Genomic DNA, 214,618 nt, shown 5'->3' with positions numbered 1-214,618 from the left:
GTCTTGGCAGTTTATAGGTTTCCAGGAAGGCATCCATTTCTTCCAGGTTGCTTAGTTTATTGGCATATAGTTGATAATAATTTCTAATAATTGTTTTTATTTCCTTGGTGTTAGTCGTGATCTCTCCCCTTTCATTCATAATTTTATTAATTTGGGGCCTTTCTCTTTTCTTTTGGATAAGTCTGGCCAGTGGTTTATCAATCTTATTAATTCTTTCAAAGAACCAGCTTCTAGTTTTGTTGATCTGATCTACTGTGTTTCTGGTTTCTAATTCATTGATCTCTGCTCTAATCTTAATTATTTCTCTTCTAATGCGTGGCTTAGGCATCGTTTGTTGCTTTTTCTCTAGTTCTTTAAGGTGTAGAGTTAGTTGGTGAATTCGGGATTTTTCTATTTTTTTGAGTGAGGTTTGGATGGCTATGTATTTTCCCCTTAGGACCACTTTTGCGGTATCCCATAGGTTTTGGGCCAATGTGTTTTCGTTCTCATTGATTTCCATGATTCCATGAATTGTTTAAGTTCTTTGATTTCCCGGTTGACCTAAACATTCTTGAGCAGAGTGGTCTTTAGCTTCCAAGTGTTTGGATTTCTGCCAAATTTTTTCTTGTGATTGAGTTCCAATTTTAAAGCATTGTGGTCTGAGAATATGCAAGGAATAATCTCAATCTTTTGCTATTGGTTGAGACCTGATTTGTGACCCAGTATGTGGTCTATTCTGGAGAAAGTTCCATGTGCACTCGAGAAGAATGAGTATTCTGTTGTTTTAGGGTGGAATGTTCTGTAAATATCTATGAGGTCCATCTGGTCCAATGTATCATTCAAAGCTCTTGTTTCCTTGTTGATTTTCTGCTTAGATGATCTGTCCATTGCTGAGAGTGGAGTATTGAGGTCTCCTACAATTAACGTATTGTTATCAATATGACTCTTTATTTTGGTTAACAGTTGGTTTATGTAGATGGCTGCTCCCATGTTGGGGGCATAGATACTTACAATTGTTAGATCTTCTTGTTGGATAGACCCTTTAAGAATGATATAGTGTCCTTCTGTGTCTCTAATTACAGACTTTAGTTTAAAATCTAATTTGTCTGATATAAGAATTGCTACCCCAGCTTTCTTTTGAGGTCCGCTGGCATGGAAGATGGATCTCCATCCCTTCACTTTCAGTCTGGATGTATCTTTAGGTTCAAAATGAGTCTCTTGTAGGCAGCATATGGATGGGTCCTGTCTTTTTATCCAATCTGCAACCCTGTGCCGTTTTATGGGAGCATTTAGGCCATTCACGTTGAGAGTGATTATTGAAAGATATGAATTAATTGTCATGTTGCCTGTGAAGACATTGTTTCAATCTGGAGGGACTTGAGGTTCAAAATGAGTCTCTTGTAGACAGCATATGGATGAGTCCTGTCTTTTTATCCAATCTGCAACCCTGTGCCATTTCATGGGAGCATTTATTGTCATCATGTTGCCTGTGAAGTCCTTGTTTCCATAGATTGTCTGTGTAAATTTCTGTTCTATATCACTCTTGGGGTCTTTCTCCTTTTATAGAACCCCCCCTTAATATTTCTTGCAGGGCCGGCTTAGTGGTCACATATTCTTTCAGTTTCTGCCGGTCTTGGAAGCTCTGCATCTCTCCATCCATTCTAAATGGAAGCCTTGCTGGGTAAAGTATTCTTGGCTGCATGTTCTTCTCATTTAGTACCCTGAATATGTCTTGCCGGCCCTTTTTGGCTTGCCAGGTCTCTGTGGATAGGTCTGACGTTATTCTGATGTTCCTCTCTCTGTACGTAAGGAATCTCTTTCCCCTAACTGCCCTTAAGATGGTTTCCTTGGTTTTAAGAATTGCGAGTTTTACTATTACATGCTGGGGCGTTGGACTGTTTTCCTTGATCTTGGGAGGTGTCCTCTCTGCCTCTAGGACAGGAATGTTTTTTCATTCCCCAGATTACGGAAGTTCTCAGCTACGATTTGCTCAAATATATCTTCTAGTCTTCTCTCTCTTTCCACCCCCTCAGGGATCCCAATAATTCTGACATTGGAACGTTTCATGGTGTCACTTATTTCTCTGATTCTGTTTTCATGGATTTTGAGTTGTTTCTCCCTGGCCTCTTCTATTTCCTTCTTCTCTATCAATTGGTCTTTTAGATCACTAATTCGTTCTTCTGCCTTGCTTACCCTAGCTGTTAGATTATCTAGATAAGATTGGATCTCACTGATAGCATTTTTAAGTTCTGCCAGTTCAGCTTTCATTTCTGCCCTTAGAGACTCTATGTTGCCATTAATCAATTTCTCCCTAGCTATCGTCTTCATAACTGTTACCCTGAAGTCTATTTCTGACATCTTAGTTGTATCTGTATCCATTTGTAAATCTGTGGCAGAAGTTACAGTCTCTGAGTCTTTCCTATTTTGGGGGTTCCTCCTCCTAGTCATTCTGTTGAGGGGTGGTTGATTCTTTTCCTGATCTTTGAGGGAATGTACAAAGTCCAAATTATTGACCACAGCTCAAGCAAGATGCACTTGTTTTATAGGGACCTTAGGGTTGTCGGCCTCTTGTTCTCCTAGCCTGTCTTCTGGGGGAGGGGCCTGCCGTGCTGTTACTCAGGCAACCCTGTTTGGGCAGAGTTGCCATGACCCCTGTGGGGGGGAATGGGCTCAGTGAAAACCGGTTTTGGGGGGCTCTTGTTCTCTGGCGACTTTCCCTGGTGGCTTTCCATGTCTCTTCTGAGAATCGGAGCAGAAGAGATCATTTCCAACCCTCTGCCTCAGAGCAGAGAGATCGCAGTCTGTTCTTCAGTTAGCTGTCCAGGCCACGCTATCTCTCTTTCTGTCTGTGCTGCTATAAACTGTGGTGTCCTGGGTTGTGTGCCCCTCAGCAGCACTCCCAGTCCTCGCCTCCAGGTTGGGGCACGTCTCTGCCTTTTGTGCTTCTAAAACCACCAGCCGCCACCAGTTCACACATGCGGCCCAGGTTTCCATCCAGGGGGCTGCCCTAAAGTCCTTTCCCCACCGCTACTCGTCTGCAAGTCTGTGCCCTGTCCCCAGCATGGGAGGCTATCGCTCACTGTCAGTGGAGGATCCCCATGGCTCCCTTCCCCTTCCGTTTAACTTCTGATATCTGCCTACAGAATCATGGCTTCCCACTTCATACCTCAAAACCAACCGCCTGTGATATTCAGTTTGTAGAGATCCAGATCTATCTTCTTACATCTCAGGCTGATTTCTTGGGTGTTCAGAGTGGTCTGGTAGATATCCAGCTCAATCCAGGGAACTGGGTGGAATAGGGTCCCCTACTCCTCCGCCATCTTTTCCTCCTCCTTTTTCGACATTTGTGATATTGGTCACACTCTTGTTATTGGTCACTGAGGTCGTTTTCCATATTTTTAAAAACTCAATTAGCCAACATATAGTACATCCTTAGTTTCAGATGTAGAGTTCAGTGATTCATCAGTTGCATATAATACTCAGTGCTCATCACATCACATGCCCTCCTTAATGCCCAACCCCATCCCCCCACCCACCTCCCTTCCGACAACTCTCTGTTTCCTATTGTTGAGTCTCTCATGGTTTTCTTCCCCATGATCCTCTGCTGTTTCTTATATTCCACATATGAGTGAAACCATATGATAATTGTCTTTTTCTGATTGACTTATTTCGCTCAGCATAAGACTGTGTTTTTTCCTGCCTTTTAGCATGCTTTGTAATTCTTTGTTGAAAGCCAGACATGATATATTTGGGCAGTAAAAACTGAGGTAGATAGGCCTTTAGTGTTTATCTGACCAGTAGTTCGGCTGTGTTTACTCTTTCCTGTAGCTGCAGGTGTCAGAGGTTTCAATTTCCTCTAGTGTCCTTCTTTTTGTCTCCCATAATGTCTTAGGATTTTCTGAGAAACTCTTTCTTAAATAGTCTGTGTTTTGTACTTCTTTCAGGTGTAATCCACTTATACAGAAGCCCTTTTGATGTGGTGAAAGGAGTGGGAGGATGGGAAACATTCTCTGGTCTGAGATTAGGTCTCAGTCTGTGTCCCTGGGCTCTGAACTTCACAGTGGCATTTAAGCTCCCCTATATTCCCACCCCCAAACTTAGGTGACATAGGAAGGCTAGAGGGGGCTGGAGTTGGGTAATTTCACTTCCCTCAAGTTGAATAAGGCTTTGGTGAAGTCTTTCCCCTTGCTGGTTAGACCTTTGTTTTTTTTTTTTTAAGATTTTATGTATTTATTTGACAGAGAGAGACACAGCGAGAGCAGGAACACAAGCAGGGGGAGTGGGAGAGGGAGAAACAGGCTTCCCGCGGAGCAGGGAGCCCGATGCGGGACTTGATCCCAGGACCCTGGGATCATGACCTGAGCCAAAGGCAGACGCTTAACGACTGAGCCACCCAGGCGCCCCTAGACCTTTGTTTTGAGGACACTCTGGGTGTGTTTCAAGATGGTTACTCTTACCTTCACCATATTTCCAAAAGTCACTTTTCTCCTCTTCTTGGTCAAGCATTTGGTGATTTTTTTCCTGATCTTTACTATGAGTACCTAGTAGGTTTTTTGGAGATCAGATTTATGACAGTATAGAGACTGCCTTTGGAGTAAGCCCCTAAGAGTTTTTAATAACGATGTTAGTCGACACTCCAGGAATTCACCGAAGTCACCATTAAAGTCTCATTGGCTCCAGCCACTTCTGCTTCAGAGAAGCTCATCCATATCCTCTCTATTAGCCTGCCACTCTAGTCTGTCCTGCGGTCTCATTTGTCAGATGTACCTAAGAAAGGTCATTGATTTTTTCAGTTTGTTTAGCCTTTTGTTTTTGTGCAGGTGGGAGTGATGATTTGCAAGCTCTTTACATGCCAGAGCAGAAAGCAGAAGTGCATATGTTGTACAATTTGTATTCCTTTAGGTTTGCTTTATGGCTGTGAATATCATCAGTTTTGGTAAATGCCCTACATGCATTTGAAAATGCATGTGTATCTTGCAATTTTTCGAGTATAGTGTTCTGTATGTATCGATTACGTTAGTTTGATTAATGTCATTTTAATTCTATGTCTTATTTTCTACTTGCTTGTTCTGAGTAAACATCTCCCAATATGATACTGGATTTTTTATTTCTTCTCTTTGCTCTCTCAACTCTTGCTTCATCTATTTTGAAGCTCTGCTATTAGGTGCATACAAGATAGTATGGAATGGTCCTTCTTAAATATATTCTTCTTTACCTGATTAATTCCTATTTATCTTTGTCCATACTACCCTTGTCATCTTTTTTTTTAATTAAAAAAAAAAACCAACTTTAATTCCAGGGGCAACTGGGTGGCTCAGTTTAACTGTCTGACTCTTGATTTTGGCTTAGGTTGTAATCTAAGGCTCGTGAGATCAAGCCCCAAGTCAGGCTCTGCACTGGGCATGTAGCCTGTTTAAGATTCCCCCTCTCCCTCTCCCTCTGCCTCTCCCCTGCTCTCTCTCTCTCAAAAAAAATTTTTTTTTTTAATTCCAGTATAATTAATGTACAGCATTGTATTAGGTTGAAGTGTACAATATAGTGATCCAACAATTCTATTCACCTTATCTTCTGTTTTCATCAGATTTATTTTTGTTAACATATGCACTGTTTACTTTTTTTTTTTAAAGATTTTATTTATTTATTTGACAGAGAGATAGAGAGAACAAGTAGGCAGAGAGGCAGGCAGAGGGAGAGGGAGAAGCAGGCTCCCCGCCGAGCAGGGAGCCCGATGTGGGGCTCGATCCCAGGACCCTGGGATCATGACCTGAGCTGAAGGCAGCCGCTTAACCAACTGAGCCACCCAGGCGCCCCTGCACTGTTCACTTTTTCATATCTTAGTGTTCATATGATTTATCTTTTGCTTTCAACCCTCCATAACTAGCTACATAATAGATTTGGCTGTGTTGGGTTGTTTAGTAAAGAAATCACAACTGAAATAGCAGGTATAAGTATAATCACCCCTGCCTAGTTTAGGAAAATTAGTAGTAACTCTTCAAGATCAACCCACTTGCACATGCAAAACAGGTGAGTTAAATATGGGTGTGATTGGTTATCATTATCCCTGTATCTTTGAAGCCTTTGATCATGGCACAAATGTCTGTAATTCCCACACATTCAGTCATTGCTCTTAGGTTACTACTTTTGAAGCAATTGTTGAAGCTTAATTAGTAAGGCTTGATTAGGATATATCTCTAATTTATCACTATCCAGTCATTTGTATTACCTCAAAAACATTTTGAGAACCCACTATACCAGAGATTTGGTGAAAAGGTATATTGTTTTTAATTTATATTTTTATATAGATTCAATGTCCATATAGATTCAGTAGTTCCATAATGTAGAACTATTTTGTTTTTCTTTTTTTTAATTTTATTTATTTATTTTTATTTTATTATGTTATGTTAGTCACCATACAATACATCATTAGTTTTTGATGTGGTGATCCACGATCCATTGTTTTCGTATAACAGCCAGTGCTCCATGCAGTATGTGCCCTCCTTAATACCCATCACCAGGCTAACCCATCCCCCAGCCCTTCCCTTCTAAAACCCTGTTTGTTTCTCAGAGTCCATAGTCTCTCATGGTTCATCTCTCCCTCCAATTCCCCCCCCTTCATGTTTTTCTATTACTTTTGTCAGTTTTGTTAGTTTGGTTTTCCAAGGAATTTTCCCATGTTGCTTAAATTTTCAAATTTACTGGCGAATTTATTCCCATGTTTAAATTATCATTATTATCTTATAACAGAAACTATTATAGGGGCACCTGGGTGGCTCAGCCAGTTAAACGACTGCCTTTGGCTCAGGTCATGATCCCAGGGTCCTGGGATCGAGCCCCATGTCTGGCTCCCTGCTCTACAGGAGCCTGCTTCTCCCTCTCCTCCCTGCTTGTGCTCTCTCTTGCTATCTGTCACAATCTGTCTCTCCCTCAAATAATAAATCTTAAAAAAAAAAATATTGCTAGGTGTTTGTCAATTCCTTATAAGGAACTGGTGCTTGACTTTATTTTCTTTTTAGTATTTGTTTTTTATGTTTTATTGTTTTGTACTCCCATCTTTATTTTTAAATTATCTACTATTAAAGTTTAATTAGCTGTTATCTTTCTAGCTATATAAAATATTTTCAGTTTCTCTCCTTTTCTAATATATACCTTGAAATCCAGAAATTTCCATGTAAGCATTGCTTTAACTGCATTCTACAAGTTTAATATGTTGTATCTTCATTGAGACCAAAATATTTTTAATTACACATTTTGTTCATATTTGGACCATGGCTTATTTAGAAGGTTTTTCTTTAATTTTGAAGCAAATACTATTTTCTAGCTCTTTTTCCTATACAATTTTTAAAAGTTCTGTAGTTAAGGAATATGTTATGCAATTTTTATTTTTCCATTTGTTGAAACTTTATGACCGTGGATATTATCTGTTTTGCTAAATATCTCACATGCAATTGAACTTAATAGGTGTTCTTCAATTGTTGACTGTACTGTTTCATATGTGTCAGGTTAATTTGATTAACCTTGCTTAAATCTTCTATTCCTTATTAATTTTTTGTCTGATTTTTCTCAGTCGCTGAGAGAAGTATGTTAATATCTGCAAGTAGATTTTGGATTTTTCTATTTCTCCTTTTTGATTTCTCAATGTTTTCTTTATATATTTTGAAGCTATTTAATAAATAGATACAAATCCCTGTTGAATTTTTTTTTTAAGATTTTATTTATCTATTTGAGAGAGAGACAGAACATGAGCAGGGGTGGGGGGGCAGAGGGGAAGGGCAGAGAGGGGCAGAGGGAGAGGAAGAGGGAGAAACAGACTTCCTGCTGAGCAGGGAGCCCAACTTGGGGCTCGATCCCAGGACCCTGGGATCATGACCTGAGCCAAAGGCAGATGCTTAACTGACTGAGCCACCCAGGTGCCCCATCTCTGTTGAATTTTGTCATACTAAATATATCTTTATCTCTGTAACTACTTTATCTTTTATGCTATTAATATCATTTGTTTCCCCCCTTTTTTTGCCAATATAAGTTAGTAAAATATCATTATTTTGCAGTAGAAGTTCCTTCTTCTCGGTTTGGATACTGAATTTGTTTCTCTGCAACATGTTGAATTAGATTCTGATTTACATCTAGAGCCAATAAAGGATGGTAGGAGTATGTCTTGAGGAGACTAGATATCTCCTTGTAGGGTAACTTTCCCAGAAGAGATAATTACAGGGTCTCAAGCTTGAGGTGGGTGGGCTTTTCAGACAGGAGAAGTCTGGCTTCTCTCCCTGGTAAAGGAGACTCAGGGATACGTGGGAGGATTGAGATACTCAGAATCAGTCAAGTCTACCTGGAATTTTTCTTTTTAAGTGTCAAGGTTTTTTCCCTTCTCAATCAATGTCCTAACTTTCCCACTAGAATCTTGGCAAATCTATGTATTCAACTTACATTGTGATTCTGTAACTCCACAATTAAAGTTTAATTTTTTTGGTAAGACTGACTCTGTGGCTAAAACAAATGAGGGATTCTTTTAGGTCTACCATTATCAGCTCTCTGAGCTGAGAGTTTAGAGCCTTGAGCTTCACTGTGCAAATTCTCTGGTAGAATACTCCTTGAGGTACTTAACGGTCATCATCACCCTTGGTCTCCCACACATTTGCTTCAATAGTGCACTTCATCATAATAAACATTGGCTGTTAATTTAATTCATTGTGATGCCACTGCATGCCCATTCCCCATTGGACAGGAGTTCAGTAGTGTGTAAAGCCATGGACCTGCCCATACTAATCCTGGAGTCCCATTTTGTCTGTCTCTCTCGGCAGCACTCTTGGTACTAAGTCCTGTATCTGTCAAGATCTAGTCCAGAAAAGAAAAACCCACCAGGAGTAATTAATATAAAGAAATTCTTGAAAAGGTTTTAGAGGACCGAAAAGATGAAAAGAGAACATTGAGGTACATAGAGGTATGGAGTTGCAAGAAAAAGCCCTACCCCTAAGATTAGGGAAAAAAGAGAAGAGGTTGGGGTTACCATAATTAGATACTTTCATAATGGGCCTCGTAGATCTGGACTGTAGAAGACAGGGCATGCTCAGGTCATGTTGGTAACAGGAAATCAGAAAAGGGGTTCTGTAGAGCTAATAGCTGTACTTCATGTAAGGAGCTGGTACTGGTTCCTTAGGAACTTGGAAGAAGGTCCTCCAAAATTGTGACTCAGATCTCAGAGAGACAAGTGCTACACACATGGGGCTTGTATCGGGGTTCTTTGTGGTGTGCCTGGAACATCTGAAAAAGGGACACTGGGTAGCTGGTGTGGGTTGCCCAAGGTACAAGAGAATGGCTCTGAACATCAGACTTCTGAGGAGGGCTCACTGTTCATCGGGTACTCATACCTTTATTAGGGCTTGATGTAGCTGGTTCTGGGAATGTGGTAACCAGCTCTCACCACCAGAGCAAGGCACCAGAGCTGGGGATTCATAGAAAGTAACAGTGGGCAAATAGGTAATTACAAGTCCCTTGTCCTCTTTTGCCTTTTATTCTCTCTTTTGTGTCTTTATTGATAAAACTTAAGGAAGCCAAATAACAGTGGAAATATAATGTACAGATTCCCATCTCCAGCTTCATAGACAAAGTATAAATTTTAGTTTTGGAGTTCAGGAAATAGTTGATAATCAGCATAAGAAGTGTCAGTGGAATGCTGCTAGAATTTCTATGGTGATAGGTGACACTGATCTGTGTGAAGCTCTCTGATATATAGTACCATTGCACCCTGACATTTAGTATTGTTTCAGTTAGTTGGGGCTCACTAAATCGATTTTGTGACCCTGTTTGGTTTGTGACCTAAGTTTGAGAAACAGTGAAATTGAGGCTGTGATTGAGCATGAGAGGAGACTTGGCAAGATAGGGGTTTTGAGAAATTTGAAATAGCTGCTGGAATTAGAAGAGCTAAGGATTCACACAGAGGAAAATCTCACACTGCTTGAAGTGCTGGTAATGGTAGAAAAGAAGGGCTTTGGAGTGATATAAGTTTACATAATTCATGGTCATGCACTGTTCCTTCAGGGCTCTTCTTTGGAGCCATGAAATGGTGACAGACTGGCGTATCCCAAAGATTCTCAGCAATGAACTTTTCTATTATTACCACATCATATTTCTGACAAAGCTTAATATAGGTTATTTTCCTCTTTATAATGCTTTATCTTTAATAGTCCTCTTTCAAATCACACACTCTCACTTTAATATTCCCAGATCTGTAGCATATACCAAGGGTATCATGAAGAGAGAAATGGAGAGGAAATCCAGTAATTAGGATTTCACCTCCACCAGAGATACTTCCCCTAAGAGGATTCATCTAGTATTCTTGGCTTCCAGTAGCCATCCATTAGTTCTAAAAAAGTATCCAGCATGGAGCACTGGGTGTTATACGCAAACAATGAATCATGGAACACTACATCAAAAACTAATGATGTAATGTATGGTGATTAACATAACAATAATAATTAAAAAAAAGTACCCAGATGTATACAGGTGTTCTCAACATTATAATGCTGAAGATATTTCTCATACTCTATACTACTGTGATCCCATTTGTGTACTTATGTAGAATACTCATGTCACCGGTATGTGTTCAAATGTGTCTCCAAATTTGTTTTAATTTTTGCTTTCAAATATTAAACAAATCATTGATGCTTTTAACTGAAAGTCAGTGAATAAGCAAAATTAACTTTTACCTGAGCTAAAATTTATGTCTTCAACAGGAATGGCGTAAGTCCACTTGAATTGTGGCCTTTTGAACATTTTAATGAACTGACTCTAGGTATAAGCTCCTCAATCCCAGCCTTCTCTAGAGAATTCAGCTAACTCATCAGCCATGCAAAAATATAGACTAGAATCTATATTTACACATCTAAGATGAGTCTCTTATGATTGAAGACCTGGTGCAGTTGGGCTGGGCGGAGAGAAGGCTGCTGCCTGCATGCTGTGTTTGGGGGCAATTGAGTTGTTTGCCTTGCCCCGAAATAGTGGCCCGTTCTCTGTTTTCCCATCTTTGGGTGTCCAGAGTTTTTCTGCAGATAAGAATGCATTATAAAATAAAAATTTGGCTTGTTTTGAAGGGACCTCCCCAAATTAATAAGTCCCTTAAGTAAGGCTTACTTTGCTAACCTCAGACAGAATGGGGGCTAGAAAGGATGTCTGCACAGGAAAGGAGAGGTGGAATAAACAGTCTGAATAAAGCGACAAAAAAAAATGGTGGGTTTTGGATGGGTTGTCCACACGCTTAGTGAAGATATCAGGGTACCAGTAGATTTTTGGGAAGAGGAACAATTTGGGAGTCAGATGTCAGTCTTTTTAATATGGAAAATTTCATGTCAATTTACATGTTTGGAAAACAATATGTAATAAATTTTTTGTATCCACCATCTAGTTTCAATCATTATCCATCTATGACTAACCTCCTTCATCTCTTCCTCTGGAAACCTGTCCTTCCCCCACCCTCTGCCTATATACATATGTATATGTATGTATAGTGTATATATATATGTATATATATGCATATATATGTATATGTATATATGTATATGACAATCTCGGGCATTTTATTAATTCTAGCCACATTCCAATTGAAGAATCACTTTTACCTCACCTTCTTCTCTCTCTCCCACTCTCCCTACTCCACCAACCCCATCCTAGCTCTTTTCTTTATTTTCACTTTCAGCACTGCAACTCTGATGGTCCACCTCTTCCAGAACACAGATCCATAAAGGTCAGCTCTGCACCCTAAGCAGCTCAGAGGGAGGAGCCAGACCAGCAGTGCCTCACACCCTGCCCTCTTCTGCCCTGGACAGATGGCTCCATAATGACAGCTCCATAATGGCAGTGGGTGAGGCCCTGGTGCACACCAGGGTCACTCTTCTGCTACTCGGGGTAGGAATGTCTCTGTTCATTTCTGGCCAGTCTCAGGCAAGGCCCTCCCAGCACTTCTCCCCAGAATTGGTGATCCCCTTGAAGGTGACTGGCAGGGGCAGAGGTATAAAAGGTCCAGGCTGGCTCTCCTACAGCCTGCAGTTTGGGGGCCAGAGACACATTGTCCACATTAGGGTCAAGAAGCTCTTGATCTCCAAACCCTTCCCGGTATTCACCTATACGGACCAGCATGCCCTCCACCAGGATCAGCCTTTTGTTCCTGATGACTGCTACTATCATGGTTATGTGGAAGGAATCCCTGAGTCCCTGGTTGCCCTCAGTACTTGTTCTGGAGGTTTTCGAGGAATGCTACAGATTAATGACCTTGCTTATGAAATTGAGCCAATGAGGTTTTCTGCCACATTTGAACACCTGGTGTATAAGATAGACAGTGACGATACACAATTCCCACCTATGAGATGTGGGTTAACAGAAGAGGAAATAGCACGCCATTTGCAGTTGAGGGCATCATATAATTCTACTCTGATGCAAAGCTCTTACATGGGCTGGTGGACCCACTTGCGCTTTCTTGAGCTGGTAGTAGTTGTGGACCATCTTCGATTCCTTTACTACGAAAGTAATGTGACAGTAGTACAGCGTGAAGTATTTGATGTTGTCAGTATAATAGATATCTTATATTACCCTTTGGAGGTTGATGTAATTTTGACCGGGATTGAAATCTGGAGTGAAAGAAACCTAGTTGCCTCCGATAACATAGAACAACTTATGGAGGATTTTGCTATTTGGAAGTTTCTCAGTCTTGATGCACGACTGCATCATGATACTGCCCATCTTTTCATAAAAAAATATTTTGGCGTAAAACTTGGAGTTGCCTATGTCGGAGGAATATGCCAGCGTCCTTTTAACAGTGGAATTGATGTGTTTGAAGGAGACAGTCTGTATAATTTTGCACTTACTGTGTCCCATGAACTTGGTCATAATTTGGGTATGTCTCATGATACTGAACAATGTGTGTGTGGGCTTCAGTGGTGCATAATGTATCCTTCCCACAGGGTGACAACTCGGTTCAGCAATTGCAGTTATGCCCAGTATTGGGACAACACTCTCACGAGTGGATTATGTATTCACTCACCTCCATATCCAGGGAATATCTTGAGGGTACAGTACTGTGGGAACCTAGTGGTTGAAGAAGGAGAGGAGTGTGATTGTGGGACCATACACCAGTGTGTAAATGATCCCTGTTGTCTGTTGAACTGCACTCTGAAGCCTGGAGCTACTTGTACTTTTGGAATTTGTTGCAAAGACTGCAAGTTCATGCCATCAGGGACTTTGTGCAGACATCACATCAATGAATGTGACCTTCCAGAGTGGTGCAATGGGACATTTCATCAGTGTCCAGAAGATGTATATGTACAGGATGGGATTCCCTGTGGTGACGATGCCTACTGCTATAAAGGGAGTTGTAATAACCATGACAAACAGTGCAGGGAGATTTTTGGCAAAGATGCAAGGGGTGCATCTCAGAGTTGCTACAAAGAAATCAACACCCAAGGAAATCGATTTGGTCACTGTGGTATCACAGACCTAATATATGTAAAATGTGAGGCCCCTGATATTCTATGTGGAAGAGTGCAGTGTGAAAATGTGCAAGTGATTCCCAGTCTGATCCAGCATTCTACAGTGCATCAGCTTCACTTCAATGACACCACTTGCTGGGGCACTGATTATCATTTAGGGATGGCCATACCTGATATTGGTCAAGTGAAAGAGGGCACAGTGTGTGGTCCAGAAAAGATATGCATCCACAAGAAGTGTGTCAATATGACCCATCCACCACGAGACTGTCAGACTAACGAGACCTGCCACCTGCACGGAGTCTGCAATAATAAACAGCATTGCCACTGCCGCCGTGGATGGGCGCCTCCTTACTGCAAGCACGCGGGCCATGGAGGCAGTATTGACAGCGGGCCACCTCCTGGGAAGCCCGTAGTAGAAGCAAAGCCAATGTTGGGTTACCTGTCATTATTGTGGCTTATTCCTTCTACTGCTTTCGTTTTATTTTGCCCTCTTGTACTTTGTAAGCGAAAAAAAAAAAAAAGAGAGAGGGAAGAAGAGGAAAGCTAAGTCTCCTGCCTCATTAGACAAATCCCCAGTTCTTCTTTTAATAGTAGAAAAACATTAGGGCATGCCTGACTGTTTAAAGAAAAAGGATCCTTTAAGGATCCTTCATATCAGGATCATAAGCATTAATACCACACCAAAGGATTTCTAGCATGTACTTTCTTACTCTTCAGTGTTATAAGCCATATTAAAACTTCATTTTTTTTCCCCTGGAGGTTGTCTCTTTATTTTCTGGGCATAGGCACAGCAGAGAGACGTTTTTAAGCTGATGTCTATCTGTTCTAAACCTCCTCCCACCTTTGTATTTGAGGATGTGCCACTGCAGACCCCATTTCTGTTTTTCCTGTTCTCTTCAGGGTAACTGTGCCTAAAAGGGGGCAGTAGAAGTAACCTAGCATGATGGATGAGGGGAGAAGGGAGTTTACTTTCCTGTGTCTAAAAGTTACTCTCACTGTCATTTTGGCTGGGGCTGTGCACTCTGGTAGCCATATTTGGTTTTGGACTCTAGTTTTCTTGGCTCTTTAGAAGCCCCTTCATTCTTATTGAGAAGTACCAGCACCAATTGGTCACTGACACCCTCAGAGGTCTGACTTGTAGCTCTGAGGTTAGCAGGTCCTCCTCTGAGTTCTGCCCATCAGCTGGTCACTTGTGCTCCTTATAGGTCTTATAGGTTCCTGCTCTGCAGAGGGTCTCCTTGAATCACCAGCACTCTGATAAACCCACCTTCTTTCCAGTGTTCCCCTTGCCCTAGGGCTATCAAGTGCTTTCAGGAGTTATTTCATTGTGATAGTCTGAGTTCTCCAGACACTGAGTTAGAGTTTAGAGTGCAAGATTTTGATAGGGACCAACCACTGTGAAAAGGTGAGGAAGTCAGTTGTGTAAATGAGAAATGGTACTGCATTGCAGCCTTGGCCAACCTAGCAGCGAGCTCTGGAATAAATATTGCCTGAAAGATTTGTCTTGAATTGGGCCAAAATGGCCTGGTCTTCATACTTTTCCTTTCTCATTCACTGTATCTGGAGTGCCTTGGGAATGGCAAGAGGTTGGCCACAATTCCCTGTAACTGAGGCTGTCCCAAAGAGCTGACATCAGGAGGCTCTCTGCTAATTGTAATCCCTGTAGCTGCTCAGCAAACTTTCCTTGAAGAAGAATCAAAGTGGCCTATTTGGATATTCCACAGTCTAGTCTTTGCACTGCTCTGATCTGCTTTTCCATATATGTTCTAGGAACAGATCATCCAGAATTCTAATAGGCATCTCTGCCTGTGGGGTACCTTGTAAGAGGGAGGTTAGTGAGATGAAGCACAGTTCCTACTACTACTATTGTGTTTGGCATTGGGGCCGAAATTGATACTGATTGTCTCTCTCCTCCACTATCCATTCTAGTTTCCTTCATCTTTAGATAGCATTCTGCTGGCTTTGGATGATAACCCTGTGTCATTACTCAGGTCCTTGTCTCCAAAGCACTTGAGTGTTTAGTCACCATTCCCAGGCTGGGATTGCTGAATCTATTTATTTACAGTCACAGTGGGGCTAGAGAACACCAAGAAACACTGAAGGAGATCACCTGGGTTCCACACATACTCCCTGCATCTCCATGATATAAAAGCAGCCCTATCTCTTCTCAATGATTAGACTCAGTTACACCTGCCAAGACTGTGACACCTCTTCTTGCTATTGATGAAGGGACACAGGAGCCCAAAATGCCCAGGTGGCAGCTTTAGCATATAATTCCATTGGGATTCTAGCTCTGTCTCCTGGTGAAACTATGACCCCTTTGGGGACCAGAACCTGCAGAGTTGAAGGGGACAGGAAGCACAGACCACCCCAGTAGGTCATAGGGAATAGTGGTATGTGGTGCCACTCTGCCTTCCAGTCCTTGGTTCTCAGACCCAAGAAAAGATCCCTGCTTCAGTGCATACAATCCATCCTGGAATGGTATCTGTATTAGGGTTCCCCAGAGAAACAGAACCAATAGGATATGGCATTTACATATTTACCCCTTCCCCAGAAGAAGACATAAATCCCTTGAGAGATTTTTATTCTTCTTGATACCCTGTAACTTTAAATACTATGATGTGAAATTAACAATACCCAAATACTATGATATAAATTCAATTATCCCATGACACATGATTAGGGAATAAGGAAAATGGAAAGAAGACAATAGGAAATATGAATACAAATGTATTCATAACAAAGAGGAAATAGTCATGATACTTGTAGCCCTTACTTCTATAACTTGTCACCTGGTTGCAGCTGGTATTTGTAACCATCTTCTATCCACTCTATTCCCTTTGCCTTCAGCAAGTACTTCATCTCATCATAGTCCTTTATCTGGTAGTGTGACCCAAACCTTCTTTCCTAAAGGATCTGGGCCATTAGTAGTCCTGCCTGGATTGGATTGTTATAGTTTTCCACTGACCTTAGTCACAGGGCATGGTAGTACAGAGACACACACTAAGGGATCTCCTATATTCCAGACACTCTTCCTTACCTTTTTACTCTGCCTTCCTTGCTGTGAAGTAGTAGTCCAGTTTCCCTTTAGTTATCAGGATCAATCACCCCAGTCATCACCATAACTCCTTTCATTGCCTGTTGATTAGAGGCATGAGGAGCCCAAAGTGGCCAGGTGGCAATCTTAGCTTCCAGTTAATGGAATCATTGTTTGTCTCCTAGCAGAAGTATTCCTCCCTCTGGGACTAAGACCTCTGAGGCAGCAAAGCATGAAGTCATAGAAACAGGAAGCAAAAATTTTGCTAGTGGGTCATTAGGGTTAATAGTGAGTGGTGCCACTCCCATTTCCACTTCTTGATTCCTAAGCCCATGAATCTTGTCTATGAGAGAAACAGCATCATATATTAGACACTAATTCAGGGCATATACAGCCTTCTGGAGAGCCTTGCCCCACCCCTGCAGGGTATTGCTACCTAGCTGGCACTGTAACTTAGTCTTGAAAAGGCTGTTCCCCCATTCTATTAAGACAGCTCCTTCAAGATGGTGGGGAGCATGGTAAAACTAGTGAATTCCATGATAATGGAATTCTTTTGCTGTGAAGTGAGTTCCTTGATCAGAAGCAATGCTGTGTAGACTAAAATTATGGTGAATAAGGCATTCTGTAAGTCCATGGATGGTAGTTTCGGCAGAAGTTATTGTGTGCAGGAAATGAAAATCTGTATCCAAAGTGTCTACTCCAGTAAGGATAAAATGATGCCCCTTCCATGATGGAAACATCCAATGTAATGATTCACCTTCTGACAATGCAGGTAGCTGGCTGATTACCCCAGAGAATGGTGCCATACTGGTGACTCAGTGTTGGTCTCTGCCACTGCAGATTGGGCAATTAGTGGTAGCTCTAGCCTGGTCATCCTTGGTGAGTGGAAGTCTGTGTTGCTGAGCCCAAGTGTAACTGCCACCCTGTAACCATAGCTACTTTGTTCACGAACCCATTGGGTCATGATGGCTGGTTGGGGAAAGAGGCTGACTGGTATCTACAGAATGGATCATTCTATCTGCTTATTTTTTAATTTAAATTCAGTTTATTTAACAAATACTGTATTATTAGTTTCAGAGGTAGTTGCATACAACACCCAGTGTTCATTACATCAAGTGCCCTCCTTAATGTCCATCGCCAAATTATCCCATCCCCCACCCAACTCCCCTCCAGCAACCCTCAGTTTGTTTCCTATAGTTAAGAGTCTCTTGTGGTTGCCTCCCTCTCTGTTTTTGTCTTATTTTATTTTTCCTTCCCTTCCCCTATGTTTATCTGTTTTGTTTCCTAAATTCCACATATGAGTGAAATCATTTGGTATTTGTCTTTCTCTAATTGACTTACTTCGCTTAGCATAACACCCTCTAGTTCCATCCACATCATTGCAAATGGCAAGATTTCATTCTTTCTGATGGCTGAGTAATATTCCATTGTACATATTCTATCTGCTTAGTAAAATCCTCTTCTGAGGTAACCCTTTCGTGAGCATTCACATGGGACACAAATATGTTCGTGCGTCATTCAGGGAGGTCTATCCACATACCTCTTTCCCAAATTTCTTTGTCACTAATTTTTGAATCATGTCCCTTCTAAGTCCCTGACCACACAGCCACAGCCCATGAACTGTTATGTAATTCTACATCTGGCCATTTCTCCTTACAAGCAAAGTGAAAAACCAGGTGCACTGCCCAAAGTTCTGCCCACTGGTAGGATTTCCCTTCACCACTGCCTTCAGGGCTGTCCCAGAGAGGGGCTGCAGTGCTGCTGCTGACCACATCCAGCTGTGCCTGCATATCATGCAGAACCATCTTGTAAACTAGGCCTGAGTCTTCTCTTCCTCTGTCAACTGATCACAGGGAATTATCCATGAGGCTATATGTGCAGGGTAGGAGAGAGAAGGCAGTGGAGCAGGAGTGGGGACTTTGGACATTTGGGCCACTTCTTCATGTAACTTACTTCAGGACCTGCTCAGGTCTGATCTTGTATATATCAGCCCACTTTGTGGGTTAGCTCGGGTCACATGGTAACTTGGTGGCCCATGAGCAAGCATTCAGTCTCTACTCAGGCCCAATAATAGGCCAAGAGCTGAGCTGTTTCTCAAAGGGAAAGTAGTTATCTGAAGGTGATGGCAGGGCCTTGCCCCCAAATCTTAAAAGCCTGCATTGCAATTCATTTCTAGGGACCTGTCAAAGGCTCCAAACATATCTTTATCTGACACTGACACTTCAAGCACCATTGGATCTGCTGGATCATAAGGCCCAAGTTGCAGAGCAACTTGCATAGCAGCCTGGACCTATAGCAGAGCCTTTTCTTCTGGGCCCCACTTAAAACTAGCAGCTTTCTCAGGTCACTTGGTAACTGGACTAGAGTAACACTCGAATGAGGAATATGTTGCCTCTAAAATCCAAAGAGGTATTGTGCCTCTTTCTTGGTTGTAGGAAGCCAGATACAACTTATTCTTCACCTTAGAAGGGATATTTCAACATGCCCTACATAACAGGACCCCTAAACATTCTGAGGTAGAAGTGACTTTTAGATTTATTTCCTACCCTGATGTGCAAGTGTCTTACCAATAAGCCTAGTGTAGTTGCTACTTCTCACTCACTAGGTCTAATCAGCATAATGTCATCAATGTAATGGACCAGTGTGGTATCTTGTGGAAGGGAAAGACAATCAAGATACCTGCAAACTAAATTATGACCTAGGGATGGAGGGTTGCTATAACCCTAAAGAGGTATATGTATATGCATTACTGGCCTTACCAGCTGAAAGCAAACTGCTTCTGGTGGGCCTTATGGACAGGTATGGAAGAAAAATGCATTTGCTAGATCAATAGCTACATACCAGGTCCCAGGGGATGTGTTAATTTGCTCAAGCAATGAAACCCCTTCAGGTACAGCAGCTGCAATTGGAGTCACTGCCTGATTAAGCTTACAATAAAATAATCCACTGTCATTCGCTAAGATTCATCTGTTTTCTGCACAGCCCAAATAGAAGAATTGAATGGGAATGTGTTGGGAATCACTACCCCTCCATCTTTCAAATGGTGGCACTAATCTCTGCAATCCTTCTAGGGATGTGGTACTAAATGGCTTCCACTTGGCCTTTTTTTACCATAATAGCCCATACTCTACAGGTCAAGGAACCACTGTAAGGGTTTTTGCCAGCTGCTAAGTATGTCTATTCCAATTATACATTCTACAACTGGGCAAATAACCACAGGATGGGTTCAGGGAGCCACTGAACCTACTGTGAGACAGACTTGAGCTAAAAACCCATTGATCACCTAACCTCCACAAACTCTCCTACTCTAACTGGAGGGCCACAGTGCCGTTATGAGACTTCTGGAATCAGTGTCAGTTCTGAGCCAGAGTCCAGTAGTCTCCAAAAGGTATGATTATTTCCTTTTCCCCAAAGTACAACCCTGATAAAAGGCCATAGGTCCCTCTGGTGAAGGCTGGGAGAAAGATTAATCATATAAATGTTCATTGCTGTATCAGCGGCCTTCCTAAAGGGTACCTGACCTCCCATTCATTCAAGAGGTTCTTGGTCTCTAAACTGATTCAACTTGGGAATTGATTGAAGGACTGTGATTCATTGCTTTTATGATTTGAGTTAGACTTTCTGTTGACTTGCCGTAGAAATTTTTGCTTAGATAGATCAAATAAGAATTTCTGTTTCACTTCTAGGAACATCTTGATTAACTAGCCAACACCATAGGTGTGTATGAGTCAGGCTATTGTGATTGCTGCTTTGACTCTTTTGTTCATTCTGGTAATTATGCCTACCTTGTCTTTAGTGGTTAGTGCTGCCACTTGGCCCCTGTTGCCCTGGGATCCATATATTCTCAATACTTTAAGGTTTTCCAATTGAGTGGCTGTGGCTCCCACTCTAAAGTCTAGCCTACAGAGAAGAGCCATCACAGAGCTCTTCGAGGATGCTGGGCTCCCCTCACAAATTTATTTCTCAAAGTATAAGTGAAAGATACTCTTCTGGACCCTCAGTGTGGGTGAGTAGGTCTTAAATGACAAGCACACTCTAACATTCCAGTGTCCCTAAGCCTCTGAATCCCTTCCTCTATGTTAAAACAAGGCAGGTCAGCCATTTACAATTGGCTCATGTGATTGGCCTTCTTTTGGTCCATGTTTCGGCCAATTAACCAACAAACTGTAGAGCCCTGTCTAACTCCCCTGCAGCATTAAATGCAAAATCTCTTCTTAGCCCATATCAATAAATTCAGCCTGACTCAACTTTATGCTTCTTTCATGTTATCCCACAACCTCAGTATCCATCCATGTTCCCTGGATGTCTGTTCGTATAAATTAGAAAACTTAAATAATTCTTTGGAGTGTATTGTACCTCCTCATGGGTCACATTTTGTATCTCACCATTAGGGGTCCTCTGGGATTTGACTCTAATTATAGGTCCAGAAGCAAAGCAGGGTGGTGAGGATGGGTCCTGAGGAGAATCACCACTGTCTTGTATGGTGGTTATCTCAGGGGAGATCATTACTGTTTCCTCAGGTAATGCCAGGTTAACCCCTCAGATGTAGATGAAGAAGCTGCTACCACTGTAGGTGGGGAGACTAATTCCACTGGGGGTGGAAAAAGCTCTTCCCCTGGCAAAGGAGTCATCAGAGTACAGGGGCTCAACATCCCCAGCTTCATCAGGGTCTTCCCATATGTCCCCAGTCCAACTTACAGGATCTCATTCTTCCCTCTAGTCAATGCCTTCACCATAACAGTAGACATCTTGTGAGTCTGGGAGTTGAGCTTACATTGTAATTCAGCTAATCACAAGATGAGGTTCTGTGTTTGATTTTCACCAATTTCAGCCCTGTGGCTGCAGGAAATAAGGTTCTCCTTCAGGACATACATAAGAGCTCTTAGGTCATTTATGGGATGCTTGAGCTGAGAATTGGAATCCCTGAGTTCATCCTTTTCTTTCACTATTTGTCCGGCAATGTTAGAGGTAACCAACCAATGGCATTATCCCTTAGTTTTCCAAAAATGTTCAAAAGTATCATATACAGCATCACTTATCTCTTTGCTTCATATAGTAGTTGATCAGGAGTATCCAGTGCAGATATTTTATGTATCTGTATAGACAGTTCACCATGAACTACTAGTGTTCTCTTTACTACTGGAAATAGAGTCTTTAAATCTAATCAGATTAGAGAACCAATTTCAGAAACCCCAGAACCAATTCAGAAAACTCATCCTTAAAATTCTGTTCCTCTAGAACCACTCCTGGTATCAAATCTGTATTAGAGTTCTTCAGAGAAATAGAACCAAGAGGATATGTGCCTACATGATTATGAAGGCCAAGAAGTCCCATGATCTGCCATCTGCAAGCTGGAGAACAAGGAAAGCTGGTGTTATAATTCATTCTAAGTCTAAAGGCCTAAGAATCAGTGTGGCTGATGGTTTAAGACTCCGTCCAAATCTGAAGGACCAGGAGAAAGGGCAGGAGAAAATGGATGTCTCAGCTCAAGCAGAGAGAGCAAATTCACCCTTCCTCTGCCTTTTTGTTCTATCTAGGTCCTCTGTGATTGGATAATGCCCACTTGCATTAGTGAGGGGTGACCTTCTTTACCCAGTCTACTGATTGAAATGCTGTTCTCTTCTAGAATCAAATGTTAATCTCACCATCACAGCCACACCCAGAACTAATGTTTTACCAGCTGTCTGGGCATCTCTTAACCCAGTCAAGATGACACATAAAATTAACCATCATAGGGATGTTATAGACTCCACATCTCAAGGGGAGGAATGTCAAAGAATTTGCAGCCTTCTTTAATCTGCCAAATGTAGCATACTTTGTTGGTGAGATTATGGAGAACATAGATTCCCATATAGTGCAGGGGGTAATGGCAACTGGTGGAACCTCTATGGAGTTGAATTGGTTAATATCCAGTGAAAAAAACATGTGCACTTAGCCTTGGACCCAGCAATTCTTCTTCTGGAACTCTATCACAAAGATATATTTCAAAACTTTGAAATTACTTTGGTATGAGGTTATTTATGCCATATAATAGCAAAAGATTCAGAGCCATACCAATGCCTACCTATAGAGGAGGGATTGAATAAAATATGGTATTGCCACACAGTGGATACATACAACTTTAAAAACAGGTAAGATTTCCTTACAGTTTTCCCAGCACCATTTCTTGAAGAGACTGTCTTTTTTCCATTGCGTATTTTTTCCTGCTTTGTTGAAGATGATTTGACCACAGAGTTGAGGGTCCATATCTGGGCTCTCTATTCTGTTCCATTGGTCTATATGTCTGTTTTTGTGCCAGTACCATGCTGTCTTGGTGATCACTGCTTTGTAATATAGTTTGAAATCAGGCAACATGATGCCTCCAGCTTTGTTTTTCTTTTTCAACATGTCCTTGGCGATTCAGGGTCTTTTCTGATTCCATACATATTTTAGGATTGTTTGTTCCAGCACTTTGAAAAATGTCACTGGAACTTTGATCTGGATGGCGTTGAAGGTATAGATTGCTCTGGGTAGCATAGACATATTAACAATGTTTATTCTTCTGGTCCATGAGCATGGAATGTTTTTCCATCTTTTTGTGTCTTCTTCAATTTCTTTCATGAGTGTTCTGTAGTTCCTAGAGTATACATCCTTTACCTCTCTGGTTAGGTTTATTCCTTTGGTTAGGTTTATACCTGGTGATGGGTATTAAGAAGGGTACGTACTGCATAGCATCTTATGGTTTTTGGTGCTATTGTAAATGGAATCATTTCTCAGCTATATACAGAAGAATGAAACTCGACCATTCTCTTATACCATACACAAAGATAAACTCAAAATGGATGAAAGACCTCACTGTGAGACAGGAATCCATCAAAATCCTAGAGGAGAACATAGGCAGTAACCTCTTTGACATCGGCCACAGCAACTTCTTTCAAGATACATCTCCAAAGGCAAGTGAAACAAAGCAAATATGAACTCTTGGGACTTCATCAAGATAAAAAGCTTCTGCACAGCAAAGGAAACAATCAACAAAACAAAGAGGCAACCCACAGAATGAGAGAAGATATTTGCAAGTGACACTACAGACAAAGCACTGATATCCAAGATCTATAAAGAACTTCTCAAACTCAACACCCAAAAAACAAATAATCCAGTCAAGAAATGGGCAGAAGACATGAACAGACACTTCTCCAAAGAAGACATACAAATGGCTAACAAACACATGAAGAAAATGTCCATTATCATTAGCCACCAGGGAAATTCAAATCAAAACCACATTGAGATACCACCTTATACCAGTTAGAATGGCAAAAATTGACAAGGCAAGAAACAACGAATGTTGGAGAGGTTGTGGAGAAAGGGGAACCCTCTTACACTGTTGGTGGGAATGCAAGTTGGTACAGCCACTTTGGAAAACAGTGTGGAGGTTCCTCAAAAAATTAAAAATAGAGCTACCCTATGACCCAGCAATTGCACTCCTCGGTATTTACCCCACACACACAGATGTAGTGAAAAGAAGGGCCATATGCACCCCAATGTTCATAGCAGCAATGTCCGCAATAGCCAAACTGTGGAAAGAGCTGAGATGCCCTTCAGCAGACGAATGGATAAAGAAGATGTGGTCCATATATACAATGGAATATTACTCAGCCATCAGAAAGGATGAATACCCAACTTTTACATCAACATGGATGGGACTGGAGGAGATTATGCTAAGTGAAATAAGTCAAGTAGAGAAAGTCAATTATATGATTTCAGTTATTTGTGGAACATAAGGAATAGCATGGAGGACATTAGGAGAAGGAAGGGGAAAATGAAGTGGGGGGGGAATTGGAGGGGGAGACGAACCATGAGGGACTATGGACTCTGAAACAAACTGAGGGTTTTAGAAGGGAGGGTGGTGGGGGGAAGGGTTAGCCTGGTGATGGGTATTAAGAAGGGCACGTACTGCATGGAGCACTGGGTGTTATACGAAAATAATGAATCGTGGATCACTACATCAAAAACTAATGATGTACTGTATGGTGACTAACATAACATAATAAAATTAAATTAAATTAAAAAAAAAGATTTCCTTACAGTGATATGACATGATCTCCAAGACTTGTTCTTAGAGATAAAAAACCAGATTCATGATATATATAATATGAAAGAGGATTGATTCGAATATGGCACACTTATTTGTTTATATTTGCAAAAACAGGTTGGAAAAATAAATCAAAAGCTAGTAACATGATTACTTAGAGGGGAGTAGAGAGAATAAGATAAGGGAGAGTCTAGGATAGAAATAAGACTTATTTGAACAGCATTGGTTATATGCTTTCAATTTAGGATTATGTAAGTCACATATAAACAAAAATTGATTCCCAAAATACCAATTACTGAAAATGGAAAACAAACTGAAATAAACGAACTTAAATGCATATCATGTTGATGACATAACCATACATATAAAAGAATTGTTTCAAGTGACTTTCAAACACTGTCTTATTGTTAGTAGTAATATTGGTATAATTATTTTGAATGTATTTTATATATAGCATAGGATAAAGCAAAAATAACAAAGTTAATATAAGAGAAAAAAGTTACAAGTAAACAATCAAGCCAAATAAAATTTTATAATCTTTCATTTTGAAAGAAAATGTTAATATGAACTCATGATTTTTAATCAACTTTATTCATGTATAATTTACATACAGTATCATGAATGCACCCATTCTAAGTGTAACAGTATGATGAGTTTTGACATATGTATACACATGTATCAAGATATAGAACAATACCATACCCCCCAAATTTCCTCTTGCCCCTTACCAGTCAGTCCTCTTACCCTTTGCTTTATGCAGCCACTGATATGATTTCTGTCACTATACAACATTGCCTATTCTATAATTTAATATAAATTCAGTCAAATAGTATTATTCTTTTGAGTCTTGCTTTGTTCACTCAGCATTTTTTTCCTAAGATTCATACATGTTGTTGTTTGTAACAGTAGTTTGTTCCTTTTTTATGCCGAGCAGTATTCCATTATATGATTCTAGCAAAACTTGTTTTTTTTCAGCCATCTGTTAATGAATCTTTGGATTTTTTCCAGTATTTTGGCTGTTTTATGAATAAAGTTGCAATGGACATCGTATACAAGTCTTTTGTAAAACATGTGTTTAACTTCTAGGTAAACATCTAAGAGGATTATTGGACATAAAATAAGTGTATATTTAATTTTATAAGAAACTGCCAAAAATGTGTTGCAAAGTGGTTGTAACAGTTTACACTCCCACTAGCAATGGATGAGAGCTCCAATTGCTCTATCCCCCAGACTCCTGATACCTTCAGGCTTTTAATCTTTACCATTTTAGTGAGTTTGTAGTGGTAGGTGATTGTGATTTAACTTGAATTTCTCTGATGACTAATGATATTGAACATTTTTTAATGTGTTTGTTAACCATTTTTATGTCTTCTTTTGAAAGTATTTTTACAGATATGTAGTTGAATATTTTCTCCCAACCATTTTACCTGTGTCCTTGGAAGAGCAGAGAATTTTAATTTTGATTAAATCCATTTACCAATTATTTTAAGGTTAGTGTATTAAAAGTCATTGTTGGATGCCTGGGTGGTTCAGTCAGTTAAGCATCTGCCTTCAGCTCAGGTCATGATCTCAGGGGTCCTGGGGTCAAGCCCCACATTGGGCTCCCTGCTCAACAGGAAGTCTGCTTCTCCCTCTCCCTCAGCCTGTCTCCCCCGACTTGTGTACTCTCTCTCTCTGAAATAAATAAATAAAATCTTTAAAAAAAATAAAATAAAAGTCATTTTTGCTTATCCTAATGTTATGTTGATTTTTTTAAGAAGTCCTATTTTTTTAGAAGTCCTATTGTTTTAACTTTTATAGTTGCATCTGTGATGCATCTTGAGTTTATTTCTCTTCTCTATGGAAAATGATGACAATTTTTTTCAATAAGAATATATATTTGTGCCAGAGTCACTATTTTTTTTTTTTTTTTTTTTTTTTTTTTTTTTTTTAAGATTTTATTTATTTGACAGAGAGAGAGACAGCGAGAGCAGGAACACAAGCAGGGGGAGTAGGAGAGGGAGAAGCAGGCTCCCCGCCGAGCAGGGAGCCCGATGCGGGGCTCGATCCCAGGACCCTGAGATCATGACCTGAGCCGAAGGCAGACGCGAAACGACTGAGCCACCCAGGCACCCCGTGCCAGAGTCACTATTAAAGTGATTTTCATTTCCTCATTGAATTGCCTTGGCAAATTTGCCATAAAATAAATGGAGTATTTATGTATGGATCCCTTTCTCGACTCCCTCTTCTTTTTTTTTTTTTCCCCTCTTCTGTCTCATTGATCTATGTGTCTTTGTTTATGCAGATTCTACATAGTCTTGCTGAATAAGTAGCATGGATGAGTCTCAAAATAATATGCTGAGTGTTGATAATGCTGCTATAAATATCGGGGTGCATGAATCCCTTCAAATTAGTATTTTTGTATCCTTTGGGTAAATACCTAGTAATTGCAGTTGCTGGATAGTTCTATTTGTAACTTTTTGAGGAATCTCCATACTGTTTTCCAGAGTGGCTGCACCAGTTTGCATTCCCACCAACAGTTTTAAGAGGATTCCCCTTTCTCTGCATCCTCATCAACACCTGTTGTGTCCTGTATTGTTAATTTTTGCCATTCTGACAGGTGTGAGGTGATATCTCAGCCATAAAAAAGAACGAAATCTTGTCATTTGCCACAACATGGATGGAGCTAGAGATATTATGCTAAGCGAAATAAGTCAGTCAGAGAAAGACAAATACCATATGATTTCAATCATATGTGGAATTTAAGAAACAAAACAAACAAACATGGGGGTAGAAAGAGAGGAAAACCATGAAACAGACTGAACTATAGAGAACAAACTGATGATTACCAGAGGGGAGGTGGTTGGGGGGAACGGGTGAAAACAATCAAGTAAGCAATCAAAGAAGCCAAATAAAATTTTATAATCTTTCATTTTGAAAGAAAATGTTAATATGAACTCATGATTTTTTAAAATTTAAATTCAATTAATTAACATATAATGTATTATTAGTTTAAGAGGTAGAGTTCAGTGATTCATCAGTGTTATATAACACCCAGGGCTCATTACATCATGTGCCCATCATCCATCACCCAATTACCCCGTCCCTCCACCCTCCTCCCCTCCAGCAACCCTCAGTTTGTTCCCTAAGGTTAAGAGTCTCTTATGGTTTGTCTCCCTCTCCGATTATGTTGTTTTATTTTTCCCTCCCTTCCCCTATGATCCTCTGTTTTGTCTTTTAAATTCCATGTATGGAACTCATGATTTTTAATCAACTTGATTCATGTATAATTTACGTACAGTATCATGAATGCATGTATGTGTTGTATGGAAGTGTTGAATCACTAAATTTTTTTTTTTTACTTTTTTATTTTATTTTATTATATTATGTTAGTCACCATACAATACATCATTAGTTGTTTTTTTTTTTTAAGATTTTATTTATTTGACAGAGAGAGACACAGTGAGAAGAGGGAACACAAGCAGGGGCAGTGGGAGAGGGAGAAGCAGGCTTCCCGCTGAGCAGGGAGCCTGATGCGGGGTTCGATCCCAGGACTGTGGGATCATGACCTGAGCCGAAGGCAGACGCTTAACGACTGAGCCACCCAGGTGCCCCACATCATTAGTTTTTGATGTAGTGATCCACAGTTCATTGTTTTCATATAACACCCAGTGCTCCATGCAGTACGTGCCCTCCTTAATACCCATCACCGGGCTAACCCAAATTCTACACCTGAAACTAATATTACACTGTTTTAACTAACTGGAATTTAAATAAAAACTTAAAAAAATATGCTGAGTGAAAAAAAGTGACTAAAAAGAATACATATAATTTGAATTTATATGAAATCCTAAAATGGGTAATATTGTATAGTGACAGAAATCGTATCAGTAGCTGCATAAGGTAAGAAGTTAGGAGTTAGGTGCTGAAGGGCATAAGAAAATTTGAAGGTAATTGTTTAGTTCCTTTCAACATTGTTTTGGCTAACATAGGTCATTTATATTTCCATAAGTTTTTAAATCAGCTTGTCTGTTTCTACATAAAGTCTTCTGGGATTTTTATTGGCATGACATTGAATCCATAGATCCATTTGGGAAGAATTCAATACATATTAACAATATCTAGTTTTCTAATCCATAAACAGATTTATTGTGGTCTTTTAAAATTTCTCCCAGTATTTTTTGTATTTTTAATTGTACAGGGTTTTGTTACATATTTTGTTAAATTTAACCCTATGTTTTTAAAATTTTTATTCCACTTTAACTGATATTGTTTTAATATTATTTTCCAAATAGTTGCTCTACATAAAATGTAATTTGTTTCCATAGTGACCTTATATCATGTGACCTTGTTAAATTTACCCATTGGTTCTACATGGTTTTGAGGTATTTTTTTCTTTTTTGTAAATTCAGTATATACAATTGTATCTTCATTAATAAAAGCGAGTTTCAGGGCGCCTGGGTGGCTCAGTCGTTAAGTGGCTGCCTTCAGCTGAGGTCATGATCCCAGGGTCCTGGGATCAAGCCTTGCTTGGACTCTCTGCTCAGTGGGAAGCCTGCTTCTCCCTCTCCCACTCCCCCTGCTTGGGTTCCCTCTCTCGCTGTCTCCCTCTGTGTCAAATAAATGAATAAATAAATAAATACATACATAAATTAAATAAATAAATAAATAAATAAATATCCTAGCAACAGCAATCAGACAACAAAAAGAAATAAAAGCTATTCAAATTGGCAAAGAAGAAGTCAAACTCTCTCTCTTTGCAGATGACATGATACTTTATGTGGAAAACCCAAAAGACTCCACCCCTAAATTACTAGAACTCATACAGCCATTCAGTAATGTGGCAGGATACAAAATCAATGCACAGAAATCAGTTGCTTTCCTATACACTAACAATGTAACTGTAGAAAGAGAAATTAGGGAATTGATTCCATTTACAATAGAACCAAAAATCATAAGATAACCTTGGAATAAACCTAACCAAAGAGGTGAAGGATCTATACTCTAGAAACTACAGAACACTAAAAAGAGGAGAGAGAAGAACCATATGGTTCTTTCAATTGATGCCGAAAAAGCATTTGGCAAAATACAGCATCCTTTCCTGATTAAAACTCTTCAGAGTGTAGGGATAGAAGGAACATTCCTCAATTCATAAAATCCATCTATGAAAAACCCACAGCGAATATCGTCCTCCATGGGGAAAAGCTGAGAGCCTTTCCCTTAAGATCAGGAACACGTCAAGGATGCCCACTCTCACCACTGTTGTTCAACATAGTACTAGAAGTCCTAGCAACAGCAATCAGAGAACAAAAAGAAATAAAAGCTATTCAAATTGGCAAAGAAGTCAAACTATCTTCACAGATGACATGATACTTTATGTGGAAAACCCAGAAGACTCCATTCCCAAATTACTAGAACTCATACAGCAATTCAGTAATGTGGCAGGATACAAAATCAATGCACAGAAATCAGTTGCTTTCTTATACACTAACAATGCAACTGTAGAAAGAGAAATTAGAGAATTGATTCCATTAACAATAGCACCAAAAACCATAATATCAAATAAACCTAACCAAAGAGGTAAAGGATGTATACTCTAGGAACTACAGAACACTCATGAAAGAAATTGAAGAAGACACAAAAAGATGGAAAAACTTTCCATGCTCATGGATCAGAAGAATAAACATTGTTAATATGTCTATGCTACCCAGAGCAATCTATACCTTCAACGCCATCCAGATCAAAATTCCAATGACATTTTTCAAAGTGCTGGAACAAACAATCCTGGAGTCAGAAAAGACCCCGAATCACCAAGGGCATGTTGAAAAAGAAAAACAAAGCTGGGGGCATCATGTTGCCTGATTTCAAACTATATTACAAAGCAGTGATCACCAAGACAGCATGGTACTGGCACAAAAACAGACATATAGACCAATGGAACAGAATAGAGAGCCCAGATATGGACCCTCAACTCTATGGTCAACTAATCTTGGACAAAGCAGGAAAAAATACCCATGGAAAAGATAGTCTCTTCAATAAATGGTGCTGGGAAAATTGGACAGCTATATACAGAAGAATGAAACTCGACCATTCTCTTATACCATACACAAAGATAAATTCAAAATGGATGAAAGACCTCAATGTGAGACAGGAATCCATCAAAATCCTAGAGGAGAACATAGGCAGTAACCTCTTTGACATCGGCCACAGCAACTTCTTTCAAGACACATCTCCAAAGGCAAGTGAAACAAAAGCAAATATGAACTCTTGGGACTTCATCAAGATAAAAAGCTTCTGCACAGCAAAGGAAACAATCAACAAAACAAAGAGGCAACCCACAGAATGGGAGAAGATATTTGCAAGTGACACTACAGACAAAGCGCTGATATCCAAGATCTATAAAGAACTTCTCAAACTCAACACCCAAAAAACAAATAATCCAGTCAAGAAATGGGCAGAAGACATGAACAGACACTTCTCCAAAGAAGACATACAAATGGCTAACAAACACATGAAGAAAATGTCCATTATCATTAGCCACCAGGGAAATTCAAATCAAAACCACATTGAGATACCACCTTATACCAGTTAGAATGGCAAAAATTGACAAGGCAAGAAACAACGAATGTTGGAGAGGTTGTGGAGAAAGGGGAACCCTCTTACACTGTTGGTGGGAATGCAAGTTGGTACAGCCACTTTGGAAAACAGTGTGGAGGTTCCTCAAAAAATTAAAAATAGAGCTACCCTATGACCCAGCAATTGCACTCCTCGGTATTTACCCCACACACACAGATGTAGTGAAAAGAAGGGCCATATGCACCCCAATGTTCATAGCAGCAATGTCCGCAATAGCCAAACTGTGGAAAGAGCCGAGATGCCCTTCAGCAGACGAATGGATAAGAAGATGTGGTCCATATATATAATGGAATATTACTCAGCCATCAGAAGGGATGAATACCCAACTTTTACATCAACATGGATGGGACTGGAGGAGATTATGCTAAGTGAAATAAGTCAAGCAGAGAAAGTCAATTATCATATGGTTTCACTTATTTGTGGAACATAAGGAATAGCATGGAGGACATTAGGAGAAGGAAGGGAAAAATGAAGGGGAGGGGGAAATTGGAGGGAGAGATGAACCATGAGAGACTATGGACTCTGAAGCAAACTGAGGGTTTTAAAGGGGAGGGTGGTGGGGGGATGGGTTAGCCCAGTGATGGGTATTAAGGAGGGCACATACTGCATGGGACACTGGGTGTTATATGAAAACAATGAATCGTGGATCACTACATCAAAAACTAATGATGTACTGTATGGTGACTAACATAACATAATAAAATAAAATAAAATTAAAAAAAAATTCATTTTCATTCAGTTCAAATATTTTTCCAATTTCCCTCATGATTTCTCCTGTCACCCACAAGTAAAAGGTGTGTTGATTAATGTCCATATATTTGGGTGAGTTTCTCCCAGTACGTTTTTGTTATTGTTTTCTAATTTGCTTATATTTTGTTCAGAGAACTGTCCTTGTATAATTTTAAACCTCTTAAATTTCTAGAGACTTGCTTCATAGACCAGCATAGTGAATTTTCCATGTGCACTTGAAAAGAATGTGTATTCTGGGGCACCTAGGTGGTTCAGTTGGTTAAGCGACCGGTTAAGTGACTGACTCTTGATTTTAGCTCAGGTCATGATCTCAGGGTCGTGAGATTGAGCCCTGCCTCAGGCTCTACGCCAGATGTGGAGCCTGCTTAAGATTCTCTCTCTCGGGGTGCCTGGGTGGCTCAGTCATTAAGTGTCTGCCTTCAGCTCAGGTCATGATCCCGGAGTCCTGGGATCCAGCCCCGCATCGGGCTCCCTGCTCGGCGGGAAGCCTGCTTCTCCGTCTCTCACTCCCCCTGCTTGTGTTCCTTCTCTCACTGTGTCTCTCTCTATCAAATAAATAAAATCTTTAAAAAAAATAAAAAATAAAAATAAAAATAAAAATAAAAAGATTCTCTCTCTCCCTCTCCTCGTCCCCCACCCCCTCTTGTGTGCACATGCTCTCTATCTCTAAAAAAAAAATGTGTTCTGCTACTGTTGGGTGTAATGTTTTATAAATGTCACGTAAGTCAAGTTGGTTGATACTGCAACTCAAGGCTTCTATATCTTTACTGATTTTTTATCTACTTGTTCCATCAATTAGTGAGAGAGGAGTATTGAAATAATCCACAAATAATGGATTTACATATTTCTCCTTTTATCTGCCAGTTTTTTACTTTATGTTTATTTTATTTTTATATCATGTGCTTATGCAATTAGGATTGTTATGTTTTCTTGATAAAGTGACCCTTTTTTATCATTATGAAATGTCTCTCTTAATCTCAGTATTTTTTTTTTGTCTTCAGGTCAACTTCCTCCAATGTCAATTTAGCAATTCTACTTTCTTACAATTAGTGTTTATGTAGCTAACATTTACCATCCTAGTATCTTAATCTATATGACTTGCTTAAAGAATGTTTCTTATAGACACCATATGATTACACCTTACTTTTTAAACCGGTTTAATAATCTCTACCTTTAATTGGTGGATTCAGGCTATATAAATTTTTTATAATTATTTTTATAACTGGATCTAATGTGACCATCTTGCTGTTGGTTTTCTGTTTGTGTCATCTGCTCTTCATAACATTTTTTTTTCTATTTCTGTGCCTTCTTTGGTTGAATATTTTTTTGAATTTATTTTATCTTCTCTACTGGCTTACTACTAATACCTCTTTTTAAAAATTGTTTAGTTGTTGCTCTGGGGATTATAATATACATCATTAACTTGTTACATTCTGTTTTCAAATAATATAGTATTTAATTTATTACCACTTCACATAAAATATAAGAACCTATTCTAGATATGCATACTGAAGTGAATTGGACTATAAGAGCATAAAATCTAGGATTTGTTCTATAGATATTTCAACAGCAAAATTGGAATAAACAAAGCAGGAGTGGCATAATCTTGATGCGGGCTGAATGTAGCTGGTGGGAGTTCATAATTACACTCTTTCAACTTTTGTATATATTTGAAATCTTTAGGAACATTTCAATGAATTTTTTACAGGCCTAGAAATTTTTATAGGTGATTTCACAAATTTATTTTCAAATGAATACTGAAAATCAAAGAGAAAAAAGGAAAAGAAGGTGAGGGGAAAAAGAGAAAAAAGCAGAAGAGGAGAAAAGGCAGGGCCAGAGTGACTTACCTATCAGGTACTATGCTTCTTTGTCAGTGGTAGGAGATTTGAGTTTTATTAATTTGTGCTTTAGCTTGAAGGGAATGTCTTAGTGTGCTGCCAGACTGTTGTACCCCTAAAAATATCCCCAGTGTGGCAGGCCTCTAAATATTTATGGAGCTTTTCTCCCATATTCTGACATGGATTCACAATATTTGCCATTTCCTGTTCTCTAGATTTGGTTAGCATGCTTCCGTCAAGATGGTGGACCAGTGTGATGTTCTGAGGAGTGTCAAGATGATGAAATTATTTTCATACTATATTGTAAAGAGAAGAGTTAACATAGCTTTGAAGCAAGATTTTGGATGGATACAGGTATACTTCATTTTCTTTGTTTGCTTTTCTTTATTGCACTTTGCAGATAACTGCTTTTTTTTTTTTAAACAAATTGATTTTTGGCAACCCTATACTGAGCAATTCTGTCAGCACCATTTTTCTAACAGCATTTGGTCACTTCATGTCTCTGTGTCACATTTTGGTAATTCTTATAGTATTCTAAACTTTTTCATTATTATATTTATTATGATGATCTGGGGTCAATGATCTTTGATGTTACTGTTGTAATTGTTTTGGGGTGTCATGAATGGTGTCCATTTAAGATGGTGAACTTAATTGATAATGTTTTGTGTTTTCTGACTGCTCCACTGACCAGCCACTCCCCTACCTTTCTCCTCTTCTTGGGTCTTCCTATTCCCTAAGACACAACAATATTGAAATTAGGCTAATTAATAATCCTACAGTGGCCTCTAAGTGTTCAAGTGAAAGGAAGAGTTGCACGTCTCTCATTTTAAATCAAAAGCTGGAAATGGTTAGGCTTAGTGAGGAAAGCATGTTGAAAGCTGAGACATACCAAAAGCTAGACCTATTGTGCTGAACAATCAAGTTGTGAATGCAAAGGAAAAGTTCTTAAAGAAAATTAAAAGTGCTACTCCAGTGAACACACAAATGAAATAAAGGAAAACTTAAGCTTTATCTCACTTCTCTTCCTGAATGCTTTCTCCTGCACCATGGAGGAATATTTCAAAGCATGTTTCACATGACTTCTTAGAGAATTCACAGGGGATGACCTCACAGTGGAAACTTGCTCATTAATATACTCCTTGTTGTGCTTCCCAAATAAACTAACTCCACCTAAATCCTGGTCTCAGTATCTGCTTTTTGGAGGACCCAAATTAAGACAATAGGTTAAGACACTGTATGTTTGATATAAGGAGGCTAAGTTCTACCCACTAATCTTGATATAATTGACTGACCAGCCCTAGTGAACTCAACTAACATAAAATAACAATGCAGCTTTTCCTTAAATTAGAAGTATTGCAAAAGGTGTGACATCTTGTAAAAATTTACAAGTAAAATAATGTGACTCTAACAAATTAATTTTAAAATATAACACAATCTTGGGGCGCCTGGGTGGCTCAGTCGGTTAAGCGGCTGCCTTCGGCTCAGGTCATGATCCCAGGGTCCTGGGATCGAGCCCCGCATCAGGCTCCCTGCTCGGCGGGAAGCCTGCTTCTCCCTCTCCCACTCCCCCTACTTGTGTTCCCTCTCTCCTGTCTCTCTCTCTGTCAGATAAATAAATAAAATCTTAAAAAAAAAAAAAAATATATATATATAACACAATCTTAATTTACCGGTAAAAACAGTGAACAATGGCTTATTCAAAAAAATAAATTGGGACAACTGGCTAGCCAATTGAAAAAACCTACGGGGGCGCCTGGGTGGCTCAGTCGTTAAGTGTCTGCCTTTGGCCCAGGTCATGGTCCCAGGGTCCTGGGATTGAGCCCCACATCAGGCTCCCTGCTTGGCCTGCTTCTCCCTCTCCCACTTCCCCTGCTTGTGTTCCCTCTCTCGCTGTGTCTCTCTCTGTCAAATAAATAAATAAAATCTTTAAAAAAAAAAAGAAAAAACATATGGTTGGATTCCTATTTCATTCCTTATAACAAAATAAATTCCAGATTTAAACATTAAAACTGAAGCCAACATAATCACAGAAAATAAAAAGGATTCTCTCAAAGTAGTCTCAAGCAAAAATATAAAGCCCAGTAAATAGAATATTAGATTGATGAATTTGACTATAATCAAATTTAACCTTGTTTTTATAAAAACAATTTCAAAAGAGAATCAATAAATTGGAGCAGTTGCCCTTTGTCTCTATATGGACATATATGCTTAAAACATGTGAATCTTTCTCTGACTTAAACCAGGTTTAATCAGATTGTCTTCTTGGTTCACCATTCCCTGTTTCTATGGTTCCACTAGACAGCCTTTGTTAGACTCTCTTCTCATCTATTCCTGGAGTGCATTAAAGAGATGACCACAAAGTGACAGGAGCTCACAAGTAGAACACCTAATGTTTCACAAGGAAATGCTTTTCCGAAGATAAGATGTTTGACCTCTATTAAGAGAAAAATAGTAGTTTCCCAGGGCAAGGGAGTAGGGGAAGGTGGTAAACAGCATTTTGGGAATGGGAATTGCATGTATAGATGGACAGTCATGACATAGCCAAGTATATTCAAAATAGAAAATAGCCAGAGGATGCAATATGTGCAAAGCATAATGGAAAATGATATCAGAAAGGTTGTTTGACTTAATTTACAAAGAGTGGCATTCAGAAGTTATCTGGACCATATACAGAAGGTATTTGATTAGACATGTGTTTCCAAGAGGTTTCCAAAAACCCTGAGAATAGACTGAGGAGAAGACAAATTGGGGACAAAAACTGGGCAGTACCAAAGAGAACATTATTAAATGCACATATTTTAAAGATTCAGAGTTGAATTTTGAGCAAGAACTGCCCTGAATATTTAAAATATGTGCATTTATAAGCTCCCTTTGGTACTGCCCAGTTTTTGTCCCCAATTTGTCTGAATGGGAAGAAATCAGGGAGGAAGACAAACCATATGAGACTCTTGACTCCGGGAAACAAACTGAGGGTTGGGGAAAGGGAGGTGGGTAGGGGGATGGGGTAACTGGGTGATGGAAATTAAAGAGGGCACATGATATGATGAGCACTGGGTGTTATATTCAACTAATGAATCATTGAACATTATATCAAAAACTAATGATGTACTATACCTTGGCTAATTGAATTAAAATTAAAAAAGAGGACTGAAGTATTATTTTTACTTTTCCTAATTAATTTAATGCAATTAATCCATTCAAATTAATTACTTCATTCAAATATTTATTCTGTATTAGACATTGTTCTAGGTATTGGGACACAACAGCAAAACAGATAAAAACCACCTTGACCTCATAGAGATTATATTCTGATATTCAAAGCAAATACTTTACAAGCATACCCAAACTGCCAAATTAAAGCAAAGAGAGCAGACAAGACTGACTAGGAAGCACAGAAGGAACGGGGTCAGGAGTTTTTTTTATTTTTTATTTTTTTATGTTATGTTAGTCACCATACAGTACATCATTAGTTTTTGATGTACTGTTCCATGATTCATTGTTTTCATATAACACCCAGTGCTCCATGTAATACGTGCCCTCCTTAATACCCATCACTGGGGCTACCCATCCCCCCACCCCCCTCCCCTCTAAAACCCTCAATTTGTTGTTGTTGCTGTTGTTTTAATTTTATTTTATTATGTTATGTTAGTCACCATACAGTACATCATTAGTTTCTGATGTAGTGATCCACGCTTCATTCTTTTCATATAACACCCAGTGCTCCATGCAGTATGTGCCCTTCTTAATACCCATCACCGGGCTAACCCATCCCCCTACCCCCCTCCCCTCTAACGCCCTCAGTTTGTCTCTCAGAGTCTATAGTCTCTCATGGTTCATCTCTCCCTCCAATTTCCCCCCCTTCATTTTTCCCTTCCTTCTCCTAATGTCCTCCATGCTATTCCTTATGTTCCACAAATAAGTGAAACCATATGATAATTGACTTTCTCTGCTTGACTTATTTCACTTAGCATATTCTCCTCCAGTCCCATCCATGTTGATGTAAAAGTTGGGTATTCACCCTTTCTGATGGCTGAGTAATATTCCATTGTATATATGGACCACATCTTCTTTATCCATTTGTCTGCTGAAGGGCATCTCGGCTCTTTCCACAGTTTGGCTATTGCGGACATTGCTGCTATGAACATTGGGGTGCATATGGCCCTTCTTTTCACTACATCTGTGTGTTTGGGGTAAATACCGAGGAGTGCAATTGCTGGGTCATAGGGTAGCTCTATTTTTAATTTTTTGAGGAACCTCCACACTGTTTTCCAAAGTGGCTGTACCAACTTGCATTCCCACCAACAGTGTAAGAGGGTTCCCCTTTCTCCACAACCTCTCCAACATTCGTTGTTTCTTGCCTTGTCAATTTTTGCCATTCTAACTGGTATAAGGTGGTATCTCAATGTGGTTTTGATTTGAATTTCCCTGGTGGCTAATGAAGATGAACATTTTTTCATGTGTCTGTTAGCCATTTGTATGTCTTCTTTGGAGAAGTGTCTGTTCATGTCTTCTGCCCATTTTTTGACTTGATTATTTGGTTTTTGGGAGTTTTTATTAAACAAACAATTTGTTTACACTTTAACAAAAGTTCATTTCTTTCTCTCTTTTGGTTATCAAACAAACCCAAGAGGTTGGGTGGGATAAACATTATTATCGTTTTCAGATTTCGGAGCAGAATGTTAGAAACATTTGAGTAATTTCTTCTCCTTTTTACATCTCTTTTAATAGCAGTGGGCACTGTCACCACAGGCAATCCCATCCTGCACATAGCCATCTTTTGGGCACTGATGGGATGTCCCATTGCACAACTCTGGAAGGTCACATTTATTGACCTGATGTCTACAGAGTTCCCCTGATGACATGAACTTGGCATGTCAGTTTGTTCTGTGCTTATTGGGAAAACATTTCCATGATTCCAAATCCCAATCCCAGTCAAAATCACATAAATACCAACTGCTAATAAATGGAACAGCAAGTTCTTAACTGACTGAGCCACCCAGGCACCCCTGGAACAGCAAGTTCTTGTCAACAACAAGAAATACATTCTCTGCACCTTTGAGAGGTTATTTGGAAGTAAATGAAGTCTGGATCCTCAGATGCCTGTCTCCTGCCTTTCCAATGAGTCATATTTGTATTCAAAAACAAAAAAAACAAAAACCCACAAAGAGGACTAATTTGGAGGAAATGGAGCTTTATTTGCTGCTTAAAACAATGAACAGTAGATAGGAAGATGTTAGGGATTACTTTGCTTAATGACAATGTTTCTGATGTTTCTGATACTGACAAAAGGGAAGGTCCCTGCATTTTTCTCTATACTGTCAGAAATGTGCTCAGTTTCAGGCATATAGTAACATTTCCACTGCCAAGAGACTAAAACTTATGCATAGGATATTAAATTAGAGGCATTTTCCTAACCTGAAGACTGAGCCTTAGTCTCCTTGGGACCAAAATGTTTTCTAAGGTAAATAAATACAGCAGTTGACAGTAAAAACAAAACAGACAAAATAAGACTCACCACTAGTAGCAAGAAAACTTTTTTGGCAGATGCTGAGCCACTGTCAACACTGCCTCCATAGCCTCTGTGCAGGCAAGAAGGTGGGGACCACCCATAGTCACAGTGGCAGTGATGTTTATTATTGCAGACACCCCTCATGTTGCAGGTCTCAGCCAGACAGACCTGTGACAAGAGAGACAAACTGACACACTTCTTGTGTATGCAGATCTTTCCTGGACCACACATGGTGCCATCTTTTACTTCACCAACATCAGGTGTGTCCATTCCTAAATGATAGTCAATACTCCAGCAGGTGACACTGTTGATGTGAGTTTGCTGCAAAGTAGAGTGATCTCTCAGATGGGGAATATCTCTCACATTCTCACACTGAACTCTCCCACAAAGGATATCTGAGGAATTACATTTTAGGTATGTTGTGCCATTTATACCACAGTGGCCAAAACGGTTTCCCAGGGAGTTGATTTCTTTATAGCAGCTCTGAGAGGCACTCTTTGCTCCTTCACCAAAAATCTCCCTGCACTGTTCATCATGGTTATTACATCTCTTTTGATAGCAGTAGGCATTGTCACCACAGGGAATCCCGTCCTGCACATATCCATCTTCTGGGCACTGATGGGATGTCCCATTGCACCACTCTGGAAGGTCACATTTATTGACCTGATGTCTACAGAGTTCCCCTGATGGCACGAATTTACAGTCTTTGCAACAAAGCCCAAAAGCACAAGCAGCCCCAGGCCTCAGAGTGCAGTTCAACAGACAACAGGAATCTTGTTCACACTGCTTTATAGATCCACAGTCACATTTCTCTTCTCCTTCAACTATACCGTTCCCACAGTGCTTCAACATAAATACTTCTCCTGGACGTGGAATGTTGTGCAGACATGATCCCTGGTTTAAAGTGGTTTTTGTAAAATCTATATAACTACAATTGGTGAATTTCTCTCCTGGTACTCTGATGGCATTCATGATGCAACCACTTTGCTCACACACACAGAATTCTTCATCATGCCGCATACCCAAAGTATGTCCTAACTCATGGGCCACAGTGAGGGCAAAAAGAGACCAGGGGTCTCCTTGGAAATTATTAACCCCACAGTCAATAGGAGGACGACATATTCCTGCAACATAGGCTATACCAAGTACACTTATAAGTGAATTTTTTATGAAAAAATGTGCAACATCATACTGTAGCTGGGAAAGACTGAGTTGTTTCCATTGAGCGAAATCCTCCAGAACCTGTTCTATGCTTATCATTGGGAAAACATTTCCTTGATTCCAAATCTCAATCCCAATCAAAATCACATAAGTACCCAACTGCTGATAAATGGAATCCACTATGTTGACAACAAGAAATACATCTTCCTGCACCATTGAGAAGTTGCTTTGAGAATAAATTAAGAAATTGTGATCTACCACCACAACCAGCTCCAGAAACCATGAGTGGGTCCACCATTTATCATTAGAATTTTGTTTCAAAGTTGACTTCTTAACCTCTTCAAATTTCAACTGTTGGAGTGCTATCTCCTTCTTTGTTAAGCCACATCTCACAGGTGGGAATTGTGTCTCATTAGTGTTTATCTCATAAACCAAGTGTTCAAATTTGGTAGAGTGCCTGATGGGCTCAATTTCATAAGCAAGGTCATTAATCTGTAGCATTCCTCGAAAACCTCCAGAACAGGTACTGAGGGCAACCACGGACTCAGGGATTCCTTCCACATAACCGTGATAGTAGCAGTCATCAGGAACAAAAGGCTGATCCTGGAGGAGGGCATGCTGGTCTGTGTGTGTGAACACCGGGAGGTGTCTGGAAACCAAGAGCTTCTTGACCCTCATATGGACAACATGTCTCCAGCCCCCAAACTGCAGGCTGTAGGAGAGCCAGCCTGGAGTTTTTGCACTTTTGCCTCTACCAGTCACCTTCATGGGGGTCACCACTTCTGGGGATCTGAGGTATTGGGAGGGCCCAGCCTGAGAGAAGGCAGAAGGGGATAGAGACATTCCAACCCAGAACAGCAGGAGAACAACTCTCATGAACACCTCAGCCTCACCAGCCACCATTATGGAGCTGCCATTACAGAGCCATCTGTCCAGAGAAAAAGCATGAGGCACTGCTGGTCTGGTTGCTCCAAATTGGTCATTGTGTAGAGCTGACCTTTAAGGATCTGTGTCCCGGCAGAGTTGGGCATCAGAACTGCAGTGCTGAAAGTGAAAATAAAAGGGTGGGGAGGTGGTGGGATTGGGTAAGGAAAGTGGGAAAGAATCAAATGGCAAAGAAGCGATTAATGAATTAAGAAAATGCTTTGGATTTTCTTTCAATAAATGGAGGTGGGAATTTAGAGGGGTGTAGATAAGAAAATATTGGCCATATGTTGATAATTGTGAAAGTCAGATGATAGGTACTTGGGTTTTCATTATACAATTATCTCAATCCACGTAGGTGGTATGAAAATCTCCACAATAAAAAGTTAAAGCAAAACTAAATAGACTTCAGAGTAGGGGGCCTCTATATCTCAATTTGTCCAAGACCATGTTGGTTTATGCCTGTTGCCCCTGCATAACTATTGATACTTGTCCTTTTTGACTATCAAAACTGGAGAGATCAAAAACAATCACAGTTATTATGTCAGTTTGCATTGGTCTTATTATTTGCTTTAATCTTTCTTTACCGCAAGTTATTTACTTGTCTCCTGGCTGTATTCGCCTTCATAACTCTACTGGACTGCAAGGTCACTGAGTGCAGGGTTTATGGTTTTAATTCATTTTAGTAGCCCCTATAACACCTAGTATAGTTCTTTATTCAATGAAAAATGAAAAAAAGGTGGGGAGAGTGCTGGAGTACTTGGAATATAGATGAATGCTACTTAAAATGTATTTGTATTTGATTACTATTTTTAGAAGAGGAAAAAGATTCATAAAAAGCTAACATCTTTTAAAAGAATGGGGAGAACAACACAGTTATCTGTAAAAGAATATCGGACAAAAGAAAATGCCTTTTGAAGAGAAACTGAGAATCCATAAAGTTTAAAGGCTTGGGAAGAGGAACTCTGTCTTCTTGGAGCAGAGTCACAGAGTGGCTGGAATTTTAGGATTGCCAGGGAAAATTCCTAATGTTTGCTCAAATATGTTTACCAACAGCTTTTGACAGTGGGTAATTTCTGTACCTGGCATGCACTGTGGCTAGCAACACTCACACATTTCTATATGCATTAAACAAGTATTTGTGTGTTTGGAGCATATGAAGTACAGGACATTGTGCTAGATACTAGGGATCTAAAATAAAAATAGAGAGCATTAAATAAATTATCAATTTAGTTTTGATAATTTTTGTTTGAAAAAATTCAGAAATTTGTGGTAGGAGCAAGAATGAGCTTTAAGGGGCCTGTAAGATTTTACTTAATATTTTTAAATGTTTTGTGCCCTTTTGCTGAGGAGAGTATCTGTAGACTTCATGTAGTCTCAACCGAGTGACAAAAATGAGGCTAAGAAGCACTGAGTTTGTGGAAAAACAGACAAGCAATCAGACCATTATAATGTTATCTGAACCGATTAATCTAAGGCTAATAAAGATTATGATTTAGGGACTCTTAGTATCTAGACCTCCAAAAACCCCTGGGAGGTTTTTAGCAATGCAATTTATGAAAGTCATCAATATAAGAATGTTCAAATTAGCCACTACACAGGAAAATTTGAAATGCCCTGAAATATTATAACTCCTATATAAAAGACTTGATAAAGATTTTCTGAAATTCAATTATTTATGTAATTTGTTACCAATAACAAGTTGTGAGACTGAATTTTTTCAAGCAAACAGAACAAAACCTGGATTAATTCTGTTGCATACTTTTTCCACTTCTGTATCAAAACTACCATACACTACTGCAGGGGAAAAAAATATCAAAACAATGTGTGTGAAAATCTTAAAAATGCACAATCAGAACTGGAATGGTTTGTCTTGGCTCCCCACCCTAAGAAATGTAGACCAGAAGTCGGCTGATATTTCAGACCCTCCTATGCTTTATTGCTCTTTTCTTCATTCTCTCGGACATTGCATTTACACATTCCTAATATTCTGAGTTTCCTCATTTATGTATACTGTCAGCTGAAAATACATTCTGATTGCCTTTCAATCACAGAGTTAAATAGTTAACTAAGTAGGCTTCATCTTTTCCTTTTTAATATACATTATTTAAGTTTATTACTTACTCTAGATTTGCTATGCTGGTAGATAGGGAGGACGTGTTGACCTGAACAATATCCTCAGCGTTAACCTGCCTAGAGAGCTTGGATCCATCTAATGGATAGGCACTTTATTCCAAGGTGCAAGTAGTTCACAAGGGAACAGCAAAGTTCATAGACAAATTCAACTATGTGAAAACTTCCACGGACAAAGATTTCTGAGTTGGGTGAGATCCTAACTTCCAAATTTTCTCTCTATAGCTTTCTTTGTATGTTTGTTATTTATTATGGAGTGGAAATTGTGGATGGGAGGATGGAAAGTGAGAAGAGCCAATAGAAATAGAGTGTTGTTGAGAAGGCTACTAAGCTCTATAAACCATGTCCTTTTTTGAAAAGATTTTATTTATTTATTTGAGAGAGAGAGTGTAAGAGAGAGCATGAGGGGGAAGAGTGTCAGAGGGAGAAGCAGACCCTTCCCCGCCCCCCCGCCCCCCCCCAACTGAGCAGGGAGTCCGATGTGGGACTCGATCCTGAGACTCCAGGATCATGACCTGAGCCGAAGGCAGGGACTCAACCAACTGAGTTACCCAGGCGCCCTATAAACCATGTCCTATCATTAATTTTTTCTTAGAGCTCATCTTGAGAACCTACAACAGTAGGAAAATTCTTCAAAGAATCTTTGAGCCATATTCATTGTCCTCATTATATTATGCCTAGGACCTCAGAGACCCAAACTCCTAACGGAACATCACCCTCCATTAATACTGTGAAGTGGTGTCATTAAAAATCCATATTCTTTAACACTGTTGGAATCCCAAAATAGACAACAGCCCTCCTCTATATGTTTTATCAACTCTTCCTTTCCCTACAGCTATTTCAGATTCCTAAAGACCTCTACCTGTTCATTTCCCCTCTTACCCCATCATGCTATATGCACTGTTTTCCCATCTGTCTGTCACCAATGTCTGACTTGTTAGAGAGTCATGAAATCAATTTAATGGGTCTGACCTGCAGTTTTTTCTTTAAAGAAATTGAATAAAAAACATCAGAGGACATTCCTAGAAATTCCTTAGCAACTCATACATATGGTGCCAAAATTTGGAGATATTTGTGTATGTGTGGCCACTGGATCACAATATAAAATGGATTTCTTACTCTTCAACACAATAAAAAAATATATATCTATAGTGATGCCAAATCTAAAGACAAAATGCTTTCTAGGATTTTCACCATTACAAACCTATCTGAACCCAGAGCCATTTCTACCTCTCTTCTATCCCACTCCATATCCCAGTCCCAGTAGAAAAGTGATCCTTCTCCAGATTCAGTTCCATATCACATTTCTTACCTACATGTGGACTGATTCTATTAATGTTCCCTACTTTCAACTCTATTTCATCTGTTCCTTATTGGCAGTTAGAGTAACCAACTTGTTCTAGTTTACCCGGGACTGTCCTGGTCTTAAAACTGAAAGCCCCACATCCCAGCAATTCCCTCACTCCAAGGCAAACTGGAACAGTTGGTCACTTTATCTGCAGCACGTTACCCCCAGCCCATGCTCAAAAAGGAAGACAAAACAAAAATTAAGAAACTTCACATTATCTAAGGTACTACTCTGGGTACCAACTCATGCAGAGAGCCAAACTTTACAGATGACTTACCAAGAGAAGAAACCATTGTTTCCATGGCTTTTTCTTTCTCTTTGGTTTGTACCACACTTACAAATGAACAAAGATTGGTAGTTGACCTCACACAACAAAGGGAGCAGAAGCCCTCCTCCTTTTATCTCTGAGGTGACAAAGTTCTAGATCTAGTTGCTTAGAAACAAGGATCTTTCACTTCAGAAACAATTGGCTGTCAAGGATATCTTGCTCTGGCTCCACTATTTCTATACAACTTCAATATAATTGGAATTGGATAGCCTCCTCAGCTCCATTCTATGTCCTTCTACAGTGTAGCTTCATTTCTGCTTCATAATTTTGCTCATGCTACTGTGTTGACCTAGACTGTGTAATCACTTTTCACAATGGAACTAAATTATATAGTAACTTTTTAGGTCAAGATCAAATTCAACATTCAGTATCAAATATTTTCTAAATAATCTAGACAACACTAATATACTACAATTCTCTTTATAATTACCATATTCAATAATTTTATTATAGTTTATAATCTTGCTATCTTATATTGTTTTATATGTAAGTTTTAAAAGTTGTATCTCCTATTAAATTATGTTTTTGAGAAAAATATGCTCAAAATCGTTTACTAGAGAATTTATGATACAGTATTTGGCAAAATATATAATCTATAAGATGACTTTAATTATATAAATATTACATAGAATAAAAATTCAATAAAATATTACTGCTAACTCTGAGTAGATTCTATTTTTTTTAATTTTATTATGTTATGTTAGTCACCATACAATACAACATCATTAGTTTTTGATGTAGTGATCCATGATCCATTGTTTTCGTATAACACCCAGTGCTCCATGCAGTACGTGCCCTCCTTAATACCCATCACCGGGCTAACCCTTCCCCCCACCACATCTTCTTTATCCACTCATCTGTTGAAGGGCATCTCGGCTCTTTCCACAGTTTGGCTATTGCGGACATTGCTGCTATGAACATTGGGGTGCATATGGCCCTTCTTTTCACCACATCTGTGTGTTTGGGGTAAATACCCAGGAGTGCAATTGCTGGGTCATAGGGTAGCTCTATTTTTAATTTTTTGAGGAACCTCCACACTGTTTTCCAAAGTGGCTGTACCAACTTGCATTCCCACCAACAGTGTAAGAGGGTTCCCCTTTCTCCACAACCTCTCCAACATTTGTTGTTTCTTTCCCTGTCAATTTTTGCCATTCTAACTGGTGTAAGGTGGTATCTCAATGTGGTTTTGATTTGGATTTCCCTGATGGCTAATGATGATGAACATTTTTTCATGTGTCTGTTAGCCATTTATATGTCTTCTTCAGAGAAGTGTCTTTTCGTATCTTCTGCCCATTTCTTGACTTGATTATTTGTTTTTTGGGTGTTGAGTTTGAGAAGTTCTTTATAGATCTTGGATACTAGCCCTTTATCTGTAGTGTCATTTGCAAATATCTTCTCCCATTCTGTGGGTTGCCTCCTTATTTGTATGGAATCAGAAAAGACCCCGAATTGCCAAGGAAATGTTGAAAAAGAAAATCAAAGCTGGAGGCATCATGTTGCCTGATTTCAAACTATATTACAAAGCAGTGATCACCAAGACAGCATGGTACTGGCACAAAAACAGACATATAGACCAATGGAACAGAATAGAGAACCCAGATATGGACCCTCAACTCTATGGTCAAATAATCTTTGACAAAGCAGGAAAAAACATGCAATGGAAAAAAGACAGTCTCTTCAATAAATGGTGCTGGGAAAATTGGACAGCCACATGCAGAAGAATGAAACTCAACCATTCTCTAACACCATACACAAAGATAAACTCAAAATGGATGAAAGACCTCAATGTGAGACAGGAATCCATCAAAATCCTAGAGGAGAACATAGGCAGTAACCTCTTTGACATCGGCCACAGCAACTTCTTTCAAGATACATCTCCAAAAGCTAGTGAAACAAAAGCAAAAATGAACTTTTGGGACTTCATCAAGATAAAAAGCTTCTGCTCAGCAAAGGAAACAGTCAACAAAACAATAAGTAGATTCTATTTTAAAAGGATTCTTGGCCAGCGGCATCTGGGTGGCTCAGTCGTTAAGCATCTGCCTTCAGCTCAGGTCATGATCCCAGGGTCCTGGGATAGAGCCCTGCCTCGGGCTCCCTGCTCAGCGGGAAGCCTGCTTCTCCCTCTCCCACTCCCCCTGCTTGTGTTCCCTCTCTCACTGTGTCTCTCTTTGTCAAATAAATAAATAAAATCTTAAAAAAAAAATGATTCTTGGCCAACGAATCTTGCTAGCTACTAATTTAACTAGTAGCAGAGCTCTATAACTATCAAGTAGAAGCATTTTTAATGACAGTCTTTTTCTATTTCCTCTCAGAAAAAGTTTCTTCTATTCATGCTGGATTTCTCAGAAATCTGCTGTAGGAGGGCTGACAATACTGACTCCATCTTTGGCCCTTATCTTGTTCATGTCCCTGCAATAACCTCCCTCTCAGATCTTAGTTCCAGGTCTTGTGTAGGTTAATGTATGCCCTGACCAGAATATGGGAAACATTCTGATCTTTCCCCTAGTGCACAGATGGCACCATTTTAGATAACTGCCCTTTGCTCTATAAAATCTGTGGATTAAGGTCCTGACTTTGCAGAGAACAGCTGCACAATGCCAGGATTGTTCTTTTTTTTTTTTAATTCTTTATTTAAATTCAATTTGGTTAACATATAGTGTATTATTTGTTGCAGGGGTAGAATTTAGTGATTCACCATTTGCGTATAACACCCAGTGCTCATTACATCAAGTGCCTTTCTTAATGCCCATCACCCAATTACCTCATCCCCCTACTCATCTCCCCTCCAGCAACCCTCAGTTTGTTTCCTAGAGGATTCTTTACTGTCCCTCCTCCACTTTTCTAACATCTGCTTAGGAGGTTCCTTTTCATAAACTGTTTCATTCATCCAGGCAAAACTAGAGACACCGCTGTCCTTTTTTTTTTTTAGATTTTATATAAATTCAAGTTAGTTAACATATAGTGTATTATTAGTTTCAGGGGTAGAATTTAGTGATTCATCAGTTGCATACAACACCCAGTGCTCATTACATCAAGTGCCCTCCTTAATGCTCATCATCCAATTACCCCATCCCTCCACCAACCTCCCCTCCAGCAACCCGCAGTTTGTTCCCTATAGTTAAGAATTTCTTATCGTTTGCCTCCCTCTCTGTGTTCATGTTGTTTTATTTTTTCCTTCCCTTCCCCTATGTTCATGTTTTGTTTCTTAAATTCCACATATAAGTGAAATCATATGGTATTTGTCTTTTTCTAACTGACTTATTTTGCTTAGCATAATACTTTCTAGTTCCATCCACGCCATTGCAAATGGCAAGATTTCATTCTTTTTGATGGTTGAGTAATAATCCACTGTGTGTGTATGTGTGTATAGATGATAGATAGATAGATGATAGATAGATAGATATACATCCTCTTTTACCATTCATCAATTGATGGACATCTGGGCTCTTTCCATATTTTGGCTATTGTGGACATTGCTGCTATAAACATTGGGGTGCATGTGCGCCTTCGAATCACTATTTTTGTGTCCTTTGGATAAATACCTAGTAGTGCAATTGCTGGGTCATAGGGTAGTTCTATTTTTAACTTTTTTTTTTTTAAGTACAGTCATATCTCTTTTATTTTTCTAATTAATTTTTTTGAATACCCACCCAACTAATTAGGATAAATCCAGAATCCCTCACCTTTGAGGTCGTCTTCACTTCTAAAATTGTCCAAGAACTCTAGGGGCTCAATGTAGTCCTCCGGACTTCAAGAGCAGCTTCCCCACCCAAGCTTTAACGTTAAGCCTCAGGAAGGTCTATGGAACACTGTTGCGTTTGCTTCTCACTGCCACATGATGTCAATGTTGGAATGGGTTCCGCACAGTAAAACAGTCGATGCTGGTCTCCCGCAGTGATGATGCCAAGATTCCTGCAAAGGTTTGCTTGATTCTTTAGCAGGTAGTCCTATTTCCTCCAGGACAAGGAAGCCTGCCAAGTTTCAGTTCCTAGTGCTCAATCCAACTGTCAATGGAGTTGTGAGAGTTTCCTATAAATTCTAGATATCAGAGGTTGGCTGGTTGGTTGGTTTTTTAATACTTTTTTTTTTTTTAATTTTATTATGTTATGTTAGTCACCATACAGTACATCATTCGTTTCTGATGTGGTGATCCACGATCCATTGTTTTCCTATAACACCCAGTGCTCCATGCAGTACGTGCCCTCCTTAATACCCATCACCGGGCTAACCCATCCCCCTCCCCCCTCCCCTCTAAAACCCTGTTTGTTTCTCAGAGTCCATAGTCTCTCATGGTTCATCTCTCCCTCCAATTCCCACCCCCCATTTTTCCCTTCCGTCTCCTAATGTCTTCCATGCTATTCCTTATGTTCCACAAATAAGTGAAACCATATGATAATTGACTTTCTCTGCTTGACTTATTTCACTTAGCATAATCTCCTACAGTCCCATCCATGTTGATGTAAAAGTTGGGTATTCATCCTTTCTGATGGCTGAGTAATATTCCATTGTATATATGAACCACATCTTCTTTATCCATTCATCTGCTGAAGGGCATCTCAGCTCTTTCCACAGTTTGGCTATTGCGGACATTGCTGCTATGAACATTGGGGTGCATATGGCCCTTCTTTTGAAGAGACTGTCTTTTTTCCATTGCATGTTTTTTCCTGCTTTGTCAGAGATTATTGGACCATAGAGTTGAGGCTCCATATCTGGGTTCTCTATCTATTTTTAACTTCTTAAAAAAATTTTTAAATTCAGTTAGCCAACATATAGTACATCATTAGTTTTTGGTGTAGTGTTCAATGATTCATTAGTTGTATATAACACCAAGTGCTCATCACATCACATGCCCTCCTTAATGTCCATCACCCAGTTAACCCATCCCCCCTCCTTTCCACAACCCTCAGTTTGTTTCCCGGAGTCAAGAGTCTCTCATGGTTTGTCTCCCTTTCTGATTTCTTCCCATTCAGTTTTCCCTCCCTTCCCCTATGATCCTCTGCACTATTACTTATATTTCACATATGAGTGAAACCATATAATTGTCTTTCTCCACTTGACTTATTTCACTTAGCATAATCCTCTCCAGTTCCATCCACATCAATGTAAATGGTAGGTATTCATCCTTTCTGATGGCTGAGCAATATTCCATTGTATATATGAACCACATCTTCTTTATCCATTCATCTGTTGAAGGACATCTCAGCTCATTCCACAGTTTGGCTATTGTGGACATTGCTGCTATGAACATTGGGGTGCAGGTGCCCCTTCTCTTCACTACATCTGTGTCTTTGCGGTAAATACCCAGTAGTGCAATTGCTGGGTCATAGGGTAGCTCTATTTTTAATTTTTTGAGGAACCTCCACACTGTTTTCCAAAGTGGCTGTACCAACTTGCATTCCCACCAACAGCGTAAGAGGGTTCCCCTTTCTCCATATCCTTGCCAACATTTGTTGTTCCTTATCTTGTTAATTTTAGCCATTTGAACTGGTGTAAGGTGGTATCTCATTGTGGTTTTGATTTGGTTTTCCCTGATGACAAGTTATGTGGAGCATTTTTTCGTGTCTGCTAGCCATTTGTATGTCTTCTTTGGAGAAGTGTCTGTTCATGTCTTCTGCCCATTTCTTGACTGGATTATTTGTTTTGGGGTGTTGAGTTTGATGAGTTCTTTATAGATCTTGGATACCAGCCCTTTATCTGTTATGTCACTTGCAAATATCATCTGTCATTGCCTTTTAGTTTTGTTGACTGTTTCTCGTGCTGTGCAGAAGCTTTTTAAATTGATGAAATCCCAATAGTTCATTTTTGCTTTTGTTTCCCTTGCCTTTAGAGACGTGTCTTGCAAGAAGTTGCTGTGGCTGAGGTCAAAGAGGTTACTGCCTGTGTTCCCTTCTAGGATTTTGTGGATTCCTGTCTCCCATTGAGGTCTTTCATCCATTTTGAGTTTATCTTTGTGTATGGTGTAAGAGAATGGTCCAGGTTCATTCTTCTGCATGTGGCTGTCCAATTTTCCCAGCACCATTTATTGAAGAGACTGTCTTTTTTCCATTGGATATTCTTTCCTGCTTTGTCGAAGATTAGTTGTCCATAGAGTTTAACTTTTTTAAAGATTTATTTATTTTATTTTAGAAAGAATGTGAGTGGGAGGAGGGGCAGAGAGGAATCTTCAAGCAGACTCCCCACTGAGCATGGAGCCTGATGCAGAGCTCAATCGTAGGACCCTGAGATCATGACCTGAGCTGAAACCAAGAGTCAGCCACTCACCTGACTGAGCCACCCAGGTGGCCCTATTTTTAACTTTTTGAGGAACATCCATACTGTTTTCCAGAGTACTTGCACCAGTTCATTCCCACCAACAGTCTAAGAGGGTTCCCCTTTCTCCACATACTCACCAATATCTGTTGTTTCCTGATTTGTTAATTTTAGCCATTCTGACTGGGAGACACCCCTGTCTTAAGAAAGATATATTTTAAAAGTTTTGTCTGCCACTGAACTTGGTGGATAAAATTTGCTCCTGTTCCAGGGATGATTAACAATGAAAAAAAACTGTTCCAAGAATGAGAGAGAAGGAAACTACAGAAGCTCAATCCTGAAAAAGTTTTAGTAGCAAGACTAGAGCACCTGCTTCTGATAGAACAATATCCTGGGAGAAACAGAGGTGGGGAAGGATTGAAAGCTTCTAAAGGTAGTTTTGGCTTGATCTCTCTTGCTTAAAGAAGGAATAATATTCATTTCTTTTAAAAATAGCTTTAAGGACTTCTGGTACTAGAAAAGATAAACACTCTTATCTCTATTGCTCTTGCTCAGTTCAAGTTAAAACACCAAATTTATATTTAAAACAAACATAAGAAAGTTCAGAAAGGTGGAGCAAAGAATACAAACCAGCTAAGGACATTGGGACCTAAGGAACAGCATGGCAGTGATGTCTCTGCATTTTCTTTTACTGCCATTGCAGTCTGGAGAGGCCCACAAGCTTGAAATGAAATAGACAAGGACAAAAAAAGACCAAAAAAAAAAAAAAAAAAAGCCACAAATCAAGTTTGCTGTCTCTAGCCAGAGGACCAAGAAATGAGCAGCCTAGACAAAAATCTTTTAGAAAATAACTCCTACTCCAGCCAAATTTCATGGAAAATTGTAGCCCCACATGTATCCTTATTACCATAAGCCACATGAGAGGCTTAAACATCCAGTCACCCCCACTTCTAATGAGGTGCCTCAGCCCCTGCATTGGGGTGGTGTCAGAGAAGGTCAAATAGATTTCTGAGACTTTCATTCTCACCATGTAATAATGAGGACCCCATTCAACAATTAGTGGAAGCCACTTGGGAAGCAATAATGAGGCATCCTTTAACCTCCTAGCAAGGGTGATATCGGAAGAGGCCAAGAGGGGCAAGAGTGAATTTCCACAGCTTAACAGTATGAGCTTCTTCCTTTGGCATGCCAGCTGAAACCTGGACATCTACCACCATCTAGCAGTAACAATGCAATGCTTCCTCTGATAGTGCAGTATCAGAGGGCAACTGCTATTTAAATAAGATCTAGAGCCCCAAAATATAGCACCCAAAATGTTCAGAATAAAATGAAAATTTACCTATCATACAAAGAACTAAGAAAGTTTCAACTTAAATGAGAAAAGACAATCTGTAGATACCAACTCTGAGATGATGCAGATGTTGGAATTATCTGATAAGGGTTTTGAAGCAGCAGTCCTAAAAATGCTTCAATGGGCAATAACAAATATGATTGAAACAGTTGAAAAAATAAAAATTTGCAGAAAAATAAAGTTTCACCAAAGAAGAATGAGACAAAATAAAATAATGAAAACTTTATAACTGAAAAATACAAAACCTGAAGCCAAAAAGTCACTGGATGGTCTCAACAACAAAACAGAGATTTCTAGTAATATGGGGGTGGAGTCTTTTGGGTTTTCCACATAAAGTATCATGTCATCTGTGAAGAGAGTTTGACTTCTTCTTTGCTGATTCAAATGCCTTTTATTTCTTTTTGTTGTCTGATTGCTGAGGCCAGGACTTCTAGTACTATGTTGAACAATAGTGGTTAGAGTGGGCATCCCTGCCGTGTTCCTGACGTTAAGGGAAAAGCTCTCAGTTTTCCCCATTGAGAATGATATTCACTGTGGGCTTTTCATAGGTGGCTTTTATGATATTGAGGTATGTTCCCTCTATCCCTATAGTTTGAAGAGTTTTAATCAAGAAAGGATGCTATATTTTGTAAAATGCTTTTTCTGCATCAATTGAGATGATCATGTGGTTCTTGTCCCTTCTTTTATTAATGTGATCTATCACATTGATTGATTTGCGAATGTTGGACCATCTTGCATCCCAGGAATAAATCCCCCTTGGTCGTGGTGAATAATCCTTTTAATGTACTGTTGGATCCTATTGGAATATCTTGGTGAGTATTTTGGCATCCATATTCATCAGGGATATTGGTCTGTAATTCCCCCTTTTGATAGGGTCTTTGTCTAGTTTCAGGATCAAGGTAATGCTGGCCTCATACAGAACGAGTTTGGTAGTTTTCCTTCCGTTTTTATTTTTTGAAATAGCTTCAGTAGTGTAAGTATTTCTTTAAATGTTTGGTAGAATTCCCCTGGGAAGCCATCTGGCCCTGGACTCTTTTTTGGGGGGGAGGTTTTTGATTACTGCTTCAATTTCATTATTGGTGATTGGTCTATTCAAATTGTCAGTTTCTTCCTGTTTCAGTCTTGGTAGTTTATAAGTTTCCAGGAAGGCATCCATTTCTTCCAGATTGTCTCATTTGTTGGCATATAGTTGTTGTTCATAGTATGTTCTTAAAATTGTCCGAATTTCCTCGGTGTTAGTCGTGATCTCTCCCCTTTCATTATTTTATTAATTTGGGTCCTTCCTCTTTTCTTTTGGATAAGGCTGGCCAAAGGTTTATCAATCTCATTAATTCTTTCAGAGACCCAGCTTCTAGTTTCATTGATCTGTTCTACTGTTCTTCTGCTTTCTACTTTGTTGATTTCTGCTCTAATCTTTATTATTTCTCTTCTTCTGCTTGTTTTAGGCTTATTTGCTGTTCTTTCTCCATCTCCTTTAGGTGTAAGGTTAGCTTGTGCATTTGGGATTTTTCTAATTTTTTGGGAGAGGCTTGGATGGCTATGTACTTCCCTCATAGGACTGCTTTTTCAGTATCCCATAGGTTTTGAACCGATTTGTTTTCATTTTCATTGGTTTCAATGAATTTTTAAGTTCTTCTTTAATTTCCTGATTGGCCCAATCATTCTTTAGCAGGATGCTCTTTAACCTCCAAGTGTTTGAGTTCCTTCCAAATTTCTTTTGGTGATTGAGTTCCAGTTTCAAAGCATTGTGGTCTGAAAATATGCAGGGAAGAATTTCAGTCTTTTGATATCTGTTGAGACCAGAGTTGTGACCCAGTATGTGATCTATTCTGAAGAAAATTCCATGTGCACTTGAGAAGAATGAGTATTCTGTTGTTTGAGGGTGGAATGTTCTGAATGTATCTACGAAGTCCATCTCATCCAGTGTGTCATTCAGAGCTCTTGTTTCTTTGTTGATCTTCTGCTTAGATGATCTGTCCATTGCTGTGAGTGGAGTGTTAAGGTCTCCTACTATTAATGTATTACTATCAATACGTTTCTTTATTTTGGTTATTAATTGGTTTATATAATTGGCTGCTACCATGTTGGGGGCATAGATATTTACAATTGTTAGATCTTCTTGTTGAATAGACCCTTTAAGTATAATATAGTGTCCCTCTACAGCTCTTACTACAGTCTTTGGTTTAAAATCTAATTTGTCTGATATGAGGATTGCTACCCCACCTTTCTTTTGAGGTCCATTTGTGTGGTAAATTGTTCTCCATCCCCTCACTTTCAATCTGGAGGTGTCTTTAGGTTCAAAATGAGTCTCTTGTAGACAGCATATGGATGAGTCCTGCTTTTTTATCCAATCTGAAACCCTGTGTCTTTTGATTGGAACATTCAGCACATTTACAATCAGAGTAACTATTGAAAGATATGTATTGCCTGTAAAGTCCCTGTTTCTATAGATTGTCGCTGTTACTTTCTGGTCTATGTGACTCTTGGGGTCTCTATTCACTTACAGAGTCCCCCCTTAATATTTCTTGTAGGGCTGGCTTGGTGGTCACATATTCCTTCAGTTTCTGCCATCCTGGAAGCTCTTTATCTCTCTATCCATTCTGAATGACAGCCTTGCTGGATAAAGGATTCTTGGTTGCATGTTTTTCTCATTTAGTACCCTGAATATGTCTTGCCAGCCCTTTCTGGCTTGCCAGGTTTCTGTGGATAAGTCTGATGTTATTCGGATGTTCCTCCCTCCATATGTAAGGAATCTCCTCTCCCTAGCTACTCTCAGGATAGTTTCTTTCGCTGTAAGATTTGCAAGATTCACTATTATATGTCGAGATGTTGATCTATTTTTATTGATTTTGGGAGGGGTCCTCTCTGCCTCTCGGACTCAAATGCTTGTTTCCTTCCCAGACTAGGAAAGTTCTCAGCTATGATTTGCTCAAATATATTTTCTAGCCCCCCCCACCCCCTCAGGGATCCCAGTAATTCTGACATTGGAATGTTTCATGGCATCATTAATCTCTACAAGCCTTTTTTAATGGGCTACTAGCTGCCTATCTTTGTTTTCAACTTCCCTCCTTTCCATCAGCTTATCTTCTAGATCACTTATTCTCTCTTCTGCCCCATTGACCCTAGCTGTTAGAGTATCCAGTTTAGACTGCATTCACAGCATTTCTAAGTTTGGCCTGGTTTGATCTCATTTCTCCCCTTGGAGATTCTACAATGTCACTTATGCTTTTTTTCAAGCCTAGCTATTAACTTAATGATTTCTATCCTGAATTCTATCTCTGACATCTTACTTATATCCGTATCAATTAGCTCTGTGGCAGAGAACACTGCCTCTCGTTCTTTTCTGTGTGAGTTCCTCCTTCTTGTCATTCTGTCCAGAGAATGATGGGTGGGTGAATTAATAGAGTCCAAAATATCAACCATGACCCAAGCAAGATGCACCCTAGCAAAATCCAGAATGGTCAGAAGCCACCACAGAAAAACAAAGCCAAAATGAAACACAAGAATAAAATTTTTAAAAAGGGGGAGGGGAAGAGGGACCATACTCTCACAGTATGGATAAAGCAGGGTGACCCACTTGTTCCTGGGTGAATTTTGGTCTGTGTGTTAGAAGACACTACATCCCAAAATTGCATGAAAGTAAAACTTTTATATATATATATATATATATATATATATATATATATATATATATATATAAATGAATAGAGTGAAAAAAGGACTAAAATGAAGCATATATCTATAAAAAATGTAGATGTGAAAAATACAAGTTAAAAAGTGACTATGAAATATAAGTTGGTATAATAAGCATCTAGTTGAAATGAGAAAAAGGTAAAAAGAATAAAAAAGAGAGAAAGCATAAGAAAAAGAAGAAAAAGAAAAGGAGAGTTTTATCTGAAAAATAAATGAGTCATGAGGCAACACCTGGAGTTCAATATACTATTTTCCCCTGGTGTTGAAATTTTACAGCCTTGTGGGATCCATAGGCTTGTTGTCCACCTGTTCTTCCAGACTGTCTTCTAGGGGAGGGGCCTGCTGTGCTGTTTCTCAGGTATCCCTGCCTGGGCAGAGTTGACCCACTCCCTGTCAGAGGGATGGGCTCAGTGCAAACTGGTACTCTGTGTGTCTTTTCTTCCCTGGAGGCTTTCCACGCCTCTTCAGAGGATCGGAGCAAAAATGGCCATGCCCAAATCTCTGGCCCAGAGCAGAAAGATTGCTCTCTTTAATAAATCCTCTGGGACAGGTGCCACTTCTGTATGCCCCAAAAACCACAGCCTCCTGAGGTGCACACCCACTGCAACTCTCTCAGAGGTAGTCCCAGGGGTCTGGGAGTACCACTGGCCTTTGTGACTCTAAAACTGAGAGCAGCAGCAGGCTCGTATGCACACCTGAAGCTCCTGGGTCATGTATGGGTGCCACCCTAATGTCCTTTCCAGGCCACTACCGCCCTGTGAGGTTTTGCCAGTCGTGGGTGTGGGTTCCAGTCTTTTTCAGGCTGCTCAGGAAGAGTGATTACCACCTGGCCTGGCTTGTGGTTATGGTGATCCGAGCTGAGAGTCCCCTTCTGGGCTCGCTGAACCTGCTTCCTGGCTCCCCTGCTTGGGCACTCTACCAGTTCAGGCACCCCCATTTGCTCTGTGACTCATTGGATCCCTGGACCACAATGTCTCTCACTAGAACAGATTTCTAAGGGCTCCAATTTTGCGCTGCATTGTTATATCACTTCCCAGGAGCCATCTTATGGAGGTTCCCTCCCCCTTCTGTTTATCTTCCAGTATCTCCCTGCAGATTCAGGACCCTGCATGTCCTGCCTTGCAACAAGCAGTCATTTCTCTGCTTGTAGAGCTCCAGATATATATTTTTACATCTCAGGCTGATTTTGTGGGTGTTCAAAATGGTTTGATAGATATCTAGCTAAATCAGGGGACCAGTTGAAATGGGGTCCCCTACTCCTCTGCCATCTTGCCTCAACAACAAAATAGAGAGAACAGAGGAAATAAATGGTGAACTTGGTCATAGAGAGAGTTATTACCAAGTCTGAAAAGCAGAAGGAAAATAGACTGGAAAAAATATAAAAAGCCTCTGGGACCTGAAGGTTATAACAAAAGATCTAACACTCATGTCATCACAGTTGCAGAAAAAGAGAAAAATAGGGCAGGGCTGAAAAGTACCCAAAGAAATCATGGCTGAAGATTTCTCAAATTTGGCAAAAGTAATAGCCCACAGATTCAAGAAGCTGAGAGAACCACAAACAGGATATACTCAAAGAAATCCATACTACAACACATCATAATAAAAAAAATTGAAAACTAAAAGAGAAAAAAATCTTAAAACTGCATGGAGAGAAACATCTTGCTTAATCTTACCTACATATGAAAAATCATTTGAAAAATAGATTTCTCATTAGAAACCACAGAAGTGAGAAAAAAAATAGCAAAATAGTCCACAAGAGTTAAAAGAAAATATTAATCCAGAATTTTATTACAGTAAAAATATCCATCAGAAATGAAGAAGAAAGCAAGACATTTTCAGATGAAGGAGAACTAAGAGAAGTTATCACAGACCTGCCAAAAACAATGGCTAGAGTAAATTCTTGAGGCAGAAAATAAATTATAAAACAACGAATCTTACAACATGCCAAAAGAAGGAGTATGGAAGTAAAAATATGAGTAAATACAATGGACTTCTCTTTTCTTGAATTTTCTAAATTATGTTTGATTGTTGAAGAAAAATTATATTGTCTAATATAGTTCTCAGTGTGTATAGAGGAAATATTTAAGACAATTATGCTAGAAAGGGTATGGCAAAGGGGCTTAATGAAACAGATTTCTACACTTCATCTGAATGAGAAAATTTTTCAGAATTAAAACCGCAGACAGCAAAAAAAAAAAAAAAACAACTAAAAAATGAAGACTGGAAGACAAAGAACAAGCACAATGAACAGAAAACATTTACAAATATGATAGATATTAATCAACTATAGCAATAATCACTAAATATGAATGATCTACATATGCTAATAAAAAGACAGAAACAATCAGAAAGTATAAAGATAGCAGTTTAGTTTCATTCCTTTACATGTGGTTGTCCAGTTTTTCCAATACCAGTTATTAAAGAGACTGCCCTTTCCCCATTGTATATTCTTGGTCCTTTGTTGTAAATTAATTAACTATATATGCATGGGTTTATTTCTGGGTTCTCTATTCTGTTGATTTATGTGTCTTTTTTTCTCCTTTTAGGTAATTTTTACTCAATCTTTTTTCTTTTACATCTTTTGATTTACATTTTTTAATTCAAGTATAATTAACATACAGTGTTATGTTAGTTTCAGGTGTACAATATAATGATTCAGCAATTCTATATGTTACTCAGTGCTCATCATGACAAATATATTCTTGATCCCCTTCACCTATTTCACCCTCCCCCCACCTTCCTCCCCTCTGGTAACCAATTTCTTCTTTATATTTCAGTCTTGTTTTCTTTGTCTCCTTTTTTTCTTTGTTCTGTTTCTTAAGTTCCACATATAAGTGAAATCATATGATATTTGTCTTTCTCTGACTGACTTATTTCACTTAGCATAATATAGTCTAGATCCATCCATGTTGTTGCCAATGGCAAGACTTTATTCCTTTTTATGGTTGAGTAATATTCCACTGTATATATACACCACAACTATGTGTCTGTTTTTATACCAATTCTATACTGTTTTGATTACCATAGCTTTGTAATATAGTTTGAAATCAGGGCATGTGATGACTCCAGCTTTGCTCTTCTTTCTCAAGATTGCTTTGGCTATTGAGGGTCTTTTGTGGTTCCATACAAATTTTAGAATTGTTTCCTATATTTTTGTGAAAAATATCATTGGGATTTTGGTAAGAGTTGCAGTATATCTATAAATTGCTTTGGGTAGTATAGACATTTTAACAATATTAATTCTTCCCATCTGTAAGCATGGAATATCTTTCCATTTATTTGTGTATTCTTTAATTTCTTTCATCAGTGTTTTATAATATTTAGTGTACAGGTCTTTCACCTCCTTGGCTAAATTTATTCCTAGGTATTTTATTATTTTTGATGCAATTGTAAATGGGATTGTTTTCTTAATTTCTCTTTCTGATGGTTTATTATTAGTATATAGAAACACAACAGATTTTTTAAAAGATTTTATTTATTTGAGAGAGGGGGGGTGCGGAGGGGGAGCAGAGGGAGAGGGACAAGCAGACTCCGTGTTGGTGTGGAGCCGGATGTGGGGTTTAGTCCCAGGACCCTGAGACCATGACCTGAGCCAAAATCAAGAGTTGGGTGCTCAACCAACTGAGCCACCCATGCGCCCTGATTTTTATATATTAATTTTGTATCCTGTAACTTTACTGAATTCATTTATTAGTTCTAACAGTTTTTTGGTGGAGTCTTTAGAGTTATCTTTATATAATGTCATGTCATCTGCAAATAGTGACAGTGAGATAAGTACAGGTTCTCTTTTAGTGAATACAAGAGTTCCTTCTATCACCTATAAGAATATTAAGAATATGAGCAGACATGAAATGTTAAATGGACATAAACACAGAAACTCTTTTAATTGCCAAGTCATTTTATTTCAACATGACAACCTTAGAATAGCTGAAGGAAGATGTAATTATCAGAGTGATTATTGATTTCTCTCAGTAAGCACCATTGTGATTTTAACCCATTTTTTGGGTTCCAATTAGTATGCATTCACATTAAAGGATTTCATTTGCTTACCAGGTTTTTTTTAACTGTTCTCCTTTCTTCTGTTATTGATTTCTAGCTCATTCCATGGTGATCAGAGAAGATACTTTGATTTTAATATTATAAGTTTTAAAACATATTGACTTGGGGGCGCCTGGGTGGCTCAGTCGTTAAGCGTCTGCCTTCGGCTCAGGTCATGATCCCAGGGTCCTGGGATCGAGCCCCGCATTGGGCTCCCTGCTCCACGGGAAACCTGCTTCTCCCTCTCTCACTCCCGCTGCTTGTGTTCCCTCTCTTGCTGTGTCTCTCTCTGTCAAATAAATAAAAAAATAAAATAAAATAAAACATATTGACTTGTGGGCGCCTGGGTGGCTCAGTTGGTTAAGCGACTGCCTTCGGCTCAGGTCATGATCCTGGAGTCCCGGGATCGAGTCCCGCATCGGGCTCCCTGCTCAGCAGGGAGTCTGCTTCTCCCTCTGACCCTCCCCGCTCTCATGTGCTCTCTCTCTCTCTCTCTCAAATAAATAAATAAAATCTTTAAAAAAAAAAAAAAAAACATATTGACTTGTTTCATTACTTAACATGTGGAGTACCCTAGAGAATGTTCCAAGTGCATTTGAGGAGAATGTGTATTCTACTGTTGTTGGGTAGAATGATTTGTACACAGCCTATAAATCCTATAAAAAAAAATAAAAGCAGAGTGTGCCTGCAAATTAGGAAAGATTTTGGCCATTATTTCTTCAAATCAGCTCTCTGCCCCTTTCTATCTCTTTTCTCCTACTTGGATTCCTATAAAGTATATATTGGTCCACTTGATGGTGTCCCAAAACTGACTTTAACTCTGTTCACTTTTCTTTTTCTTGTTCTTTTTTTGCCCCCGACTCAATAATTCCAAATCACTTATCTTCAAGTTTGCTAATTCCTTCTTCTGCTGGCTCCAGTCTGTTGTTGAACCCCTGTAATGAATTTTTCAATTTAGCAATTGTATTTTCAGCTCCAGAATTTCTGTCTGGTTCATTTTTATAGTTGCTATCTCTTTGTTGATATCCTCATTTTGTTCATATATTGTTTTCTTGATTGTGCTTAATTGTCTATACATATTCTCTTTTAGCTCATTGAGAATCTTGAAGACAATTTTAAAAAATTCTTTGTTATGTGTTTCAGAGACCTGTGTTTGCTTGGGGTTGCTTTCTGGAGGTTTATCTTATTCCTTTGATTGGGCCATGTTTCCCTGTTTCCTTGTATGACTCCTAATCCCTTGTTGAGATTTGGGTATTTGAAAAAAATGCCACTTATTAAGCCTTTGCAAACTGGCTTTGTAGAAGGAGAGATCTTCACAAGTCAGCTTGGCTAGAGATTCTAAGACTTCTCAAAATTTTTCTGGGGTTGTGTCTTCTCTGGGCTTTTGTATGTGCTTTATTTTAGTGTATGCAGCTGCTTTCAACAGTCTTAATTTCTTTGTTTTCTTTTCTTTTTTTTTAAGTAGGTTTCACACCCAGTGTTGGGCTTGAACTCACAACCCTGAGATTAAAAATCACATGCTGTACCGACTAAGCCAGCCAGGATCCATCTTAATTTCTTTAAAAGTTTACCCTTGCTTCTGAGGGGCTTCCAGTTTTAGTTTCTATTGTATAATTCTGCCTGAAACTTTTTGCTCCTGACTGTACCTGCCTGTGGAACTGCAGATTCCCTACTGCTCTAATGTGCTATGGTGTTCACCTCTGTTTTCAATGGTCTCCAAACTATGCTGCTGTTCCTGTTAGTGCTTTCAGTCAGGCGAGACAGAAACCAGTTCTTCAGGCAGCTCCAAGGCAAGCCAGAATGTTGGGTACAGGTTCCACTGTTTTCTTTCCATCCCAAAGGAGGATCTATGAATTGGGAGGTTTCCTCCTTATTGTGCCACACTGTGCTGGTAGGAGTAGGGGCAAGGGCAAGCAAAATGCCACAAACTTTCCTACTCTTTTTGATGTAGTCCCCTCTTGGCTATCCATTCAGCTGAAGGTTAGAGCTTTTTAATGGTTTCTAGAGTTCTTGTGAAGGTATTTTCGTCCATATAATCTTTTAACTTAATATTTCCATAGGAGAACAAGGGCTTCAAGCTTCCTAGTCTGCCATCTCACTAACATCTCTTAAAATTTTCTTGTAGGGCAATTATGCTGGCAATAGGTTGGTTTAGTTTTTTTTTTCTTGACAAAGAAATCCTCTTCATTTTTTGTTTAATTAAACTTTATATTTTGAGAAAACTATAGATTCACATATATTTGTAAGCAATAATACAGAGAGATCTTATGTACTCCTTCTGCTGCTTTCTCAAATAAAAACATCTTGCAACTCTTAGTATAATATAACCACAATATGGATGTTGATATAGTCAACATAGAGAATATTTCCACCATCACAAGATCTTTCATGTTGCCCTTTTACAGCCAACCCCACTTCCTCTGCACTTCCACCCAATCCTTAACCCATGGCCGTTACTAATCTATTCTCCATTTCTATAATTTTATAATGTAAGGATGGAAAAATACAGTATGAACATTTTTAGGATTGGCTTTTTTCTTTTTTCTTTTTTTTTTATAAAGATTTTTATTTATTTATTTGACAGAGAGATAGACAGAAGAGCACAAGCAGAGGGAATGGCAGAGGGAGAGGGAGAAGCAGGTTCTGCACTGAGCAGGGAGTCCTTTGAGGGACTTGATTCCAGGACCCTGGGATCATGACCTGAGCTGAAGGCAGACGCTTAACCATCTGAGCCACCTAGTTGCCCTAGGATTGGCTTTTTTCAATTAGCATAGTCTTTTGAAGATTGCTCCAGGTTATTTTATGTATTACAAAATTAATCCTTTTTATATCTGAATAACATTTCATAGTCTGGATGTACCATATTGTGTTTAACCATTCAGCCATTGAAGGACACTTGGGTTGTTTCTACTTTGTGGGTATTATAAATAAAACTTATATACATTTGTGCATAGGTTTTTTGTAAACATAAATCTTCATTCCTCTGGGATTAATGGTCAGACATGAAAATCCTGAATTGTATGGTGGTTGCCTTTCTAGTTTTTTTTTTTAATTTTCTTATTATTTATTTTTTCTTTCCTCTGGAATTTACATGCCAGATGTGAATTAAACTGAAATCTGAATAAATGAAGACTAAAATATAGAAAAATTATTATTCATTTATGCCTAATTAGTAGATCAGTCATTTTTACAACCCCCAAATGTGCATATTTATAAGAGGAGTACAATAATAACAGGGCACTTTGAGAGTCTGTTTTTATTGTTCTTTAGATACTTTTCAAACATAGCAATCTAGTTTTCTTTTTTAAGTTTTTTTAAATATCTGTTTTCTTTTTTAAGATTTTACTTATTTATTTGAGAGAGAGAGAGAGAGCAGGGGGAGGAAGCAGGAGGAGAGGGAGGCAGAGGGAGAAGCAGACTCCCCACTGAGCTGGGAGCCCGGCATGGGGCTCAATCCCAGGACCCTGAGATCATGACCTGAGCCAAAGGCAGACGTTTAACTGACTGAGCCACCCAGGTGCCCCTCTAATTTTCTTTTTTGAAAACTACCAAAATATTTGCAAGACTGATTGTACAATTTTCCATTCCTACCTTTAATGTGTGTGTTATCCCATTTCTCCACATCATCATCACCACTTGAAGATGTCATGATTTTTCACTTTTAGCCAGATATCGGAGGAAGCTAAAAGAATTGAAAACCCACAAGGGTGTTTAAAGAAAATTTCTCTTTACATTCACTCTCCTTTTTGTCAAAGATAACCAAAGTAAAGTTATTCTTGTTTATAAAGTAAATCTAGTCTCATTAAATTTGGTTTGATTATTTACATAAATGCAGCAAGAATGATAATTGCCCACATGGGTCTTTTTGAGTTTGCTGTGTTGGAACTTTTTAAAAAGAATCTCAGATTGGACTTTTAAAAGCTTCTCAAGGCTAAGAAGCCAAGCCATAAACTAACCACTAGACTTCACCTGTGGTACCTAAACATTAGGGTGAACTTTTCTCTTCTCAAGGTCCCCCAAATACCCCCAAGTTTCCTGGGATATAATTGTTCTTACCCACCTAGAAGGCTGGAAACTCTGTAAACCAGGAACAAGGCTCGTTTTATCAAGAGGGCTTTGTAAGCATTGGGTCCATAAAGTCAACTTTCACTCCTTAAAGCTGCCTGGCCATATCTGATTCTATACATTATTCTCAATATGACATTCCAGTTGAAGCCTTGGTGATTTAACCACTGTTTTCAATTTTGTCATGTTGCTTGGAGAACAGATTCTTATTGAGCTAATGCAAATAACTATATTGCCATGAAAATAAAAAATATGCAGTAAGAGGGCACTTGGGTGGCTCAGTCATTTATCTGCCTTCGGCTCAGGTTATGATCCCAGAATCCTGGGATCAAGTCCCACATCGGGCTCCCTACTCAGCAGGGAGTCTGCTTCTCCCTTTGCCCCTCACCCTGCTTGTGCTCTCTCTCTCTTTTTCTCACTCTTTCTCTCTCAAGTAAATAAATAAAATCTTTAAAAAAAAAAAAAGAACACTTTAAAAAATATGCAATAAGAGTTTCTGAATTCTGGAGGGACCAGTTAGGGAGAAAAAGGTAACTATATTTTTTACAAAGATATATTCTATTAAATTGTTGTGAGTCATAGATACCTTGAGAGAAAAGAGAAAGTTGGTCCTTATATGAAGAATTGAGAACATTAAGGATTCAGCAAGTTTGAAACAAAATCCATAAAACTATAATAACTCTTCATTGCCTCATTTAGTCCCATATAATCAATTCTTGCTTTGCTTAATCTTTGTTTATCAGTTTCATGAATGCATCAACTACTTCACTATAATTCTGGGAATCCTTACTTTATCCACTAGCATGGTCTAAGAGTTATTTGAGGAATGCTGTTGTGAAGCATTCTGACCTGTGGCAGATTGCAAACATTTTTAGAGATGAAGCAGAATAAAACAAAAATGATGACAAACAACTTCAATTGGCCATGGGTAAAGATCTGACAAGAGTTCATTTGACAAGGAAATATAGTTATTTCTTAGCATACAACATTTTAAGGTTATAACCAGAATTATGACTGATAACATTACACCAGATAATATCATTGACAGTGAGGGTAATGAAATTTCTATGAACTTCATACAATTTCTTACTTTTTTTTTTTTTAATTGAAGCAGGCTTCCTGAGCAAGGAGCCCAATGCGGGACTCGATCCCAGGACCCTGGGATCATGACCTGAGCCAAAGGCAGACCTTTAACCAACTAGCCACCGAGGCATCCCAAACTTCATACAATTTATGAAATGTTTATATTAATGATATTTACCAATACAGATATAACCTAAGGGAGACTAATCATCTCTTTTTATTTGATAATGCTTTCCATGCAATTCAGCATATCAGATTTTTTAGCACTTCTCATTTTTTAAGGTGAAAGAACAAAACTTTTGAGATTTCCTAGGGGCTCTCTTTCAACATTTGAAAGAAGACAAAATCATATCAACAGTTCAGAAAAAGCATTTGAGAAATATCCATTCATGATTTAAAAACAAAAAACAAAAAACAACTCTTAGCAACTTGGAATAAAGGGGAACTTCCTCAACTGGATAAATAATATCTACAAAAGGGAGAGAGGAGCAAGATGGTGGAGGAGTAGGAGACCTAAATTTCGTCTGGTCCCAGGAATTCAGCTAGATAGCTATCAAACCATTCCGAACACCTTTGAACTCAACAGGAGATCGAAGAAAAGAATAGCAGCAACTCTCTGAACAGAAAAGCGACCACTTTCTGCAAGGTAGGACGTGCGGAGAAGTGAATCTGAGGTGACATATGGGAAGATAGACTGTGGGGGGCAGGGGGAGGGAACCTCCCTTAGCTGGCTACTGGTAAGTTATAGAGCTGAGGGACGTCACTCCAAAGTGGGGGGGGGTAGAACTCTCACTGGGACAGTGTGGTCTCAGGACCCTCGGGGTCACAGAAAGACTGGGGGTGCCTGAGTGCGGCAGAGCTCCCAGGTATCGGAGCGGGGAAGCCGGCTGCCGAGGCGCAGGCTCTCAGCTCGGGGTTGCCATAAACGGTGATCCACAGCACCGTAGGGCCACTGCTCCTCCAGCAGGGACCCAACAAGCAGCAGATCTGGGGAGACTCCCCTTCCTCCCCGGGGAGGAGTGGCATGGGAGTGCACCACAGGAATCTGCTGGGTTTGGAGACTCCACACAGGGTCGTGTGCCAGAGATAGAAATGCTCAGTCACAGGCCAGGTGAGCACGGAGTGCGGCCGGAGACCGGAGAGACGGGAGTGACTGACTGCTTTTCTCTGGGGGCTCACTGAGGAGCGGGGCCCCGAGTTCTTGGCTCCGGGGGTGGAGATTGGGAGGCCACCATTTTCACTCTCGTCCTCCAAAGCTGTACGGAAAGCTTGCAGGGAACAAAAGCTTCCGAGAGCAAACCCGAGCAGATTACTTAGCCCAGACCAGCAAGGGCGGGGCAATTCCGACTCCAGCAAAGACATTTGGGAACCACTGCAACAGGCCCCTTCCCCAGAAGATCAGCAAGAACAGCCAGCCAAGACCAAATTTACCCATCAATGAGAATGGCAAAACTCCAGTGCTAGGAGAATACAGCACATAGAATTCATGGCTTTCCCCCCATGATTCTTTAGTCTTTTGAAGTTAATTTTTTAAATTTTCTTTTTCTATTTTTTAAAATTTTTCTTCTTTCCTTTTTCAACCAACATCTTATCAATTCCTTTTTTTTTTTTTTTTTTTGTTCTTCATTCATCTATTCTTCTCGGACAAAATGACAAAATGGAAAAACTCACCTCAAAAAAAAGAACAAGAGGCAGTACCAACTGCCAGGGACCTAATCAATATGGACATTAGTAAGATGTCAGAACTAGAGTTCAGAATGATGATTATAAAGATACTAGCTGGGCTTGAAAAAAGCATAGAAGATACTAGAGAATCCCCTTCTGGAGAAATAAATCTTACCAAGTCGAAATCAAAAAGGCTATTAACGAGGTGCAATAAAAAATGGAGGCTCTACCATCTACACATTTAATGCAATCCCTATCAAAATGCCATCAACCTTTTTCAAAGAAATGGAACAAATAATCCTAAAATTTACATGGAACCAGAAAAGACCCCGAATAGCCAGAGGAATGTTGAAAAAGAAAAGCAAAGCTGGTGACATCACAATTCTGGACTTCAAGCTCTATTACAAAGCTGTAATTGTCAAGACAGTATGGTACTGGCACAAAAACAGACACATTGATCAATGGAACAGAATAGAGAGCCCAGAAATAGACCCTCAACTCTATGGTCAACTAATCTTTGACAAAGCAGGAAACAATGTCCAGTGGAAAAAAGACAGTCTCTTCAACAAATAAATGGTGTTGGGAAAATTGGACATCCACATGCAGAAGAATGAAACTGGACCGTTTCCTCACACCACACGCAAAAATAGACTCAAAATGGATGAAAAACCTTAATGTGAGACAGGAATCCATCAAAATCCTTGAGAACACAGGCAGCAACCTCTTCAACCTCAGCCGCACAACTTCTTCCTAGAAACATCACCAAAGGCAAGGGAAGCAAGGGCAAAAATGAACTATTGGGACTTCATCAAGATAAGAAGCTTTTGCACAGCAAAAGAAACAGTCAACAAAACCAAAAGACAACCGACACAATGGGAGAAGATATTTGCAAATGACATATCAGATAAAGGGCTAGTATCCAAAATCTATAAAGAACTTATCAAACTCAACACCCAAAGAACAAATAATCCAATCAAGAAATGGGCAGAAGACATGAACAGACATTTTTCCAAAGAAGACATACGAATGGCCAACAGACACATGAAAAAGTGCTCACCATCGCTCGGCATCAGGGAAATCCAAATCAAAACCTCAATGAGATACCACCTCACACCAGCCAGGATGGCTATAATTAACAAGTTAGGAAACGACAGATGTTGGTGAGGATGTGGAGCAAGGGGAATGTTGATGGGAATGCAAGCTTGTGCAGCCACTCTGGAAAACAGTATGGAGGTTCCTCAAAAAGTTGAAAATAGAGCTACCGTGCGACCCAGCAATTGCACTACTGAGTATTTACCCCAAAGATACAAATGTAGTAATCCGAAGGGGCACCTGCACCCCATTGTTTATAGCAGTGATGTCCACAATAGCCAAACTATGGAAAGAGCCTAGATGTCCATCAACAGATGAATGGATAAAGAAGATGTGATATAAATATGCAATGGAATATTATGCAGCCATCAAAAAATGAAATCTTGCCATTTGCAACAATGTGAATGGAACTAGAGGGTGTTATGCTAAGCGAAATAAGTCAATCAGAGAAAGACAATTATCATATGATCTCACTGATATGTGGAATTTGAGAAACAAGACAGAGGATCATAGGGGAAGGGAGGGAAAAATGAAACAAGATGAAACCAGAGAGGGAGACAAACCATAAGAGACTCTTAATCTCAAGACACAAAGTGAGGGTTGCTGGAGTGGGGGGCGGGGTGGGAGAGATGGGGTGGCTGGGTGATGGACGCTTGGGAGGGTATGTGCTATGGTGAGCACTGTGAATTGTGTAAGACTGATGAATCACAGACCTGTACCCCTGAAACAAATAATACATTATATGTTAATAAAAAAAATACTATCTACAAAAAACCTATAACTAACATCATACTTAACAATGAGTAACTAGAAGTTTTCCCATTACAATCAGGAACAAAACAGGTAGTAGTGTCCCCTCTCATTTTTTCTTTTCAGAATCATTCTGGAAGACCTAGCTAATGCAACAAGATAAGAAAAGGAAATAAAATGTGTATAGATTGGGAAGGAAGAAATAATACTGTCTTTGTTCTTAAATGCCATGATCATCACCTCTGTAGAAAATCTGCAAGAATCAACAAGAAAACCCCTGAAACTAATAAGCAATTATAGCACAGTTCCAGGATATAAAGTTATGTACAGAAGTCAATCAAAGTTGTTTATATTAACAATGAACAAATGGAAAAGCTACTTTTTCAAGTCTGTAAGATAGCAGCAGAGTAGGGGACCTCATTTCATCTGGTTCCTCGAATTTAGATGGATATCTATCAAACCATTCTGAACACACACGAATTCAACCTGAGATGTAAGAAGATTTAGCTGGATATCTACAAGCAGAGAAACGACTACTTTTTGCAAGGTAGGAGGTGCGGAACCTTGCAATTTAAAATTTGAAATTAAAAATACACTACCATTTACATTAGCACCTCCAAAAGAGAAGTACTAAGGTTTAAACCTAAAAAAATATGTATATGATCTATACAAAGAAAACGACAAATATTGATGAAAGAAACCAAAGAACTAAATAAAAGGAGAGGTATTTCTTGTTCACAGATAGGAAGACTCAATATTATGAAGGTGTCAGTTCTTCCCAATTTGATAGAGAGATTCAACAAAATCCCACTCAAAATCCAGCAAGTTATTTTGTGGATACAGACAAACATTATAAAGTTTGTATAGATAAGGAGAAGACTCACAGTAGCCAACACAATATTGAAGAAGATGAACATGGTCAGAAAACTGATATTACCCAGCATTAAATATTTACTATAAAGCTATAGTAATTAAGATAGTACAGTGTTGATGGAAAAATAGTCAAAGTCAAATAGATCTTGGGCTTTTCTGTGTTGGGAGGTTTTTTACTTACTGATTTCAATCTCTTACTCATAATTGGTCTGTTCAAATTTTCTATTTCTTCATGATTCAGTCTTGGTAGATTGTATATTTCTAGGAATTTATCCATTTCTTGTAGGTTTTCCAATTTGTTGGCATGTAATTGTTCATAGTAGTCCCTCATGAGCCTTTGTATTTCTGTGGTATCAGTTGTAATGTCTCCTCTTTCATTTCTGATTTTATTTATTTGAGTCTTCTCTCTTTTTTTTTCCTGGTGAGTCTAACTAAAGATTTGCCAATTTTGTTTATCTTTTTAACATTCCAGCTCTTAGTTTCTTTGATCTTTTCTATTGTTTTGCTGTCTCTATTTCATTTATTTCTGCTCTGATACTTGTTTTTTCCTTCCTTCTGCTAACTTTGGGCTTAATTTTTTCTTATCTAGTTCGTTGAGTTGTTATGTGAGGTTGTTTATTTGAGATTGTTCTTGTTTCTAAATGTAGGCTTAATCACTATATACTTCTGTCTTAGAACTGCTTCTGCAGCATCCCACAAGTTTTTTTTTTTCTTTTCAAAATTTTCATTTAAATTCTAGTTAGTCAACATATAGTGCAATATTGGTTTCAGGAGTATAATTCAGTGATTCATCACTTACATACAACACTCAGTGCTCATGATAACAAGTGCCCTCATAATAATCACCCATCTAGCCCATTCCCCACCCACTTCCCTCCATCAACCCTCAGTTTGTCCTCTATTTCTAAGAGTCTCTTATGGTTTGGGATGCCTGGGTGGCTCAGTCAGTTGGGTGTCTGACTCTTGAGTTTTGGCTCAGGTCATGATTTTGCGGTTGTGAGGTCAAGCCACATGTTGGGCTCCATGCTGATTGTGGAGCCTGCTTAAGATTCACTCTCCCCCACCCTCCCCCCCCTTAAAAAAAAAGAGTCTTTTATGGTTTGTTTCCCTTTCTCTTTTTTTCCCCATCCTATATGTTCATTTGTTTTGTTTCTTAAATTCCATATATGAGTGAAATCATATGTTATTCTTTCTCTCTTATTTTACTTAGCATAATACACTCTAACTCCATCCACATTGTTGCAAATGGCAAGATTTCATTCTTTTTGATGGCTGAGTATATTCCACTGTACATATATACCACATCTTCTTTATCCATTCATCAGTCAGTGGACATTTGGACTCTTTCCATAGTTTGGTTATTTTTGATAATGCTGCTATAAACATCAGGGTACATGTACCCCTTCAAATCTGTATTTTTGTATCCTTTGGGTAAATACCTACAATTGCTGGATCATAGGATAGGTCTTTTTTAAGATTTATTTATTTATTTTAGAGAGAGAGAGAGCATGCAAGCTGGTGGAGGGGCATGGGGAGAGGGAGAAAGAATCCTCAAGCAGACTCCCCAATAAGTTCAGAGCCTGACATGGGGCTCTATCCCAGGACCCTGAGATCATGACCTGAGCTGAAATCCAGAATTGGACACTCAACAGACTGAGCCACCCAGGTGCCCCTGTTTTTAACTGTCTGAGGAAGCTCCATACTGTTTTCCAGAGTGGCTGCACCAGTTTGCATTCCCACCAACAGTGCAAGAGGGATCCCCTTTCTCTGCGTCCTCGCCAACATCTGTTCTTTCTTGTGTTGTTAATTTTAGCCATTGTGATAGGTGCGAGGTGGTACCTCCTTGTGGTTTTGACTTGTATTTCCCTGATGATGAGTGATGCTGAACATTTTTTCATGTGTCTGTTAACCATCTGTATGTCTTTTTTGGAAAAATGTCTATTCATGTCTTCTGCCCATTTCTTAACTGGATTGTTTTGGAGGTGTTGAGTTTGATAAGTTCTTTATATATTTTGGATACCAACCCTTTATCAGATATGTCATTTGCAAATATCTTCTTCCATTCCATAGGCTGACTTTTAGTTTTGTTGTTTCCTTCACTCTGCAGAAGCTTTTCATCTTGATGAAGTCCCATTAGTTCATTTTTGCTTTTGTTTCCCTTGCCTCCGATGATGTGTCTTGTAAGAAGTTGCTCTGGCTGAGGTCAAAGAGGTTACTACCTGTGTTCTCCTCTAGGATTTTGATGGTTTCCTGTCTCTCATTTAGGTCTTTCATCCATTTTGAATTGATTTTTGTGTATGGTGTAAGAAAGTGGTACATTTCATTTTTCTGTATGTGGCTGTCCAGTTTTCCCAACATCATTTGTTGAAAAGACTGTCTTTTCCCCAAGGAATCAATCCCATCTACAATTGCACCCAAAAGCATAAGATATTAGGAATAAACCTAACCAAAGAGTTTCACCTTTTACAGGTTTTTCAGATCCATACTCTGAAAGCTATAGAAAACTTATGAAAGAAATTGAAGAGGACACAAAGAAGTGGAAAAATATTCCATGCTCATGGATTGGAAGAACAAACATTATTAAAATGTCTATACTACCCAAAGCAATCTACACATTTAATACAATCCCTATCAAATACCACTAGCATTTTTCACAGAGCTAGAATAAACAATCCTAAAATTTGTGTGGAACCACAGAAGACCCAGAATAGCCAAAGCAATCCTGAAAAAGAAAGGCAAAGCTGGAGGCATCACAATTCCAGGTTTCAGGGTATATTACAAAGTTGTAGTGATCAAGACAAGATGGTACTTGCACAAAAACAGACACATAGATCAATGGAACAGAAAACTCAGAAAGGGACCCACAAATATATGGTCAACTAATCTTTCAAAAGCAGGGAAGAATATTCATAAGTTTTGATATGTTTTGCTTCCATTTCTGTTTGTTTCAAATGAGATGAAGGAAAGGGGTGCCTGGGTGGCTCAGTCAGTTAAGTGTCTGACTTTGGCTCAAGTCATGATCTCAGGGTCCCGGGATGGAGTCCTGCATCAGGCTCTGCACTTAGCAGGGAGTCTGCTTCTCCTTTTCCCTCTGCCCCTCCCCCTGCTCATGCTCTTTCTCTCTCTCTCAAATAAATATTTTTTTTTAAAAAAAGATGAAGGCAATTCCATGAACCTAACAAAAACTTGACAAAAACAAAATAAAACTCATTTCAAAGTACTGAGTACCATATACACATTTGGTCCTTTTTAATTTGAGCCTTTTGTTCTCTACCTTTTCCTTCACATATTTTCAGTGAATCTGCACTCACAACTAACTAAACTTCATTCTGGAGACTTTTATTATCACTAGGTTAGTTGTTTCTATGATGCTTCTTATAAATGTAGGAGCTCAGCATTTCATCATTTAACATCTAAAATTGAAGGAACTAATTTCCCAGTGAAACCAAACCCAGTATACGTTACATGTTACAGTTCAGTTGTCAAATACCACAGCCATAAATAAAATTATACAGATGTTACAAAAGTGTATTCTTTGGAGCTATATAAGTATCAAATGTAAAATTCAAGCACTGCAGCCAGTTTTGTCCTAGTTTTGTTTGTTCTCCTTAAGCATTGGCAGACTTCAGAGTTGCTCTTTGTGATACAGGAGACTTAAATGGTTTATGAGTCTGTGCTAACAGGCAAAAGGGTAGAATTTTTAACTGTATTAACTACCTCCTAAATAAATTAATGTCCCAGAAAATTGTCAGATAATGAACACATTATGAAATATACAGTAGTTTTGTGGATTATGCATTTCAGGATAATTCTGCCCAGTTAAGTTTGCGTGATGGAGTTTTTCTTTTTCCTTTCTTTCCTTTTTCTAAAATTGAAGTATAGTTGACATACAAGCTTCTATTAGTTTCATATGTACAACATAGTGATTCAACAATTAATGTACATTATAAAATGCTCATATGATAAGTATAGTTACCATCTGTCACTATGCAAAAATATGGTATTATTCATTTATATCCCTGTGCTGTACTTTTCAACCCTGTGACATACTGATTTTAAGGATTTTATTTATTTGGGAGAGAGAGAGAGTGAGGAAGAGCAGAGGGAGAGGGATAAGCAAGATCCACACTGAGCGCTGAGCCCAAAGTGGGGCTCCATCTCATGACCGAGATCACAACCTGAGTCAAAATCAAGAGTTAGAGACTTAACCAGCTGAGCCACCCAGGCACCCCTCCCAACATATTTTTAAAACTGAGATTTGTACCTCTTAATTTCCTTCACCAACCCCACACCCCCACCCCTCTAGCAACTACCAGTTATCCTCTGTATTTGAGTCTGTTTCTTTTTCTTTGTTCATTTGTTTTCTTTTTTAGATTCCATATATAAGTGAAATCATATGGTACTTGTGTTTTACTGTCTGAAATTTCACTTAGCATAATAGCCTGTAGGTCCATTATGTTGTCATGAATGGTAAGATTTCATTTTTTTTATGGCTAATATTCTATTCTGTATCTATACCAAAACTTCTTTATTCATTCTTCTATCAATGGACAGTTAAGTTGCTTCCATATCTTGGCTACTGTAAATAATGCTGCAATAAACATAGGGGTGCATATATCTTTTTGAATTAGTGTTTTCATTTTCTTCAGGTAAATACCCTGTAGTGGAATTACTGGGTCATATGGTATTTCTAATTTTAATATTTTTAAATGAACCTCCATACTGTTTCCATAGTGTCTACACTAATTTACACTCCGACTGACATTGCACAAGGGTTCCCTTTTCTTCACATGCTGCCTACACTTATTATTTCTTGTTTTTTATACAGCCATTATGACTGGTGTAAGGAGATATTTCATTGTGTTTTTGATTTGCATTCCTGGTGTTTAGTATGTTGACATCTTTTCATGTACCTGTTGGCTATCTGAATGTCTTCTTTGGAAAAATGTCTATTGAGATCCTGTGCCCATTTTTCAACTAGACTATTTGGGGTTTGGGGGTGTATAGTTGTATGAGTGTTTTTTTTAAATAAATTTTGGATATTAACCCCTTGGATATAACATTTGCAAATATCTTCTCCCATTCAGTAGGTTGCCTTTTGTTTTCCCATTCTGTAGGTTAATAGTTTGCTCTGTGCAAAAGCTTTTCAGTTTGGTGTAGTCCCAATTGTTTATTCTTGCTTCATTTCTCTTGCATAAGGAGGCAGATTCAGAAAAATTTTGCTAAGCCAATGTGTAAGAGATTACTGCCTGTGTTTCTTTTAGGAGTCTCATGGTTTCAGGTCTTACATTTAGTTTTCAATCCATTTTGAGTTTATTTTTGTGTATGGTGTAAGAGAGTGGTGCAGTTTTACTTTTTTGCATGTAGCTGTACAGTTTTCCCAACACCATTTATTGAAGAGATTATCCTTTCCCCGTTATATACTCTTGTCTCCTTTTATTTCTGGATTTTCTATTCTGTTCCATTGATCAGTGCATCTGTTTTTCTGCCAGCACCATATTGTTTTGATTACTACAGCTTTGTAATATAGTTTGGAGTCAGGGTGTGTGATGCCTCCAAGTTTGTTCTTTTTTCTCAAGATTGCTTTGGCTGGCTATTCAGGGTTTTTGTGGTTCCATACAAATTTTAGGATTACTTTTTTCTAGTTCTGTGTAAAATACTAATGGTATCTTGATAGGGATTGCATTGAATTTGTAGGTTGCTTTGAGTAGTATGGACATTTTAACAATATTAATTTTTCTAAGCCATGAGCATGGTTTATCTTTCCATTTGTTTTTGTTATCTTCAACTTATTTTATCAATGTCTTATACTTTTCAGAGTACAGGTCTTTCACCTCCTTGGTTAAATTTATCCTAGGTATTTTATTCTTTCTGATGCAATTGTAAATGGGATTGTCTTCTTAATTTCTCTTCCTGGTAGTTCATTATTAGTGTATAGAAATGCAACAGATTTCTGTATATTAATTTTGTGTCCTGCAACTTTATTGAATTAATTTATTAGTGATAATGGTTTTTTGGTAGAGTATCTAGAGGTTTCTATACATAACACCATGTTATCTGAAAATATGGCAACTTTACTTCTTTCTTACTGTTTTGGATGCCTTTTGTTTCTTTTTCTTGTCTGATTGCTGCCACTAGGACTTCCCATATTGTATTGAATAAAAGTGGTGAGAGTGGACATGCTTGTCTTATTCCTGATCTGAGAGGAAAAGCTTTTAGCTTTTCATCATCGAGTATGATGTTAGCTGTGGGTTTATCATATTTGGCCTTTATTATGTTGAGGTATTGTTCCCTTTAAACCCACTTTGTTGAGAGTTTTTATCATAAATGGATGTTGGATTCTGTCAGATGCTTTTTCTCCACCTGTTGAGATGATCATGTGATTTTTATCCTTTATTTTGTTAACATGGTGTGTCATGTTGATTGGTTTGTGGATATTGAACCATCCTTTCATTCTGGTAATAAATCAAACTTAGTATTGGTGGATAATTGGTCTGTAATTTTCTTTCTTTTTTTTTTTCCTAGTATCTTTGTCTGGTTTTGGAAGCAGGGTAATGCTGCTTCCTAGAATGAATTTGGAAGTTTTCCTTCCTCTTCTAGTTTTTGAAATAGTTTAAGAAGTATAGGCACTAACTCTTTAAATTTCAGTGGAATTCACCTGTGAAGCCATCTGGTCCTGGACATTTTATAGTTGGGAGGTTTTCTTTTATTGCTGATTCAATTTCATTACTAGTAATTGATCTATTCATGTTTTCTATTTTTTCCTAATTCGGTCTTAGAAGATTGTATATTTCTAGGAACTTATCCACTTCTAGGTTGTCTAATTTATTGGCATATTATTTTCTAGTTGTCTCGTAATTGTATTTATGTGCTGTTGGTTGTAACTTCTTTCATTTCTGATTTTATTTATTTGAGTCTTTTTTTCTTGATAAGTCTAGCTAAAGGGTTATCAATTTCGTTTCTTTTTAAAGAAGTAACTTTTTGTTTTGTTAATTCTTTTCTATTGCTTTTTAGTATCTCATTTATTTCCACTCAATCTTTATTATTTTCATCCTTCTAACTTTGGGCTATTTGTTTTTCTTATTCTAGTTCTTTCAGGTGTAAAGTTAGATTGTTTATTTGAGATCTCTTCATTTTTCTTGAGGTAGGCCTGTCTCACTATAAACTTCCATTTTAGAACTGCTTTTGCTGTGTTTCAAAGATTTTGAACCATTGTGTTTCCATTTTCATTTGACTCAAGGTATTTTTAAAATTTCCTCTTTGATTTCATCCTTTCCCCATTAGTTGTTTAGTCTCCACATGTTTGGTTTTTTTCCAGTTTTTTCTTGTAATTTAATCCTAGTTTCATATCATGATCAGAAAAGATGCTTGATATGGTTTGAATCTTCTTAAATTTATTGAGATTTGTTTTGTGGCCTAACATATGATCTGTCCTGTAGAATGTACCATGTGTACTTAAAAAGAATGTATACGTTTCTCTTTTTGGATGCAATGTTCTGTATATATTTGTTAAATCCATCTGTTCGGTTTCATTCAATGCTACTGTTTCCTTATTGATTTTCTAACTGGATGATCTATCCATTGATGTAAGTCTGGTGTTAAAGGCCCCTACCATTATTGTATTACTGTCAATTTCTCCCTCTATGTCTGTTAATTTTGCTTTATATATTTAGGTGCTGCTATGTCAGATGCATGGATATTTATAATTATTATATTTTCTTGTTGGATTGATTATTTTATCATTATGTAATGGCCTTCTTTGTCTTTTATTACAGTCTTTGTTTTAAAGTACTTCATTGGTTCTTCATGTGATGCTCCATGACTCATCATTTGTGCACAACACCCAGTGCTCCATGCAGTACGTGCCCTCCTTAATACCCATCACCGGGCTAACCCATAAGAGTCTCTTTACGATAGAGAACAAACTGAGGTTTGATGGAGGGAGGCGGGTGGGGGATGGGCTAGATGGGTGATGGGTATTAAGGAGGACACATGTCATGTTGAGCACTGGGTGTTAAATATAAGTGTTGAATCACTAAATTCTACTCCTGAAAACAATATTTTTTTTTAAAGATTTTATTTATTTGACACAGAGAGAGAGACAGCGAGAGAGGGAACACAAGCAGAGAGAGTGGGAGAGGGAGAAGCAGGCTTCCCGCTGAGGAGGGAGCCCGATGCGGGGCTCGATCCCAGGACTCTGGGATCATGACCTGAGCCAAAGGCAGTTGCTTAACAACTGAGCCACCCAGGCGCCCCTCCTGAAAACAATATTACACTATATGTTAACTAACTAGAATTTAAATAAAAATTGGGAGGAAAAAAAAGTGTATTTTGTCTGATCTAAGTATTGCTACCCTAGCTTTTTGTTTGCTACCATTTGCATGGATTATTTATTCCTATCCTTTCACTTTCAGTCTGTATGAGACTTTAGGCCTGAAGTGAATCCCTTGTAGGCAGCATATAGATGGGTCTTGATTTTTTTTTAATCCATTCAGTCACCCTATGTCTTCTGATTGGAGCATTTAGACCACTTAAATTTTAAATAATTATTGGTAAGTGTGCACTTATTGCCATTTTGTTAAATCATTTTCCAGTTGTTTTTTTGTGGTTATCCTCTGTTCCTTTCTTCTGTTACTCTCTTTCCTTGTGATTGATGAATGTATTTAGTGTTATGCTTAGATTCCTTTCTCTTTACTCTTTGTGTATTTATTATAGGTTTGTGGTTTGTGTTTACCATGAGGTTCATATTTAACATCCTAAATATATAGCAATCTATATTAAGTTGATGGTCACTTATGTTTGAACACATCCTAAAATCACTACATTTATACTTCCCTCTTCAGTGTTTGACATATATGGTATCACATTTTGCATCTTTTTATTTTGTGAATCCCTTTACTAATTTTTAGATATAATTGATTTTTACTACTTTTTTGCTTTAACCTTCATACTAGCTTTATAAGTGATTGATCTACTACCTTTACTGTATATTTGCTTTTACCAGTGAAATTTTTATTTTGTAATTTTTACTTCTAGTTATGGCCCTTTTTATTTTGCATAAATAAGTCCCTTTAACATTTCTCATAATGCCAGTTTGGTGATGATGAACTCCTTTAACTTTTGTTTGTCTGGAAAACTCTTTATCTCTCCTTCAATTGTAAATGATGAACTTGCTAGGTAGACTATTCTTGGTTGTAGATTTTCTTTTTTTCCTTTTAGCTCTTTGAATATATCATGTCACTCTGTTCTAGCCTGCAAAATTTCTGCTGAAAAATCAGGTATTGCCCTTATGGGGCTAACCTTACTTTTATCTTGTTGCTTTTAAGATTCTCTTTGTCTTTGATTTTTGACATCTTCATTATTATGTGTCTTGGTGTGGACCTTTTGGTGTGACCTCTCCTTGAGTTCATCTTGTTTGGGGCTCTTTGTGTTTTGCACCCTGCATGTCTGTTTCCCTTCTCAGGTTAGTGAGGTTCTCAGCTATTATTTCTCAAGTAAGTTTTCTGCCCCCTTACTCTCTCTCTTATGCTTCTAGGACCCCTATAATGTGAATGTTAGTGCACTTGATGTTGTCTCAGAGGTCCTAACTCAATGTATCCTCATTTTTATAATTTTTCTTTCTTTTTGATCTTCAGCTTGGGTGCTTTTCATTACCCATGTCTTCCAGATCAGTGATCCATTCTGCTTCATTTAATCTGCTGTTGATTCTCTCTAGTGTATTTTTCATCTCAGTTGTATTCTTCAGCTCTCACTAATTCTTTTTTATATTTTCTAACTCTGTTGATATTCTCATGAAGTTCATCTACTCTTCTCTCAAGTCCAATGCGCATCATTTTGACCGTACATTGAACTCTTTATCAGGTGGATTCTCTTTGTTTCTTTAGTTCTTTTTTCTGAAGTTTTGTGTCATTCTTCCATTTAGAGCATATTTCTCTGTTTCCTCATTTTGTTTGAATTCTTGGATTTGTTTCTATGAATTAGGTGAAACAGCTACCTCTCCCAGTCTTTTTTTTTTTTTTTTTAGATTTTATTTATTTATTTGACAGAGAGAGAGTCAGCACAAGCAGGGGAGCTGCAGAGGAAGAGGGACTAGCAGGTTCCCCACTGAACAGGGAGCCCAATGCAGGGCTCGATCCCAGGACCCTGGGATCATGACCTGAGCCAAAGGCAGATGCTTAACCAATTGAGCCACCCAGGCACCCCTACCTCTCCCAGTCTTAAAGAACTGGCACTGTATAGGAACGTCCTTATGTAGACTGTGTGTGCCAAGTGGGTTTGGCTGGCTGGCTGGAGCTATATCAGGCATAGGCTGGGGGTTCAGGGACAGCTGGGGCTGCCCTGGCAGGATGGCTGGAACTGAGGCAGATACAGGCTGTGTGGTCCCAGAGCATGGAGGTCACCCTGGCAAGATGAACAGCAAAAAGAAAAAAAATAATTTAACAAAAATGAATATAACTTAAGAGATATTTAGAACAACATCAAGCAGAATAACATTTGCATTAAAGAGGTCCCAGAAAGAGAAGAGAGAGAATGAGGCAGAAAACTTTGAAATAATGACTGAAACCTTCTTTAGCCTAGGGAAGGAAAGAAACATCCAGGTCTAGGAATGCCATAGAGTCCCAAATTAGAGGAACCCAAAATAAGCCACACCAACACATTATAATTAAGATGTCAAAAATTATATATAAAGAGAGAATGTTAAGAAGCAGCAAAAGAAAAAGATATTGTTACATACAAGGGAAACCCTATAAGGTTATTGGCAGATTTCTTAGAAGAACCCTTGCAAGCCAGAAGAGGGTGGCATGACATATTCAAACTGCTGAAAGGAAAAACTACCAATGAAGTATGTTCTACCTGGCAAGGTTATCATTTAGATTTGAAGGAAAGATAAAGAGTTTTCCAGACAAGTAAAAGCTAAAGGAGTTCATTATGACTAAAGCAGCTTTAAGAGAAATTAAAAATTATTTAAGCTGAAATGCTATGACACTAATTAATAGGAAAACATATGAAAGTAAAAATCACACTAGAAACTAAAAGGTAAATACATAGTAAAGGTAGTGAGTTAATCACTCATAAAGCTGCTAAGAAGACTAAAAGACAAAAGCAGTAAAATTACAATAATTACTTAAGGGATATATAAGATAAAAAGAAGTAAAAAGTTACATGAAAAACAAAACTTTGAGGGGGAGTCAAAATGTAGTTTTGGAACGTGTTCTAATTTGAGTTTCTGTCAACTTAAAATAGAGAGTGATATACATAGGATGAGATATGTGAACCTCATGGTAACCAAGCAAAAACTTATAGTAAACACAAAAAGAAAATTAGAAAGAAATCTAAACATAACATAAAGAAAGTCATCAAACTATAGGGAAGAGAGAGAAGAAGAAAGGATCAGAAAGAAACTAAAAAAGAAAACAACAACATGTCAGTATGTATATGCCTATCAATAATTACTTTAAATGTAAGGGGGCTAAATTCTCAAATTAAGACTCATAGAGTGGCTATAAGGCTAAAAAACAAGGACATCTATATATTGCCTATAAGAGGCTCACTTCAGAAGTAAGGACACACACAGACTGAAAGTGTAGGGATGGAAAAATATATTCCATGAAAATGGAAAAGAAAAGAAAGCTACTATAGCTATGCTCAAAAAAATATACTTTAAAATAAAGACTGTAATAAAAGACAAAGAGGGGCACCAAATAATGATAAAGTGGTCAATCCAGCAAGAGAATATAACATTTATAAATATATATACACCCAACATAGGAACACCAAAATATATAAAGAAAATATTAAAAGACCTAAACGGAGAAATTGGCAGCAATGCAATAATAGTGGGGGATTTTATCACTCCACTTAGATCAATGGGTAGATCATCCAGACACAAAATCAGTATGGAAACATTGACCTTCAATGACACGTTAGGCAGCTATATACAAAAATTCATCCAAAAGTAACAGAATACACATTCTTCTCAAGTGCACATAGAACATTTTTCATGATAGAACACATATTAGGCCAAAAAACAAGTCTCAATAAATTCAAGAGGATTGAAATTATACAAAGCATTTTTTCTGACCACAACAGTATGAAACAAGAAATCAGTTAGAAAAAGAAAACAAGACAAACTATAAATATGTGGAGATTAAATAACATTTTACTAAATAAGGGCTGGCTTATGGAAGAAAGCAAAGGAGAAATAAAAAAGAAATAAATAGAGGCAAATGAAAACAGAAATACAGCATGCCAAAATCTATGGGATGTAGCAAAAGTGCTTCTAAGAGGAAAGTTCATAGCAATACAGGCCTACTTAAAGAAACAAGAGAAATCTCAAACTAAAAATTTTAACTTTATACTTAAGGAACTGGAATAAAAAACAAATGAAATCTGAAGTTAGTAGAAGGAAGGAAATAATAAAGATCAGAACAGAAATAACTGTGTAAGAAAGTGGTCCAGTTTCATTCTTCTGTGTGTTGCTTCCAGTTTTCCCAACACCATTTGTTGAAGAGACTGTCTTTTTTCCATCGGGTATTCTTTCCCACTTTATCAAAGATTAGTTGACCATATAGTTGTGGGTTCATTTCTGAGTTTTCTATTCTGTTCTATCGATCTATGTGTCTGTTTTTATGCCAGTACCACCCTGTCTTGATCATGACAGCTTGTAATATACCTTTTCTTTTTCAGGATTGCTTTGGCTATTCAGGGTCTTTTGTGGTTCCATACAAATTTTAGGATTATTTGTTCTAGCTCTGTGAAAACCGCTGGTGGTATTTTGATAGGAATTATAGTAAATGTGTAGATTCCTTTGGGTATATAAACATTTTAACAGTATATGTTCTTCCAATCCATGAGCATGGAATGTTTTTCCATTTCTTTGTGTCATCTTCAATTTCTTTCATAAGCATTTATAGTTTTTGGAGTACAGATCTTTTTACCTCTTTGGTTAGGTTTATTCCAATGTATCTTATGGTTTTTTGTGCAATTGTACATGGGATTGATTCCTTGATTTCTTTTTCTGCTGCTTCATTATTGTTGTATACAAATGCAACAGATTTCTGTACATTGATTTTGTATCCTGTGACTTTACTGAATTCATGTGTCAGTTCTGGCAATTTTTTTATGTAATCTTTCAGGTTTTCTACATAGAGTATCATGTTGTCTGCAAATAGTAACTTCTTACCTGCCAATTTGGATGCCTTTTATTTCTTTTTGTTGTCTGATTGTCTGATTGCTGAGGCTAGGACTTCCAGTACTATAATAAACTCAAAACAGATGAAAGACCTAAATGAGAGACTGGAAATCATCAAAATCCTAGAGGAGAACACAGAACAACCTCTTTGACATTAGATCTAGCAACTTCTTACTAGATTTGTCTCCTGAGTCAAGGGAAACAAAAGCAAAAATAAACTATTGGGACTTCATCAAGATAAAAAGCTTCTTCACAGAGAAGGAAACAATCAACTAAACCAAAAGGCAACCTTTAGAATGGGAAAAGATATTTGCAAATGACATATCTGATAAAAGGTTAGTATCCAAAATATATAAAGAACTTATTTATATATAACTCAATACAGTTTAAAAATGGGCAAAAGACATGAATAGACATTTTTCCAAAGAAGACATACAGATTGCTAACAGACACAAAAAGATGCTCAACATCACACATCATCAGGGAATACAAATCAAAACTGCAATGAGATATCACCTCACACCTGTCAGAATGGCTAAAACTAACAACACAGAAAACAACAGATGTTGGTTGGAGGATGCAGAGAAAGGGGAACCCTCTTACAGTGTTGGTGGGAAGGCAAACTGGTGCAGCCACTCTGGAAAATAGGAAGTTCCTCAAAAAGTTAAAAATAGAACTATCCTATGATCCAGCAATTGCACTACTAGGTATTTACCCAAAGGATACAAAAGTACTGATTTGAAGAGATACATACACCCCAATGTTTATAACAGCATTATCAACAATAGCCAAATTACAGAGAGAGCCCAAATGACCATCAATTTATGAATGGATAAAGAAGATGTGGCATACATACCCAATAATAACTCAGGCATCAAAAAGAATGAAATCTTGGCACTTGCAAGAACATGGATGGAGTTGGAGGGTATTATGCTTAGTGAAATAAGTCAGTTAGAGATACATGAATACCACATGTTTTCACTCATGGGGAATTTAAAAAACGTAACAGATGAACATACAGGGAAAAAAAGAGAGAGGCAAACCATAAGCGGACTCTTAACTATTGAGAACAAACTAAGTGTTGCTGGAGATGAGGTGAGCAGAGGGATGGGTTAAATGGGATGAATATTAAGAAGGGCACTTGCAATGAGCACTGGGTGTTGTATGTAAGTAATGTATCACTAAATCCTACACCTGAGACTAATATTATAATGTATGTTAACTTACTGAAATTTAAATAAAAACTTGGAAGGAAAAAAAGGAACAAAAATAAATGAAATAGAGACCAAAAAAAAAAAAAAAAAGATCAATGAGGGGGCACTGGGAAGATGGCGGAGGAGTAGGGGACCCTATTTCAAATGGTCCCCTGAATTTAGCTGGATATCTACCAAAACATTCTGAACACCCACAAAATCAGCCTGAGATGTAAGAATATGTATCTGGATCTCTACAAGCAGAAAAACACCACCTGTTCCAAGGTATGAAGTGCGGGGCTGTGATTCTATGGGCAGATATCGGAAGATAAACAGAAGGGGGAGGGAGCCGCCGTAAGCTAGGTAAGATAACACTGGAGTGCAAAAGTGTCCCACGCTGGGAACCCGGCACAGAATTGCAGACCGGTAGCGGTGGGGAAAGGACTTTAGTCCAGCCCCCAGACAGGATCCAGGAGCTGCGGAAGCGTGCGTGTGAACCAGGGGAGGCTGGTGGTTTTAGAAGCACCAATGGCAGAGACATGCCAGCCCTGGGGTTGAGCTTTGGGAGTGTTGCTGTGGGGCACACAACGAGGGAGGCTGCAGTTTTTAGCAGCGCAGACAGAAAGGGAGACTGTGTGTCCTGGAGAGCTCAGTGAAAAGCAGATTGCAATTTCTCTGTTCTGAATCAGATTTAGATTTGGTCACTTCTGCTCTGACTCTCAGAAGGGATGCAGAAAAGCCACTAGGGAAAGCCACAAGAGAATAAAAGCCCAAAAAAACCAGTTTTCACTGAGCACCCCCCACCCAAAGGGGACAGGACAACTCTGCCCAAGCAGGGTTGCCTGAGTAACAGCACAGCAGGCCCCTCCCCCAGAAGACAGGCTGGAAAAACAAGAGGACAACAACCCTAGGGTCCCTATAAAACAGGTGCATCTTGCTTGGGATTTGGTTAATACTTTGGACTCTGTACATTCGCTCAACCACCCCCCCAACAGAATGACTAAGAGGAGGAACCCCCAACAAAGAAAAAAATATCAGAGACTGTGGCCTCTGCCACAGACCTAATGGATATGGATATAAGCAAGATGTCAGAAATAGACTTCAGAGTAACAATTATGAAGTTGGTATCTGGGCTTGAGAAAAATATTAGTGACAATATAGAATCTCTAAGGGCAGGAATGAGATCTAATTAGGCTGAACTTAAAAATGCTATGAATGATCGTCTAAGCAAAAGATCAACAAGGAAATAAAGACTTTAAATGACACACTGGACCAAATGGACTTCACAGACATATTCAGAACATTCCACCCCAAAGCAACGGAATACACATTCTTCTCTAGTGCCCATGGAACATTCTCCAGAATAGATCACATCCTAGGTCATAAATCAGGTCTCAACCGGTACCAGAAGATTGGGATCATCCCCTGCCTATTTTCAGACCACAATGCTTTGAAACTAGAACTCAATCACAAGAGGAAAGTCAGAAAGAACTCAAATACATGGAGGCTAAAGAGCATCCTACTGAAGAAAGAATGGGTCAACCAGGAAATTAAAGAAGAATTAAAAAAATTCATGGAAACCAATGAAAATGAAAACACAACTATTCAAAATCTTTGGGATACAGCAAAGGCAGTCCTAAGAGGAAAGTATATAGCAATACAAGCCTTTCTCAAGAAACAAGAAAGGTCTCAAGTACACAACCTAACCCTACACCTAAAGGAGCTGGAGAAAGAACAGCAAATAAAGCCTAAACCCAGCAGGAGAAGAGAAATAATAAAGATCAGAGCAGAAATCAATGAAATAGAAACCAAAAGAACAGTAGAACAGATCAACGAAACTAGGAGCTGGTTCTTTGAAAGAATTAACAAGATTGATAAGCCCCTGGCCAGACTTATCAAAAAGAAAAGAGAAATGACCCAAATCAACAAAATCATGAATGAAAGAGGAGAAATCACAACCAACACCAAAGAAATACAAACAATTATAAGAACATATTATGAGCAACTCTATGCCAACAAATTAGATAACCTGGAAGTAATGGATGCATTCCTAGAGATGTATCAACTACCAAAACTGAACCAGGAAGAAATAGAACACCTGAACAGACCTATAACCACTAAGGAAATAGAAGCAGTCATCAAAAATCTCCCAAAACACAAAAGCCCAGGGCCAGATGGCTTCCCAGGGGAATTCTACCAAACATTTCAAGAAGAATTAATACCTATCCTTCTGAAACTGTTCCAAAAAATAGAAATGGAAGGAAAACTTCCAAACTCATTTTATGAGGCCAGCATTACCTTGATCCCAAAACCAGACAAAGACCCCATCAAAAAGGAGAATTACAGACCAATATCCCTGATGAACATGGATGCAAAAATTCTCACCAAAATACTAGCCAATAGGATCCAACAGTACATTAAAAGGATTATTCACCACGACCAAGTCGGATTTATCCCTGGGCTGCAAGGTTGGTTCAACATCCGCAAATCAATCAACGTGATACAATACATTAACAAAAGAAAAAACAAGAATCACATGATCCTCTCAATAGATGCAGAAAAAGCATTTGACAAAGTACAGCATCCTTTCTTGATCAAAACTCTTCAGAGTATAGGGATAGAGGGTACATACCTCAATATCATAAAAGCCATCTATGAAAAACCTACAGCGAATATCATTCTCAATGGGGAAAAACTGAGAGCTTTCCCCCTAAGGTCAGGAACGCGGCAGGGATGTCCACTATCACCACTGCTATTCAACATAGTATTGGAAGTCCTAGCCACAGCAATCAGACAACAAAAAGAAATCAAAGGCATCCAAATTGGCAAAGAAGAAGTCAAACTCTCACTCTTTGCAGATGATATGATACTTTATGTGGAAAATCCCAAAGACTCCACCCCAAAACTGCTAGAACTCATATAGGAATTCAGTCAAGTGGCAGGATATAAAATCAATGCACAGAAGTCAGTGGCATTCCTATACACCAACAACAAGTCAGAAGAAAGAGAAATTAAGGAGTCGATCCCATTTACAATTGCACCCAAAACCATAAGATACCTAGGAATAAATCTAACCAAAGAGGCAAAGGATCTGTACTCAGAAAACTATAAAATACTCATGAAAGAAATTGAGGAAGACACAAAGAAATGGAAAAACGTTCCATGCTCATGGATTGGAAGAACAAATATTGTGAAGATGTCAATCCTACCTAGAGCAATCTACACATTCAATGCAATCCCCATCAAAATACCATCCACTTTCTTCAAAGAAATGGAACAAATAATCCTAAAATTTGTATGGAACCAGAAAAGACCCCGCATAGCCAGAGGAATGTTGAAAAAGAAAAGCAAAGCTGGCGGCATCACAATTCCAGACTTCCAGCTCTACTACAAAGCTGTCATCATCAAGACAGTATGGTACTGGCACAAAAACAGACACATAGATCAATGGAACAGAATAGAGAGCCCAGAAATGGACCCTCAACTCTATGGTCAACTAATCTTTGACAAAGCAGGAAAGAATGTCCAATGGAAAAAAGACAGTCTCTTCAACAAATGGTGTTGGGAAAATTGGACAGCCACATGCAGAAGAATGAAACTGGACCATTTCCTTACACCACACACAAAAATAGACTCCAAATGGTTGAAAGACCTCAATGTGAGACAGGAATCCATCAAAATCCTAAAGGAGAACACAGGCAGCAACCTCTTCGACCTCAGCCGCAGCAACTTCTTCCTAGAAACATCGCCAAAGGCAAGGGAAGCAAGGGCAAAAATGAACTATTGGGACTTCATCAAGATAAAAAGCTTTTGCAAAGCAAAGGAAACAGTCAACAAAACCAAAAGACAACTGACAGAATGGGAGAAGATATTTGCAAATGACCTATCAGATAAAGGGCTAGTATCCAAAATCTATAAAGAACTCATCAAACTCAACACCAAAAGAACAAATAATCCAATCAAGAAATGGGCAGAAGACATGAACAGACATTTCTCCAAAGAAGACATCCAAATGGCCAACAGACACATGAAAAAGTGTTCAATATCGCTCGGCATCAGGGAAATCCAAATCAAAACCTCAATGAGATACCACCTCACACCAGTCAGAATGGCTAAAATTAACAAGTCAGGAAATGACAGATGTTGGCGGGAATGCGGAGAAAGGGGAACCCTCCTACACTGTTGGTGGGAATGCAAGCTGGTGCAGCCACTCTGGAAAACAGTATGGAGGTTCCTCAAAAAGTTGAAAATAGAGCTACCATATGATCCAGCAATTGCACTCCTGGGTATTTACCCCAAAGATACAAAAGTAGGGACCCGAAAGGCTACGTGCACCCCGATGTTTATAGCAGCAATGTCCACAATAGCCAAACTGTGGAAAGAGCCACGATGTCCATCAACAGATGAATGGATAAAGAAGATGTGGTATATATATACAATGGAATATTATGCAGCCATCAAAAGGAATAAGATCTTGCCATTTGCAACGACGTGGATGGAACTGGAGGGTATTATGCTGAGCGAAATAAGTCAAACAGAGAAAGACATGTATCATATGACCTCACTGATATGAGGAATTCTTAATCTCAGGAAACAAACTGAGGGTTGCTGGAGTGGGGGGTGGGGTGGGAGGGATGGGGTGACTGGGTGATGGACACTGGGGAGGGTATGTGTTCTAGTAAGCGCTGTGAATTGTGCAGGACTGTTGAATCTCAGATCTGTACCTCTGAAACAAATAATGCAATATATGTTAAGAAAGAAAAAAAGAAGAAGAATGTAGCAGGAGGGGAAGAATGAAGGGGGGGAAATCGGAGGGGGAGAAGAACCATGAGAGACGATGGACTCTGAAAAACAAACTGAGGGTTCTAGAGGGGAGGGGGTTGGGAGGATGGGTTAGCCTGGTGATGGGTATTGAGGAGGGCACGTTCTGCATGGAGCACTGGGTGTTATGCACAAACAATGAATCATGGAACACTATATCTAAAACTAATGATGTAATGTATGGGGATTAACATAACAATAAAAAAATTAAAAAAAAAAATGCTATGAATGAAATGTAGTCTAAACTGGATACTCTGATTGCCAGGGTAAATGAGGCAGAAGAACAAATTAGTGAGCTAGAAGATAAGATGATAGAAAAGAAGGAAACCGAGGAGGTCTGGGAAAAACAGATTAAAGCCCACGAGATCAGACTGAGAGAGATTAATGACACCATGAAATGTTCCAATGCCAGAAATATAGGGATCCCTGAGGGGGTGGAGAGAGAGAGAGGTCTAGAAGATATATTTGAGCAAATCATAGCTGAGAACTTCCCTAATCTGGGGAAGGAAACAAGCATTCGTGTCTAAGAGGCAGAGAGGACGCCTCCCAAGATCAAAGAGAACAGATCAACGCCTCGACATATAATAGTAAAACTAGCAAATCTTAAATCCAAGGAAACAATCCTGAAAGCAGCTAGGGGGGAGAGATTTCTTACATTTACAGAGGGAGGAACATCAGAATAACGTCAGACCTGTCCACAGAGACCTGGCAAGCCAGAAAGGGCTGGCAAGACATATTCAGGATACTAAATGAGAAGAACATGCAGCCAAGAATACTTTATCTAGGAAGGCTATCATTCAGAATGGATGGAGAGACAAGGAGCTTCCAAGACCAGCAGAAACTGAAAGAATATGTGACCACCAAGTCAGCCCTGCAAGAAATATTGGGGGGGGTTCTATAAAAGGAGAAAGACCCCATGAGAGATATAGAACAGAAATTTATAGAGATAATCTATAGAAACAAGGACTTTACAGGCAACATGATGGCAATAAAATCATATCTTTCAATAATCGCTCTCAACGTGAACAGCCTAAATGCTCCCATGAAATGGCACAGGGTTGCAGATTGGATAAAAAGACAGGACCCATCCATATGCTGTCTACAAGAGACTCATTTTGAACCTCAAGTCCCTCCAGATTGAAAGTGAGGGGATGGAGAACCATATTTCATGCCAATGGACCTCAAAAGAAAGCTGGGGTAGCAATTCTCATGTCAGACAAATTAGATTTTAAGCTAAAGACTGTAGTAAGAGACACAGACGGACACTGTATCATTCTTAAAGGATCTATCCAACAAGAAGATCTAACAATTGTAAATATCTATGCCCCCCACATGGGAGCAGCCAACTACATAAGCCAACTGTTTACCAAAATAAAGAAAAATATTGATGATAATACTATAATAATAGGAGACCTCAACACTACACTCTCAGCAATAGACAGATCATCTAACCATAAGATCAACAAAGAAACAAGAGCTTTGAATGACACACTGGACCAGATGGACGTCATAGATATATACAGAACATTCCACCCTAAAACAACAGAATACTCATTCTTCTCAAGTGCACATGGAACTGTCTCCAGAATAGACCACATACTGGGTCACAGATCAGGTCTCAACCAATACCAAAAGATTGAAATTATTCCCTGCATATTTTCAGACCACAATGCTTTGAAACTGGAACTCAATCACAAGAGAAAGTTTGGAAGGAATTCAAACACTGGAGACTTAAAGAGTATCCTGCTAAAGAATGATTGGGTCAACCAGGAAATTAAAGAACTTAAACAATTCATTGAAACCAATGAGAATGAAAATACATCAGTCTAAAACCTATGGGATACTGCAAGGGAGTCCTAAGGGGGAAATACATAGCCATCCAAGCCTCTTTCAAAAAAGTAGAAAAATCCCAAATACACAAGCTAACCTTACAACCAAAGGAACTGGAGAAAGAACAAGAAATAAAACCTAAACCAAGAAGGAGAAGAGAAATAATGAGGATTAGAGCAGAGATCAATGAATGAGAAACCAGAAATACAGTAGAGTAGATCAATGAAACTAGAAGCTGCTTCTTTGAAAGAATTAATAAGATTGATAAACCACTGGCCAGACTTATCCAAAAGAAAATAGAACTGACCCAAATTAATAAAATTGTGAATGAAAGGGGGGAGAGATCACGACTAACACCAAAGAAATAAAAACAATTATTAGAAATTATTTTCAGCAACTATATGCCAATAAATTAAGCAATGTGGAGTAAATGGATGCCTTCCTGGACCTATAAACTACCAAGACTGAAACAGGAAGAAATTGACTATTTGAATAGACCAATAACCAATAATGAAATTGAAGCAGTGATCAAAAACCTCCCAAAAAACAAGAGTCCAGGGCCTGATGGATTCCTTGGGGAATTCTACCAAACATTTAAAGAAGAAATAATACCTATTCTCCTGAAGCTGTTTCAAAAAATAGAAACAGAAGGAAAACTTCCAAACTCGTTCTATGAGGCCAGCATTACCTTGGTCCCAAAACCAGGCAAAGACCCCATCAAAGAGGAGAATTTCAGACCAATATCCCTGATGAATATGGATGCCAAAATTCTTAACAAGATCCTAGGATATAGGATCCAACAGTACATTAAAAGGATTATCCATCACAACCAGGTGGGATTTATACCTGGGATGCAACGGTGGTTCAACTTCACAAATCAATCAGTGTGATAGAACACATTAATAAAAGAAGAGACAAAAACCACGTGGTCCTCTCAACTGATGCAGAAAAAGCATTTGATAAAATATAACATCCTTTCCTGATTAAAACTGAATTTTCAGAGTGTAGGGATAGAGGGAACATTCCTCAATTTCATAAAAACCATCTATGAAAAGCCCACAGCAAATATCATTCTCAGTGGGGAAAAGCTGAGAGCTTTTCCCTTAAGATCAGGAACACGACAAGGATGTCCACTCTCGCCACTATTGTTCAACATAGTACTAGAAGTCCTAGCATCAGCAGTCTGATAACAAAAAGAAATAAAAGGCATCTGAATCAGCAAAGAAGAAATCAAACTCACTCTCTTCACAGATGACATGATACTTTATGTGGAAAACCCAAAAGACTCCACCCCAAAATTGCTAGAACTCATACAGCAATTCAGCAACGTGCCAGGATACAAAATCAATGCACAGAAATCAGTTGAATTTCTATACACAAACAATGTGACTGAAGAAAGAGAGATTAGAATTGATTCCATTTACAATTGCACCAAAAACCATAAGATACCTAGGAATAAACCTAACCAAGGAGGTAAAGGATCTGTACTCTAAATACTACAGAACACTTATGAAAGAAATTGAGGAAGACACAAAGAGATGGAAAAACATTCCATGTTCATGAAGTGGAAGAATAAACATTGTTAAAATGTCTATGCTGCCCAGAGCAATCTATATTCCATGCAATCCCTATCAAAATACCTTTGACATTTTTCACAGAGCTGGAACAAACAATCCTAAAATTTGTATGGAACCAGAAAAGACCCTGAATCGCCAAAGGAATGTTGAAAAAGAAAACCAATGCCTGACTTCAAGCTATATTACAAAGTTGTGATCAGCAAGACAGCATGGTACTGGCACAAACATAGACACACAGATCAGTGGAACAGAATAGAGACTCCAGAAATGGACCCTCAACTCTGCAGTCAACTAATCTTTGACAAAGCAGGAAAAGAATATTCAGTGGAAAAAAGAGTCTCTCCAATAAATGGTGCTGGGAAAATTGGACAGCTACATGCGGAAGAATGAACCTGGACCATTCACTTCCACCATACCCAAAGATAAACTCAAAATGGATGAAAGACCTCAATGGGAGACAGGAATCCATCAAAATCCCAGAGGGGATCATAGGCAGTAACCTCTTCGACATTGGCCACAGCAAATTCTTTCAAGACACGTCTCCAAAGGCAAGGGAAACAAAAGCAAAATGAACTTTTGGGACTTCATCAAGATAAAAAGCTTCTGGGGGCACCTGGGTGGCTCAGTCGTTAAGCGTCTGCCTTCGGCTCAGGTCATGATCCCAGGGTCCTGGGATCGACCCCCGCATTGGGTTCCCTGCTCTGCGGGAAGCCTGCTTCTCCCTCTCCCACTCCCCCTGCTTGTGTTCGCTCTCTCGCTGTGGCTCTCTCTGTCAAATAAATAAATAAAATCTAAAAAAAAAAAAAAAGATAAAAAGCTTCTGCATAGCAAAAGAAACAGTTCACAAAACTAAGAGGCAACCCACGGAATGGGAGAAGATATTTGCAAATGACATTACAGATAAAGGGCTGGTATCTAAGATCTATAAAGAAATTCTCAAATTCAACACCCAAAAAGCAAATAATCCAGTCAGAGAAGGGGCAGAAGACATGAACAGACGCTTCTCCAAAGAAGACATACAAATGGCTAACAGACATATGAAAAAATGTTCAACATCACTAGCCATCAGGGAAATTCAACTCAAAACCACAGTGAGATACCACCTTACACCAGTTCGAATGGCAAAAATTAATAAGGCAGGAAACAACAAATGTTGGCGAGGCTGTAGAGAAAGGGGAACCCTCTTACACTGTTGGTGGGAATGCAAGTTGGTACAGCCACTTTGAAAAACAGTATGGAGGTGCCTTTATAGAGCTACCCTATGACCCAGCAATTGCACTACTAGGTATTTACCCCAAAGATACAGATGTAGTGAAAGAAGGACACATGCACCCTAATGTTCATAGCAGCAATGTCCACAATAGCCAAACTGTGGAAGGAGCTGAGATGCCCTTCAACAGATGAATGGATAAAGAGGATGTGGTCCATATATACAATGGAATATTACTCAGCCATCAGAAAGGATGAATACCCACCATTTGCATCGACATGGATGGAACTGGAGGGGATTATGCTACGTGAAATAAGTCAATTATCATATGGTTTCCCTCATATGTGGAACATATGTGGAACATAAGGAATAGCACAGAAGACCATAGGGGAAGGGAGGGAAAACTGAAGGGGGGGAAATCAGAGAGGGAGACAAACCATGAGAAACTCTCAGCTCTGGGAAACAAACTGAGGGTTTCAGAAGGGAGTGGGGTGGATGGGGTAGCCAGGTGATGGGTATTAAGGAGAGCATGTGTTGTGATGAGCACTGGGTGTTATATGCAGCTATTGAATCATTGAATACTACATCAAAAACTAATGATGTATTATATGTTGGCTAACTGAACATAATAAAAAATAAATTAAAAAAAAGAATAGAATACCTAGGAATAAATCTAACCAAGGAGATGAAAGGTCTGTTTTCTTAAAAGTAACTTATAGGCTTTTTTTCATACTGATGAAAAAAATTGAAGATACAAATAATTGGAAAGATATTCTGTACCCATGGATTGGAAGAATCAATATTATTAAAAAGTCCATACTACCCGAAGCAATCTACAGTTTCAATGCAATTCCTATCAAAATTTTAATGACATTTTTCACATAACTTGAACAAATAATATCAAATTTCTATGGAATCACAAAAGACCCCGAATAGCCAAAACAATCTTGAGAGAGACAAACAAAGCCAGAGGTATCACATCCCCTGATTTCAAACTATATTACAAAGTTATAGTAATAAAATAGTATGGTTTTGGCATAAAAATGGACACATAGATCAATGGAACAGAATAGAGCCCAGAAGTAAACCCATGCATATATGGTGAATTAATTTATGACAAAGGAGGCAAGAATGCACAACAGAGAAAGAACAACCTCTTCAGTAAATGGTGTTGAGAAAACTGGAGAGCTACATTCAAAACCATGAAATTGGACCACTATCTTACATAGCATATAAAAATCAACTCAAAATAGGGGTGCCTGGGTGGCTCAGTTGATTAACTGTCCCACTCTTGATTTCAGCTCAGGTCATGATCTCAGGGTCATGAGATCAAGCCCCATGTTGGGCTTCCAGCTTAGTGGGGAGTCCGCTTGAGACTCTTTTCCTCTCCCTCTGCCCCTCCCCTGCCTCACACCCATGTGCTCTCTCTCTCAAAAATAAATAAATAAATAAAATCTTAAAGGAAAAACATTCCTTCTCTCCTTCCACTTCTCCCCCCCATTCATGTTCTCTCTCAAAAAAAATCAGGGGGCCCTGGGTGGCTCAGGCTGTTGAGCAGCTACCTTCGGCTCAGAGCATGATGCCAGGGTCTTGGGATTGAGCCCTGCATTGGGCTCCTTCCTCAGTGGGGAGCCTGCTTCTCCCTCTCCCTCTGCCTGCCGTTCCACCTGCTTGTGCTCTCTCTTTCTGTCTCTGTCAAATAAATAAATAAATAATATTTTCAAAAAATCAACTCAAAATAGATTAAAGACTTGAATGTAAGACTTGAAATCATAAGGTGCTAGAAAAAAACATAGGTGGTAAGCTCCTTGACATTGGTCTTAGCAATTTTTTTTCTGTGACTCCAAAGACAAGGGAAACAAAAGCAAAATTAAACATATGGGAATATTTCAAATTAAACAGCTTCTGTACAGGAAAGAAGACCATCAAAAAATGAAAAGACAAATTACAGAATGGAAAAAGATATTTGCAAATCATATATCCAATAAGGGGTTAAAATCCAAAATATATACAGAACTCATACAATCTATTAACAAACAAACAATCACTAAAAAATAGGCAAAGGATGTGAATAGACATTTTTTTAAAGAAGACACACAGGTGGCCTACAGGCACATGAAAAAATGCTCAACATCACTAAACATCAGGAAAATGCAAATCAAAAACACAATGAGATAACACCTTACACCTGTCATACTAGTTATTATGAAAAAGATAACAGTAGGTGTTGACAAGTATGTGGAGAAAAGGGAACTCTTGCACACTGTAGGTGGGAATATAAATTGATATAGCCATTATGGAAAACAGTGTGGAGGTTCCTCAAAAATTAAAAATACTGGGGCACCTGGGTGGCTCACTCAGAGTGACTGACTCTTGGTATTGGCTCAGGTCATGATCTGAGGGTCATGAGATCGAGCCCTGCATCAGGTTCTGCAGTCAGCATGGAGTCTGCTGGAGATTCTGTCCCTCTCCCTCCACCCACTTGAGCACTCTCTCTCAAATAAATAAATAAATAAATAAATAAATAAATAAAATCTTTTTAAGAAATTAAAAATAGAGCTATCATATGACCAGTAATTCCACTTCTTGGTGTTCATCCAAAGAAAACAAAATCACACTTTGAAAAAATATGTGCACCCTTATGTTTGTTGCAGCATTGTTTACAATAGCCAAGATACGAAAACAACCGTAAAGTCCATCCATGGATGAATGGATAAGGAACATGTGACATGTATATAAAATGGAATACTACTCAGCCATAAAAACAATGAAATTTTGCAACAGCATGGATAGACATTGAGGCTAAGTGAAGTAAGTCAGACAGAGACAAATTCTGCATGATTACACTTACATGTGGAATCTCAAGAAACAAACAAAAGAAAACAAAATCCAGACTCCTAGATACAGAAAACAGATTAGTTGTTGCAAAAGGGCAGGGGTTTGGGGGGCAAGGCAAAATGGGTGAAGAGGATTAAGAAGTACAAGCATCCATTATAAAGTAAATCATGGGGATGTAATGTGCAGCACGAGCAATATAGTCAATAATATTGAATTAACTTTGGAAAGTGACAGATGGTAACTAGGCTTATTGTGGTGACAGTTTTGCAATGTATATAATTGTCAAGTCATTGTGCTGTACACCTGAAACTAATGTGATATTTTATGTCAATTATTCCTCAATATAAAATATTAACTTTTTTGAGGTATACTTAGCATACAATAAAGTAAGTAGATTTTAAGGTGGACCTTGATGAGTTTTGTTTCATAAACACCACCATTTTAGCTTGGCCACTATAACAAAATACTAAAGACTGGGTGGCTTCTTTCTCACAGTTGTGGAGATAGGAAGTCCAAAATCAAGTCACCAGCAGGTTCATTGTCTTGTGAGGGCACTTCTTGCTTCATAGATGGTTCCTCTTGCTGTAAAGCCATGTGCAGAAGAGGTGAGAGATCTCTCTGGGGCCTCTTTTACAAAAACAGGAAAGAGCTGTTCCTGAGGGCTGAAATCCCATTCCTGAGGGCTCCATCCTCATGACCTAATCACCTTCCACTGGCCCCACCTCCTACTACCATCATGCTGGGGTTTAGGATTTCAATCCATGCATTTTGCAGGGACACAAACATTCAATTCACAGCACACCCCCATCAAGATACACAAGTTTCCTGTCACTGGGGAAATTTCCCTCGATTCCTCCATTGCCACAGCAGGAAACTACTGATTTAAGTTCTAGTCTCAGGGGCGCCTGGGTGACTCAGTCTATTAAGCATCTGCCTTCGGCTCAGGTCATGATCCCAGGGTACTGGGATCAAGCCCCAAGTCTGGCTTCCTGCTCAGCAGAGAGTCTTCTTCGTCCCCTCCCTCTGCCCCTCCTCCCCACTCGTATTCTCTCCCGCATGCTCTGCTCTCTCTGTCTCTCAAAAAATAAATAAAAAATCTCAAAAAATTATAATCTCATAAATTAAGCCTATTCTAGGTTATTCCAGAATTGATTCAAATTAAATCCTATATTAACTTCCTTTGGTATGGTTCTTTCTGTCATCACCATACCTGTAAGATAAATCCACGTTCTTACATGCATCAAAAGTTAGTTCTGATTTAAGAGGGATTATTCCGCTGGATGAATATGCCAGTTTGTTTATTCATTTATCTGTTAAGTGCTGGTTGTTTATTCCCAGTTTGTGGAATAAATTCATGAGTCCCGTTGCTCTGGACATTCATATACTAGTCTTTGTGGGTAATTTCCTAGGGCCAGGAATGCTGGGATGTAGGGTAGATACAAGTTTAACTTTATAAGAAATGATTGTTACATTGTATATATATATCACATTTTCTTTATCCATTCATCTGTTGATGGACATCTTGGCTCTTTCCATAGTTTGGCTAAAAAAAAAAGAAAGAAAGAAACGATTGTTACAGACACTAATTGTTCTACTCATGACCTCTACTTACTTTCTTCCCACCAATCATCCCAAGTGCACTCAATTGTTGTAAAGTATGAGAGAATCTAATTCTTTCCTCAGAACTCTTTGAAGAAGCTTCCGTTTCCTCTCCATCCTCTATTTTAATTACCTGTTGATCCTTTATGCCATTTAAGTTTGAGAAAGAAAAGTCCTTCCCTCACTGAAAATGCCACCAAATGCACTTATTCTTCCCCTGCGACTTCTCCAAGAGACCATGGGACTTAAAGCCCAGGTATACACACTACTGTTCCCAATCCCTCCCATTTTTTTCTCTTCTCTAGGTCCCTTGGGCAAGGACACCCAGCTCACTGAGCACAGCTCCCCTGATGAGCACACCATTATTACATAATAGCTCCCCACCCCCTCTCTGGGGAGGCCGTGCCCCCAGTCCCTCTTTGCTCTCCTCAGAACTGCCTGCTAGAAAAGTTGCCATTTGGGGGGTCATCTTGCCTACCTCCCACCCGACTGCATCTTCTGGCATCACAGGCTCCTTCACTCATGGGGCTTGCCTGGGCCCGGGCCCACTTGACAGGTGATCTCAGGCTGCCTCTGCTCTGGCTACTGCTGTCCCCAGTTTGCTGCTCCCATGCCCTCCCAGGATGGCGCTTCACTTCCTCTGAAGTTGTGATCCCCAGGAAGGTGTCCCACAGGGTGGGTGGAACTGAGAGACGAGGCCAGCTCTCCTATAAGATTCACTTCAGGGGCCAAAGACATGTGATTCACATGAGAATCAAGAAGAACCTGCTGCCCAGACATTTTCCTGTTATCACCGATAACGATCAGGGTGCCATGGAGGAGGACTATCCCTTTGTCCCTCGAGACTGCTACTACTACGGCTACCTGGAAGGGGTTCCCGGCTCCATGGGAACACTGGACACCTGCTATGGGGGTCTGCGTGGCATGCTGCAGTTGGATGACTTCACTTATGAAATAAAACCGCTGGAGGCTTCTTCCAGATTTGAGCATGTGGTTTCTCTGCTTGTGTCAGAAAGAAGATCGTCAGAGGCTGAAAGGTGTAAGATTGAAGAGCAAGATACAAATCAAGAATACGAAGAGGCAATCCTTGCTGGAACTCCTAGAGCAGCTCCCGTGTATTTGTGGTGGCCACATAAGAAATACTTTAAAATCCACTACACAGCTGCTAACTCATTATATGCATTGAACACTAATCTCACACGTATAATCGAGAATGTAGTGATTTTGAACAACATAATACATACCATCTACAAACCAGCTCTCCTAGATGTCTACATACGTGTTTTGTGTATATGGAATGGATCAGATAAGATGGATTTATCTGAATACCCAGACATTGGAATTACCATGACTAATTTTGGTTTGTGGAAATACTGGGGTTGGTATAATCATATTCCTCATGACACTTCACTGCTTCTTACAGGAGATAAAATCGCTGGGGCCTCATATTATGCCCAATACAATGGAGCGTGCAACCCCAACTGGGGTGTGGCGTATCTACATATGGCAAGATACCACATATTTTGGGCTGCAGCTGTTGCAGCACATACCCTAGGTCATAATTTGGGCGTTAATCATGATAAACCCGGTTGTTTTTGCTTTCGAAGAGAGCACTGCCTCATGGCTCCTGAGCCTGATTTATTGGATGTGATGAGCAATTGTACTTATGAAAGAATACATCACAAGCTCACTATGTGGGATCCTTGTTTGAGCATACCAAATACACCGTACACCAATTTTCCTTATGTAGCTGCTCGTTGTGGTGACCTGGTCGTAGATCGGGAGGAAGAATGTGACTGTGGCTCCTTAAAACAGTGTTCTTGGAATAAGTGTTGCAAGACCAATTGTATCCTCTCCCTTGGCAGTGATTGCAATGTAGGACCCTGCTGTGTTAAATGCAAATATGCTCAACCTGGATTGCTTTGCAGAGATATGCTTGGTATTTGTGATCTCCCAGAATACTGTGATGGTAAATCTCATAATTGTCCTAATGACGTTTACACCCAGGATGGAACCCCATGTTCAGCATTGGCTGTCTGCGTGAGAGGAAACTGCAGTGATCGTGATATGCAATGCCAATCCCTCTTTGGCTACCAAGTAAAAGATGCTGCACCAGCATGCTATGAAAAATTAAATGTAATAGGTGACCGATTTGGGAACTGTGGGGTGAAGGTGATACGAGGAGGAGGAAAACCTGTGAAATGTGAAGAAGATGATGTTCTTTGTGGAATGCTGCATTGTCGTAATGTCCAAGAAATCCCTGGTGGAGGTGAGCACACTACGTTTCGTCATATAATAGTACGTGATATTAAGGAAGAGTTATGCTTTGGATACGATGCACACCATGGGACAGATCTGCCAGAAATGGGGCTTGTCGTGGATGGGGCAACATGTGGCCCAGGAAAATACTGTTTTCAACAGAATTGTACTTTTTTTCAAGACATGGGGTTTGACTGTGATGTCAAGACATGCAATTTCAGAGGGGTGTGTAACAACAAGAAACATTGTCACTGTATAAGAGGTTGGAAACCCCCATCTTGTGAAGAGAGGGGACCCGGTGGTAGTATAGATAGTGGTCCTCCACCTGACAGAGAATATGGTCTTCGAGCCAAAATAATTCTTAATGTAAACCAGGCATTGCTTCTACTGATTTTTCGCTTAATTGCTTTACTGATTTCAGGCATCATTGGTGCCTTTCACCATTTAGAAGAGAAGACAGAAGTGGCTAAAAAATAGTAATTACCTACACTCAAGTAAAATACTGACTGGAGTGCACCAGATGGAGAAAATAATATTGGCATGTACTAGGAGAAAAGACGAGAATCACTCTGATGATTACATAATCCTATAGCTACTCTGAGGTTGTCATCTTAAAATAAAATGACTTGACAATTTAACATGAGGTCTGTGGGGTTAAATTTATGTTACATGTCCTGTCTAGTCATATTCTTCCTATTCCTACAGATGATAGTAGAGACTCTTAAATACATTAGGATGTGGATTCCAGTGTTTTACAGATGCCCGTGGAGGAAACCTTGTTTGCACTGGGATGCACTTGTTTTATTTTATTTTTTTTTAAGATTTTTATTTATTTATTTGACAGAGAGAGCCACAGTGAGAGAGGGAGCTCAAGCAGGGGGAGTGGGAGAGGGAGAAGCAGGCTTCCCACGGAGCAGGAAGTCCGATGCAGGGCTCGATCCCAGGACCCTGGGATCACGCCTAGCTGAAGGCAGACGTCCAACAACTGAGCCACCCAGGTGCCCCAGGATGCACTTGTTTTAACCAGTTATTGGACCATTTCCCAATTGGTTATATACTAGATTTCTGTTCTTTGTTCATTTTATTGGTCCTGCTAAATAAATAGCATTCAAAGTGATAGTTGGAAGATACGGTAGGACGGTAAGAACTTTTCCGTCAAGGCACAGGGGTGCCAGCAGATCTGCCACCTGCCAAGGACGCACTCTTGGACAAAGCCCTAGGCCGTGAGAGTTTCAAGGTCCAGGTAACATTGGAAGATGAAATGCACTTGGCCAGGAGTTTGTAATGATCAAAAGAAAGCGCCCAAGAAGGGCCTGGCAAAAGTAAGGCACTTAGTACATGCCATTACTCTCATTATTACTCTTGGGCTATGCTCAACCTGAGGTATTGCAGTGTAATTGAGTTTGGCGTGGTGTCTTTATTAGAAATAACACCATCACAGGAGGAACTGTTGATCACTGACTGATCTATCACTGCTTAAGGCCTCTGGTTATTGAAGTCATAGTAACTCACATTTAAAATCTTAGGAATTGCCTGAGCACAGCCTGTCTGTAAAGTACAGGGTGGACCTGACCCTCTGATACATGTACAGAGAAAAAATTTACACAAAAGGTAACAGGAAGTGGTCGCTTCTGAGATCGTGCAAGAGAAGGAGAAGAGGGTTTCATAAGGGACATGTGGTACATTTCTGCTATGTACATGCCTCAGGCCTCAGATCCAATTTCTTTTGGAAGATACGCAGTCCAGGTGAGAATAGCGCCAAAGGGGCGGGGAAGTTCATTCTACTTTTGTTTCCCTTGTCTTTGGAGATGTGTCTTTTTTTTTTTTTTTAAGATTTTATTTATTTATTTATTTGAGAGAGTGAGAATGAGAGAGGGCGAGCACGTGAGGGGGGGAGGGTCAGAGGGAGAAGCAGACTCCCTGCCGAGCAGGGAGCCCGATGCGGGACTCGATCCCAGGACTCCAGGATCATGGCCTGAGCCGAAGGCAGTCGCTTAACCAACTGAGCCACCCAGGCGCCCCTGGAGACATTTCTTGAAAGAATTTGCTGTGGCCAATGTCGAAGAGGTTACTGCCTATGATCCCCTCTGGGATTTTGATGGATTCCTGTCTCCCATTGAGGTCTTTCATCCATTTAGAGTTTATCTTTGTGTATAGTGTAAGAGAATGGTCCAGGTTCATTCTGCATGTATCTGTTCAATTTTCCCAGCACCATTTATTGGAGAGACTGTCTTTTTTCCATTGGATATTCTTTTCCTGCTTTGTCAAAGATTAGTTGACTGCAGAGTTGAGGGTCCATTTTTGGAGTCTCTATTCTGTTCCATTGATCTGTGTTTCTGTGTTTGTGCCAGTATCATGCTGTTTTGGTGATCACAGCTTTGTAATGTAGCATGAAGTCAGGCAACGTGATGCCCCCAGCTTTGTTCTTCTTTTTCAACATTCCCTTGGCCATCCAGGATCTTTTCTGGTTCCATACAAATTTTACGATTGTTTGTTCCAGCTCTGTGAAACGTGCCAGTGGTATGTTGATAAGGATGGCATTGAAAGTGTAGATTGCTCTAGGCAGCATAGACATTTTTTTTTATTTTATTATGTTATGTTAATCACCATACATTACATCATTAGTTTTGATGTAGTGTTCCATGATTCATTGTTTGCGTATAAGACCCAGTGCTCAATTCAGTATGTGCCCTCTTTAATACCCATCACCAGGCTAACCCATCCCTCCACCCCCCTCCCCTCTAGAACCCTCAGTTTGTTTCTCAGAGTCCATAGTCTCTCATGGTTCGTCTCCCCCTCCGATTTCCCACCCTTCGTTTTTCCCTTCCTGCTATTTTCTTTTTTTCTTTCTTTTCTTTTTTTTTGTTACCATGTAATGTATTATTTGTTTCAGAGGTACAGGTCTGTGATTCAACAGTCTTACACAGTTCACAGCGCTCACCATAGCACATACCCTCCCCACTGTCTATCACCCAGGCACCCCATCCCTCACACCCCCACCACTCCAGCAACCCTCAGTTTGTTTCCTGAGATTAAGAATTCCTCCTATCGATGAGGTCATATGATACATGTCCTTCTCTGATTGACTTATTTCGCTCAGTATAATACCATCCAGTTCCATCCACGTCGTTGCAAATGGCAAGATTTCATTCCTTTTGATGGCTGCATAATATTCCATTGTAGATATATACCACATCTTTATCCATTCAACTGTTGATGGACATCTTGGCTCTTTCCATAGTTTGGCTATTGTGGACATTGCTGCTATAAACATCAGGGTGCACGTACCCCTTCGGATCCCTACATTTGTATCTTTGGGGTAAATACCCAGTAGTGCAATGGCTGGGTCATAGGGTAGCTCTATTTTCCAACTTTTTGAGGAACCTCCATACTGTTTTCCAGAGTGGCTGCACCAGCTTGCATTCCCACCAACTGTGTAGGAGGGTTCCCCTTTCTCTGCATCCCCACCAACATCTGTCGTTTCCTGACTTGTTAATTTTAGCCATTCTGACTGGTGTGAGGTGATATCTCATTGAGGTTTTGATTTGGATTTCCCTGATGCCGCGTGATGTTGAGCACTTTTTCATGTGTCTGCTGGCCATTCGTATGTCTTCTTTGGAAAAATGTCTGTTCATGTCTTCTGCCCATTTCTTGATTGGATCATTTGTTCTTTGGGTGTTGAGTTTAAGTTCTTTATAGATTTTGGATACTAGCCCTTTATCTGATATATCATTTGCAAATATCTTCTCCCATTCTGTTGGTTGTCTTTTGGTTTTGTTGACTGTTTCTTTTGCTGTGCAAAAGCTTTTTATCTTGATGAAATCCCAATAGTTCATTTTTGCCCTTGCTTCCCTTGCCTTTGGTGATGTTTCTAGGAAGAACTTGCTGCAGCTGAGGTCGAAGAGGTTGCTGCCTGTGTTCTCCTTTAGGATGTTGATGGACTCCTGTCTAACATTTAGATCTTTCAACCATTTTGAGTCTATTTTTTTGTGTGTGGTGTAAGGAAATGGTCCAGTTTCATTCTTCTGCATGTGGATGTCCAATTTTCCCAAAACCATTTGTTGAAGAGACTGTCTTTTTTCCACGGGACATTCTTTCCTGCTTTGTCGAAGATTAGTTGACCATAAAGTTGAGGGTCCATTTCTGGGCTCTCTATTCTGTTCCATTGATCAATGTGTCTGTTTTTGTGCCAGTACCATACTGTCTTGATGATGACAGCTTTGTAATAGACCTGGAAGTCCGGAATTGTGATGCCACCAGCTTTGCTTTTCTTTTTCAACATTCCTCTGGCTATTCGGGGTCTTTTCTGGTTCCATACAAATTTTAGGATTGTTTGTTCCATTTCTTTGAAAAAAGTGGATGGTATTTTGATAGGGATTGCATTGAATGTGTAGATTGCTCTAGGTAGCATTGACATCTTCACAATATTTGTTCTTCTAATCCATGAGCATGGAATGTTTTTCCATTTCTTTGTGTCTTCCTCAATTTCTTTCATGAGTATTTTATAGTTTTCTGAGTACAGATTCTTTGCCTCTTTGGTTAGATTTATTCCTAGGTATCTTATGGTTTTGGGTGCAATTGTAAATGGGATCGACTCCTTAATTTCTCTTTCTTCTGTCTTGTTGTTGGTGTATAGGAATGCCACTGATTTCTGTGCATTGATTTTATATCCTGCCACTTTACTGAATTGCTGTATGAGTTCTAGCAGTTTTGGGGTGGAGTCTTTTGGGTTTTCCATATAAAGTATATCATCTGCAAACAGTGAGAGTTTGACTTCTTCTTTGCCTATTTGGATGCCTTTTATTTCTTTTTGTTGTCTGATTGCTATGGCTAGGACTTCTAATACTATGTTGAATAGCAGTGGTGATAGTGGACATCCCTGCCCTGTTCCTGACCTTTGGGGGAAAGCTCTCAGTTTTTCCCCATTGAGAATGATATTGATGGCTTTTATGATATTGAGGTATGTACCCTCTATCCCTATACTCTGAAGAGTTTTGATCAAGAAAGGATGTTGTACTTTGTCAAGTGCTTTTTCTGCATCTATTGAGAGGATCATATGGTTCTTGTTCTTTCTTTTATTAATGTATTGTATCACATGGATTGATTTGCGGATGTTGAACCAACCTTGCAGCCCAGGGATAAATCCCACTTGGTCGTGCTGAATAATCCTTTTAATGTACTGTTGGATTCTATTGGCTAGTATTTTGGTGAGAATTTTTGCGTCCATGTTCATCAAGGGTATTGGTCTGTAGTTCTCCTTTTTGATGGGGCCTTTGTCTGGTTTTGGGATCAAGGTAATGGTGGCCTCATAAAATGAGTTTGGCAGTTTTCCTTCCATTTCTATTTTTTGGAAGAGTTTCAGAAGAATAGGTATTAATTCTTCTTTAAATGTTTGGTAGAATTCCCCTGGGAAGCCATCTGGCCCTGGGCTTTTGTTTGTTGGGAGATTTTTGATTACTGCTTCAATTTCCTTAGTGGTTATAAGTCTGTTCTTATATCTTGTATTTCTTTGGTGTTGGTTGTGATCTCTCCTCTTTCATTCATGATTTTATTTATTTTGGGTCTTTTCTCTTTTCTATTTGATAAGTCTGGCTAGGGGCTTATCAATCTTGTTAATTCTTTCAAAGAACCAGCTCCTAGTTTTGTTGATCTGTTCTACTGTTCTTTTGGTTTCTATTTCATTGATTTCTGCTCTGATATTTATTATTTCTCTTCTCCTGCTGGATTTAGGCTTCATTTGCTGTTCTTTCTCCAGCTCCTTTAGGTGTAAGGTTAGGTTGTGTATTTGAGACTTTTCTTGTTTCTTGAGAAAGGATTGTATTGCTATATACTTTCCTCTTAGGACTGCCTTTGCTGCATCCCAAAGATTTTGAACAGTTGTGTTTTCATTTTCATTTGTTTCCATGAATTTTTTAAATTCTTCAATTTCCTGGTTGACCCATTCATTCTTTAGTAGGATGCTCTTTAGCCTGCATGTATTTGAGTTCTTTCCGACTTTCCTCTTGTGATTGAGTTCTAGTTTCAAAGCATTGTGGTCTGAAAATAGGCCTGTTTCCTCCACGGCTCTATCACTTGCCGGATGCGGCTGACGGAGGCCCCCTCCCCCGCCGTCTATCCTCCGAATATCGCCTCGGATTCACTTCTCCGCACGTCCTACCTTCCAGAAAGTGGTCGCTTTTCTGTTCAGAGAGTTACTGCTATTCTTTTCCTCAATCTCCTATTGAGTTCGTAGGTGTTCAGAATGGTTTGATCCCTGTCCAGCTGAATTCCTGGGACCAGACGAAATTTAGGTCTCCTACTCCTCTGCCATCTTGCTCCTCCTCCCAACATTTTTACAATGTTTATTCTTCCGATCCATGAGCATGGAACGTTTTTCCATCTTTTTGTGTCTTCCTCAATTTCTTTCATAAGTGTTCTGTAGTAGTTTGGCTGTTTCTTATCAAGGTAAACATACACTGGACTATACACTCAGCAATCCCACTTCTAAATGTTTCTCCAAGTGCATGGAGAACATAGGTCCATACAAAGACCTGTATGCAGATGCTCGCAGCAGCTTGATTCATGATAGCCCCAAACTGGAAACAACCCAAATGTCCATCAGTGGTGAATGAGTCAACAAATAGTGGTCTAGCCACACACTGGACTGCTACTCAGCAATAAAGAGGAACCAATTACTCATGCAACAACATGGGTGGATCTCAAAATTATGCTGAGTGAAAGAAGTCAGACCCAATAGACTGCAAGACTGTCTGACTCTATTTAATGTGACATTTGGGAAAAGGTAAAATGATGGGGACAGAGAACAGATTGGTGGTTGCCAGGGGCTGGAGGGAGGGCACTGACTGCAAAGGGGCACAGGGAAGGTTTTGAGGTAAAGGAAATGTTCTGTGTCTTGACTGGGGTAAGTGGCTTCATGACTGCATACATTTGGCAAATTCTATTCTGTACCAATTAATCTCAAGAAATCTCCTTTTAAAAATAACAACAACAAGGAGGAGTCTTCTGCCCACAGTGTGAGGATGAGATAGCTGTTGGTCCACATGCCAAGCCCCCTGTGGGGATGTAATTCTACCTGCCAAAGATACCAAGCCCAATTATATACCTGGAGACTTGGGGAAGTGACCACTGGTCTGGGCTGCAGACCACTGACCCCACTGTAGGCTGTGTATCAGCCAAGACTCCACTTGTTGCCTGATGTCCATAAGCTCCCACTCTAACAGTGTCCATGAGGATGCTTTGGAGCTCCGACTATCAATGTCAATGCAGAGACTGTGTCCAAGAGTCCCAGGTATTTCTCGATCCCTAGCATACAGACTCTCAGGAAAATGGCTCTAGGGTTCGTGGGGGAAGGACTGGGAGAATCATTCCGTTATCCATGTGTCATGATGTGCATAGGTCCTTCCCCCCTAGGAACCAGCAATCTGTTCAGTCAACAGCTTCTGACTCTGCAAATCATCTTTGTTCCAGGAACTGCACAGGGATCGTGAGTTTTTATGGGTGCAACCATTCTCAGCCTCCCGCTCCGCCAGTTTTGCCTTCTTCCCACTGTAGATGTTAAGCAGCACTCTGGCTACTACTCATCTGTTTGCCACTAGAGAGACTGTGCTTACTACCGCCTTAAAGGTCCCTACAGGTGAATCCCCTTAGCTGCCTCTCCAACCTTGACTAATGTTATGGTCATTGTGGGTCCCTGGCTGCAGGCTGTGAAGTGCAGCCACCTGGCCTCTGTTACCTCAGGAGACTTCACTATCGCCCTAGCTGCTAACAAACACCGCTCTGTGCCAATCTGTCCTCTCGCCAGACTGGCCTGTAGAGGAGAGACACAGCTGAACTCCTGAGAGCTGATGCTTCTCCTTGCACCAGCACAGCTTGGTTCCTCTCACTAAGGTACAGTGGACACGTAGCATTGTATCAGTTTCAAGTGTACAGTGTAACTGTTCGATATTGGTACAGATTGCAAAATGGTCACAGCAGGAAGTCTAGTTAGCATCTGTCACCATACATAGTTACAAAAAAGTTGTTTCTTGCCATGAAAACTTTTAAGGTCTACTCTCTTAGCAACTTTCCAATAGAGGATACAGTATGATTAACTATAGTCACCATGCTGTACACTACCTTCCCAGGGCTTATTGATTACACGACTAGGACATTTGTGCCTTTTGACCCCCTTCTCCCATTTTGCTCGCCCCTCCTCCGCCCCTGCCTCTGGCACCCACCGAGCTGTTCTCTGGGTCTTCAGTGCATTTCGACGGGTCCTCTGACCTCTGATAACATATGCAGTGTAGCATGCCTACTTCTCTCAGCCTTGTTCTGCCAACTGGCATGGAAAATTAAGCATTTCTACTTTGCCCAGGAAGGGCTATTGCTTCTCCCCACTTCTAAGAGTCCCCCTAGAAGTGGGTGGGCCCCATTCCCTGGGACAGAGTCCTTGCCAGGGTGACTCTTGCAGCTACTTGGGTGTGATCCCATTCCTCTCAGAGCGGGTCTCGTCCAGCCAGGTTATGCTGGGGATGATACAGGAGCCCCCATGTGAGGGAGGGCAGCCAGGAAGAGAAGCGGGGACAGTTCTTTGTGGGGGGGTGGGGCAAGCTCTGAGCATTTGTATGGTTCTGCGGAGCCAGTATTTTCAAGGGTATCCACCTGGATGTCACCGCCTCGTGTCTAAAGCACCTGGTTTCCCCATCATAACACTCTTGCTCTGGATGACCATGTGCAAGTCCCTGCCGCTCTTGGGCCCTATCTGACCCTGAGATGGCTCCTCAGCTACGATTGCTCTCCCAGGCCAAGAGTTAAGGGCTCTCCGGTAAGCAACCAAAAAAGCCTTCTGGCATTCACAGATGGCCTTTAATGTTTAGGAAACCAGGGCAGTTGCCCCTTGTTCTCATTACCTTGGACAGGGCGACGGGGCATCAAGGTGACTTAGTCACAACCCACCGTCTCTGCCATCCTTGGAGATGTTGCAGCTTCCATATTGTTCAAATGCCTAACTCGTTGCACACAAGAGAGTATTGCCCTCCCTTGGGACCTTTCCCTGGGTCACCGCTGGTCAATTCCTCAGCGTTGGGCTACCGACCACCTTGTGCTAGGGATTATCTTTTCTTCACATTCCTCCAGGGAGAGAGTCCTCCTTGCCAGCTGAGTGTTGACTGAGCATGGCCCCAAGCCCATCTTGCTCTTTTGTCAGATTACTGTCAGCACCACTGTCTCCAGAGAAGAAGATGTCAAGACAGGATGAGACCTTCAGGAGGTTCATGGAAGGAAACATCTCTAAAGATAAAGCGGGGGGAGGAGTATGAGGAGATCAAGAGAAACCTTGGGCTGCAATACCTCTCCTGCTCAAGGAGAGAGGAAAGGTAGGATGGCATTGGAAGAGCCTCAGGCATCAGAGTAGGTGTGAATCCCATTCATCCAGGCCAGTGGGGAGCCCTTGAGGCAGAGGGACCCTTTACAGCCTCCTACTCTGGGCAGCAGTGGCCCTGTTCCATGCCGCCATGCTCAAATGTTGGCTGGAGCTTCCCAAGAGAACCATGGCCTGGGGCAAATTTCTCACAGCCATCAAGGGAAGACAACTGGAGGCTGTTGATCAGCCGTGCTGCCTGTAGTGGACTACTCCCCTGAAGGGTGGGTGACCTGACGAGGTCACAGAACAAGCAACTGCCATAACCTGGAAGGTTTTTTCAGGGGCCACACAAAGATCTGCAATGGGAAGAAACATGGCCTACCATTCTCAAGTCCTTCTCCAATGGGAAGAAATGTGGCCCACCATTCTCAAGTCCTTCTCCAATGGGAAGAAACATGGCCCACCATTCTCAAGTCCTTCAGGTAAACATGATCTCTGCTCCTGCCTTAGTTGCATGTTGCTCCTGTGTTGGTGGAGGAGGCAGTTGGAGGGGCTTTCACTTGGCCTTTGCTGCTATGGTGAGCCCGCCTCCCTCTGTCAGGGAACCAGTGAAGCATTCTGCCAGCTGCTAATAGATCTGCTGCTTTTTCAGCGAAGAGCTGGGACGAGGACAACACGCATGGTGTAGGTCGTGAGAAGGACCTGTGCCAGCAATCGGTTTGTTACCTTGCCTCCGTCTGCCCCCATGCTAATGGACCATCACCATCACATTTTTCCGCCTCGTGATCAATGGCAGCTCAGACCCTGTATCTGAGAACTGAGGGTAAGATCTGAGTATTTCCCGTGCTCTAGGAACTGACTATCACTTGAGGAAGGAATGAGGGAATGGGTTCTATGAATATGTACGTGCACGGTTGCCTTCAGAGTCTCTGCTGGAGGTGATCCTACTTCTACTTTGATCAATGGGTCTGGGTCTGAGAACTGGCCCAGGTCTGGCAACTGGGTGAAGGGGTCAGGGTTTTCCCTTGCAGCTGCTAACATCGTTCTTGAGAGCTTTTTGCTTGCACAGATGGTGCTTGCCCTCATGGATTCCCATCTATTGCTCTCGTAGCAATATCATGTTCTAGTAGACATCATCATAGACCCCTGTGGCTGAAAGTTTCCTGGTGGACATTCCAATTTGATCAATGTTACATTAATTACAAATGCTTTGTCTTTGATGGCTCAATGCTGCCTTGTGGCCCTGCCATTCTGGAATCCTGTCATGTCCAGTGAGAACCAGAGTCCAGGTCCATGGCAGCATCAGCCCAGCCTGCCAGAAGGTAGCCACTACTGAGCTGCTCAGGGGTGCCACTGTGCCTTTCCCCAGCCGTTCCTTGTCGATTCAGTGAAGAGATGCCCTCTGGGTAGTCCCAGGAAACATATCTGGCTGGTGGATTTTCTTGTCTTCCAGTGCTTTGGCGGTGTCATTGCTCACTTAAGCTAAAAGTCAGGACAAATTTCTCAGCATTGTGTGGAAGCTGGCTTGAAGATGTGCAGAAATGAGTCAATTATCTCTCTGGCAATCTCTTGCCAAATGAAGGAGAGTATCCTCATTTTGAGAAAGCTCAGCCGTCATTTGAGGGCTACATGGCCTACTACTGGTCATGTTTCTTTAAACACTTGGAGACCCCTTATGACCATCCCTAAGATGAACGTGTTCAGGTGAGAGGCCAGTTATGCCTGGTATACACAAAGTGCCCCAAAAATGTTGGTTACCATTTTGAGGTCCTTTCACGTGGCACTTAAGTCAATCAGAGAGCATAGTTTGAGAGTACCTCCAGTATGATTTTCTAATAGCTGATAAGCCGTATGGTTCTCCATTCAGGTCAAATAATTTAATATGGTCCTTGTGTTTGCAGGGACTAAAGACCATTCTCTGATTTGTCCTGTTTGTCTACCCTACTAGCCCATTCAATTTCTAAATCTCCTGTTTGTCAGGTGGTATTTGCCTACCTCCAAGAATCAGTGATAGCTATAGAGTGGGGGTGAAGGAGGCATCTGAAGGTGTTGTCAGGTGTTCTGCATGGTGCAGGAATTGTGGCGACTCCTGGTTTTTTCCAATAGATTTCTCAGTAAGGTAAGGTAGTCAAATCATGGCCAGAGCTGTCTGGTATAGGATGGCAGACTTAGTAGCTAGTTGAATTTTAGATGGCCTGCAGGAGTTTGGCAGAGCTGCATCAGGACAATGTCCTTCATGAGGAAGTTTCCAGTGGAAGTTCTGAAAGATAAAAATCTTTAATGTCCCTCTTTCCCCCAGGTCTGAGATAGTCCCTCCTCAAGTTCCAGGGTGGTGGTTCTCTTTCTACTGCCACAAAGTTGGTATTTGTCCTCCCTGTAGATAAAAAAATTCCCCCATTTAAAAATGTTTCTTTTTTTAATTAAGTAGGCTCCATGCCCCCTATGGGGCACAAACTCATGACCCTGATATCAAGTCACATGCTCTACTATCTGAGCCATCCAGGTACCCCTAAAATCTTTCTAAAATCTCTTACTCATACCCAGACCTTCCCTCAAAAGGGCCTGGTACTGGTGATTCCAGGGCACTTTTATAAAATTCAATGAGAATTCTCTAAGCCTCCTTCTAGTCAGGCTGCCCCCCAGAGGATGTACTGCCAGGGTGGTATACCAGGGGAATGAAGGATGCATCCTACCTAGGAATGGTCACAGCAGAATCCAGAATTTTTTAAATAGTGCTATACAACCTCCTACCCCTTGTGTCCTTATCATGACCTTGGAAGGAAGTAGTCAAGATGTTGCTGGGGAGACTGAGGAGACCCCAGGCCCTGAGGCCTCTGCCCAACCAGTCCCCAGGATGTCCCTGGAGGCTCTTGGTCTTGTGGCAAGAAAGAATGTGAAGATAGACTAGGCAAAACAGTTGGGCGGTGCAAGTGAAGAGTTTATTAAAAGTGAGAGCACACTCTGGAGAAGCGAGACGGGTGCACTCAAGGGTGAGCTGCGTGCCCCCTGGTGTGGGTTTCAGTCTTTTCTTGACAGTTGTTAACTACGGGTTGGAATATTTATTACTTGGGGAGGGGATTTTTTGGGGGGAGCAGGGTTTTGTGCCTTTTCTTCCTTACTTGGTCAGGGTTTCTGGCCTTGTCTTGGGCCTGCCTAGTTTGGTCCAGCTTCTTGTGGCTTTGTTTTTGGAGGGCTGCCACCCTTTCCCAATAGCGGGCCAGGACCCCCCCCTTTGCTGGCCTCCAGGCATTCTGTTAAATCCTAATGAACTGCCTACTCTAACAAAGAGGCAATGATTCTTTTCTAGACATAGCTTCATTGAGTGATTAAATCATCTTATACTGTATGCGAGTCAATAGTAGGTGAGGGAGGTAGAAGCATAAATCTTTTTGAGCTTCGTTCTTGGAGGTTCTTCCAACACTTGAATAAGACCATGTCTGTGGATGTTGATGGTTCGTTGAATACCTTTACTGTCAGTTCGTTGTTGAGTGGTTTTAGGGATGAAATGTGTGTTTTGTGTAGGGCCCAGTCTATCAGTAGTGATGCTATTGGCTAGGAATGCCTGGGGGCACTCAACTGCACTGGGGCTACTTCTAGTGACTCTCCACAGACATTTCCCCCACCGGAGCCAATGTTGTGGCTGGATTGGCCCTGGCTGTTCTTATTATGATTGCAAGACACGTCTCAGCAACAAGCATTAGGGAACTTTGAAAAAGCAAGGTTTATGATTCACAACTCCTACGTGGGTACATTGCACACCTGGGACCACACTGCCAGATTAGGACTGGGGGAGAGTGCATGGATCTGGGGTTCTATCTTTATTGGGGTTGAGGGTGTCACCAGTTTACTCTTTATTGGTGAATTTAAAACAGAAATGTGGGAATTCAAGTGCAGGAAGGGAAAAAGCATTCAAGGGTTCAGTTATCTAGATTACCCAGGGCTTCCTAAAAGGTGAACTTGATGGGTGGAGTGGCCTGGCTCTTTATCTATTTGCGTAGCTAACGATATGTTTATTTGAGATAGCTATCTTTGAAACGGGTGCCTCAGCAATCAAAAGCTTAATGTCAGGCACTTACACTACAATGTGTACCGTTGTCAGGCTGCAGATGGTTTGGGAAGCTGAAACGCGTGATCCAGATTAGTTTCAAAGGCCCCAAGTGTGTGGCTGAGGTCAGCTGATCAGATTGAAACAGCAATACTGTAACTTTACAAAGTGTCCACCGTGGCCAGGGACCACTGGTAGTCCCAAGAAAGGATCAAAGTTCTCACGTGGTCTGTGTGCCCGCAGCACCCATGCAACGTGGGCTCTCTAACCTCGAAACAGACATAAGCTTCCGGCAGGAATCACAAGCCTAGCAGGCAGTGGTAGCGTCTGCAGCAGAAACAGTCTTTTATTTTCTGCCTTGTATAGTAGAAATGGATGTGTTACATGCTTGTAATTCCTGAGCCATAAGTTTGTGCCCAGTATACGATGGTAGACGTTTTGCCATGTATGGTATGATAGGTAGTACAAAGTTTGATCACCAGTTTGATTCCTGTTGGTCTCATTAGAGAACAGGTCTTTACCAAGGATATCTACACGAGTGACCCAGATGGTTCAGTCCCTACAATTTGTTTCCAGTGTTCATGACCCCAAAGGGGGTGTCATCAATATGCCAGTCTGTTGTATTCTAAGCAGCGGATCAAACAGCCAGGCCATTGGCAATAAGGAAGAATCAGTAGAAGTGTAGCAGGGGCACAAGAGCACCTGGCTCCGGGGCGGGGCTGGGGGGGGGGGGTCCAAACAGACTAGGTTCGGCCACTCACTGCTGACAAAATCCAAAGGCAGAGAGACGAGTGATAGTGAAACGAGAAAGTTTGTGTCAGCGAGGCCAACACTGGGAAGACAGCGGACTAGCGTCTCAAAGACGGTCTCCAAAGTGCTGCAAATACTTCCAGGTTTGTATGAGAAAAATGTGGGGCAAAGGTCGGTGGGTGCGTGCAGGTGGGCGGTAGACAGGTCGTCATTGTCACGGGCGGGGACTTGCTGGCTCAGGGCAGCCCTTACTGCTCGAGAGGGTAGTTTTGGTTCCCGTCAGGGGATGCTTTGCTCACAGGGTCTTTTGCCTGAGTGAAGAGATAAGCGGGAAAGAAGAACTTGATCAGTTAGAAAGGCTGAGGTCAAAATAATGGAGGCAGTTGAAGTCCTCTTTCAAAAGTACAACGGAAGATAGAGGCACCTGCACTAAACCCTGACCCACCCTGCTTGACACCCAACCAAAGTAGCTTCTAATGTTTGGAGCCCATTCAATTTCTAAATCTTCATTGTGGACATCATTTATTTCTGCTTTAAGGATGCCTTGACTCAGAAGCTACAGCCATACTGCATTTTGGCTAGGGCTGCAGGGATTTCTGCCTCTGTTGTCATAATGACATCCCTTCCCCATCCCACTTTGGAGGAGAATGAACAACAATCAAAGGAGCATTTGATTGACCTGTTTTAATCCTAACTCATTGCTCAGCCTCTAAGCATTTATTGAAGGTAGGGCAGAGAGGAACCCTTACTGCCTTCTTGTCCACCATTTGATCAAGAGCACTCAGTAGTGGATCCTGGGGAGTCCTCTTTTATCCTCTAATCTGGCCTGTGGAGGCCTTTGTTCTCTTTGTTCCAGAAAAGCTTGTTTCTGTTAGCATCCCATCTCTGTCACCAAAAACTGTCAAGAAATGTGATAGGCCTAAGATTTTACCCTATGTGCAAGCTAATGAGTTAGCCTGCCACAGTTTTGTGGGGCACTCTGATTGGATGGGGGGGCCACCAAATGTGGGGTGTCCCGATTGGGTGGGGTCCTGCAGGGTGGATGGTGAAAGAATTTACCCAAGGCAGAACAAGTGATAGAACTTTACTGAATACACCATAAAGGAGCAGCAGGCAGGACAGCAAAGGAGAGACTGGGACGAGGCAACGGTGGGGGACCACAGTTATAGGGCAGAGCGAGGAGCTTGGGAACGGGGTGCGGGGGGATTTTTCCCTTTTTTGGTAATCTTAGGAACTCTGCCTGCTTGTAATTGGTCAGTTAGAGCCTATGGCTATTTCAAGTTGGGTCACTTAATGAGCCTGTTTGCATTGCCTGTTTGCATTCAGCTTCGTGGCTGCTGTGGGCCCTTTTACCTTAATCAGGTTTCCATTGCTCAAGCTAGTTGCTTAAAAGTGGCCTAAGTTTCATGGGTGGTAGCAGAAGATGAGATGCCTGGTTCAGAGACAAAGGACTTTATTTCTCATGGCACAGCAAGGAGCATGAATTTCACGCTTTTGTCAATTTAACTTATTCCAAAGCCTAATGGGGGCAATGTAGAGGGGTCCCAAGGATACTGCACATATAATGCTTTTACATCATAGCTAAGGAACTGTGAGCTTTGGAAAACCACATCTTTTATGATATGCTACTCGCAAATGTGCCCAATTTCTGCCCTGGAGGAAGACATTATCTTTATTATAATGGACAATAAACAAACCTGTCCTCTGCACTGAAGAGTGACATTTTGTTTTCCAAATTGGTCCATTACACAAACATCCTTGAAAAGATAATCTGGAATAATATCTGTCAGTACCTCAGCATGTAAGATGTATACAAATGTAAGCAATCCACGGAGAATTGTCTCCCAAGAGATAAAGATATAGAAATGTCATTACAGATAAATGTATTATTTAATTCGGTCTTCTGAGAGGGACTAGGAGCAATTATACCCCAGTAATAATGAGCACACTTAGTCCCTAGATCTTGTTTTAAAAATACCACTGTCTGCTCAAAGAAACCAGAGATCCTTGGAGAAAATGGTAATTCTAGGACTGGCGCAGGTGAAATACAAGAGGAGCCTAAAACATTTTGTGCCAAAAGGTAATGAAATGCTCAAAGAATGATGGAGATGAACTGAAAGGACACAGATGTCAGCTTAAAGGTGCTCCCATGGGTCAAATCTAAGACAATTTAGTTTTAAAATAAATAAATGAGAGTAATGGATTAGAAGCCATTTAATTATAAAGAAATTCACAAGTCCATACTGATGATAATAAATACATGAAATAAGGGAAAGGGGAAAGCTGTTTTTATAGTAGAATGTCAAATAATACATGTAGATGGAGTTATGGGTAAAAAAAGTCATCATTTGACAATCTTCACAGTTTCGGTGGAGGATAATCAATGAATGCTAAAATAACTGGGTGAAAATCTGATAGAAGAAAGAATAATTATATCGTCTTAAAGTAATTCTCCATAAACTTCCTGTTAATTATAAAAAGAAATATAGTCACTTTTTAGTAGAGCCATCTACTGGACAACACTGTAACCAAGTGTTCAAAGTTAACATAACCAATAATAGGACTGACCAACATCTTGTGCCTACTGATAATATGGACTGAAATGGACATAACATCACTTTTGTGGTACTGCTTCTAAAAATAAAGCGGTACCTAAACTACAATGGATGGGTTTTCTACAAAATGATTGTTCTGTATTCTTGTCATGAGAGACAATGAAAGACTAAGGAACTGGTCCAGGTTAAAGGAGATTAAAGAGACATGGCAACTGAATGGAGTGTGTGATCCTTGGACTTTAGACAGCGAAAAAAAGATGTAAAGGGCATTTAGGGAACAGTTGACAAACATAGTCTGTGAAATAGATAATAATATTGTATCAATATTAAAAATCCTGATTTTGATAACTATACTGTACTCACGTACCAGAATGCCTTTTCATGTATATATCTGTCCCTATGTGTCTTTCTTCCTCCATTCCTCCTTGCTTTCCTTTCTTTCCTCCCATCTTCTTTGTATTAATCTATGTAGAGAATATATATGTGTGTCCATGTACATATGTATGTGCCTATAGGTATATGTGTGTATGCACATGCATGTGTGTGTGTATGTGTATTTTTTTCCATACCAAGAAAGCAAGTGCACGAGAGTGAGTGAGAGAGAGGAGAAAGTGAAGGGGGGTAAATTATAAGAAACTGGAGAAGTGGGTGAAAGGTATATGGAAGTTCTGTGTAGTCTTCTTGCAACTTCTCTGTAAGACCGAATATTTCCTATATGAAAAAAGAAAAACATTCCAATAGAAAAATGGACAAAGAGCAAGACATTTCAGATAAATAAAAAGGGTAACAATTAAACAGAGCCATAAATATATGAAAATAATCTCAATGGCATACATAAGTGAAAAATTCAAATTAAAATAAAATATTATTTTCCACTTATCATTTTGACAAGGATGTAAAGGTGTGATGCTAATTCCAGTATGGAAAACAGCATTGTCACATAATGTTCACAGAAGGATAATTGGTGCAAGCTCTTTGAAATAAAATTTGGTAATATTTTCCCCAAATTAGTACATACCTACCCTACCCTTTGACCTGGAAGATCCCCTTCTAGAAATTTTATTCTCCTAAGACACACTACTCTGAATTTTCACTTACAATTGTTTGTTGTACGAATAAAACTTTAAATAACCAAAATACCTATTAATAGAAACTAAAATCTTTTTTTTTTTTTTTAATGGGCAGCAAAGCAAGGTTTATTGAGCTATAGCAAAGTGATAGTACAAAGCTCCTGGGGAGGTAGGGGACCCAGGAGGGTTGCCGTTTTTTCTTTTCTTTAAGATTTTATTTCTTTACTTGTCAGAGAGAGAGAGAGCGTGCGCGCACAAGCAGGGGAAGTGGCAGGCAGAGGGAGAAGCGGGCTCCCTGATGAGCAAGGAGCCCGACGTTGGGCTCCATTCCAGGACCCTGGGATGATGACCTGAGCCAAAGGCAGACGCTTAACCGACTGAGCTACCCAGATGTCCCAGTAGAAACTAAAATCTAATGAAACATCTATAATGTGAACTATATACTCTGGATAGTATATGGATCAAAGTAGACAGCCTAAATATACTGCTAAATAAGCAAATCAAGTTGCATATAATTCTAGTGTGGGAAGTAACATTCCGATACTTCCCACCATGTATGCCTTTCAATCTACAGGAAACTCCAACTCTCTCAACCCCACAAATACCTGCTTAATAAACATAACTGTTTATCTGATGGGTCAGGGTTTGACCCTCTTAGAACCAACTTTATAGGCCAAGGCATTGCAAGCCAAGGCTCCTTAGCTGTTCTTGGACCCATCTGCCCATCCTCCCAGAGGCAGGTTGTCGTCCCCATTCATGCAGCAACAGTGTTAGCCATACCCCTCCAGGAAAGCCCGCAGGGTACTTACTCAAGTGTATATTTTACATTTCTCATCTTCAGCCTCATATATAAGCTGTATTTTCTGACACAGTTTTATGGGAAGCACTAATGTTGGGGGCTTGGGGGTACTTGCTCAAATTAATAAAATTGGTACCAATTTGTGATATACCTAGTTGGGGATCATTTTATGTTTTCTCCATTAGAAAGAATCCGGGAGAAAGAGGTGTGCTAGTATTATTTGGGTCACCTAGCATTTATTTTTATTTATTTATTTATTTATTTATTTATTTATTTATTTATTTATTATTATTAACATATAATGTATTATTTGTTTCAGGGGTACAAGTCTATGATTCATCAGTCTTACACAGCACCCAGCACTCACCACAACACATACCCTCCCCAATGTCCATCACCCAGCCACCCCATCCTTTCCACCTCCCTCCACTCCAGCAACCCTCAGTTTGTTTCCTGAGATTAAGAGTCTCTTATGGTTTGTCTTCCTCTCTTGTTTCTTCTTATTTCATTTTTTCCCTCTCTTCCCCTATGATCCTCTGCCTTGTTTCTCAAATTCCACATATCAGTGAGGTCATATCATAACTATCTTTCTCTGATTGACTTATTTCACTCAGCATGATACCCTCTAGTTCCATCCACATCATTGCAAATATTAAGATTTCATTTTTGATGGCTGCATAATATTCCATTGTATATATGAACCACATCTTCTTTATCCATTCATCTGTCAATGGACATCTGGGCTCTTTCCATAGTTTGGCTATTGTGGACATTGCTGCTATAAACATCAGGGTGCACGTACCCCTTCAGATTACTACATTTGTATCTTTGGGGTAAATACCCAGTAGTGCAATGGCTGGGTTGTAGGGTAGCTCTATTTTTAACTTTTTGAGGAATCTCCATCCTGTTTTCCAGAGTGGCTGCACCAGCTTGCATTCCCACCAACTGTGTAGGAGGGTTCCCCTTTCTCCGCATCCCTGCCAACATCTGTCATTTCCTGACTTGTTAATTTTAGCCATTCTGACTGGTGTGAGGTGGTATCTCATTGAGTTTTTGATTTGGATTTCCCTGATGCCGCGTGATATTGAGCACTTTTTCATGTGTCTGTTGGCCATTTGGATGTCTTCTTTGCAGAAATGTTTGTTCATGTCTTCTGCCCATTTCTTGATTGGATTATTTGTTTTCTGGGTGTTGAGTTAGATAAGTTCTTTATAGATTTTGGATACATATCTTCTCCCATTCTGTCGGTTGTCTTTTGGTTTTCTTGACCATTTCCTTTGCTGTGCAAAAGCTTTTTATCTTGATGAAGTCGCAATACTTCATTTTTGCCCTTGCTTCCCTTGCCAGGTCACCTAGCATTTATAATGTGGCACATTAAAGAAAGCGTTTGGGTGTGTGTTGTGTGTTTGTATGTTTTGCTAGTTATTCACTTGTATCACAGCAGTAGGCCTACTCTTCTCTAGTACTGCTTAATGCTGGAGCTGGGACTCTACAAACTACATTTCCCATTGACACCTGCCTTCTGGCCAGGTTTTGCCAACTTGGAAACATTGACAACATTTTAGATTTGACCACCAAATCGGTCATGTAAGAAATTGTTGATCTGAGTCATGGAATCCTCCAGTACTAAAGATGTTCTAAAGAACCAGCCTGGGTGGTTCAGTTGGTTAAGCGTCTGCCTTCGGCTGGGGTCATGATCTCAGGGTTCTGGGATTTAGCCCTGCATTAGGCTCCCTGTTCATCAGGGAGTCTGCTTCTCCCTCCCTCTGCCTCTGCCTCCGACTCATTCTCTCTCTCTCAAATAAATAAATGAAATCTTTTTAAAAACAAAAATTTATTGAGCGATAGCAAAGTGATAGTACAAAGCTCCCAAGGAGGGAGGGGACCCGAGGGGGTTGCCAATAAATAAAATCTTAAAAAAAAAAAAAAAAAGAACAAGTGGGAAAATAGGAAGCATTTATAGTAAAATTTCCCTCCTCTACTTATTTTAGTTTTGTTAGGTTCTTTTCTTGGATTTAAATGTAACTCACCGAAACTCACATCATGAATGGTTCTTTTTTTCATAGAAACTCTTATTAGGTTTTTGGAGAGAAAAGGAAAACTGAGGAGAAAAATGGGTAGAAAGCAGCATTTAATCGGTACCTACTAAGTGCTAATATTCACTCTATAACATATTGATCACAAAATAGTGATTATCATTTCCACTGTAAAACTGACCAAAGCTTAGAGTAGTTAAAAACACATTGCTCAACAACCTACAAAAGTCCAAATACTCTTTGAAAGAACAAGACTGTAGAATCACATTACTTTATTTCAAGATCTATAAGAACAATAGTAATCAAGATGTAGGGGCACCTGGGAGACTCAGTCAGTTAAGCATCTGCCTTCGGCTCAGGTCATGATCCCAGGGTCCTGGGATCAAGCCCTGTGTCAGGCTCCCTGCTCAGCAGGGAGTCTGCTTCTCCCTCTGCCTCTGCCACTCCCCCCACCACTTGTGCTCTCTTGCTCTCAAATAAATAAGTAAAATCTTAAAAAAAAAAAAAAAAGATGGTGTGGTGTAAATGGCTTCAGAATTGATACACCCATCAAAGAACAGAGTAGAGTCCAGAAATAGATCCACACTTCACACCACTGGTTTCCTGACCAAACACAAAGATAATCCAATGGCAGGAGGGGGATTATAAGTTATGTACTATTTTGTATCTGATTTTTTCTAACATGGTGTTCTTGAGATTCATCAATTTTATTGCACTGATTGAATGTTTTATTCTTTTATTGCTGAGTAGTATCCTTTCATAAAAATAGACTACATGTGTACACTTACCCATTCTCCTCTTGATGGATATTTGAGTTGTTTGCAATTTGGAGCTGGTATGAAACAGTAGTTAAAAACATTCTGGAAAGAAAAGAGAAGAGAAGAGAAGAGAAGGGGGGGAGGGGAGGGGAAGGAAGAGAAAAGAAAAGAAAAGAAACAAAACATAGGCAAGAGTTTGCAAGTTGGGAAAAGGGATTTCCTTCCTGTTTGTAACCTCTGTGAGCATTTCTCTAGCAGCAAAATGCAGCTCTGGCTCCAATCTCCACCTTGTTTTGGTGACTTCATTGCCAGCAGTGCTGTCCCACCTGAGATGTACTGCCATTAGCTACCTGTGAGCCCTGGGTGGGTAATTCCCTTTACAGGCACACCTCAGAGATACTGTGGGTTTGGTTCCAGACCACCGCCATAAAGTGAATAAAAGGAGTCAAATGAATTCTTTGGTTTCCCAGTGCATACAACAGTTATAACTGTTTACACTACAATGTAGTCTAAATGTGCAATACATTATGTCTAAAAGGAAACAGTGTACGTACCTTAACTTAAAAGTACTTTATTGCAAAAAATAAATAAGTGCTTCATTGCTAAATAATATTAACCATCATCTGAGGTTTCAGCGAGTTGCAATCTTTCTGTTGGCAGAGGGTCTTACCTTGATGTTGATGGCTCCTGAAGGTTTGGGTGGCTGTGGCAATTTCTTAAAATAAGACAACAATGAATTTGTCTTACAGTTTTCATGTTTTATTGTGCACATTTAAATTTCACCATTAATACTGAGCCTAAATATATGCTGGCTTTATGTCAAGATTTTTGAAATGTAAAAAGAAAATGGACAGCTCTTAGGATATATAATACATTAAATAATTAGCGAATCTACAGAATGGTAAATTCTGTCTATACAACATTTACACATTTAGTGGCGTAAATACAAATAAACTACAGGGACAGGAAGACATGTAAAACTTTGGGTTGCAATTGGAAGAAAAGCCTATTCAGGACCAAAGGGAGAGGTTCTTGGATGCTGACAAGAATCTCCCCTTGATCTCAGACTTTAGACAAATTAAGGAGTCAGCATACAAAAACTACTGAATTGTACAAAATCTCCATTAGTCAGAAAAAACAGTAGCAACATGATAGATGACGGAACTGGCTCACACCAATTTGGGTTGTGGGGGCTGGCCTGTCTGCAGTGAGCAGGAATGGCTGGGCTGGAAGTTGGAAACCTAATTGGAGGCTGCAGCTCAAGGTTCGGATCTTCAATAGAGTGGAACAGCAGGCTGGAAACAGTCCATAGGGGCAGAGTGGTTAGCGCATTCTTTGAAAGTCCTTATTTTCCAAACGCGGTCCTAGGATGCTTTCCTCAAACAGGGAAGACAACAATGAAGTTTGCTGCATCTGTTGAGTCTTCCTTTCCCAAACAATTTCTCTGTAACATGTGATGCCATCTGATAGCACAGTAGAATCACAGTAGATACCACAGAACTTCTTTCAAAATTGGAGTTCTCCTCTCAAATCCTGCCTCTGCTTTATCAACTAAATTTATGTAATAGTCTAAATCCTTTGTTGTCATTTCAGCAGTCTTCACCAGGAGTAAATCCCAGTCAAGAAACTCCTTTCTTTGCTCATCCATAAGCAGCAGCTCCTCATCCATTTGCCTTATCACGAGATCACAGCAATTCAGTCCCATCTCCAGGCTCCACTTCTAATTCCAGTTCTCTTGCTGTTTCCACCACATCTGCAGTTACTTCCTCTACTGAAGTCTCGAACCCCTCAAAGTCATCCATGAGGGCTGGAATCAACTTCCAACATCCTGTTAATGTTGATATTTTGACCTCTTCCATGAATTTCAAATGTTTTTAATGCCATCTAGAATGGCGAATTCTTTCCAAAAGTTTTTCAATTTATTTTGCCCAGGTCCATCAGAGGAATTGCTATCTATGGCAACTATAGACTTCTGAAATATATTTCTTAAATAATAAGACTTGAAAGTTGAAATTACTTCTCAATCCATGGGCTATAGAGTGGATGTTGTGTTAGGAGGCATGAAACCAACATTAATCTCATTGTACATCTCCATCAGAACACTTGGATACGTTATCATTGAGCAGTAATATTTTGATAGGAACCTTTTTTTGAGCAGTTGGTCTCAACGGTAGGCTTAAAATATTCAGTAAACCACGTTGTAAACAGATGTGCCATCAACCAGGCTTTGTTGTTTCATTTATAAAGCATAGGCAGGGGGCATCTGGGTGGCTCAGTTGGTTAAGCCTCTGCCTTCGGCTCAGATCATGATCCTGGGTCCTGGGATCAAGCCCTGCATCCGCATCCTCTCCCTCTGCCTCTTCTCATGCTCTTTCTCTTTCTGTCTCAAATGAATAAATGAATGAATAAATTAAATGAATAAATGAATAATAAATAAATAAAATGAATAAATAAAAATGAACAAATAAATGAATAAATAAAATCTTTAAAAAATAATAAAGCACAGGCAGAATAGATTTAGCCTAATTCTTAAGGGCCCTAGGATTTTCAGAATGGTCAATGAGCATTGGCTTCAAGTTAAAGTCACCTGGTGTGTTAGCCTCTAACAAGGGAGTCAGCCTGGCCTTTGAAGCTTTGAAGCCAGGCAATGACTTCTCCTTTCTAGCTATGAAAGTCCCAGATAGCATCTTCTTCCAATAAAAAGCTGTATCATTGTATTATATGGATGGAGGTTTCTGTGATTTGTCCTGCCTAACTGACAACCCCGACCTGCAGGTAGGCAGGCAGGTTAAAGAATGTTGTGAGACTTGTGCTGCACAAGTGACCTTGGGAGCTTCGTTAGTTGACATTAGCTGGCCTCCAGGTCAGACCTGGCCCTTCTGGTCTGGATGCCTAGAACTATAAATTTTGCCTTGCATCCTCTCTAGCCCCCAGAATGGAATCCAGGAGGGGAGGTGAACACACCTAGCCCAGGCTCCTTGAATATGTAAAGACATGATAATGCAGGTCACTCCAAACTGCAGGTAGGCAAACAAATGTTTAACTTTAGACCCCGTCATTTGCCCTATAAATGTGGTCTTTATGGGGATGGTGAGTTGGAAGTCTCCCTGAGGGGAGGATGCTCTGCCCAGGCCTCTCAATCAGCCTGGCCGTCTCCACAGGGCTTCCCCAGCTAATGAGGTTGGATGTTGTAAGTACCAGATTTGATGTAACTTTGTCTTATTCTCCTTTGCTGCTTACTATTGCCCTCATCTATGTGTAGATATCTCTTCTGTTTCTATTACATTTTAATAAAATCAATAAAATGGTTTTTTCCCTTTTGAACTGAGAGTACAGCTGCTCTGAATCTTTTCTTCAGAATAATAATCCACATTGAAAACCTCTTGTTTAGTGCAGCCACCTTCATGAATGATTTTAGCTGGATCTTCCGGATAACTTGCTGCAGCTTCTCCATCAGCACTTGCTGCTTCGCCTTGCACTTTGATGTTATGGAGACGGCTTCCTTTCTTAAACCTCATGACTCAACCTCTGCTAGCTTCAGACTTTTCTTCACCTGTCTCAGCCCTCACAGAATTAAAAGGGTTAGGGCTCTGCTCTGGATTAGGTTTTGGCTTAAGGGAATGTTGTGGCTGGTTTGATCCTCTATCCAGACCACTAACCTTTCTCCATATCAGCAATAAGACTGTTTCACTTTCTTATCATTCCTGTGTTCACCGAAGTAGCACTTTTAATTTCCTTCAAGAACTTTTCCTTTGCAGTCACAACTTGGCTAACAGTTTGACACAACGGGCCTGGCTTTCGGCCAGTCTCAGCTTTCTATGTGCCTTCCTTGCTAAGCTTAATCATTTCTAGCTTTTTTAAAGTGAGAGACATGTGACTCTTCCTATCACTTGAACACTTAGAGGCCATTATAGGGTTATCAATTAGCCGAATTTCAATATTGTTGTATCTCAGGGAATGGGGAGGCCTGAGGAGAAGGAAAGAGATGGCAAAATGGCTGGTCGGTGGAGCAGTCAGAACACCCACAACGTTTATCTATTGGGTTTGCCGCCTTATATGGGTGCAGTTTGTAGTACCCCCAAAACGATTACAATAGTAACATCAAAGATCACTGATTACAGATAACAGTAACAAATATAATAATAATGAAAAAGTTTTAAATATTGCAAGCTTATCAAAATGTGACACAGAGACATGAAATGAGCAAATGCTGTTGGAAAAATGGCACCGATAGAGTTGCTCAATGCACAGTTGCCATAAACTTTCAACTTGTAAAAAGCACAGTATCTGCAAAGTGCAAAAAGTGAATTGCAATAAAACAAAGTATGCCTGTATGAAGTAAATCCACTTAGTCTGAAATATTACCATGATTTCTGTTTTCATGACCAGACCTTGAAAGATATTTATATGTGCTGAGAACGTCTAGGCACTTGCATAAAAATTATTTAACAATGGTTCCCTTTAAAGAGTGCAACTGATAAAGCTGAGGAAAGAAGAACTTTTACTTTTCATTTTATTCCTTCTGAATTCTGTTTTATATCTGCTACAAACTGTTTTATTCCTACTATAAACTTTGTTATGCTATCTGTAACCTATTTCACAATAGCCCAATAGAATATACGCTTAGTTGCTTTAATCAGAAGTACCAACTTCAGTGAATACTGCCTAGGACTGAATCAAAAGCCTCTCCTCCAGAAATGATTACTACCAGCCTTTTAGCTATTTTTACTCTAATCAATACTAGAGGTTTGATTAATTAGCTTAGTGGATTTTAGATATAGGTTTTTGTTGTTCTACTGAATGAGGAATGACTTGAAAATTTTTTGAACTTTTGACAAAGTCATGGTCAAAAATTGATTATTTCCTTATTTTAATATGTGAATCTGATATCTTTTCATATGATTTTTACTATTTTTTTCATTTTTAATTATTTATAGAAAAACTTTTTTGCACGAATAAATGTCTTTGTGTTGTATTATTATCAGGACCAAACCAAACAAACAAGCAAAAAAAAAAAAAAGTCATAAAGTATGATGTATAGTAGAATTCCACTTTTTTGTCAAAAAAATATCTAGATAGAGAGACATAGGTAGATAGATACATAGACATATATTTGTACCAGGACCTTCAGCTAAACATTTAAAAGTCTGATCTCATCATTTTCTTTCTCCAAGATCTCTAGTACACATAAAGCAACTAACCAGTCCCACATTCCTTAAATGCTTTGACTAAAATGTTCCATGGCATCAGATATATGACTTCAGGGGACCACTGATGATAATTTAAATAACCATTTTGAATGAATGCTACAGAAAATCAATTCCACATTCCCACCTTATGTTCTATTCCTCTGTTCTTTACCAATAACTCTATCATTCAGGACTCAGTCAGGTATGCAGAATCACTCTCAGTGTTTTAGGATAAGTGATCCACATTAAAAATTAGACTTTACACAACTGTGGAGTAAGTGGAAAGTAAAGGTCCCGAAGGGCATCCTGCTGCATCAGAGAAGGGATCGCCAACCAGCCGATCTGAAAAGCCACCCACATCCAGCTTCTGAAGTAGGAATGTAAAAGGAAGTTGTTGCCTCTGTGTTCCTACCTCCTCTGTGTGTCCACACGCAAGTTTCTAGGGATAAGCCTGGGTCTGCTCTTGATCATCTTGGACAAGTTTTAGGAAGAAGAGTTAGAGATGGAACAGAGGAAAACAAGGATATGCTAGAACCCACCAGGCACCTCTGCATCTGTTCATCATCATACACAACTGCAAAAAGTACTTCAAAATCTACTAATCCACTTCTGCCTTCCAAACCAAATGTCTTTTCTTTGGTTAAAGTCTAAATTAGAGCCATGTAGTGAAACTTAGTTTGAGAAACTCAGTTTCTAGCTTAATTAAGTTGACACAGCACAACTCATCACAAGAACCATACTATTACTACTATTTTACTCTATTACTATTATTACTACTAATTTGTTAATTTCACCTTTCCTATGAAAAATGAATGTGAAATTCAGAAAATGTTTTTTAATGTAGTCAGTCAATCAGGGACCTATCTACATACTTACCTTATGAAGTCTGAATAATTACAGCAAGCTACCAGGAATCCTAATTGCATCAGTCTCCAGGTTCTTTGGGAAAGGGAGGTGTATTAGAAAGATCATCAACACCTAAGTCCTAAATTCAAATTCTGATAATGCTTCTTTCTAGCCATGCACTCTTAAGCAAGTTAAATTTTTCTTTGATCCTTAGCTTCCTCATCTACAAAATAGACTTACCTGTACTTACTCTGAAGGTTACTATCAAGGCTAAATCAAATAATATACTGAAACAAATCCACCTTGTCCCCATCATTAGTTAAATGATAGAGTGCACTCTAAGACTGACACTAGAATTAAGTTTCAGAAACCAAAAGATGATAAAGTCCACACTATCATCAGGGAGTAGGCATGAGGGGAGAGCTGGTTTAGAAGGAATAAGGTATTCTGAGAAGGGATCTTATAGTCTAGTCAAAGATAACAGTTCATAGTGGTCTGTGAGAAACTGATCCTGTCACGTGATCTCTGGTCCAGTTCCAGGACGATTAACTTATTTATTCATTCAACAAATATTTATTGAATAATCAATATGTTTGATTATTACAACCACTGTCACTGTACAGGGAATATGAATAGGAAGACACAATTTGTACATCTAAAATGTAATGTAGGAAGGGTTGAAGATGGTGGTATAGGAAGACTCTGAACTCACCTTTTCCCACAGACACACAGAATCTACACCTACATACAGAGTCATGCCTCCTGAGAAAGAACTGAGGGCTCCAATCAAAAGACAGACATAAGGTGATTGAATACGTTTAAAAAAAAGACCCATCTATATGTTGTCTACAAGAGACTCACTTCAGACTTAAAGACACACATAGACTGAAACTTATGGAAAAAGATATTCCATGCAAATGAAAGTGAAAATAAAAAAGCTGAGGTAGCAATACTCATATCAGACAAAATAGACTTTGTTTACTTATTTTTAAATTTAAATTCAATTAATTAACATATAATGTATTATTAGTTTCAGAGGTAGAGGTCAGTGATTTGTCAGTGTTATATAACACCCAGTGCTCATGACATCACGTGCCCTCCTCAATGTCTATCACCCAGTCACCCCATCCCTCCACTCCTCTCCCCTCCAGCAACCCTCAGTTTGTTTCCTATGATTAAGAGTCTCTTTCAGTTTGTCTCCCTCTCTGATTGCATCTTGTTTTATTTTTTCTTTTCTTCCCTTATGATCCTCTGTTATGTTTCTTAAATTCCACATATCAGTGAGATTATATGATAATCATCTTTCTCTGATTGACTTATTTCACTTACCACAAAATAGACTTTAAAACATAGAGGAACAAGGGCAACTGCGTGGCTCTGGGAAGGGCTAGGTGGGGAGGCGGGTGGCTGCTTGCTGGATGCAGCCACAGGTCATGTGACTGAAGGGATCCTAAGGGATGCCGGCCTTCCTCCCCTGGCCTGAGCGCCCAACCGGACCCCAGCTATGGGGTGCTGCTACAGCAGCGAGAACGAGTACTTGGACCAGGACCAAGAGGAGCGGAAGCTGCTGCTGGATCCTAGCAGCCCCCCTGCCAAAGCCCTCAAAGGAGCTGAACACAACTACCACAGCCTGCCTCCCACTCGCACAGATGAGCAGTCCCTGCTCTCCTCCATCCTTGCTAAGACAGCCAGCAACATCATTGACGTGTTTGCTGCAGAATCCCAGGGCATGGAGCAGTACAGCACCCGCTTGGCTGTGCTGAGCCTCGGCCTGACCCACTGGAAGAAGCTGCCGTGGCTGCCATCTCTCACCAGCCAGCCCCACCAAGTGCTGCCCAGCGAGCCCATCCCCTTCTCCGACTTGCAGCAGGTTTCCATGATAGCTGTTTATGCCTACAGTGCACTTTCTCAGATCCAAGTGGATGCAGAAGAGGAGCTGGTTGTACAGTTTGGGATCCCGTGAGGAGAAGGATCCTTGAACAAGCTCTTCTTCTCCTCTCTTTGCCCCATCTCCATCCTTCCTCCTGGCTCCCAGCCTCTCTGCGGCTCACACAGTACCCTAACATGCTACTAATCACAGAGAAGAGTGTGGAAGAGGAGAAGGGTGAGGCTGGAAGCCTGAGCAAATGAAGATGGAGCAAGGGAGGGTAGAACGATTTGGGACTGGTGTTCAAAGCCCTGGCCAGGGATGGGGTGGGGGTCAAAAGGTTAGGGCCTAGTAGGTCTTCACAGTCACTGGAAAAGTGGAGGTACCACTGTGAGGGTGATCCCTAGGGGGCCTATGGGGCCCCCTTCCTACCTTCTCTTGGCCTCACTCCTGTCTCCCTCTCCCTTGACTCGGTGCTCACATGCACCTCACTATGGTTTGTTCCTACAATATTATTGGCTATATTCCCTATATTCATTACATCCCCATGACTTACTTATTTTATAACTGGAATTTTGTACCTCTTTATCCCCTTCACCTATTTTGCCCACCCCCCAATCCCTCCCACTCTGTTAACCAACAGTTTTTTCCTTTATCTATGAGTCTATTTCTCTGTTTTGTTTATTCATTTATTATTTGTTTCATATTTCTTCATTGATGATTTGCTTTTCCCATTTCTATTTCCTCTCTTCTCTCTTGATATTCCATTCTCACTTATTTATACTTTACTTTTTTCACTTACGATATTCTGCTTTTTATTATGATCATTTTATCCACTCATTCAGTCAACATGTTGAGGAGGCTTGGAAGTGAGGGTGGCATGAGTCAAAGCTTTAAGTACCTGCTTGTCATAGTTTTATTTTTCCTTTGGATCGTGGCAATTAACTGACACAGGTGGCCACTACAGGGGTGACATACCGAAGAATGTATACAGCAAACTGTGTTAAGTCCTCTTACACGAGAACGTGCATGGAATGGACTGTATTTGCCTGGCTCTATAAAAGGGTGAGATCTCCTCTGGAGTCGCATTAGCGGATTGCCTGCGACGCCCCTCCTAATCTGAATAACACAACTTATTTTTCCCCCATGTTTGTAGCGGTTTTCTGAGATGTCAGGAGATTTTATGTTTAATTTCTCCTCGCCAATATCAATTAATTTGTGTCTCCAACCTTTACGACCCCCACCCCCAACGGTAAGGTAGGATGGTAACCGACTCGTCGCTCAGCTCGCAGTGCGTGGCGCGGCCGGGACGAGAGAAGCCGGGAGAACCACGACTCCCAGCATGCCCTGCGCTCCCAGCGCTCCCGGCTTCCTCTTCCGGTCTGCGGGCTGCTGAACTGAAAGGGCTGTGCTCTGGGCGCTCCGCGGAGATTGGTTCACCTTCACCTGCGCGAGCCCCCACCGACCCGGGTGGGAAGCCAAAAGAGCAGTGAGACATGAACGGAAGAGTGGATTATTTGGTCACTGAGGAGGAAATCAATCTTACCAGAGGACCCTCGGGTATGTGCGGCACAGGTCGTCTCCGGGAGCAGGGTGCTTGAGGTTGTAATTGCAGAGCGGACACCTCTCCTGAGCGCGATTCCTTTGGCCTTGGAGCCGGCAGGCCCCGGCCTAGAGGTTACCTGCAACGCTCTGAGCACGTAGAAGACTATATTGGCATCCATCGTTAGCCCGACCCGGATCTGAGGACTCCACCTCATTTTTCAGTCGGATCATCACATGTATTTATAGTCAGGAAGGTTTTCTTTCGCGTGCTAATAGGCCTAGAAAGTTCTGCCCCAAAGCCTGCTTTTTAACACCACACCCCTCCTTCCGTTGCCTACTTTATCCCTTTTCCTGTGAGAGACTGTTTAGTAAAAATGGGAGCGTAAACGGTGTTGAGTAAATGCATAGCCGTTTTCTTGGTGCTAGAAATCCCTCCCTCCTTCTTACCGTTTTTGGGAAATTAATTTAGAGTGTCAACTGGAATGCTAAAACGGAAAGAAACCTTAGAGATTTGCTACAGCACCTTTCAAACCTGGTTGTGCCTCAGAATTACCCAGGTTTCTCGGTTTTGCTTTTTAAAAAAAATGTTAATTCCAAATAAAATCTTTTTAAAAAATGTTAATTCCTAGGTCTCATATCTAGGAATTTGGATTCAATGCAGGTTTTGTTTGTTTGGGTTTCCTTTCTTTCTTTTCTTTTTTTTTTTTAAAGCACGTCCTGTGATTCTGATACCGCTAAATCCTCAGCTTTCGCCTCGAACCCCCCTGTTTCCACCAACGCTCTCCACTGGGTTCTTAATGCTACTTCCGTGCAGCCTGCCTCGGGTTTTGTTGCCTTCCCTTTACAGCTGTCTAGTGTATGGATTAAGAGTTTTAGCTTTGGGATTATGTAGATCCATCTGGTATCTAACCTCTTACTAGAACTTTGACATTGGTTGTCTGACTGACTTTACTGATATAAGCTATGCCTTAGTTTCTCATCCATAAAATGTGCATGTTAATAGACTATACTTCATAGGGTTATGAGAATGAAATGAGTTAATCTGTGTAAAACGTTCAGAACATGGCCTGACACCTGGAAAGCACTGTTTGTTTGCTACTATTGTTATTGTTGATAGATGAATAGCTAGATTAGCACAGTAAATCCTGCTAAATACTGTTTTTCCAAGAGTCTTCAGTAACTCATCAAGTACTGTGAGCTCTAGTTCTGAGATGTTTCTGTAAATCTTCTGCTCCTTTCTGCTCACATCTCCACTACCTAGAACAGTCCATCATCTTTCCTCGTGTGGAATTTTGCAATATCTTGACCACCACTTATAGACTATTCTTCATAAAATACAGCTTTCAGAATCATCCATACTTTGTCTTTTTTTCTTGTTACACAAGATTGGAAGTCAGCTTTACTTATGGAAGTGTAATTCATTCTAACCTGCATGATTTAGTGTCATGCTTCATAGGAGCTCCTAAACGTTTGTTGAATGCTCATTCAGTATGCCAGTTCTTTTAGATTCATTTTTCCTATTTTATGTAAATTTCTCATTCTCTCACTCTTAATATTTATTGACTTTTGAGGCTAATATGGAAAAATATTGTTAACCCAAAAATCTGCTTTCCTGTACTTTTCATCCATAGGCACTCTAGGGCCAGTTAAAACAATGCTAGTTCCTTTTCTTTTTTTTTTTTAAAGATTTTATTTATTTATTTGAGAGAGAGAATGAGAGAGAGAGAGAGAGCACATGAGAGGGGGGAGGGTCAGAGGGAGAAGCAGACTCCCCGCTGAGCAGGGAGCCTGATGCGGGGCTCGATCTTGGGACTCCAGGATCATGACCTGAGCCGAAGGCAGTTGCTTAACCAACTGAGCCACCCAGGCGCCCGCTAGTTCCTTTTCTGATTGTCCTGCAAGTATTTAAAGTTGTTCTTCTGTGTTGTCTGTTTGCTCTATAGCCTAGGTATCCCTAATTATAATATTAGCTGCCTTGATGTGATTTGGGATTTAATTCTTGTCTCTTAAGAATTTCACGTACTTTGACATGGTTCTTTTGCTGTGGCATCCACAGTATTTCCAGGATCTCCTGACTACAGCAGAGCAGAACTCTGATACTATCTTGTGTGTTCCAGTCACTGAAAGTTAAAGTTCAGTGTAATATCACTTCACATTTTTTGGTGTTTGCATAGCAGGGTTGACTAATGTTCAGCTCACCATTTGCGAAAATTTCTGATCCTCTTGATCTTGCAGACCTAAAGTTCCTGGTGTTGACATTTTTCTGAATCATTAGAGTTAGAACAAACTTCATGGTACTAATTAAGAAGAAGAATTATATCTAGCTAATATATTTCCCCCCAAAGTAGTTTAGTTTCTGTAGTACATGTGTGTTTATTCACAATGAATATTTATTCATCAGGTGACTTCTTGAATTTTCCTGAGTATTTTCATGTCTTACTCATATAGGTTGATAAACTTAAAGAGTTTGGGAGAATAGAGCCACAAATTTAGGATTGAACAGGGATAAAAACAGTCATTTGACGTTTGCTTGCTTCAGTTAACAAGGGAATATTTCATGTTTCTCTTTATCACCTCTCAAAACTAGTTACCTGGTATGTTGTACTTCTAAGAAGTCTCACATTCTGATTCAGCTTTTCTTCCCTGTGTCATCTTGAGGGAAGAAGTCATTTATCACCACCAGAAACTTCCAGTAACTTCGGTAGGCTCATAGAGATCTTTTGTTCTGTAGAAGAAATATGAAAAGCCTCTAGTTCTAAATATGCATTTCTGTTTGTAGGCAACATTGTCACTCTTTATGTACAACTTCCTATGCAGAGACCTGATAGTTTAATCAGCTAACAACAACAAAAAAATGTGTATTCTTTTGCACTTTTGTACCTGTGTTCTGCCAAGGGGAAGAGTCTTGGGATATTTTCAGTGTTTGGGCCCATTTTGTAAGGTAAATGAACTTATTCTGTCTGATCATGCTTACTGCAAGGATGAAATCTTGGGGAAGTTATGACAAAGAAGTGAGTATCTGGGGAGGCAGAAAGAAGCTTGGCATGTAACATGGCATCTCTCCTATTCCTACCTCCTCAGCTGTTTAAGGCGACACTTAGGCTGGATGACTTTGGAAGTGTCTTCCACTTCCAAGAGATGATGATTTTTTTGGCCCATTCCACATGTTATTTTATGATTCCTGCCATTTTGGACTAACAGTGGGTGATCTGAAGAATTGTCAGAGGCAGTGGCCACAATTTTAAATGGCTTCAAAGGCTTGAAGAGTTCACCTTTTATCCTTTATGGAACACTGTTGATCTTTTTTCTTTCTGTGGGAGTTCAGCTTGATTACAGTCTCTAAGCCTCCCACATTGTCCTTTATCAAATTAAGAGTTCTTAATTTTGAAAAGACCCAGTTACTCTAAGAAGTATCACAAGAATCTAATCTAGCTCCTCCCACCTCCCCGCCCCACTGTAACAGGTAGAGGTTGGCCATACAGACAACCTTGTGACCCGTTGGGTGTTGACATTAGGATTCCTTGTTCAGGACTGAGGCCTCAGTGAGTTTCAGCAGGTTGCTCCTGATATATTATCTTTACAGAAGGAAGAGAATCTCTATTTTTCTACTTTTTTTGCAGAGGATCCTGGGTTGGTATGATGTTTTAGTAATGAATAATTGGGGCGGTATTATATTTCTGGCACTGTGCTAGTTACTTTATATATTAACTCATTTAATCTTCACAGCAACTGAGTGCTAAGTGATTCATCCACATTATTAGATGAGGAAATGATCTCTCAGAGAGATTAGGGATTTGTCCAAGTTTTAAAGCCAGTAAGTTTAACCTAGATCTATTGATTCTACTATTCCATATATTACCTTCCAATATAGTAGCCATGTCTAAGGAGTTGACTGCCAACCTTTCTCCTGGCCTTTATTTGGTTATATCATGCCTTAAGGATTTGAGGCATCTTAAATGACTTGCGCAGTCCACAGTGGAAAGTTTTTATAGTTTGCTGTTGATAGAGTTGAGGGCATATCAAGGTAAGAACCTAAAAACAAGAAACCCCATTAAGTCCAGGCATTTAAGTCTCTACAGATTGGTCATGTGCTTTGCATTTGACCTTGAGACTGTTGTTACATTTTCTGAACTGTTCATTCATGTACCAAATAGATCTGAGACTAAGATGCTATATGTCTTGCTTGCATGAAGTCTTACCCTCATGGAATTTACATTCCAATGGAGACATTACATTCACATGTGAAAAGTGAAATCTCAGTGCAAAGGATGGTTAAGGACTATGATGAGCATGTATGTTGTCAGAGGGCAGAGGAAGTGTGGCGGGGATTGTGTTAATCTGACCTTGTGCTGGAAAAGTTCAAAGAATGGAGCCATTGATAAGGGCCAGACTCATCAATTACAAGGTAGAATTTATGTTGGTCTTATAGACAGACCAGTGCCAGGCACAGGGAAGGGTATGGCCTAAGCAGTAATAGAAAAGAGAAAATTAGTAAAGCATATTCTGAGGTCAGTGAGTATACCAGCCTGGATTGAAGGGAGGGTTCATTTAGGAGAGTGAAGGGAGATGAAGTTGCTGAGGTAGACTGGATTATGAAAAGTTCTTTTTTTTTTTTTTTTTTTTTTAAAGATTTTATTTATTTATTTGAGAGAGAGAGAATGAGAAAGAGCACCTGAGAGGGGGGAGTGTCAGAGGGAGAAGCAGACTCCCTGCCGAGCAGGGAGCCCAATGCGGGACTCGATCCCGGGACTCCAGGATCATGACCTGAGCTGAAGGCAGTCGCTTAACCAACTGAGCCACCCAGGCGCCCCATATGAAAAGTTCTTAATGCTAGTGTGGAAACTTAACCTTTCTCTAAGGTTCCATCTTGATTCCTTCCCCTTCCTATTCATTGATTAAGACTGAATTCAAGAGTCGCCTCCTCCAGGAAGCCTTATATAGTCTAGCTGCCTCCTTGTTATGAATATCATACACCATTTATTGAATGCTTGTCACGTATTGCTAAACTAAGCACTTTGTTTCATGTACTCCCAACAAGAAACAGTTGAAATGATTATTATCCCATTTTACAAATGAGAAAACCTTGACTCCTATGTCACGTAATTCTTTAAGAGGTAGAGTTAAGAATCAGAGTCAAGTCCATGTGACTTAAAAACCTAGGCTCTGAACCTTCATACAAAGTTTTTGTTCTCTTTAGGCTCCAGCTGGACTCTGTGCATATCCCTGTCTTAGTGTTTATTTCTATATTTGCTTCCTTACTTGTGTCTCCTCCCTCTACTTCACTCTGAGCTCTTCTGATTCAAAGGTATATACTTCATCTTTTGTTTTCCTAATGCCTTGCTGGGTATGACACAAAGTGGTGGGTAAGTGTTCATGAAATGACTAGGAAAACTGATAAATGTCAGAAAAATAGAATGTTGTTAAGTGAAGAGAACCAGTAACATGTTCTCTTTCAGCTTTCAAAACATCAAACAGGGTTCTCCACTAACTTTAAGAATGAATTTGAACGTAATGCGTTCTAATGCATAAGAAACTTAAGATTCAAGAAACAAGGAGATGGAATAGCTAGAAAATCACATAGAGTGAGAAGTGTGTATTATACAAGTCTCTAAAGATTGTTTCAAGGATCATTTTTGTTAATATTTTTTCAAGACAATCCTTAAGAATAACTGTAAAGTAAAACATCTAGGAATTACTTTGGAGAAGTAGGCAAGCTGGTAGATGCTGAGCTATAGAAACATTTTTTTAAAGCCACGTGACTAGGCAGAAAAGTCATCAATGACTGTATTTGAATAAGTGCAAAATTCTTGAGGAAAAAGATCTAAGATGATAGAATAGGAACAAACTGTTGGTTTCAGGAGAGTCAGAAATAAAGGGAAACTGTTCTTAAAAACATTCATTTAGTGTTTACTATGTGCCTACACTATGATTAGGAATCATAGATACTAAAATAAAGAATAAAAGATCCCTATTTTTAAGAATTTTGCAATTCAATAGAATAATTATTAATTATGGTAGGCATATGGCAAGTACCTTCAAGAGTTAGAATAACCAAAATAGCTATGGACCTTCATAAGATATGTTCTGTTCCTTATAGAGTCAGACAAAAGACTCAAGACCGTATTAAATGTCTTTAGGAAATGTTTCGGAAACAAATTAGATAATATCCTCCCTTTGTACAAAACTGTGGTGTATCCATGCCTACTACAATGTACAGATTACCATATTTTGGGCAAGAAGCAGTAGAGTAAGAGAAAGTTGAAAAGAGGGCAGTGGGGGAGGGTACAGACTGTAATGTGAGGTAAAAATGAAGAGATTGAAACATTTTGAAAGCAAGGGAGCAAATGGAGGCATGATCTAGTCGAGACCTGGCATATACATTCAGTGTTTGAACAAAGGCTTATCCTGAAATGAGAGATTAAAGATACCTACATAGATATTTCAGAAGTAGTTTAGAGGAGCTGTCAATTAGAAGAAGAGGCTGTAAAGTAACCAGAATGTTTTTTTGGGTTTCACTGGGAGACAGGGTCAACCGAAATTGAAAGTGCCCTGAATTGTGAGCCGGGAGTACAGCCTTATAAAGGTAAAAACCACAAAGTCGCATAACTTGTTTTGAAAAAATTATAATGGTGCTGGCAGAGTTTAAATTGATTACCTAGTGCAGGATTTGCTATTCAATTAACAGGTGTTACATTATCTCTCTTTTGCCCAAAGTAAAAGGATGTGTCCAATTGGCAAAAATCAAAAGTTCATGGTGTTCTGAGAATTGAAACAGGAGAGTGCATAGGGCCTACTTCTTCAATGTCCTTTGCACTCTATTTTGAGTGACTCTTAGCAGTGCTTCCTTCATTTTGAATCTTCTTTTACAGAACAATAAAAAGAGGCCCAGGTATACATCCTGGCAGGTACTGCCTGAACCATCTTTGGGAGGCCATGTTCTTTGTTGCCCCTGTTAGATGGAGCACTGTGATAGAGAGGGACTGGCCATGGGCATAACACATTTTTGGATTGTGGCACCATCTTTTTGTTCCATCAGTGTTAAAGATTTTCCCTCTTTCTCTCTTTGTCAATGCGTATTTACTTGTTCATGTCTTTTGGAAGAGGTAACAAAAAGCAAGTGATGTATTTCATCTTTGCAGCAGAGGATTTCTGCAGAGCATAATAGTTTTGAATGAAAAGATGCCTCCTCATTTCACCTCTTGAGTCACTCATTTGAATCATTCATTCATTCTATCAATCCACATATATTTATTTTTTGCTAGATACTGTGGCTACGGAAGAGAATTGAATTTTAATGTAATTGCAGTGAGCAGCAGAGCATAATGACTAAGAGCCAGAATGCTGAGTAACTTAGCTGTGAGACCTTGGGCAAGTTACCAAACTTCTAAATGCCTCATTTTCCTTGGATGAGAGTATTAATCAAACCTACTCATAGAGTTGTGAGACTTAAATGGATTTGTTTGTTTTACAAATACTTTTATATTGTAGACTCTGTACCAGGCACTGTTCTAAGCATTTTACCAAAAGATAACTCAATTTATTTAAAGTGCTTAAATGGTGCCTGCCATTACCACTATGTGGAAAATAGACTTCAGCACGGTAAGAGGTGAGTCATCCAGGAAAGGCAGGGTAACCTGTGTCATAGGAATTTTAAGGTCATTGACCTTTTCCTTCTATATTTTTCTTTTTCTTTTGTGTTCCCTTTTTGGGTTATGAAAAAGCTTGCTAGAGTCTCACAGAAACATTTTTAAACCTTGCTAGATTTCCTCAGAACTGGAAATGTTAGGAGTTCCTGGCCTGGGTGTTATTTCCAATGGCATTAACAGTCACTTCACACCAACTGAGGTCTGTATACTTATAAGGTACTGTATGGGCACAGGAGATATAAAAATGAACAAAAGCCAGTTACCTGGCACGATGTTAATGGCAGCTTATTCATAATTGAAACTAATTACTGCAGTCGGGTAAAGAGATAATTAAACAAGTAATTACAGTGAAGTATGTTTCCAGGCAAAGGGAAGAGGACAAAGTCATGGAGATATGGAACAGCTGTGTGTGTAAAAGGGTGAAAAACAGGGAAGTAGTAGTTATTAATTTTTTTAAATTTAATTCCAGTATAGTTAAAATACAGTGTAATATTAGTTTCAGGTATACAGTATGGTGATTCAGCACTTCCGTACAACACCCAGTGCTCATCAGGGCAAATGTACTCCTTAATTCCCCATCACTTATTTCACCCATCCCCCCCCCCACCTCCCCTCTGCTAACCATCAGTTTGTTCTCTAGAATTAAGAGTATGTTTCTTGGTTTGACTCTCTTTTTTTTCTCCTATGATCATTTGTTTTGTTTCTTAAATTGCACATATGAGTGAAATCATATGGTATTTGTCTTTGACTTATTTCACATAGCATAATACTGTCTAGCTATATCCATGTTGTTGCAAATGGCAAGATGTTATTCTTTCTTGTAGCTGAGTAGTAGTGCATTGTATGTATATACCACTTTATCCATTATCCTTTATCAGTCTGTGGATACTTGGGCTGTTTCCATAGTTTGGCTATTGTAAATAATGCTGCTCTAAACATAGGGATGCATATATCTCTTTGAATTAGTGTTTTTGTATTTTGGGGTAAATACCCAGTAGTGTGATTACTGGATCATAAGGTAGTTCTATTTTTAACTTCTTTTTTTTTTTTAAGTAGGCTCCACGCCCAGTATGATAACCCATCTCGGGGCTTCATCTCCTGACCCTGAGATCAAGACCTGAGCCAAGATCAAGAGTCGGATGCTCAACTAACTGAGCCACCCAGGCGCCCCTCTTTTTAACTTTTTGAGGAACCTCCATACTGTTTTCCACAGTGACTGCTCCACTTTGCATTCCCACCAACAGGCAAATATTAATTTATTAAAATTAAGACTTTATTTATTTAGAGCACTGTTGGTTTCACAGCAGAATTCAGGAAGGTATAGAGATTTCCCATATGCCCCCCATTCCCACATATACATATCCATCAACAGTGACAGTTTTATTTCTTTCTAATCTTTGTCTTTTATTTCTTACTGTACTGACTAGAACCTCCAGTACAGTGCTAAATACTAGTGGAAAGAGTGGACATCCTTTCCTTGTACCTAGTTTTAGGGATGTTAGTTGTTTGTAGATGCTTTTAATCAGACTTAATGTTACCTTATATTGTTAGTTTGCTGAGAATTCTTATCATGAAAAGGTGTTGACTTTTGCCACCTGCTGTTTCTGCATATACTGAGATAATCATGATTTTTCCTTTACTAACTGCTAAATTTGTTCACTTGATTGACCAGTGTTAAAACCACCTTATATTCCTTAGGTAAACCCCACATTCATCCTTTCTATATATTGCTGGATTCAAATAGTTAGTGTTTTCTTGAGGATTTTTGAGTCTATGTACATGAGTAATATTTTTCTGTAGTTTTGTTCTAATATATATTTCATATTTTGGTATCAAGATTATCTTGTTTGCATAAAATGGGTTGAGAAACATTTTGTGAAATTACTGAACATATTGTGGATTTTTTTGCATAAGGGAATGATTCCTTCCTCAAATGTTTGCTATAATACACCAGTATAATATTCTAGGCCTGAAGTTGTGGGAATATTTTTTTATTATGAATTCAATATCTTTAATACACTTGGAGATATTTTTAATAGATACGGGGATATTCAGACGAGATCGGGCACGTTCAGGGTGGTATGGCCGTAGACTAGATATGGGGATATTCAGATATTCTGTTTCTTCTTGAGTCAATTTTGATAAGTTGTGAGGTTTTTTTGAAAGAATTTTCCCATTTTATTGATAATACCATAATTATTCATAATATTCCCTTATCCTTTTAATATCTTTAGGATATATAGTGATAATCCATTTTGTATTCCTGAAATTGGTAATCTGTAAATTACATTTTCTGGATTAGTCTTGCTAGCAGTTCATCAACCTTATTAATCCTCTCAAAGAACCGTCTTTTGGCTTTGTTAAATTTTTTTCACTTTTATTATTTTCTTCTTTTGCTTCCTTTAGGTTTAACTTAGTCTTCTTTTTCTAGCTTCTTTTTTTTTTTTTTTTTTTTTAAGATTTTTTTTATTTGACAGAGACACACCGAGAGAAGGAACACAAGCAGGGGGAATGGGAGAGGGAGAAGCCAACTCTTGCTGAGCAGGGAGCCTGATGCGGGACTTGATCCCAGGACTCTGGGATCATGACCTGAGCCGAAGGCAGATGCTTAATGACTGAGCCACCCAGGCGCCCCTTTTTCTAGCTTCTTAAGATAGAAATTGAAGTCATTGATTTTATACCTATTTATTTCTTCTGTGAGCATGTAAAGCTGTAAATTTCCCTCTAAATGTTGCTTTGGCTACATCCCACAATTTTTAATATATTGTGATTTCATTTTCATTGTCATTCAACTACAGTGTTTTCTATTTTCCCTTATGGTTTTATCTTTTACTCATTGGTTATTTGTTTTCCAAACATTGAGGGAATTTTTTCAATATCTTTTTGTTATGGACTGAATGTTTGTGGCCCCCACCCCCCCATTCATATGTTGAAGCCTTAACCCTCAGTGTGACAGTATTTGGAGATTTGGAGATTAGGCCTTTACAGAAGTAATTAAAGTTAAATGAAGTTAAGGGTGGGGCTCCAATCCTATAGAATTAGTGTCCTTGTAGAGACCCAGAGAACTCTTCTCTCTCTCTGCACATGCACAAGAAGCACATAGTGAGATGGTGGCTACCTACAAATCAAGAGGAGGCCTCAGCATGAAATTTTCTTAGCTGTACTTTGATTATGGACTTCCCAAGCCTCCAGATCACAGAAATTTCAGCTGTGTGGTCTATGGTATTTTATTATGGCAGCCCAAGAAAACTAAAACAGTTATTTTTGCTGATTTCTAATTTATGTCTATCTTTTGAAATTGAGTAAGACAGACTTATGGAGCAGCCTATGGTCTATCTTTGTGAACATTACCTGTTTATTAGAAAGGAATGTTATTCCATAGTTGCTGAGTGTGTTGTTCTGTAAAGATAAATTAGGTTAAGTTGGTACTTAGTGTTACTCAAGTGTTCTGTATTTTTACTGATTTTTCTGTCAACTTGTTCTATCATTTACTGTGAGGGAAATGTTGAAATCTACAACTGTCATTTATTTGCCTTTTTCTCATTTCAGTTTTTGCTCCATAAATATTTAAGTTCTGCTATTTGGTATGTTCATATTTAGTGTTTTAATGTCATCTTGGTGAATTGACTCCTTTTTCATTAGGAAGTGTCCTTTTTTGTCCTCTGTAATACTCCTTATCCTGAAGTCTACTTTTTATGATGTTAAAAGGGCCAGTCCAGCTGTTTAATATATCTATATCCATCCCTTCCATTTTAACTTGTGTTTACCCATGTATTTATGATCTCTGGTGCTTTTATTCCTTTATATAGATCCAGTTTCTGTTCAATGTTATTTTTCTTTTGCCTGAAGGATTTCCTTTAACATTTATTATAGTTTAGATCTGCTTGTGACAAATTCTCGCAACTTTTGATTTTCTGAAAAAATATTTATTTTGCTGTTCTTTTTTTTTTTTTTTAAAGTTTTATTTATTCATGAGAGTCAGAGAGAGAGAGAGAGCCAGAGGCAGAGGGAGAAGCAGGCTCCCTGCCTAGCAGGGAGCCCGATGCGGGACTCGATCCCAGGACCCTGGTATCATGACCTGAGCTGAAGGCAGACGCTTAACCATCTGAGCCACCCAGGCGCCCCTTGCCGCTCTTTTTGAATGCTATATTCACTGGATATAAAATTCTAAGTTGACTTTTGTTTTTCTTTTAGCATTTTAAAGATGATGTTTCGTTGACTTAAGGCATGTATAGTTTCTGAGGAAAAGACTATTGTCATTCTCATCTTTGTGCCTTAGTACATATGTGTCCTTTTTTCCTGTGACTACTTTTAAGATTCTCTTTATATCTGTTTTTGAGGAATGTGGTTATGATATACTTTGCTGTTTTTTCCTTTTCTGCTTATTCTGATTGGAGTTTGTTGAGCTTAGATCTGTTTGTGTAAATTTTTCATAAATTTGAGCCAATTTTTTTTTTTAATTTTTAAAAATTTATTTGAGAGAGCAGAGCAAGAGATAACACGAGTGGGGGGAGGGGCAGGGGAAGAGGGAGAAGCAGGCTCCCCGCTGAGCAGGGAGCCCAATGTGAGGCTCAATTCCAGGACCCTGGGATCATGACCTGAACTGAAGGCAGACACTTAACTGACTGAGGCATCCAGGCACCCCAAGCCAGTTGTTTCTTCAAATATTTTTTGTTTCCCTTTTTCCTCTTCTTCTGGAACTCCAGTTATATATTGCTATTATCCTATATGTTACTGTGGTTTCCCTTCTAAGTCTTCGGGTTCATTGATCTTTTCTCTTATGGTATCAAATCTGCTGTTAATCACATCTGGTATATTTTTTCCTTTCAGACATTGTAATTTTCAAATCTGTAAGTTTCATTTTTTAAAAAATCTTCCATTTTCATACGTACATCAATGGAACAGAATAGAGAGTCCAGAAATAAACCCATGCATGTATGGTCAATTAATTAATGACAAAGGGGCTAAGAATATACAGTAGGGAAAGGATAGTCTCTCCAAAAATGGTGTTGGGAAAACTAGACAGAATGCAAAAGACATCTAAACATGAACAAAATGAAACTGAACCACTATCTTATACCATATATAAAAATCAACTCAAAATGGATTAAAGGCTTGAAAAAAATCTTCCATTTTGTCATTATGTTTGACTTTATTTCCACATAGTTAAAATAGCCTTTTTAAACATCCTTGTCTGCCCATTTCATCCTTTATTATTTCTGGCTCTGTTTCTAATGACTGATTTTTCTCTTGATTATGGGTCATGTTTTCTTGTTTCTTAGCATGTTAATTTTTAGTTAGATTCTGGATGTTGTGAATATTACATTGTTGCATGTCTGCATTTTGTTTTATTACATTAACATTGTTAATGTTACAATGTTGAACTTTGTTTTAGCAGGCAGTTAAGTAATTTGTAGATCGGTTTGACCTCCTGAAGGCCTGTTTGTAACCTTTTCTAGGTTCTAAAGTAACATTTACTTCAGGTATAGTTCAGCTCTACAAATGAGGTGTGCTCTAAGTGAGTGTCCACAGAATTTTCAAGTGAATCATTGAGGATTTCCAATCTGGCTGGTCAGAACTTGAAAGTCTTCTTGCATTTTGTGAACTCTGATAATTATTCAGCATGCAACTTCCTAGTTTTTGTTTTTCCAGCTTTGTGGAGTTTGACTCAACATATGCATGGGCCAGTACTTGGTTAAGACTCGTGCAGATACTTGGATCTCTTTTTTTCTGCCTATGTTCTTCCTTTCCAGAACTTTGCCCTGCAACTTCCAGCAACCTCACCCTCTCCAAACTCTAATCTCCATTTCATCATCAACTCAGTGAAGCTGCTAGGTTCTGCTTGGGTCCTGCTCCTTGTGGTTGTGATCAGAAATTGCCTCCACATGGAATGCTAGGGTGATCATCAAGCTACACTGTTTCAATTCAGCAACATGTTAAAAGGAATATATGCCATGACAAAATGGGATTTATTCCATGAATGCAAAGATGATTCAACAAAAGAAAATCATTTGAAGTAATATGACATATTAATAGAATGAGGGGAAAAACCAACATGATCATCTCAGCAGATACAGAAAAAGCATTTAAGGATATTCAACATCTTACCATGTTAAAAACAAAGTAGGAATAGGAGGAAATTTCCTCAACATGATAAAGGCCATGCACAAAGAACCCACAGCTAACATCATACTTACATAAGCATGAAAGCTAAAATCAGGAACAAGATAAGGATGTCTGCTTTCACCACTTCTGTTCAACATGGTATTAAAAGTTCTAACCAGGGCGCCTGGGTGGCACAGTTGGTTAAGTGTCTGCCTTCAGTTCAGGTCATGATCCCAGAGTCCTGGGGTTGAGTCCTGCATTGGGCTCCCTGCTCTGTGGGGAGTCTGCTTCTCCCTCTGCCTCTCCTCCTCCCCCCCACTCATGTGCTCTCTCTCCCTCTCTCTCAAATAAATAAAATCTTTAAAAAAATAAATAAAAGTTCTAACCAGAAAGATTAGGCAAGAAAGAGAAAGAAAAGGTATACAAATGAAGAGGAAGAAGTAAAATTGTCTCTATTTACAGATGGATGACATGATCTTACATGTAGTAAACTCTAAAGGTTCTACAAACAAACAAAACCTGTTAGAATTTATAACAAATTCAGCAAAGTTGCAGGATACAAACTCAACACACAAGATCAGTTTAGTTTCTATACATTAACAATGAACAATCTGGAAAGGAAATTAAGTAATTCCATTTATAGTAGCATCAAAAACAATAAAATACTTGTAAATAAGTTTAAGGAGGCAATAACTTGTACATTGAAAACTACAGAATTTGACTGAAAGAAATTAAAGACGTGAATAAGTGGAAGTATATTCCACATTCATGGATTGAAAGACTTAATATTGTTAAGATGACAGACAGTACTATCCAAAGCATTCTGCAGACTCAGTGCAGTCTTTGTCAAAATCTAATCAGCCTTTTTGCAGAAATAGAAAACCACATTCTGCAATTCATATGAAATGTCAAGGGACCCCCCCCCAATAGCCAGTGCAATCTTGAAAAGAAAGAACAAAATTGGGGGACTCACAACTTCCTGATTTCAAAGCTTGCTACAAAGCTACAGTGTTCCAAATAGTGTGGTAGGACAGGTGTATAAGGACATAAGGACAGATGTATAGAGCAATGGAATAGAATAGGTGGCCCAGAAATAAACCCTCTCCTATATGGTCAAATGATTTTTGAAAGGGTGCCAAGACCATTCGTTGCATTGAAGGACAGTTTCCAAAAATGGTGTTAGGAAAACAGTCTCCAAATGCAAAACACTGAAGTTGGATTCTTGCCCTACATCACATACAAAAGTTAACTAAAAATGCATCAAATACCTAAATGTAAGAGATAACACTATGTTACGTCCATTGATTGATGTAAGAGATAACACTATGATATGTCCATTGATTGATGAGTGGATAAAGAAGAGGTGGTATATGTATACAATGGAATATTATTTGGCCATAAAAAAGAATGAAATCTTGCCATTTGCAATGACATGGATGGAGCTAGAGAGTATTATGCTAAGTGAAATAAGAAAGACAAATTTTGATTTCACTCATATGTTGAATTTAAGAAATAAACGAGCCAAGGAAAAAAGAGTGAGGCAAACCAAGAAACAGGCTCTTAACCATAGAGATAAACTGGTGGTTACCAGAGGGGAGGTGGGGGGGGGGGATGGATTAAATAGGTGGTGGGGATTAAGGAGTGCACTTGTTACAAGCACTGGGTGTTGTATGGAAGTGCTGAATAACTATGTTGCACACCTGAAACTAATATTACACTCTATGTTAACTAACTGGAATTTAAATAAGAACTTAATAAACAGGATATCTGCCCTAGCCCCCCAAAAAAAGATCTAACACTATAAAACTCTTAGAAGAAAAGATAGGGGAAATATTTACAGTTTTGGGCTTGGTGATTTTTTGGATATAACATCAAAAGCACAGGCAACAAAAGAAAAAAATAAATTGGGTTTTACCAAAATTAAAATTTTGTGCATCAAAAGAAACTAAAGAGAGTTAAAGATAACACACAGAATGAGAGAAAATATTCACAAGTCATATATCTGTTAATGGATTAATATCCAGAATATATAAAGAACTCTTAAAACTCAACAACAACAAGACCAATTCAGAATAAGCAAAGGACTTGAAGGACATTTCTCCAGAGAAGATATGCAAGTGGCCAATAAACTCAAGAAAAGATATTCAACATCACTGGCCTTAGGAAAGTGCAAATCAAAACCACGATGACATATCACATCCACTTCATATCCACTAGAATGACTATTCTCCAAAAGACAAGCGAAAATAAATAGTATTGGCGAGGATATGGGGAAATTGGAACCCTGGGCATTGCTTGTTGGAATGTAAAATGATGCAGCTGTTGTGGGAAACAGTTGAGCACTTCCTCAAATTGTCAAAAAAATTGCCATGTGATCCAGCAATTCAGTTCCTAGATAATTGCCCAAAAGAATTGAAAGCAGGGACTCAAACAGATACTTGTACACCAGTGTTCTTAGCATTATTCACAGTAGCCAAAATGTGGAAACAGCCAAATGTCCATTGACAGATGACTGGATACACAATATGTAGTATGTAGATAAAAGGGAATATTACTCAGCTTGTAAAAGGAATGAAATTCTGATACATGTTACAACGTGGATGAACCTGGATAATACTATGCTAAGTGAGAAAAAGCAAGTCACAAAAGAACAAACATTGTATGATTCCACTTATATGAGGTATATAGAATAGGCAAACTAGAGATATAAAGTACAATAGAGGTTACGGGGGTGAAGAAGAGGGAGGAGTTACTGTTTAATGGGTACAGAATTTATGTTTGGGATGATGGAAGAGGTGTAGATCTGGATAGTGGTGATGGTTGTACAACATTGTGCATGTACTTGATGGCACTGAATTATACATTTAAAAATGGCTAAAAAGTTAAATTTTATGTTACATATATTTTACCACTAAACAAACAGCGAGTTTGATTGACATCTAGGGAGAATTTGTGAGATTATCTTGGGATAGAAAAAACCTGCAGGTTGATGGGGGGAAATAGGGTGTTTGTCAGTCTGGTGTTCATATTCAACAAGTGGCTACCATCGTTGGTGTTAATGGACTGTTTTGTTTCGTTTTAATTATGTCCAGAATTATTATTTCCAGAATAATATATAATATGGTTAAACATTGTTTTTTTCTTTTGCTTTATACCTTTTAGATTTTATAGAGAAGAATCTAAAATAAGTGAAGGGTTTTTCCTTTTCTTACCTGAAAGTAAACAATAGGGACCCTGACTAAGGTGACAGAACTCCAGAATGACCAGTTCTTCCTCTGTAATATATTACTTTTGGAAACTGTTCTACAACCATTATTCCAACACAGACAGGTTGACTCCCAAGATAGGCAGCCTTGCTTAGCAGACTTTGTTTCCCTAAAGCAGTTGTGTCTATTTCCTACAAAGATTCAGTATGGCAAAATGGTTTAAAACTCACACTTCGGAATCAAATATCCTGACTTACTGTCTTGGCTTTGTGAAGAGCTGTGTGGCCTTTTGTAAAATTATTTAATCTCTTCATGCCTCATCTTGAAATTCATCTGTAAAATGTGAGTAATAATCACTTCACGTGTTTGTTGAGAAGATTAAATGAGATAACGTATGTAAAGTGCATAGCATAGTACCTGGTACATATTAAATGCTCAATAAATATTAACTGTTGCTTCTGCTATTACTGCTCTTCTGCATAAATAAGCTCAAGGTCCAGACCTGGAGATGGGTGGGGGGTATCCACAAGAAGGCATTTCTTGTTTAACTTTACAAAACTCTTATACAAAGATGTACTTCCTTTCTCTCCCAGTCCTGTGGTGGCGTCATTCTTATGCTGTCTTTATACTTTTTTGCATTTAGACTTCTCTTCCAAATTACAGACCAAGCACCCATTTTAATCTTACCACATTTAAAAAAATTTATTGGCACGTTATAACCAGAGTTCACTACGCAATACTTCTTCATTCCCTCACTTTTTAAAAAGTCTATTGAGTCCCAGTCTTTTTCTTTTTACCTCTCCCTTCATCCCCTTCTGGATTATAGATGCTGAGAGCTGAATTATATCCTTTAGCTACGTCACACATTGTCATCATCAGTACATGCAAGGTCCCTCCCTGGTTTTATTTTTACCCTTCATCCCTAAAGTTCATCCTGTATCTTTCCCCCAGAGGTACCCATTCTAATGTGTCTTTGCATGTCTTTAGGGGCGCCTGGGTGGCTCAGATGGTTAAGCGTCTGCCTTCGGCTCAGGTCATGATCCCGGGGTCCTGGGATCGAGTCCCACATCGGGCTCCTGACTCAGCGGGGAGTCTGCTTCTTCCTCTCCCTCTGCCTCTCCCACTGCTCATGCTCTCTCTCTCTCTCTCTGTATCTCTGTGTCTCAAATGAATAAATAAAATCTTAAAAAAAAAAAAATAAATAAATATACATGCACTTTTGTAAGTAGGTAATACTGTTTTGTCTGCTGGGTTTCTAATTTGTAAGAAGGTATTGTGCTATTAATGTCAACATTACATTTTAAAGCTCTGTTAACTTATATATGATTATTCAGATCTTCTAACTCTTAACCAAATTCTAGTTATCTATTCCCTAAAGGATAGACACCTAAATTACCATCAGTTCCACCCTACCACAAAGCATGCTGCAATTAACATTCTTACATCACCCTTTTTTTTTCTTACATTACCCTTTATAGGTAGGATGGTCACATTGGTCCAAGATGAGATTTTAAATTGAAGAGGACTATTTTAATTATACTGGGACAGCAGGTATATATCAAGACTCCCATGGGGCGCCTGGGTGGCTCAGATGGTTAAGCGTCTGCCTTCGGCTCAGGTCGTGATCCCGGGGTCCTGGGATTGAGCCCCACATCGGGCTCCTGGCTCAGCGGGGAGTCTGCTTCTCCCTCTGCCTCTCCCCCTGCTCATTCTCTCTCTCCCTGTATCTCTGTGTCTCAAATGAATAAATATTAAAATAAAAAAAAAAACTCCCAGACAAACCAGGATATGTAATCTACCCTATTTATGGAAGATTTTTCTGGGACACAGTTGATAATCAGCAGATACATACTGGGATAGCCCTTCTCCTTCTGCGTATTTCCAGCTGACATCTGTTGCAGTTGGTTGGTGCATGTGGTGGACTGACTGTTGCATATTTTAAATACCACTCTGGCTAGAAACTCTTCATGACCGGGCTGTCTGGGTCACGAGTTATAGACATACTTAATTTCAATAAGTTTGAGTTCCAAACCAGTCTTGTCCTATTAATAGATGGATGGACTTTTTATCTGTCTTATATTTCACATTGGTCCTGTGTATTTGTTAATCTTTTCTCCGTCAAACTATCCGATTTGGGGTGGTAGTAGGCACCACTGTTGACAACTACACTTGTAGTAATTACTTTGTAAGTCATAAGGAATTTTTCAGATTTTATGTTATTGGACCCTACCAATTACCTTCTGAGGTAGAGAGGGCAGGATTTGTAATCCTTATGTTACAGAAAAGGAAACTAAGGATCAGTGAGGTACACTGACTTATTTTAGTCCACATATCTGGTAAGTTAACGGAGTTGAATTTGTGACCAGGTCTTCTGACCTTAATTTGTTTCTGCAAAATCTAAAAGGGACAGGGAAAAGGATAAATTTCTGTTTGTGGTTAAAGCAGGGACTGTCCCATTTAGCTTTATGTCTTCCTCAGAACATAACACAGTACCTGGCACATAGTAAATGATCAGATTTGAATTGGTAGTACAACTGCTCAGTGCTTTGGTGACTCCCGTTTATTTCAGCAATGTTTCAAGTTATAGGTAAGTTCTGTTCTATAAATGTTCCGGCTGAACAGAGACTTCATGGCAGTCTCAGAGTTTTCATGTTAAGTGGTATAGTTCATTTACAACTAACGTAGCAATCACTTATAAACATGCCTATATGATGTGGTTTCTGGGTGAGAGTAAGCACTTGTATGTTTATAGAAAATTTCAGTAAGATTTCCTCCACTCTCCTTTTTTAGGCACTGTTCTGTAGCTTTCAGTAACCAGTAGCAAAGTCCCTCTTCTTTCTAACTACTGTATTTCATTTAGCTACTTAACACATGCTCCCTGTACCCCAAGTCCCCAGAGTCATCTGTAGCATTTGGTGAAGATGTTAGATCGGAAAGATTTTCTCCAAGTAGTTTGTGCTAGTATTGTGAGAGGCTGATTGTCCTCAGCCACCTTGCTCAAACCTATCACAGTTTTGAAGTAATTTCAAAGCCTTTATTAATCAGGCTTCACCTACCTTTCTGTCTTATCTCATCACTACCTACCAACCCCTTTCCACCCACTATGATACAAATTAAGAGTATTCTAAGAGAAACCATTTAGTAACTTAAATTTTCATACCCTTCTCTTCAAGGAAGTTGAAATAGTCATCTTTCAGAAAGAGCTGTTACTATCCTGTATCTTAAACCCTTTTCATTCTCTAGCTGAGATAGTCTGTCCACAAGGTATGCTATCTAAATGATGTTTCCTGGTGCTTCTCTCCCTTTGGCCATGTATTTCCTTAAATCATAGATTGATTTGCTAGTACTTACGTTAATACTGCGAACTTCACACATAAGCTTTCATCCCACCAATGGGGAGAATTTTTTAGGAAGCCCACATATGTCTCCTTAAGTATCTGTTTTCTACCGAAACCAATAGTAAGCTGGTGATTATGCCTATTCCTTCTAATCGTGCCACCAGATTTTTGTTTTTTCATTGTTTTCAAAGTATTTCTTTTCTCTTGGCACTATGGTTATGAATTCTACAGTATCCGACAGAAGGAAAACCCCAGGGAGGTTTTTTTTTCTTTCCTTTTTAATGCATAGATAAAATCCCTTTATAACAATGGTTTTTGTATAGTGGAATTCTTTCCACAACTTAGTGGTTTGTCCACGGAAATGACACTTTACTAGTCTTCTTTCTTTTTAAAATTTTATTTTATTTTATTATGGTTACAACACTTAAATGAGACCTACTCTTAATAGATATTTAAGTATACTGTAACATTATTGTTATCTGTAGGCACCAAGTTGTACATCAGATCTCCAGAACTTACTCATCTTCATAACTGAAATTTTATACCCATTTAAATTAGTCACTTAGAGAAGCAAAGAATAGAAGGGTGGTCGCCAGGGGTTTGGGCGAGGGGGAGAATGGAGAGTTGTTAATCCATAGGTAGTCAGTTTCCTACAGTGAATAAAACTTGGCAAACTACCCAAATTCATGGTTGTTTGCACTAGAGCTAGAAAAGGAAACAATGAATTTGGTGATTTAGTCCTATTATTGAAGCTTCAGTTACCTTTCTGGTTCCCAGGATTCCTGCCAACGCCTACACTCAAAATAGAAAAATAAATGAAACTCCTAAGACCATTTCTTCCAAAACACCTCCATACACAAACTGTCCTGAACATTGGGAGAAGGGAAGTGTGAAGGGGAAGCTTTGGTTAGGAATCTCTTCTCCACTGAATTAAAGATAGTTAATTTGCTAATTAGTTAAAAGCATGGCTTCTCATGAACACAGCTCACCCTGTTACATTAATAGCAGGAAAGTCAAGAATTGGGTCCTTTAAATGCCACCAGCAGAATCAAAATTGAATGTGAACAGAAGCACATCTTATAAGAATCACCATTATTCTTTCACTGAGTTCAGTAGAGATCTTTTTATATTCAACAAGCTATGTTGATGACTGTGTTTATGTTTTTAGTCTTGCCTGGTCTAAGTGCCCAACTCTGGGTACTCTTGACCTCTGTTGATGATACTCTTCACTGGCTTTGCCCGAGTCTATTGACCAGTTACATCACAGTTGACTCGTCAGCCTCCCCTCCCCACTAGAACTTTCCTCTTTCTCTCTTCTTCTCCTCTAATCCCTTTCTTCTTCACCACTATCTCCTTTACAACTCCTCCATGATTTTCTCAGGGCTGGGCTTCAACATCGTCGGTGGCACAGATCAGCAGTATGTCTCCAACGACAGTGGCATCTACGTCAGCCGCATCAAAGAGGATGGGGCTGCGGCCCTGGATGGGCGGCTCCAGGAGGGTGATAAGATCCTCTCGGTGAGAACTGGCTTCGGCCTCCTTCGCTGTTCCTTGCTCCCTAGACCCCAGTTCTTACCCTTGGCCCCTTCCTTGGGAAGATTTCTCCCTGCCTTTTTGGGTCTGGAAATACCTGGATTATAGAATTTGGTGGGAGGGACCTTGATTAGTCACCTTTTCCAACCTGAACATAGAGCAAAGAGGATAATTCCTCACTTGATAGACAAGGCATATTCAGGCCAGAATGTGAAGCTACTTAGCCAAGTTCAAAAGAAAGTTTCAAAAGACAGGGAACAGGGAGGGATGAGGGTCTGATGAGGGAAAGGGACTTAAAACCCACAATTGTTGTCCTTCAATTATACTTTATCACCTCCCTTTTGTTAATTGAAAGACTAATGTGTGTCTTCCTTTACACCAAAGAGACACAAAAGGAAGGTAGGAATTAAGTGTCCTTTTTAGACTCAGAGCCCTTCTCACTCATCATGACGATGAAAAATTGGTATGCATTCTCATTTGGCTATCTGTCCACTGGGCTCCCGTTTCACTCTGCTGTTTGTAATAAGACACTATATGGTGAGCTTTAATTTGATTCTCTTCTAGAAGTTCCTCAAGGGCAGGGACTAGATCTTTTTTTAACCTTTTGTATCCTTGCACATTGTTCTCAAATGAACAAGTTGAGAAATTCAGGCAAGCCCAGAAAGGTTGGCTGATCCAGAATATAAATATAGTATCATGGATGGTAATATCCTATTTTTGTCCTTCTCACCAACTATTTTGCCTCTTTTCAGACCATTAAGCTTCTCTTAGATCCTGTTTTTTAATTTGAGAGATACAGATATCTTTTATCTCAAACAATACTGAGAAGTTTACACGTAGATTATTTCTTATAGCTCCCTGGAGAAAGACATCCTAAAAACATGAAATCAACTTGAGTGGTACATTAAGGAAAATTTAAGAGTGGGTTGTTAAAAGTATAGCATGTAGGTAGAAACTATGCAGTTTAAAGTGATGTATACCACATTCTCTTCAGAACACTGGGACCTGGGTTACATTTTGGAAAGTACAGAGGTTAAGAGGACAGCCATATTCTTCAAAAAGGTTTGGTAAAAGGTAGACTGTTGAAAAATAAGAATGGTTAGAAGTTTTTGAGCACCGTATGCTGAGTAGTATGCTGAGAACTTTACATTTATTTAATATTGTGATAAGCCTATGAGGTGAGTACATTTATTATGATTGTTTTGCAGCTAAGGAAGTTGAGTCTTGGTGAGGTCAAGTAGCTTGCCCAAGGTCACACAACTAGTAGGTGGCAGAGGACTAAAACTGGTCTGTCTGAATTTGGAGCCTCTACTCTTAATTAGTATGATGTACTGCCTCCTAAGAGGTAAATGAGGAGCTAGGACTAGGTATCCTAAACAGAGAGTTTCATGGTGAATTAAGAGATTTTATGTATGGCTTTATATAAAAACTGAAATCAGTCTTTCTATAAAGGATAGAATTAGGGGGAAAAGGTCATATAGCTTAGTGTGAGAGAATTATTAGACATAAGCTAAGATGAGCAGCCTTTCTTACGTGGACCATTGCCTCATAGAGAAAAGAAATTATTGGAAGGCCACTCAAGTTTTTTTTTAAAGGGTATGGTAAGAGATAGGTGTCCATGCAGAGAAAAGTAAATGTCAAAAAAACTCAGCTCACTTCACTTTAAAATTTATAGCAAGGAGGATTTTACTTTTCAAAGTAAAAGAAATACGAGATTTATTACATGAGAAATATTACAAAGATCTATACAAGATATTAAATATTACAAATATATAAGACATAAAGAATGATTCAAGTTTATGTTTTGGCCAATTAAGACATGGGAAAGAAGAGAGGGAGGAAATGCCTGGCGAAGAAAAGGCAAAAATATAAGACAGATATGGAGAGAAATAAAGAAGACTGAGAAAGAGAAAATGGAGCATATATACAAGAGGAGAAGGCCAGCATATTCTCTTCATTCTTTCTAGGGCTATCTTATTTGACTCCACTTTCCCTTCCAAGAGTTTGCTCCAAAATTCTTGTTTCTAGACCCCGTTCCTAAGAAATACTGCCTCTGTTGCCTCTCTCACCATCTTCTCCGCTCTCTCCTTAAGTGAACTTGTTGGGCATTAACCGTTAAATGGTCATGTCTCCTTTGTAGCTCACTCTCTCCCTCTGATGTTCTTAAGTACTCTATTACTGGCTTTGGAGTCTGTAAAATGGTGATACTGAACTATTTATTAGCCTATATTCTCATTGATTCTTTATGGGTTTTTCTACTCTCTTCACATAGGTTATTTTTCCATGTTGTAAAATATGCCCCAACTCTTTCTTTTAACTTTTGCTAATCAGATTAAGAATATGTCACTTCCTTAGCACATCCAATCTGGATAATTAATACAAGTCTCATTAAGTGATCTAGATTTCCTCTGAGTTATTATTGACTATTAATTTAATCTTTCCATTTCTCTCAAAATAATGCCCATGTTTTGTCTTAATTTCAGGTAAAATGAAATAATTGCATGACTTAAGCAATTTCCTCTTACCAAAAGTTAAGGGTGATCTGTGATCTCTGTTTAATGTTTAAACTTAAAAGAATGGGTGGGGGGAGGGAGGAAGAAAAGAAGTTTTTTTAACTAATGTAAATTATTTTTAAGGCCCTATTGCATCTGACAACCATGAAACAAAAACAGATATTACCAATAGAATGAACCTGAAGTTGAGATGAGGGCTGGCGATGGAGATTCCTCACCCAGAGTTTTATTTTGTGTGTGTGATGGTGAGGACGATTTAATATTTGTATAGGTTACCAGGGAACTTGGAGAAATTTTATTTTTGTGGAAAAAGAAGTGTAAACTATCTAGGTTTGTCATTTCCCTTGTGTGTCTGCCTAAATGAAGGCAGCTGGATAGTCAAGAGTAGTCCATCCTCAGTGAGCTCTACATTTTTATGAAGCTCAGGGTGATGTGAGCTGATTACTACACTGAATAGATGAATATTCTCTTTTTTTTTTTTTTTAAGATTTTATTTATTTGACAGAGAGAGACAGTGAGAGAGGGCACACAAGCAGGGGGAGTGGGAGAGGGAGAAGCAGGCTTCCCGCTGAGCAGGGAGCCCGATCTGGGACTCGATCCCAGGACCCTGGGACCATGACCTGAGCCGAAGACAGATGCCCAACGACTGAGCCACCCAGGCGCCCCATGAATATTCCCTTTTTTAAATTTTTTATTGTTATGTTAATCACCATACATTACATCATTCATTTTAGATGTAGTGTTCCATGATTCATTGTGCATAACACCCAGTGCTCCATGCAGAACGTGCCCTCTTTAATACCCATCACCAGGCTAACCCATCCTCCCACCCCCCTGAATATTCCCTTTTGACCACACCCCTTATATAACAAAATGGCACCAATCAGGCCAGTAGTCAGCTGCGTTTCATGTTCTCGTTGAATAGAATTCTTAACTTGGTGAATGAAAGAGCTGAGTAGTCCTCAACATTTACAACTACTGTGCCTGACAGCCTGTAGAGCATCATGCCAGGTGCTATGGACGGATGGGAAAAATGAAAGACTTGTCTGTGCCCATAGCTTAGAAATCAATGGGGAAGACCCACCAGAAACCCTCATCCAAACCCAAAACATGGGCTGCCAGGACATTGAGATATGCAGAATCCTTTAGACAAAGGATGCCTCGAGGCACTTTGTCCTCCTACCTCAGTATCCTCAGCAGGTAGGCTTGTAGCTGACACGGAGTAAGCATGCAGTAAGTTAGCTGCTCTCTGAATGCATCATAGCATAAAGGACTTTTTTGGTTTGGTCTGATTAATTAGAACTAGATAATCTGTTGTTTTTTTTTTTCCTTCTTCAACTCTGACAAAAAAAGAACCGCCCCCCCCCCCTTGTGATTCATTTCAGGATCTTGGCAAAAAAAAAAAAATTAAAATATCCAGAGTATAATCTGTGGTCAGTGCTTATTAAACTGAGTCCATTCCTTCTCTACATTGTCTACATTTATATTGATATTATTTTATAGTTAGAGTTCTTGAGGCAATTCAAAACTATTAATCATCAAAGATAACTAATTTGGGGGTATCTGGGTGGCTCTGTCAGTTAAGCGTCCGACTCTTGATTTTGGCTCAGGTCATGATCTCAGAGTTGTGAGATCAAGCCCTGCGTCGGGCTCCATGCTGAGCATGGAGCCTGCTTGAGATTTCTCCGTTGCCCTTTATGTCTCTCTGTCTCTGTTTCTCTGCCTCTCTAAAATAAATAAATAGGGGCACCTGGGTGGCTCAGTTGTTAAGCATCTGCCTTCGGCTCAGGTCATGGTCCCAGGGTCCTGGGATCGAGCCCTGCATCAGGCTCCCTGCTCAGCGGGAAGCCTGCTTCTCCCTCTCCCACTCCCCCTGCTTGTGTTCCCTCTCTCGCTGTGTCTCTCTGTCAAATAAATTAAATCTTAAAGAAAAAAAGTTTAGGGCGCCTGGGTGGCTCAGTTGGTTAAGCAACTGCCTTCGGCTCAGGTCATGATCCTGGAGTCCCGGGATCGAGTCCCGCATCGGGCTCCCTGCTCGGCAGGGAGTCTGCTTCTCCCTCTGACCCTCCTCCCTCTCACTCCCTCTCATGCTCTCTGTCTCTCGTTCTCTCTCTCGCAAATAAATAAAATCTTAAAAAAAAAAAGAAAAAAGTTTAAAAAAAAAAAGAAATGAGTAAATAAAAGTCACACAGGTGAAAAGTTAAACTTTAAAAAAAAGAAGAAAACTAATTTTAACTCAATTTACTCATTTCCTAAGGCAGAAAATAGACTAATTTTTAAAGATTGCTCACAACCATAGTTAAGGCAAAAAAAAATTGTACATTTCCCCATCTGGTAAGCAGAACACCACCATTTCAGTTCTCTGTACATTCAGTCAGCAGAATTTTCTAGCATGTTGCAAATCTGCCATATCTCAGGTTCAGTGAAACCGTGCCATGAGTTAAGAAAGCTGAAGTAGCAAGTTCAGCAGCGTTCTAAGATCTTTCCGTTGAGTAGCTCTCGGGACTAAAAGTGAGGTCCAAGGACTATCTGGCCATTATCTGGGAGCTTATTAGAAATGCAGAGTCTCAGGAACTCTCCCAGACTTACTGGATTCAAAATCTGCATTATAGCAAGATCCCTGGGTGTGAATAAAGTCTGAATAAATTGTGGGAGGCACTGCTATAGGCAAGTGTTATTCAGACGTTTTAAATTATGACCTATAATAGGTAATACACACACACACACACACATGCATGCACGCACATACATACACACATGGAATTGAAGCAAAGCTCAAGAAAACAGTATTTATCCCTTCTATATGTGATACATTCTATGTTATGTTTTCTTTAAATTTCGCTGTTTTAAAATTAAATACTGGTCTTGACCCACTGGATTAACTTCACTGTGTTCTGTGGTGGGTTCATAGACTCATATTTGAAAAATCACTACTTTGGTGAATGGAAAATCACTAATGAAATTCTGTGTATGCACAGAATTTGTATTAAATAGGGTAAGTAGGCTGGGTGTAGAGACCAGTTAAAGATTGGTTCAGGCAGTTTAGGTTAGAATTGACTCACTTGGAGTCACTTGGAGGGCTTGTGAAAGCATGGATTGCTTTTAACTTTTAAGTTCCCCGGTGAATGCTAATGCTGCTGGTTCTGGGTCACACTTTGAGAACCCCTGTTCTATATTAGTATGGAAGGTGACAGAGTGAATTCCACATATATTTAAGGGTAAAATCTATGGAACTTGGTGGTTAGTCAGTATGAGGTAGAATCTAAAAATGCTTAGAGGAGGCAAACATTGGAAAGCTAATTTGGCTTTGGATTAGAGGTGACCTTATCAAGAGACAAAGAATCATAATTTGTTTTATGGGGCTGTTTTTACCTTGGGCAAAGGATAAGAAATGGTTCTTTAAAAAAGAAATTCCCCTTGACTGTCTCAAGGGCCTCTTGTCTGGGGTCTTATTTTTTTTTTTTAAGTAATTAGAGTTACAGTCCTTTTATACTAGAATACCTTTAGGCTAACTAGGAGGGTTGAAAGGCACGATTGGTAATTGGCTTACGCCCTGTATGGTACCTTCTTTTGCCTAATACTACCAATGTCCTTCTTCCCCATGAGCAGAAGGAGGCTCAGGTGAGGACCAAGGTTACACACTGAGTCACTGGCAGGCAAAGCTGCTGGCAGAGTCCAGGCCTTTCAGCTTGGTATAATGTTGAGAATATGTCAATCAGGCTTTTCCAGGGTGCAGTCTGCAAGCAAACCTCAGGAAATCATGTGACATTTATTACACTCAAGTGTTGTTCTAAGTACTCTTCAGATATTACAGGGGTTATAATGATGAGTTTTGTGATACAGCCTTTCCAAGTTATTTACAGTAGAATGTAAAGTGATATACGGTAGAGTTCACTTTGAGCTTTACGATAGTTACATAATATGGAGATTCAAAGAACTAAATCAGTCACATCTAGCAGAGTTATCTAGAAAGGTCATGTCAACGACTTGGCGCTTGACTCAATTTTATCTAAATTTTAATGCTGCTTCAATATATGCACATGAATAAAAATACTATAAACACCGTATATTGTTATACAAATCTCTAAAATTTTGAAAGTGTATAACATATTAGATAGAAATGAAACTACAAAACCAGTTAAAATTCAATTTACATTACTAACATGATGGATAGTGATATGTTGCTGAAATAAAATCCTTGCTTACAATGTAAATTTCGATGGCTTGGTGTTTTAAAGTGAAGGTTTTACAGCCAGGCTATTTGAATCCTGGCTTTGCTACTTCCATTCTATATGCCCATGGACAAGTTGAATAACCTTCCAGGTTTTATCATCTATAAAATGGGAGTTCCTAAGTCATAGGATTATTGCGAAAACTAAATAAGTTAGTACATGTAAAATGAAGAGACAGCTCCAGACATGGTAATAAATATGCAGTGATTCCTGTCAATTATTGTTGACTGTGATTGCAAAGATGATTTTGAACTCAGTACTCCTGCCATTGAATGTCATGTAATGACTCGGTTCGCCCACTTGTATTCTTATCACTATGAAATTTGGCTCTGATACTGAGCTCTGATATATTTGGCATTTGTTGACATGACCGCATCATTAACCTGTCTGTCTCTAAGAGAAAATACCTATTTCCTTACAATGAGAAATACAGTTATCACATGGGCTAGATGAGTTACATGAGCCTTCCCACTATCGTCAGCAATCTCACACCTATTCTCTCCCTCAGGAATTAACTAGAAAGTTGAGATGTTGAAAATTCATTGTGATAGTTCTAGGACTCCTGAAGTTCTTTCCCTGTGGCATGTTTACCAAAACAAACAAAAGGCATAATCAGAAGGTGGCTTGGTAGCATGAAATCAAAGTCTATCAATTAGAAAACTATATTCACTTCTACACTATAGGTAGCAGGGCTGATCCTGTTTAAGATTAATCTTGGAAGATACATAGAATTTTTAAAAAGGGAAGTGTATTCAGATGGTGGAAATAGAGCACAGGCATGAATGTAAGGATATATGTTTTATGTCCTAGGGACAGTGAATTATGTGATGTAGATGCTGTAGACCTTTTTCGTAATTCCTTTTATGAAAGGGAATAATGTGAGATTAAATTGAGGAAGTGGGTTGGAGCCACTTCCTGGAGAACTTTGCACACCAGAATGAGAAATCAGGCATGCACTCTCTTCTCCCCTGCTCCCAGTTTTGTAGAAACAGAATGGTCCCTTAGGAGGCTTGATCTGGAGACAGTGTTTGAATAGGATAGAGTGGGGGAGGGCCTAGAGGAAGGTGAATCAGTGAGAAGGTGAACACAATATAGTTCATCTAAAAGTATCCACCACCTAAAGAGAGAGGCAATTGAAGGAAAATAGCGTGTGAGGAATGGTAGTATGTTAGGGCTATAGGATTTGATAAGGTATTGTATGTGAACATCGACAGGGAGTGGAGTTTAAAAATATCAGAATTTTAGTCTGAAGGAATGGTTGTGGCAAGAGGGAATGTGGGATAGTCTGGTTTTGTGGGAAGTCAAAAGGAGGCTTTGGATATGAATTGGGGTGTAGCAGAATATTCCAGTACAGGCACCCAGCAGGAAACTGGCAAGTCCAGAAGTAGAAATAAGGATAAAAAATTTGGGAGTTGTCTTGCAGAGTACAGTTGAAATTGTGAAAGATCACCATGGGAGAGAAAATATGGGGCAGAGGACTACAGACATTGAGGAATGCTTACTTCCTTTAAGAAGGAAGAAGAAGAGGAATTGGGAAAGGAATCCTTCAAGAACTAAGGGAGCTAAGTCTTCAGAAGCTGAGACCAGAGAGAACTGCAAAAGGGAGGAGGTCTGGTGACTAGGAAAGGGCTATAGGATTTGATGATTGGAAGTCACTGCTGCCCCGCAGGACAGAATATTCTTGCCTGCTACCTTGTATATTCTGGCAGTTTCAGGGAATAGAGTGCATGGCTGTAGAAGAAGTGGAGGCAGAGCTCTCAAGCAGCTCTTTCAACAAGTTTTGCAATGAAAGGAAGAGGACAGAAGATGGGAAGAGACTGCTAATGGGTTCCAAGAAATATTTATATTTTTTTCTTTATAGAGGAGGATAATTTTAGTTGAGAAAGAGCAGAGAGCAATAATAATGAAGGAATCAAGAGGAGCAAGTGATCACTTAAGTTCCCTAAGAAGGCTAGAAGGAATGTGACCGAGAACACCAGTGGGTGGTTTAGCCTTGGTAAAGGAAATGGATCTAATGCAGAAAGAAGGGCAAAGCAGCAGTGAGAGGCTATCACGAAACTTTGAAAGGGAAGGAAAGAACATGGAGTGTGAGGAGTTATCAGTATTCTCAAAAAAGATAAGGCAAAGGAATCTGCAGAGAGGAGATAGGATCAGAGTTGGGGTTTGATGATAGGAAAGGTCTGGAACAGCTGCCACTGAGCATTCGTTAGGGAGTTGACCAGGTGAGTAGAATGGTCATAAGGATACAGCAAGTGTCAGCCAGCATGGATCTGTGCTGGAAAGTATGAGTGTGTATTTTTCCCCAGGAACATTAAACTCAGTGATGACAAGGAAAGTAAATGCAGTGTGTTGTGCAGGACTGGAAAGATGGCAGAAGATCATGGGGACAAGGGATTCTAATAGTTTATGAAGTGCTTTGTTGAAATAACAGCAAGAACTCCTAGATGGGTAAGGATGCAGGTAAAATCTAAAAAGGTTATTGAAGGTTTTGATGAGCATAATGAGCAGATTCAGTAGAGGAATAGGAAGTGTGAAGGGAGTAGAGATCGTGGTCAGTTTTCTAAGAGTAAGGTAGACAGTCTATAACACCAAAGTGTTGTTAGAGTAATTCACCTAGCAGGGGATTGTGTGGAGGAATGACAGGAACCTCTTGGAGAAGGAAGACAGTAACAAGGAAGATGAGAGGCTTGAATAAATCAATGGCTTGATCTTCAGCTAAGAATAGTTCGTGAGTCCAGGTGGAAGAACAATAGTGCAGAAGGAACAGTCAATTGCAAGGGCACTGTAACTTAACTCCCGATATTTAAAAACACTAGCCCTAGCTCCTACACTTACTATGACTTTGGGTAAATTATCTACCTTGCTAAGCTCCAGTTTCTTCATCTGTGAAAACAAGATAAAAATGGTGTCTACCTCATAGGATTATCGTGACAACATTAGACAGTGTATGGAAAGCATACAGCACAGAACCTAGCAGATAAATACATGAGGTATTCTTGCCGCTGTTGCTGTTGATGATGTTGATGTGTACAAAAGGTGTGTGGATCTTGCATAAAGTGGGCTATGCCGTGTCACTGAGTATGACATAGGGTAGATATCACTTGTGGACAGTGTCATTCCTGACACTAAGAAGTATTAATACCGCTGGTCATCCCTCACCTCTAAATGGTAGGACTGACCTACACTGAAGCATTTTTTGGGAATTTGTATCATCAAAGAAATACTGTAAAATTAGTAAATTTGTGGAGGATGGGAGTATCCATGGAATCAAGGGAAATTGTCCACAATTGAACAAGACCAATAGAATGGGCTAGTAGGTTTGCACCACATCAGAATAAATTTGTTTCGTAGAGTTACATTTCTAGAGTTGAAGCTAGCAGCGGCAGGGATTAGCAATGTAAAGGGTAGGGTGGTAACCCAGAAGACCATGTTAGCTGTAGGGAAGCAGGCCGATGCTCAAGGAAGACACACAGGTCCAGTAACAGAAACCCAAGTTTCAAAATGAAACAGGCAGCAGGACCTGAGGTGGAAAGACTACTTTTTTTTTTTTGAACCTTGGAACCTCAGTTCTAGGAAAAAGTGACTCTGAGTTCTATGGCACTTGCCCCATTCTCCTAGTCCTTGGAATTTGCTCTGTAGTTTTTAAATGTTTAGTCACATGAATATAAATCTTTGACTTATGACTCTACCTCTCTTACTACTTTCCTTGCTGTTTTTGACAGGTAAATGGCCAAGACCTAAGGAACTTACTGCACCAGGATGCTGTAGACCTTTTTCGTAATGCAGGCTATGCTGTGTCCCTAAGAGTGCAGCACAGGGTAGGTGTTATTTGCAGCCAGCAAGCTGGCACCGCTTTTGTATTCTTGGGAATAGAGCATATAGCGTAATCTTCAGTAGTGCATTTGGCTTTTTTTTTTTTTTTCTTTCATTCTCACTCTTTTGAAAAGCTTGTCTGGCACAGGCAGGGGTCTTCAGGGAGTTCTGCTTATCATGAAAGGAAATTCAGACAGTCTGCTTGCAGCCTAGGTCCTAGCTTCCAGGCGATGTACCTTAAATGTAAAGCTTGACAACCAAATTAAAATAAATGGGGAGGGGCGCCTGGGTGGCTCAGTTGGTTAAGCGTCTGCCTTCAGCTCAGGTCATGATCCCGGGGTCCTGGGATCGAGTCCCACATCGGGCTTCCTGCTCAGCGGGGAGCCTGCTTCTCCCTCTGCTGCTCCCCCTGGTTGTGCTCTCTCTCTCTGTCAAATGAATAAATAAAATCTTAATAAAATAAAATAAAATAAATGGGGAGAAAATTCAACCAGAATCAATTCTATTTTTTAGTAGGGAAGGAAATCTATGTCTGCCCTTGAACATATTTATTAATGAAACTTGAAGTGTAGAGGTGGTGGGCTTTCTGATACCCACTGTGTACTTTTCCCGATCACCACATGAACCCTTTTCTTATCAACTTGGTGACCCTCTTGACCAAAGCTCTAATGCTCAAAGGGGATCTCCAGGAAAAAGGAAATGGAATTCAGAATTTAGTCAAGGGATGCCTGGGTGGCTCAGTCAGTTAAGCGTCTGCCTTCGGCTCAGGTCATGATCCTGGAGTCCCAAGATTGAGCCCAGCATCAGGCTCCCTGCTCAGTGGGGAATCTGCTTTTCCCTCTGCCCCCCGCCACCCCTCTGCCCTCATGCGCTCTCTCTCTATCTCTCTCTCTCAAATAAATAAATAATTTTTTAAAAAGAATTTAGTCAAAGCAGCACCTCTGCCTGCATCCACTTCTTAGTTCCTAGTGTTTTATAGTTTGGATAATGGGTAGAGAAGCCGGGTAGACCTAATTCCTCCCTTAGCACCAAGGACTTCGGGGTGCATGTACAACACAGGTCAGTGTGCCCTCTGAAGTGATGCTGTCAGTGCCTCCCTCAGCTCTTTCGAGTGAGGCTTCAGAGGCTGAAGAAGAGCTTGATAGGAGATGGTACAAAGCAGAAGGGGCGAGGCGTGAGAGATACCAGGGTTGCAAGCAGAATCTGTGTGATGGATTAGAAAACAGGTCAATAGGAGACGGTAATGGTAATTAGCTGTTTCTGCTTTGGCTCTTCTGTTTCTAAAGCATGGAAGACTTTATGCAATAGTAAAGGCAAGCAATGAATGTGGTTATACACTTCAGGTATGATTAGAGTTCTTTTTGAAGGCGTGTGGGAAATGATTTCCGAAGTTCACGTTTTGGGAAACATCCATAAATAATTCCTAATAAAACATAGTAACCCCTAATAAAACTCTGTCTGGTCAGAGAATTGGCCTAGCCCTAAAAACCATATCTTATTATTGGGCATGCCCTCTCAGGACATCTGAACAGGAAATGAGTGAAAGATGTAGAAGTGGGCTAGAGGATAGAAAAGGTAGTTTATGCAGCGCTGCCTTTCAAGATGGGAGGGTCAGACTTTTCACGGGTTATAATGAGGAGGTTAAATTGAACTGAAACAAAATGGTATCATAACTGTTGCAAGTTAGCTATTAAAAGTTAATATGAGGGGCGCCTGGGTGGCTCAATCGTTAAGCGTCTGCCTTCGGCTCAGGTCATGATCCCAGGGTCCTGGGATCGAGCCCCACATCGGGCTCCCTGCTCAGCGGGAAGCCTGCTTCTCCCTCTCCCCTGCTTGTGTTCCTGCTCTCGCCATCTCTCTCTGTCAAATAAATAAATAAAATCTTAAAAAAAAAAATTAATATGAAGAGGGGCACCTGGGTGGCTCAGTCAGTTAATCGAGCCCAGGCTCCACACTGGGCATGGACTCTGCTTAGGATTCTCTCTCTCCCTCTGCCCCTTCCCCCACCCCCCACACCTCCCTGCCCCCCGTTCACTGGCTTGCTAAGAAAAAAAAAAAAGTTGAAGAAATGCCACCCAGCCTGAAAAAGTAATGCTTATTAGGCAGTGGAAAATTATTACCACTAGGATATGATTTCTTTTTACTTGTTTACCTCTCAGTCTTTTACCTCTGTTCCATATAAGTTTCCTCTTTGTCTATGTCTAGTGTTACAAAATAGAGATGAAGGCCATGACAGCATATTAGGAGGGAGTTGGTGCCTTTTGGGAATTGGGAAATATTTCCAAAAATGGCACTGTACCTGTGTTAACATTGCTCAGAACTGGCAATCTTTCTAAGTAAACATTTCTAGGAAGGTGGGCACCCTCTGCCCCTGCCCAGTAATTTTGAGGTTCCCTACAGGATCAGTAGGTTTCATCTCCTATCTTCATTTTCCTAGTGTGATACACACAGAACTTGGTGGAGGCAGTAGAGAAACAGAAAGAGGTTATCTGCTCACCCTCGGGTCCCTTTAGGTCAGTAGCACAGCAAGGTTAAATGCCTCCCCCTCAGACTTCTTCCCAAAGAGTTGATGGCGCTGATGGATCAATTTGGAACAAACAGAGAGGACTCCTTCTGCTAGATAGTGCTTGGAGGTTACAGCTTTGGGTGGGCATGACCCAGGTAATGTGTCAACCTGGACACTTCAGTTGGGATAAACACACATTGCTCATTAGAGTTAACGTTTTTCTCTCCCTTCCAGTTACAGGTGCAGAATGGGCCTATAGGACATCGAAGTGAAGGTGAGCCGAGTGGCATCCCCATAGCTCTGGTGCTGGTGCCAGTGTTTGCCCTCACCATGGTGGCAGCCTGGGCCTTCATGAGATACCGGCAGCAACTATGAAAAGCTTGCTCTCTTCCAGTGCTCCCACTAGAAGACACATTTTCTTTCCCTCTCACCCTCGTCCCCTGCCATTCTCCCATATCCTTCCCTCTCTGCATAGCCAACACGTCCTTGAAAGAGACTGCTACCCAAGCAGGACCTCACTGTCCAAATGTCCACATCCTCATATCTAATGGGAGAGTGAAGGCATTGTTTGAAAGAAAGCTGAAGAAAAGACATGCTTAGAACAAATGGGGAGTTATGTATTTTGCTAGGATCACCAACAGAAGTTCAGCTACAACCCAAAGAGGGAAAGGTCCAGTCTTTCCATCAGCACGGGTGATACCTTTTTCTGAGCTGGCATGCCTCAAAGGCCAGCTGTGTGATGCAAGAGAAGAGAGGATTTTTCTTCTTAATGATCTTCCTTGGGAAGTTTTTGTGGCCTTTATTTAATTTCTATCTACATACTTGGGTGCCTATATCAAACACAGGATAATGAGAGCCTTTTTACTTTTGTAAAATAAATGCGTGCGCACGTGCACACACACACACACACACACACACACATATCCATACATGACAGTATAATAGTGATGCCTTACGGAGAATTAAAGAAGTGGAAAGCTGCTCTGTGGTTTCAGGTTTCTGATAAAAGGGAAGTTCTTAATGGAAGAATTTGATACATAGCAGGAGTGAGAGAATGAGCCTTGAAAGAGGATGCCCAATCTGAGTCATTTAAAAAAAAAAAAAAGGCAACTAATTAAAAATCTTAGAACAATATTTCTTCTCATAATAGCTATGCTGAAGTGGAGGTAAAATGCCATAATCCAGCTTTGTGCAAGTCAATCTGTTCCACACCCTTTGAGATGTAAAGATATATCTTACTCGTTCTCTGGGCTGCCCCAGTGACTTTTTTGGTACCTCATAGTCCTGTTAAAAGGATCAGCTGGAATGACTGTAGTCAGAGCTTTGGTGATGAGGCCAGACCAACCCAGTGAAAGAACTCTAAAATACAAAAGGATAATGACCCCAAGGTGACACCTGAACCCTCTCAGGCCATCTAACAGATTTTTTTGGTTTCTAGTGATAGGCAAATTCTAAGAGAAGGAACTGCTCTCTGGCAGGATAGGCATGAAATCAGCTCTGCTCCTGATTCAGTTGAGAGGGTTTGGATTGCAGGTTTCTTTGAAAGGCTCTAAACACTGGCTATGGCTTCTAATAAACCCTTTTGCAGGGAATGGGAAGGAAAGGGGTTTTGTTTTGTTTTAGTGGGTAGGGAAGTTTGGTGGATGTTTCATGGGGAAACCTTGAGAGAAGGTTATGGATGAATGGATGCTCAGGAATACCAAAGACATTAATGAGGTGCAAACCATTCTGTTCGTGTGATATCGAACGTTGGTTTTAAAACACTAAGGAGAGCTGAACCAAGACTAATTCTCTGGCTTAAAAAAAAAAAAATCATTTCCGTCCTCCAAATATATTATCTAGACTATAGGCCTTACATAATCCTGACAGCATGAGTGTGAAGACTTTCCCTGAGGTAACCAGTTGTGTCCAGTTTTTAGTATGGATAATCCAGTAAGCATTTGTTGATTGGACACCACCTTAGTTAAGACACTTTCACAAAGAATGTCACATTTATATTGCAGACAGCAACAGGGAACAGTTACTGAGAAGACACTTGAGAAAGTTCCAGGGAGGAAGGGGATGAATTAAGGACCCTTGAGGAGCTCACAGTCTAGTTAAGAGAATTCATAAATAGATGAGCAGTTAAAAGTAGCAACAGACATGTGCAGGCAGCCATCACATTTTTTTCCCCCAGGAATTCCAAAAAAGAAAGCTGTCACATAATGGCATCAGGCCAGAGTGGGAAGGGGAGGCTTTTAAAAATAAAAACCATCGTAAGACCTTGCCTCTGGGCCAACCATTGGTATAGGGAGAAACTTGCTTTAAACAATCCTGATAGGACTTGGGCCTTTAGACCTGAAGTGTTCAGTACCTTTGAGCCTCACTTGGACGGCTGCCCCTGTGGGTCAGCAAAGACGCACTGACAGTATTCCAGTTCTCCCCTCGACCAGCCCCGCTGTGCGGGCCCAAGCCGTGCCGCCCTCCCTGCGTCTGGAGGCTTGTGCGACAGCTTCTGCCGTGGGCCTGCTTCCCTCCCAGGGTTCATCTCAGGGTTTGGACATCAACTCCTGAGAGGACCTTGAGACATTCACAATGAAGCAAATGGCAAGCAGGAGGGAAAGCTATCTAGTGTTTTTTTGTTTGTTGGAAGATGTAAATAAAAAGGACTCCTATCACCTCGTTGGTAGAAGTTTTGCTTTGTTTAATGATAGGGATTCTTATGCACTTTAATAATTTAGATTTTCCCTGGAATTAAAGAGCATTTAAAGATCCATGATTAAAGTTTTAGGCAAGTATACTATTCAGTTTTTATTTCTGATTCTCTACAAAACTAAATTATTATCCTAGATGAGGTATCGGATTTTATTGTAAGTCATTAAAAAAATTCATGATCTTTATAGATGGAATCTAATATTTCTTTCACGTTATAGATTGTATCTAATATTCCTGCTACCTAAATTACTGTGTTTAAAGTTTTGAAAATTGAGTGCAAGTATTTTAAGACAACATACTTAAAACACTTTTCTGTATTTATCATCTTACATTGCACACAGAATTTAGTAAGACATTGTTTGCTTCTGTTGTCTCTCTTTTCCTGCCAAGTTTTAATCTGTGCTATTGATTTCACTTAATTATTCACACCATCTAGCCATGTATAATGGAAAAAGGAAATTAATATTTGTTACTGCATTTTGTGCCACGTAGTGTACTAAACCTGGGTGGGTACACTATTTGTTCATGACTCACAATTCTGAGATCTAAGTATTGTTAAAAAGACACTAAGGAAAAGAGAATAAATTACTTTTCCTAAGATTACATAGGTGGTAATGATAGAATCAGGATATAACTTAGGACTTCAGGTGCCACTGTCAATGATATTTCTCACTGGCCACAGCTCTCAAAGTGTGGTCTCTGGATAAAAGCATCGGTATCACTGGGGAACTTGTTAGAAAAGTAAATTCTTGGGCTTCACCCCAGACCTACTGAATCAAGCTGCGTACAGCACCCAGCAATCTGTGTTTTAACAATCCCTCCAGGTGACTGGTTCGCAGTAAAGTTTGAAAATCACTGCTCTCTACCAATAGTTCTCCCCTTTTTCTCAGGTTAGAATCATCTGAAGAGCTTGTAAAATTCTTGTGCCCAGGCTGCACGTAGACCAATTAAATAAAATCTCCTGGGTGGGGGGGTGAGACTTAGGCAGCAGTAAAATAAAGTTCATTAGGTGGATCCACTCTGCGGTGTCAGTAAACAATGCTCCGTGGCATTTAAATTATTAAATAAAAACTTAAAGGAATTATCAAATCACACACAGGCATTTGCTCCAGTATAAAATGAGAATTTCACTTGGGCCTTTTTAGAGCCCAGCTCTCTGTGAGCTTCTGCCCAAGTATAGATGTAGAATAAGAAATAGAGCATTCTACGGCTTCTTACTTGCTGAGGACTGACCAGCAAAATGCATTAGTGTTTCAGTTTGTGCATCTGTTAAATAAATTAGAACCCAATCAAAGAACATTGGAGCTAAAAGGGAGCAAGAAAGATTCTAGGATGAATCTAAGATAGAGATGAGAAAATCAAAGCTCAGAGAGGTAAACAAACAACTCCGATCAAAGACTTAATCTGTTGCAGAGGTGCCCTTTCTGTCTCATATTTATGTCTGGAATGTATGCACTATATGAACATAGATGAAACTATCCTTTTTATCTCAATCCACTTCTATCTTCTCTCTGGGCCTTGAATAGAGACCGGGGACTGCAAGCCATCATGCAGAACTGGGAGATTCCACGGAATAATCTGTGAAAGCCCTAATATAAAGTTCAATCACATGAGTTCTTCTGTGACTAGTTCCAGTAGTTCTAAACTAGAGAGGGTGTTTTTTGATGTTGGACATTGTTTTTATTGTGTAAATAGCAATTTAAACTATATTTAAAGAAATGGAACAACATAAACATTAGGCTGTCAAGTATGGGCAAGGGGTGGGGAGTGACATTTGTGTAATTTCATGTGGAGCCAATAAAGATTTTATTCTAGTCCATTTTAGTCAGAATTTATCTTTGGACAGATGAAGCTTTTTTCTTTCAACACATGAGTGCCTTACTATATACTAGCTGACAATACAGAGATGCATGAGATCTAGTCACTCTAAGCTGAAATAGCTCATTATCTGAACGTGGGGGAGTATTTGTTGGTGATCTTAAAGTATTTTGCTAACATCATCTAGAAGTAGAAGATTAAGTTATGAAGCTCTCAACCTCTTACCTATAATAGGTTTAGAGTTGGTTACTATCCTGGAATAAGCCCCTTTTGCTCTTTTTCTTTGTTCTGTTAAGCAAATTTTTTTGAGACCAGCACTCACATCCAAAAGGGCAATTGTGATAAAAAAGAAGACAGAATTTTAAGGAATTCTGTTCTGATCGGAACCAGGTTCTTAATTGCCATAGACTCTTGCCTGATGTTGATATTTATACACACACACACTATAAAACACTTGATGTGCTTACCTGATGCCTTTGCTACTGTAACAACCTATATCATAAAAAAAGTATTGCTGTGTCTAAAGGAGTTCTACAAATGCTAGGTCCCTAAACATTTTCCATACTGTTCATGTTCTTTTTCTTTTTGCAGGGGGAAAAGAGTAGGGGAGAGCGCTGAAGTATGTTTTCAAATGCAAGTCAGTCATTAACAGAGTCATTGACAAAAGAACTTCACTAAATTTATTAACCAGTCACAGGAAAATGGGATGATCCCTCTTCCTAGTTTACAGATTTCCGAATTGAATCCCAATTTAATTCTGCATTTGCAATGCTGATTTGAATATGAGTTTCTTATTCCTGGATATATGTGCATTTTTACCCACGGGCCATGTTACTTCTCATACAATTATTTTCCTTATGAACCTTATTTTGCTTCCTTTTTACTTTGATCCTAATTCACATTGCATGCCTAGATCTAAACAGCAATCAGTTTCTCAGGTCAAATAGATGCCCTGTTGTAACTTGGAAGACACAGGGACTTAAAACCGTATCTTCTAGGGAATATCACCACAGATTAAATTGTAAAAGAGGCCATTAAAATAGCTGATAATCTCTCCTAAGCTTTGCTCTTTGATACCAGAAATAGCAAACAAGATAACAGTGTATCTGACTGTGCCTCGCTCATATCAGCATTCAATGAAAACTTTTTGCATTTGTCAAGGAACCTTTACATCTTTTATCTACCTTATTTTGGAGATTATTGAATAAATATGTCCTTATTTTTCTGCATCTCACAGAACAGTGGAAAGAGGAAAGGAAGAAGTCTGAATGACCAGTTTGGGGTTTGGCTTTGATGTAGGAGATAAGGATAAGGGTACACACAGTCGCCAACATTTACTATCTTATTTGTATCCCCTCTATGCCCCAAGAGCCTGACAAGACATATAAAAGGCAGACATGGGTTTGTGCCACAGAATGAAAAAGGACTTGTCAGAACTGAATATTGACCTTTTGTCTAAGTTGCTTTGCATATAGTTGACTTGGATGAAGAGAAAAGGCAGTTTACCTTGGTCATCATTGCTCTGTCACATGACTTAAGCAAAGTTCAGACCTGAACGAAATCCAAGGGCTAGTCTATCATTGTAGTGTGTACAGAATGGCCCTTTTCTCCCTTGATGGGCAAAGAAGATATGTCAGTTATCAATTACATAACAAACCACTGCAAAACCTCATGAGTTAAAACAATATTTTAATAATTTTTAAAAGATTCTGTGTGTTTCTGAGTGTTTCTTCTGCTGATACCACCTGGGGTCACATGCAGCTGCATCCATCTGATGGCAGAACAGGGGTGAGGGCTGGGTATTCCAGAATGGCCTCACTTTGGCACTTAGTCCTGGCTATTGGCTAGGGTGCCTTGATTCTTCACCACGTGGCCTCTCATCTTCCAATAGGCTAGACTGAGCTCTTCACAGCATGGGGGGAGACCATATCTGATCAAGATTTGAAGCCAGACCAGAACTTTTTCTGTGCTCTTTATACTCCACCACATTGCCCTTGCTTGTGTGTCTAAGAAGAAAATAATGCATGTAGAAGAATAATTTATTCATGGAAAATTTATTTGCCAGAAGTCACAAAGAGTAGGGACTCTTCAGGTGCAGATAGAAGATAGGGAATAAGAAAAGGTTGGTAGTTTTTCTGACCTGTTTTAGATATTGGGTATTAATAGAATAATTGAGGTATAGTAAGGCCAAAAGATCAGGAGACAACTGACATTGAAAAGACAGCCTGTTACACAAGGTTCCCAAGAGAAGGGGACACATCCTGCCATGGGGACCACGGAGGAAAGCACTAGCATTGGTCGTAAGGCAGAGGGAAAGGGAGGAGGTGTGGACAAGAGCCGTTACTGTGGTTGCATGGGAAAGAGCAGGCAACGCCAGGTAAATAGGGTTAGGATTGTCTGGTTTGAATAATTGTAGTGGTCTTTGTGGCATACCTAGTTGTCTGGTATCTGGCCTTGGGGTGATTAGGGCATGTGAATAATGACCCTGAGCGTGAGAGCTCCATAAAGGAGTGTGGGCTCCAGATTGTTTGGTTCGTATTGGAGAAGTACACTCATGAGAGAGTTGTTCACTATCTGTAAAAATCCGTTGACCCTGGGAGGAGCAGTCCCTGGGGCAGGGTCAGCGAGGCCCCAGATGTCAAAACATTAAAATACAAAAAATAAAAAACCTAGTGAATGCACTTCCACTACTTCTGTCGTGGGTTCTCTGTCCCTCTAATTTCTACTGTTTCTCCCAAACCTATAGAAATGACTGAGATACATACCCAAAGGTAATCTGAACTCTCTAGAAAATAGCCAAGAACAAGGAAGGAAGCAATGACAACAATTTTTTTTAAAACCTGAGCAATCAAATATCACCAAACCCAGGAGCAAAAAGTCCTCAGTTTTATTTGATATAATTTTCTAACAAGCTTGGTTAGCCGGTTTCCTAATCCATAATCAATTACTAGTTAAAATTATGGCTGGTTCCACTGCCTGCTAGGGTCTGGCAATATGTAGCCTGCAGGGCCCCTGAGCAGTTAATGGGGAGTGATTCTTCCATCTCAAAACTTTCATCCATCCTCAACCACACTGCAATTGCATTTCAAACTTTGTACCTGAGGCCAATGGTTAATTAGGAACCACTGTATAGAGAAGAGGTTTTGAGTTAGCTTTTCTGGACAGCAACCACTATCTAAAGCAAAGGACCATGTCAAATGACCCTGGGTCATTTGGGCCCATTCTGTTTGGTGGCATGTCACTTTCAGCATTTTATTCTGTCTCTTACTATTCCCCACCTGTCACATTGTTCCTTGAATCTTAGTCCAAACCACCATCCAATTTCACGTGGACTACTGCATTAGCTTTCTAACTGCCCTCTTCACTAGCCATTGTGTTGCCCTCCAATTTGCTTGCCTTAGACTAGAGATCCTGGTAAAAACAGATTCAATCATGTCTTTCCTCTGCTTAAAAAGCCCCTAGAAGTTTCCCATTGCCCTTCAGATTCAGTCCAAAATACTCCAAGGCACTGTACGATCTAGTTCCTGCTGGCTCTCCAAACTCATTTCACCCAACATTTCACCCTTTTTCTCTGATCCCTCCCCTCCCTGGCCTTTTGGTTACTCAGAAATGCCAGACTCTTCCCCTCAGGGTCTTCATACAAACTTTAAAGTTTATGTGTTTGCTCCTCCACTGATTTCCTAGTGAAATTCTCAACTTCATGTCATTTCCTCAGAAGGCTTCTGTTTTCTTTTCTTTTTTTTTTAAGATTTATTTATTTATTTTAGGGGGGGCGTATGTGAATGAGGGGGGAGGGACAGAAGGGGAGGGGGAGAGAGACTCCTCAAGCAGACTCCCCACTGAGCATGGAGCCCACCACGGGGCTCGATCTCTCGACCCTGAGATCATGACCTGAGTTGAAATCAAGAGTCTTAACTGACCAAGCCACCCAGACGCCCGAAGCCTTCTGATTTCAAGCTTGTCTAGCCCCAAGGGCACCCTGGGCTTGGTTCCCTAGCTACAGCCTGCACACCCCCTCCCCATCACAATGAGCTTCAGGCACCTGCTCCCCATAGCCCCCTCTGCCTCACCACAGAAGCCTCCACAAATTGGCCCTTTACCATCCAGTTTCTCCATCCCTCAGACCATCCTAATACAAACTTCTAATGCATTTATGTTTTGTTTTCAGATTTTCTTCTTTTTCTCCTCAGTGCTCTAGTCTCCAATCATTCTTCTTGGACTTCTAATTTTTCCCTGGGCATCAATTCTGGGGTTACACAGAAAATGATAATTTTTTGATGGACACCAATATATGCAGACAGTAAAAAGCTTTGCACCCTGTCCCCATGAAGGACAGGCTTTAAGAAATCAAATGCTTCCAGAAACCTTCAAACAACTGGCAAAGGAAGTTGATATATAAGCCCTATGATCATATAGTCAGAAGGAAAAGGCTCTTGGATTCATGAAATGGCAAATTCCTTTAAGGTACCAGTAAAACCACCTATATAATAGTCCCCAAGAAGAACTTAATAGAGGAGGGATAAAATTTTGCACGGGGATGGGGGTACAGGAAACAAGTGCTCCCCCCCTTTTTTAAGTAGGTTAATGCAGAGCTTGTTTAAACAAACATGCAACAAAAAACAAAAGTCAAATAATTCAAAATAAAGTACAAAAAAATCACATTAAAGGAGACCCATAGCAACACTGTTTATATGCCCATCCCTCCAATCCTAAATTCTCTTGCATTCTATAACTGCTCCAGACTCTTTCCCATGAATTTTCATAATTTTTACCCAGCACTCCCCACGGTGCAGCTTGACTTAACCTCTAAGGCTAAGTGCTCCCACCTTATTGTTTCAGTCCCCTGGTTTGCAAGGTGTCTCTTCCTTGGAGAGATTGGGGTGACAGAAGACTGGAGAAATAGCGGTAAGGAATTTTCAGTCTCACTTTAATAAAGCTTCTCCTCATCAGTCCAAAATCTCCTTTGGCTCAGCTCAGGTGATGCTTCTTTGGGGAATGGGGGTGGGGTGGGAGGTTTGACTCATTTCCTCAACCTCAGAACCAAAAATTAAACCCCAACATTCAAATTCAAACTCTGAAATATCCTTCTCTCTTTCCTGTTTTCATCCTGCTTATACGCTATTTGGAGCAACAATAACTTTATACACTAAAACTGATAATACAGTGTGATAGTGTTCTGTGATATATATTAGCCAAAGGCTACTGGAGCTCTGAGAAGGGAGTAATTTATATTTCCTGTGGAGTAAAGGAGGCTTTAAGAATCTGGTGTCCTTGAAGCTGCATTTTGAAGATGTGGAAGTTCATGAAATACTCAGGGAATAGTATCTCCTCCAAGATGGAGTATGGAGTGAATGAAGAAGAGTAGCAGAAAAGGCAGGCCATTATACAGGACCTTAAATTCCTTGCTAAGAAAATTGGAGTGACTTGTGTAGGCAAACAAATGAACAAATAAAACCAACCAGGAGAATCTCATCATTTCTGCTTTTTAGATAACTTTTCAGCAGTGTGGAAGACAGACTTGAGAATCACAATTAAGGTTATGTCTGTCTGTTTGTTTGTTTTTCATATTTGACCCGGTGGGACTATAGATATGGTCTAATCTATAGATTAGAGCAGGTGAAAGGTGGAGCTGGAGTTTCTCTTCTGAAGACCACTTGGGGTGACTTCAATATGTGGAAGGATGACAAGGGATTAAACCAGGAACATTCCAGTGGCAATAGAGGCAGGGACAGATGGGAAGATCTCAGGGATAACATGGGAAATGTTACTCCGTGTCACCTGTATTTTATACTATTATGTCATCTCAAATAGTACTTGGTAGGTGAGGCTTTCTTGGACTCACCCTGGCAAATGGCACGTGGGGGCTGTTTCCTAAGCAACTGTTGTACTTAAGGCACATGTTCATTTGTTTGTCCATTAAACTGCCAGCTTCTTTAAGGTAGGGATTGTATCTTTTCATCTCTGTTTTCCTCGAACCTTCTAATGACCTGCAAAAATGTGTGCTGGAGGGATGCAGAGTGAGTGGAAAATAGACATTCATAAATGACTGAAGATTACAGGCTATCTAGTAGTTAAAGTAACTAGCATTAAGGGTTCAGTGATATCAAGGCACTACACTGCCATTCAACCTACCCTTTCGTGGTGATTTATTTATTTCTAAATCTTTATTAAGCTGGTAAACTCCCCACCCCACAAATAGCCAGAGTACCAGAAGCTGCAATACTAGCTCCAAAGTAACTTTTTTTTCTTAGCTGATTTTATAGAACAGCTACGTGTTAGGAAACGTCAGAAGACGTTGGCCAAGACCCAGAACGTGGGAGGTACCGGTTTCCACATCATTTGATGAGAACTACAAACACGGCTTCAGTCCCTAAATCCCGACTGCAAACCAGTGTGCCGGAACCAAAGGGCCGACACTCGAATTTCCACCCGGGCGCGCGAGTGTGTTGCGACGCATCGATTGCTTTCGTCTGGCGGAGGCCTATCGGGGGAGGACCGAGCACCGGGAGGCGAGTCAAGGACTTCCTCCTGGGGAGGGAGCTTGGATTCGGGAGGCCGCGCTGGGCCTTTTGGACTAGGCGTCCACGCGTGGGAGAGTTCAGTCATGTCTGTACATGCGGTGATGCGCGCCCTGCGCAAGAACAAGACGCTTCGCTACGGAGTCCCCATGCTGGTGAGCGCAGGGAGGAGAACGTGTGGGGCAGGATTCCGGAAGGGGTGGGGCGTCTAGGTCGGCTGGGTCCCGGCTGCCAGGATCTGGGAGGCGGGAGGCGGGGAGCGACAGGCGGGGAGCGGCAGCCCGGGCGGGGAAGGGGCTGGCGGCAGGTGGCCGTCTCAGTCCTCTCCCTTCGCTGGTACCAGGATCCCGAGGCCCCCTTTTACTCTCCCTAGTTACCAGGCTGTGCTTCAGAGATCGAGGTCAGACCAGATTTTACACCAGGTCTGAGTGATTACCCAACTGACATTTTTTAACCCCCTGCTACACCTGGACGGTGCTGTGAATCGTTGGAACTAGATGTATTTACTTAATTTGACTGTACAATTTCGGGCATCTCCACGTTTCAGCTCCTGTTTTGTGAACTGGTTTAATTCTTCCCGGATTGTTGGTAGGAGTTAAATGAAACCTTTTGAAAATCGAGTGTTTAGCGCGGTGCCTGCCACATTGTAGCAGCCTTCAAAAGGTCGCTGACTTATAATTGATCATTTTGAAGCACCTCGAGTGTACTTTTGGTGTTTATATTCTTGCGTCCTGTCCTACACTGAGTTCCCTGAGGATCTCATTCGTATAGAAGATACAGGTTGAGGTTGACATAACACCAGCCAGAGTTGGAATCCAGCCAGACATTCCCCCTCTTTTGCTGTTTGACCTTGGCAAGTTATTTTGCTTCAGAAAGCCTTGATGTCATAGTAAATGAGACAATTTCAATAAAGCTTGTGGACAAAAGCCACTTTCTTTTAAATACTTAACAGTTTAATCCTTTGTATGGATATTGGTATAGGTGAAGTTACCAGCTTTTGCATTTAAGCAGAACTAAAGGAGAGAAGTGACCTTAAAAAAGTTTAAAGAAAACTGTCTTAAAAGATTATGTAGTAATTATATTTGTGTAGATGACAGGGCATGTGTAAAAACTATCCTCTCTATAGATTCCTCTGCCCCCAAATGGAGATCCATTCAGAAGCATTATGATTGTGGTCACCAACTTGAGGTCACCTGCATGTCCTAGTGAAAGCCAATTTGATTTTGTTCTTATTTTTCAAAATCACCAAAGCCGGGATATTAAAACCACTAATGTTGAAGTACCTTCTCGGTACTTAGGGGTTTCCTCTTTTGTTTTATTTCAGGGAATGGAAAGTACCACAGTAGCCTTTTCCCTAAATGTGTTACTCTGTACTGGTCTCTACATCTATACCTCTATACGGGACCTAAAGGACCATGTTTCAAAATACGAGTCCTAAACATATAAATAAATTGAAGTGGAAATTGTTGAATTCAGTACGCTGAAACCAAGCACTACTGGAAAGAACTCAAAAGATACATCCTCTTCATCATGTATCAGTTGCATATGCCACAATTACTATACTACATTTATCTTCAAGCTGAAATTATTTCCTCTCTTGGATAAATATTAATGCTTCATAGGACATACAGAAGAGGACTTTGAATACCAGGTATATGCAAATACTACTCTCCTTCCTTTCTTGTCCAAACTGCTTGAAGAAAGAGAATATACTTGTTTCAGCTTCCACACTGCCCACTTAGTCTTGAGAATTTACCTTTCTAATCTGACCAGTGACCTACTGGTTCCTACACACCAAAAAATTAACCCATTTAAAGTGTTCGGTTCAGCGTTTTTAGTATATTCACAGAGTTAATGCAGCTATCACCACTGTCTAACTTTAGAATAATTTCATCATCCCAGAGGAGACACTATGCTCATTAGTAGTCACTTCCTATTTTCTCCTCCCTCTCCCCCCACCTAGGCAACCACTAATCCACTTCTGTTTATAGATTTAGTAGCATAATACAACATGTGGTCTTTTGTGACTGCTTTCAATTAGCATAGTGTTTTCAAGATTCATTCATGTTGTAACGTGTGTCAAAACTTCATTCCTTTTTATGGCTAAATAATATTCCATCATTTGGATAGACAATTTTTTTATCCTAATCCTATCCTATTTATTTATCATTTTATTTATCCATTGATGAACATTTAGATTGTTAACATTTTTTGGCCATTGTGAATAATGCTGCTACGAACATTCATGTACAATTTTTGTATGGATGTATATTTTCATTTCTCTTCGTATATACCTAGTAGTAGAATTGCTGGGCCATATGATAACTCCATGTTTAACATTTTGAGGAACTGTCAAGCTATTTCCCAGAGTGGCTACATCATTTTACATTCCCACCAGCAATGAATCCTCCACGTCCTTGTCAACACTTGTTATTGTCCATCTTTTTTATTATACCCTTCCCAGTGGATGTGAAGGTATCTCATTGTGGTTTTGATTTGCATTTCCTTTATGACTAATGATATGGAACATCCTTTCATATGGTTATTGGTCATCTGTATCTCTTTTTTGCAGAAATATTTATTCAAATCATTTGCCCATTTTTAAATTGGGCTATTTTTCTTTTTATTGGGTAGAGGTCTCCTTAAACACCTGGAACCAGTAAATCTTTGTTGAGGGGCTCTGTGTGCTTGTTTTGGTGTGTCTTCAACACTCAGCCAGGCAGGTTACAACTCTGCCTTGAGCTTTTACTTCCTGCTTGCTCAGAGACTCAAGGTTAGCTATAGACAAGTGTTTAAGGCCTTCTCAGATCTTTCCTGAGCTTACACACCACTCTGGGCATGGGCACAATTCTGTTCATGAGCATTTCCTTCTGGATTCTCAGGAATATGTTTGAACTTTTCAGAGTCCTCTGTGGACACCTTATTTCTCATATTTTCCTTTTAAGCTTTTTGGTTAGACTGTTATTTGCCCTGTTGCCTACCACCTCAGGCAGTCACAATGTTAAACAATTGCCTCTGAATTTTTTCAACAAACACTTCCTGAGAGAAGTCTGTTAGTACTAGTTGAGCTCAAAGTCAGGAAAACTGAAGACAGCCTTGTGACTGAGGTTTCCATTGAACCACCAGATTTGATCAAGCAGTGACAGTTCTTAGAGAATAATGTTTTAAGGAGCCCCAACCCCATTCTGCCCCATGATTGCATTCTATTTCATTTATTTATTTATTTATTTATTTATTTATTATTAACATAATATATTATTTGTTTCAGGGGTACAGGCCTATGATTCATCAGTCTTACACAATTCACAGCACTCACCATAGCACATACCCTCCTCGATGTCCATCACCCAGCCACCCATCCCTCCCCCCACTCCACTCTAGCAACCCTCAGTTTGTTTCCTGAGATTAAAAGTCTCTTATGGTTTGTCTCCCCCTCTGGTTTCATCTTGTCTCATTTTTCCCTCCCTTCCCCCATGATCCCCTGTCTTGTTTCTCAAATTCCTCATATCAGTGAGATCATATGATAATTGTCTTTCTCTGATTGACTTATTTCGCTTAGCATAATACCCTCTAGTTCCATCCATGTCGTAGCAAATGGCAAGATTTCATTTTTTGATGGCTGCATAATACTCCATTGTATATATATACCACATCTTCTTTATCCCTTCATCTGTTGATGGACATCCACACTCTTTCCATAGTTTGGCTATTGTGGACATTGCTGCTATAAACATTGGGGTACACGTGCCCCTTCGGATCACTACGTTTGTATCTTTGGAGTAAATACCCAGTAGTGCAATTGCTGGGTCGTATGGTAGCTCTATTTTCAACTTTTTGAGGAACCTCCATCCTGTTTTCCAGAGTGGCTGCACCAGCTTGCATTCCCACCAACAGTGTAGGAGAGTTCCCCTTTCTCCACATCCTCACCAATATCTGTCATTTCCTGACTTGTTAATTTTAGCCATTCTGACTGGTGTGAGGTGGTATCTCATTGAGGTTTTGATTTGTATTTCCCTGATGCCGAGTGATGTTAAGCACTTTTTCATGTGTCTGTTGGCCATTGAAGGAGAGATAAAAAGCTTCCAGGACAAACAAAAACTAAAAGAATTTGCAAACACCAAACCAGCCCTACAAGAAATATTGAAAGGGGTCCTCTAAGCAAAGAGAGCCTAAAAGTAACATAGACCAGAAAGGAACAGAGACAATACACATAACTCTCACCTTACAGGCAATACAATGGCACTAAATTCATATCTTTCAGTAGTTACTCTGAATGTAAATGGGCTAAATGCCACAATCAAAAGACACAGGGTATCAGATTGGATAAAAAAACAAGACCCATGGGGTGCCTGGGTGGCTCAGTTGTTAAGCGTCTGCCTTCGGCTCGGGTCATGATCCCAGGGTTCTGGGATCGAGCCCCACATCAGGCTCCCTGCTCCGCGGGAAGCCTGCTTCTCCCTCTCCCATTCCCCCTGCTTGTGTTTCCTCTCTCGCTGTGTCTCTCTCTGTCAAATAAATAAATAAAATCTTAAAAAAAAAAAAAAACCACACACAAGACCCATCGATATGTTATCTGCAAGAGACTCATTTTAGACCCAAAGACACCTCCAGATTTAAAGTGAGGGGGTGGAAAAACATTTACCATGCTAATGGACATCAAAAGAAAGCTCGGGTGGCAATCCTTGTATCAGACAAATTAGATTTTAAACCAAAGACTATAATAAGAGAGGAGCATTCTATTTGTTTTCATGGTTACCATGGAGCTGGGGTGGAGAGGTGGGAATAAAAATGCCACCAAGCTTTCTGTTCTTACTGAAAGGCAGTCTTCTTTTTTTTTTTTTTCTTTTTAAGATTTTATTTATTTATTTGACAGAGAGGGAGAGATAGCGAGAGCAGGAACACAAGCAGGGGGAGTGGGAGAGGGAGAAGCAGGCTTCCTGCCGAGCAGGGAGCCTGATGTGGGACTCGATCCCAGGACCCTGGAATCATGACCTGAGCCGAAGGCAGACGCTTAACGACTCAGCCACCCAGGCGCCCTGAAAGGCAGTCTTCTTAAGAAAATGTTCCCAACATTATTGCAAGTCTTTGCTTAATTTTCAAATTTCTGAAAAAGTTGATTTGAGAACTTTTGCCAGTTTTCTCATTGCTGTGATGGAGAAGATTTTTGGAGATTCCTAGTCTGCCATTTCACTGATGTCACCTTTTGGTTCTTTTTTTCTATGTCTTTGGTGAGATTTTCTAATTTTTCATTTGTTTTAAGAACATCGGTTACTGCTCTCTCAAGCATTTTTATAATGATTCCTTTAAAATCTTTGCTAGATCATGGGACGCCTGGGTGGCTCAGTTGGTTAAGTGTCCAACTCTTGGTTTCGGCTCAAGTCGTGATCTCAGGGTCCTGAGATCCAGCCACATCCAGCTGTCATGGGCATGGGGGCTCCCTGCTCAGCGGGGAGTCTGCTTCTCCCTCTGCCCCTCCCCCACAGGTACAGGCACAGTGCTCTCTGTCTCTCAAATAATAAGTAAATCTTAAAAAAAATAAAATCTTTGTCAGATCATTCCAACATCTGGTTTATCTCCATGTTAATATCTCTTGATAGTCTTTTCTAATTCAGCTTGCTGTTTTCCTGATTCTTGCTCTGACAAGTGAGTTTTTATTGTATCATGGACATTCTGAGTATTATGTTAGGAAACTCTATATCCTATTTAAGTCTTCTACTTTAGCAAGCAGTCACCATGCTTAGACTTAGCTGTAGGTAGTAGCATACTATTTTGGGCTTTCTTTCCAATGATAATTTAGGTTCCAGAGCCCTTGCAGTGCTATTCTGGTCTGCTTTGTTTACCTGGTGCTGCTTTTTTCCTCTGGTGCCTGCTTGATCCCTTCTAAAGGTGGAGTGTTAGTAATCAACGTGTGCATATTTTTAAAGTTATAAGATTGATTGAGCTCACAAAAGAAATTAATGTAGATAGAGAAGACCAGTCATTGTGCCCTGGGGTACTCCAGCATTAGGGGATTGAGTGTACAGGAAGAACCAATAAAGGACACTAAGAAGTATTCTCAGGTAAAAGAAAAACCAGGTTTAAGGGAAAAGGAGGAGAGTGATCAACTGTGTCAAATTTTGCTCATGAAATAAGATGAGAACAGAGAGTTAACCATTGGATTTGGTAACGTGGATGTGTTTGGTGGCTGGAATGGGTCTAAGAGAGAATGGGAGGGACAGTGAGCATCAACAACTCCTTTGAGAAATTTTACTGCAGATAGGAACAAGGAAAGAGGATAGTAACGTGAGGAAGTGAGGTCTAGAGAAGTTTGTTAATAAGTGGGAGAAATAATAGCATTTTTTCATGATGAATCATGTGGTAGTGAGCAAGATTTTCATGATAAGGAAACGAGAATTGATGAATCAGGGTCCTTCAGTAAATAAGATGATATGGGATCTATTGCACAAATGAAGATATTTAGTTAGGAGTGTAGATACTGTGGTAATGAGTGGTAGGTGGTGTAGTGCAATCTGATCCTAATCAGAATTAGCACAGACTTCACAGAGTAAGGGAATAGTCCTTCATGAAACTCCGCTTATTTCAGACACCAGCTGAAAGCTCTGGGATTCTTGGCCCACCTGTGCTTCTGGTCAACTGGCTATAAATTTGTGGGTTCCTATTAACCCCCTCAAGTTTAATAATTCACTAGAATGACTCACAGAACTCAGAAAAGCACTATACTTAACAATTATTGTTTTATTATAAAGGGTACAAATTAGGAACAGCCAAAAGAGACCCACAGGGTGAGGTCTGGGAAGGTCCCAAATGCAGAGTTTCCATGTTTTCCTCCTGTGAAATCAGGGCATGCCACCCTCCCAGCACATTAATGTGTTCACCAACTAGGAAGCTCAACCAAGCTTCAGTGTCCAGAGTTTTGTTTTTTTTTTTTTAAGATTTTATTTATTTTTTTGTCAGAGAGAGAGAGCACAAGCAGGGGTAGTGGCAGGCAGAGCAGGTAGAGGGAGAAGCAGGCTCTCTGCCAAGCAAGGAGCCCAATGCGGGACTCGTGACCTGGGATCATGACCTGAGCTGAAGGCAGACGCTTAAGCGACTGAGCCAAGTGTCCAGAGTTTTTTTTAATTGGGTTTCATTATCTAGGTATGGTTAATTGAATCATTAACTGTGTGAGAGAACTCAGTGTCCAGCCCCATCTCCTTGGAGGTCAGGTTGATATCATATGGCTTAAAGCCCCACCCCTCTAGTCACATGGTTGGTCATTCCAGCATGGCCCACCGGTATACTGCAACTATCTAGGGGCCTACCGTGAGTCACCTCATTAGCATAAATTCAGGTGTGGTCCTAGGGGCCCACCATCAATAACAAAGATACTCCTGTCACTCAGGAAAGTCCAAGTTAGTACCTTCCTCTCAGGAACCCTAGACAAAGTTCAGGCAAATTCTTCATTATGTAACATGTGGGTACTGTAATTGCAGTAGTTCCAGAAAGAGGTGATGGTGGCCTGGACTAGAGTATTAGAAGAAGGTATAGTTAGAAATTGTCAGATTCAAGAAATGTTTTGAAAGTAGAGGTGACAGAACTCAGGGATGGATTAGATGTGAGATATGAATGAGAGGAGCTTATGATGATTACAAAGAAGTTTGCTTGAGCCGTTGGATGAAAGCAGTTGACATTTACTGGGATGTGAAAGATTGGGGCAGAAAGAGTGTTGGGGTAAAAGTCAAGAGGGTTTTTTAAAATGTTAATTTATATATATCTGTTAGACTTTTTTTTATTTTAAAGATTTTATTTATCTGAGAGCATGGCGGGAGAGGCAGAGAGAGAGGGAGAAGCAGACTCCCCGGTGACAGCCCAATGTGGGCGGATCCCAGGACCTGGAGATCATAACCTGAGCTGAAGTCAGATGCATAACCAACTGAACCACCCAGGCACCCCATATATCTCTTAGGCTTTCAAGTGAAAATGTCAGGTAGGAAAGCATGTTTCAGTTCAATGGGATGTTTCCCATTGAAAATGTGCATTTGGAAGTTGTTAGGTTATAGAGCCTATTTAAAGCCATGAAATTGGATGACATCAGCTATGATATGGATTCAGTGTTGGTTGTGAATAGTTAGAAGAAATGTGAAGATTTGAGCCTTTTGGGATACTACCCCCCCGCCGTTGGGAAGATGAGGAAGAATGAATAAAAGGAGACTGAAACAGAGTTACGAAAGCCAGGGATGTGTCTTTTCATTAAAACACAAAGACAAAAGTTATTTTACTTATACAAATAATTCTTACATATTGACATTGCCAGATATTAGCTGCTTATATATAACAGATGTTTTTCCTGATTTGTTGTCTTTTGATTTTGTGTTGTTTTTATTTCATTTATTTGTCAGTATAGACATTGAAAATTTTTATGTGGTCAGACTTACTGGGTTTTAAAATTTATAGCCTCAAGGTTTTGTTAGTATTTCAACTTCAAAATCGTAAAGTTTTATATTTTACAATGTTTTATATCTTTATATTTACTTATTTGGTAATATTAATATATTGACATAAAAAGGAAGGTAGGGATCAAACTTTATTTTTATCCAAATTGCTAGACTTTTACAGCTTTAGGATTAGGGGTGAAAGCCCATTAGATTATTGGAGGAGATGATAAAGCAGCAATGCCAGTTGGAGGAATCTTAAGGTTTGCCATATATTAATAAGTGTGGTGTATTTTATGAGATTCTTTTACTAGTTGGTAAGAAAATGGAGAAAAATGCTGTCTAGTTAGCTTATTTTGCAAACACATAAAATTGAAAGAATTCTGGTCTTGAAGAAATGAGGCCAGAATTTAATTCCTAGCTTTACGCAGTATAATCATAGGCAAGTCATTTAGTTGCCTGTGCTTTTATTTCATCTGTTAAATGGATTTTTTCCTTAGCTTTAGTTCTTTTGTAAGATCAACTAATATAATGCTTGTGATGATGTTATTTAAACCATAAGGTGGAATACAAGTATGGGGGTGCAGCTGGGTGGCTCAATTGGTTAAGTGTCCAACTCTTGGTTTCATCAGGTCATGATCTTGGGGTCATGTGATCAAGCCCCACGTTGGGCTCTGTGCTCAGCACTCAGCACAGAGTCCGCTTGTCTTTCTCCCTCCCCTTCTACTCCTCCCCCCCTCAAATAAATAAATAAAATCTTTAAAAATGAACAAACAAACTAATGGGGTACTGACTTTGGTATTTGGTAATAGGATAAAATGTTTCCTAGTGACAGTACATACTGCATCCACTCTGAACAGATGAATGGTAACTCACCAAGAAAATAATATATTGGATTTCATATAAGCTGCCACTATTGGCGTTAATCTGTAGACAGAATTCTGCCCGTCTATGTTGTTTGTTTCCTCTCTTTGTTTCAGTTGCTGATTGTTGGAGGCTCTTTTGGTCTTCGTGAATTTTCACAAATCCGCTATGATGCTGTGAAAATTAAGGTAAGGATTGTAATCGGAGTTTGACATGTGTCTGTGTATACGATTGTTCCGGTTTAGGTATGTATACTTGATGTACTAAGCAGTCTGAGTTTTGTTTAATTTTTCAAGGGGTTGTATGATTTTCTTATTCTTTAAGACAACATGAATGATCATATGGAAGTGAATCATGAAATGTAAAGAATTTAGTTATCTTATTCATAGAAAATTTGCAATACTGCATTCTCAGTAGAGTTTTTTTTAGGATTTAAAAGGGACTGAAGAATGTTGGACAATTTCACTCCCATTATATTACTCCAATTATAAATTAGCTATTTCATATTAATACCAGCAATTTTATAAATTATATTGATATATAAAGTCTACTGATATACTGAAGGAAAGGAAAATTATTTTTCATTACAAATAATGATACTTATCTTTTTAGGTATATAATATATATTTATATATTGTATATAAAGCTATATATCTATATCTAAATATATGTAAAATTTATTTTACAAGTGAGGAAACTGAGGTTCAGATAGCTTCAGTAACTAACCTGTGGTTACATGGCTATTTAGAGGTAGTGCTAGGATTTTCACTCTTTTTGATTACAGTTACTAACAAATTTAGGCCAAGTGTTACATAAGAACACTAGTTAAGTAACTGATTAATTCATTCAGAAGTATGTAGTTTTTGTTTGTGGCCACATTGATATTTGAGTTTTTTCCCAAGTTTTATTTATATATAAAACATACATACATATATATAATTTCTTTTTTTTTTTTTAAGATTTTTTATTTATTTATGTGACAGAGAGAGACACAGCGAGAGAGGGAACACAAGCAGGGGGAGTGGGAGAAGGAGAAGCAGGCTTCCCGCTGAGCAAGGAGCCCGATGCGGGGCTCCATCCTAGGACCCTGGGATCATGACCTGAGCCAAAGGCAGACACTTAACGACTGAGCCACCCAGGCGCCCCCATATATATAATTTCTTATATACATATATATAATATTTATACATATAAATTTTCTACCAATATTATTGAGATCTGTTAATGAAATATATATTATATAATGAAATATATATTATATAATGAAATATATATTATATAATGAAATATAGGTTATATTAAATATATATAATATATGAATTATATAAATATATATATAATTATAAATATATATTATATATAATGAAATATAATATTATATTAATAATTATTGGTAGGAAAGTAAAGAGTATTAAAGGGACCTATCAGTTTTTTTTTTTTTTAAGATTTTATTTATTTAACAGAGAGAGACAACAGCGAGAGAAGGAACACAAACAGGGGGAGTAGGAGAGGGAGAAGCAGGCTTCCCGCTGAGCAGGGAGCCCGATGCGGGGCTCAATCCCAGGACTCTGGGATCATGACCTGAGCCGAAGGCATATGCTTAACGACTGAGCCACCCAGGCGCCCCCCATTCAGTTTTCTCAGTTAATTTTATAGTTTAAGAGAAACACCAACTCCAACTAGTCTTAAAGACAGTAAGAGGGTAAATATTAAATTTAAAAAGAATGTATAATATAATTAATCTTCCATGAAGTCATGTTTTTATTTACTTTTTCCTTTAGTATCTTGAATATATATGTTACTTTACATACATCCTACATACACCAACTATAGATCTGCTTTCATTGTCTAATTTTTTTCTCTCGTTGGTTTTGTGGGTAAATGTTCTGTCTTTGAACACACCTTGTAATTTTTTATTTTTTTAAGATTTTATTTATTTATTTGAGAGAGAGAGTGAGAGAGAGCATGAGCCAGGAGAGGGGCAAAGGGAGACAGAGAAACAGACTCCCCGCTGAGCAGGGAGCCTGACATGAGGCTCAGTCCCGGGACTCTGAGATCATGACCTGAGCCAAAGGCAGACGCTTAACTGACTGAGCCACCCAGGTGCCCCGACCTTGTAATTTGAGATTCTAGGTGGTATTGTTTTTCTCCTGAAAGGGTTTATCCTTTTTTCTGGTAGGCAGATAGACTGGGGGCTAATCCCCTTACTACTCTGGAGGAGTGAGTATTGAGGTTGATCACTTCTCCTATGTCTGTTGGCCACTTATATTTCCTTTTTTTATGTGTCCTCTGTTGTGATGTTTCAGGTCTCGGTTGCCCATTTTTTTCTGTGGGTTGTTGGTCTTTTTCTTATTGTTTTGTTAGATTTCTTTATACATGGCAGATTATAACTTTTTAGTCATCTTAATGGGGTCTTTTGATGAACAAATTTAGTGTAGTCTGTTTTATTCCTTTTTTACTTTATAGTTACTTTTTCTTTCAGTCCTTTTAAGAAGTTTTTCTTACGCCAAAATATAAATATTTTTCTATATGATTGCTAAAATTTTTGTTTTGCCTTTTATACTCAGGTCTGCAAATATAAAACCCAAATGGAATTGATTTTTTTGCATATAGTATGAGGAATTGTGATGTTCTGATTTATAAGAAATACGTATTTGGTCTTTGCCCTATTTTCTGGCATTGAGCTAAAACCCCTGGAATTTCCTAAGTGATGAGAGCAAGCAAGGTGTCTTTTGTTATGTTGATGAATTTATGGAATGCCCCTGGGTAATCTAAAGATGGGGGCTGGTTGCTAGGAGAGCCAGCCTTGTGAGACAGGGTTGAAACTTGCAGTCCCACCCCTTGACTTCCAGGGAGGGGAGTTGGGCTAGAGGTGGAATCGATTGCCAATGGCAAGGACTTAATCATCCCCATGTAATGAAGCCTCCATAAAAACCCAAAAAGATAAGGTTCAGACAGATTCCTGACTGGGGAACTTGTAGAGGTGCTGGGAGAATAGCCCTCTTAAAGAGGGCATGGAATCCCCACAGCCTTTCCGTATACCTTGCCTTTGTGTCTCTTCCATCTAGCCTTTTATAAGTAAAGTGTTTCAATTCTGTGAGCTGTTCAGGGAGCAGTTGTTGGAACCTCCAGTCCATAGCCAGTGAGAAGTGCAGGTGACATCCTGGATTTGCAATTGGTGTGTGAAGTGGGGACGGGGGCTGTCTTGGATGACTGAGCCCTTAAACTTAACCTGTGGGATCTGACTCTATCTCTAGGTAGGTAATGTCAGAATTGAGTTAATTCCTTGGTGGTTTGAAAAAAAAACCCACACACATTGGAGGAACTGTAACCGAACTAGCTGTAACTGAACTAATGTGAGTTCGTTTGCTCCTTGGTGAGTTGCAGATAGAGATTACAGCAGATAATCCATAAGAAATTGCAGCAGGTGGAGTTGTCACTCAAAGGAAATTTTATTTGCAGCAAATGAGATCATGGGAATAACTTCCAAATCGTGACTACCCAGACAGGGGTGAGAGAGTTCTTTTTATTTAAGATTAGGATGAATATTCAGAAAGGGGAGCTTTGTCATCACACATAAAGGCGGGAATAAGGTTGTGCAGGTGTTTTATGAAGCCTGTGCTCCTCCCAGGGTAGAGACTTTAACATTGTACTGAGGCAGAGTAAGTGTTGGACAAAGGGAAGGGGCTATGGATATGATCCAAGAGCCAGTATAAACTGGATGGGATCTTGGGCTGGTTACCTCAGGTAAGGTCTGCAGGGCCTTGTTTGTTCATGGCTGGGACCTTATCAGTTGACCCAGAGCCAGGATATTTCTTAGTGGGGTCTGAAAAGAAACAGTAGCTGACTACAGAGAAACAGTTCTCTGAAAAACAAGCTTTAAATTTTCTGCTAGTTTCAATCCTGTGAAGACAACTCAAGAATGTGCTAAGTCAGTCTTTACTTTTGAAACAGCACTGGGAGTTTTACCATTGATTTTTTTGTCTCTGATATGGTTAGGCTATCTACTGGCCTATTAGAGACTTAGTTTTTGCATTCCCTTTGTTCCCTTAAAATTCTTAACTACTGTGGTTTTTTTTTTTTTTTTCATTTCTTTGTAATTCGAACACCCCCTAGGCAGTTCTGCAAGAAGTGTGCTTGGGCAGGTAGAGTTGGTAAGGCACGATAGATCCAGGGGGTGGGGGACTGGTGGGAGGGGATAGCTGGGGACCTAAAATGTCTGGGTCTTTCTTTTTCTGGGGACCCCTAACTCTGCGTATAGAATGTTTTCCCTAATATAGACAACAAGTTGTCCAAGCGCCATTTACTGACTTAACATTTTTTCTTTTCTTTCTTTTTTTTTTTTTAAGATTTTATTTATTTATTTGACAGAGACACAGCGAGAGAGGGAACACAAGCAGGGGGAGTGGGAGAGGAAGAAGCAGGCTTCTGCTGAGCAGGGAGCCCGATGCGGGGCTCGATCCCAGGACCCTGGGACCATGACCTGAGTGGAAGGCAGACGCTTAACGACTGAGCCACCCAGGCGCCCTCACTTAACATTTTTTCTTTCCTGCTCTTCTGTCCTGTTTTGTTGTCTGTTCTGTTGCATTCGTTTATTTACAAATTACATTGTGGTTTTCAAATTAATTGTGCATTCCTGAGAAATGAACTCACCTTGATCTTGGTATACTGTCTTTTTGTAGTGTGTTCTTCAGGAATTCTGCATTAGTGAAGTTGACCTGTTCTCTTACTGTCTTTTTCAAATTTTGACATCAAGCTTATGCTCACCACATAACTAGAAGGTTTTTTGTTATACTGGCATTATTTCTTCTTTAGTAAAATCCATTGGTAAAGCCATCTGAACCTGGGGTTTTCTTTATGTGAGATTTTAAAGTACAGATTCAGCTCTTTATACATTATAACACTGTTCAAATAGTTTATTTTTTTCTACATGTTAGAAAGTTACATGTTAGAAAGTTGTAGTTTTCTATAAATTTGTCCATTTTGTCTAAATTTTCAGTTTTGTTGGCCTAAAAGTATTCATATTATCTGAGTATCAGTTGCCCATAAAATTTATGTTGTTGACCTCCTTTTCATTCTAAATACTTATTTGTGATTTCTCTTTCTTCTAAGTCAATTTTACTTGAGATTTATCAATAGCTTTTGGTTTAGTTGATTCTCTTGTCATTCATTTTTTGATCTTTAATCAGTTCTGTTCTCTATTTACTTTTTCCTTTGAGTTTCTTTTTTCTAACTTTATGAGGTAGATTCTTAGCTCATTCCATTTCCATCTTTTTTTGTAATATAGGCTTATAAGCTGATGAATTTCCTTTTAAAGATGGGCCTAGCTATGTCATGCAGGTTTAATATATAATATGTTCACAGTCCTTTAATTAAAATTTTTTTCAGTTATTCAGAAGCTATTTAGAAGTGTTATTCCTTAATTTATAAGTATAGGAGATTTTCTTATTAAATTATTATTTTTTAAATAATTTTTTAATTAACATATAGTTTATTATTTGTTTCAGGGGTACAGGTCTGTGATTCATCAGTCTTACACAATTCACAGCGCTTACCATAGTACCTACCCTCCCCAGTGTTAATCACCCAGCCATCCCATCCCACCCACCCCCCTCCACTCCAGCAACCCTCACTTTGTTTCCTGAAATTAAGAGTCTCTTATGGTTTGTCTCCCTCTCTGGTTTCATCTTGTTTCATTCTTCCCTCCCTTCCCATATGATCCTCTGTCTTGTTTCTCAAATTCCTCACATCAGTGAGATCATATGATACTTGTCTTTCTCTGATTGATTTATTTCCCTTAGCATAATACCCTCTAGTTGCATCCACATTGTTGCAAATGGCAAGATTTCTTTTTTTGATGGCTGCATAATATTTGTATATATATATACCACATCTTTTTTTTTTTTTTTTTTTTATACCACATCTTTTTTATCCATTCATCTGTTGATGGGCATCTAGGCTCTTTCCATAGTTTGGCTATTGTGGAAACATCAGGGTGCACATGCCCCTTCAGATCACTATATTTGTATCTTTGGAGTAAATACCCAGTAGTGCAGTTGCTGGGTCATAGGGTAGCTCTATTTTCAACTTTTTGAGGAACCTCCATCCTGTTTTCCAGAGTGGCTACACCAGCTTACATTCCCACCAACTGTGTAGGAGGGTTCCCCTTTCTCCGCATCCTCGCCAACATCTGTCATTTCCTGACTTCTTAATTTTAACTATTCTCACTGGTGTAAGGTAGTATCTCATTGAGGTTTTGATTTGTATTTCCCTGATGCCGAGTGATGTTGAGCACTTTTTCATGTGTCTGTTGGCCATTTGAATGTCTTCTTTGCAGAAATGTCTGTTCATGTCTTCTGCCCATTTCTTGATTGGATTCTTTGTTCTTTGGGTGTTGAGTTTAATAAGTTCTTTATAGATTTTGGATACCAGGCCTTTATCTGATATGTCATTTGCAAATATCTTCTCCCATTCTGTCAGTTGTCTTTTGGTTTTGTTGACTGTTTCTTTTGCTGTGCAAAAGCTTTTTATCTTGATGAAGTCCCAATAGTTCATTTTGCCCTTGCTTCCTTGCCTTTGGCAATGTGTCTAGGAAGAAGTTACTGTGGCTGAGGTCGAAGAGGTTGCTGCCTGTGTTCTCCTCAATGATGTTGGTGGATTCCTTTCTCACATTGAGGCCTTTCATCTATTTTTAGTCTATTTTTGTGTGTGGTGTGAAGAAATGGTCCAGATTCATTCTTGTGCATGTGGCTGTCCAATTTTCCCAACACCATTTGTTGAAGAGACTGTCTTTTTTCCACTGGACATTCTTTCCTGCTTTGTTGAAGATTAGTTGACCATAAAGTTGAGGGTCCATTTCTGGGCTCTCTGTTCTGTTCCATTGATCTATGTGTCTGTTTTTGTGCCAGTACCATACTGTCTTGATGATGACAGCTTTGTAATAGAGCTTGAAGTACAGAATTGTGATGCCGCCAGCTTTGCTTTTCTTTTTCAACATTCCTCTAACCATTTGGGATCTTTTCTGGTTCCATACAAATTTTAGGATTATTTGTTCCATTTCTTTGAAAAAAGTTGATGGTATTTTGATAGGGATTGCATTAAATGTCTAGATTGCTCTAGGTAGCATAGACATTTTCACAATATTTGTTCTTCCAATCCATGAGCATGGAACGTTTTTCCATTTCTTTGTGTCTTCCTCAATTTCTTTCACGAGTATTCTATAGTATTCTGAGTACAGATCCTTTGCCTCTTTGGTTAGATTTATTTCTAGGTATCTTATGGTTTTGGGTGCAATTATAAATGGGATCGACTCCTTAATTTCTCTTTCTTCTCTCTTGTTGTTGGTATATAGAAATGCCACTGATTTCTGTGCATTGAATTTATATCCTGCCACTTTACTGAATTGCTGTATGAGTTCTAGCAGTTTTGGGTTTTTGGGAGTCTTTTGGGTTTTCCACATAAAGTATCATAACATCTGCAAAGAGTGAGAGTTTGACTTCTTTGCTGATTCAGATGCCTTTTATTTCTTTTTGTTGTCTGATTGCTGAGGCCAGGACTTCTAGTACTATGTTGAATAGCAGTGGTGATAGTGGACATCCCTGCCGTGTTCCTGACCTTAGGGGAAGAGCTCTTAGTTTTTCCCCGTGGAGGATGATATTCGCTGTGGGTTTTTCATAGATGGCTTTTATGATATTGAGGTATGTACCCTCTGTCCGTACACTGGGAAGAGTTTTAATCAAGAAAGGATGCTGTAGTTTGTCAAGTGCTTTTTCTGAATCTATTGAGAGGATCATATGATTCTTGTTCTTTCTTTTATTGATGTATCATATCTCATGGATTGATTTGTGGATGTTGAACCAACCTTGCAGCCCAGGAATAAATCCCACTTGTTCGTGGTGAATAATCCTTTTAATATACTGTTGGATCCTATTGGCTAGTATTTTGGTGAGAATTTTTGCATCCATGTTCATCAGGGATATTGGTCTGTAGTTCTCCTTTTTGATGGGGTCTTTGTCTGGTTTTGGGATCAAGGTAAAGCTGGTCTCATAAAATTGAGTTTGGAAATTTTCCTTCCATTTCTATTTTTTGGAAGAGTTTCAGAAGAATAGGTATTAATTCTTCTTTAAATGTTTGGTAGAATTCCCCCTGGGAAGCCATCTGGCCCTGCACTCTTGTTTGCTGGGAGATTTTTGATCACTGCCTCAATTTCCTTAGTGGTTATGGGTCTGTTCAGGTTTTCTATTTCTTCCTGGTTCAGTTTTGGTAGTTTATACATCTCTAGGAATGCATCCATTATAATATGTTCTTATAATTGTTTGTATTTCTTTGGTGTTGGTTGTGATCTCTCCTCTTTCATTCATGATTTCATTTATTTGGGTCCTTTCTCTTTTCTTTTTTGATAAGAGGCTTATGTCTAGGGGTTTATCAATCTTATTAATTCTTTCAAAAAACCAGCTCCTAGTTTTGTTGATCTGTTCTACTGTTCTTTTGGTTTCTATTTCATTCATTTCTGCACTGATCTTTATTATTTCTCTTCTCCTGATGGGCTTAGGCTTTATTTGCTGTTCTTTCTCCAGCTCCTTTAGGTGTAGGATTAGGTTGTGTATTTGAGACCTAGTTTCTTCAGAAAGGCTTGTATTGCTATATACTTTCCTCTTAGGACCGCCTTTGCCACATCCCAAAGGTTTTGAACAGTTATGCTTTCATTTTCACTTGCTTCCCTGAATTTTTTAAATTCTTCTTTAATTTCATAGGGGCGCCTGGGTGGCTCAGTCATTAAGCGTCTGCCTTCGGCTCAGGTCATGATCCCAGGGTCCTGGGATCGAGCCCCACATCGGGCTCCCTGCTCCACGGGGGGCCTGCTTCTTCCTCTCCCACTCCCCCTGCTTGTGTTCCCTCTCTCGCTGTGTCTCTCTCTCAAACAAATAAATAAAATCTAAAAAAAAAAAAAAAAAATTCTTCTTTAATTTCATGGTTGACCCATTCATTCTTTAGTAGGATGCTCTTTAGCCTCCATGTATTTGAGTTCTTTCCAACTTTCTTCTTGTGATTGAGTTCTAGTTTCAAAGCATTGTGGTACGAAAATATGCAGGGAATGATCCCAGTCTTTTGGTAGTGGTTGAGACCTGATTTGTGACCCAGGATGTGATCTATTCTGGAGAATGTTCCATGGGCACTAGAGAAGAATGTGTATTCTGTTGCTTTGGGATGGAATTTTCTGAATATGTCTGTGAAGTCCATCTGGTCCAGTGTGTCATTTAAAGCCTTTATTTCCTTTTTGATCTTTTGCTTAGATAATCTGTCTATTTCAGTGAGGGCGGTGTTAAAGTCCCCTACTATTATTGTATTATTGTCGATGTGTTTCTTTGATTTTGTTATTAACTGGCTTATATAATTGGTTGCTTCCATGTTAGGGGCATAGATATTTAAAATTGTTAGATCTTCTTGTTGGATAGACCTTTTAAGTATGATGTAGTGTCCTTCCTCATCTCTTATTATAGTCTTTGGTTTAAAATCTAATTTGTCTGATATAAGGATTGCTACCCCAGCTTTCTTTTGATGTCCATTAGCATAGTAAATGTTTTTCCGCTCCCTCACTTTAAATCTGGAGGTGTCTTTGGGTCTAAAATGAGTGTCTTGCAGACAGCATATCCAGGGGTCTTGTTTTTTTATCCAATCTGATACTCTTTGTCTTTTGATTGGGGAATTTAGCCCATTTACATTCAGGGTAACTATTGAAAGATACGAATTTGGTACCATTGTATTGCCTGTAAGGTGACTGTTACTGTATATTGTCTCTGTTCCTTTCTGGTCTATGTTACTTTTAGGCTCTTTCTTTGCTTAGAGGACCCCTTTCAATATTTCTTGTAGGGCTGGTTTGGTGATAGTAAATTCTTTTAGTTTTTGTTTTTCCTGGAAGCTTTTTATCTCTCCTTCTGTTTTCAGTGACAGCCTAGCTGGATATAGTATTCTTGGCTGCATATTTTTCTCATTTAGTGCCCTGAATATATCATGCCAGTCCTTTCTGGCCTGCCAGGTCTCTGTGAATAGGTCTGCTGCCAATCTGATGTTTCTACCAATATAGGTTACAGACCTCTTGTCCCAAGCTGCTTTCAGGATTTTCTCTTTGTCTCTGAGACTTGTGAGTTTTACTATTAGATGTCAGGGTGTTGACATATTTTTATTGATTTTGAGGGGGGTTCTCTGTGCCTCCTGGATTTTGATGCCTGTTTCCTTACCCAATTAGGGCAGTTCTCTGCTTTAATTTGCTCCAATATACCTTCTGCCTCCCTCTCTCTTTCTTCTTCTGGGATCCCAGTTATTCTAATGTTGTTTTGCTTTATGGTATCACTTATCTCCCGAATTCTCCCCTCGTGATCTAGTAGTTGTTTCTCTCTCTTTTTCTCAGCTTCTTTATTTTCCATCATTTGGTCTTCTAAGATATCTAATTCTCTCTTCTGCCTCATTTATCCTAGCAGTTAGAGTCTTCATTTTTGATTGCACGTCATTAATAGCCTTTTTGATTTCGACTTGGTAAGATTTTAGTTCTTTCATTTCTCCAGAAGGAGATTCTCTAGTATCTTCTATGCTTTTTTCAAGCCCAGCTAGTATCTTTATAAGCGTCATTCTGAACTCTAGTTCTGACATCTTGCTAATGTCTGATTTGATAGGTCCCTGGCAGTTGGTACTGCCTCTAGTTCTTTTTTTTGAGGTGTTTTTCCATCTTGTCATTTTGTCCAGAGAAGAATAGATGAATGAGAGAACAAAATGCTAAAAGGGTAACAATGACCCCAGAAAAATATACACTAAACAAAACAGAAAAGACCTGAAATCGTGGGGAAAAGAAAGAAAAAAAAAAAAGAGTATGATCAGGCTGGTGAATAGAATAGAGCCACACACTAGATTTTGGGTGTATTTTGGTCTTGTTAGAAGAAACTGCCTCCCAAAATTTTAAAGAAAGAAAAACATATATATATACAAAAATGAGGGCAAATACGATGAAGAGATGGAATATGACTGTAAAGATGAAAATTTAAAAAGATTTTGAAAAAGGAATTGATAAGAAGTTGGTTGAAAAAAAGAACAAAAAAAAATTAAAAAAACAAAGAATGTGATCAGGTGGGAGACTAGGACAAAGTCATATACTAGATTTTAGGTTATATTTTGGTCTGTTGGAAGAAACTGTATCCCAAAATCTTAAAGAAAGAAAAACATATATATATACAAAAAATAAGGTTAAATACAATGAAGGGATAGAATATGACTGTAAAAATGAAAATTAAAAAAGATTTTAAAAAAGGAATTGATAAGATGTTGGTTGAAAAATGAAAGAAGAAAAATTCAACTAAAAAAATAGAAAAGGAGGCAGTTGCAGTAGTGCTCTCCGAGTTCCTGTCTCCCTCCCCGTGCTGCCCAGGATCCCTCCCAGAACCGCGACCCAGCTGCTGCTAGTGTCGCCGCCGCCCGCAAAGGAGCCGAACCCAGCGGGGGGCGCCGCCCAGGGCCCCGTGGGCAAGAGGCTACATACAGCAGGAGCTGATGACCCTCATGATGTCTGGTGACAAAGGCATCTCTGCCTTCCCTGAATCCGACAACCTTTTCAAATGGGTGGGGACCATCCATGGGGCAGCAGGCACAGTGTATGAAGACCTGAGGTATAAGCTCTCCCTGGAGTTCCCCAGTGGCTACCCTTACAACGCGCCCATGGTGAAGTTCCTCACACCCTGCTACCACCCCAATGTGGACACTCAGGAGAACATCTGCCTGGACATCCTGAAGGACAAGTGGTCTGCCCTGTATGATGTCGGGACCATCCTGCTGTCCATCCAGAGCCTGCTAGGAGAACCAAACATTGATAGTCCTTTGAACACGCATGCTGCCGAGCTCTGGAAAAACCCCACAGCCTTTAAGAAGTATCTGCAAAGGGCGCCTGGGTGGCTCAGTTGGTTAAGCTACTGCCTTCGGCTCAGGTCATGATCCTGGAGTCCCTGGATCGAGTCCCGCATCGGGCTCCCTGCTCGGCAGGGAGTCTGCTTCTCCCTCTGACCCTCCCCCCTCTCCTGTGCTTGCTCTCTCTCATTCTCTCTCTCTCAAATAAATAAATAAAAAAAATAAAATAAAAAAGAAGTATCTGCAAGAAACCTACTCAAAGCAGGTCTCCAGCCAAGATCCCTGACTGTCCAGCCTCTCTCTTTGTGTTGTCTTTTTATTTTCTCCTTAGATAGTCTTTCTCTTCATTTCTGTCTAGGACTCTGTATCTTAAGCTGTGGTGTCATTTTTGTTTTGTTTCTGTTTTTTAAATTAAGTCTCTGGTTGAGCCCTTGTGATGAATATATTAAATAAATACATTGGTTTTTTTTTACAAAAAAAAAATAGAAAAGGAAAAAACTAAAGAAAATTTTAAAAATTAACTTTTAAGGACTAATGAATCATGGGAGAAAAGCCATGAATTCTATGTGCTGTACTCCCCTAGCGCTGGAGTTTTGCAGTTCTCATTGATCAGTAAACTTGGTCTTGGCTGGATGTTCTTGCTGATCTTCTGGGGAAGGGGCCTGTTGCCGTGGTTCCCAAATGTCTTTGCCGGAGGCGGAATTACACTGCCCTTGCCAGGGGCCAGGCTAAGTAATGTGCGCGTGTTTGCTCTCGGTAGCTTTTGTTCCCTGAAAGCTTTCTGTACAGCTTTGGAGGACGAGAGTGAAAATGGCGGCCTGCCAGTCTCTGGTCCCAGAGGAGCCGAGAGCTCGGGGCCCCACTCCTTAGTGAGCCCCCAGAGAAAAGCAGTCAATCACCCCTGTCTCCCTGGTCTCCGGCTGCACTCTGAGCTCACCCGGCCTGTGACCGAGCGTTTCTATCTCTAGCACACAACCCCGTTTGGAGTCTCCAAACCGAGCAGATTGCTGTGGTGCACTGCCATGCTGCTCCTCCTGGGGGAGGAAGGGGAGTCTCCCCAGATCTGCCGCTTGTTGGGTCTCTGCAGCTGGCTTCCCCATTCCAGTACCTGGGAGCTCTGCCGCACTCAGGCACCCCCGGTCTTTCTGTGACCCTGGGGGTCCTGAGACCACACTGTCCCAGCGAGGGTTCCACCCCCTGCTTAGCCACTGGAGTGACATCCCTCAGCGGAGCAGACTTCTAAAAGTTCCGATTTTGTGCTCCGCTGCTCTATCACTTGCAGGTAGCGGCTGACGGAGGCTCCCTCCCCCACGGTCTGTCTTCTCAAATATCGCCTTGGATTCACTTCTCTGCATGTCCTACCTTCCAGAAAGTGGTCACTTTTCTGTTCATAGAATTGCTGCTGTTCTTTTCTTTGATCTCCTGTTGAGTTTGTAGGTGTTCTGAATGGTTTCATAACTAGCTGAATTCCTGGGACCAGACGAACTTTAGGTCTCCTCCTCCTTCGCCATCTTGCTACTTGTCCTAATTATTTTTTATTGATTTTTAACTTAGATGCATTGTAATCAAAGAATATTTTCAATGAGTTCATTCTTTGATATTTGTTGAGACTTGTTTTATGACCCAACATATGATCAGTTTATATATAAATAATGTGTGCTTGAAAGAATGTATATCTGGCAGTGTTGGGTACATATTAAAAATTTATACATCCATTTGGTCAGCTTTGTAGGGTTTTCTCAAATTTTCTGTAGTGTTGACTTTTTAAATCTGTTTTTTCTATCTGCTACTGAGAAAATTGTGCTAACATCTCTCATTATGATTCCATTTCACCATGATATTAGGCACACATAATTTCAGAATTATTACATCTTCATGGGGACTTGAGTTTTTAGTGTAATGAAGTTTTTGTTAAAAAACAAAATTTAAATAAATTTAAATAGCAATAAATTTAAAGATCAAATTGGTTTTATTCAGTGTTTCATGCATCAGGCAAATGGAAAAGAGCTCTGAGCAGGGACAAGGAAAGAGCACATTATTTCATCTTTCTTGGGACGGACAGACAAGGACAATCAGGTAGTTTACCTCACTACTCTGACCAGGAAATTCCAGACTGACTGGTTAAGACTGGGGGAGGGTGGAACTTAGGTTAGATATTAAGTTTCAGTTTGGTGACATACTTAGCAGAAGTGACTCCATTTTGGGCCTGTTGTCTTTTTCTTATCACTTTGCTTGCTAATAATGCTTTTTTCCTTAAAGGCTGTTTTGTTGCATGTTAATATAGCTTCTTTAGCTTCCTTTTCAATCTTAACTTTTCTGTAAATGTAGGTTTTAAATATATATCTCTTATAAACAGAATATATGTTTTTAATAGTCTTTTTAATTGGATCATTAAATCCATTTACATTTAATGTAAATTTTTATATATTTGGGTTTAAGTATACTTTTTTATGCACTATTTGTTACAATTATTTCTTTTGACTTTTGTTTGTCCTCTTTTGGATTAATAATGTTTTATTAATTTGTTGTTCTGTTGGTTTGAAAGCTATATTTTTTCTCTTCCACGAGAGGTTACTGTAGAGATTGTTGCAGGTTTTAGCTTTTGTTTTCTTCCTCTTACTGTTTGGTCTTGAGGGGGAGCAGGATATGCTCTCCCAAAATGAACCATTTTGACATGTGGATTATTTTGAGCTGAAGACCCAGCAGACTATGGGAAAGCTTTTTATCTCTCCTTTAACTGCCTAAAACAACTTAGATGGAGGGCCTGTACCAGGAAGAGATCTTTTACCAGATATATAACTTTTTATACCAGAAAGACTTACCTGCATGGCATAGTAGACATTTGTTTACCAAACATTTGTCTTTTCATCTTCCTGTGATTTTCTTCCTCCCCTTTTAAACCTTAGTTCCCTACCTCATTTTCCTTAGCTCAGAATGATATTTAATTTCCTAACTCAATTGCCTGGCTACCTGTGAGTCTCATATCTTTGTGGGTCTCCCATACGTACATAATTAATTTTTTTTTTCTCCTGTTCATGTGTTTTATGTCAATTATTAGGCCAGCCAATGAACCTAGAAGGGAAGAAGGGAAAATTCCCCAACATTCTGGTTTTGGTATTAGGGTAATGCTGGCTTCATAACATAAGTTGGGTTCCCTCCTTTTTTATTTTCTGGAACAGATTGTGTAGAATTGGTGTTACTTTCTTAAATATTTTATACAATTTGCCAGTGACACTTTCTGGGCTTCAGTCTTTCTTTTTTTAAATGTATTTAGCTATAGATTTAATTTTTTAAATAGATAAGACTATTCTGGTTATGGATTCTTCTTTTTCTGACATTTCCTAATTGGACTTGAGTAAAGAAACTCTATTGATTTTGTATGTAGATCCATGCACTTTGATTGATATTTATCTGTTAATCTAGCCACTTTGTTGAATTCTGTTAACCGTAATCATAATAAATATTCTTAATAGAGGAACATTAGAAGCATTCCCATTAAAGCCAAGAATAAGAAAAGAATATTCATAATTGTAGCTACTTTTTAGTACTGTTTTGCAGGTCATAGCCCTATACCATATATAGTCAAACAGCAAAAAGAAATAAGTGGTATGAAGTTTAGAAAGAAAGAATTGAAAATGTGATCATGTGCAGATGAAATGTTGCCTACCAAGAAATTTGTCTGCTGAAGAAGATTAAAACTATTAGAATGAATAAGATAGTTCAACAAGGTCACTCTTCACTTCTAAATGCTTTGTAATTTTCATTTTTTATAGCCTCTTTAACATGTTAATATAATTTAAAACTTTTTTAGCTTCCATATATTTGGATTTTTCCTGCAGTTATCTTTTTGTTATTGATTTTAAATGTTACCACTTCTTGGCCCTTTGGCTAACATCAAGTGATTTTAAGTGTTATTTAATATAGTCAATGTGGCATGTATGACAATATTTTTTACATGTGAATTTGCCTAGTTTTCCCTTCTGCCCTAGAATAAGTTTAGTTCTTATAAACATCTTGTGTGTATTTGAGGGGAAATGGCAATCTAAATTTTGGGGGCTCAAAATTCTATATATGCCTATTAGAAAAATCTTATTATTTTACTCATATTTTCAATAATCACATTAATATAATCTGCTTGATCTATTAGATTCTGCAAAAGGTATGTTAAGCTCTTCTAGAATGTTTGTTTGTGTTTAGGGGCGTCTGGGTGGCTCAGATGGTTAAGCATCTGCCTTTGGCTCAGGTCATGATCTCCAGGTCCTGGGATCGAGCCCCACGTCTGGCTCCCTGCTGAGCAGGGAGTCTGCTTCTCCCTCTTCCTCTCCCTTTCCCCACGGCTCCTACTGTCTCTCTCTCTGTGTCTCTGTCTCAAATGAATAAATAAAAAATTCTTAAAAAAAAAAAAAGAAAACATTTCTCTTTAAAAAAATGTGTTTATTTTTACCATTTTGATGCATACATTTTATTTATTTTTATTTTTTAAATATTTTATTTATTTATTTGACAGAGACACAGCGAGAGAGGGAACACAAGCAGGGGGAGTGGGAGAGGGAGAAGCAGGCTTCCCACCGAGCAGGGAGCCCGATGCAGGGCTCGATCGCAGGACCCTGGGGTCATGACCTGAGCCGAAGGCAGACGCTTAACGACTGAGCCACCCAGGCATCCCTTGATGCATACATTTTAAAGCAATGTAGTCACATGATATTTTATAATTCTCTATATTTTTGAAAAATTGTTCCATTTATCAATATAAAATCTGCCTTTTTGATAGTTTGCCTTGAACTCTGTTTTATCCATTATAAATACTGCTATTTAGTGATCTCCCTATCCCCATAGCTTTTTTGTTGGTGTATCATTTTTATAGCCCTCTACTGTCAACCTTGTGCTTTCATTCTTTTTTAAGTGCATTTCTTGTAAGTAGTGTATAGCAGGATTTTTTTAAAGTTCAGAAAATCTCTACTAGTTAATAGATGAGTTTAATATTTACTGTAATTATTGATACGTTTGTATATATCTCTACCACTCGAAACTGATTGAGAAAAAAATCAAGTAAAAGTCAAGAAAGAAGAAAAGATGAAACAGTAAAAATAAAACTGAGGTTGAAAATAATCCTCCATCAATAGCAATACTGAAATAATTCTATCTTCTTTTACCATACAAGGTTGCTAATGAGCAGTCTTTTTTCTAATCCATATTCCTTTGTGAGTAAACAGTCTTTTCACTCTTTTTGGTTTTGAGATTTTCTTTTTTATCCTTAATATTCTAAAGCTTTACTATTATTTGATTAAGAATGGGCAGTTTTTGTTTTGTTGTGGTTATTTTTTATTGTGTTTTTTCAATCTGGGGACTCATGTGTCTCTAAATATTCAATTAATTACTGGTCAATTATTTAATTATATCCCTTCCTCCATTCTCTTTGTTCTCTAATTCTGAAACCCCTAATAGACATGTGTTGGAACTTGTGGATCTAGCTTTTATAACACAGCTTTACTTTCGTTCATCCCAACTCTTGTGCATCATTCTAATGGAATCCTCAGGTTGTATTTCTAGTGTGTTAATTTAGTCTTAAATTCAGTCACTATTCAGCTATTCCATTTATTTTAATTTGAGTTTTGTTGTTGTTTTGTTTATTGACTTCTGCAATCACATTCTTCTTTCCTTAACACTTTGCCACACACAGATAACATGACATCAGCTCCTATTTACCACTGTGGAATCCTGTCTAATATTTTCTTAGACACTTCTTTATTTCAGGTGTATTGAAGGTGTTCTTTTTTGTTTTCAAGAGCAGCATACATTTATTAGTATTTTTATGTAATAACATCATTTAGGGTGGTGGTTAACAGCATGGACTGTGGAAGCACAAGGCCAAGGTTCAAAGCCAGTTTCTTCCTCTTCAACATGTAATTCATACTCCTTGTGTCCCATTATCTTTACTTGTGATCATCATCATAATTATGTTTTTGTGAGTATATGTCAAAATGCCTGGCACATAAAAAGTGCTCAGTAAATATTAGCTGCTGGTAGTTGTAGTAGTGGTGGTAGCAGTACCTTAGTTATCACTACACGACTGGACTGATCGAGATTTTGTCATGCGTTTGTTATCTGCCTTACCATCCAACCATCCCTTATGTGACTTTTTAAATTCAAATTGCATATAACAGACTTAATAACTTATGGCTCCTCTTTCTTTTCTACAGATTGATCCTGAATTAGAAAAAAAACTGAAAATGAATAAAGTATCATTGGAATCAGAGTATGAGGTACATATGTTAATATATGTTATATGTTAATATAATCTCTTTTGTAACAGTCTTACTAGTCAGTGACTGATTCTGTCTTAAGGTGAATTTGAATTATTACCAGTGCAGAAAAAAATTACCCCAAACAATATGGTATTGGGACAATTAACTATGTAGTCATTTGAAAAGAAAATAAAGATGGATCTCTATTTCACATATTAAAATGAATAAATTCTAGGTGGAACAAGAATTTAAAAATTAAAAAAACAATGCTAAAAATACTAGGAGAAAAAAATGGAGATTCTTTTTTGTGGTCTTGAGTCAGAAAAGTTGATTTAAATGTGATACAAAATTCAAAAGCTTTCAAAGTAAAGACTGATGAGTTTATCTATAAATATTCAAAAGTTCAGCCTAAAACAAAATAATGTATATAAAGTCACTAGTTAAATGAGGAATTGTAAAAATATTGTTTATCTTTTCATGGTGAATTAGTTTATTTAAATATGAGCAGCATCTACAGATCAACATGGAAAAGTTTAGTATTTTAGTTGGTCAGTGGGAACATGGGCAAAGAATGTAAAGACTTCAGCAAAAAGGAGATAAATATCATTCTTTTTTGTGTGTGTGCCTTTAACAATTTTTTTTATTTAAATTCAGTTAGCCAACATACAGTACATCATAACTTGATGTAGTGTTCAGTGATTCATTAGTTGTGTATAACACCCAGTGCTCATCACATCACGTGCCCTTCTTAATGCCCATCACTCAGTTACCCCATCCCCCCACCCACTTCCCTTTCCACAACCCTCAGTTTGTTTCCCAGAGTCAAGAATCTCTCATGGTTTGTCTCCCTCTCTGATTTCTTCCCATTCAGTTTTCCCTCCCTTCCCGTATGATCCTCTGTGCTATTTCTTATATTCCACATGTGAGTAAATCCATATGATAATTGTCTTTCTCTGATTGATTTATTTCACTTAGCATAATACCCTCCAGTTCCATTCATGTTGATGTAAATGGTAGGTATTTATCCTTTCTGATGGCTGAGTAATATTCCATTGTATATATGAACCACATCTTTATCCATTCATCTGTTGAAGGACATCTTGGCTTCTTCTACAGTTTGGCTATTAATAGTGGACATTGCTGCTATGAACATTGGGGTGCAGGTGCCCCTTTTTTTCACTACATCTGTATCTTTGGGGTAAATACCTAGTAGTGCAATTGCTGGGTCGTAGGGTGGCTCTATTTTTTTTTTTTTAAAGGTTTTATTTATTTATTTGTCAGAGACGGAGAGACAGAAAGAGCACAAGCAGCGGGGAGCAGCAGGCAGAGGGAGAAGCAGGCTCCCCGCCAAGCAGGGAGCCCCATGTGGGACTCGATCCCAGGACCCTGAGATCATGACCTGAGCTGAAGGCAGACACTTAACCGACTGAGCCACCCAGGCGTCCTAGCTCTATTTTTAACTTCTTGAGGAACCTCCATACTGTTTTCCAGAGTGGCTGCACCAGTTTGCATTCCCACTGATAGTGTAAGAGGGTTCCCCTTTCTCCGCATTCTCGCCAACATCTGTCGTTTCCTGACTTGTTAATTTTAGCCACTCTGACTGGTGTAAGGTGGTATCTCATTGTGGTTTTGATTTGCATTTCCCTGATGGCAAATGATGTGGAGAATAAATATTCTTAAACATATGACAAGATACCAAACTTACAGGAATGTTAGTTAAAATTATAATGATGTGTCATTGTCCACCCATCTGATTAGCAAAAATTAAAGTGTTTAATAGTACATGGTATTATAACAGGTGGTTAGGGGGGGATGTTCTCCATTTCTTGTATTTTGTTGATTTTTTTGGCTGTGGATCATATTTTCCTGTTTCTTTGTATGGTTGGTCATTTTTGCTTGAAAGGTGAACATTGTAATAATACATTGAAGAGACTTGTGAAGAGTTGATTCTCATTTTAGCAGGCAGTTAAATTATTGGCTGATCATTTTGACCTTGGTTTTGTCTTTTTAAGGGAGGATCTGTGGAAAGGCTTTGGTGTTTCCTAAACTGCTGTAACTTTATCGGACTCATTCTCCAAATTGTCTCTCTAGAGGATCTTGTCAGAGCTTGGCTTTAAGCTTTGTTGGAATGAGTCCAAAGTAGGTTTTACTCTTGGCATAATCCTTATTCCTAAAGAGTAGCCTTTGTGGTGTCTCAGGTGTATGTCAAGGTAGAAGCTAGGTATTAAAGAGAGGTCTTTACTGTATCAGGGCTGAAAATCCAGTATTGACACTGCTCTTTTTTAGCACTTCTTGATTCTGTTTCATACTCAATTCTGTAGCAGTTGGTTGTTAAGTGGTAAGCCTTAGGTGGTCTTGCCCAACACATGTACAGCATAATCTTCAGTGACTGTACATGTTTTACAAAATTCCACAGAGACTCTTTTATTTACTAAAGATCTTTGAAGACTGGAACACGTTTATGTGAAGTTGTTCTGCCATCCTTGCATCCCATCTAAGAATTATTCTTTTTTTTTATTTTTAAAAAAATTTTTAAAAGATTTTATTTATTTATTTGACAGAGGGAGAGACAGTGAGAGAATAAATGAGAACCACATCTTTATCCATTCATCTGTTGAAGGACATCTTGGCTTCTTCTACAGTTTGGCTATTAATAGTGGACATTGCTGCTATGAACATTGGGGTGCAGGTGCCCCTTTTTTTCACTACATCTGTATCTTTGGGGTAAATACCTAGTAGTGCAATTGAGGAACCTGTGAGAGAGGGAACACAGGCAAGGGGAGTGGGAGAGGGAGAAGCAGGCTTCCTGCCAAGCAGGGAGCCCGATGCGGGGCTCGATCCCAGGACCCTGGGATCGCGACCTGAGCCGAAGGCAGGCACTTAACAACTGAGCCACCCAGGCGCCCCTCATCTAAGAATTATTCTTAAGTTCTCTTGAGCATATATGTCTTATGTTATCTAGGTAAAGGCCATTCTTTCTTCAAACCTTTTTATAACTTTGGATAATTTCATAACTATACTTGAAAATAATTTACTCCTTTGCAGTTTAAATTAGTAGAACTTTGTTCATTTACATATATTTAATATAGACTCCTAGCAAAACTGTAAGTGACATTTAGAGAATGGTTTCAGTTCACTACTTCCCCATTATTTTGTCAAAACCTGTGACTTGCTACTTCTCGATCTATAAGCACTATGTCAGTAGTCATGCTGTGGAGGGTTTGTCTGGGAGTAAATTTTCTTTTAGTTATTTTGGAAACCATAGAATTTGAGAACTGAAGAAACCATGTAGACCATTTGGTTCAGCCTTTTTATTATTATTTATGAGGGAATTAGTGACCAGATGGCTTAAATCGTTTGCCCAAGGTTATACAGCTTGTTAGCAAAAGAGAAATGCTTATTATCCAAGTGTCATTGTAAATTTATATCATTTTCCCTATCTCTGGATGTAAGCTATTCTGTGTTCTCTGAGCCTCTTTTTCTATCTTATTTACTCAATAATTCCAGAACAATCAAAGCAGATGTAGAAAAGTTACTGTCAGAGTGGTGTTGAAGGGTGAAGAACCATTTATATTTTTCCCTTTATCCTACCTTCATTTCCCTGCTGAGAGGTATTTCACACTAACTGTGAAGGTACCATGATCCAAACTATAGTTGAAACTAGGTTTTATTGACTGAAAGGTACTTATTTGCTCATGGCAGCTGTGGGCAATGTCTTCATTCATAGGCTCAGACTCATTTCTCAGGTGCAGGACAAATCATCTTAGTCTCTTTTCTTCCTTCTAGCAGACTTTAGGGTCTCTACCTTTGTTCTTTTCCTCTCATTTCCTACTGTCACCATGCTAACCCATGCTAGTCATTATTAGCTGGATCAGCCTTCAGAGTTGGACTTTTGTTTTTCCGGCTTCTTGCCTTTCTTTGTGCTTTCAAAAATAAAGTATGCAGACTCTTTCTCTAATTTGATAATTTTATTCTGATGGGGGGAGGGAGAAAGATAGTCTAATTAACCTCCATAGCAAGCAAGAAAAATTCCAAATCCTAGGAAATATGTCATACTTCAATTATTACGTGTGACATGCAGTTGATTTATTTGTTAAAATTATAATTGAGGGCCTATTGGATTTTTTCCACTCACTTATTTATTCATTCATTTAGTAGTGTCCTAATCAAAGCCACAGGACTTTTACCCTAATATATATACTTTAATTTTTGTGGCTCTATAGAAAATAAAGGACTCCGCTTTTGATGACTGGAAGAATATTCGAGGACCCAGACCTTGGGAAGATCCTGACCTCCTCCAAGGACGAAATCCAGAAATTCTTAAGACTAAGACAACTTGACTTAGTTGATTCTTTTCTTTCTTTCTTTTTTTTTTTTTAACAAAAATGGCTCTATAGAAAATAAAGGACTCCGCTTTTGATGACTGGAAGAATATTCGAGGACCCAGACCTTGGGAAGATCCTGACCTCCTCCAAGGACGAAATCCAGAAATTCTTAAGACTAAGACAACTTGACTTAGTTGATTCTTTTCTTTCTTTCTTTTTTTTTTTTAACAAAAATGTTATCAACTGGAATTCCCACTACATATTCAGTGGGAAGAAAATTTCAGACCTGCAGAAGCTTAGATGTGAGTAATGTGATGACAGATAATCTTGATAAAAAGTCACAGTAACATCAGGCAGTGATTTTATGTCACACCTATGTAGGAAAATAATATCGATTACAGGCTGATGAGAGTTTTGGTTTTACTTATAATACCTCACATGATATACTAATCAGTCTCCAAAGTGTCACCTGATGATTGTATTGATACAATTAAAACATGTTAAGAAAATTATAATGTTCTCCGTTAAGGCAAAAATCATGAAATAGTACATATTACATACAGATACAGCAAATTTGTTCAAGTATTCCATAGATGACTACAATTTGGAAATACTGATTTAAGGTATGCTTTATGCCTTAGCATTATTTGCATGCAACTTGACTGTAGTTTTGTTATTTTTTTAACTTGGGGTTTGCTATGATCTAAATGCTAGGCAAAAGGATAGAATTGAGGGAAGTTAGTTTTTTTTAAATTTATTTTCTCCTTTTTACCCCTGTCTTAGCCAGCCCTGTTGCCCCACTCTCTGATATTTTCACACTGAGTTCCAGATGCCTAAAGTCCCAATTGAAATACTCCCCCTTATGTTGCCAAAAAATTATAAATCTACCTGCCTCTTGCCCAATCAAGATCAGTATTTTCAGTGGGTTAGTTTTAGCAAAAAGGAAACCATGCTGATTATCTAGTGATGATAAATCATGATAGAAATAGAGATCTGAGAGAACAATTGGATTTCATGGGCCTAGAAAAATAATAGACCTCCACTTAAACATCGCTCCATGTACAAAAAGTAACTCAAAATGGATCTAATTTAAATGTAAAACTTAAAACTTTTGGGAAAAGAGGGCAGAAAGTCTTCAGGACTTAGTGTATAGTTCTTAAAAAATAGTTCTTAACAAAAACATTCATAAAAGAAAAACTTGGTAAATTGGATCTCATCAAAATTAAAAACTTTTGTTTTCCAAAGACCCCATTAAAAAATGAAAATACAATCCAGACTGAGAGAAAATATTTGCAAACCGCATTTCTGCTAAAAGACACATATCTAGAATATATAAAGAATTCTGAAAACTCAATAAAAAAGCAAACAGTCCAATTAGAAAATGGTCAAAAGACACAAAGTGACATTTCACTGAAGAGGGTATATGAATATGGCAAATAAGCACATGAAGAGAATGGTTGACATCACTAGCCATCAGGGAAATACAAATTTGGACTACATTGAGAAATCACTACACACTTATTAGAACAGCTGAAATAAAAAAGTGATAATTCCAAATGCTGGTAAGGATGTGGAGAAACTAGATCTCTCACACATTTGCTGGTATAATGTAAAATGGTACAACTGGTCTAGAAAATTGGTAGTTTCTTTAAAAACAGCATAGGGGACTTTAGTTTCTGGTCCAACATGTAGGAACACCTCCCATCCTAACAAAAAGAAAAAGCTGAAAACCTGAAAATCAACAACTCTTCTTTGATCCATGAGAGAACTGAAGACACAGGACAAAAAGCACCACCTGAAAACTTGAGATAGACAAATACAGAGGATCACGGGTTACCTGAAGGAGAAACCACCCAGAAGCCACTGCTGGAGCCAGCATCAGGTAGGAATGCTTGAAGGGTAATTGACTAATTACTGGAGACTGAACATGGACTAGCTTGAGTTAAAAACTCCTGGAGACCAGGCCAGAGGCACATTTTTGTGAGTTTTAGTTCCTGGAGCCCCACCAGTTTCTCACTCTGAATATTAGAGGAAAATCTTGTGGTTTCAGCAGGAGGGAGGAGAAATTAACCATTCTGAAATATGTCCTCTAAATTTTGTTCTCCTTAACAAAAAGCCTGGCCCCAAAGGAAGCTTTTGCTAGACACTAATCACACTGGATTTTACCAGAGCTTAAGCAGCTCTGGGGTAAGTGAACTACCCAACTTCAGTCCCTTCTAGCCTCCTGTTTCACCTAAATGGAGTAGGGGTGTGGGGAGGAAGACTTGAGAGGTAGTAGTGAAAGTCATGTGGGACCATGATCACTAAAAGACTGAGACCTAATCATAAAACTATAGAATGTTCCCTCCCCCTTCACATTACTACCACTAAAGGCTGTTCAGTGGAGTTTCTTTTACTCAATCCAACTGGGTATTATGTCCAACTTCGAACAAAGAAATTACAAGGCATACTAAAATACAACAAGCACATCTTGAAAAGACTAAGCCTCAAAATCAGATTCATATATGGCAAGGAAGTTGGACTTATCAGACTGAGAGTTTAAAATAACTAATTAATATGTTTAGAGCTCTGTTGGAAAAAGTATACAACATGAAAGAACAGATGGGTAATATAAGCAGAGAGATAGAAATTTTAAGAATCAAAAGGAAATTACAGAAAAACAGTGTAACAGAAATGCCTTTGATGGGGTCATCAATAGAGTGGACATGACTGAGGAAAGAGCACGAGAGGAAAGTGATACCAGATGGTAATTTAAATCCACAAGAAAAGACAAGGAGCACCAATAAAGGTATTTAGGTAATTATTTTTTAAAAATTACAATTACATTTTCCTCCTTTCTTAATTCATTTAAGAACAAATAAGATACTTTCTGTAAAATGTATTTTGAGGTCTACATATGGGAATATAATATATTAGACAATAATAGAGCAAAGAAGGGGTTGGCGACTGCCTTCGGCTCAGGTCATGATCCTGGAGTCCCGGGATCGAGTCCCGCATTGGGCTCCCTGCTGAGCAGGGAGTCTGCTTCTCCCTCTGACCCTCTCATGCTCTCTCTCTGTATCTCATTCTGTCTCTCAAATAAATAAAATCTTTAAAAAAAAAAAAAGGGGGGTTGGGAATGCACCTTTATTGGAGCAAGGAAATAACACCAGATGATAATTGCCACAGGAAGCAAAGAAGAGAACCAAACATGATAAATAAGAAGGTTAACATTTAAAAGTTTATAAATAATTAAAAAACAACTTCTTTAGAGGCGCTTGGGTGGCTCATTTGGTTAAGGGCCCAACTCTTGATTTCGGTTCAGGTCATGATCGCATGGTTGTGAGATCAGCCCCGTGTCGGGCTCTGCGCTCAGCCAGGAGTTTGCTGGAGATTCTCTCTCTCCCTCTGCCACCCCCTGCCAACTCGTGCACGTGCGCATGCATGTGTTCTCTCTCAGTCTCTCTCCCTCTCTCTCAAATAAATGAATATTAAAAAAAAAACTTCTTTAAAACACAGAAGAGCATAAATCAATAATTATAAAATGTTTGTTGGGCTTGTGACATGCATAGATGTAATATGTATAACAATAATAGTACAAAAAAGTGGGGAAGGATCAAGCCAAATAGGAGGAAAGTTTGTATATCTTAGATTAAGTTAGAATAAATCTGAAGTAGATTCGGGTAAATAATATATATTGTGAGCCCCAGAGTAAGCTTTAAGAAAGTCACTCAAAAAATGTAGTTAAAAACATGGGGCCCCTGGGTGGCTAAGTCGCTGGGCATCTGCCTTCAGCTCAGGTCATGGTCCCGTGGTCCTGGGATCGGGCCTCACGTCGGGCTCCCTACTTGGTGGGGAGCCTTTTTGTCCCTCTGCCTGCTGCTCCCCCTGCCTGTGCTCTCTCTCTCTCTTTCCCAAATAAATAATAATGATAAAATGTATTAAAAATCACAAAAGGAATTAAATGTTACACTAGGAAATATCCTTTTAATACAAAAGAAGGCAGTTAAGGACTAGAGAAAAATGCAAAAGACGTAGAAAATAGTAAAAATAGCAGATGGAAGTCCTACTTACCAGTTTACATTAAATATAAAAGAATTATATTCACTAATTAAAAAGCAGAGTTTGACAGAATGGATAAAAACTACAATCCAACTATATGCTGTCTATAAGAGGTTCACTTTAGATTCAAAGACACTAAGTTCAAGGTATAAGGATGGAAAAATTGACACCATGCAAATGGTAACCAAAGAGAGCTGCTTTGGCTATCTAATATCAGATAAAGTGTACTTTGAGGCAAAAAATTATTACAAGAGACAAAGAGGAATGTTTTAAAATGATAAATGGTCAACAGTCAAGAAAACATAACTGTTATAAAACATATGTACAACTAACAACACAGCCCAACGATACAAAAAGCAAAAACTTAGAAAAAGGCAATTTTATAATAATAGTAGGAGACTTCAATACCCCACTTTTAATAATAAATAGAACGAATAGGCAAAAGATCATCTACCTAAGTAAACAGAAAACTTGAACAACACTGTAAAGCAACTGGACCTGACATCATCTGTGGATTACTCTACCCAACAACAGCAGAAGACACGTTCTTCTCAAGTGCACATGGAACATTCTCCAGGGTAGACATTATGCAAGGTCATAAACAAGTCTCAATAAATTTAAAAGGATTTCAACCATACTAATTTCAAACATGTTCTAGGACTGTAAGAAATCAACTATAGAGGAAATTTTGGAAATTTACAAGCATGTGAAAATAAAATGTAATTGAATGTCCAACTGATCAGAGAAGAAATCAAAAGTATAATAAATACTTTGAGATGAATGAAAATGAAGATACAACATACCAAAAGTAAGGGATGTATCAAAACAGTACTTAGTTGGAAATGTGTAGCTATAAATACCTATATTGAGAAAAGATCTCAAGTTAGTGACTTAACCTTTCACCTTAATGCACTTGAAAAAGAAGAGCAAACAAAACCTAAAGCAGACAGAAGAAAGTAAAGATTAGAACAGAAGTAAATGAAGGAGAACAGAAACACAATAGAGAAATCAGTGAAACTGAAGTTTCCTTTTTTTTTTACAGATCAACAAAATTGACAAGCCTTTGGCTAGATTGACTAATAAAAGAAACAAGACAAATCATTTTAAAATGAGGAATGAAAGAGGGGACATTACTAGCAAACTTAGAGCAATTAAAATGAACTATGATAGAATGCTATAAATTCTATGCCAATAAATTATGTAATTTAGATTAAATTCCTAGAAAGATAAACTACCAAAATTGATTCAAGAAGGAATATAAATCTGAATAGACCTATAACAAGAAATTATACCCACACACACATACACAAAAAGCCCAGATGCAGATGGCTTCATTGTGAATTCTACAAAAGATTCAAAAGAAGAATTAATATCAATTCTTTACAAACTTTTCCAAAAAAGTAGAAAAGAATGGAACACTTACCAACTCATTCTACAAGGCTAGTATTATCCTGATACAAAAACCAGGCAAAAACATAAGAAAATTACAGATCAATACCTCCTATGAATGTAGATGCAAAAATCCTCAACAAAATACTAGCAGACTGAATCCAATAACATATAGAGAGGGTTATACAT

The 214,618-nt window shown here is 39.4% G+C and overlaps 5 protein-coding genes and 2 pseudogenes across 6 annotated transcripts; 6 read left to right on the top strand and 1 right to left on the bottom strand.

Moving 5' to 3' along the window:
• The first annotated feature begins 11,704 nt into the window (after positions 1-11,704).
• LOC118545167 (disintegrin and metalloproteinase domain-containing protein 20-like) lies at positions 11,705-14,001 on the top strand. The gene has a single exon (XM_036107267.2). The coding sequence runs from the start codon at positions 11,824-11,826 to the stop codon at positions 13,999-14,001; it is 2,178 nt and encodes a 725-aa protein (XP_035963160.2). The 5' UTR covers positions 11,705-11,823.
• Positions 14,002-39,172: 25,171 nt separating this feature from the next.
• Positions 39,173-41,335, bottom strand: ADAM21 (ADAM metallopeptidase domain 21). The gene has a single exon (XM_036107268.2). The coding sequence runs from the start codon at positions 41,333-41,335 to the stop codon at positions 39,173-39,175; it is 2,163 nt and encodes a 720-aa protein (XP_035963161.1).
• A 57,696-nt stretch (positions 41,336-99,031) lies between these two features.
• LOC118545178 (disintegrin and metalloproteinase domain-containing protein 20-like) lies at positions 99,032-101,020 on the top strand. Its single transcript, XM_036107282.1, has 2 exons — positions 99,032-100,553; positions 100,965-101,020. The coding sequence occupies exons 1-2, from the start codon at positions 99,032-99,034 to the stop codon at positions 101,018-101,020; spliced, it is 1,578 nt and encodes a 525-aa protein (XP_035963175.1).
• A 28,408-nt stretch (positions 101,021-129,428) lies between these two features.
• LOC118545164 (ragulator complex protein LAMTOR1 pseudogene) lies at positions 129,429-129,894 on the top strand (annotated as a pseudogene).
• Positions 129,895-131,177: 1,283 nt separating this feature from the next.
• On the top strand, positions 131,178-172,455 carry SYNJ2BP (synaptojanin 2 binding protein). Of its 2 annotated transcripts, XM_078053853.1 has the most exons (5): positions 131,178-131,358; positions 153,020-153,156; positions 163,639-163,734; positions 166,470-166,509; positions 171,339-172,455. In XM_078053853.1, exons 1-5 carry the CDS (start codon positions 131,295-131,297, stop codon positions 171,350-171,352), a joined length of 351 nt encoding a protein of 116 aa, XP_077909979.1. In that variant the 5' UTR covers positions 131,178-131,294; the 3' UTR covers positions 171,353-172,455. The 2 variants fall into 2 exon arrangements, with proteins under 2 accessions (XP_077909979.1, XP_035963158.1); XM_036107265.2 differs by lacking the exon at positions 171,339-172,455 and having other exon boundaries at positions 166,470-170,748.
• Positions 172,456-177,190: 4,735 nt separating this feature from the next.
• Positions 177,191-209,514, top strand: COX16 (cytochrome c oxidase assembly factor COX16). The gene is made up of 4 exons (XM_036107263.2): positions 177,191-177,420; positions 186,657-186,728; positions 204,630-204,692; positions 208,898-209,514. Exons 1-4 carry the CDS (start codon positions 177,352-177,354, stop codon positions 209,012-209,014), a joined length of 321 nt encoding a protein of 106 aa, XP_035963156.1. The 5' UTR covers positions 177,191-177,351; the 3' UTR covers positions 209,015-209,514.
• On the top strand, positions 197,538-198,895 carry LOC144382818 (ubiquitin-conjugating enzyme E2 C pseudogene; annotated as a pseudogene).
• Positions 209,515-214,618: the final 5,104 nt, after the last annotated feature.

The sequence above is a fragment of the Halichoerus grypus genome, chromosome 8 (genome assembly GCF_964656455.1).
Source record: "Halichoerus grypus chromosome 8, mHalGry1.hap1.1, whole genome shotgun sequence".
Lineage (NCBI taxonomy): Eukaryota > Metazoa > Chordata > Mammalia > Carnivora > Phocidae > Halichoerus > Halichoerus grypus.
This window is presented reverse-complemented; position numbering and strand designations above follow the sequence as displayed.

Excerpts from the sequence above, each read along its gene's own strand:
- LOC118545167 (XM_036107267.2), top strand. The coding sequence starts at position 11,824 with ATGGCAGTGGGTGAGGCCCTGGTGCACACCAGGGTCACTCTTCTGCTA.
- ADAM21 (XM_036107268.2), bottom strand. The coding sequence starts at position 41,335 with ATGGTGGCTGGTGAGGCTGAGGTGTTCATGAGAGTTGTTCTCCTGCTG.
- LOC118545178 (XM_036107282.1), top strand. The coding sequence starts at position 99,032 with ATGAGAATCAAGAAGAACCTGCTGCCCAGACATTTTCCTGTTATCACC. Across the intron at positions 100,554-100,964 it reads CCAAGAAATCCCTGGTGGAG|GCATCATTGGTGCCTTTCAC; the intron begins GTGAGCACACTA and ends TACTGATTTCAG.
- SYNJ2BP (XM_036107265.2), top strand. The coding sequence starts at position 131,295 with ATGAACGGAAGAGTGGATTATTTGGTCACTGAGGAGGAAATCAATCTT. Across the intron at positions 131,359-153,019 it reads TCTTACCAGAGGACCCTCGG|GGCTGGGCTTCAACATCGTC; the intron begins GTATGTGCGGCA and ends TGATTTTCTCAG. Across the intron at positions 153,157-163,638 it reads AGGGTGATAAGATCCTCTCG|GTAAATGGCCAAGACCTAAG; the intron begins GTGAGAACTGGC and ends TGTTTTTGACAG.
- COX16 (XM_036107263.2), top strand. The coding sequence starts at position 177,352 with ATGTCTGTACATGCGGTGATGCGCGCCCTGCGCAAGAACAAGACGCTT. Across the intron at positions 177,421-186,656 it reads GCTACGGAGTCCCCATGCTG|TTGCTGATTGTTGGAGGCTC; the intron begins GTGAGCGCAGGG and ends TCTTTGTTTCAG. Across the intron at positions 204,693-208,897 it reads CATTGGAATCAGAGTATGAG|AAAATAAAGGACTCCGCTTT; the intron begins GTACATATGTTA and ends GTGGCTCTATAG.